This window comes from Erinaceus europaeus, chromosome 5 (assembly GCF_950295315.1).
Source record: "Erinaceus europaeus chromosome 5, mEriEur2.1, whole genome shotgun sequence".
Lineage (NCBI taxonomy): Eukaryota > Metazoa > Chordata > Mammalia > Eulipotyphla > Erinaceidae > Erinaceus > Erinaceus europaeus.
The window spans coordinates 47,505,024-47,758,872 of NC_080166.1; the positions used below are offsets into that span (position 1 = coordinate 47,505,024).

Genomic DNA, 253,849 nt, shown 5'->3' on the forward strand with positions numbered 1-253,849 from the left:
TATTGCTGGGGCTTGGTGCCTGCACTACAAATTCATTGCTTTTGAAGGCTAATGTATCCCCTTTCGTTGCCCTTGTTTTATCATTGTTGTGATTACTATTACTGTTGTTATTTATGTTGTTGTTGAATAGGACAGAGAGAAATGGAGAGAGGAGAAGACCAGAGAGGGGGAGAGAAAGAGAAACACCTGTAAACCTGCTTTACCACTTGTGAACTCACCCCCCCCTCCCCCGCAGGTGGGGAGCCCGGGCTGGAACCCAGATCCTTACACTGGTCCTTACGCTTGGCGCCATGTGCGCTTAACCTGCTGCGCTACCACCCAACCCCTCTTTTCTTTTCTTTTTTCTTTTCTTTTCTTTTCTTCCTTTTCCTTTCTTTTCTTTTCTCTCTTCTTTTCTTTTTTCCTTTCCTTTTCTTTCTTTCTCTCTTACGTATTTTAGATAGAGAAATAAAGAGGGAAGAAAAAAGACAATGGAGAGGCACTTGTAACACTGCTTCATTGCTTGTAAAGCTTCCTCCACTCCACGTACATTGAGTCCTTGTACATTGTAATATGTGCACTCCAGTGGGTGCACCACCACCTGGCTCCTTCTGCCTGTCTTTGTTGTGTGCTTCTGTGCGTCTGTGTAGAAGAAGGGGCAGCCAGTGAGTGGCACAGTTCACAGAGGTTCTCTTCCCATCCCCTTCTCACCAGTAAATCTCAGAACCCAGCTTGAGGGGGATGACAAGCGAAGTTTCAAGTGGTAAGAGCCAATAAGCCTCCTGGGCATTCAAAATTGCCTCCTTTCCCTTTCGCAGTGACTCAGTGGCAATGGTGGTGGTTCAGGAAAGTGGAGAGGATGTTGGCATGAAAGGAAGTGAGCATGAGGTGCAGGGCTGTGTGGGTTCACCCCGTCCACAAGCATCCTAAATTTTGCTGGAAGGAAAAGAGGCAGAATGAGCACTCAACCCCAGCGTTCTGAAAATGCATATTCCCATGAGTGACTTGTGTGGATAGGAACAGATATGGAGGTTTGCCACTAGGGAACCAGTTGTGTCTGGCAAGTCTAGTGAAGAACAAATCAAGGGTTTCCGGTCAATCACGTGATATAGAGAGTGCTCAGTGAGGGAGAGCTAGATGTAGGTAGGAACAAAGGCTAGTGGCTTAAGGAGGGTGACTCCAGTGTATCTTGTACTTTTAGTTTTATACGGGGTAGTGGGTTATAATAATGACATCTATCTTCATTTCCTGACACAGAGCTTCTGAAATCCTAGACATTTCATGTTGCATAGTTTATTGTGTTTGATAGTGCAGAAAGAAATCGAGAGTGGAGGGAAAGAGACACCAGTAGCACTGCTTTACCATTCATGAAGCTTGTCCCATACAGACACCTGAACCCAGGTCCTGGAACACATTTCTTGAATGATACAAGTGATAGGAACATGTCCAATCACCAAAATGTCCATCTGAAAGACCAAGCCCTGATTAGCTGTTTAGAAACTTTCAGTTTCCAACTCCACCTACTGGGGGAGGGCCAGAGATTAATCCAATTATTAACACAGTCAATGATTTACTCAAAATGTGATTATGTAATAAAACTTCCATTAAAATCCTGAATAATGGTGTTTAGAGCGCTTCTGGGGTGATGAAGATATCTAGTAGCTAGAAGGAGGACCAGAAAGCTTAGGATTTCCTACCTCCCTCCATTTGACTATTTCTGAGTTGGATCCTGTATAATAAATATAAAAACAAGTAAATACCCACCTACAGGGGGAATGCTTTGCAAGTGGTGAAGCAATGTTGCAAGTGTTTCTCTGTTTCTCCCTCACTATCACCCCCTTTCCTCAAGATTTCTGGCTGTCTCCATCCAGTAAATAAAATAAAGATAATTTAAAAAATTAAATAAGTATAAAAACAAGTAATGCACTTTCCCATGTGGTGCCAGGCCTGAACCTAGTGTGTGTGTGTGTGTGCGTGTATATATATATATATATGTATATATATATATATATATATATATATATATATATGCATGGCAAGGCATGCATCGTGCCCAGTGAATTATCTCTTTGGCCCTGAGATGCTTTTTTCCCCTTAACATCATGTGTTTTATCCCATTCTGAACCATAGCATTAGTGTGTGTGTGTGTGTGTGTGTGTGTGTGTCACCTTTAGCATCTGTAAGTTCAGTGAGTCATTTTAGTTTATCTCCAAATCTGAAAGGGTATTTGTATGAACCCCTGAATTTGTAGCCTGTCATAAAGAAATGTGTGTAACCCAGGGACTCCTCACGTATAGTTGGTGTCAGAGCTGAGAGTGTTGTGGGACTAGGTCCTTAGTCTATTGGATCTAATATTAATATTTGGTAGTTAGTTTAACAATTGAGTTGGCTTATAGACACTCACTTGGTTTTGGAGAGCTAGAGAAATGTATATATATATATATATATAATGTATATATTTGGTTGAGCAAGAAAAGTATCCAACAAGTGATTATCATGATGAGTAGATAGCTGCACATGAACATTATTTCCCAAAGACTGAGTCAATTTTCCCTAAAACATGGCGAAAATAGACATCAGTCACCACCCTAGTTAGATATGTTTGGTGGCACAGAGGCCAAGGTGAACGACTTCCATTGTTTGGGTCTTCCTAAATATAGAAAGGCAGAAGAGGGAGGTTAACTCTTAGCCAACTCTGTGACTGTCCCTCTTTCTTTAGTCTCAGTTCTTTCTCTACTTTTATAGAGAGATAAAATTAAGAAAGGAATGATCTGGTATAGTAAGATTTCTGGCAATTTGTTGAGCTGTTTGGGTGCTAAGAAAATAATTTACGGGGGGTCCAGGCACTGGGTTAAGAGCCCATAGTACTAAGCACAAGGACCTGTGCAAGGATCCTGGTATAAGCCCCTGGCTCCCCACCTGTAGGTGGGGTCCCTTCACAAGCAGTGAAGTAGGTCTGCAGGTATCTTTCTCTACCTCCCTCCCCCTCTCAAGTTCTCTCTGTCTGTCCTGTCCAATAAAAAATGGCTGCCAGGAGCAGTGGATTTGTAGAGCAGGCACCTAACCCCAGTGATAACCCTGGAGGTGAAAGAAAGAAAGAAAGAAAGAAAGAAAGAAAGAAAGAAAGAAAGAAAGAAAGAAAGAAAGAAAGAGGAAAGAAGAGAAAAAAGAAAGGAAATTATTTATGCCCCCCCCCCCCCCATCCACTATCCCCAGCACAACCACACTTTTAATGTCTGCTTTAGCCTAAGGACAGTGATACTTTGTAAAATCAAAGGAAAGGGGACTGCATTTTACATGTGTGGGGCCATAATGAGAAAACAGGACACTGAAGGTCAGTTGTCTGAAAGTGTTTGGCCTCCATTCATATTTTGTCACCTTTCCCTGCAGGGAATTAGTGACTGCCATTAGATTTGAACAGCTCAAAGCTCTTCCTTAGGTTTCTACTCCAGCTACAACCATCTGGCTCCTACTGCCCCCTTCTTTTGCCTAGAGACCATTTTAACAAATAAAAGAGAAAAAAAAAAAGACAACACCCTGTTTCTATGACATTTTTCCTGCAGGAGGTAGTGGTGGGGGTTGGTCAAACACAACCCCACTTCTGAAGGAATGTGGATTTGAAAACTGCTAAAAAAAAAAAGAAAAGAAAAGAAAAGAAAGAAAAAGAAAACTGCTGGTGTGCTGGTGGACCCAGTACAAATTGTTATTTGTAGGTGTTCCTTGACCTTCCCTAATATATGGCCCAAATCATTTTCTTGCAAAGGAGGAAAATACCATTAGTCCTAAAGCTGTCTCTCCCAGGGAGAAACATTGTAATCAGAATAGCAGCAGGGTTGCTTAGTTCCCTCACCTTCCCCCACATTCAAAGCAGCATGAATTTATATTCCTGGGCGTCTCTGACTGCCAAACAGAAGGGTAAAGTGCAATTGAAATTCCCAACAAGGGCCGGCTTTAGGTTACCTAGACCTGTTGTGACAGTCCTAATAATGGGTCTTTCATACATGCATGGCTCTGACCCAAATTATGGGTGAGATTCATGACCACATCTAACCCTTTACATGTTATGTTCACTCCATGGTAATTTTGGAGAATTCATTTGGATTTAGAATTTTTTTTAATGAATTTTAGTTTAAATATGAACAACTGGTAGCTTCCTTCAAGTTGGTGCTATAAGGAGCCACAGTGAGACTTTGAGTGACTTGTGTTCAATTGGCCTGACTTCTCATGAAAGGAAGGACTGGGAGGCAGGTGTCCTTTGGGAGTAAAGTTCATGGAGGGTCAAAAATGAAAGGAAAAAAAAAAGTGCAAGACCTTTCTGTGGGTCTGTGAGAGGAGCAGAGGAAATACATTAAGATTATGGATTCAGAAAAAAAAAAAAAAGAGGGGGAAGACAATGTTCAAGATTCTGTTCATGTTAAAAGACAGTTATAACTTCCAGGAGGCTTGGCCATGGAGTAACAGTGAACAGAACATACTCTCTCCTAAAACAACAAATAACTGAAACAACTGAAGTAAATAAACCTCAGAAGCTATAGCTGAAACATCTGCAGAAGCACTGCAGCCTCAGCCAGCAAGTTGCAGATAGTACATCTGTCCTAATATCCCTGGGCAGATCATCTCCCCAGTGTGTTCCCAGAACCTCACCTCTCCAGAGCCCTACCCCACTAGGGAAAGATAGAAACAGGCCAAGGGTATGGATCAACCTACCAACACACATCTAGCAGAGAATCAATTACAGAAACCAGACCTCCCACCTTCTGCAGCCCAAAAAAGAATTTGGTCTATACCCCAAAATGGGTAAATGATAGGGGAAGTAAACCAGAGGGCTCTGGGCCCCCATTCCACCAGGATCAGAAACATTGGTCTTATTTTTTATAGCAGCAATGAAAGGGAAGCAAATCTGGAAAACACCAGAAGAAGCCAGGCATTACTTTGCTTATCTGAGAGATAAGAGGGAAAGGGAAAGATGCTTAGAAGTAGTAATAGGTATGGGGGTGAACTAGAAAGGAAAGGAAGGCAGGACCATCAAAAAAATGGGGAGAAATACATAGATACAGATAGTTATAGATATCAGCCCATATTGGTGACCTTGAAAGAACTACTATAGTTTCCAGTGGAGGGGATGGGGTCACAGAACTCTGCTGGTGGGAACTATATGGAATTATACCCTACTACCTTATAATTTTGTAAATCAATACTAAATCTCTAATTAAAAATAAGTAAAAGACATTCAGTTACTGTAAGGAACCCAGTGAATAAACTCCCTAGCAGACAATTCTCTCCCACTAAAAGGAGATACAATGTATTGTTCATAGTAACTTTACAAATATTTTTGAGTGTTTTTTTATTAGGTGCCGTTCCAAGCTTCTTTGGTATTAAAGCTCAAACTGGGGGTCCTTCTTTAATAAAGAAAAATCCAAAATTTCTAATAAAAAATTCTTAATAACTTTTTAAATTTTAAATGCATGGTCTTGACGAGTATATGCAAATGAAGTCTAGACTTCATTGCCCCCATGGTAAATTCTCACACTTGCTGTTATTATATGTATAATGGAACTTGCTGTTTTGCCTTCTATTTTATTTCCTATTTGCTGATGATAGCATCTTAAATTTGTTTTGAGAAATCAGTCTTCTTATACATTTTTTTCCACATATTTCATGAGTGGGCATATGACTTATCCCTGGCCACTAAGAGTTGTACATACCAAAGGCCATGATGATTAACTTATTAACGAGCATGAGATCCAATATAGACAAAGGTTATTTCAGATTTGGGGGCTTTCTCTGAAGCTATTAGGTAGAAAAATGATATTTCTACTTTTTTAAGTTTTTCTATTTATTTATTTATTATTGGATAGAAACAGAGAGAAATTGAGAGGGAAGGGGAGATACAGAGAGGGAGAGACAGAGAGACACCTGCAGCTATGCCTCACCATTTGGGAAGCTTCCCCTGCAGGTGGATACCAGGGGCTCAAACCCAGGTCCTTGCACACTGTAATGTGTGCGCTCAACCAGGTGCACCACCGCCTGGCCTCTCAACCTTGTTTTGTTTCTCATAGCCAGGCTTTGAGCATGTGCAATTTTACCACTCCAGGCTGTCTTTTTAATTTGGATAGAGAAACAGAAAGGAGAAGGATATCATAGCAATGGAGCTACTTCCAGTGCTATATTCCAGTGCTATATTCCAGGTAGTACATAGCAAGACAATGGGATACCCATTCAGCTATCATTTCTAGCCCCAACAATTTTTGATAACTAACACTGTCATATTTCTCAGCCTAATACTGAGTTTCTTTCTTCCACTGGGAGATAGAGTGCTAGGATGAAATTCTGGAGATTATCTTTGTCATTCATGGTCAACCAACTGCTTGAGAGCCAACCCAGAAGAAATCACAATGGGGAGGAGAAAAATTGGTTCGTGTGTGTGTGTGTGCGCGCTAACTAAAGAAGAATAAAGACTTTTCAAACAAACTTTTTCTAAGACTTTGTGAGAACTATGGTGGTTATCTCTGTGAGGGTGAGGAAACAGAACTTTGCTGGTGGATGCAATCTGTTAAGCCACTATCAACCACAAATATTAAATGGTAAACAAGCAAAAAGAGTAAAAATATGATTCTTTCTCTAGGACACTTAACACTGAGAGAATGAGTACATGTGCATATGAAACTGTACATATGCATATACACACGTACGTTAATGTTATTTTTTCTTATATAGGTAACTATTGGAGGAATTTAGGAACGGGATCAATGTCTGTAGACTGAGGTTACTAGGAAAGACAAGATGACAGAGAAGGAAACTGCAGTATTGAGCTATGTAGGATCTGGAGAGGTGGAGGAGTAGGTTGCGTTTCTAAGGAGTATGCTAGTAGCTAAAGCAAAGACACCAGTCTGGAGCACATGAAGGGTCGAAGTTGAACTGAAAAGAGAAAGAGAGGCTCATACTCAAGTGGTATGAGAGAAGTCATGAAAATGAAATAAATAACATGGTTCCCTTAGGAAGGAAAGGAGGACAGTAGCTGAGAAGCAGAGAAAACTTAATTTTCTTCGAATGACAGTCTGTGCCTGATTTAAGGTCACACTGTGAAGTAATTACACCTAAAGAACTAGTCTGATGTCTAAGCACTGACTTCCTGCATTTTTGAAGAAGCAGCTTTGGGGGTAAAATGCCAGGAATGACAGTGTAAATTATGGGCAGAGTTGGAGTTAATGATAGCCATGGATACCATGGTTCATATTACTGTGAACTTTTGGGGGCTGGGTGGTGGCACTTCCAGAATAACACCTGTGTTACAATGCTCAAGAACCCAGGTTCAAGCCCATGGTCCTCACCTACAAGGGGGGAAGTTTTATGAATGGTGATGCAGTGCTGTGAGGTCTCTCTCTTCCTCTCCCACTTTGTCTCCTCCTTCTTTCTCAATTTCTTTCTGTCTCTATCCTAAATAAAATAAAATAAAAATACATTTTAAAACAGAACTTTTAGCACAAAACAGAGGGTTATGATCCTCATGCTGAGATGGAATAGACTATGGGAAAAAGACCAGTGTCATTTCTTAATTAATTAAATTAATAAGAGACAAGTTATGTTTTTGCGAAAAATTAACTTGGCAGAGATATGTAGTACGAATTAGAATGAAGAGATAGCAAAGCCTTTTCTTGGGCTATTATAATAAACAAGTGCAAAGGGAACCTGAGTGTACTGGTAAGAATCAGGAAAAAAATTAAGAGGATATTTTTTTAACATCAGAGAATTACCTTACAACAGGACAGATAAGAAATCAATCTGAAATTTTCAAGGTACTTCAAATTCCTATGGAAATAACAAAACAAAACAAAACAAAAATAGCCATCCTTGACATTTGTATTTAAATCAAGTTCTCTAGAGCTTTTCTTGCCTCCTATGTACACAAGAACTGTACACATTTACAAAACACCAGCCAGTCATATCTGTGGTCGAGATCTCTGGAGCCTTCTTGCCTGATGACAGAACCTCTTTCTATCCAAATATATCTCTAGTCTAAACCTCAATTGTTTGATGCCATATTCAGACAATAGTCCACAATTGCTTGGCTGGTCCTACTCCTTTCTGCTGCCCCCACAGACACTGTCTGCAACTGCCTTTCTTTCCAGCACAATTTCCTTTAAGGACATGTTGAGACCTGCCAAGTATACTGAAACACATTGGAGGAACTTTGTAGTGGACAGGCTGTATCTGCTGAACTAGTTCCTTAGCTGTTCTTTGACCTGTCTTTGCTCCATTTTCCAGCCATTCTTTTGCTTTCATCTCTATTCCTCTGCTGTCTTTCATTTTCCCTTCTCTCTCTTTCCTTTTATTTCTAAAAATCACATAATTATTTCAACTGTAACTTCCTCACTCTAAAACATTACATTGGCTATAAGGAAAAAGGCTTCTTTGTCTATTATTCCAGCTGTCCACCCTTGCTCCTCCCCCCAAATAATTGTTTCTCTCTTTTAGTTTATTTTTTAAATTTCAGTGTATTTTTATTAGTAGCTTATTGTTGATTAATAATAGTATAAGATAACACAGGTATAGTTCCACACCACTACCACTACTAAAATTCTGTGCATCATCTCCCCAATGATAACATCCATCACCCAGAATTAATTCTTATTAGTTTTCTGTGTAGGTCTTCTATTACACAATTCTATACTTACATATCTTGGAAAAGTAATATAATGTGTTACTCTACAGTATACCTTTTTTCTTTCTGCCCAGCACTTTGTCTTTGGAAAGACTTCTGTATTAATAATGCACATTTATCTCAATAGTATACTAGACCATAGTTCATTTTTTTTAGAATAATAGAAATATCACAGTCTACTAAACTATTTCCTAGGTGGAATATTTCCTGTGATTTCTGACATTTCAATATAATTAACAATATAATTAACAATGCTGCTATGGAATTTGTAAGCATACCCTTTATATGAGAGTGTATATATATTCTCATATAAATATATATAAGTTTTTATTTATATTTATTCATATTTATTTTATTTATATTTTATAAATATTTATTTATATATAATTTTTAAAATCTTTATTTAATAGACACAGCCAGAAATATAGAGGGTTGGGGAAATAGACAGGGAGAGAGACAGAGAGACACCTGCAGCACTACTTCACCATTTGCAAAGCTTTCCCTCTGCAGGTGGGGACGGGGGGGGGGGGGGGCTTGAGCACTGTAACATGTACGCTCAACCAGGTGCGCCACCACCCAGCCCCATGAGAGTATGTATTTCACTAGTATATATGATAAAGTAAAATTGCTTTGAGTGTGTGCATTTATATTTGTAGGAGACACCGCATTCAGATACTTATACTCATGAAAGCATCTGTTTCCAGACATACTGGTGAAATTAGTATCATTAAACTTTCAATTTATGTATCAATTTTACTTTATATCTTGATGTACTATTCTTATTCCCCAGTGTTCCAGTTTCTTTTCCTAGGTTTCCACTGATTTAGACTTTCCTACATAATGAGCTTTTATGTAGACCTTCTACAAACTGGAAATGATCCCCACTACATACTCACACATTCCCAGCAATCATGATCACATGAATATCTCTGAGTAGGTATAATGCACTCAAAAATAACAGAATACAAATTGCTTACCATTAGGAATACTAGGCAAAGCAGAGTTGAGAGGAAAGAATAGGAGATGAATTATCTAGTGTGAAAAGTTAAGAAAAGAAACATTGCTTGATAGAATTTGGTAAGTGAAAATATTCAACTAGGTTACAGGATTCGGTTGAGGGTCTGAATTAGAGATCATAAATCAAAATTGGTGAATGAAGCCTTGAGACCTAATCAAAATTGGTGAATGAAGCCTTGAGAACGAATGTATTTCCAGGATGGAGTAAGTGCAAAAAGGAAATAGTCAATGGCATGATTAAGTCAAGAACATGTGAACAGATAAGAGATAGGATGAGCCAAAGAGTCAGTAGAGAAGGGATTGCCAGAAAGGTCCCCTAAGTGTAGTGTTACAGAACAAAGGGCAGCATCACTTTCAAGGAGTGAGCTAAATCTTGCCCCATAGTCATCAATGAGGAAAATGACTCAGAAAAATGGCTCTTGACAATAAAATGTTAGTGTGGAAAATCATGCACATCTAATAAATGGAAGAAGCAAAATCAAAATCATGGGTGAGCAATAAGTGAGAGAAACAGGCACCGTGTGTATGAAGGAAAAGAAAGAGACAAGAACATTGTTACTAGAATAGGAGATTCTGGTACCTGTGTATCTGCCGTTTACAGATAAAAAGAGAATGATCAGATAAGCATAAATCCTGATTTAATATGAAATATAATCACAGAAAGAAAAAGCATCAGAGGAGAAAAGGAATAAAGTGATTCAGTATACAAATGAGTGGAATCCTTTTTTTGTTTGCTTTGCATGTTAGAAATGTCTGAATAATCATTCCAAGAGTCCGTCATAGTAGCTAAGAACTGTTGATTTCACTTTAACACTGAAGATAAAAGATAAAGCTCCTTAAAATACAGTATTATGGGAGTCTGATGGTAGTGCAGCGGGTTAAGCTCATGTGGCACAAAGCTCAAGGACCGGCGTAAGGATTCTGGTTCGAGCCCCCGGCTCCCCACCTGCAGAGGAGTCACTTCACTGGTGGTGAAGCAGGTCAGCAGGTGTTTATTTTTCTTTCCCCCTCTGTGTCTTCCCCTCCTCTCTCCATTTCTCTCTGTCCTATTCAACGACAACATCAATAACAACATCATCAATAACAACAACTACAACAATGAAATAACAAGGGCAACAAAAGCAAAAACAAATAAATATATAAAAATACATTATTATGTCAATCTGTTAATAAAACAATCTACTGAATAAATAATAGACTGCAAAATAGTATCATCAGTTTGGCTTGGGAATTGAGGCATTTGAACTCTTGATTACTGAAATTCTGATACATCAGATAATGATGAAGAACATTCAGAGTCTCTCACTAGGGAGAACAGATTGCAAAGAAGACTGAAACAAAAATAAACAAATGGAACTACATCAAGTTGAAAAGCTTTTGCATAGCAAAAGAAGCCACCACTCAAAGAGACCAATTACAGAATGGAAGATCTTTACATGCCATTCATCAGTCAAGACTAATAACCAAAATATATAAAGAGTTTACCACACTCAGCAACAGAAAAAAGAAATGACCCCATCCAAAAGCAGTGAGACGATATGAACAGAATATTCACCAAAGAAGAGATCCAGAAGGCAAATAGACATATGAAAAAGTCATTGTCAGAGAAATGCAAATGTCACATCAGAAAAGATGGCGGCAACAAATGCTGGAGAGGTTGTGGTAGCAAAGGAACCCTTCTGCACTGCTGGTGGGAATGTCAATTGGTCCAAACATGTGGAAAGCAGTCTGGAGAACTCTCACAAGTAGATGTGGATCTACCTCATGACTCTGCAATTCCTCTCCTGGGAATATATCCTAAGGAACCAAACACACCCATCCAAAAATATTTGTATATACCTATGTTCATAGCAGCACAACTTTTAATAGTCAAAACTTGGAAGCAAGGGTTAGGGTTAATAAATAAATAAAATACATTTTTCTCATTAATAAATAAATAAAATATATATTTTTTAAAAGATAATGTTCTTCATGTATATCCTAAATTTCTGTCCCAGAGCAATTTAATTTAATCTTCTCTGTGAATATAGGAAATAAATGGCATTTGCTGCCAGACATGAAATAAGATAAATGAGTTAAAATTTAAAACTGGCTTTTTTGAAACTTTCAACACCTTTTCATCTCCCCTCATTCTTTGTATCTGAAGTCAGTCCAGAGCAGTGAAGCCCCACTGACAATATAAACAAAACCCTGGCTTTTCAAAATAGTAGTGTAGATAAGTATTTTAAACTCTAATAAAACTGGGGGTGGGGAGTAAGCAAGAATTAAACGTGGAGTCTTTTAACTCCAGGGAATCTAGAGTTTTTCTCCCTTTAGGGAATTGGGGACTTAGAAGACCCTTTCAAGGGACTGTGAGATGCAGGTTTCAGTATCAGGCAAGGATATATTCTAGCCCTATATACCTGGCTCAATCTGTCCCCTCTCCATTTCTATGGAAATTGGAAGGACTTAATCTGATGTGTCTGTTCTGGTAGTCTGGCAGGATAGTGTGTCTAATTTCGAGTTTGGCAGCAATTGAATCTGCGGTACCTCTGTTTTTTTTCAGAACTGCCAGTGCAGTGCCCATCACCAGCTCGACTGATTTGTTGCATGTCCACAACTAGAATGAGGGCACTATTTTCTTTACAGAAACATTGCTATCTTAAAGAGTCATATCCAGTCACCTTTCTGTTTTTTTCTTTTTTCCTTCCAGGCAAAAGTGATTTATTTCCTCCACTCTTCTCTCAAAGATGTACATAGATGTTTCTGTTATTTCAAATCAATTGAACCTAACCTCTATGATAGGTTTATAATTACAACATGCTTGAAATAAAGGCAGTTTTATTATATCTAACATAGAGAGATTCTAAATACAACTCGTAAATACTAAATGCTTGTTTTAATAGTGTTGACTTTGTGGGCTAAGTGATAGTCATAATGTATGGTGATATTAGTAAGAGAAAAGTTCTAATAGTCATTTAGGTCATGTATAAAAAGAAACAAAAATAAGACAGAAGTAAAGGCTGGTTTTTCCAGATATTTCAAAAATATCAAAATCTTCAAAAATATGTTTTATTATTAATTAACTATATTTTGTGTGCAATAAAATAAGCCAATAACTCCTTCTTTTTAAAAATTTAAACTTTCAGGCCAGGTGGTGGCACACCTGGTTGAGTGTACGTATTACAATGTGGAAGGACCCAGGTTCAATCCCTCAGTCCCCACCTGCAGGAGGAAAGCTTTGCGAGTGGTGAAGTAGTGCTGTAGGTGTATCTCTGTCTCTCTTCTTCTATACCACCCTCTTGATTTCTGGCTGTCTCCAATAAATAAAGATAATAAAACATTTTTTTAAATTTAAATTTTCATATTACTCTATAGTTTAAATTGCAGTTAAAATTACTAAATATTCTTAATTAAGTAGACTAGGATGTACTCAACATTAAGTGAAAATAATTTGACTCAGCCTAGGGGTATTGAAGACTAAAAGGACAATATTGATTGATGGGTAAATAATGCTTTATTACCAGACTAAAAAAAATGAGTATTTCAATTTTACACAATAAACTCAGATCCCTACCAACAAAACTTCATTGAATATTTGGTGTTTTTCAAGTCACTATGTTGTGCAATATAGAATCCAAGAAACTGGATGACTGTCTCCACTGGTAGAGCCAACCAGATACTGATCTAAGACACCCAGTGCTAAATGTTATATAACTCATGTCTGGCTGTGAAGCATTCTGGGAAGTTAGTAGGATGGACTGATAAGAAGAGGAAGAAGTGTTTTGGACAGGCCTGGAACATGGAGTACTGATCTTTGATGAAGGACTAATTGTCCATTATGTTGTATTAAAAACTGGACAATATTGGCATGATTCATATTAGTACAAGATATTCAGGAAGGTTTAATCTACTTAACAGGATTTTTTCTTTTACTTGAAAAATCTGATTTTATTTTCTGAATCAAAAAGAAGTATATTCATGTTCAAGTTAGAATGTTTACTTTTCCATTGATCTCTCAAAATACTTTCCAGATATTAAAAGTGCTCAGAACTGCATAAAAATTAACATCCAGTACCACACATTAAAGAATAAAGTTTAAATGTAGGACTTATTTCTAGGAAACCCTTTTCAAAAGTCACAGCATTTGCAATTCTAATTTGAAAAGAAAAGAAATTGAGTTGTAATTAGAATTTAAGTGACAATGTTGTCCAAAAGCTAAAAATAAGATCTTTTAAAACAGAAAAATACATTAATTTCTGACGAACTGATAGATGTTTTTTTTAATTTATTTATATTTATTTTCCCTTTTGTTGCCCCTGTTGTTAATTGTTGTTGTTGGATAGGACAGAGAGAAATGGAGAGAGGAAGGGAAGACAGAGAGGACAGGGAGACAGAGAGGAGAGAAAGATAGACACCTGCAGGCCTTCTTCACCACTTGTGAAGCAACTCCCCTGCAGGTGGGGAGCCAGGGGCTCAAACCAGGATCCTTAGCCAGTCTTTGAGCTTCATACCACGTGTGCTTTACCCACTTCGCTATTCTAAGGGACTGATAGATAACAACTCCAATTACATAATATTCCCCAGAACTACAAAACGCATTAATTCACTTTGGAATAGGAAAATCACAAAATAGAATTTTAAAATTATACTATATATATATATATATATATATATATATATATATATTAATACAACAACTTAACTGTCATGCTTGCTACCAGAATTACAAAATTAAAACCAAATTCTACACCTAAGTAACAAATGGCAACTATTCTCTCATTGTTTTATTAGAATCTACCCCATTCTTTGTTGTTTTCTATCACTTTATGTTAAAATCATGGCAAAGGTCAATCCACTGACCCCATTTACCTGAAATAAACAGATATTATGTACTGGTCCCTTATTTGTGTCCTTTAACAAGCCCAGCACTCAAAAGATGGTGGGATTTATAAGAACATGATTTAGAATACTTTTAGAATCCCAAAGTGACTCTGACATCCACATGCCTAAAACCTAGGAGCCCTATTATTCATAGGCTGTTCATTGTGTACTGAGACATGTCCAGCGTGAGGATAAGTTTTGTTCAACTTGAGGTGAAACAGACAAAAATACTTAATATTAACAAAAGCTGCATAATTAAAACTAACCTCTTGCTATTTATTTCACATAAATTGATTTTTTTTAAGTTTTCTCACAAAACTTTAAAACTCTAATGTCAACAATTAATTTCTCTGCTTTTAGATTTTCCCCTCCAAAACAGACTTCTTTCAAAATGATTAGTAAAGAAAGTTTTGAAATGAAGAAAAGTGATTTTTCCAAGAATCTGCATTTTGTACTTGCAGTGACACAGTCCTGTTACTTTATTTTTCAAATTTAGATAGAACTCAAATATGAGTACTATCTGATATTTTCTCAGGTACCAAGCATGCCTTTATTATGGTATTGAGTTTTTTCTTTAATACCAGCTTTGGCTTATGGTGGGACGGGGGATTGAACCTGGGACTTTGGAGCCTCAGGCACAAGAATCTGTTGGTACTGATTTTTCTGACATAGGCATTCACAAAATACCGATAACTTTTCTTTCAAGCATAAGATTTAATAGTTATGGTTTCTTTTTCAATACAAATTTAAGTCTTGATTTTTTTTTTGCATTATTTTAAATTGTCAATTTTACTCCACTTTCAGATTTCAAAGCAAAACAAACAAAAACTAATGAAAATTAACCAACTGGCAACAGGTCACATATTTCAATGTTGCTTTTAAACCAACAATTAGAACATACTACCAGTAATTGTTTATATCTACTTGTTTATTAAATAAGCACTGGCCAGTTATATAAAGTAATAATTTGCATAGATAGTACTTGGCACTGGGTTACCTTACTTATTCTGAAGTAACAGAAGTACTTGGAAAATATCAGTTCATAAAGCACTTTTTAAATTTGTAGTTTGAAAAGCCAAAAGCATTTTAAAATGTTATTTTCCACTGGTAGAGTCTAGGGAGTACCATCTTCGCTAATATAGTTGATTTTAAAAAACAAATCCCTAAGTCACATGGTAATGGAACATTATACTTGATTTTTATAGTATGTGGAAAAAGTTCTAGGCAGAACCTATGTAGAATCAGATATCCCTAATCAAAGTAACATGTGCACTCAACTAGGTGCGCCACCTCCCTGCCGCAAGATATCCCAAATCAAAGTAATGTAAATAAGTTCATCTTACGTACCTCAGAGCAAAAAAGTTCAAAAAGAAAAGTAAAAGAAAAAAGATTGTCCCTTCCCCCTCACGCAAAATCCCACCCAAAAACATTTTACTTTAGAGCCTAACATTTCTCTAAAATGTTAACATGAGAAGTTTTAAGGCACATAAAAAGCTAGTGTTAACTGTTGAAATATGCCACACTGCAGAGGAAACGTTTATAAAAGGTTCAGCTGTCCACCCTTACCATTCCCATCCCTAGTAATATGTAAGAGCAGCTGTTAAAAGTTTTTTCTTGGGGGTTGGGTGGTAGCTCAGTGGGTTAGGCACACATGGCACAAAGTGCAAGGACCAACATAAGTATATCAGTTCGAGCCCTGGGCTCCCCACCTGCAGGGGGGTCGTTTCATGGTGGTGAAGCAGGTCTGCAGGTGTCTTTCTCTCCCCCTCTGTCTTCCCCTCCTCTCTCCATTTCTCTCTGTCCTATCCAACAACAACGATATCAATAACAACTATAATAATCACAATGATTAAACAACAAGGGCAACCAAAAAAGGAAAGAAAGAAAAAAAAAAAGCCTCCAGAAGCAGTGGATTCCTGGTGCAGGCACCTAGCCCCAGCAAAACACTGGAGGCAAAAAAAAAAAAAAGTTTTTTCTTATGCTAATACCACCTAGTGCGCTAAAGACTAAATTAACTAGCAGAATTAGAGCAGTAAAGTGAAAATATGAAACCTACAGAAATGATGTAAATTCCTTAGAAGAAGCAAATCAGCAGACAGGACCCTTTGCCCTTTCATTTGTCTTTGTAGGGAAGTGGCTGAATTAAACAGTCAGATTTACCCATATTAACAAAAATTTAACAAAGCTCCTCCACAGAAAAACAAACAAACAAACAAAACCAGCCTGCCTTTTCCAGTCAAAGGGCCCAGAGAGGCCTCCTTCATGTCATGGAGTTGAATGAGCTCAAAGATTGGCAATAAAGGAAAAAAGAGGAAGTGTGATGGGTGTGATGGGAAAAAGCTCTGGAGTTTTATCAAACAGTCACACAAAGTTTCTCCAGCACATGGACACCCTTTTCTTGGTATTCTTGACGGATCACCCGAAAGCTGTCTTTGTCTTTCATGCTATCTGCTAGAACTATATCACCCAAGAATACCATATGATTAATATAGATCTTAAATGTAGAAAGTTTTTCCACATCTCCCTTTACCACTCATTCTAGGTAAAGCTATTTAAGTTCTTGTTCCAACCTGATGGCAACCCAGGATACACAGTAGGCCCTCTAAAAAGTACAATGTGCTTAGAGAATTCAGGTCTGGTATCACTGCCAGCTGCCTGAATTGTGTTAAAAAGTAATTCAGTGGGGGGCCAGGTGATGGCACACCTGGTTGAGCGCATGTTACAATGCACAAGGACCCAGGTTCGAGCCCCCAGTCTCCACCTGCAGAGGGAAAGATTTGCAAGGGGTAAAGCAGGGCTGCAGGTGTCTCTCTGTCACTCCCCCTCACTATTTCCCCTTCCTTCTCAATTTCTGGCTGCCTTTATCCAATAAATAAGTAAAGATAAACAACAACAACAACAACAATAACAATTCAGTGACACCTACTTCCTCCACACTGATCAAGTGAGGTTGAAATAAAGCTTCTGGTGTTTCAAATCTTTCTCCTGCAACTTTTATAATGCGACCATCTGGGAGTGTGTAAGATTCAACCAATACTGTGGTTTTTAAAGCCAATTTCTGCTCTTGCTCAATATTATATCCCACATAACACAATTTTTCTTTAATCATGTGAAACGTTTCAAAATCAACAGAACGGGTGAAGGCTTATCCTCTCAACAGAAGCAGCTTTATTAGATTCCTGGTAACATTTCTCCCAGCTTCTTCCAGTCTTCTGGTAAGGTGAGGTAGAGAAAAGCCTTCCTATACTGGGCAAAGTGAGTCACACCATCTCCAGAGTCCACAACCATGGGAGTCAGTAAGCCTTGAGCATACAAAGTCAGCACTGCCTAGAAGGTTACATACTTGCCAGAAAACTTCTAAGTTTCAAACATTACCTCTACAATCTTCTGTTTTGGGTTGGGTTCATAGGAGGTTCTATAAATAAGATCTTACAATTTCTGTTATCCATGTTGCTTCTCTGGTCCTAATGTGTCCTCCCATAGATATGTCCTATCATCCCAACTGTGCACAATGCCATTTTCCATAGGGTAGTTGACTTTCCAACATTGAGCATAATTCACTTGCCTCATCACCAACCACAAGATCCTTAATTTCAATACTTCCCACTTTGGTGGTTGATCTTATAATAGGTCTTCTAACCAAAGAAGGGAAGATGTGTTCTGGAAAGTTAGAGCTTGTATATCCACACTTCTCGAACCTGCTGCCCTGTACACAACACTAACTTTCTGCCCTTGCTATTCATTCCCCACCTGGAAGAGAGCTGATGCTTTATTTAGTGGGATTTTTTTTGTCTTGTTAAGAAAAAATATGACTCATGTACCTACTATGTGCAAGTTGCTGATATACAAAGACAAATAAGGAAAATTCTTACCTAGGAATTTAAAGTACCAGGAGTAGAAATGGCAAACCACAGTAGTTTCTTCTGCAAGAGAGGTCTGTTGGGAGTGTTTCCCAGCAAAAGGAATCTCAGCAAGATTTTGTTACTAAAGGAGTCGTCAGACCCATGTGCCCACAATGGAGGGAGCCAGCCAATTGCTAAACTTGTGAACAAAGGCTTCAGGAGAAATAAGCTTATGATAGGTCTTAATGAAAAGAGGTAGAATTTAAATATGAAGAAAAAAGGAGGAAAGAACTCAAAGTGGCATATAAGTAAAAACAAAAATACACATTATAGATTCAAATGCACATCTTAAGTAAGTATATCAGTTTGGCTGGATCAGAGGGCTTATATAAGGAAATAATAATTAAGTAGATTGGAAAAGTGGGCTGGAGCCAAGTTATGATAGAACTTAAAACACACACTATGAATTTTGGACTGTATCCTACAAACAATAGAGAAAATTATTTTATTTTGGAATTGAAAGCCTAGCATAATTTTAAGGAGATCAATGTAATTTTTTTTGTTTATTTATTTGTTTTCACCATAATGGTGGTGCCTAGGATTGAACTTGGAAATTTGGAGCCTCAGACATAAAAATCTCTTCATATAAACTATATTCTTTCTCCCCCACCAGTTAAACTATTCTTGAACAGTTTGAATGGGCAAAGAAAAGAAAGATTAGAGTGTGATTGACTATTGCCACCATAAAGTAATAGAAACTAAAATTTCAAAATAGCAATGATAATGAAAAAGGGAATTGCAAAGGTCATTACAAAGGAAGACTTGATAGGACTTGTAAAGGTAGAAAAGAAAATATTTAGAATGTCTCCAGAGTTTTATATTTAGGAGATGGACTAATTGCCTGAACCATTAAGATCTAAAAGAGAAATGAGTTTGGTAAAAAATTAATTAACTTTGATTTAGATGTGTTAAATTGAGGTGATAATGAAAGGTTTTAGGGAAGAAATTCTACAGATAATTATAAATGCCAGATCTGAAATTCAGTAGAGGCTACAACTCAAGATGTGCCGAAGAATCTTCCTGTTCAAAGTGAAAGCTGAAGCCCTAGAAGTAGATGATTTTTCAATAGAATCAGTAGACCAGTGATTTTCATCCAGGTCAAATATCAAAACCATCTGTACATTGGCAGTTTTTTTTTTTTTTCTGCCTGTCCTCTTCTTGAATAAAAAGATTCTACTTTACTTAATTTTTAAAATATTTATTTATTATTTTCCCTTTTGTTGCCCTTGTTTTTTATTGTTATAGTTATTATTGCTGTTGTTGTTGTCATCCTTGTTGGATAGGAGAGAAATGGAGAGAGGAGGGGAAGACAGAGATGGGGAGAGAAAGACAGACACCTACAGACCTGCTTCACCACTCATGAAGCAAGTCCCCTGCAGGTGGGGAGCCGGGGGCTCGAACCTGGATACTTCCGCCAGTCCTTGAGCTTCACTCCATATGCACTTAACCCACGGTGCTACCCCACGACTCCCAAAATTCTACTTCTTTTAGGAGTATTTATTGTCTGCGTGGAAGGGTGACTTAATATAAGAAAGGCAATCAATATAATTTTCATTTCAGTTTATTTTATTTTAATTATCTTTATTGGATAGAGACAGCCAGAAGTCTAGAGGGAGGGGGAGATAGGGAAGGAGAGAGACAGAGAGGCCTGCAACACTGCTTCACCACTCCCAAAGCTTTCCCTCAGAAGGTGGGGACTGGAGACTTAAACCTGGGTACTTGTGCATTGTAACACATTGAGCTCAACCAGTTTCCCTAACACCTGGCCCTAATTTTTCATTTTCAAGCAGAAAAATTGCAAGATTATTTTAAAAGATAAAACTATATGATGAAAATTACAGTCATTTAATATAAATAATTCTGAAAATCGAAAAAATACTGAAATTTTGGAAGCATCTCCTTTAGGACTGGATAAATTATAAGGGTACCTGCACTTGTATTTATATTTGTATATTTAATTATATATTTGTGTAGTTCAATAATCTTACCTTTTAACTTTAGCCTTGCATTATTCTGTATTAAATTATCAGTAATTTATCAACAATTAAGCAATTGATCAGCTGGCAATATTCCAAGGCTTTTCAGCACTCTGGGGTAACTAACTTACTGATTAACTGAGAATCCATAATTTCATAATAACTTATAAAATGTAAAGCAATATAAGCAAGGATTTTACCTTTACTTTATTCTCAGAAGGGACATCAGAGCCCATGTCACAAAAGTGATTTTATATCAGCATCATAATATTAGATGTAAAAGAAAACAACATCAGGAAATCATTAGGTACATTAAAACAGTGTCGTGAGGTGCCTACATTCGAGCAGAAGTGTCAAAGGCAAGTTACATTAACATTATGGTAAATACTCTATATCCATATTCATAGGTGGAAATTATGAAACAAGGACAGAAAAGGAGAACACTTGAGAAAAGGAGTAAACTTGGACTGAGTGTGGTGTGTTGCATCAAAACAAAGGATTCTTGGGAAGGGGACAAATTGAGTGGGTGATGGGGACCTTTGGGACTCTGATACATAATGGTGGAAAGAGACCTAAGTTGGTGAAAAGAGGCCCAAGTTGCACAGTCCGTGTTTTGCAGATACTTATCACAGGGAGACAAGCAATTTCACCCTGTGTCAACAAATATACTGTAACTATTACCCCCTCAATAAAATGATTTGGGAAAAATATAAAAATTATGGTAGAGGCAGGTAAGAGCTTTCAGGCTTATAAAGAATGGACAGCTGGGATCAATGAGGAGGTGAAGGTATCCAGTAGAGTCCCTCAAGAGCTGTGTTTATTTAAATCCTATCTTCAGTTCTGGAATAAAAGTGTTCAATTACATTGACTTAATGGATAAAATTGAAGGGGAGAGAAAATGAAAGGGAGAGCTTGAGGGAGCTAGGAAAGTGGATGAAGCAGATGGTTTATTTAAAGAGCTAGCCTATTTTTTTGTTGTAAAGAGGGTGAAATCCCCACAGAGAAGAGATGGGAAGTTCATAGAAAAAAAAGAAGAAGAAAAGTTTGTCCAGTAATATTTTTAAAGTAAAGAGCTTTGACTCTACTTCCTGAATCGGAGCTTTGTAAAAAAAAAAAAAGTTTGTCCAGCAAGATTTTTAAAGGAGCTTTAACTGTACTTCTTGAATCAGAGCTCTGTTAAAAAAAAAAAAAAGACCTGGTCTATATCTAGGTTTGGGGACTTTATTGGGGAGTGGACTACCTGGAATGGGATTAGAGAATCCTATGAAAGGAAAGGCCTCACCGGAGTGATGAAGCTGAAGGGTTGTCATCCCACACCTGAAGTCTCTGGACACAGTCTGAGGTGAAGCATGTTGAGGTGGCAATCGTTGCTGCGTTGATTAGGTTGCCATAGGCGGATGCAATATTATTTGATATGAATTGGGAGAAGCATACGGGAAAGTGGAGCCCACCCTAAGGTTCCAAGACTGGGGGAAATATAGGCTCTGTAGTGGAAATGCCCATGTTCAGCGGGGAAGCAATTACAGAAGCCAGACCTTCCACCTTCTGCACCCCACAAAGACCTTGGGTCCATACTCCCAGAGGGATAGAGAGTGGGAAAGCTATCAGAGGAGGGGATGGGATATGGAGATCGGGTGGTGGGGAATATGTGAAGTTATACCCCTCTTATCCTACGGTTTTTTGTTAATGTTTCCTTTCTTAAATTAAAAAAAAAAGTTTTGTCCAGCAAGATTTAAGGAGCTTTGACTGTATCTGTGCATTTAATTCTGCTTCCCAGATCCTCGTAAGAGGAGAGAGCACGTGCACTGGATATCTGTTAGGCTCCTCGATGACCAGTAGCCACTGGCCTCCCCTCTCGCCTCGCCGGAGCCTCGTCAGAGACACAGCTGAACCCGCGAGGGCTGCCGCGCGCCGGGCCACAGAAGGCGGAAGGCGAGCGGCGGCCCCTGGGGCTCCTGGCTCCCATCTTCTTCGCTGAGCCATGGAGGCCCCTGAGGGCGCTCCTCAAGTGCCATTACCTCAGTCCTCAGAGCTGGAAGTTGAACCCTCTAGGATCATGTGGGAGGACAAGTCAGCTGACATGGGTCCCTACGACTTGACCATTCTTCATTTCAATGATGTTTACGACGTGGACCCGAGGCCAGAGGAGCCTGTAGGAGGCGCCGCAAGGTGTGGGCTGCCATCTTTCCGCCCAGTCCCGGAGGGGAGGGAGAGACGCGGGGCTGCCGCCTGGGCGAGAGGCGGGTTTCTCCTGTGCTGACCGGGGCCTGGCTGCACCTCCGCTTGGTGCCCATCAGTAAATCCGGTGGCTTCTGAGGCCTGGGCGAGAGGCAGGGCTTCCGGAGGAGGAAACTTGGCATTGGTGTCTGCACAATGCTGGACACATCCTTTCTTCCTCTCCCACGGATATTAGGGACTGGTAGCCCAGGAGTGATCAAAGAAGGGATTTTAGTTGGTAGGATGTAGAGAGACAGAGATGGGAAAGAATATTTCAGGATTAGTGTTCAGGGCATATTATATATATATGCAAGTTCTACCCCAAAGTTTTTTTTTCCCCTTACTTTCAAATCCTTGTGATTTTTTTGTTTATTTGTTTTCCCACCAGGGTTATCATTAAGACTGGGTGCCTGCAGTACTCCACCACTCCTACACTCTCCCCCTTCCTTTACTATTATTTTTTAAACAAGTTGATAGGTGAAAAAAGGAGAAAGATAAAAGGAGAGACAGTTACATCACTTCACCACTTGTGAAGCTTCAGCCCTGCAGCTGGGGACCCCGAGAGAGAACCTGAGTCTGCACAAAGAGCCATAACACGCCCTGCTGGCATATATACATAGATATTTTCATGAATGGTTTTTCAACTATAACTCATTTTTTATTTCTTTTTAGATAACTGTAAGGAGTCATTTTTAAATTTTTTTTTAAATTGGGATTAATGGTCTACACTAGGCAGTAAATACAGTTGTTGGTACATGTGTAACATTTCTCAGTTTTCTTCGTCACACACTAACACCACCCCCCACTCCTTTACTTCGGTGCAAGACACTAAACCCAGTCCAAGGAATCACAATTTTTATTCTTTGTTTCACTAATGTGGTAAAATTATATTGATTTATTAATATATATATATTAAATATTTAGCCATTATTTCCTTCATGGAATAAGCCCTTACTTGGTTATGTTTTATTCTTTTTAATTTTTTTCATATTGCTGGATTAAATTACTAGAAATAGTTCAAGAATTTTGTGATAGTACTTATGTAAGGTACAAGGCTGGAATGTCCTTTCTTTTAATATCTTTTCATCTAGATAATATATATTTTATAGAATGGTTTACAAGGTTTTATTCTTTCTACTGGAGTTTTTCTTTTTGAAAAGTTTTGAATTATGGCTTTGATTTCACTAATAGGCTCAGAGTCAAGAAATTTGTCTTATATTTCAAATTTGTTGACAAATGCACTTCAAATCATCTTTATTAGTGATTTAATAATGGTTAACAAGGTTGTAGGGTAAGAGAGGTACAGTTCCATATAATTTCCACCACCAGAGTTCTGTTATCACATCTCCTCCATTGGAAGGTTCCCTATTTAAAGTCATCATTTTTTTGTCTTTTTTTATATGTAGAATCTGTAGGAAAATTCTCTTGTTTCAGTTATTGTATTTAGTTTCTTTTTGTTTCAGTCTTGTTAAGGTTTAACTTTTAAAGACACGTTTCTAGTTTCATTGATTCTTTAAAGCATATTTACAGGTGGTCGGGCAATAGCGCAGCAAGTTAAGTGCACATGGTGCAAAGTGCAAGGACCAGCGTAGGGATCATTGTTCGAGCCCCCTGGGCTCCCCACCTGCAGGGAGGTCGCTTCACAGGCAGTGAAGCAGGTCTGCAGGTGTCTTTCCCTCCCCCTCTCGATTTTTCTTTGTCCCATCCAACCACAATGACAGCCATGACAACAATAATAGTAATAAGGGCAACAAAAGTGAAAAATTAGCCTCCAGGAGCAGTGGATTTGGCACTGAGCCCCAGCAATACCCTGGAGGCAAAAAAAAAAAGCATATTTACACTTCATTTTATTATATTTCTTTCAGTTTATTTTGCATTTTTATTTTTCTTAGTCTTAGGTAGAAACATGATTATGTATTTTTAAATATTACTGTTTCTATCTAAAATGCATTTTAACTATACATTGCCTCCTGAACAACACTTTAACTATTTCCTACAAGTTTAATATATTTTTACTATTACTTCAAAAGTCTACTGTGCCAGAACTCTTAGATTTCTGTTGCCTAATTTCTAAACATGCTGAGGCTTGTCTAGTTATTACTGAGCGCTTGTTTCATTGTATTATGGTTAGCGTATATGTTTGATATGTTATGGTAGTGTGAAATCTGTGATAGAGGTTTTAGGATCCAGCACAATCAATTTTGTTAAATTATTCCTATCTCCTCAAGCAAAAGTGTGTTTTGTCTTCGGGGCATGTTAGTTTTGTCAAGTTGATTATTCACATTCTTCAAATGTATCTTTACTGATTACTGTTGTTTGCTAATTCTGAGGTGTATTTTCAGGTTGACTAGTGAGATCATGGACTTTTTAGTTCCCCTTCATCTTTGTTAATCTTTGCTTTATATTTCTCGAGGCAGTACATAGACTAGTGTAGGGTTTTTATAACTTTGTTTTGAGTCATTAATCATTAAAGAGGATTCCTTTATGTGTAATGCTTAACTGTTTTCTTTTTTTAATTATCTTTTTATTTATTGAATAGAGACAGCCAGAAATTGAGGGGGGGTGATAAAGAGGGAAAGAGATAGAGGGACACCTGCAGATCTGCTCCACCACCTGCAAAGCTTCCCCCTTCAGGTGGGGACCGAGGGCTCGAACCTGGGTCCTTGCAAATTGTAACATGTGCACTCAACCAAATGCAACATGACCCGGCCCCAACTGTTTTCTTTTATTAATAGTTTCTTTTTTGAATATATTTTTTAAAATTTTATTTATTTATTCTTAACTTTTTATTTATAAAAAGGAAACGCTGACAAAAACCATAGGATAAGAGAGGTACAACTCCACACAATTCCCACCACCAGAACTCCGTATCCTATCCCTTCCTGATAGCTTTCCTATTTTTTATCCCTCTGGGAGTATGGACCCAGGATCATTATGGGGTGTAGAAGGTGGGAGGTCTGGCTTCTGTAATTGCTTCCCTACTGAACATGGGCGTTGACAGGTGGATCCATACTCCCAGCCTGTCTTCTCTTTCCCTAGTGGGGCAGGGTTCTGGGGAAGCAAAGCTCTAGGACATACTGGTGGGGTCGTCTGCCCAGGGAAGTCCAGTTGGCATCATGGTAGCATCTGGAATTTGGTGGCTGAAAAAGAGTTAACGTATAATGCCAAACAAATTGTTGAGTAATCATGAACCTCAAGGCTGGAATAATTCAGATGAAGAGTTGGGGGGGGGGGGACTCTGTTTTGTAGATAGTAGTCCTATTTTAGTTAAATTCCAAAGAGCCCATGACTATACTATTTTTTTTCTTTTTTTCCTGAGCCTGACATCTGATATGGAGGTATTTTAACATTCCTTTTAACTTTTGGAACACTTGATGTTAAATTTCATCTCATGTGAGTGGGTTATAGTAGATGTGTGTTTTAACTCACTCTGCAGATCACTTTTATTAAATTACCATATTTATTAAATTACCATATTAGCCCACTGGGCTAAACGCACATGAGGCAAAGCACAAGGATCCAGGTTTGAGCCCCCTGCTCCCCACCTGCAGGGGGTCGCTTCCCAAGTGGTGAAGCAGGTCTGCAGGTCTCTTTTTCTCTCCCTATCTTCCCCTTGCCCTCTCAATTTCTCTCTGTCCTATCAAAAAAAAAAAAAAAAGTAAAAAAATGGCCACAAAAGCGGTAGATTCGTAGAGCAGGTACCAAAAATAAATAAATAAATAAATAAATAATATAAAGTTAAGTACCATGTTTGTTATATTTATATGTAATGTTAGCCTTTATTTTATAGGCTATCTTAAATCAGTATTTCTATTCCTCCTTGAATAATGCAATAATTGTAGTATTTTAATTATAATCATTCCTCTTTTGATTTTAATATTATTTTTCTATATTTTACCTTTATATTTGCTGTAGATAATGTATGATGCTATCAGTTTTTTCTTTTTCCTTCCTCCTTGTCTGCCTTCCTCCCTTCTTTCTCTCTCCCTTCCTTCCTTCCTTCCTTCCTTCTTTCCTTCCTTCCTTCCTTCCTTCCTTCCTTCCTTCCTTCCTTCCTTCCTTCCTTCCTACATTCTTCTCTTTCTTTCGTTCTCTTAATTTTTGTCACTAGGACTTCACCACTCTGAAAAGAGTTTTCCAGAGAAAGACAGAGAGAGAAGCTACCACAGCACCAAAGCTTCTTCCAGTGTAGCTGGGACCCAAGCTCAAATTTATTATGTGCATATCAAAGCAGGCACATTACATGTATATGGTCTGTTATTTTCTTTAATCCATCAAATTTATTACTCATCTAGTTAATATGCATATATTTACATGTTTCAATGCTCTTCGCATCTACCGGTAGTTCATTGCATCCATCTTGATTCATTATTTTAGCATGAGTAAAATCTATAATTTTTTTTTTAATATTTATTTTATTTATTTATTCCCTTTTGTTGTCCTTGTTGTTTTATTGTTGTAGTTATTATTGTTGCCGTCGTTGTTGGATAGGACAGAGAGAAATGGAGAGAGGAGGGGAAGACAGAGAGGAGGAGAGAAAGACAGACACCTGCAGACCTGCTTCACCGCCTGTGAAGCGACTCCCCTGCAGGTGGGGAGCCGGGGTTCGAACCGGGATCCTTATGCCGGTCCTTGTGCTTTGCGCCACCTGCGCTTAACCCGCTGCGCTACAGCCCGACTCCCTAAAATCTATAATATTAATAATCTTGCTAAAGTAGATTTAATGGTAGTGAATTTTCTCGTATTTTCAATAAATGTTTTAATTTTTGTTTCATCTTTTAATAATTTATGTTGACTATAAAATTGTAGGTTGGTGGGTTTTTTTTTTTTTCTTTCAGCACTATAAAATTTTTTATTCTGGTATTTGTTTGGCTTCTAGAGTTTTGCTGCAGTGTCAGCCACCTGTGCAACTTCCTGCTATTACCACAGCCATGAGTGCTACTCCACTTGAAATCATCACTCATACAACACTTCAACTTCTTGTTTTGATTTTAGGGTTTAGCAAGCTTACTATGATGAGAGGATGTATCTTTCTTTGTATTTGTTCTGACTGTGGTTCACTGAGATTCTTGAATATGTTGGCAAATAACTTTATCAGCTTTGGGAAATGAAAACTATTTCTTATCCATTCTAATACAGTTTCTTTTTTTTAAACTTTTAAAAAATTTTTATTTATTTATTTATTTATTCCTTTTGTTGCCCTTGTTGTTTTGTTGTTGTAGTTATTATTGATGTCATCGTTGTTGGATAGGACAGAGAGAAATGGAGAGAGGAGGGGAAGACAGAGAGGGGGAGAGAAAGACAGACACCTGCAGACCTGCTTCACCGCCTGTGAAGTGACTTTCCTGCAGGTGGGGAGCCGGCGGCTCGAACCGGGATCCTTCTGCTGGTGCTTAGCGCCACCTGTGCTTAACCCGCTGCGCTACCGCCCGACTCCCTCTAATACAGTTTCTGATCCATTCTTTTCCTCTTATCATTCTGTGATTCCAACTACTTGTATGGAAGACTTGAAAAATGTTTCCTACATTTTCATGCAGCCTTGCATGTTTCTTTCTTTCTTTTTTTTTTCTACATCCTTTTCCTTCTCTGTCTGATTTGATTATGTTCCCGTTTATCTGTCCTAAAGTTCAGTTTTTTTTAAAAAAACAAACTACTTAATTTACTGTTGATTTACATTATAAGTTTTGAGAGTATAAGTTCACATTTGGATATGTGTATATGCTTTTGTATTTGTATTGCACACTGAAGTTCTAGTGTCACTTAACAGTAGCAAATCGACCTCACTACCCTTTCCTCTTATGTGTCATCTTTAACCCTTTGGTAATCATCACATTTTCAGAGTCCTAAGAGTTAATTTTTGCCAGTTTGTTTGCTTTGATTACTTGTAATTGTATATGAGAGAAACTGGTTTTGAATTAAAAAAATTTTTTTTTCACTTTTGTTGCACTTGTTTTACCCTTGTAGTTAATATTGTTGTTGTTGTTGGATAGGACAGAGAGAAATGGAGAGAGGAAGGGAAGACAAAAATGTGAGAGAAAGATAGACACTTGCAGATCTACTTCACCACTTGTGAAGCCACTCCCCTGCAGGTGGGGAGCCAAGGCTGGAACCACGATCCTTAGGCTGGTCCTTGTGCTTTGCACCACCTGCACTTAACCCACTGCGCTACCACCCGACTCCATGGTTTGATTTTTTTTTTTTTACTTCTTGATTTTTCATAGCATAATCACCTCAAAATCCAAACATATTTTCACAAAAGTCATAACTTCATCTTTCTAAACAACTAAGCAGTGTCTTGCTGAGCAAACACCACTCAATTTATTTTTCCAATCATGTATTGGTGGAATTTATATTGTTTCCATATTTGGCTATTGTGATGACTGGTACTACTATGAACATAGAGATGCATGTAATTTTTCAAAAGTATTTTTTCATGGTTTACATATAATTATCTAGAAGTGAAATCTGGATCATATGACATTTCTGTGTTTAGTTTTCAAAGAAATCTCTTTACTTTTTATTTTTTATATTTACATATTTATTTTCCCTTTTGTTTTCCTTTTTTGTTGTTGTAGTTATTGATGTTAGGACAGAGAGAAATGGAGAGAGGAGGGGAAGACAGAGGCGGGGTGAGAAAGATGGACACTTGCAGACCTGCTTCACCTCTTGTGTAGTGACTCCCATGCAAGTGGGGAGCCCAGGGCTCCAATGGGATCTTTACACAGGTCCTTGGTGGGCTTAACTCACTGCGCTACCGCCAACTCCCCTCCTTACTGTTTTTTTTTTCTTACTGTTTTTTATATAGACTGCACCAATTGATATATATATATATTTTCCTCCAGGGTTATTGCTGAGGCTTGGTGCCTGCACCATGAATCCACTGCTCCTGGAGCCCATTTTTCCCCCTTTTGTTGCCCTTGTCGTTGTAACCTCGTTGTGGTTATTATTATTACCATTGTTGACATTGTTCGTTGTTGGACAGGACAGAGAGAAATGGAGAGAGGAGGGGAAGACAGAGAGGGGGAAAGAAAGACACCTGCAGATCTGCTTCACTGCCTGTGAAGCGACTCCCCTGCAGGTGGGGAGCCGGGGCTCGAACCGGCATCCTTACTCCAGACCTTGCGCTTTGCTTGCGCCACGTGCGCTTAACCCACTGCGCCACCGCCCAACCCCCACCAATGTATATTTTAACTGAAAGTATACAAGACTGTTTTTCCCCACACCTTTGTCTGCCCCAGTTTCATTTATATATTTTGAAGTTCTGTAATTTACACATTGAATTTTTCTTTTCTTCTTCGTGTTCTTTTTACTTCTAACTTCTCTAAAATTTATTTAGTGTTCTTGTTTAAAAATTTCTATATGTGTAACGTTTGTGAGTTTTTTGTTAAAAATTGTTTTTACTGTTGATTATAATTTTGTCCTTTCCCACATTTCTAGTACTTTTGCTTGCATGTTATGTGTTATATTTAAAGGAGTCATACAAGCTCGAAATGGTGCTCTCAACTCAAAAATTTTTTCTTTTCATTTGTCCTATAGTTGAAGGGTAAATCATCCTAGTTCTAAAAGCCAAGTCAGTTTAATAGGAGTCTTTAGCAAAATGCAGTCTGCTTTTTGACTCTCCTTAGGTAAGACTTACCAAGATTTAAGAATTTCCTGGATTGGATAAGGAAAAAGTATTTTAAACATTGTTTAGAGAAACTCTCCTAATATGACTATAGAGAATAGTTATTTTATCATCAAGCTTAATGTAATAAATTGAAAAAACCTAATAAGATGTTTGCAAATATCAGCTAGTCTTTATGAGCTGAGGGGCATGAGTCTTATAAGCTATTTTTATCAGAGCTAAGCTGCTGGCTAGCTTTGAGGCGGGAGAGAGACAACCAAGAACTCATGGCTGAGCAGGAACGCAATCCAATGTGTTTATTCATCAGAAAAGAAACTGCCTTTATATCTTCTGAGGCAGAAGTGGCGGGCCAGAAAAGGAAGTGGGTAGGAGAGTGGGTGGAAAGAAGGAAAAGAGCATGAATTCTATCTAACCAGTGGGGATTAAACCAATGCCCTGCAGGCAGGGCGGGTCTCAGGCAAAACAGTGATTATGTGAATAGACTACAGCATCTAGCAATGTATCAGACCTGGCAGACCTGGCTTAATGACCAACACTAAGTTACATGTGTACAGCCCCAGGAGGAGAATCCATGTTCATTCCAACAGCACCTAGGTGTGCAGGAAGGTAGAGAGCCCAACTTCCAGCAGGCTCATGTTTAAATCAGTTATAATGCACCCACTATCCCTTGTGGGTTTGCTTAAGTTTGTGCTATGCTCTTAGGCTGATGTCAACCACACGTTAATTACGTTCATCAGCTAGTTGCTTCTGTGTCCCAACAGCAAATCTCATCTTGCTGTAAAGCGATATAATTTATATTTAAGGGTTCATATTTTTTAACATATGTATTTTTCTATATTCTTCTGTATTAAATATTTCCTATTAAAATACTTAAGTAATTTGTTTTTATCTTGTTATTCGAGTGCAAATACATCAAAAGAGAAGTTACTTTGGCTGTAGGATATGATCTTAAGATATTTTGTATGCTTTTATTTTTCTTATAATTTTAAGAAAAATATTCATGCTGCCATTTAAAATATATATTTGTTTTTTGATAGGAGCATTATTTTATAATATGTAAAATTAACTTTTTATATTTGCAACAGCTGTGAAAAAATTCCGTTTCCTGAATCCACTTTTGATTTTTAGTGGTGACTGCTTAAATCCTTCAGTTTTAAGTACAATAACAAAAGGAAAACATATGATTTCTATCTTAAATGCACTGGGAGTACATTTTGCAGTTTTTGGTAAGCATATGCAAGTTACTCTTTAATACGTTCTGATTATATACTGTTTTATACTGTTTTTAGATTATGTGATGTAAGAATTGTTCAGTACTTCTATTTATCAGTTTATAGGTATTGAGAACATGTGGGAGCTGATTAAAAGAACTGTTAAGTAAATCTGAAAATTTGTCATCAAAATTAGGATTAGTTTTATTTTGCAAGCTAGTGTGTATCTACAAAAAATTGAGAATATTATCAGAGTAGTTAAGATTGTGGGCTTTACATCTGAAATCTAGTTTCACCATTCTATCTTTTAAAATCCAACAAATTGGGGGCTGGGCGGTAGTGCACCAGGTTAAGCACAAATAGTGGTAAGTGCAAGGATCCTGATTCAAGCCCCTGGCTCCCCACTTGCAGTGTGTATGTGTGTGCGTGTGCGTGTGCGTGTGCGTGTGCGTGTGTGTGTGTCAATTAACTAAGCAGGTCTGCAGGTGTCTTTCTCTCTCCTCTTTGTTCTCTCCTCTCTCAGTTTCTTTCTGTCCTATCCAACAAGAACAGCAGCAGCAACAACAACAGTAATAGCAATTACAACAATGGAAAAAAGCCTACAGGAGCAGTGGATTCGTTGTGTAGGCACCCAGCCCCAGGGATAACCCTGGTGGCAAAAACAAAACAAAATGAAACAAAACAACACAGCACAACAAACAACAACAACAAAACACCAGATCTGGGGCTGGGCAGTGGTGTCCTGTGAGAGTGTATATGTTACCTTGTGTAAGCACCTGGGTTAGGCCCCCAGTCTCCACCTGCAAGGGGGAAACTTCATGAGTGGTGAAATAGATGTCTCTCTTTCTCTCCATCTCTCCTTTCTCTCTGTCCCAATAAGTAAAACAAACAAATAAACAAACACAAATCTCTCAAAGTTCCAGTTTTATTAGGTATAAGATAAATATGCACAAAAGTCAACTCAAAATGGATTATAGACTTGTATATTTTGCAAAAGCCCATAAACTCTATAGAAATAGATATGAACAGGATAATAAACAATATTGGCTTTAGCGTTGTCTTTGAAGATTTGAGTCCAATGACAAAAACCATTAAAAAATGCATGGAATTAATTATATCAACCTAAAGCAAACGAAATCATTACTAAACAAAAAGACACTCCATTGAATGGGAATAAAATATTTGAATCTTTATGTACTTTTACATACATTGGCTTTATTGTAACTATTTAATTTCACATACTTTTTAAACACAATCATATTTTTTAATGTAGATATTTTTTACCCTGTCAGAATATAGCTGACACATGGCCAGGCAGTGGTGCTCCTAGCTGGGTGCATACACTGTAGTGCATAAGGACCTAGGTTCAAGACCCTAGCCTGCACCTACAGAGGGAAAGCTTCATAGTGGAGCTACAATGCTGTAGGTATCTCTCTCTCTTGTCCTCTCTTTCTTCCTCATGTCCCTTTCTGTCTCATTTTCTCTCTGTCTCTACAAAAAAAAAAAAGATGACACATGTCAATAGCTATGATTTTATCCACTAGGCCCCCCCAAAGGAAAAAAAATAGGTGGTACACATGCATTTATTGTTGGTGGTGCTTGATTTTTTAAAAACATATTTATTTATTCTCTTTTGTTGCCCTTGTTTTATTGTTGTAGTCGTTGTTGGAAAGGACAGAGAGAAATGGAGAGAGGAGGGGAAGACAGAGGGGGGAGAGAAAGACATCTGTAGACCTGCTTCATTGCCTGTGAAGCAACTCCCCTGCAGGTGGGGAGCCGGGGTCTCAAACCTGGATCCTTATGCAGGTCCTTGTGCTTTGCGCCATGTGCGCTTAACCTGCTGCCCTACCGCCTGATTGCCGATGTTTGATATTTTTTAAGGGAGGTTACTGCGTTGTGCATGTCTATTATTACTAGGCCAAGGTGTCATTCATTTTGCTTCAGCTAGAGAGAGATACCACAGCACTGAAGCTTCCCCTGATGTCTTACTACTCCAATGTGGTGTTGGGGTTTGAACCTGGGCCGCTTGCTTGCCACACACCATGCCAGGTGAACTATCTTTTAGCTACACATGTGAGAAATTTGAGGAGAGGTTAACAAAAGGGTTATTTAAAAGAAATGATGAAGAAGGAAATAGTAAGGAAAGTAAATTATAGTACTGAGCATATAAACTGGGGCTAGTCCGAGATGAAATGTGCTGTAAGCTTAATATAAGTATTGTATTGCTAATACTTAGTATGTAAACAGATAAAAATGTAAAATATCTTGCCAGTAATTTTATATTGATAACATTTTAAAATATGTTGAATATGTTATATTAAATGAAACATTAAAACATGTTTCTTTAAAATGTTGCTGCTAGAAAAATTAGTCACGTGCTGACTATATATTTCTATATACAATACTAAATACTAGTATGGAGTATAGTATAGAGACATCTCTAAACCTGGCAAGAGAAGAAAGGATTTCAAGGAAACTGTCCCTTCATATCTTGTGCCTTTTTTTTTTTAACATTTATTTATTTATTATTGGATAGAGACAGAGATATTCAGAAGTGCAGGGGAGATACAGAAACAAAGAGACACCTGTAGCCCTACTTCACTACTTGTGAAGCTTTCCTCCTACAGTGGGAGACCAGGGGCTTGAACCTGGGTCCTTGCATATTGTAATATGTGAAGGACTACCAAAATACGTAAAGCAGCTTTTAATAGGTCTGAAGATTGGCACTAATAGCAATACCATGATAGTAGGAGAATTTAACACTACAGTCTCCCAAGTAGACAGAACAACCAGACAGAAAACTAATGAACAACAAGGGTGAAAGACAAAGAAAGATAAGTAAATCTACTAGAAATATACAGAGCTCTTCAACCCAAGAAAAAGGAAGACACATTCTGCTTGAGGTCACATGAAACATTGTCTAGAATAGACAATATGTTGGGCCATGAAGATAGTATTAGCAAGTTCAGGAGCACTGAAACAATTCCACGTGTCCTTTCTAGCCACATTGAAAATAAACTAGTAATCAGTATAAAAAAAGGAAATCAGAAAAAACTCAAAAATATGGAAAATAAACAACTGTTGGACCAAAGATAAGTCAAAAAGGAAACAAAAACATTTTCTGGAAATAATGAAATGAAAACATGAGCTGTAGTAAAGGGAAATTCATAACAGTATAAGTTCACATCAAGAATAGTTTCACATCTAACCTCACATTCGAAGGATATAGGAAAATAACAGCAGAAACAACCCCAAACTAAGTAGAATAAGGGGATATAATAAAAATTGGGGCAGAAATAAATGATATTGAAAACAAAAGATAGAAACAAGGGTCAATGAAACTAAGCGCTTCTTCAAAAATATAACAAAATTGATAAACCTTTAGCCATGCCAACATCAGGTTGTTTTTTTTTTAATTCAGCATGTTAGTGTATCCACTACTAAAACTGATCTCTAAAATAGGGCGATGACAACCTCAAATTAATCATTTAACTGCATTTGTCCCATAACATAACATACTAAAATATCTGCATCAGAATTTCTTCCAGAATGCAGTTTACCCTGAATTACCATAAGAAAAATCTATGGAATAAATTTTTATTGTTTGTAAGTCAAAGTTGGGATAGTTAAAGGAAAATGACTAATAAAATAACATAATCTGGCAAGTGTAGGAATCACTGCTGTTGCAGTGCAGTATTTAAATACTATACTATTTAAATATGAAAGTGGGATAACCTTGTGAATTAATTTTCAAACATTTTTTTATTTTTGCAGGGAACCATGAGTTTGATTTTGGTGTGGATACTTTGGAAGAATACATGGATCAAATGCACTTTACATGGTTTCTTAGTAATGTCTATGACAGATTTACTTCTGAACCTCTTGGACATGCTACAGTAAAGAAAGTAGTTAATTGGAACAATATAAAAATTGGCTTAATGGGATTAGTAGAAGAAGATTGGCTAGATACTTTGTCTACAGTTAGTAAGACAAATGTAAACTATCAAGATTATGTGGAAGTTGCTAACCAAATAGCAGTAGAACTTAAAGAAGAAGGAGCAGATCTTGTCATTGCTATAACTCACATGAAGTGGGGAAATGATACACGGCTTGCCCAGAAAGCACAAGGGATCAACTTGATTTTAGGGGGCCATGACCATGAATATGGAATCAGGAAGGTGAATGAAACTTGGATTGTTAAAAGTGGATCTGATTTTAAAAACCTGACAAAAATAAATATAAGATTCTTTGGTACTTCTTCCCAATATGTATTTGAGAAAATGGACATTTTGAATTATTTGGAAGAAGATTCACAGATTAAAGCAATAGTAAATGATTTTACTCAAAACATACAGGTAGGTGGATATTACTTATGTTTTTAGCAAAGTGCATATTGATCACACTTTATTGGATAATATTGAACTTAGTAGCATGTCATAAATGAATAGCAATTTCTGTTTGGTTATTTTATTATTATTTGATAGAAATAGAGAAATCACAGAGGGAGATGAGAGGGAGAGAACAAGAAAGACACCTGCAATGCAGCTCTACCTCTCTTGAAGTTTTGCAGGTGGTAATAGGAGGCTTGAACCTGGGTCCTCATGCATCATAATGTGTACACTCTACCAGGTGCACTATAATCCAACCCCCATATATATGTACATGTACATATACACAGATATAAATGTATATATATATTTGTTTACTTACTTTACCATGGCATTACTCAGTTCTGGTTTATGGTGGTGGTGCTGACAATTAAACCTGGGGCTTTAGGCATGAAAGCCTTTTTTTTTCTTTTTTTTATAAAAAGGAAACATTGACAAAACCATAGGATAAGAGGGGTACAACTACACACAATTCCCACTATCAGAACTCTGTATCCCATCCCCTTCCCTGATAGCTTTCCTATTCTTTATCCCTCTGGGAGTATGGACCCAGGGTTGTTATGGGGTGCAGAATGTGGAAGGTCTGGCTTCTGTAACTGCTTCCCCACTGAACATGGGCATTGACAGGTTGATCCATATTACTTTTGTATTAACATTATGCTATCTTTCCAGCCCCATAGCAAATGGCATGTTGTATCATACTAAATTAATGCTTTTGCATTGATTTCAATTTATAAATCTCTCTTGGCTTCACAAATAATGGAAGTTGATACAGAATATAATATTTGACTTATTTTTAGTGGTAATTATCATTCTAAAGTATGAGTTTATTCCTTTGATAAAGGGCTTGTATATATGTCAATTATACCTCAAATAAAAAATTGACTGCTATTCATATTTAAATAGTTCTAGAGTAACAAAAGAACAGGTGGATTTTATATCAACTATTAATGAAAAAGAATTCTGCTTTTACTGAAATATCTCTGTGATCACTTTGTAATTAGACTTTCTAGACTTTATATGTAATTGAGGTCTTGAGGCTTGAGGCTTGTCTTTTCCTCTAGATTCCTGTAGGCAGTGCAAAATTGTAGTGTCATGGGGGAGTATGTGTGTGTACATTTTATTTGCAAGAATTGATTGAAAATATGAACCAGATTCTGTTTACATATATGCATTATCTCATATAACTTATGGCATTTGAAATGATCTCATGGGGATGGAGTTTTCTTGAGTTGGATCTAAGTCTTAATGGATAGCTTTATGCTTGCATGAGCCTGGCATCAAGAAAATTAAAATCCTTTCAAAATAATGGTTTTCTGGCTCTACATGGTAAAGAAAGAAGGTTTTAAAAGTATATGGAAACCTAGTCTCTTCAGTGACTTGGAAAAGTAAATGATTATTGAAATATGTAGTATTCTGATATCTTTTTAGCATTGATGTTTGGAGAGGAAGTGTTCTAATAAATTATCTGATTCTGACGTGGCGGTAAAAAAAAAAAAACAGTCAAGAGAAACTCAGAGAAACATAAAGGAGAAATGTCCATTTTAGATAGCTTTTTTCTTTCTTTCTTTTTAAAGTATATGTTAGAAGAAGTTCTCTGACCAATTGATATGGAATTAGATGGTCGTGAAATTACTGTAAGAAGATTTGAGAGCAATCTTGGAAATTTGGTCACTAATGCAATGTTGGAAGCTACTCATGCTGATGTAGCACTTCTTAATTCAGGTAACTTCAGAATTTAATTTGCTTTTTAAACTATTTTTCAACATTTATAATAGCAGTAGTGTATTTATTTATTTATGACTGGCAAACCAGTTTTGGTCCATACTGCCAGCAGGGGAGAAATGATAGAGGAAAGATGGCCAGAGTGCTCTGAACTCTTAATTCCATCAGGACCTGGAGAGAGAAGAGGAAAACGGAGGGACAGTCAGAAGTAATAAAAGGTACAGATGTGACTTAGGAAGAGAAGATGAGACCATGGGAAAAAAGGACAGAGATATACAAATATAAACAAAGTTGTAGAAATAATAGTTAACCTATATCTGCAACCTTGGGAGAACTGCTATAGCTTCCAGTGGAGCGAATTGGGACTGAACGGTGGTAGTAGGAATGGTGCAGATTTATACCCGTTATTTTATAATTTTGTAAATCAATATTAAATCACTAACAAAATGAAAAAAATAAAATGAAAAAAAAGAAATTAGTGCTGATTAACATGCCATAATCCAAACCTTACTGTATAGGTATCTGGTCACTGTTTGACCAGTGACCAGATACCTATTAACTATCTCAAAGTTTAATGTGTGATGTCATGAACCACAAAGACCTTATAATGATTTTTATTGAAAATACAAGTGATTTAATCTTACATGAATAACATAGACATTTGTGGATGTACTTCCTAAAAGTGAGACTTGTTAAGCATTAGAATTTTTTTTCCTAAACAAGTCTTTGGAATTACTCTCTGTGGAAATCTTTAAACACAAATTATCTTTGCATTGGTATGCCTTCAGCAGGATATTATCAGAAAGTAGGGGGAGAGCTAGTTCACTTTTTCATTTCTAATGTTCTGTTATTAAAGAGAAAAATCATGACTAATATGAAAGTAGCATCATTCAAAAATGAATGTGCCACATTATCAAGGTTAAAGTAACCTAAGGAAAAGCAATAGAAACATGAGTTAGGGCGTGGAAAACCAAGACAGAGAACTTTTGTCATAGTGGTGCCTATTCTGAACATAATATTGAGTCATAAAGGTCATATTTTACAGATGAAATTAAATCAATATCTGAATTTTCTCTCTTATATTACTATAGGTACTCTCCGATCTAATAGAATACACCCAGTGGGGAATTTCACTTTATATGATCTTGTGTCAGTCCTTCCTATGGTTGACCCAGTTCTAGTTGTCAGAATAACAGGTGCACAGCTTCATGAAGCACTTGAAAATGGAGTTTGCAAATACCCAGCTCTAGATGGGAGGTATGCACGTATAAAATGTCTTTACGAACTGATATATTTACCATGTATATCTCTGTGTAATAGAACCAAAAGAAAACTCTGAATTTTAAGTGTGCTTTAACATTTTTAATTTAAGTTTACTTATAAACCTTCAGTGTTTTGGTGAACAATATTTGGCAAAATACTGGTCTGTAAAGGATTATACCTTTTAAACATAAGGATTATTTTTAGTTGTTTATAGGTATATTTGAATAAGTCCTAAATTTCAATCATTAAGTACCTCCAAATGCTTTTACTTCTTTCTTTGCTTCTTTTTAAATTTTTAAGACTTTATTTATTTATTGGATAGAGACAACTGGATACAGAGGGAAAGGGGTGATAAGAGAAGTGAAAAAAACCTGCAGCCCTGCTTCACCGCTCTCAAAGCCTTCCCACTGCAGATGGGGGCTAGGGGCTCAAACCCAGATCCTTGCACACTGTAACATGTGCGCTCAACCAGGTGCACCACCACCCAGCCCCCATTCTTTCTTATATGAGAGATACTACTATGTTGTCTGAATTTATACCAAATCCTAAGTGTAGAATGGTTAGGAAAATTAGTCTGAGGTGGTAGGTTTAGGGAGTAGAGTGCTTTTTTTTTTTTTTTTAAATCTCCTCTAACTCTTAAACAAAAAAACATTTGCCAAGGCAATAATTAAATTATCATAAATACATACATAATAGATAGATATCTACATCACTATAATGTAGAATATCATTATGTATAGTTACTGTATTTGAGGAGTTAACGAGGTTGAAAAAGGAGTGGAACTAGCATCTGGAAAACTTAGAAAAACCTTTTATACATTGTCACTTAAATTTTCCCTAAATTGTTACTGAGATCTCAGTCACATACCATTAGTTCAAAGTGCATACTTCTGTTTTAAGGATGTTTAGTATTGTGAAGTTGTAATCACAATCATTTAGAATGAAAAATACAATACAGATTTATACTTTTAAATAAGTATAAACCTCACTACAGCCATCACCAAATATCTTTCTTTAAAAAAAATCTTATTTATTCATTTTTTCAATGAATAAGAGATACAGAGAGAAAGCTACAGAGAGACCAGAGCACTAATCATCTCTGTGGTGCTGGGGATTGAACCTGGCACCTTAGAACCTCAGGTATGAAAGTCTTTGTACAACCATTATGCTGTCTCCCCAGCCACACTACCAAATAAAGTGTATATAACCACTAAATAAAACGTGCAAGCACCAAATAAAGCATACATTAATATACTTCTATTTGTATAACATACACTTTACTCTCAAAACATAGATTATGACTATTAGCATTACTAATGCATAAGATCCTATATATGGACAGAAACTCTGAATGGAGTAGGGTGGAGGCAGAGGAGAGGCAGAAAGTACTTAAGTATTTTCAAGCCTTGCTATCAGAAGCTGCTTTTCCTGGGCACTGTGCTTAGTCTCTAAAGCACACCCCTCTTTTTCTAGGCCTCGAAAGGTGGGCAAGTCTTAAAGCCTTATTAAGTAGGAGGTTCTAAAATATTTTCTCTTTTCTTGCACCCCTCCCCCATTCAGTTCATCTGGTGACTCACTCTGTAAAGAGAAGCATCTCTGCTTTTTCAGTTTAGCATGATAAAATGTACGCATTTAAATTGTGATGTTTTATCCTGCCTACTATTAACATGTAGTTTATACTATTATCTTGGAATGTGCTTTTAATTTTTAGATTTCCTCAAGTTGCTGGAGTAGAATTTGGATTTGATCCAGATGCAGAACCAGGACACCGAATCTTAAGAGATACTGTGAAAGTCCAAGGACAATACTTACAGAGAAAAAAGGTTTATCTGCTTGCTATTAAGGAGTACATTGCAAATGTGAGAATAATTTTTGAAATGTTTCGGATCAAGTCATTGTCTTAACACATGCGTTTATGTACATGCACACATTCACATATGCTTGAAAATACGGATATAAGATTTACTTATTTTCATGAGAGGGAAGGAAGGCAAGAGAGAGACTGACTAACCAGAGCATCAATTTTTGGAAGATATGGGTGCTAGCGATCTAACCTCTCACATTTGGGGCCACACATACTTTTCTTTAGATGATTTCAGACCCTCGGTGTTTAAATAAATGTTTTCTGTTGTGGTTTTTTTGGGTCATGAATTAGACTTACCTTATATGCAATTATGATTTTATTAAATTTTTCATATTATGAGATTTAAATAAAGTCCAAAATTCATGCCATTCTCTAAATGACTGGCAAGAATAGTGTGACGAAACAACTACCAATGACATGCTATCATAGACTACTGAACCAAGCACATCTGATAGGCATAAAGTTATATTTTCAATTATATATACATTTTATATATAATTGTTAATGTCAGTGATAGTTGCATCACTAAATCTGTAAAAACTGTTAAACTCAGTTGTCTCTTGAATACATAAATCTAAAGCACTGTAGTACACTTGTGAATGTAGAGATTCTAGAACTTCAGTGCTGACAGCCACTTAGTAGATTCACTGTTATCCATTGTGAACAACTTTATAGTCATGTTTAATGATTGCTGATAAAGGATATTATTTTGAGACTCAAGAAGTAGTACTGAAATTTAAAAGGGCTTTAATTTTATATATGAAAATGAATGGTCATTTTTTGTATGAAATTGCATTTCGGTGTCTAACATTTTTTATTTATTTATATTTCTTCACCAGAGAGGTGACATAAATGAATTTTGATATTTCAGGGAAAAGACGGTTATACTATGTTTATAAGTTGCCCTCGAGTATTTGACGCAGAAACTGCACAAGTTCTTTCTACAATAGTCATGAATCACTTTGAATCAATAAAAATTCTTCAGGGAAGGAAACCATGCCTTTCAGGTCATCGAATGAGTTTGGTTACTACTACAAGCAAATCCCCTTCACTCAGAGGTGATTATGTTTTTCAGAAGTTTTGTATCTGAAACTTTTTTTTTTAGTTGAACCCTAGATTTTGAATTATATGTGCCATTTTAAATTCATGTTTGGGGAACTATAATAAAAGCTTAACAGGATCGGAGAGATAACTCATCAGGTAGGGAATTCCGTGTCTTACTATATGTGAGACCCAGGTTTGAACATTAGCACCATATGGGATGGGAGTGTTACAGCACCAGGGCAAGTTCTAGAGTGCTCCCACCCCCACCCCCCACCACTGTGCCTGTCCTCTCCCTCTCTTTCTCTTTCTCTTTCTCTTTCTGTCTCTCTCTTTCATGAAAATGGGCTTGGGAATGGTGAAATCATACATATGTGAGGACCTGACCTTGAAAAAAAATAGACTAATAAAGACTGTCTCATGAGATGAGGCCTGAGGGAAATACAAATAATAAGGAGCCTTAAGCAAAACACATAAAAGAACAAAGAAAATTCTGAGTATTTAAATTTTTTTTTCAAAATTTTTTACTTAAACATATAACTTAAACTGTTTTTTTGGGAGTCAGGTGGTAGCGCGGTGGGTTAATCGCATGGAGCCCTCAGCTCCCTACCTGCAGGGGAGTCGCTTCACAAGCAGTGAAGCAGGTCTGCAGGTGTTTATCATTCTCTCTTCCCCCTGTCTTCCCTTCCTCTCTTCATTTCTCTCTGTCCTATCCAAGAACAATAACAATAATAATAACTACATTAGTAAAACAAGGGCAACAAAAGGGAATAAATAAATCTAAAAAAAATAAACTATTTTTATACCTCATTTCTCTGTGAACCATATTATTATGGTTTTTGCTTAATAGGTATCTTGTAAAGAAAGTATCTTCTAATTTCTACATCATAAGCATTGTAGTTATTATAGAACTCATTCTGTTTTGGTTTAGAAGTTTTACTCATTTAAGCATGTTGTTTAGGGATATTTTAAAAATTAGAAAAGAGTAAATTAATAAAGGCTTTATAACTGGTTATAGTGTTTGATAGAATAGCTTTTTTCTCAGTTCATAACTTATAATTTCTGAAAATTATAAAATTTTGATAGTGAAATACATTAATTTTTAAATCAAGAAGAATAACTTTTTTATTATAGTTATCGTTGGTATCGCTTGTAATTTTATGATTGTTCAGTTGATCATAGAAAATGAATTAAATGAAATTCTTACTGAACTGTCAGATTGATATGAATTTCAATATATGAATTCTATTAAATTTTATAATTTTATGTTGTGTCATCTGACTTCTTGACCATTTCTCTACTTTACAGCCTTGGAAGAAGCATCAGATAAATTATCATCAGTACTTGCTGTGCCTGGCATAGAAGGTCGAATTTACCATGTTTCTCAGGACACAAAACAACCTTTGCACCAACTTAGAACTGCAAGAAAACAAGGCTTCAGAACTTTTCCTACTACTAGTGATAATGCATGTGAAAATTCTGATTCTGACTGAAATACTGCATAGGTAATGCATTTCAGTAGTATCTAAATGAATCTGACAAATTAGCAAGTAATTTTTAGCATAGTAATATAATTTTGAGTATATTGTTTTAGAGTTGCTTTCAAGTCTAGGGATATTGCTTTAAAATTTCATTTGGTTCTTATAAAATTATATGGCCTTTGACTGTTATTACTATTATTCAGGAAACAATATTTATAATTTTGTGAACAAGTGATAAATAAATATATATAGTATATCTCAATATATATATTCCAGTGTTTCCAGATTAAATGACATACATGCTAACCCTTTCACTGATCTTATACTATCTTTTTTTTCTTAATCTTGCTTTGCTTTTGTATCTGAATCAAAAACATATGTGCTTTCTTTTCCATTGCTGGTTTAAGACACTATTTTCACTATTATGGCTGACTTGATTTAGAATAGGGGAAATAGATAAATGTATATATTATTTTTCATTATTTATTGTTCTGAAAATGTGATGAAGTTGTAAGATATAGCAATGGGATATTCAGTATTTTATTTTTTTAGAAGTAAACAGTATAAATTCTTGTGCGCTATTTGATCTTAGCTTTAAAATTCTAACTGGACATTTTTCTTCTGACCAGAAAGAAGTGATAGAATATCACACAATTTTAAACTGTGACAAAAATTTATTTTAGGTAGTTTTAAAACCATATTGGAACAAAGTCAGAGTAGTTTAATACTTGGATAATTGATAAAATAGTTGTCCTCCTTTTAACTTCATATCTGATAGCTTTATAATTTTGAAATTTAAATGTACCTCCTGCCTTTTCTCAGCAACAAGATGTACACAGAGGACAAGAAACATTTTTTACCTAGGGAAATAATATGTGCCTTTTCCTAACTTGTAAGAGGTAGAAGACATACTAAACTGTTATCTATATTAGAAATAGTATTAGTAATGGTGAGTTACATTTAATAGCAATGCCAATATAAGTGAAGACTTATCTGGTGGAATGAAGTAAGTTGATTCAGGTATTTACTTCATTTCCTTTTGCTATTCATTTAGTCTGAAGCAGAAATGGATGTGTTGATATACATACATACTATCTCTGATTTATCCATAATAACAGAAAAAAGAATAGAAACATTTGCTTGTAATGATAGTTTAAAAGTTCATTTGATAATCAGAAGGGAGGCAGATTCCTGAACTCTGTTTTTAAATTGAAAGAATAATATTGTTTCTAGAACTTTATTCTGAAATATGACAATATGTGATTGGTATGTAAGTGGATTTTATCATGGATTAAATTTGAATTGAGCATTCACTTGGGTAGTCACTCAAATAATATTTATCAAATACATATAGTTTTGTTGAATGCATGCATAAATGAAGTGGTCTTATTACCATTTCTATTTGTTTTTACTGGATATAGACATACTATTTTACATGAAAACTTTAGAGGTAGAGGGAAATGAAGGTGATTTATTAAAAGCAAAGGGAGCTATTTAACAAGGAAAAACTGAAATTAGAGCACAAAAAATATAAGAAATTAAGATAATATACAGATAAAAATTATATATTATCTGGCTGCTTAATTTACTATTCACATTAATCATAATTGATATTCTAAACAAATATTTTGTGATAAAAGTTATTTGGGAAAGATGACAAATTAAGATGACTTTTAAAATAGTTAATGAAGTATAAATTTCAGTTATTTGCTTCAGAAAGTAGCATGCATATTCTAAAAAATACTTATTACTTTAAAATAGTAAGTATTTTAAATTGTTAAATATTTTAAGTAAATACTTATTTTAAGAGTTTAAAATAATTAAGTGAACATTTTTGGCAAGTTTCTCAAACCCATAGTATATTGATATATTTAATATAAATTTTGGTTTTACCTCTTAAAGTTTTCCCCTAATAATTTGGAATTGATGAAGTCCATGGATATACAGTTTACTACATGCTTCAAGCTATGTTTTACTCCCCTTACTATACAACTTACTACTACATTAACTTTCATAATTCAGCCCTTAATTTATCATCCAAAATCACTGATGTGCATGAGTGGTAGGTTCTTACTGGAATCTAGGAGCAGATATTAATGAAAGTATTTATTATTGGTTGTTCAATTAGATTGCCAGGTTTTTTTAGGTTATCAGTTTTTGTGTTGACATGGAAAAGAGAGGACTGTATTAATTTAGTCACTTAGGTATATTGAAAATATTCAATGACCCAAAAAATACAAATGAATAGAAATGGGAGGCAGAATAGGTCATTAGTCCTTAGACCTTACTATATAATAGATTTAACCAGAGACTATTAAAATATCTTTATTTCTATACCAATTAAATTATAAAGAATAAATTATACTGCTGGGTAGGATTTAGTCTTAGTACTTTGAAATGTATTTATTTTGCTTTTAAGGTAACATTAATTTGCACGATTGTATGTTTTGTAAATACAATTTCACACTCTTTCCAAATATATTACTACAATGTACATACCCTCCACCAAGCACCAATATTTCTCCACTGAAGTCTGCTGAGTCTTCTTCACTCTTGTAACCCACTGTCCTCATGTCCTTTTATAATCTCAGTTCCACGATATGAGTCAGAAGATGTTGTTTGAACCCACAGCAATAAAGCTCCCTTCAGTGCTGGATTTCAAGTTAGAACCTGGATTATAATATTGCAAAGCAGTATGCTACCAAAGGGAGCGATTTCTCTGTCCCTTATTTTCATTTGACATTTCCCTTGCTTTATTTAATGATATGCTTCTATGGGTAATATGACTTTTTTTTTTTTTTTTTTGCCACTGGGGCTCAATGCCTGCATTGTGAATCCATTGCTGCTGGTGGCTATTTTTTTTTCTTTTCCAGTGAAACCATTTTGTAGTTGTCCTTCACTTCCTTACTTGCTGCATTGAGCATAAGATTTTCCAGTTCCATCCACTGTATCCCAAAGGATAGAAATATCATCCTGTTTTTATTGTGGCATTAAATTTGTAGATGGCTCTGGGTAGTATATTCATTTTGATGTTAATTCTTGCAACCCATGAACATGGAATATCTTTCCACTTCTTTGTGTCTTTTTCAATTTCCTTGAGTAGTGACTCATAATTTTCAGTATACAAGTCGTTCACTTTGTTTAGGTTTATTCCTAGATATTTTATTGTTTTTGTTGGTATAGTAAAAGGAATTGATTTCTGGATTTTTTTCTTCTTCTAACTTAGTGTTTGCATAAAGGAATGCCACTGACTTTTGAATGTTAATTTTGCAGCCTGACACCTTACTGTATTGCCTGATAATTTCCAAAAACTTGCTGGATTCTTTAGGTTTTCCTATGTATACTATCATGTTATTTGTAAATAGGGACAGTGAGACAGTCTGACTTCTTCTCTTCCAATCTGTATCCCTTTAATTCCTTGCTCCTCCCTGATTGCTAGGGCAAAAACTTCCAACACTGTGTTGAATAGCAATGGTGATAGTGGGCAGCCCTGTGTAGTACCTGATCTGAGGGGAAATGCTTCCAGTTTTTCACCATTGACTATGATGTTGGCTGTAGCTTTGCTCCACTATCTTGAGGAATTTTCCATCTATAAGCCAGTAAGGCATATATTACTTCATTACAAGTCATCTCATATGTACCTGTTGGTTTCAGTATTTTTAATATCTTTTTTAGTTCTCTTCTTTCTTACTTTTCTCTAATTCCTCCTCAATCTTGCAAATTCTGTTTTCTGTCTCAGTTATTCTGTTCTCTCGCCCCTCTGTTGTTTTCTGTAGCTCAACTATTTTGTTACCCTGTTCCGATACTGTATTAGCTTGTTCAGCTAGTTGTGCTCTTAGTTCAGCTACTTCAGCTTTCAGCTAATTACCTTGAGATAATTAGTGTTTGTTTCAGAGTTCATTTATTTCCCCATGGCTGATGATATTACTTTCAAAAGCTTTTCTCACTCCTGTAACTATTGCATCAATTAGTGTTTGGATATTGTCCTCATTTTTATGTGCTTCTACCTTTTGGGGGGAATTTATCTGAGCTTTTGTCCTGGTTTAGTACTCCATTGTTTCTTCTGGGTTTAACCATTATATTTGATATATTATGAAGTCCCTCTTTCACTATTTTTTAATCCAAACTTGCCTAGATTGACTTGTGTCTAAATAAGGTACTTAAGAGTTCACAGTTTTGAATCTTAACAGTTGTTTCAATGTTATCTCAATCCCTGAGGTGAAGCGCAGTGGTTGATAAACCTTCTTATGCTATTTATGTTCCCTGCAGGCTATGGGAGACTATGGGCTTTTTAACTATAAGTAGATTTTTTTTTTTAGCTTAATCACACACTTGTGACCAAGAGATAAAAGAGGGTAGAGGCTAGATAGCACAATGGTTATGCAAAGTGACTCCCATGTCCTGAGAGTCCAATGTCCCAGGCACAACCTCTACTCTACCACCAGCCAGAGTTTAACCAAGCAGCACTCTGGTTTCAAACTTAGGTTTCTGAATAAATCCTGATTTCTGAGGGAATTATTCATCCATTCTCCTAATTTACCAGGCAAACAATATGAAAAGGGTCCTATATACAGGCATATTTCTGGACCACTGGAAGTGTAGATTTTCTCGAGTCACCGACCAGTTCTCTGCCCACCCACCCCCCCACTATATCAGTATAGGGCTTCCCTGCTGCTATTCCAGCCCCTGAGAGGCAACAGAAATGGAGACCGCACTGTTGTAAATTGGTGAGGTGTAGGAGATCTTCTCCCTTTAGCAGTCTCTTTTTATAAAACTCAAGACCAGAGGTGGTGCATCAACTGGCAAACAGCTGGACTGGTACCATCTGACCTTCTCTGTCTATGAGCCACATATGTTTTCACTCATCTGTGGCGTGTTGGTTCCTTGAGTGATCCTAGCCTTATCTTGTTGCATTCTCAGGTGATCCTCTTTGCTACTCCTAGTTGATTTGGGAGAACAAAATACAGCTGTTGCTACTCTATATCCATTACTCTGGAAGTCAATTGAGTAGATAGTTTTAAGACAGGGAGAGCTTTGACTCTAAAGATTGTATATATACATTCAGCATCTGAATGATTGATGCATATTAACAAGTTATTAATTCTCCTCCCCACTACCAGGGGTTAAGCATTGCCAGGGATTTACATCTCCCATGAACTATTGCTTATTAATTCCATCCATGTTTGAGGAATTTGAAGATAGCTCACTGGGTGTAAAGCCCTCTACATACTGAATTAGATATTAAGTATATATTAAGCTTGAAGTCATTAAATATCTATTTAAAATTTATTATTTATTTATTGGATAGAGACAGGCAGAACTTGAGAGGGAAAGCAGAGATAGAGTAGAGATAGGGAAAGAGACAGAAAGACACCTGCAGCACTATTTCAACACTTGTGAATCTTTCCCACTTCAGGTGAAGACTGGGGCCTTGAAGCCAGGTCCTTGTGCACTGTAACATGTACACTCAACCAGATGCACTACCACCCAGCCACTCAAATATCTACTTTTAATTGTTTCTCTACAGAAACAATTTTATCTTTTTTTGAAGAGAATGTTTTTATGTGTTTCAGAGTGGCTTTTACCTTTTTGTCAACAAAAAGGTTTTTTATGTGAATTCAGTTTCTATGTGCTTTTCCATGTATATGCTGTGGATTTTTTGACAGTAGAGAGAGTGAAAAGGATACCACTCAGCTCAGCATGTGGTGGTGCTAGTGGATGAACCAAGGGCTTCTGAGGCTTTGGGCATGCAAGTTCTGAGATTTATCACTAAGCTATTTCCCCAGGCTTGGAACATTCTTTATCCCAGACATAAAATCACTTAACAATGAAAAAATTTAAAAGTCACTCTTTATTGCACTTTTATAGTATATTGACAATCTCCTAGTTAAACAATCACTAAATTAATTACATTTTGGTAATTTTACATGCATTACTCTTTTAGACTACTGAAAGTCAGTATGCTTTTAATTTCTTCTGGTGAGTAATCCTGTAATTCAAACTATGGTAATATATTTCTCTGCCTGATGGTGGTGGTCAGTCAGTGTGAGTTATTTTTGTACTTGGTATCTGTTCTTGTAATAATTAAAAATGTTGCACCAAAGCTACTATTAGGGTTATTAAAAAAGGGTAGTTAGCTTTCTTGGTAGTATAACAGGAGGGCAAAAGTAGAGATACCTAGAAATGAAAACTAAATATACCCTGCTAGATCAGTTCCCAGAGAATGTGGTTTGTCTTTAATGCACTAATATATATAATTTGCCTGAGAATGTGTGGTGATTGACTGCATCTTTTGTCAATAAAGATACTATGTACCCAAATTATCATTCCATTTTATAGTTCTACTCTTTTTAAGAAGAAGGGAAAACAAAGTCTTTACAATTAAGGTAAGTATAAAAGTGACACTGTAAAATTAGAATGCACAAATTTTAAACCAAAACTATGAAAGTAATAGTGCACTGTTGCTAAGTGCTTGATAAGCTCTTTAAAAAAGTTGAGTGTGTTACATGAAAAAATTAATAAATAAGTCCATTATTCTCTGACTTTCTATAAACACCAACAATTTACATTATAAAAACTACAAAGCACATTTGAAAAAATGTTTAAGTAGTTGCTAACTATATCATTTTTGATTGTTCAACTGTGGTAAGGTAGGAAAATTCCTAAAACGGAAAGAAAAAATAGCAAAGAAAGCAGAAAACAATGAATCCAATGACCCAGTTCACTGAATAAATATAGATGATCACCATATCCATGTCAAACCACCATCCACGGCTATCATCCTCAAAGTGTAGATAATCCATCCTATGTGCACCATGTGGGAACTGCCTTCTTGTAACGGGAGCTGCACGTCTGTGGAAACCTAGAAAATTTATGGACACATATTTTACTCATTAAATGTAAATAATGATACAAATGCCCAGATAGAAAACTATTATAAACACAACTGCCATAAACAGAACACATATTAATTTCACTGAGTGGTATATGTTTCTTTTTATTGACAGATTTTTTTCAATGACAAGACACTATCAGAAGTCACTTTTAGTTAAGGATTTTAAGGGTTGTGGTAGTTAAATCTGCATATATTAGGGAGTGAGTATGTGATCCTTGTTCTGTCATTTACTTGAAGCAAGCTATTTGGTCTCTTTAGGTACTAGTTTTTCATCTATACCATCTTATCAGTTCATCAGAAATTTTATAAGTATGGGGTGTAGTTATTTTTACTTATAAGAATATTTATTTTTTATTAAAATTTTTAAAAATATTTATTTATCTTCCCTTTTTGTTACCCTTATTGTTTTTCATTGTTGTTAGTAGCTGTTGTGTATGTCATCGTTGTTAGATAGGACAGAGAGAAATGGAGAGAGGAGGGGAAGACAGAGAGGGGGAGAGAAAGACAGACATCTGCAGACCGCCTGTGAAGCGACTCCCCTACAGGTGAGGAGCCGGGGCTCAAACTGGGATCCTTACGCCAGTCCTTGTGCTTTGTGCTACGTGCGTTTAACCTGCTGTGCTACCACCCAACTCCCTTACCTACAAGAATTTTATAAATAAAAATTTATTAGTGCCTTATTTTCATAACTTGTGTAGCAACTCTTAACTTTTGATTACCAACTTAACTTAGCCTTTATCTTGAGAACTCTGTTTAGTTATTTAAGCAAAATCCCATGAGAAAAAAACTTAGCATAATGAAGGGTATACTCAAAATCAGAGGGGAAATTAAAGAAATAGAGACCAAGAGGATTATTTAAGAGATCAGTGAAGTCAAAAGTTAGTTATGTGAAAGAATTAAAAATAATCTACTAGACTCACCAAGGAAAGAAAAAGAAAGCTATGATGAAAAACAATGAGAGAGGTGATGCCACTGATGACGGAGGGATACAAAGAATCATATAAGAACACTATTAGCTTCTCTATGCAAACTGGAAAACCCAGAGATAGACACATACTTAGAGTCATATTATCTGCCAAGTCTTAGATATCAGGACGTAAATTACCTGCAAGATGAATAGCTACTACAGAGATTGAAGCAGTAATTAAAGTCTGCTCAAGAATAAAAACTAAGGTACAGATAACTTCACTAATGGATTCTGTAAGACATTTAACGCAATAACACCTACCCTCCTCAATCCAATAATTTAATGTGGGGAAAAAAAAACATATGATATTGCTATCACTGGGATTTCTCCCCAAAGGAAGCAATTACTTGACCTAAAAAGAAAATTATAAACTTCTATCCCAGATGAATACTTATTTGAATAGACAGTTGTCTAAAGAAGATATACAGGTGGTCCAAACACATGGAAAATTACACAACTTCACTTATCATTATATAAATGCAAATTTAAAGCCACACTGAGATTCTACTTCACACCTGTGATAATGACCTATATCTTTAAAACAGGACATGCCAAGTGTTGGAAAGGATCAAGAGAAAAATGAACTCTGTTACATGGTTGGAGGGAATGCAGACTGGTGCAGTTCCTGAGGAAAGCAGTATGAAGAAGAGACCTTAAATAAAAGTGGAAATACCTTATGATCCAGCAATATCACTCCTGGGTATATATATATCGAAATGACTTGAAAACACTAATTGAAGAGCAAATGGATTGAACAGGTCAATCACTAGTGTCAAAACTGAAGTGATTATTAAAAAAAAAATCACAAGAATAAATGCCCAGGTCTACATGGCTTTATTATTATTTTATTTTTTATATTTATTTATTTTCCCTTTTGTTGCCCTTTTTTATTGTCATTGTAGTTACTGAAGTCATCATTATTAGACAGGTCAGAGAGAAATGGACAGAAGAGGGGAGGACTGAGAAGGGGAGAGAAAGACACCTGCAAATCTGCTTCACTGCCTGGGAAGCGACTCCTCTACAGGTGGGGAGCTGGGGAGCTGGGGCTCGAACCAGGATCCTTACTCCAATCCTTGCACTTGGTGCCACCTGCGCTTAACCCACTGAGCTACCGCCCAGCTCCCTACATGGCTTTATTAACGAATTCTACGAGACTTTCTAAGAATAAAGAAACACTATTCTTTTTAAACTCTTTAAAAACAAAAGTGGAATGGGGCGAAGACTCCAAAACACATTCTATGAGGCCATTACTCTGACTCACAAAGAAGAGAATGATCCTTTCTCACATAATATGAATCATATTCACTACCAAAGGCCATAAAGTAGGCTCTATTTTTTTTTAAAGTTTATTTTGGAGAAAGACTACCAACAATTATTTACTTTTGCAATTTTAGAAAGCTGTACAGTGATTATAGTGGGCATTCAACATGTTTTTTGTTTTTGTTGAATGAACAGATGAGTGCCTGAATATGTAAGAATAAACTTTAAAGAATAGAATATTTTGAGAAAGTTTCAAATCAGGTGTTTCATGTATTTTCATCAGCAAATGAACATTATCATGAATATATGTAAGGTATGCTTTGTAGTTCTTATGAAAAAATACTTAGAGGCTAATGCACAGAATTCTGAAATCAAGATTAAAAAGTTTTGTCCCGTCCTTTGATCCTTTGTACACGAAGGGACAGACAAAAGGTTGAAGCACAGAGCTTTACTGCTTTGTGTTCTTCATATTACGTAAGAATTATGCTGTGTCAAAAGTTGATTGATATAAATAGGCCTGAGCAGGGGTGGAGTGGTATTTTTATACGTACAAATAGGTATAGAGTTATTCTGTTAATATACTTGAAATGTGAATGCAAAATTAATTCTTAAATTTAATTTTTATCTACTATATCTTAGGATCCCAGAGATGACTGAACTTATACTGCACAACTAACTTTTTATATATTGAATACAACTGAAAAATGTTGCAGAGTATTTACAATTCTATAATAGCTGTTTTCTTTATCTTCATATAGCTTATAAAATTATCAGTCTTGATTATTTAGTTCTTAAATGTTTTATTTCTGAAATCAGGTAAAAAGTGAATACCATGGTTTTAGAGAGAGAGTATTTTTATGGTACACACACACATATATATCAAAATCCCCTTTTTAATAATTTTAGTAGGTGATTGGAGGTAGAAGTCCAACCATTACCACTATTTCCAAAACTTATTTTATTTAAGCAGTAAATCCCTAACTCCCTTTTTAAAAATATTTTATTTAGCTAGGGAGACAGCATAATTGCTATGCAAAATATTTTCATATCTGAGGCTCTGAGGTCCCAGGTTCAATCCTTAGCATCATCATAAACCAGAGCTAAGCAGTGCTTTGGTATCTCTCTCTTTCATTAAAATAAATAAATAAAATATTTATTAATGTTAATGAGAGAGAGACAGAGAAATAGAAACACAGAGACCAGACTACCAATAAGTTCTGGTTTGTGGTGGTGCTGGGAACTGAACCTGGGACTTCAGAATCTCAGATATGAAAATATTTTGCAAGTCATTTTATTATTTTTATTTATTGGGTAGTGACAACCAGTAATCAACAGGGAAGGGGCTAATAGGGAGAGAGAGAGAGAGAGAGAGAGAGAGAGAGAGAGAGAGAGAGACACCTGCAACCCTGCTTTGTCACTCGCAAAGCTTTCCCCTTGCAGGTTGGCACTGGGGGGCTTGAACCTTTGTCTTTACATATTGTAAAATGTTCTCAACCAGCTGTGCTACCACTTGGCCCCCCTGTACTGGGAATTTTTAACTCATATTTAGTTTGCTGGTATATTTTGAGTTAATTTTTGTATGTCACATACTTCAACAACACTGTTTCATGCTTTATAATACTATTTGTGAGAAAAGCAACACTGACACTAAACAAAAACATGTTTTTAAGAACTTGCTTTCATTTTTTAAAGATAGAACTATAAATACATTTTTATTTTAATTTATTTTTCATTATCTTTATTTTTGGATAGAGACAGCCAGAAGTTGAGAGAAGTGGGAGACAGAGAGGGAGAGAGACAGAGAGACACCTGCAGCCCTGCTTTACCACTTGTGAAGCTTTTCCCCTGCAGGTGGGGACCAGGGGCTTGAATCCAGGTCCTTGCACACTGTAATATGTGCACTTAACCAGGTGTGCCACCACTTGGCCCCAGAACTGGCCTTTCATTGTAAGTTGTTTTGCTTAAAAGACAGTTTCTAAAAATCTGATGATTTAAGTACTCTTACTATATGTGGTATGAGGTTGGGCTCTTAATTTTTTTCTTTTTTTCACCTTTACTACTCCAGAGTGACTTTTCCAGATAGGCAAGAGTGAGACAGAAAGGAAGCAAGCAACTCAATATATAAATATATATTATAACTATTTATATCCAACATTGAGAATTTTTTCCACAGGCCAAAATTCAATGTTTTTCTTTCACTACCATAATCCTAGAGGGAGAAAGAATAAGGAACCTTCCAAAGGAGGGGATGGGATATGGAACTCTGGTGGTGGGAATTATATGGAATTGTACCCATCTTATCCCTCCCCCACAAAAAACCTCCATTAATTCAAAAGGCACATATGTGCCGCTATGTTGATAGCTGCTTTATTCCCAGTTAAGTAATAGTGGATCAAGCAGCCTAAATCCCCATTGACTCACAACTGGATGAAGACATGTATTTAAAGAAATACTACAGTGTAATTAAAAATATGTAATTTTGTGTATTCTGGGACAAAATGAGTGGAACTAGAGATGACTGTGCTTAGTGATGTTAAGTAATGAAGTGAGGCAACCACCAGATGACTTTGCTCATATGTGGAATATAGGCAATAAAAACACGTGAACTTGTCAAGAAAACATTAAAAAAGGGAACTGTCTTCATGGAGGAAAAGAACCTAAATTGGGGGTGAGAGTGTTTTGCAGACACCTACTATGGGGGGATTAGAAATTGTACCCATGTGTCAACAACTTTAGTATAAACTAGAACCCACCACCCCAAATAAAATGATAAAAGGAAAAAAAATTATGAGAACTATGATAGGTCTCTTGGGGGGGGTCTGAGGTAGGGAGAGGGTAGGATCAGAATTTTGGTGGTGGGTGGGGTGTGGAACTATATACCCCTGTAATCTTAGGAATCTTGTAAACCATCATTAAATCACTAATAAAAATAGGGAAAAAAAGAGTAAGGTTATAAATTAAAAAGGAGACACTGTGGTGAGTACCACAGAAATATAGAGATACTATTATGAATACCTATATTCTAATAAATTGGTTAAACTAGAAGCAGCAGCTAAATTTTCTTTTTTTTCATTGTTGTTGTAGTTATTGTTGTTATTGATGTCACTGTTGTTAGGTCAGACAGAAATGGAGAGAGGAGGGGGAGACAGAGTGGGAGAGAAATACAGACACCTGTAGACCTGCTTCACCACCTGTGAAGCGGACTCCCCGGCAGGTGGGGAGCCGGGGGCTCGAACCCGGATCCTTATGGTCCTTGCGCTTCGGGATACTTGCGCTTAACTGCTTTGAGCTACCGCCTGACTCCCAGCAGCTAAATTTTCAAGACCGATTAATCAATAAACAGAAAATCAGAAAAAGATGGATCACATTTATAGAAATTTAAACATTACAATGCATTTCTCCCAAAAGACAGCTTGCCTGGTGAAGGTACTAGATATTCACAGATTTAATACTTATTATTTTAAAACTCTTGAAAGATATACAAAAGTAGAAAGTATTTTCAAACTTATTTACAATATGTAAACCCTTGATACCAAAATCAGACAAGATAATTTATGAAGAAAAAAATAAAAAAATTACAGGTCAACATCTGATAAACAGAGAAGAAAAATTCTTAACAAAATAATAGTAAATGAATTCAACAATACTTTAAAGGGTCATTCACCATCAGCAAGTAGGATTTATTTCACTGATGCAAACATAGTTTAACCCCACACAAATCAAACAATGTGATATAATACATAAAAAGTCAGAATAAAAGTCATAACATTTCAAAAGAGATTTTTGACGTGTCAGTATTCATTTGTTATATAAACTCCCAATAATATGGATATAGAATAGATGTACATCAACAAGATAAAGGTCATCTCTGAGAAATCCACAGCTAACAATACACAAAATTCTGAAAGCTACTCTTCTGAGACAAGCAACAAGACAAGGATGCCAGTTTTATGATTACTATTCAACATGGTATTATAAGTCCTAGTAATAGAAATTAGACAAGAGAAAGGTCACGGAATTGGAAGAAGTAGAACTGCCATTATTTGCTGATAAGATATTAAATATAGAAGACCCTGTTGTCATCAGACACTATTATAAATAATGCCAAAAATTTTTTTTTTTTTTGCCATCAGGGTTATTGCTTGGGTTCAGTACCTGCACAGCAATTCTATCACTCCTGGTGCCTATTTTTTCTTCCTCCCTTTCCTTTCACCTCCCCCTCCCCTCCCCCTCCTCCCCTCCCCTCCCCTCCTCTCCTCTCCTCTCCTTTCCTTTCTTTCTCTCCTCCCTTTCTTCCTTTTTTTTTTTTTTTCCTTCAGGGTTATCGCTGGGGCTCAGTGCCTGCATTACAAATCCACTGCTCCTAGTAGCCATCTTTTTTCCACTTTCGTTATTGCTGCTGTTATTGTTGTTGCTGCTGTTGTTTTTGGATAGGACAAAGAGAAATTGAGAGAGGAGGGAAAAACAGAGATGGGGAAAGAAAGACACCTGCAGAGCTGTTTAACTGCCTGTGAAGTGATCAACCCCTAGCACTACCATAAACCAGAGTTAAGTATTGCTCTGGTTTCTTGTCTCTGTATATATCATTAAATAAAATAAAAAATGGAATTATGACAATCATCACTTATCTTTGGGGAAATGTATATCAAGACTCCTAGGGACTTCTAAATATGAAGAATGTTTAGAATTTTCTCCAGAGATTACCACTTAATTGGTTTATGATCTAGCCAGGAAACTAGGATTCATTTTTCATGGTCATTAGTATAAAAGAACAGAAAGAAATACCTAGAATTATTTTGCTTCACAAAACCATTGTGCATTTCTTCTTTCATAAAAGAAAAAGAAAAAGAATAAAAAAGCCAAATAGTTTTCTCATCTGAGGTCCATGGAATTTTCCAAGATGAGATGTTCTTTTTAATAAAACTAGCCTTACATTGCAGTTGCTTTATTTTAGTAAACCCAATCCACTCCTAAAATTCTGGATTAAGATTATGAATTCTAACAGTTTTCTTCCTGGAACTAATTTCTTCCCTTCTTTCTCCCCTCACATTCTTCTTCCCCTCTTCTTCCTTCCCTCCCTCTCTCTGCACAATTTCACTGCACCCAGCCTGAGTTTTTCATTCTTTTGAGTTCAAATAGAGGTAAAAAAAGGGAGGAGGAGCACCACAGTAATGGGGCTTTCGTTGGTGCTGTGGTCTTCTTTTCAATATGGTGGCAGTTTAGATACTGACCATGTATGTGCGTGATAATTCATTTGCCTCTCCACATGATCTGTCCCCTCAGTCCTCCCTTACAAGTCCTCTTGATTATTAGCACCAAGCCAAATGTTTACTTGCTTGATTGCAATGAGTCTGGGTACCTTATATATCATCGTCCCTAAGGTATAAACAGTGCAAACTATAATGTTCCCAGGAGCTAGATATTTTATGTCCTTTTGAAAAATATTTAGCTGTGCACATATAATCATAATCTGCAAAAGAAAACCAGAGTGTGCATTCCCTCAGGGTTTTTAATATAAATTTATAAGGTTTATGGACACTTAACACCTCACAAATATTGAATAGCTTTTGCTATGTAATATGAGTAATGATGAATAATGATCAAATCGCTAACTTACATAGAGGAATCAAATGTCTATAGTTTGTTTCATTTTTGCATCTGTCATAACAGGTGCTATTAGTTATTTTTGGCTGGAACTAATTCTGAGCTTAAAGAGAAATCTTTGTTCCCACATCATTTAAATCTGAGTATTTCATCAGAAATTACTGAGATTACAGACCGCATCTTGTTCGCCCATCTGGAATTAATAACTAAAAAATTTGGGGCCAGGTGGTGGTGCACCTGGTTATGGGCAGACATGTAGGGGAAAAGCTTATAAGTGGTAAAACATTGTTGCTGCAGGCGTCTCTCTCTTCCTCTCTTAATATTTCTCTATCCTATCAAATTAAAAGGGGGGGGGAGGTTGCTGGGAGTGGTGGATTTGTTGTGCAGGCACTGAGCCCCAGCAATAACTCAGGTGGAAAAAACAATTAAAAATTAATTTTTATTTAATCAGCACCTCCCTGTCCCATTACCTTTCTCATAGACAAATGGCAGGGGGGGGGGTTATTATGGTACTCATGGACTGTCTATACATATTCACTTAAGTTGTGTACTGCAGAACTCTAGGAGATACCCTTCACATTGGGGAAGACAACTTTCACATAAAAGTTGCTTTCTTCAGCTTCTGCCTTCCAATCTATAAGGCTCACAATATGGGCGCTATCTATCTTAATGAAGTCTGTTACTATGTATTTGTTATAGGTCCCTTTCTATAGAGTATGACTTGGTCAGTAGTATCCTGATTCCTAAACTGTGAGATTACTGGTGATTTTATTTATTGTTTTACTTTCCTCCAGATTTATCATTGGGGCTTAGAGCCTGCACTAGGAATCCACTGCTCTTGATGGCCATTTTTTTCCATTTTATTGGATAGAACAGAGAGAAATTGAGAGGGGAGGGGAAGAAAAATAGATAGAGAGAGATAGAGAGAGAGGAAGGTGGACACCTGCAGACCTGCTTCACTACTTGTGAAGCGACTGCCCTGCAGGTGGGGACGTGGGGGCTTGAACCGGGATCCTTGCACAGGTCCTTGGGCTTCATACTATGTGAGCTTAACCTGGTATGCCAGTGCGCCACTGCTCAGCCCCCTGGTGATTTTGTTTTGCCTTTCAGGTAAATTATGACGCCTCCTGGTATCATCACTGATTTCAGCATATAGCTAGCTCATGGGGTAGACTGGCCATGTGTCTGTACTCATCACATGTCAGTGCATGAAGTTATTAAACTGAATGCTCATTTCTTTTTCCCAGAGTAGAAGCCTCTGCCTATGGAAAACTGAATCTTCAGATAATTCTCAGACTCTGAAAATATTCCCAGTGAAACACATGGCTGGCAATATTGTGAAACTTTAATTCATCTAGTTGTCTCTAATTCCATATATTTCTGATAAATTGATATGTATGACTATAATTTGTCATATCTCCACCTAATATTGTCATTGTGATAGCAAGCTGTCAGAAATAATAAGCTTGACTTGTGTTTGTCTCTAAGGATTCTTAAAAAAATTTTTTTTCTCATTATTATTATCAGGATCAGGCCCCATGCCTCTCTCTAATTTGGCTTTTTCGTCTGGACAATTGAGATTAGGGCTCTTTTGGTCCAGGAGGTGGCGCAGTGGATAAAGCATTGGACTCTCAAGCATGAGATTAGGATTCTTTGGTTGCTAAACCAAGAGAAGGAAACCCTGTTTATAATGTTTTCATTACATCTCAAATATATCACTGGTCCGCAGCACAGCAAAAATAATCTGTAATTCTCTTAGAACATTTTCTTATCATATAAAATAAAAATGAACAAAATACATCTTGGAGAATAACCTGAAGTCATAGCACAGACCCAGACCTATTCTCAGAGTGTCTTCATACCTCTATACTATCTCTCTGTGCCAGGGGTGAGTAGCCACCATCTTCCACAAGGCTGCTGACACTCACTGTACTCACTATGACTATAGGAAAGGATAGCTTAAGGATGTCTCATACCTAGAGTACTCCATCATTTCTCTCTTTTTTTTTTTTAAGAAAGGATTAATTAACAAAACCATAGGGTAGGAGGGGTACAACTCCACACAATTCCCACCACCCAATCTCCATAACCCACCCCCTCCCCTGATCATTTCTCTTAATGTTTATTTACTCAGTACTCATGTTTATCCCCAACCTGACCCCATCTTCCTAGAATGATACTGCCTATTGCCCCTGTAAGGTTGTCACACAGTGACCCAACAATAGAAAATAATTATTTTTGAAGTTTTTCTAAAAGTTAAACTACACCACTTACAAGATTCAATCAGGACTGAGTTAAGCTATGCTAATTTCCTTTACTCTCTTCTTGACATGTCTTGAGAGCTTGTTTGGAGATTCTGCTGAAGGTAGTTGAGGTCCATGGAATTTTCCAAGATGAAATGAAAAGTTCTTTTTAATAAAACTAGCCTTATTTTGCAGTTCCTTTATTTTAGTAAACCCAATCAACTCCTAAAACTTATAAAGTAATCAGAGCAACTAGCACCTGATAGCAAATTAAAATAATAGGCCATACTTCTTTGCATTATTTCCTTTTATTTTGGTTGTTTCTTATTTGTGATTAATAGTAGACAACAAGACTATAAGACCAGGGGGCTGGGCAAGGGCACATCTGCTTAAGTGCACACATGAGCATGTGCAACGATGAGCGTTTGAGCCTACATGGGGAGTGGGGCCTCATGAGTGGTGAAACAAGTACTGCAGGTATCTCTCTTCCTATCTCCCTCTCCTCTTTAAATTTCTCTCTGTCCTATCGAATTAAAAAAAAAAGAAAAAAGGACTACCAGAAACAGTGGGTTCATCATGATGGCACTCAACATCAGTGATAACCCTGGTGGCAATAAAGTAATAATAATAATAATAATTATAAGATTCCAGGGTATAGTTCACACCACACCCATCACCAATGTTTTCTGGGATAAAATGGATGAAACTGTATGTCGTTATGCATAGCAAAACATGAGATGAAAGACAACTAACTATTGGGTGGTTTCACTCATGTTTTGGAATCTAATGTGCATTATTTCTATTCTGTGTGATACTAGGAAGTGAACCTTGGGCCTCAAATGTGATATATGAAGCATGCATTTGACTGATGGCCTTCATCCCATACCTATGTTATTGTTTTATGAGAGAGAAAAAGAGATATCAAAACAATTTTCTACTACTCATGGAGTTCTACTTGCTTTATCTTTGTTATCTCATGTGGTGTATAGTCTGTCATATTTTACATATAAGAAAACAAACGATACATTTACAAGGAAAAATTAAGGAAAAATTTGCTTGTCTATATCTGAAGTGTTAAACTACTTTGCAGGGTGAAAAGGAATGGGTTTATCCTAGTAGCATAAGCTACCTTCACGGCTGGATGTCTATATGAAGAGCTTGCATGGATTTCAATGTCTAGGAAATCTAAAATCATATAAAATCTTTCTTTCTCTTTTGTGTAGAAAGAACACTAATTTTGTGATGCCAAAGGCCTCACTGGGAATGTCTACTTCCAAAACTAAGAGACAGACAAAAACACCTCAAGTATCTCTACACTGTACTAGATACTACAGTCTGTTAAGTGTGCAATAGTTTATTTAAAAAAAAAAAAAAGAAATCGAAGTACATGCCTTAATAAAATGACACACAAAGTGAGCACATGCTGTTGGAAAATGGCACTCAGGAAACTCTTGAGGAAGGGTTGCTACAAACCTCCAATTTATAATTGAAGATAAAGCAGTATTTGGAAAGCATAAAGTAAGTCTATAGTGAAACCTGATCCATGATGTGATACCAGTAGGAGAAGGGACCCTCTGAAGGTAGTTGGGGGTGGAGCCATTATGAATTGGACTTGGAATGAGTCACCAGATAAGGTGCTTCCTTTCTCTCTGTCTTGTGAGGATACAAAGAAGAGTGTTACCAGTACATCAGGAGATCATAAAAAGAAAAAAAAATCATCTTCCCATTTTATTTTTACAAACTTCAGAAGACTAAGCTAGAATTAAACTTTTGAAAAGATGGAAATAAAGTACTTAATGTGATGTAAGGGTGTCGAGCACTAGCATGTGTTTATACTGGTTCATCTGGGGGAACTGTTGGCACTATTTAGTCAAAGTAAATCTATTCGTATTCTGTGACCCATACACTCTGTCCTGAGTATGTACACCAAGTAATATGCACATGGCCCAAGTAGAATATTCATCGGGTAGGTAGAATATAGTGGATGGAAACTTTAAAGAGTCTTCATTGCAAGCCATTGACTAGAGGGATACATGACTCCTTGGATGATACGAAGAGCCTAGTGCTAGGTAAAGAAACAGAATGTGAGATATGATCCCAACTTATTTGTTATTGTCTCTGCTGCTTCACTACTTCAGGTTAGATTTTTCATATAGATAGAGACAAAAAGACGGGGGGGGGGTGGCAATCACATCACCATTCCTTCCTCTAGTGTGGCAGGGGATGGGCTTGAAGCTAGACTGCAAAGCAGGCTCTCTTGCCAGGTGAGTCATCTTGCCAAACACATGATACCATGATACCAGTTCATTAAACAAAGGAATAGGTTGACTAGTTATGATGGTGTATCATAAATAAAGAAGTAGGACTAGAATAACTCTCCACATAAGGTTTGGAAAAGGATAAAAGAGGACATAACAAGTAGGTAGAAATAAATTTAACCAACAGATGTGTTTTTGTAAAGAAAATTATAAAACTTCATCATAAGATATCAAAGATTTGGAAAAATCACATTAAAAGAAGAAAAAGCAGTCTGGATAGAGAAAGTTATTACTTTTATAATAAAACAATGTTTTGATATTATAAGAATCAATAAGCAGGTGATAAAATATAAAACATTTGTGATTGAAACTATACAAACAATAGATTGAGCAGGATCTCCCTCAGTCCAGTGTATTTTTCACTGGACAAGGAGATTTTCAACAACATACAGAAGAAACAAAGTTCAAGTAGAGTTAAAAATAATGAAGATACTCTTGCAGGAAAGCAAATTTGAAGGAGGGGTTATCAAGGCTTGTCACAAAGCTGTACTGACTCATGATATTACCATTAGGGATAGACAAACCAGTGGGACCAAATGAGGAACTAAGAAATAAACTCCCACATGTGGAAATTTAAAATTTAAAATATGGCAGATTATCCTATGGATAACTGAAGAAATAAATTATTTTCAAATAAATGGTGGTTAGAAATAAAAATTACAAAAGAAACACCCCACCCCCAAGGAACCAATATATAAGAAAAAAATTAAAAAAAAAAACTCCTTCTAACCCATAAGAAAACACCACTACAAGGAAATTCCAGATGCTCTAAAACTATCTGATAAAAGCACAGGAAGGATGGTTTGGCAGGTGGTGGGGTAGGTGGTGGCACAGCTGGTTGAACGTACACATTACCAAGCACAAGGACCTGGGTGTGAGCCCCTACCTTCAGGGGAGACGCTTCACAAATGGTGAAGCAGGTCTGCAGGTGTTTATCTTCCTTACTCCTCCTCTAGTTCTCCCTCCCCTCTTAACTCCTCTCTATCTAGTTAAATAGAAAATGGCTGCCGGGAGCAGTGGATTTGTAGTACTGGCACTGAGCCCCAGTGGTAAGCCTGGTGGCAGAACCACAAACACAGACATACACAGGAAAATATCTTTATGATGTTGGGGATAAAGAAAAATTTATTAATAGCATATACCAGAAAGGCGGTGAATAAGGAAATACAGTTAACTAAAAGATACCATAAAGTAAAAAGAAAGTTACAAGTAGGAAAAGATACCTGCCTTTCACTTGACAGAGAAAGGAGTTACCAAAAATATCTTAAGACTCTCAAAATCAACAAAAGATACAGTGGATATTGGAAAATGGATACAAATCACATGTAACTAATTCATATCTGAAGAAAATCAATGGTCAAAAACCCATATGGTCATATTCAATTCCCCTTAGTAATCAGGGAGCTAATTAAAACCTCAATAAAACACCATTTCATATCTAACAGACTGGAAAAATCTAAAGGTGTGGAAATACCAAATGTGGTAATTATGCTATGGATAAATCAGTACACTCACTAAAGATTATGTTTGGTTTATGTAATCAAGTTAAAGATGTGCTTTTTCCACTGACATCTATTCCATAGAAACTTTTATTCTCAGGGTAACAAGAAAATGTTTATAGCAATGTTGTGTGTAATAATGGAAACAGGGCAAAAACAGTTGTTAGGGAAAACAGATGAACTGTTTCACATTCACATAACTGACAAGAGAACAGCAGTAAAAATAAATGGATAAAGCTATTTACTGACAGAGTGAACACAGGGAACGTAATAGTGAGTGATAAAGCAAAGGTGGGTTACACACACATACAAAGCTGTTACAATTGCAAAGGCTCAAAAACAAAATGAAATGATTTTAGTATACATACGAATGAATAACTGTTTAAAGAAGAACTCAGTACAGAATTCAGGGAAATAAAGGACGGTGTTTCAGATAATATTGGTCATTGAGGAGTTAGGTGTGATTGAAAGCCTAAGTGCTGTTTATCAGCCGGACCACAGACAAAGGCTTTTCCAGGAAGGCATCACAGCAGAGAGCTGCCTTCCCACATCTGACTTAGTGTACAAATCATCTCTATAGTCAAGGTCTCAGCCACCTTTTCTCTCTATTACCATGCCAGGCACGTCCTGTCACAAATTCATATTCCTAACCCATCACACGTTATTTCTAGGCCCTTCATCTGAAACTTTGGGCAAGGACATCCCCTCTTTAGGTGCCTCTGCTGATACCACTCTAAAGAAGTAAAAGTTGGAGATCTTGAAGACACTTTTCGCTACCCTATACTACCACCCACTACTTTGGCACATTTAGCTTCTGAACCCTTGACACATAGAGCACATAAAATGGAAGCAGTTGTTTCTTTGGGGCTCCCTCAACAGTGAGGGGTCCCCACATTTATTTTCTGAAACCCTACTCTTCCCAGAGAACAGTTTTACTAAGGAAAACGAAATAGGAGAAGCTGGCATTGCCTCTGGTTTTAAACTCATGCTGCTATCATTAAGTGAATAAAGACCCAATACTTTCCTTACTGGTTGAATTAAACAGCTAAGCAGAGCTCTTGATAGTAATGTATATTTTAAGTAAGGTTGCATAATAAAACTACTTTGTACCTCCTCCATAAAAACTTATAAAAAGTTAAGACCCATGGAATGTCTGTAGGGAAGACAAAATCAGCTAACATCACAAAGAAATAACAGTTTAAATTATAGCTTCAGTACCTCAGAATATAAAAAGATGAAGGAAATTGTGAGGTTTTCAAAAAGTTGCTTCATTTAAAAAAAAAAACTCTGAGTGCAGTAGAAGGTAGGACATAAATGAATAATTAAAAAATTTTTTTTATTACCTTTATTTTGTTGGTATGCTTCTAGTTCTGCTTCTGGGATCCCTTCTGTTACATTGCTTGACGTTGTGGTCTATTTACATGGTCATTCTGTTACATTGGTTTGGTCTCACTCCCCCTGCCTCCGGGAGATTTTGGTTTAGTCCTTGCTAGTTGGTTTAGTCCTTGCTAGTTCATGCTTCTTCCTTTCCCCGCCCTCTATCCTATGTACTTCCTTGGTTCCTGACTCTTCTGCCCGAGGAGAGAGAGGCAGGACAGAATTGGGTTGTGATTAGATTAGATTAGTTTTTTGAACCGTTCACTTGTGAATAAAGAAATACTGCTTCTCCGCTCAGCCATGTGTCCCCTGGTCATCTGTCTCCCATTGCGAAGCTAGCCCGGCATACTGGTGCCCTGAAGTTTGACTGACATGATTTAATAGATATAAACAGCCAGAAATCAAGAGGGAAGGGGGTGACAGAGAGGAAGAGAGACAGAAAGACACCTGCAGCCCTGCTTCACCACCCGCAAAGCTTTTCCTCTGCAGGTGGGGACTGGGGGCTGAAACCTGGGTCCTTGAGCATTATTGTAACATGTACACTTAACCAGGTGCACCACCACCCAGCCCCCACAAAAGAATATCTTAAAGCACATAATTCATATGAAAGTTTTATCTCCTTTAATATAAAATCATTTAAGACTGATTTTGTTTTGATTTCACATTTTTCTTGTTTTGGTGTCAAATTATATTGTGGATAAGTGATATATTTGTAAATGTACCTGTGCCCTCATTTCTACAGCTATATCTTTATAAATATTCATATTTACATGTTTATAGTTTTGGTATTCAAACCTGTATAAAATTTCATTTGTTCTTAAATTGTATTTTTTCAGATGATAGGAATTTGTGAATCACTTTTTCTTTGCTTCAACCATGAAGAGTCTATTACTGACTTCTTTATATCTATGTATTGGTCTTAATTTCTCCTGTTCCATAAATATTAGAAGACCCTGCACATTACAAAGTAATTAATGCTCTGACAGACCTGTTGTAAAGGATGTAATTATATTTCATGTTCATATTGTAAGATTATCATTACACAGTAATAATTCTCAAAGGTGAAAAAGGTATTAAGATACTGTTTAGTCCTTACTTCGTTCCTTCTATCTGTGTAGAGTAACCAGTGATCATTATTTTTAGACAGAGAGAGGCAGAGAGATGGAATGAAAATGAAAGAGACCACCATACCAGAGCGTCTTTCAGTGTGGTGGGGGTTTGGTTTAAATATAGATCGTGCACATTGCAAAGTAAAACACCATCCAAGTGAGCCATTTCTCAGGTCTGTACAATCAGTCATTAATCAGAATGTGATTTTACTTCAGCTGACCTCAGACATACACAATCAATCGCTGTAGTAAGTAGATGCAGAATATAAAATGATTCCCACTTGACAAAAACAAGACGGTCCTATGAAACCACTAGGGTGAGACAAATTGCTAGACCCGAACCCAGAAACTGGGATTTCTAGTATACTGTGCACCCTGGAAACAGTTTCTATATCAGCACTCTGCTACTTTCAACTTATCTTGTATTTAAGGACAATTAAGAATACAGACACATGTATTTAATAGCCAGTGATCTTTACAGAGAACACTAGTGCTTTTGCCAAATCTGTTAATTGTTGAGATGAAAGTCATTATCTACATAGTAAACATTATTTTTTAAAAAAATTTCTTTATTGGGGGATTAATGGTTTATAGTTGACGGTAAAATATAATAGTTTGTACATGCATAACATTTCCCAGTTTTCCACATAACAATTCACCCCCACTAGGTCCTCCTCTGCTATCATGTTCCAGGACCTGAACTCTCCACCCTCCACCCCAGAGTCTCATATTAAACATTACTGTTTAATTAATTATCAAGAAAATTTAGCCTAGAGTCTCTTTAAATTTGTTCTTGCTCATCTTTATTTCTTCAGATATAAACCTGAAGATTTTAGCAATAAACTCCATAGCAAAATTGCCACTAAAATTGATCTATAGAAACATGCTTATATAAATATTTTTTTAAACACAATGAAAAACATCTTTAAGAAGATAACTTGGGGGAGTCGGGTGGTAGCGCAGCAGGTTAAGTGCATGTGGCGCAAATCGTAAGAACCTGAATAAGGATCCCAGTTCGAGCCCCCGCCTCCCCACCTGCAGGAGAATCCCTTCACAAGTGGTGAAGCAGGTCTGCAGGTGTCTATCTTTCTCTCCCCCTCTGTCTTTTCCTCCTCTCTCCATTTCTCTCTGTCCTATCTAACAATGACAACATCAATAACAACAATTGCAACAACAATAAAAAAACAACAAGGGTAACAAAAGGGAAAATAAATAACTATTAAAAATGAAAAAAAAAAGGATAAGTTGGAGGAGGTTAGGCCCTGGAGTACCTGGTACATGCACATGTGACCACGCACAAGGACCCAGGTTCAACCTGAAGGGAGGAGGGGACTTCACAAGCAATGAGGTAGTGCTGTAGGTGTTTCTGTTTCTCTCTCCCTATCTTCTCCCTATCTATCCTTCTCGATTTCTCTCTCTCTACTCAATAAAAATAAAGTTAAATTAAATAAAGAAGAGAACTCGGATTAGGTTACCAGACTTTTCTCTTTTCATTAGTTTCCTTACCTCCAAAGAGATGGAATGCTTTTCTGCAGTTGGGTAAGGGCCATTTTGCAGAGCTGGATTTCTGAAAGCTTTGTTTTATCTTCAAATATTCTTTAGTAAAGAATGTTTTTGTGGCATTGTTCAGCTCTATAGTGAAGTAAAAGGAAGAAATATTTTACAAAATTGTTTGAGAAAATGGTAAGAGGATTATTTTGGTAATAAACTATCTCCTTATAACAGTGAATACTGCAGTAGATTCAACAGTTTTCTCCCCCTCAGATAAACAATACTCCCCTCAAATTCACATTTAATGCAACTCTGGTATGCCTACATATAAAACACTTCTACGGAATAGGTCCTGTGACACACGCTGTGTCAAATGTAGAGGATACAGTGATGAATTACACAGCCCATGTCTGCATAAAGACTGTGTTTTAAAAGAAGTAAATGAACAGGGAGGGGGAAAAAGGGTATTATGTATCATGAGTATAACAACAGAATAGCTAAAATGCAATTGGGGCTCAGAAGTGGCAATGACAATCCAACTTTCTGCTGTCTACAGGGGACCCATGATAGCTTGAATGAAAATGACTCAGAGTAAAAGGTTGGCAAATAATCATATATGCAACACTGGAACATACAAATGGTAGGGACAACCAGACTTACTATCAGACAAAACAGAACTCAATTATTTAAAAGGTAGAAGTCACAGAAATAGATAACCACATTAGACCAGAGAATTTACATACCTCTGAGGTTTGAACTCTTGCAGTGCCATATGCTACACTGAATAGTACTTTGATATATCCCCCACACACAAATGAATATATAAATAAGTCTTTAAAAAGATTTAAAAGGTAACAAAAGACAGGTACATGTATCACTGAATAATTAAAGGATAACTGATCATTCATGGACATTTATGGATTTGACACTTATGGACATAAAAAGAAAAAATATATAAAACTGATTGCATTTAACACTATAGATTTACAAAAATTACTGAGCTATTCATTAGAGATTAATACTTCAGATGAAAACACTAATAGGAACATATAAACCCCTCCCTATATTCATAGTTGTTTTATTTACAGTTGCCAAGGAGTGAAAGCAAACAATCTAAACGCTCATTCATAGATGACTGGATACAGAAGTTATGGTGCATATATTCAATGGAATACTACTCAGCAATGAAAAAATATGGTATTGAATCCTTTGGGATACAATAAATGAAACTAGAGGGGGTTTTAAATTTTGTTTTGTTTTCTTACAAGCTCGTTTGTTTCAGTTCTTTAGATTACATACATACAGGTGTTAGCTGTCTTTCAGGAAAATACAAGTCATTTTGTATTAATATAATATAGCAAAAATCACCTGCACTGTTCCCAGCTGTGACCATGAGTTGTGAGCTCAGACCCGTAGGGACTTAAGAGGTTACACAGGCTCTGGTGCTAAATATATATATATATTCCCTAGATTAGGTGGGTGGAGGTAAGTAGTTAATTCTATCCACAGAATATTTTCAAGAACGGGAGTTACTCTCTGCCCTAATATAACTCTCTAGCCCTTTACTTGGACAGCATTTTCTCAGACAATGTTTTTATCCAACTTCATGCTAGCTATCAAACTCAAGCAAAAACTTCCATAGTTAAGGATCCCTAAAACATGCCTAAAATAGACTTCTGAGCTTTCATCCAGCCTAAGATATCTAATCTTATCTGCTCTGTTCCTACTTGGTTCTTATTCATTAACCATCTTGTCTCACTTTATGTCCTGCCACCTTCCAGACACCAAGTTGCAGATGCTACCATGATTCCACCCTGACTTCTCTGGGCAGACAACCTCAGCAGTATTTCCTGGAACCTCATCTCTCCAGAGCCCTATCCCACTAGGGAAAGACAGAAACAGGCTGGGGGTATGGATTAACCTGCAGATTTCCAAATCCAGTGAAGAAGCAATTACAGAAGCTTCTACTCCCAGTGCAGGAGAAGTGATAGGAGGAAGAGGATGAGAGGGCTCGGAACTTCACCTCCATCAGGTCCGAGAAAGAGAGGATGAAAAGAGGAGAGAAATTTGGATGTAGTAATAGGGCTATGTGTGGCTTAGTGGGGAAGAAAGGACTGGACCTGGAAGAGAAAGGGGGCAATTATGTACAAATGTAAACAGAAAGTTGTAGAGCTGTGAGTTAACCCATGTCTGCAACCTTGGGAGAACCGTGATGGTTTGCAATGGAAGGACTTGGGATTCAGAACTCTGGCAGAAGAAACAGTATGGAATTAGTACCCTTGCTGACATGTCATTTTGTAGGTCAATATTGAATTGCTAATAAAAATATTAAACTATAGCAATAAAGAGTCTTTGGGCACACACACACACACACACACACACACACACACACACACACACACAAAAGACACCCCAAAACCAAAAACTGAAAGAGCTTTTATTTTCCCCTACACTTGTTTTAAATGCAGAACCAGAGACTTTCATGCCTGAGGCTTCAGCTTCTCAGGTTCAATCCCAGGCACCACCATGAACCAGAGCTAAAAAAAGGTTTTGGTGAAAAGAAAAAAGAAAAGAACATTATAAGTCACAGGATTTAAGTTAAACAAAGCAAGTTAATACATGTATAAGTTCATATATGTAATATGAGCTTACTTTTTTTTTGTAAAAATATGCATGTAGCATGGTCTTATTTTGGTATAAAAAGGGCCTATATATTTTCTGGGAGGATATTCATTAAAGTGGTCTTTAAATGGCTGAACTTTGGAGGATTTTACAGTTACAATTTTGTTTGTATCATTTCACTTTTCTATAATGAAACTGTGCTACTTATGTAATTTAAAAGTTATTTTTATCAGAAAACTAGATCACATTTTTTTTGCTTACTAGCAATGTGACTTTCAGTAATTTATACTCTGATTTTTAGTTAGCTTTTATCAAAGAGTCACATAAAATACAGTGTTAGAAAACTTGATATTACATTTTCTCTGAAGATGCTTTTTGAATACATTGCCTAATTCATCTCTCAAGATGCCCCAGAGGAGAAATCACATAAAAATTACTTTTAATGTACCAGAAAACCTTTACTTACCCTTAGGAATCATTATTTTTCTTTTTATAGATCATGAGAGCATTTACTTGTATTCTTATTTTTATTTTTTCCTTAAGCCATCAGAACATATTTAAAATAACTTTAAACACTAACAAATATTTATATAAAAATTAAAACCAAATAATTCATCTAATTGTAGTTACTACGCATGGCCACTTGGCTTATATATCTGCCCCTCTACCCTCACATAGTCATTACACTATAAATTAATAATGCCCCTTGTCTTACTATGTCATTAAAATAAATCTTAAGAATTTCTACTAGTGCTAAACTAGATTATAGAAAGCAAGAACCACATCTTTCTAAATCTCTAGGCAGAGTATCTAAATGATGTCTACTGAAACAGTCTCTTAGTAAATGCTTTCTTGAATAGTTGTTTGAAAAAAATAATAATAAGTTATTTTATTGATAGTATCTCTCTTTTCTTCATTCTGTTGAGCCAGAGAGAAGGAAATTTCAGTAAGCTTTTACTCTTTCAAAGAATTATTTGTTTGTTACCCTCTCTCTATCCCTTACTCTCTCTTCCTCACAACAGAAGGATAATCTGACTGGTGAGACTGAAGACAACATAGTGTCCCTTACACCACTTCTCTGTTTGGTACAGTCACTTTTCCTGGCATGTCTATTATTCACCTAGTTTTTCCTGGCTCGATGCAGTGACTCTATGCTTGACCTACATGCTGTGGAAAGATTAGAGATGCATAGCTAGCTTACTCTTCATTGTTTATTGACTACTGAACTTAACAGCCTCAATGGAATATACCATGAAGTGCTGAGAAAAAAAAAAGAAAGAAAGAAAGAGAGAGAGAGAAAGAGAGAGAGAAAGAGAGAGAGAAGGTAATGACACACTAACAAGTCAGGAGCAGTTTAGTGTACAGATACATATTTCTATTCAGTACATACCTACAAGGGAAATTCTGTCTGACCTACACCAACAGAACAAAAAATGTCTCAAATTTGATAGCAGTTTGTATTATGTCTAAAGTTAAGAAAATTCTGCAATTTCACAGTCTCATCACTACATAGGACTGAACTATTGTTTTCAGAATTGCTTATCTTTTGATTGATATAAAGTCATGTTGTGTATGGTATTACTTTACAAGTCTTATATTTATGAGTATGTTCTCATTTACTTGGTTTACTATGTTGTCTTACTTTAAAAGTGACAGTTCAAAACTGTAACTCATTTAAAAATAAACTCTCACTTTAACTTGCAACTTTTAAATGTAACTTGCTGAGAAATGTGTGTAAAAGTAGAAGGCTTGCTTCATTTTCCTTCCAAAAAAATAAAAGATAAAAAAATAAAGTACTAGGGAGTCCAGTGGTAGCGCAGCGGGTTAAGTGCATGTGGCGCAAAGTGCAAGGATCCGGGTTCGAGCCCCCGGCTCCCCACCTGCAGGGGAGTCACTTCACAGGTGGTGAAACAGGTCTGCAGGTGTCTGTCTTTATCTCTCCCTCTCTGTCTTCCCCATCTCTCTCCATTTCTCTCTGTCCTATCCAACAATGATGACATCAATAACAACAACAATGAAAATCAACAAGGGCAACAAAAGGGAAAATAAATAAATAAATAAATATAAAATTTAAAAAAAGTACTGAAAGCTTGTTTTAATAATCTAATTCTCCCATGCAGGTGGCCCTATCTTTTTTTCTTTTATGTTTTACTATTAATGACCTTTATTTTGTTTTACATTTGTGGGTAGAAGGTAGAGATACAAGTCCTCTCCCCAGTTTGTAGCATATAGAAGTATACTCAGTAATTATCAGAACTCTTTATTGATATTATTTTTCTCCCTTTCCTTGGCAGTGTTTTATGTTCCACATCCATTAATTTTTCCTTGCTGCATTAGCATTAGTATACTTTAAACAGCATGTTTTATCTCATATTTGCATGACAATTAAGTAAACAAACCTTTTCTCCATTGTACTCTTTTTATATTCAGAAAGAAAGAAGTAAAGAACAAGAAGGTTAAGAAAGTTTGAAGTTCAGGGGTAAATAATTATCATAATTGTGTAATAATATTTACAGATTTATTCCCTAAAACTCCAGAGTAAATAAGGGTTAAAGAATGGAGAGAAGTGGGGTGGTGGGGATTGGGAAGTGGCACAACCAGCTAAATGCACATATCATCATCTAAAGACCCAGGTTCAAGTTTCTGCTCCCCACCTGCAGGGGATGCCTCATGAGCAGTGAAGCAGGTATGCAGGTGTCTTTCTCTGTCTGTCAAATAAATATAGAAAGAAAAAGAAAATGGAAAAGTGGCTGCTGGTAGTGGTGGATTTATAGAGCTGACACTAAGCCCCAGCAATAACCCTGGTGACAAAAAAAAAAAAAAAAAGAAAGAAAGAAAGAAAAAGAAAGGAAGAAAGAAAAAAAAAGAAAAGAAAAGAAAGTGTAGCTGTGGAAGGCAGATATGGGGAATGAAACCTAAACAGGGCTTCTGTCAACTTTATTGGCATTCCCTTGGCACTACAGATGTCAAAGTTAAGAATGAAGGACAACTAGTTACTAGGTTTAAGATATCAGGAAAGAATATGGATTAGATATGAGTCTCAGCTATGGTTCTATGATATAAAAGTATTCAGATAAGACAGAGAGCCCCAAAGATCCTACCAAAAAATTACTGAAAATAGTTAATAAATTCAGACGAGTTTCACTATACAAAATTAACACACAGAAATCTGTAGCCCTTCTGAATACCTATGAGGAGTCAGCAGAATGGAAAATGAAAGGCTCAAGCCTATTCAATCAAACCCCCAAAGACAAAATACCTGGGGGGAATCTAACAAAGGAGGCAAAGGAACTTTACAGGACGAACTATAGGACATTGTTAAAAGAAATAGAGAAGGCCACACAGAAATGAAAGAACAATCCTTGTTCCTGGATTGGAAGAATAAAAATTATTAAAATGGCCATTCTATTGAAAGTAATTTATAATTTCAATGCAATCCCTATCAAGATCCCAATAGCATTTTTCAAGAAAACTTAAAAACTGGTCCAAAAATTTATGTAGAACCACAAAACCAATCAAACAAAAAACAAAAAACAAACAAACAAAAACATGAACAGCTAAAGCACTTCAGAGAAAAAAGGGAAAAAAACTGGAGGTATCATACTCCTCAACTTCAGTTTACACTACAAAGCAACAGTAATCAAAACAGTGTGGTACTAGACTAAAAATGGACACTTGGATTAAAGAAGCAGAATTCAGAGCCCAGAAATTAATCCACACATATACTGACACCAAACAGATGGCAAAAGGGCCAAAATGATTCAGTGGAGTAAAGGTCACTTCAACAAATGGTGCTGGGAAAATTGGTCAGCTACTTATATGAAGGAAAACAACTTTGGTGCAATACTCCAAATCAAGTCTAAACTCTGCTTTGTGTTTCCCTTTCTGTTCTTTCTCAACGTCTACTTATGAGTGGGATCATCCCATACTAATCTTTCTCTTACTGGCTTATCTCACTTAACATAATTCCTTCAAGCTTCGTGCAAAATGGGGCAAAGAAAGTGGATTCATTATTCTAAATAGCTGAGTACTATTCCATTGTATATACAGTATGCCACAATCTTCTCAGCCATTCATTTGTTGTTGGATACATGGGTTGCTTCCAGGTCTTGGCTATTACAAATTTTGCTGCTATGAACATAGGTGTACACATATCTTTTTGGATGGGTGCGTTTGATTCCTTAGGATATATCCCTAGAAGAGGAATTGCTGGGTCATAAGGAAGATCCATTTCTAGCCTTCTGAGAGTTCTCTAGACTACTCTTTAAAGGGGTTAGACCAATTTCCATTAATTTTAGCAGTGCAGGAGGGTTTCTTTGTCCCCACAACCTTTCCAGGACTTGTTAGTGTTGTTGTCATTTCTGATGTATGACATTCTCACAGAGGTAAAGTGGTATTCCATTGTTGTCTGAGTTGCCAAGCCTGAGATGTCAACCCTCCAGTTTCAATATTCTGGTGAGACCTTTTTTAATACATGGGATTCCCTAGTTCTATTTCAAATGGCACATACTCTAACAAAGTTCCAGAATCTACATATAGACCAGGGCAAAAGCAGCAGGGTACATGTGAACATGTATCCATAAGTTAGGGGAAAATAAATACCTTTGAGTGAAGGTGCTCAATAGCTGCTGTGAGTAGACTTAGTAAGTTCAGCAAGAAAGTAGACAGACCTACAGAAGGCACCATACAATATCTAATCAAACACTACTCAGCCTAGAAACCCTTCTCTCCCACCCCTTATCTCACCTTCCTCAATTACTTTAGGCCTAACCTCATCAGATAAAGAAAGTAAGGACTATAAAAGCTGGATAAGAGCAAGAGACCAGCACACTTTAATGATGGACTTTTTGGTCACTACCAGGCCACCCCATCTTCTGGGACTCTAGTCAGGGAATTCTTGGATTCCCACATAGATCTGATGGACCTACACCTCTAATTGACCCCTCTTTCCAACATCATTGGTCACTTCCCTCAGAAAGATCATCATGAGCCCTCTTGTGAGCCTCTCCAGGACCTTGCCCTCACTGTAGAGCAGCAATAGAGGGACTGTCCCACTTTCCAAAGGGAGGCTGGGTCAAACTACTATGTCATTTGAGGAAGACTGGTCCTGAAATGAGTGCAGCCTAGAATGTTCCTAGCTGTGACCATGGGCAGCAAGCTTAGACTGACAGGGATTCAGAGGCTATACAGGCTCCTGTGCTGAATATGAATAAATATGTGCTCTAGGTCAGACTGATGGGGTTTATAGTTAAAGGTATTTATATACTTTCCTCATATTTGCAAGTTACTCTCTGTTCTAACCCAGCTTTCTAGCCCTATTCTAAATTCTGATAGCATCTTCCCAGGCAATACTTTTAGTCCACCTGAATGTTAGCTATCGGGGTTAGGCAAAAATTGCTAAAGTCATGGGCCTGTCATGGGCCCCTTGGAATAAATAAGTCTAAAATAGACTTCCTAGCTTCTTTTTACACGAAGACCCCTAGTTTCATCTGCTCTATTCTTATCTTTGGATTCCTGCTTAATAAGCAACTTGTCCTGTTTTATATCTTACTGTCTTTCGGCCACCAAGTTGCAGACACTACCACGATGCCATCCAGATTTCCATGGGCAGATGGACTTCACTAATGTGTCCTGAATCCTCACCTCTCCAGAGCCCTACCCCACTAGGTAAAGATAGAAACAGGGTCGGGATATGGATCAACTTGCCAACGTCCACATCCAGCAAAGAAGCAATTATAGAAGACAGACCATCCACCTTCTGAATCTCATAAAGAGTTTTGGTCCATATTCTCAGAGGGATAATGAATAGGAAGCTTCCAATGGAGAGAATGGGATATGGATCTCTGGTGATAGGAACTGTATGGAACTGTACCCCTGTTATCTTACAATCTTGCTTCTTCTTCTAGCATTTGCCCTTCTTCCGTAGCCAGTCAACAGCGTCAGGTTGAGCATGATGTAAAGTTTCGAGATCTCCTTTGAATCTGAAGAGGTGGCAGTCGTTGACTATGTGGGTCATAGTCTGTCTGTAGCCGCAGGGGCAGTTTGGGTCGTCTCTGGCTCCCCGGCGATGGAACATAGCGGCGCACCGGCCATGGCCTGTTCGATAGTGATTGAGGAGGGCCCAATCATAACGTGCTAGGTCAAAGCCGGGTTGACGCTTGCAGGGGTCTGTGATGAGGTGTTTGTTCTTTACCTCAGCTGACTGCCAACTCTGTTTCCAAGAGACTGGAACAGAGAAGTTCAGTGTAGGCATATGGGACCAGATTGGGTGACGAGACGTCAAGCGTTGGACAGGGTGGGCGAAGATATCCGCGTATATTGGCAGATCCGGTCGAGCGTAGACGTGGGAAATGAACTTAGATGATGCCGCATCCCGACTAATATCTGGCGGGGCGATGTTGCTAAGAACTGGCAGCCATGGAACCGGGGTGGAATGGATGGTTCCAGAAATTATCTTCATGGAGGAATATAATTTGGAATCGACCAAGTGGACATGGGGGCTACGGAACCATACTGGGGCACAGTATTCTGCAGTGGAATAGCATAATGCCAGAGATGATGATCGTAGTGTGGAAGCGCTCGCGCCCCATGAGGAGCTGGCTAGTCTTGCAATGATGTTATTCCTCGCGCCCACCTTTGCTGCAGTTTTTATGAGATGTTCGTGAAATGACAGAGTGCGATCGAGAGTAACGCCAAGATAGACTGGCTGGGCTTCATGCCGGATTCTCGTATCGCCAAGCTGCACATTAAGCTCACGCGAGGCCGAGGCATGGTGTAGATGGAAAACAGATGATACTGTTTTTGCAGTGCTAGGGACAATCTTGCTAATCATTATTAAATCACTAATAAAAATTTAAAAAACAAATAAAGTGAAACTCGACCACCACCTAAGACTATGCATGAAAATCAGATCAAATGGATCAAAGACAAGGAAGGATATTGGGCCAGTAACTAGATGAAAACATTGCTGAAACACTGCACGATCTTTTATTATTGTTGTTATTGTTATTATTTTATTATTATTGTTATTGTTATTATTTTGAGCACTACTAAACTCTGGCTTATGGTAGTTTAGGGGATTAAACCTGGGACTTTGGAGCTTCAGGTATGAGAGTATCTTTGCATAACCATTATGCTGTCTTCCCTCCCCCAACATCGCAGAATTTTCACATTGAAGGGAGACTCAACCCTACGAGCATGAGAAATGAAAATGAGAGTAAATAAGTGAGACTACATCAAAGTAAAAAGCTTCTAGAGATTGAAAGCAAACAAAATGAGTGAAACTGGAGGTGACTATGTTGGTGAAATAATTAAGAGATGAAAACAACTACCAGATGGTTCCACTCATATGTGAAATCTAAAGAACTGATACATGTGAACTTTCAAGAAGGAAAAAATAAAAATAAAACAAAAACAGAAGCCAACTGTTCCTAAGACTTTTTGAGGATTATGATAGTTATCTTTGGGAGGCAGGAGGGTGGAGACACAGAACTCTGGTAATGGGTGCCCTGTAATCGTAAAATTTTGTAACCCACTGTTATTCACAAATAAAAAGTGGGGGGAAAAAGAGTTAAGCAAGCATGGTTTTTAAAATGTGTAGCAATGATGCCTTATGATGACCAATAATACTTATGTGCATGACAGATTTTCAGTAACTTTCACATAATAATTCCAAACTTTTAAAGGCAGAACTAAGAGGTAGCTATAAAAGAATCAAGCAATCATGGTAATGAAACAGAAGATTTACCTGTCTGGAAAAAGACTCTAGAAATAATTGTCCGACATAATGGGCAGGGAGTGCTTGCAGGATTGTCTTTGGCTAGCGTCCTTAAGCAGGGCTCACAGAAGATATGGTGGCAAGGGTAGCACATGTATGGGTTGAAATAAACATCCAGACATACTGCACAGATGTACCCTTCTTTTTCTTCTGCATAGTCATTGTCATCATCTGTACTCATCTCATTATTCAAGGTCTACAAAAAATAAGCCAAAATAACTTTATTAGTACTTTATGTTATTGATTTCCCTTAGATCGACTGACATTATATTTTGCTAAAATGAGTGAAAATATTTATGATAAACACATATTATTTGTTTCTATGGTATAAAGTGTCAGAAAAATGATTATTTTACAAAGGGGGAAGAAACTGAGTCCATTAAACACCTAAATGTCATAACCATCTCTCAGCATTTTTATATAGGGCAAAATGTTAAACTACACCTAAACACATTAAGAATATACCCAGATCTCTAAGCAGCACTAGTTAAGTAAGCATTTGATAAAGTTAACAATTCTAGAATTATAGAATTCTCATTTATCCTATTCTAAACATGGTAAATAAGCTGGTTTTCATAAGGATATAGAGCCTTATCTGAAATCCACAGGGGAAGATGCTACACCTCATTCTCATACGGTGAAAGGAATATTATATGCTCAGTGATTCCTAACTTCTGTGATCTGAAAGCCAAGAAAAAGTGAAAGTCCTATAATAAGAGGTAAACAAGGCAAAGAAAAAACTTGCAGAAAATCCAGGGTCAACCTTACAGGTATGATGAGCACCTAATCCCCTCCACCTCTACCTCCCTCCCTACTACCAAGTAGAATAGTTATAAAAGCCACAGGCCCTTTGGAATTTAACTAAAATATGCCTACTAGCTATTTACAAAATGGAGGACCCCCCAACTCTTCATCTGCACTATTCCAGCCTTTAGGTCCATGACTGGTCAACAATTTGTTTGGCTTTGTATGTTAACTCTCTTGTCAGCCACCAGGTTCCAGATGCTAGCATGATGCCGACCAGACTTCCCTGGACAGACAACCCCACCAATGTGTCCTGAAGCTCCGCTTCCTCAGAGCCCTTCCCCACTAGGGAAAGAGAGAGACAGGCTGGGAGTATGGATCGTCCAGTCAATGCCCATGTTCAGTGGAGAAGCAATTACAGAAGCCAGACCTTCTGCATCCCACAATGACCTTGGGTCCATAGTCCCAGAGGAATACAGAATAGGAAAGCTATCAGGGGAGGGGATGGGATACAGAGTTCTGGTGGTGGGAATTGTGTGAAGCTGTACCCCTCTTATCCTATGGTTTTTTTCAATGTTTCCTTTTTATAAATAAAAAAATAAAAAAAATAAAAAGAATATTAAAATGTTAACTTAAAAAAGGTATATGTACTCCTGTGTTCATTGCAGCTTTATTTATAATAACCAAACCATAGAAGACAGCCCTGTACCTAAGGATGAATGAGCAATAAAGATGTGTTCTACCAAAAAAAAAAAAAAATAGTTAAAAAAAGAGGATATTAGGTCAGGGAAATGGGTCAGTTGCTACAAAGCAGGGCTTGATCCTGGATTTAATCTCCGGCAATATATATATTAGAGCAACTCTCCAGTTTCCCTCTTTCATAAAATAAATAAATCTTAAAATAAAGAAATAAAATTTAAAAACAGAGGTAGTTAAGAAAGAAGTAGCTCAAAAGTTAGCGGAACAAGGTCTTACTGTTGTGAGGATTAAATGAGGTAATCCATTTAAAATATTTACAACAGTGCTTATTAGCACTTAGGAAATACTCATAATATATTAGCTACAACCATCCTCTCTTCCCTTACCTGTCTTCTCCCTGTCTGCCAGTACTGTAGCTATTACATGAGTCTTCAGGAACATTTCTACAAACCCAGGCCAGCCCCTAATCCACTGAAATGCACTGCAAATTTACATGGTTTAATCTTCATTCCTCACTTTGATGCTTGTGGGCAGTGGAGAGCAGTGATTACTTATTTGAGTAGGCCTTGGGTTTACCAAATATTTTAAGTGACATGAAATGTAAAAGTTGTGTAATTGAGGCAAACAGAAGTTTGAGTAAAAGTAAAGCTTCACTGGGTTAACTATTAATTTGCTTTATGTAGATGACCTTGCTTCCCTTCTGCCAGCTTTCTTTGCCAAGTTTTGGTAGTGCCTCTTTTGTGAGGGGAATACATGAGACTTTAGTACATTTCTAGGGGATCCTCCCCTTTTTCTAGTAATTTAAGTATTATGCAAATTATAAAATCTCAGGGGTATATTTCACACTCACAAATAGTACAAGTCACTACATCCTTATCAAAGTTCCTTGCTTGTCACAAGTCCTCCAACTTCTATAGTTGTTGTACTTGCAAAGTGTAAGAGACAGCTTCGTTATCACTGTGTTTTCAAGCTCATTTATTTTAATCTACATTCCACATATGAATGAAACCATCTGGTAATTGTCCATCTCTTTATTTATTTCACTTAGCATAGTCACCTCCACTTCGATCCATTGTTAATTCAGCTGTTTGATTTTCTTATAGTACTAGAGGCATTTTTATCTTATATGTTTTTTTTTTTTTCCAGAACTGGAGTCTCACACATATGTGATTTCACTGCTTCTTGGCTTATTTTGCTTTAGACAGAGAGATCGAAAGAAAGAGGGAGAGAAGCCACAGTAGTTGAACTTCCCACTGTGAAGTCATTCTACATGCCTCCAGGACTCAAGTGTAAGTGGTGAACATAGGAAGGCATGCACCCTATCGGGTGAGCTCTCTCTCCAGCTTCTACTCAATCTAGTTATTTTTTATTCATTAAGTTTGCCACAATATTTTGACCCCATTTCTTTGATAGATCCTTTACCTCTTTCCATGGTCTTTGATGAAATAGAATTCTTAAACGTATACAATGTTCATAATTTAAGATTGGTGTTTAAATATTCTTTTTGCCACCAGGTTATCATTGGGGCTCTATGCTAGCACTACAAATCCACAACTCCCAGAAGCCACTTCTTTCTTTTCTTCCTTCTATTTTATCTTGTTTATTTATTTATTTATTTATTTATTTAGGACAGAGACAAATTGAGAGAGGAAAGGGGGACAGAGAAAGAGAGAGAATCAAAGACAGATACCTGAAGACCTGCTTCAGCACTTCTGAAGCATTCTCCCCTGCAGGTAGGGAGTAGGGACTTGAACCTGGGTCTTTGTGCATAGCAATACACGCACTTAAGCTGGTGTGCCACTGCTTGCCCCCTGAGTAAAAATTCTTACTTTTGGATCTGAATTGGGAGTTTTCTAAAGAAGATATATAGATGGCTCAGACATATAAAAATTACCTATTTCACTACTTCATTGGTAGAGAAATGCAAATTAAAACCACAATGAGGCATCACCTCACACCTGTGAGAACGGCTCACCCCAACAAGTCAAGTGATGACAAGCATTGGCAAGGATGTGGAAAAAGGAGAAACTTCACTACACTGCTGGTGGGAATGCAAACTCGTACAGCCTGTATGGAAAACAATATGAGTCCCTAAACCAATAAAAATGAAAATCTACTATGCTCCAGCAATTTATCCAAAGGGCATAAAAACATTTCTTTCTCTTTCAGTTATTTGGAAGAAGCTGAGAAGGATAGATTTTAGATACTTAAAAGTGGTAAAATTCTCAAGTGAAGTTAATTTGTACCTGGGCTTTTGTTTTATTCATGATCAGCCTATTCAGAATTTCTATTTCGTCTTGAATCATTTTTGGAAGTTTTATGATTCTAAGAATTTTTATATCTATTTCAGACTGTCTAATTTGTTGGTGTGTGTAGTATATGTGTGCATATATAAATGTTCATAGCAGTCTATTATGATCTAGTGTTTTGTGTTATATGTTATATATAACTCCTCTTTCATTTCCGATTGTATTTATTCGAGGTCCCATTTTTTTCTTAATGAATTTAGCTAAAGGTTTATGAATTTTGTTTATCTTTTCAAAGAATCAGTTCTTGATGGCACTAATCTTTTGCACTCTTTTAAAATTTCCACTTCATTTATTTCTGCTCCAATTTCTATTATTCCCCCCCCCATTGGCTTTGACTTCATTTGCTCTTTTCTAATTTTTTAAAAAAAATTTATTTATAAAAAAGAAACAAAGGTTTAACAACCAAAGTATATATATAACTCATGGAAATAAAAAAATTTAATTAAAAATGGATAGAGGAGCTGAACAGTCACTTCTACAAAATAGCCATATAGAAATAAAGTAACAGATGAGTTAAAAGACGTTCATTCTCACTTATTGGGGAAATGCAAATCAAACATATGCTACACTATGAGAAAACTTTTTGTTTTATTTATTGAATAGATACAGCCAGAAACTTGAGAGGAAGTGGCGACAGTGGAGGGAACAGAGAAGGGGAGAGACAGAGAGATAACTGTAGCCCTGATTCACCACTTGTGAAGTTTCCCTCTGAAACAGGAACTGGGGGCTGGAACCTGGGTCCTCCTTGCACATTGTAATATGTATGCTCAACCAGTTGCACCACCACCCAGCCCCTGAGAAAACTTCTTTGCTTTATTTCCCAAGACAAAAATCATTCTCTAGTTTAATAAATACTCACTGAGTATCTACTAAGGATTGGACACCACCCAGAATGTTTGTTATAAAGAAATGAATGTAAAATAACATTTTGCCCTATTTTGTAACATATTAGGTTGTCAAAAAATTCATGATACATTTTTGTACAAAAAAAATAGAAAAATATGCCACAACTTTTCCAAGAATGCAATATATACACTTTCATATATATTGAAAATATTCAAATATATAGTGTGAGAGCATGACCATAAGCAAGTGTCTTTTGTATGACTGTAAAGGTTATACCTTGAATTCTTCATTGAAACTTGATTAAATGTTTATGAGCCTTATGTTTATAGTTCTGTTAGATGATAAATAGCTTTATTCAACATGAAAAACAAGAGCTAATGTAAGACCTAAGGCTGCTCTCAGGCACCAAGTAAAGATTAAATAAGCTTCAGTATAGTTTTAATTATTTTGACATTCTAATTATTTGAAAACTGGTGTTTAATATGGGGCAATTCTAGATAGACTTAATTGTTTTTTCATTAATCGCGATGAAGACTGAAATACAGTTTTAGAGTTAGGATTAGGAATTCATAATTTAGAGTACCTAGGCTTCTTGGTTTGACTGCTATATTTGTTTAAAATAAATCTTCAAATATCACCAAAAGTGTGTTAATGGCTATGAAATAAACAAACAGAAAAACAATAATAATAATAATAATAATAATAAACCCATCAAATCCCTGCAACTGTAGTAAACGAAAGAATTCACAGGACTAAAATGAATAGCCTCAGTCTGTGGCTATGCAATAAAAAATTTGATCAGTGGCTGAAAGGTCACTTCTCTGGTAGAACATACACTTTACTCAACATGATACACTCTCCTTACGCCACATGGAAGCCCTATGCATGGTTCCAAAGGAAATTCTGAGCAGTGGAGTGGTACTAATGTTTCTTCTAAGTATTATTGAGGGATGACAGTAATATTGATACTGTCAAAAGAGATCAGGAGATACATTTTTCCCCTTTTTTTTCTTTTCTTTTTTTTTTAGTTAGTTGAGTAGACAGTGTGAGAGGAAAGTGAAGTAGGGGATAGATATGAGAAGAGGGTGTAACAAATATTTGACTGCAGAACTTATGGTGTCTTCTTTAGGTTTCACTTGATTGCTGAGTTTAGTAGCTCTAAGTCTAATCACAACAGACCATAAGCACTTTTACTTTGAGGTATCTAGTTGCCTGGCACAGAACTTTTCTCAGGGAAATAATAAATCTGAAATTACTTAAGCCAAGCAGAACACATAGTTATGCTTGAATTGGCTGAAGGGTAAATAGCCTAACAATATAAAATCAAAAAAATTCTCACAAAAGATGGCAGAAATGGGCATGAGGATATTTTCCAAGAAATATTTATTAAATCAGCTCGACTGATATATAAAAATTAGGTGAAGAACAGAGCAGAAAATGCAGTTCACAAAGAAGGAATAGCTTCTGTAAATGTTTCCAAAGCAGTAACACTCTGCTCTATCATTCTACTTTTTATACTAACTCCTGACAACCACTGTGTCATAGAGTAAAACAAATCTGTGGTTTTTGTCTTTTCCAGAATGTCAGACAGTTGAAATCCTAAAGTATGTCATTTTTTTTCAAATTTTCTACTTTGACTAAATAATGTACATTTATGATTTCATTATTTCTTCTAATGGTTTGACACTCTTTTCTTTTTCTTGCAAAATATTCTTTTATCTGGATGTACCAGTACATTCACCCAAATACTGAAGGGCATGACAGTTACCTTCCAAATTTTGGAAACTAGGAATAAAGTTGCTGCAAGTGTTTTGTTCTTGTTTTTTTTTTCTTCATTATTTGTTGCTTCTTTTTCTTTATCATTAATTTCTATTTTTAATATTTATTTATTCCTTTGTGTTACCCTTGTTGTTTTATTGTTGTAGTTATTGCTGTTATTGATGTCATTGTTGATGGGCAGGATGGAGAAATGGAGAGAGGAGGGGAAGACAGAGAGGGGGAGAGAAAGACAGACACCTGCAGACCTGATTCACCGCTTGTGAAGTGACTCCCCTGCAGGTGGGGAGCCAGGGGCTCGAACTGGGATCCTTCCGCCGGTCCTTGTGCTTTGCACTTTGCGCCACATGCACTTAACCCGCTGTGCTACCGCCCGACTCCCTAGCATTAATTCCTATAGGCATAACTTCAAATTCTTTGGATACTAATATTTCTGAATGCAGAATCATATGATAAGCGTAATAGTTTGTTATCAAGTATGAAGCAAATTACCAAAATGACTGCACAACTCTGCAATTCCATCAACAATGACTGTGAATATCCTCACAAGCCTTTGATTTTGTAGTATTTGATTTTGGACAGCTTACGGCATATCTCATGTCTTTTAATTTCAATTACTCGGTGACATAATCTAGAACATCTTTTCACTTATTTCCTATTGTACCTCTAGTTTGGTGAAATATTTGTTAAGATTCCTTTCTCATTCTTCAGACAGACTTTAAAACAGGTTTTCTTACTGCTGGATTTTAGTATTATCTATATAGTCCATTATTTTTTTTTAATTTCTTTATTGGGGAATTAATGTTTTACATTTGACAGTACATGCATAACATTTCCCAGTTTTCCATATAACAATACAACCCCCACTAGGTCCTCTGTCATCCTTTTTGGACCTGTATTCTCTCCCACACCCACCCCAGAGTCTTTTACTTTGGTGCAATACGCCAACACCGGTTCAGGTTCTACTTGTGCTTCTTCTTCTGATCTAGTTTTTAAACTTCTGCCTGAGAGTGAGATCATCCTATATTCATCCTTATGTTTCTGACTTATTCCACTTAACATGATTTTTTCAAACTCCATTCAAGATCAGCGGTGATTTGGTGGGTTCCTGAAGTCATTCTAGTCCCGCCTCGCTGCAGTCCCAGATGATCTCCTAGTCCATTATTTTTAATATGTCACTTTATTGAGGAAATGCTAACTTATAGTAATGTTGTTGTCATAGGTGTACCATTTCACATCTACCCATGATAATGTTAAAAATCTTGGTATAATCAAGAACACTTCTTGTTTCTCAGTCTTAATTATGACGTTCATTGAAGTTTTTGAATCAAGATGAAGACATTCCAGGTAATTTTCACTTTGTGAGACTTGATGATTTATTTATTTATGGGAGAAGGATAGAGGCAAAGTTGAAAAGAGGCAGAAAGGCAGAGAGAGAGAGAAAGGGGGGGGGACAACCTATCCCCAAACCAAATTCTGCCATTTTCATTTAGGGTATCAAACTTAGTATCTCATGTAAGAATAGCATGTGCTCCACTTGCTGAGTAGTGGCTTTGGTCTCATTGTTGAGACACTGTTTCGTGAATGGGCATTAAATTTTGTCATTTTTTTTTCTGTATCTATTGACATGATCATATTATGACTTTTCTTTTTTAGCTCAATGATGTCTTAGACTATAGTGACAGGTTTTCTATTGCTGAAGTACCCTTCTCTATCCAGAATAATATCTACTTGGTCATGGTATAGAGTTCTATAAATACACTGCTTACGAAAATTTACTTTGGTGCCTAAGAGCAATGATGTCCATGTTCCAAACAGACTCAATAAATCAAACCACTTCAGGATAGGACTTCAGTGAGTGTACTTTCTTTTTTTAATACTTATTTTTATTTACTTTCCCTTTTGTTGTCCTTGTTGTTTAATGTTGTTGTGGTTATTGACGTTGTTGTTATTGGATAGGGCAGAGAGAACTGGATAGAGGAGGGGAAGACAGAGGGGGAGAGAAAGACACCTGAAGACCTACTTCACCGCTTGTGAAGTGACTTCCCTACAGTTGGGGAGCCCGGGCTTGAACCGGGATCCTTCCGCCACTCCTTGTGCTTTGCACCATGTGCGCCACGGCCCAACTACCGCGAGTGTATTTTTTTTTAAAAAGCTGAGCTAGACTTCTGGAGGAGTGATTGGGTCATGGAGTAAGAACCACCACTTGGCCACTCCCCTAATCAAGTAGATAAGACAATGAAAACTTAGCTGACAACTCACTAAATTACAACTGAGGAAACTCAGTCACAAGTGGGTACAGGCACAACTGGCCAGTGGATGAAAAAAGGGTGAAGGAGAAATTCTCAAGACAGAAGAAGTCATTTGGGCTGGCAGTCAGTGCCATCTTGGTAGCTGTACAGCAGAGGACAAGATCTGCTACAAGAAGGTGGGGAATTTCTAGGTGCTTACCCTGTTACTTCAGGAACATCAGGATATAGAAGTGGTTACAAGGTTTCACTAGTGTATCCATGTAAAAGCTAGTCAAAAACAAAAGTTGTGTGGTCGTGGACTTAAAATAAGTCCATCGGTATTATGAGCACTCAGAAGAAAGCAGTTCTCCATTTTATTAATTTCTGGAGGCTGGAGTACTGACTGAAACATGGCAGATAGACTCTATTGTATCATCACAGGACAGGTGACATGTGGTAGAATTTTCCTCCCTCCCAATATATAAAACACCAATGTCACAAAATCCCTGTTGGCTCAATAATAGAACCATACTAAATGGGCAAGCTTAGAAGCAACCAATCCATGGCAAGGGTTACAAACAAGCAAACATAAAAGTGGGCATTATAAAATCGAAGGGCTACTCAAAAATTTTAGATGTGAGTGGCTGAATAAAATAGTAAGAGATAGGCTGATCAGTGCTCTGCTCTATTACTCTGCAGGGCTAGATACTGCACTGCCTGGCCTCATGCCTGGGTATGTGTTCTACCACTAACATTCATTCCTAACTCCACAGACGACTGTTTTGAAACATCATATTGTTAAATAATAAGGATTAAATGAAGTCAACTAGTTGAACACTTAATTTGTGTGTCTGTGTATGTAAAACAGGAAAAGAGAATATGTGTGTTGAAGTGTAAAATAATTCAGTAACTACTACCGCCTATTGCTGAAGAGTCATAGGATAACAATTTTGATAAATCATGATCTTTACTTACCAAGAAATATGAATGTATGATAATACTTACAATGGAGCTGTATATGTATTCTTTTATGAATGTACTTCTCAATTAAACTTTTTATATGTTTAATGAGGTAAGGTTTATTTATAAGCAAACACTCTTCTATATGTTAGCACTTTGGACATGGACCAAATATCACCAAATCTACCAATGAACATTTTATAGCTTTTAAATGTTCTTTCATTTGAATGAGCAAAGTTTATAAACTTTCTCCAAAGTTCTTTAGGAAGTTAATACAGTCAAATCTATTTTATTCAGTTGTGATTCAAAGCTGGACTTGTTTATCTTATGCTTTCAAATTTTTTTAAAAAACTTTCTCTATAAATAGAAGCTACAATCAAATTGTGGGGGAACTGAGGTACTGAAAATAAGATTTGACTACCATAACTGGTCAAATAGAAAATAATTGGTCAACAAAGAGAAAAGACTAGCTTCATAAATCTTGGCATTTTATATAACATTGAAAAACAGAAGAAACAAAGACTTTTTGTAAAACAGTTACCAGGATATTTTCCTATAAATAAAAGTATCTGGGGAGACACCACATCATCCCAAGCAATATAAAAATATTGAAAGACCCAGATCACATCAAATCGATGGGGTTTACAGTCAACAATATTTATACACCTTTCCCATATTTGGGAGCTACTCTCTTTTCTGATCCAGCTTTCTGGTTCTTTTTCCAGCCATGGCATCACTTCCCCAGACAGTAATAAGGATCCATCTGCATATCAGATTTCAGGCTCAGGCAAAAGCAAACAAACAAACAAACAAACAAACAAAACCACACTAGTATAGCCACAGGCCCTTTGGAATTTAACTAAAATATTCCTACTAGCTATTTACAAAATGGAGCCCCCCCCAACTCTTCATCTGCATTATTCCAGCCTTTAGGTCCATGATTGGTCAACAATTTGTTTGGCATGTTAACTCTCTTTTCAACCTCCAGGTTCCATTATGCCAACCAGACTTCCCTGGACAGACAACCCCGCTAATGTGTCCTGGAGCTCCACTTCCCCAGAGCCCTTCTAGGCAAAGAGAAAGACAGGCTGGGAGTATGGATTGACCTGTCAATACCCATGTTCAGCGGGGAAGCCCTTTCACCTTCTGCATCCCACAATGACCCTGGGTCCATACTCCCAGAGGGTTAAAGAACAGGAAAGCTATCAGGGGAGGGGATACAGAGTTTTGGTGGTGGGAAGTGCATGAAGTTGTACCCCTCTTATCCTATGATTTAGTTAATGTTTCCTTTTTATAAATAAAAAGTTAAAAAAATATATTGAACGAACAGAAACGTGTCTAGATCATCTAAAGAGAGTAAAAATCATAATTTAGGTTTACTACTAAAATTTCAACAGCTTTACTATTTATCATTTCAAAATAATTGTTATTGTCTAGAATCTAATTTTAATGCATCTCTCTCTATATGCATATATATACTTGTGTGTGTGTAGTAGATGTATGTATTTATAACACCATTACCTCAGTGTGTAGCCATATGTTTGTTTCCATGACATATAGTTTTTTTCAGGGCCTAGAAGATAACTCATCTGGTGAAATGTCCATCTTGTTACATTCAAGGTCCTGTTTTGAGACTTGGTGCCACATGGCAGCACCCAGGAGGCTACTCATTAAATTTCATGAAGTGTGAAGTTTTTAAAAAATATATTATTATTTTTTACGTTTATTTATTTATTGGATAGAGACAGAAATCGAGAAAGGGGAAATAGAGAGAGAGAGACAGAGACAGAGAGACACTTGCAGCCTTGCTTTACCACTTGCAATGCTTTCCCCCTGTAGGTGGGGACCAGGGACTTGAACCTGGGTCCTTGCACACTGTAATACATGCACTCAACCAAGTATACCACCGTCTGGCCCCGAAAGTGTGAACTTTTAAGGGCTGTAGTATTTTTCCTATCTATTTCTCCCTCTTTTTTGTCACTTGAAAAATATTGATAGGATTGAAGTAGAGACCCACATGTAATAAATTAGTAATTAATATACTATAATATATATATACCACATTACATTAGTATAGTGCATTATAGTAAATTTTCAATGGTACTGCACATATGGAGAGTCTTGAGTTAATTCCCTAGCACTGTGCTAAAAAATAGTTTATCACTATAAACTTGTAAAATCTGCCTAGAGAAGTCATTATTTTCCTACCAAAAAATCAGATTCTTTTGAGAAGTTTTTGTAAATAGTGAAAAGGTTGCTAAATAACTGTGGGGCACACTGAAAATGAAAGGTAGGAATTTAAAAATATTTCAAGACACAGAAAATAAAGACAAGATTTATCAGAACATGCAAAAGGCGGCAAAAGTATCACTAAGAGGGAAATTTTTAGGTATACAGGCTTACCTCAGGAAAGAAGAAGAATAACAAATAAAAAAAAGTCTCAGCTTACTCCTAAAAGAACTAGAAAAAGAAAAATTAACAAAAGTCAGAAACAGGGAGGAAATAGTAAAAATTACAGCAGAAATAAATGAAGTAGAGATCTAAGACAATTTGAAAGAACAATGAAATCAGAACCCAGTTCTCTGAGATTAACAACCAAATAGACAAACCTTTGGCAAGAGTCACAAAGATAAAGAGAATGTAAATAAATTGTGGAAGGCCATGAAGAATTATGAAGAATTAATAGTGTTGCAAAAATTATACAACCTAGAAGAAATAGGCATGTCCTCAGAAATATATAACGACCAAGACTAAATCAGAAAAGAATGAAATAATCTAAATAAATTGATCATAACCAAATAAAGTGAAACAACAGTCAAAATCCTTCTAAAAAAAAAAAGGCTCAAAGATCAGTCACTTGGGCAAAGGCTTAGTGATTTGAAAAAAATGCCTTACTTCAAATTGATGGGGTTTACAGTTAATGACATCTATATACTTTTCCCATGTTTGGGATCTACTCTCTTCCCTTTCTAGTCCTATTTCCAACTCAGACACCATCTCCCCAGACAATACCTTTAGCCCACTTGCATGCTAGCTGTTGGGCTCAGGCAAAAATTAGTAAAGTCATGGGGTCCTTGGAATATACCTATAATAGACGCACTAGCTTTTTTCTAAAATGGAGACCCCAAATCTCATTTACTATACTCATACTTTTAGGTTCCTGATTATTAAACAATGTGTTTTGCTTTATATATTAATGCTTTTCAGCTGCCAAGTTGCAGATGCCAACCTAACTTACCCCGACAGAGGACCTCACTCAATGTGTCCTGGAATCCCAGCTCTCCAGAGCCCTGCCCCACTAGGAAAAGACAGAAACAGGCAGGGGTATGGATTTACCGTCAATGCCCATGCACAGTGGAGAAGCAATAACAGAAACCAGACCTCCCACCTTCTGCACCCCATAAGGACCTTTGGTTCTTCCAGAGGGATAAAGAACAGGGAAGCTTCCAATGGAGGGGACAGGATACAGAACTCTGGTGGTAGGAACTGTATGGAATTGTACCCCTTTTAACCCACTATCTTGTCAAGCATTATTAAACTACTAATATGTTGTTTTCGCCGGGCTGGCTTCACGGGCGGGTAACAGATGACCCGGGACTCATGGCTGGGTTGAACGCAGTATCTCTTTATTCATGCAGGACGTAGCGCAATCTAAGTCGAGCTAAGCTAAAACTAACTACTACAAACAATCTTGTCCTTATAAATATACTAGCCCAGCAGGGTGGGAACAGGATGCCACGCAGAGAGGGTGGAGAGAAAAGTGACTGGTGAAAATCAGGGTATGACAAGGAGAGGGGGCAGAGCAAGCAAGAATTCTACCACTGAACCACCAACGCCCTGGAGGGAGGGTGGTGCTTGTTAACAGAGGTTATGTAAATAGAATACAGTGGTTATGTAAATAGAATGCAGTGTTAAGCAGGGGGGATTTAAACCAAATGAAACAGAAGGGGTTTTTAGAAGCATACCAACACTAATAAAATAAATTTAAAAATATATTAGGTTGCTCCTAGTCTACTTACTATCACTATTGCTGCTTTAAAAATCAAATGTAGGGGCTGGGAGGTAGCGCAACGGGCTGAGCGCACATGGCGCAAAGCCCAAGGACCAGCGGAAGGATCCTGGTTCGAGTCCCCAGCTTCCCACCTGTAGGAGATTCTCTTCACAAGCGGTGAAGCAGGTCTGTAGGTGTCTATCTTTCTCTCCCCCTCTCTGTTTTCCCCTCCTCTCTCCATTTCTCTCTGTCCTATCCAATAACAGCAACAATAATAATAACCACAACAACGTTAAACAACAAGGGCAACAAATGGGAAAAAATTGGCCTCTGGGAACAGTGGATTCATGGTGCAGGCACCGAGCCCCAGCAATAACCCTGGAGGCAAAACAAACAAACAAACAAACAAAAAACAACAACAAAAAAACAAATGTAGTGTTTTTGTAGCAGAGTCATGGTGAATTAGACACAGTAAACTAACTGCTCTATCCTCACACAACAACGTGTAACAAGGAATTTCCTCAGAATATAGCTGGGGTTTCTGGAAAAAAAAAAAGCACCAACATCTGAGGTGGATGAAGCTTGAATGGCCAACAGGAACAGGAGGGTGAAGGGAAAAAGACACAAAACCAATTGTGCCTATTGACAAAGTGACTTATCAGCTGACTGAGAAACAGTAAAGGCAGTAATATTTATGACCTAGCCCCAGGTGGAAGAACCAGAGTGCTAAACTTTGTGTCTTTGTAGTGGTAAAGAAAACCAGCTAGAATTTATGATATCCAACAATCAAGTTCCAGAGAAGGTACGCAGATAGGGAAAGTGCTCTCCCCTGCATAGCAAAGTCAACACTTCATGGAGAAAGCCTGGAAAGGGTGTGAATCCCCCCATTTTGGGCTCTGTTAAAATGACAGCAACTGGAATCCATCAGCAATTCATTTCTTCAGCACCTCTTCCCTTAAAACCCACATTAAAACAAACAACAAAACAGCAGTGTAACTCTAGTGCCATCTGCTGGACAACAACTGAAACTAAACATATTGTATAAATCCATAATGATGTAGACCCAAAGGTTCATGACTGGTAAACAATTTGTTTGGCTTTATATGTTAACTCTCTTTTCAGCCATCAGGTTCCAGATGGTACCATGATGCCAACCAGACTTTCCTGGACAGACAACCCCACCAATGTGTCCTGGAGCTCTGATTCCCCAGAACCCCACCCTACCAGGGAAAGAGAGAGGCAGGCTGTGAGTACGACCTGTTAATGCCCATGTTCAGCAGGGAAGCAATTACAGAAGCCAGACCTTCAACTTTCTGCATTCCACAATGACCTTGGGTCCATACTCCCAGAGGGATAAAGAATAGGAAAACTATTAAGGGAGGTAATGGGATATAGAGTTCTGGTGGTGGGAATTGTGTAGAGTTGTACCCCCTTTATCCTATGGTTTTGTCAGTGTTTCCTTTTTATAAATAAATAAATGACAAAGAAAAAAGAATTAAAAAAAACCCCAGCATCCACCAGTTCTTTATCTATAAAAACTCACATCTGAAACCAAGGCAAGCAAGTGTGAAAGACAATGGCAAGAGTTACAAGTCAGCAAAACTGTTATGTTCTTATCAGTTAAAGCAGACTTTCAGACAACAATAAAAATGTAACAAAAGGCAAGAGGAATATTATATAATGATCAAAAGATCAATCCACCAAGAAACGGTAACTATCATCAATATATATATATATATATATATATATATATATATATATATATATACCCAATCTGGATCCACCCAAATTCACAAATAAGTTTTAACTGACTTCAAGGGATACAATGATAGCAACATATTAATACCAGGACATCTCCGTGCACTACTTAAGTCAAAAGATACTCAGGACAAAACCATCAACAACGAACTAATGGAAGTCAAAGAAGAAATCAACTTAACCAGTATATACAGAACATTCTATCACAAAATAAATTAATTCATATTTTTCTCAAGTGCACTACAGCATTCTTACAAATTGACCATATGTTCTGGTGGGGACAAAGACAGATAATACCTGAGTCAATGAAGAAATCAAAAGAGAAATTAAAACTATCTGCAGATGAAGGAAAATGAAGAGATGAACTTCCAGATCCTATGGGATCTTGTACAAGTAGTATTTGGAAGTATATAGCAATACAGGCCCAGATTAACAAAGAGGAAAGATCTTAAATAAACATTTTATGAGTACATTGAAGGATCTAGGAAAGGAGCAACAAAAAAGACCCCAAAATTATCAGGAGGGAATTATCAGAGGAGACTTCTGGCCAAGATGGCAACTGTCTAGCAGCTTCAGGGCTGCTCTCTACTTTGAAACCACAGCAACAAACACTACAGCTATGAGGGCTGAAGGGCTGGATGGTGGCGCACCAGATTAAGCACACATAGTGTACAGTGCAAAGACCCTGTTTGGGTCCCAGGCTCCCCATCTGCAGGGGGTCGCTTCACAAGCGGTGAAATCAGGTCTGCAGGTATCTTTCTCTTCCCTTCTCTGTCTTTCCCTCCTTTCTCAATTTCTCTCTGTCCTATTCAACAACAATGACAACAGCATGAGCAGCAACAACAACAATGGTAAAAAAAGGTGGCCTCCAGGAGCACTGGATTTGTAATGCAGGCACTGAACCCCAGTGATAACCCTGGAAGACAAAAACAAACAAACAAACAAACCAAAAACTGCAGCTATGCTATACTGAAAAACTACTCAACCAGCCACAGAAACAGCCCTGGGATCACAGAAAGTCTGAAAGCAGAGGGAGAGAAACATGGAACTGGAACTCAGGTGATGAGACAAGGAAAATTACCATAAAGAGTATGGTGCCCTTGAATTAAGGACTCAGGGTTACTGAAAACAAAGAGCCCATTTGGGATTTTAAAGGCACCAACCCGACTAAAGGTCCCACTGGACTTAGTTTGCCACGAGGGCTCCCTGGTCACTGATCTTATAGAGTTCCAGCAGGGCAGTGGTGTTTCAGTTAGTTTTGCCTTTACGAGCCACACCAAAGCACAGTTCATTCTGGTTCCCTCCATGCCCAGCACCATTGCCTTCTGTTACCCATGACCTGTCCCATCTTGACTTTTAACTAGATTTAATAATCTAAAATTAATCCAGGCAATTTATAGGTTAGTATTTAGAACTTTATATCTTCCTTTTCAATTCCTTTGCTCCCCCCCCCCCCCCCCCCCGGAGATCTGCTCTACAAGGAACAGGTTCCATCAAAACTTTTAAACTTTTTCATTCGGAGTCCTTATTGACTCTTTTCTGTACTTTTTGTGCAGTACACATTCAGTTTATCATATCCTTAGTTTGTCCGTTTATTTGGCTGGAAATTGAGAAGGAACCATACCTTTTTTATTTTCATGCTTACTGTAAGTTCCCAGAGTGCTTTTTTACACAGGAGCTAAGTGTTTACTGAACGGATGAATGAAAACAGCTTAAACAAGAAAGATGGACAGCCTCAGAACTATGATTCATTAAAATATTTGTTTGCCATAAATAGTGATAACTAGAATCAAATCAGTAAATTAGGAGTGATCCAATTCTGAATTCGTCAGCTCTTATTCAACTTTCCTGGCTTACTTTCAGCTATTTCATATTGCTGTCTTTATTTTTCCTTTGTCTAATGCTTATACTATTTTTGCTGTGGTTAGTATATTGTATATAAGTGAGTATATAATGTATATAAAATAATTGGATATATAGTGTATTGGATATAAGCTTATGCACTAGCTTTGTGATGTCTGTAATCAGAATTCTTATCTAGAAGTATTTATTCTATTTTATGTAAATATAAAACATTTCTCTAATTAGTGTGTCTTGAACAAATAATGCGCTTATTACTCTTATTATTTACATCTTCAATTATCCAAATAATAAGCTGCAATCTTGTTCAGTAAGAAGTGGTACCAGAAGATTCTATATGATTCACTACAATCTAATGAAAATACTACAGCTCCTTTTAATTGGACTCTTCTATCTTAAAATAGAGGGTGTTTTTCATAGAATTATGGAAACTAGAAAGTATATGAATAGGTTATTATATCATGAAAAGAAGTCTCTATATTTAAATCCTTCAAATTTCTAATTTCTAAATACCAAAAGACATTAGACAAAATTAAAATGGCTCTATAAAAACATCTTTTCTCCTATTTTATATCGGGTAGGGCAGAGAGAAATTGAGAGAGGAGAGGGAAAGAGAGAGAGAGCAAGAGAGAGAGAGACACCTATAGATCTGCTTCACCAGAAGCCTCATCCTTAGGTGGGGAGTAGGAGCTTGAACCAAGGTCCTTGCACATTGTAATATGTGTACTTAACTGGCTGCAACACTGCCTGGCTTTCTCTATAAAAAGTCTTTTTCAAGGTAAGACTATCATTGTTTGCAATACTTGAACTTATATTTCATGATAAAGTGCACTAATTCACAATGCACCTGTTTATAACCTGATTTTCCTATTTTATACTGTTCCAATGAAATTTACTTAAAAAACTGAAAATATCTGACTGACCTAAAGGCTGTGGGTAGTCTTCAAGAAAACAATGTTTAAACACACACTTTGTTTTCATCACAAACACACACACACACACACACACACACACATTTTCTAAACTAGGGTCTGGATGGGACCTTTACCTTAGCATTGGTATTGTATTTCTTTAATATTTCATTTTAAATTGCTTTAGATATTTTCTTAAATATTTACTACTTCAACCTAATTTCTGATTACCCAGTTTTGCTATTCCCCCCACCACCGCATCAGCTGCTAATATATATGTGTATATGTATGTATTTTTTTTTACATATTTAATATGCTATTCTCCCATCCAAGTACTAAACAGGCCCGACCCTACTTAGCTTCTGAGATCAGACAAGATCAGGTGTGTTCAGGGTGGTATGGCTGTAGACATTAATATGCTATTCTTTGGACTCTAAGATTGATGAGGGCAAGAAAATTCATTTTATTTATAGATGTGCCAATAATGTTTCTGACAAACCAAATAAATATTTACTGAATGGAAGAACTATATGTATGGCTAGATTACATGTAAGTAGAACACAGATTATATTTTATGTGATTAACTGAGAACAGAAGGACAGAGTCAACACTTGATTAACTCAGAATGTAGTAGGGGTACAGATAACTTTTTAAAAATCTCAAATGTGCTTATAGTTTCAATAAGCATTAATGGAGGAAAACGAAGCAATCTAGAAAACTACAAAGTAAAGTTTATCCATTAGTAAAAGTAATTACTAATGATGTTTTAATATATCTTTATAAGGTTTTGCATGCATAAATATATCTTTAATTTTTAAAACTATAACGTATTCTCTCTCTCAATATGCACTCTCTAGTGTAGTTACACATGTACAAATGCAGTCTGTTTAGAGCAACAAAAAACCCTCTCCTTCTCTGCTACATTTACATCTAACTACAAGTATATCTTCTGTTCCATTCAGAGTCAAATTCCTGGAAAGAAAAGAATATTATTTCTGTGCATTTTCTCTGCTGTTCACCATTCAACCAAAACTCCTCTAGCCATAAGTCATTTATGACCCATCTGCCACATCCTCTAGGTTATTTCGAATTCTCACTGTATTTGACAGTCTTTCAACAATTTAATGTTGTTGACTAGTTTATTCTCTTAAAATCACCCTTTTAAAGAATGTCACTTAAATGAAGTTCCCCTTTAATTTCTAAACATATATTCTCTGTTCAGCTTTTTTATTTTCCTTGCTTTGACCAGCCACTAGATGCTGGCATTTTGTAGTGCCCAATCTTGGGCTTTTTTAAAAGTTCATGTTCTTTTCTTTTATCTACACTTTCTACACCCCACCATCAATCAATTTACATAGATTTTTCTTGGCTATTCTATGAAAAAAATGCATCATGACTTTTCTGACAACTCAAAAGATTATAGTTCTTTCCACTCTTACCATTACTGATGTCTTAGTCCAATTCTCTTATGTCTCTGGGTGTAGCACCTTATTCTTTTATAATCCTCATAGTTTATGATCTACAAAGCTGATAAATCTTTCTAGACAGAATCTGGAATACTTTTCTATCTCTGTTCTGTGGGGGAAATGGAAATTATCTTCAGTTTTTCTATCTGGAGAATCCACTATCCTATTTTAGGTAAAGGATTTGCAAATCAGTTTACAGGAAACTGACCAAACTATAACAACTAACTAGTAGAAGTTAAAAGCCACCCTGGTACATACCTAAAGTAGACTTCCTAGTTTCTTCCCACACAAAGATCCCTAGTTTCTTCTACTCTATTCATATGCTTGGGTTCCTGTTTATTAAACAAAATTACCTGCTTTATATCTTACCACCTTTAACTCACAAAGTTTCAGATGCTACCATGATTCCATCCTGACCTCCCCGGACAGATGACTTCACCACTGTGTCCTGGAACCTCACTTCTCCAGAGCCCTATCCATTAGGGAAAGATAGAACAGGCTGGGGGGTATGGATCTACCTGCCAATGCCCATGTCCAGTGGAAAAGCAATTACAGAAGCCAAACCTTCCACCTTCTGCACCCCATAAAGAATTTTGGTCCATATTCCCAGAGAGATAAAGAATAAGAAAACTTCTAGGACTGGGGGAAGTAGAGGCTCTATAGTGGAGATGTGAGGTTCCTGCTGTCTTAGGGTTCAAAAAGACAATCAATAGTTAATGTTATCATCACATTATTTGGTAATTGGGTTAACTTTGAAAAATCCTTTTGTTAAGGATTGCTGTACAGTACCCAGTATCTTGTATATAGCTGTGCTATTGGTTGCTTCTGATCTACTTGGTCTAGGCTTTTGAGAGAGTCTGCATATCAATTACACAGCCTATATATTGAAAAGATTCAATTTGTGTTTTGAAAAACTTCAAGATATACAATTAATTATCCCCCTCTCGTATTAATTAACTAGTGATTTATATGACTACATTTTACTAGGAGTGTACATAAACACCATTCCCACCACCAAAAGACTGTGACCCATCCCTCCCTCCCACTCCCACCCCCCACTGGCCCAGGAAGCTGCATGTCTACCCCTCACCACAGGGTTTTTACTTTGGTGCCCTACTTACAATTTGGTCAGGTCCTGCTTTTAGTTTCCCTTTCAGATCTTCTTACTCAACTTCTGTTGATGAGTGAGATCATCCCATACTCATCTTTATCTTTCTGACTTAGCTCACTTCACATAATTCCTTCTAGCTCTGTCCCAGATGGGTCAGAGAAGGTGGGTTCATTGTTCTTGACAGCTGCATAGTATTCCATTGTGTATACATACCACAGCTTTCTCAGCCACTCATCTGGTGTTGGGCACCTGGGTTGCTTCCAGGTTTTAACTATTATGAATTGTGCTGCTATGAACATAGGAGTACACACCTCTTTTTGGTTGGGTGTTATGGAGTCCTTGGGGTATAAGCCCAGGAGAGGAATTACTGGATCATATGGAAGGTCCATGTCTAGCCTTGTGAGAGTTTTCCAGACTGCTCTCCACAGAGGCTGTACCAATTTACATTCCCACCAGCAATGTAAAAGGGTTCCTCTGTCCCCACAACCTCTCCAGCATTTGTTGCTGCTGTCCTTTGGATAGGGCCCACTTTCCCGTATGCCTCTCCCAATCCATACCAAATAATATTGCATCTGCCGATCACAACCTAACCAACACAACGATTACCACCTCAACATGCTTCACCTCAGACTGTGTCCAGAGACTTCACGTGTGGAATGAGAATCCTTCAGCTTCATTACTCGGGTGAGACCTTTCCTTTCATAGTATACTCCAATTCCATCTCAGGTGGTTCACTTTCTAACAAAGTCCCATAACCTAGATATACACCAGTTTCTGTGAGAGAGAGCATATGTTCACACGTATCCATAAACTACTGCAAAATATATACCTGAAAGCAGAAGTATACTAGAGTTTGCAGTGAGTACCCCCCTAACACTTCCTCTCCACTATTCCAAGCTTTGGGTCCATGACTGCTCAACAATTTGTTTGGCTTCGTATGTTGTTGGATAGTATGCCAGCTCCCCCTGGCTTCTGCTTAACCATATGCCTATATAGGGATAGATTTAATCCCATTCAAAGCTTTGGTCTATTTACATAAATCACTTTTACATTTACATAAAGCACCACACTCCATCCAGGGCATTGGTGGTTTAGTGGTAGAATTCTCACCTGCTCCACCCCCTCTCCTTGTCACACCCTGATCCTCTCCTTGTCACACCCTGATCTTCCACCAGTCACTTTTCGCTCCACCCTCTCTATATCACATCCTGTTTCCACCCTACTTGGAGAGTATAAAAACAGCTGCTCTTCTGCTTAAAGACACTTGGAAATTGCTTTCCGGCTCTGAGAGTTCCAGAGTGTATCTCCTGCGAAGTTAGTGCGGCACAAGTTCCTGATCCCTCTCCCACGCAGCAGCCTAGATCGGCTCGAGTTGAGTTCTCTCCAACCCAGAGAGCACTAGCTCGGGAAGAAGTACCCTCAGGCTATTCCTGCAGTATGTTAACTCTCTTTTCAGTCACCAGGTTCCAGATGTCATCAGGATGCCGGCCAGGCTTCCCTGGACTGAAGACCCCACCAATGTGTCCTGGAGCTCCGCTTCCCCAGAGACCCACCCTACTAGGGAAAGAGAGAGGCAGACTGGGAGTATGGACCGACCAGTCAATGCCCATGTTCAGCGGGGAAGCAGTTACAGAAGCCAGACCTTCCACCTTCTGCAACCCACAATGACCCTGGGTCCATGCTCCCAGAGGGATGGAGAATGGGAAAGCTATCATGGGAGGGGGTGGGTTATGGAGATTGGGTGGTGGGAATTGTGTGGAATTGTACCCCTCCTACCCTATGGTTTTGTTAATTAATCCTTTCTTAAATAAAAAATAAAAAAAACTAAAAAAAAAGAGAAAATTTCTAATGGAGGGGATGGGACAGGGGACTCTGGTGGTGGGGACTGTGTGGAATTATACACGTTATCTTATAATCTTGTTAATCATTATTAAATCACTAATAAAATGTTTTTTAAAAATGCATGGCTTGCCACCACTTTTTCCTTTGCTTTCTCTACATGCTACATTGAAGCTCAGAAATCCAAGTTTTTTAGAATAAAGGGTCAGTTCAATATGGAACTTTATTCCCAACTATAAATGTGACAAATGAGGGAACTCTGGTTGAGCACACACATTCCAGTGCACAAGAACCAAGGTTCAAGCCCCTGGTCTCTACTTGTTTGGGGAAAGCTTCACTATGTTGTGAAGCGGTGCTGCATGTCTCTCACATCTCTCCTTCTCTACTCCTCCTCCCGTCTCAACTTCTGTCTGTATTCAACATTGAAAAAGATAAATGTAACAAATGTGGCCTACCTTATCACCTGGGGTCCTACTCAGGGAATCCTTGGATTTTCCCCATAGATACTATGGGCCTAGACCTCTAACAGATGCCTGTTTGCAGCCACTGGTCACTTTCTCTGTAAATGTCATTATAAGCCCTTCTGTAGGCCTCTCCAGGCCTCAGAACACACTAGCAACGTTAAGGACAGCTCCACTCTCTAAAGGGAAGCTGGATCATCCGACTCTGCCACTCGAGGAATTGGTCCTATAATGTGTGCAATCTACAATGTTTGCAGCTGTGAACATGGACTGTGAGCTCAGACTGATAGGGACCCAGAGGTCATATAGACTCCTGTGTTAAATCTTAATATACATGGGTCAGATCAATGTGGTAAAGACATATATATATATATATATATATATATATATATATATACACACACACACACACATATACATATATATGTGTATATCATTATTATTATTTCAAGGTTAGGAGGCACTCTGCCCTGACATGGATTTTAAATTCTTACACTTTGACACCATCCTCCTAGACAGTATTTCTAGTCCACTTCTGTGCTAGTTATCAAACTCAAACAGAGATTAGCAAAGTATTAGGCTCCTAGGAATATACATAGTTTTTACCCTAGGGTCACTATTTTCATCTCCTCTAATTCTACTCTTTGTCCTCTGTTTATTAAATATTTTGCCTTGTTTTATATCTTACTGTTTTTCAGGCAACAAATTCAGATGCTACTACAATCTCATTCTGACCTCCCTGGGCAGATGACTTGGCCAACATATCCAAAAACCTCACCTCTCCAGAGCCCTATCCTCTTAGGGAAAGATATAGACAGGCTGAGTTGGATAGATTGGCAAATATCCATGTCCTTTGAATTACAGAATTCCTTCCTTCTGTATGCAGAAAAAAAATATCCTTTTTAGTCCATAATCCCAGAGGGAGAAATGTTAGGAGAAGATCATCTGAGGGCTCTGAGCTCATCTGAGGGCTCTGAGCCTCCAGTTCCACTGGAACCTGGAACTTTTGTGATCAGAAATCTTTGTTTTTGTTCCATCACTGAGAAAGAAGAGAATTCAGAGAATACTTGAGGAATTCAGGCCCTGTTTCTCTTACCAGAGAAGGAAGATTTAAAGGAAGCACACTGTAATAGATGTGTATGTGGCTTAGAATGGAAGTGGAAGTGAGATCATTCTTAGAAGTAAATAAAAATGGGTATAGTATCACATGGAGTCATCCTTTGCCCAAGTGGTCCATGTGCCTTCCTGGTGTGTGCCTTTTCTAAACTGATCAAAAGTTTAAAATATCATTTAAAAAAACTTAGCTATGGAATAAAAAAGATTTACTCATTTGAGTCTTATAAACACACACACACACACACACACACACACACACACACACACACACACACACACACACCATACTCAATAACTAAAAAAGATTATATTGTGTCCTTTGGGACAAAATGGAACTGGCAGGGAGTATGTGTAGTAAAGTAAAGAAGTGAAGGACAACTATGGGATGATTCCACTCATGTATGGACTATAGAGAATTGAAACCCATAAACTTGAAAAAAGAGTTATATATAGTCGACCCGTATCTATAGCCTTGAAAACTATGGTGGTTATCAATGAAAGAGAGAGCATGGGGACACAGAATTTTTGTGGTGAGCGTGGTATAGAATTATGTCCCTATAATATTATAGTCTTGTAAATGATAAAAATATAGTGAAAAAAATGTTGGTGCCCCATAGTTGGTCACGCAGTAGGAGAACATGTCACAATGTGAGAGGACCCAGTTTCATGCTCCTGGTACTAGCCTGCAGGAAGGAAATTTCACTAGTAGCTCATAAAGGCAAACAATATTGGTTGAATAACACAACATTTTTCACAGGTCTATTTTCTTTATGATTCTCTGCTATAGAAAAAAAGAAAGCCAAATAAGTTTTTCACTGAGATTTACTTCAGTCAGAATTGTTCTAACATTGACCATTGAGATATCAGGAAAAGTGTGCTAAAAATTTCTAGGAAAGCTTTTTATTTCCTGACAAAAGGACAATAAATAACTAACCTCATTTTCCTTTACTTGAACCACCATGACCCTGGTATTTGAATTTATGTTAGCCATCTTGCAATAGGAGTCAATATAATGAGAATATATGTAAAGTGGACACAAAGTTAAGAGTCTGTCCCTGATTGTAGAATGTATCTCTAGATTTACTATATGAGAAAAAGAAATACCAACTAGCCAAACTTTTATCAGGTATGTTTCTCCTAACTACAGTTAAATTCACTAACTATTTCCAGTCTACTAGACTACTCTTGGCCCTCACCATTTCCTGAATTTCCTAGAGTCAGCACACATTTATTGAGTTAGCCAAGCATTATTTCAGGCCTCGGGGAGGCTGCAATAAAGTAACACTACTGACTAGTTGATTTGAGCAACAGACAATTAGTTCTCAGGATTATGCAGATGACAAATCAGGGTGCTAGTATGTGTACCTAGTATGCTAGGTGTTTTTGTTCTGGCAAGAGCTCTCTTCCCAACCTGCATTCAGTTATGTTCTGTGTGCTCACATGTTCTTTCATCTGCTGTGTGCAGAAGGGGCGCATCTCTTTTACATATAAGGCCACCAGTCAATCAGTTTAGGAATCTACCCTTATGACTTCATTTAACCATAATTACTTCCTAAAAACTCTATTTCTAAATACAGTTACAGGGAGGGAGGGGAGATAATTCTACAGTTTAATTATAGCAGACAGAGACAGGCATTAGGATGTTTCAGAGTTCACACATCAAGCAAGTAAGAATTATGTACAAATTATTTAAAGAAGAAAAAAGCCACAATGAGATTTTCTCAGTCAGTGATAAGTGTCAGAAAGGAAGATAGGATAGTTTCAGAGTGATTTCATTTGGAGTTTAGGACATTTTGAATCTAGTATTCATTTTTTCATTTTCTTTTTTTTAATTTCTTTATTGGGGAATTAATGTTTTACATTAGATAGTAAATACAATAGTTTCTACATGCACAGCATTTGTCTAGTATTCATTTTAATGAAGGAGGGTTCATTGGTTTTACAGTAAGTTATTATTTTGTTTGTTTTTGTCTAGGCTTCACTGCAATGAGCTGACTTTTTCAGAGAGGGAGGGACAGAGACAAAGTGATAGAGAGAGAGAGAGCGGCGATAGATACCAGAACACTGAAGCTTCCCCCTTTATAATAAAGGCTAGTTTAAATGTGGGAAGTGTGCATTATAAAGCAAGTGCATATTCTGTGTTAGTTACCTTGCTAGTCTAATAAATGCTTTTTATTTTCTTCATAATCCCTACAACAATTGCATTTCTTAGTTCATATTTTAATTTTGACTGGCACCCTCATATCTTTTTGAAAAATTTAAAACAGAACTCAAAGATCTTAGTTTCTGAATAGCAGGCAGTTGACAACTCCTGCTGGGTTACAAATGACAAAGAACATAGCCCCTTAGCAAAGGTTGTTCTCTGTTTCCAGTGACAATTTTTACAACTTTCAGTCAGTTCCAGATTTAACTAAAATTCAGATATTCTGAGACTATAACACACCCCATAGTATTGTTTTTTTTTTTTTTTTTTTGCCTCCAGGGTTATTGCTGGGGCTTGGTGCCTGCACTATAAATCCACTGCTCCTGGAGGCCATTTTCCCCATTTTTTTGATGTCCTTGTTGTTACCCTTGTTGTTGTCATTATTGTTACTGTTGTCATTGCTGCTGTTGTTGGACAGGACAGAGAGAAATGGAGAGAGGAGGGGGAGCCAGAGAGGGGAGAGAAAGATAGACACCTGCAGACATGTTCCACCACCTGTGAAATGACCCTCTGCAGGTGGAGAGCCGGAGACTCGAACCAGGATCCTTATGCAGGTCTTTGTGGTTTGTGCCATGTGCGCTTAACCCGCTGTGTTTTGTTGTGTTTTAAACGAAACACTCCTCTGCTCTAGTATATGATGGAGCAAAACATTGAACCTGAGACCTCAGAGCCTCAGGCATGAGAAGTTTCTTGTATAACCAGTATGCTATCTTCCCCACCCTGATTCCACAGTATTTTAAAAGTATAGGAATTGTGTAGTCTTCTCTTATTACTAAACCTCTTGGATTTCGTGACCTGTCTTATTCTTTTCTCTCTGATTTCCTTTTATATATTAATCAACTTTCTCTATTCTCTTTCTGGTTTTCTGAAACCTTACTGTCATTTACGCCGAAACAATGTTTTAGTGCCCCGAGGAATAAATTATGCAATAGCTATATGTGTAAGAAAATTAGATAGTTAAGTTTGGGCATTTGATTTTTAAAAATCCAGGTTTCTCAATTTAAGTGATAGATCTGAAATACCCTTTATCGTGCTCCTTTCTGTTCCTTATGTTGAACACATACTAGGTAAAATGTCTGGATTGGAGTAAGTACATGATAGATTTCTAAGAGGGTACTCTACAACATAATTATCTCAACTTATTATTGGAAAGAGATCTCGCAAAGGCTAGGGAGTTAGTTTGATTATAGGCATGTTCATTATTTCTGATATTCAAAAGACATTCTGGGAAGAAAGTAAATTCTCAAACAAGGCAAAAAAGAAGAGGATACCACTATTTTGTCTTGACTGAAGAGTAAATTTATTTAGTCAGTACAAGAAATAAATGATCTGTCCTTAGGTATCAACCAAGTCAAATATCCTCCACGTTTGTCAACATGTTGACATTTGAAAGACCTAAAATACTATGGTACATACCTAGGGGGAAAAGAAATAAGGTAATAGTGATTAATATTTACTTTCCGGGAGTCAGGCGGTAGCACGGTGGGTTAAGCGCACGTGGCGCGAAGCCAAAGACTGGCATAAAGGTTCCAGTTTGAGGTTCCAGCTCCCTACCTGCAGGGGAGTCGCTTCACAGGTAGTGAAGCAGGTCTGCAGGTGTCTCTCTTTCTCTCACCATCTCAGTCTTCCTTTCCTCTCTCCATTTCTCTGTCTTATCAAATAACAACAATAATAACTACAACAACAGTAAAAGACAACAAGGGCAACAAAGGGAAAATAAATGATATAAAAAAAATGTACTTTCCAGACTATACTAGAAAGAAGATTCAAAATATAAATTAAATAGACTCATTTGATAAAAATCCATCATCTCCTTATCATATCATATATTTTTAATAAAAATAAGGAAAATTATATTTTTAAAATATCTGATTTTGTGGATCATGACTCATTCTTATGATAAATTCTTTCTTCTCATGTTTTCAGTATATTATTTAACCTCCTAATACAAATAGTAAATACGACTACGTATCTCTTAATCTATTTCTGCTGCATTTTTCCTGTGCCTGGCATTAAGTACATGTCATGGCACTGAGGTTTAGATATTAAAGCAATTAAAAAATAGCACTGATTAAGAAACAGCATATAGAATTTGTTTAAATAAATAAATATGGATGCTGGAGGATCCTCTCCATTCTGATTCTTAAAGAAATGTAGATCTTCAAAATGTCATTGCTGTGTCATAAAAATCTGTATTTCTAAGTTCAGAATATGACTTGAAATTTGCATAAATACATATTCCAAATTTGACAGGTTTAGAATTCCAACATATGTTAGCTTCCGTATCAGTCATCAAAATATATTTTAAGAGACAACTAGAAGTTTTCTCTATTTCCAAAATTACCTTAGGTCAATATAAGGAACCAAATCAATTCATGAGCTCTCCTTTTAAAAAATCCCCGGGAGCCAGGTGGTAGTGCAGTGGGTTAAGCGCAGGTGGCTCAAAGCGCAGGGACCTGCGTAAGGATCCGGGTTCAAGCCCCCGGCTCGCCACCTGCAGGGGAGTCGCTTCACAGGCGGTGAAGCAGGTCTGTAGGTGTCTTTCTCTCCTCCTCTCTGTCTTTCCCTACTCTCTCCATTTCTCTCTATCTTATCCAACAACAAAGACAACAATAGCTACAATAATAAAACAACAAGGGCAACAAAAGAGAATAAATAAATAAATTTTTTAAAAAAAATCCCCAAAATGAGTCTCTTCAACAAAAGGTGTTGGGAAAAGCTGAGTGAAACATGTAGACAAATGAAAATAGACAACCACATATCACCATGCACAAAAATCAACTCCAAATGAATAAAAGACATGGATAATTAGTCCTGAAACAATGAAGCATATAGAAGGAAACGCTGTAGAACACTTCACAATCTATGCTTTGGAAATGTCTCCAAAGACTCATGACCAGCAGTAAGGAAAACAAAAACAAAAATTAACCAATGGGACTTCATCAAACTGAAAAGCTGCACAGCAAAAAGAGCCACTGCCCAAACAAAAACGCACTTTACAGAATGGGAGAAGAGCTTTACATGCCAGGTAACAGAGAAGTAGCTAGTAATCAAAATATGCACAAAACTCACCAAATTTGGTAACAAAACAAACAAACATTGAACATTAAAGTGGAGAGAGATCTTGAACAACATTGACCCAAAGAACAGGCCAAACGACATGGAAAAATGCTCAAAGTCACCTATTGTCAGAGAAATGCAATTGCAAACAATGCGACCAAGCTTACCCCTGTGAGAATGTCATATGTTATAAAGGACAGAAACCATAAATATAGATGATGCAGGCAAAAAAGGAACCCTTCTATAATGTATACAGGAATGTAAATTGGTCCAACCCCTGAAGAAAAACAGTTTGGAGATTTCTCAGAACATTAGAACTGGATCTATCCTATAAGGCACTAGTTTCATTTCTGGGGATTCATCCAGAAGAAACAAAATACCTATCCAAAGACACATGCACACCTATGTTCACAGCAGTACAATATGTAACTGCCAAATGTCCTACAGATCTTAGATGTTCAAGAAGAGATAAGTGACTGAGTTGTGGTATAGATACACAGTGGAATAGTCTTCATTTGTTAAAAATGAAGAACTCATTTCCTTTGCTTCATTTTGGATGGACCTTAAGGGAATCAAGTTAAGTGAAATAAGAAAAAAAAAAAGACAAATACAGATAGGACCTAAGAAATAAGGTCAGACAGGGAAAACACAAAGTGAAACCTGGACTGAGTGTGGTATATTACATCAAAGCAAAGGACCCTGAGGAAGAACAAAGAAGTTGTGAAAAGAGCACTGGAGTGCTGGTGCATGCTGGTGGAGATCAGAGACAAAAATTTTTTGCAAACACCTATCATGAGGAAGTGACAAAAAGTACACTAAAAGGGAGGCTGTGCAGCAGTACAGTGGGTTAAGTGCACATGGCGCAAAGCACCAGGACCTGTGTAAGGATGCCGGTTCGAGCCCGGCTCCCCACCTGCAGGGTGGTTATTCATAAGTGGTGAAGCATGTCTACAGGTGTCTATCTTTCTCTTCCTCTCTCTGCCTTCCCCTCCTCTCTCAATTTCTCTCTCTCCTGTCCAGCAACAACAACAATAACAATAAGAATAACAAGGGCAACAAGGTGGAAAAAATGGCCTCCAGGAGCAGTGGATTTGCAGTGCAGGCACCCAGCCCCGGCAATAACCCTGGAGGCAAAAAAAAAAAAAACAACACTAAAAGGCCAGTAAATGTGAGACAAAGAACATAAGAGAATCTCAGGGAGCTATTCCCACCCATCTTGTTAAGTAGAAAAGTTAGGGCCCTTTCATGGGAGAACAAGGAGCAACAGAGTAAAATAGAGAGAAGTAGTATGTACATCTCCTCTGGAGTGTCCGGGGAAGAAAAAAAAAGTTATGAGAATTGGAATATCCAGGTTTCATTTTCCAAATCTGCAGACAGCAATTAAAGTAGATATTTGATAGCTTCAGGCATAATTTCTCAGTACCTGAAATACTTTGTTTCTAGTAAGCTGTCTTCATATTCCTCAAACATAGATGGGCTAGTCAGCAACAGGTCAGGTGTTAACAACAGTTTCTGGACAGAAAGTCTTAACCCTTCATGGGAAAGGAGTATCAGAAGCTTGTTGATAAGCAACAGTCATTCATATCCTGAGTTTAAATCTACAGTCTTTATATTCTATTACCATACCCTGCTTTGTCTGAGCCCCCTTTAATCATTTATAACACTGCTCATTTTTCTTCCTGCTTTGATCAGCTGCTATGAGATCTGGAATTCCTAATGTTTTCTAAACCTTATTAATAAAACGACTCTGATGGCACAAAGCACAAGGACCGGCGTAACAATCCTAGCTCGAGCCCCAGCTCTCCACCTGCAGGGGTGTCCCTTCACAGGCGGTGAAGCAGTTCTGTAGGTGTCAAAAAAATAATAAATAAAATGACTCTGAACCTAGATGAAGGAATCTTTCTGGGTTGCACCTACTTTTATAGTGGTGTCTGTTCAGAGAAAACATCTCTGGACTCTCAGTCAGTCAGAGAAGTCCTCTTCCTGAATAATCTTTCATAAATCCTGTGTCTCAGGCCATAACAATGTGACACTAGTCCTCCTCCTCTCACCAGAAATTTAAACCAAGAAAAGCTGTGATGATATGAAACACAAAACCCTTCATGTTCACACTGTAAACAACATAGTAAAGAGTTTTCCCTTTCATATAAAAGGCAGGAGTTAATTTTGTGAGTTTGATTTCTTATTGGGATGAATTTTCCACTTCCACTGAGAATGACTGACACAATTTGGAGATACTATGCAGTTGGTTCCAGACCGCAGCAATAAAGTTAGTCATATAATTTTCATATTTTTCAGTGCACTTAAAAGTTATGTTTGCATTATACTACAGTCTTAAAGATGCAACAGCATTTTCTCTCTGTTTTACTTAGTGCATCTGGTTAAGAGTTTATTAATAATTTGAAAGAATTCTTAATTTTATTGGTTTTTTATATTCATTTTTATGTAGTTTATTCTCATTTTAATTTTCATTCATATTCTTATACTAACTTTCGTTTTCTTTTGTTCTTTTTCTAAATCTGCCAGTTGTGAGGCTTGATCGTCTGAGCTTTCCTCTGCCTCTTGATGTGTGACCTATATGCAAACAATGGCTATGAACCGCCCACTTAGTACTGACCCTGAGGAGTTTCTTCCACAACTTGGGCAGATGAGATTCACAGATATAACTCTGATGTAATAATAATAACAAAAACACAGTTTAGGCAGCACACCAGAAAATAAAATGTCACTAAAAACATGTAGGTGAATATGTGCATGTAAGAAATTGTTTTCTGGGGGTCGGGCGGTGGCGCAGTGGGTTAAGCGCATATGGCGCAAAGCGCAGGGACCGGCATAAGGATCCCGGTTCGAGCCGCTGGCTCCCCACCTGCAGGGGAGTCGCTTCACAGGCGGTGAAGCAGGTCTGCAGGTGTCGATCTTTCTCTCCCCTTCTCTGTCTTCCCCTCCTCTCTCCATTTCTCTCTGTCCTATCCAACAACGAATTGCGTCAACAAGGGCAATAATAATAACCACAACGAAGCTACAACAAGGGCAACAAAAGGGGGAAAAAATGGCCTCCAGGAGCGATGGATTCATGGTGCAGGCATGGAGCCCAGCAATAACCCTGGAGGAGGGAAAAAAAAAAAAAAAAGAAATTGTTTTCTGAAGAGGAGTACAATTCCATACAATTCCCACCAGAGTTCTGTAGCCCATCCTCTCCCTGGAAAGCTTTCCTATTTTTTTTTTAATTTTTTTATTTAAGAAAGGATTAATTAACAAAACCATAGGGTAGGAGGGGTACAACTCCACACAATTCCCACCACCCAATCTCCATATCCCACCCAGGATCATTATGAGGTGTAAAATTCTTTTGAAAAAATATTATCCCTAATACATTTTTAAAACTATGGTCTTGTTGATATTTTTTATTTTATGAATAAATTAAAAAATTAAAAATAGAGAACAGTACAAATATGAAAATAGTAAATTAAAAAAAAGAAACCCATGAAGGTTTGAAATATAAAAAGAAGGTTATTAAAAAGTCAAGGTAAAGAAGAAATAAACAGTAAACTGTAGAACATTATTAAAGAAAACATATAGAACTATTTAAAGTTTCCACTTTAACTTAGAGAGACAAGGGAAAGACTTCCATGACTTTTTAAAACATGGAAAAGAACTACAAGGAATTTTTGAATTCATCCATTTTACCAATAAAATCAAGAGTTTTCTAGAAAGTTTCTTTCAAATAATTACTTCCCACAATTTACCTAGTAATTAAACTAACTATATTCTTCTAGACTATAAGTTCTCAGCTCCAGTACCAAGACTTTGGACATAATTTTATTATAAGTATTTTTTCCTGGTTACTTACTAAGCCACTCATTATCTCCTTTGACTTTTCTAAAACTTATTCACCTACCATTTGTTTCAAATTATTCCTAGACCTACATATTTTCTTTCTTTAGTGCTTTCTTACATTTCTTTAGTGCTTTCTTTTGGAACTAAAACCTTGATGCCATGGTAGAGCTCCTGTCTTACAAGCACTAGGTGTTTGATTCAATTGCTGGACAAAAAAAATATATATAGAAAAGGCAGCACGGCACTACAAATGAAATACTTTGTCTTGACTTTCTATTTCTCTCATTCACTCATTAAAATAAAACCACAGAATCCTGAGTCTTATATTTTCTTCCGGTTTTAAAATTCCAGTATATGTCAGGTTCCATAGCAGTCATCTGATAATGTCTGAATACAGATATTATAATTTATAAATCCAGCCCTCATCTCTCTTTGAGCTCCTAAACAATACATTTTAGTGTTTATTTTATGTTGAGTTGTCAGAAAATTTACGCATCAAAAGGCAGTAAAATACATCATGATTTTTCCAACAACCCAATATTTACATTGTGATCTTTGAAAAGTATTTCAATTCAGAGTCTACAAACCGAACCAACAATCTTCTCTCCAAGACTGGCAAGATGGCTGACCTTGGAAGGTGCCTACTTTCCCATGTGGGCAGCCCAGGTTCAGGCCAAGCTCTCACAGCACTGGAGTGAGCTTTGGTGCTGTGGTGTCTTTCACACACCTCATGTTATTACTCTAGTTACCCTTGATATTCCTAAGTTTTCAGTAAATCAGTTTATTTTAATTCAAGATTTTCTTTGTTCATATCTTTCTATGTTTGTAACTGCCACTCTTTACCTGGACTATGTCAACAAATAATTAGCCAGCTAACCCTTAAGCTTTTTGATATTTAGAAATTTCTTGTGCACTTTGCCAAAATAATTTGCTCAAACTTCCATCTTATTCTACTCCATGGTCTAAACAATTTTAGTATCTTCCTACTGGTTCCTAATTCTCACCCCCAGAATGATCCCAGAGGGATAAAGAATAGGAAAGCTTCCAATGGAGGGCATGGTATATGAAACTCTGGTGGTGGGAATTGTATCCCTCTTATCCTATGGTCTTGTCTTGTTGATCATTATTAAATAATAATAATAATAATAATAAAAAGAATCAGCACTATACTTATCTATCTTACACCAACCTTACCAACTTTATCTTTGACACCAAATTTATCTTCTTACTTCCTTAAATCTACCACCTTCATTGTAGATTATTGTAGCTTTTATACACATTGGTTTGTTTATCTGCAATGTTGATGCTCATACCGATTCACCCAGTCAGCCTACTCATCTATTAGATCTTGGATAAGGTCATTTTCAGGAATATCTTCTCTGACCTCTTTATCTGTAAGAGCCACCTTGCCTCCTATGCTCTCTTAGTAATAAATACTTCTTTACTGCATTTATCACAGTTGAATTTCATGTACTTGTATATGAGAGTAGACATAAATAACTGAATTATAAAATTCCTCTATTCTATTTTCATAAACTCTTAATTGATGTATATTCCTATAATTTTTCTTGGCTGAGGGAAAAGAGGAAAGAAAGGTCATAGCTGGGGAGTTAGGAGATGTACTTGTAGATATTTACAAGAATGGCTGTGAAATTCTCCGTTGCTTATGTCACAGTAAAGGAAAAAGAAATAGCATGAGAATTGTTGCTCTAGATTGTTTCAAATAATAGCTTATTATTAAAAAAATAAAATGAAGTTCTAGGAATAGAAATAGTATTGAAACACATTATGCCTCTTTAGGCTAGTCAGCAACATGTGACTAAAGGAAGTCACATTTATTCGCTCTCTTGTATCCACCCACCGCGTGCTGTCCTAGTTTTAACTTCCCCTCTGGGAATAAGCAAGCTTTTTTGATATGTAACCAAACAGACAGAAATTAGAACAATACAGTTATCCAAAATAGTACTTCGAGTTTAGAGCATATTTTGTTCTTTTTACTGGTGGCTATAAAAAAAATCAAAGTTTTAGGCATATGATCTATCCCAGTTTCAAGGACATCGATGAAAATTTAGTTGACATACATATTTGAGCTCTTTAAGCATGATTCCATGTACAACATTCTAAATTAAAATGTAAAGTATTGCTTTACCACTGGAAATTACTGTGTTACTGATTAAACATTTGTGTCCTCCACATCAATTCATATGTAAGAATTCTATCTCTTGGGAGTCAGGCAGTAGCACAGCGGGTTAAGCGCACATGGTGCAAAGTGCAAGGAACGGTGCAAGGATAGAACGGTTTGAGCCCCCAGCTCCCCACCTGCAAGGGCATCACTTCACGGGTGGTGAAGCAGGTCTAGAGCTGTCTGTCTTTCTCCCCCCCTCTCTGTCTTCCCCTCCTCTCTCCATTTCTCTCTGTGCTACCTAACAATGATGACATCAATAACAACAACAATAACTACAACAACAATGAAAAACAAGGGCAACAAAAGAAGGGAAAATAAGTAAATAAATATAAAAAAATTTTAAAAAGAACTCTATCTCTCAATGTGATAGTATTTACTTAAAAAAATTTTAAACATTTATTTATTCCCTTTGGTTGCCCTTGTTTTTTATTGTTGTAGTTATTATTGTTGTCATTGTTGTTGGATAAGACAGAGAGAAATGGAGAGAGGAGAGGAAGACAGAGTGGGGAGAGACAGATAGACACCTGCAGACCTGCTTCACTGCTTGTGAAGCGACTCCCTGGGGATCCTTATGCTGGTCCTTGCTCTTTGCACCACCTGTGCTTAACCTGCTGCGGTACTGCCCGACTCCCTGTGATAGTATTTCTTTGCTTGGTTTTTCTTTTTCTTTTTAGAGACATAGAAGCAGACAGTGAGAGCAAAGGAGAGGGTAGGAGGGAGGTGGAGAGAAAGAGAGAAAGGGGGGAGAGAGAGACCACAAAACAGATGCTTCTTTCAGTGTGATGGGGCCCAAGCTCAAACCTGGGTTATCCATATGGCAAAGCAATGCCACTATGCAAGTGAGCAATTTGCTGGGCCTGCAAGAGCATATGGGGGGTCTTTGGAAGGTGATTAAACCATTAAGGGTGGAATAGTTATGAATAGGATTAGTGACACTCTAACAGAGATGCTAGAGAACGAACACTGCTGCCCCTTACTTCATAAAAGTATAGAATGAACAGTGGTCATTAACTGGGGTGATTTTGCTCCATGGTGACACTGGGTGGCATCTGGACATATTCTATTGTCATGTATGACTGGGAATGTAGGAGTGTTACTAGCACTACATAGTCAACGTATTAGTGTGTAGAGGACCTGGATGCAAGGCTGTCCCTAATACAAAATATCAAATCTAAAATGTCAACAGTGACAAGGTTGAGAAATTCTGTTTTAGTGCATAACACATTTATTTAAATACCACAATTAAAGGAAAATATAACCCAATGTATTGCATTGTCATGAATTTCAGAAGATAACTTAGTAAAGCTTACAGTACTTTTTCAGTGGTAATACATATAATCCCTTTTAATATTTCTCATCTTCATTATAACTTATTTTCATTGTGAATTTTTTGAAAAGCAAAGACAAATCTTAGAACCCAAATTCCAATACCCAGAATTTTTAACTTAGCATTGCAATTCTCACAGCACTCTGAATCTCTTCTTCCTAAAATCTGCCAAATGTATTTCATCTGCAGAACTGGAACTTCTACAAAGTCCGAAATTACGTCTACCTTTCTTTCAACATCGTTATCTTCACTAGCACATGGCCTTGTCCACAATAAGCACTTAAATGAATATGAACTGAATAAATAACATCTATAATTGGTGGAATAAAATAGTTACCTTGTATGTTTTGCTCATAAATAAGCATATATGAGTATATATGCATAAATATATGCATAAGTGAATAAACAGTATAACAACTGAAATTACTATTCAGAAGAAAATATCAAATTAAAAGGAGAATTCAACAAAGTTAAAATGGTAACAAAAAATAACAGCATGTATTCATATATCTTATACGGCGTGATTTTTTTTTTTAATGAATGACAACACAATAATGAGTTTCACATTCAGTAGTAGTTTTTTTGTTTATTCTGTTTTCTAATTTCCCTGAATTCATGTATTTACTCTTTATTTCAGATTATATACAGGTATAGAAGAACAAGTACATTAAATATTTGATTCACTTCAATTAAGTCTATGATATACCAAACTTGTCTTGTGTCTTTCAACTTTTCAACAAAGATCATGACTCTGGAGTCAGGTGTTGGCCCACTTAGTAAAGTACACTTTTTACCAAACAGGAGAACCCAGGCTAAAGTCCCTGGTGCCCACCTACAGTGGGGAAACTTTGTAAGTGGTAGGGCAGTGCTGCAGCTGTATCACCTTCTCTCTGTCTTTCTCTCGCTTTATTTCTTTACCTAATATCAAAACAAGGGGGGAGGGGATGACTACCAGAAACAGTGAAGCTATACAGACAGTGAACCCAGCAATGTTTCTGGTGGCAAAACAAAGTTATGAATCATATTTAAAAATCTGTCAGAAAGTAAATTCAGATGGTTATAATAAAAAGATGAGCTTAAGATGTGACTGGACATTAAATCACATTGTTTTTGTTTCTTTTATGCTATTAAGATAACATGTATTAGTTTTTCTATAGACTTCTTTAAATATGATTCATAATTTTTATTCTACTAAATATACAACCTATAATTTTCTTATCTAGTCATCTATTGTTGGACAGATTAAGGTTGCTTCCATATCTTGACTATTATAAATTGTGCTTCTATGAACACTGGAATGTATATATACTTCCAAATAAATGTATTCATGTCTTTTGAACATATGCCTGGGACTGGTACTGCTGTTCCTTTAAAGAAAACACTAAAGGAATGTTGTGTTTCTCTGGCTGTATTAGGAAGCAGAGAGGAGGAAACACTTTACCTATCATTATTGTGGACAAAGTATAGTTTCAGGAAGGCAGCACATGCCTAAAGTGTTCTCTGTAGTGAACTCCTGCAGTAACTAGAATCTGATGGCTATTTCTAAATTCCAAAGGAGTTTTAAAAGTAGGTCATTAGGTCATTACTTCTCTCTTTCTCTCCACTTTAAAAATAAACTTTAAAGTTATGAAAGCCAGAGGTGAACAGCTGGAGAACCAACCACAATTTCTAAAGGCACACATGGTTTACTTTTGTCCCACAGCTTAGTCTAAATGTGACTTATCAGAAGAACATTTGATCTAAGGCAAATACATGAGGAATTTCTGTACATTTTTTTGAAAATTCCTTTCATGTCTACTCAGAAATGAGCAAACAAGTGCTCTTTCTGGCTTTTACCTGGGTACACAGGAATACTAAAAAGAGAATGCAGAATTTATGAGGCACAGATGAGTGAGTAATCTCAAATTTTCAACATGTGGGCTGCCACTGGCAATGAAAGCCATTACACCAAAAATTTAAGGGGAGAAAATAATTGCCACGCATTTCCTCATAAAAATCATGACAGAAAAAATAATATGACAGAGAGGTGTGATAATTTTCCAGTGGGTGAAAATTCAAATGAAGATGACAAAAAGCAGTAGAGACATGTCCAAAAATGACTAGAATAGGATGGAGTTAATTTAAGAATATGTCATTGGATGGGCTGTTTGAAATAATCCTTCAAAAAAAAAGTGAAAGATACCAAATATTGACTAAAGAAAGGAAAGGTTGAGAGGTAAGAACTGTATGAACAAGGCTATGAGCATGGGGACTACCAGTTTAGATAAAGACATGCAACAAATAGTAGTGATGTTAGAAGAAGTAGTAATAGGTAAAGGTGGGTTGGTAGTATAGCACACTGAGTATACTGACCCTGTGCAGATGAGTTTAGGTTTCAAGATAGGTATGGTTGCTGTGATAAGCAGGACTGTTTTATTCCTGTTTAAGGGTAGAGTTGGCAGCTCTGTATACAACTGACTGAAATTAAGAACAAGGAACTAAAAACAGAACAACTTCTTCAAGGTTGTTGCTGCAAATGTAAGATAACAAAGTATGGAAAACATTTTTGGCTACAGCACTATAGATAAATGAGCAAATGGGAACTGGGCAGTGGCACACCCACCCAGTTAAGCACACGGTTCCATATGCAAGGACCAAAGTTTAAGCCCCAGGTCCCCATGCATGCGGGCTGGGGGATGTATGGGGAATGTGGGGGGGGAGCTTTATAAGAAGTAAAGAAGGTCTGCAGGTGTCTCTGTCTCTTTCTTCCATATCTATTTTTTTTAAGTGCGTGAAATAAATCACAATATACTTGCTCTGCTGGTAAATTAGACTAGTAAAATAATGGTGTAAATAAAGTAATACTAACCTTTGGGTAAAATGGTCTGCAGAAGAATTCATGTGTGAGACCTTACCTTTCATAGTATTCTCTAATTCTATCCCAGGTGGTCCACTCCCCAATAAAGTCCCCAAACCTAGATATAGATCAGGTTCCCTGAGACAGAGCATATGTTCACACGTATCCATAAACAAGGGAAAAATATTTACCTGAAAGCAGAAGTACACAAGAGTCTGCAGAAAGTACCTCCCCAATACTTCATCTGCACTATTCCAGCCTTTAGGTTCATGATTGTTCAACAATTTGTTTGGCTTTGTATATTAACTCTCTTTTCAGCCACCAGGTTCCCGATGCCAGCATGATGCCGACCAGGCTTCCCTGGACTGAAGACCCTGCCAATGTGCCCTGGAGCTCTGCTTCCCCAGAGACCCACCCTACTAGGGAAAGAGAGAGGCAGACTGGGAGTATGGATCGACCAGTCAATGCCCATGTTCAGCGGGGAAGCAATTACAGAAGCCAGACCTTCCACCCACAATGACCCTGGGTCCATACTTCCAGAGGGATAGAGAATGGGAAAGCTATCAGGGGAGGGGACGGGATATGGAGATCGGGTGGTGGGAACTGTGTGGAGTTGTACCCCTCCTATCCTACAGTTTTGTTAATGTCTCTTTTCCTAAATAAATTTTAAAAAATGGTCTGCAGATTTATACCATAAAAATGAGTAAATTATATTTAAAAAATCTTAATAATTTTGCAAGGTTAAATCAAAATAGTAAACTCAGGTAAGTACTTTATACATAATTTACAAATAAAACAAAGTATGTACTGACCACACATATGTATTTGTGCATTGAGGCAAAACTAAAATAAAGCAAGAAATATGTTTATTTCTTGTATGTTTGAGTTCTTAGGGTTTCAGTAATAAATAAAAAGTCTAATAATGAAATAAGTAAATCACATAAATGAATGTCATGTTTTGTCATAAACTATGAATTATAAACACCCATTGGGGCAACTTAGAAACAAGAAATGTTTCCATTAAAAAAATTACTAATTTTGTAATGGAGGCCTGGCAGTGGTGCACATGGTCAACCAAACATATTATAACGCACAAGGAGCTGGGTTCAAGCCCCACTCCCAACATGCAGGGGGAAAGTTTTGTGAGTGGAGAAGCAGTGCTGCAGGTGACTATCTCTCTCTCTCTCTCTCTCTCTCTCTCTATCTCCCTATTCCTCTCAATTTCTGGCTGTCTCTATCCAGTAAATAAATAAAATAATAGGTTTTTAAGTAATACATTTTCAAAAAGTTATTCTGACAATTATCATTTCATAGCTGCTATGCAAATATAAGAGAGCTGGAAAGTTAAAAATATCAGTAGTAAAAATATTCTTTTAAAAATATTTTATTTAAAAAAGATTTTTATTTGTATTTATTTGATAGAGACAGCCAGAAATCAAGAGGGAAAGGATAGAGAGGGAGAGAGACACCTATAGCACTGCTTCACCACTTGCAAAGCTTTCCCCCTGCAGATGGGGACTAGGGGGCTCGAACCCCAGCCCTTGTGCATTGTAACATGTGAACTTAACCAGGTACACCACCACCCGGCCCTTAGTTAAAAGATTCTTTATCTAGCTAATTTTAAAGCACACTTTACCTAGTAAAGTGCTGGAACCAAATCAAACACAACATTTTTTCCCAATTTTTTTGAAATCACTGGGGTTCACCACTGTGTCAAATTTTTCAGATAGATAAATGGAGGAAAAGACACTATAGCATCAAAATATCATCAGTGTCCTGGTGACTGGTGCCACATATATGGCAAAGCACGTGCACTTTCAGCTTCTTCATTCAGTAACTGACTTTGAGAAATTGGTCATAGTGATGGTCAGAGTATTGCATCATGGAATTGGCAAGCGATGAAAGTCTAGGATTTTTTTTCTCTGTTGGATAAATATTTATCAGCCCACTGCTAGATTTACTAAGAAATATTTATTATTACTTATTTTTTTAAATAGAAACAGAACAGATCGAAAGGGAAGGGAGACAGGGAAGGGAAGAGAAAGAGAGACATTGGGGGGCCGGGTGGTAGCACAGCAGGCTAAGTGCACATGGCACAGAACGCAATGACAGGCACAAGGATCCCGGTTCAAGCCCCTGGCTCCCCATCTGCAGGGGTGTCGCTTCACAAGCGGTGAAGCAGGTCTGCAGGTGTCTATCTTTCTCTGTCCCCCTCTCTGTCTTCCCCATCTCTCTCCATTTCTCTCTGTCCTATCCAGCAACAACAGCAATGGCAACAATAAAAATAACAACAAAACAAAGGCAACAAAAATGGTAAAAATGGCCTCCAGGAGCAGTGGATTCGTAGTGCAGGCACTGAGCTCCAGCAATAAATAACCTTGGAGGCAAATAAATAAATAAATAGAAAGACACAGACATCCACAGCACTAATTCACCACTGAAGCTTTCCCCTTTGCAAGTGCTTGAAATGGAATTCTTGGGCACTGTGATGTATGCACTTAACCAGCTATGTGACTGCCCAGCCCTATCAAGATGAAATTTATACATGATTGGTATGGATGTTTATGGAAAGCATAACATACATAGACATAAGCTGCCAATAAAACAGAAAGCTAAACTAACTGTGAAAAGTAAGCTATGTCTATTTAAGATGAGACAACAAAATGAGGTCTTTAAGAAAATCTGCTGAAGGAAGAGCTTTGTGAGGTCAAACATTATAGGGCTGATGCCTGAACTGACTAAGTTTTTCAGCTCAATGAAATGTCTCTAAATCACAGTAAGTGTAGAGAAAAAACAGTCTGCCATAGATACTGATCTCTTCCACACAGTCACTCACATATAGTGTGTGCACTCTTGAAGACATGATTTCACTTATAGTATTGTTTTTCCACACAGCACTTCCAACACGCTCTTTTTATTTATTACTTATTTATAAAAAGAAAACACTGACAAAACCATAGGATAAGCGGGATACAACTCCACACAATTCCCACCACCACCAGACTCCGTATCCCATCCCCTCCCCTGGTAGCTTTCCTATTCTTTATCCCTCTGGGAGTATGGACCCAAGGTCATTGTGGGATGTAGAAGGTGGAAGGTCTGTGCTCTTCTTACCTTCTTCGCCTGTGGATATTTCTTTGCTTTGTCTGGATCCTTTCTCCCTAGCATCACACTTAAATGACCTTCTCAGGAAAGATAATTTTTCCTATGGCACATTCTCCAAAGGAAAACGAAGTAGTGTAGCTATACTCCCGTCCCGTCCCAAATTTCTCTTTCGGGTTATTTCTCTTCTATCTTTGAGAAAAGCAAGTAAACAAAAATTGATACATTAATACAAGTGGTTATACAAGCTTCTTTGCCTACCCAGTAGTCCATCCTTTTGTCTGTCATTACGTAAAAGTACTCAACACCTCTGTACTTTCAAGATTAAAGAGGCCACTCTCACAAGCACTGCATAATCTTTTATTATTATTATTAATTTATAAAAAGGAAACACTGACAAAATCATTGGATAAGAGGGGTACAACACCACATAATTCCCACCATCAGAACTCCGTACCCAATCCCCTCCCTTGATAGCTTTCTTTAATTTTATCATCATTCCATCCCTTAGTGACAATATTCCTCGGGTTCCATGCACAACCTGTTTCTCTTTAAACATGACTTACTCTCCTGACATGAAATAAGTTCCTCATTTTTATTGTATTGTATTTTATTTATTTATTTTACCAGAGTCCTGCTCAGTTCTGGCTTATGGTGGTGCAGGGGCTTGAACCTGGGACTTTGGAGCTTCAGGCAGGAGAGTCTCTTTGCATAACCATTATGCTATCCACTCCCAAGTTACCCACTTTAAATCACATATTTGCTTATGGGAAAATATAGTAATTAACAATTGGAGCTAACATCTGAGAGTCTGAGTTGTCTTTCCCTAAACATAACAAATTCAAGTACTATTCCGCTGAATGACTTTCTGAAATCTTTTATAAAACAGTGAATCTAAAAGGTGTATACTAATTACTGGAAAGAAAAAGGGGGGATATTCTTCACTACTATCCTGCATATATTCTTATATATTTTGTGTTATTTGATTTGTATGAAGCTTACCAAACACTAAGTCCATTTGCTATACAATATCCAAAGAAAAACTAAATAAACAGAATGAATACTTACAAGTGACTATTGTGTATTTTTATTGTGACTTGTTATAGGACTGTATCATAAGAAATCCAGTTTCGTTTTATAAATTTATTTTCTTCCAGCTCAAAAAAAAAAACCTCTCAGAACAGTTTATTGTAACATAATACATTACAAAAAGCATGTTGTCCATCATTAAAAAAAAGGAAATATATTCAGTGACGGGAGCAATGAAGCTGTCCTATAGGCATTGAGCCACAGCAATGATCATGTTGACAATAAGAGGAATAATAATTTCTTTAATAAAAATGTATCACATGCTTAACATATGCAAGGCACTGTCCTAAATATAAATGTATCACCTCATTTAACCACCAAAATCACTATTATTTTCTATTTACAGACAAGGACATAGAAGACAGTAGAGAATGAGCAACTTAGAAATTAATAACTTTAAGAGTCAGAGTGTATCATCTTCTATAATGACCATAATAATCCAAGGAGGTTTGAGACAGATGTGGCTGTATGAGAGCACAGTGTCCCTGGTAGAAAGAACACAAGTAACAAAGAGCTTAGTGTGCTCAAGGGGAGTGGAGGAATTTGGCTTCAGCTGAATGAAGAGGGCACAACTGATCAGTGATTGAAACTAGAGCACATTGAGTGTCAGGGAGATGTCATAGTAAATGGCATGTTCAGTGAGTAATCTCTGGATAAAAATTCTGTAGTTGGGAGTCGGGCAGTAGTGCAGCGGGTTAAGCGCAGGTAGCTGCAAAGTGCAAGGACCAGTGTAAGAATCCCAGTTCGAGTCCCTGGCTCTCCACCTGCAGGGGAGTTGCTTCACAGGTGGTGAAGCAGGTCTGCAGATGTCTATCTTTCTCCTCTACCTCTCTGTCTTCCCCTCCTCCATTTCTCTCTGTCCTATCCAACAATGATGACATCAATAACTACAGCAATAAGACAAGGGCAACAAAAGGGAATAAATAAATATTTAAGAAAAAAGTTCTGTAATCCTGGGGTTGGGGAGGCAGCATAATAGTTATGCAAACAGAATTCTCATGCCTGAGGCGCTGAGGTCCCAGGTTCAATCCAGAGTGCCACTATAAACCAGAGCTACGCAGTGCACTGATAAAATAAAAGAAAATAAAATCTGTAGTCCTGTCACTATCCATCAGCAAAGTAAAACCAATGACTGTGTAACAAGTACTCTAATACATATTAGCATTTTCAACTCTAAATGCAGTTTAAAAATGAGGGGACTGAGACACTGGTTTAGATTCCCAGTGGAATACTACTCAGCTGGTAAAACCCTTTCTTCCTCATCTGGGATGGTAGCTTAAAGGAATCATGTTAACTGAGATAAGCCAGAAAAAAAAGGATGAATATGGTATGATCTCATAGCCAGATTTTAATAAGACCAGAAAGGATAAACACAAAGTAGAACTTGAACTGAGTTTGGCCAGAAGTTAACTGGTATGTGTGAGCCTCTCTGCCAGAAACTTGAACCTTTTCCCTGAGGGCCCAGTCCCAAGCTGGGAGTGAGTCCTGAAGAAATCCCTAGCCAACCACACCTGTGCTGTGCAGTCAACCTCCACTCCTCTACCTGCAGTCCCTTTTGTCAGCAGCCTGGTTCAGCTCCTGCAGACATTTAGAGATCTCTGGAGCAGAGGGTAAGTCTGTCCTAGCCTGGTGACTGGGAACAGCTGCAGAGGAAAGGGACAGGAGGCTCTGTGTGGGGAGGAGGGGCAAAGAAGAGTAGCCTGGGTTTCATCAAAGGGCTCCACCATACCAGTGGGCCACACCTACCTTCTCCCACTTCTCATAGGGCTGTGAGTGTCAGGGATTTGGTGGAAATAACTGTGCTGCCAGACCCTTCATTCATTTGTTCCCTATTAGGGGCTTTCTCAGAACTAGGTTCCAGTCTCATTTCTTCAACCCTTCTCACCTCCCAAAAAATTATTCCGTGGCCTGGACTAGGAAAGCTCATGAAAATAGTCTGAGGATGAGCTTAGGACCCAGAGTCCTTTACTTTGGTGCAATACACCAAACCCAAGATGTTGGGGCTAGGAGGTAGCACACCTGGTTGAGTACATATATCACACTGCACAAAGACCAGGGTTCAATCCCCCAGTCCTTACCTGTGGGGGTAAGCTTTATGGAGAAACAGTGCTGCAGGTGTCTCCCCATTTAGCTCTCTCTTCCTTCTCAACTTCTGTCTCCATCCAAAATAAATAAATACATGAAATAAGATTTGGAGGCTGTTTTAATAAAGATTTTTAAAAAGGAAAATTCAGAGCAATATCAGCCCAATTAGCAAGAGGAAAGGTCTCAAGTAAACTATCTAACATTACAACTGAATCAACTAGAAAAGGAGTAACAAAGAGACTCAAAAGGCAGCAGGAGTGAAATGGTAAAAATCGGAATAGAAATCAATGAAATAAATACTGTCAAAAGATTAATTAAACCAAGATCTGTTCCTTCCGAAGGTAAACAAAATAGATGACTAGCTAGCTTCACCAAGAAAAAAAGTCAATCAGAAAGGAGAGGTGAAATTACAACTGATGATAGATAGATAATACAATGGATCCTACAAGACATTTATGAACACCTATGTGTGAATAAACTGGACAACCTAGAAGAAGGAGAGATATTCTTAGAGTCATATCAACAACCAAGCATGACATGACAGGAGGCAGAAAGACTGAATAGTTCAGTACTAGTGTAGAAACTGAAACAGTAATAAAAAAAATCTTCTGAAGAACAAGAGCTCAGGTCCAGAAGTCTATATTAATTAGGTTTTTTTTTTTTTTTTTTTTTTTTTTTTTTTGGCAGGTTAATGGCTTACAATACAGTTGTTGACACATGGGTACAATTTCTTATCTCACCAAGGCAGGTGTCTGCAAAACACTCTCATTCAAATTAAGCATACTGTTGCATACCAGGAGCTGAATGCCCCCCCACTGCGTTCCTATCCTTTCACCCCCATAGTCCTTTACTTTGGTGTAATACTCCAAACCAGTCCAAGGTCCACTTTATGTGTTCCCTTTCCGTTCTTCTTTTTTTTCTTTTCCTTTTATGAATGATTTAATAATGACTGACAACATTATGGTATAAGAAGGATACAATTCCATACAATTCTCACCAGAGTTCCACTGGAAATTTCTCTATTCTTTATCTCTTTGGGTATGGACCTGGGAATATGAACCCAGGATCATTATGGGGTGCAGAATGTAAAAGGTCTTGCTTCTATAATTGCTTCTCCAATGGAAATAGGCATTGATGGGTTGATCCATACCCTCAGACTGTTTCTATCTTTCCCTAGTGGGGAGATGATGTCATGGCTGGGAAAAGGACCAGAAAACTAGATGAGGGAAGAGAGTAACTCCCTAATATGGGAAAGGGGTATAAATATTGTTGACTGTCAACCCCATCAATTTGATGTGATCTGGAGCCCATATTCAGCTTAGGAGCCTATGTGACCTCTGCATCCCTGAAGATCTGAGCTCACATTCTATGGTCATGATCATTCCAAGTTGCCTTGTGATAATGGGCAGCCCTGTCTGATCTGAGGGGGAATGTTTTCAACTTTTTCCCATTGAGTATGATGTTCGCTGTAGGCTTGCTGCATGTGGACTCCAGTATCTTAAGGAATTTTCCATCTATTCCCATTCTTTGAAGTATTTTGATCATGAAGGGATGGTGGCTTTTTGTCAACATCTTTCTCTGCATCTACTGAGATAATCATGATTTTCTTCTGGTTTTGAACAATCTTTTTAATATACTGTTGTATCCAGTTGTCTAGGATTTTGTTCAGTATTAGTATCAATGTTCATCAGATATATTGGCCTGTTGTTTTCTTTTTTAATTGTTATCCTATCTGCTTTTGGTATCGGTGATGTTGGCTTCACAGAAGGTAGAAGGGAGCATTCCTATGTCTTTAATTTCAATATGTAGCACAGGATTCCTTTTATTCAGGGATTCTTTCCTATACATATCTATAGTGCTATTTTTCATGTGTAAATCAAATAAAAAGATGTCAGTGAGTCTTCCTCTTTAGAAATGTGAATTAGAGTCAGTGTGTTTCCAAAGTTTTTAAAATCACTGGCGATACTGAAATTCAGAGCCATACAGTATGTCCAGATACAAAAGCAAAAACAAACAAACAAAAAAACACCTCAGAATTTTACACTGTATTGTTATGAGGAGAAAGTACAAGAAGTGAAACAAAGAAACACAGGATTCAAGAGATGGCTCAGCACATGTGAAGATGTCAGGCACCACAAGAGAGCACAATTGAACCTTACCCATGTTTTTTATTCAATTATTATTATTTAAAAAAATATTTATTATTTCCTTTTGTTGCCCTTATTTTATTGTTGTAGTTATTATTTTTGTTGTTACTGATGTCATTGTTGTTGGATAGGACAGAGGGAGAGAGGAGGGGGAGAGAAAGACACCTGCAGACCTGCTTCACTGTTTGTGAAGTGACTCCCCTGCAGGTAGGGAACCAGGGGCTCGCACCAGGATCCTTATGCTGGTTCTTGTGCTTTGCACCACGTGTGCTTAACCCGCTGCACTACCACCTGACTCCCATGGAACCGCACTCATGTTTATTTGGAACAATATTCACTTGTTTATATGAGCCTGTACTACCATGGACTTCTTTTCTTTTGTTATGAACTTAATACTACTTTGACTGCTTTCCTTTTCATTTTCATTGGTCTACACATATTTTTTTTCAATTTTTATTTATAAAATGGAAACACTGACAAGACCATAGGATAAGAGGGGCACATTTCCTACCACCACTAGTGGTGGCCTACATATATTTAAAAAAATTTCCCCTTTAGTTTCTTTGCTCATTCAATAGTTTCTCACAAGCATATTGTTTAAGCCCCTTATGTTTGAGCTTTCTCCAATTTTCTTATTATGGCTAATTTCTAGTTGCATATAATTTTTTTCAGAAAAGAAAATGTTTTCAATTTTGAACACTGATTTCAATCTTAATATAACTACTGAAACTAGCTTGTGTTCCAACATATGACCTATACTTGAGAATATCCCAAAAGAATTCGATGCTGTAAGGTGACATTATGGGTACAGTGTTGAAATTCTCTTTTGCTTATATGGTGAAAGTTAATAACAGTCTTGCCGAGGAAAGAAGAGTCAATCATACTATGACTATGACTCCACAGTCAGACTTGATTCCATTGAAGACTTGTGTTGCTAACCTCTGGATCTAGGCTGCCAACTGATCTCCAAATTCTTAAACTTTTGAGATGGAAGGTAGAGGGGATTCAGCAGCTCACAGAGTCTTCAGTCTAAGTTGTGAGGACTCAGTATTTGCTCCCAGTCATTAGTCTGTGCACAGTATTTCACTTACATCTAGGAGGCTACTAATACTGGAGGTTGTATGCATCCAGTCTTCCCCAACTCAGTCAGCCAAGAGCAATGATCGTCACATCAGGCAAAACAACTTTTTTTCTTTCTTTATTACAATTTCCCAAAAGTCATAGTCAATAACCTTCAGACTCACAGGTGCCTGGATCTCTTGGGTAAACCAGACTAAGAGCTGATGAAGTCTTCCTGTAATTTACAGGTCTCTTCTGGCTGTGCTTCCTGTGGCATGCTGTTCAGAAATTCCAAACTGTTTTTAATAGTCCATGATATATAAAAATACTTCATGTAGTTAGATGCCATGATAGACTTTCCCTAAAGCAATGGAGTAGTATCAACAGCCTTCAAGTTTTGCATATGCTGTGATGAATCATTTATTTCTAAAGGAATATTTCTGGATACACTCAGTAACACACTCAACAATTAAATGTATTCTGGTACATTTGGATAATTCATTTTCGTATTATCAATTACTTGAAACATTCAGAATATATATCCATATGTACTAACATGGAAACATGACACAGCTATTGGCAAAAAACAATTTTAAATAGCATATACCATTTGTTGGTCTTCTGGATAAAGAGCAAGTGGAGAAATAAATTTGAGTTAGTTTTGTCAAATGAAGTGACGGAAAATGTCCGAAAGTATTGAATCATTATTGATTTATCATATAATATATGTCATTATAATATATATATAATCATTATATATCATTATCATCCAATTGATAGAAATGTTTATAGTAGTTATTATTGGGCAGATGACAGTTGATTTCTATTTTTCTTATATGTTCTCATATATTTTTACAACATACCTAACTACTCTATATTTTAATAAGAACTAGACAGTCAGGAGTTTATTTACATAAATATAATTTTAGATACAGAAATTGACAGGGAGATGTTTATAAATATAGAAAAAGTTCAAGTGAGAAGGTATGAACGATTTAAAAAAAAATTTTGTGCTGATCGCTCCCACAGTTAATCACTGGAGCTCAGTTTTGTAATGGCCAATCCACTGTCAGAGCTAGCCATTTTCCCCCTTACTTTCTTCCTTTATTTTCATTTCTTTTTTTCTTCTTCCTCTTCTCATTATCCTTCTCCTACTTTCTTTTTGGAGAGGTAGAAATTGAGATGGAAGGGGGAGACAGAGGAGCCACAACTGCAGCAGTGCTTCACTGCCTATGAAGCTTCCCCCTGAAGGAGGATGGGGACCTGAACTCAGGTCCTTGATCATAGTAACATGTCTGCTCTACTGGGTGCACTACCTGTCAGCCCCCTGGTATGAATAGATTCTTACGAAACACTGGTAGCAGATTTGCACATAAACTGCTATAAGTATAGGAAGAAAAGGAGGGAGATGTGCCATCAAGGAAAAAAAGCAGTTAACAGTACACCAAGGTAGAAAGACTGAGGCAACAATTTAAATTAGTCATTTCTGGTACTTCACATGGCATGCTTACGGTTTACTGTCATCTAGATATGCCTGCCTATATATTCTTTAAATATCTGTGATCATTAAAGGGAAAATAGGCACATCACTCTTACATCAACATAGTCTCAAATGTTTACATTTATATACTAAGGGCATGGGAGTCTATATTCTGAGAATGAATTAAGATTATTTAATAAAATTATTATTTTAATTATTTTATTTTATTAGTGATTTAATTATGATCAACAAGACTGTGGGATAAGAGGTATATAATCCCATACAATTTTTACCATTAGAGTTCCGTATCCCATCCCCACTTGGAAGGTCCCCTACTATTTATCTTTCTGGGAATATTAAGAGACAATATTATTCAGCCAGCTGTAACCAGTTATTTATCATGTTTAAATTAATATAAATTAATTACTGCTTTATCTCTGGCTTGGCTGACTGCTAAAGCCTACAAAGTAATTGTTAATTAATGACTAGACTAGCATAGGAATACATACCTTTAAACTCCCTGCCATTCTCTGCTTAAAACATTTTTATGCTCCAGTGTAACAATGCAGTCTTTCAGTAAAATATCACTTCCTCACAGGCTACACCTGAGAATCCCAAATTACACATACACACACACACACACACACACACTACACCATACCTCCACATAGTCCTTGAAGTATTTGGTATTTATTTACTATCTTTTATGATAGGCTATGAATGCCACTAAGAGCTGGAAACATATCTGTTTTACTTTCTGTTGTAGTCTCAGTGTGCAGCAGACAACCTCGCGTAACACAGATACTCAAACACTCTCTAGATGAAAACAATGCACTTGGATGACACTTTGGTTCCTTACAGATCTGGCGATTTCCTCTACATACCCCTACTACATCTCTCAAGACACCCACTACTGCACTTTATTTCCATATTTCTTCCCTTTACTAACCTAGGTTCTCTAAGAAAAAAAGCCATGCTTAGTTCATTCTTATACCCTTGCTGCCTAGTACCATGCTTGACACATTCAAGAACTTGTTCAACAACTTTATATTGAAAGGAACTGAAGTCCTCATTTGCAGTAGTTGCTTCTGTTTCTTTCTGTAATGATGCTATGATGCTACTGGGAAGTGTTGTGCAATGCGGAGGAAAAGGCAACAGTAGCAGCAGGCACGTTAAAGGGCCTTTAACACTTGCAATGTAACTGACTCATTCTGAGCAGAAGCATGAGACGAAGAGGCACAGTCACAGTTCATGAAGGGCATTCAAAGCAGGTTTTTCAAACTGCCGGTTTTGATGCATTAAAAAGGCAACAGATCAATTTAATAATTTTAAAGAGTTTAAGGAGCTCCAAAAATTGTTGTGACCACGTACCCTTAAGGCATAAGCAACTACTCCACACATTTCAGACTTTTTATTCATAATACATTTTTATACAGAATGTAAGAATACTTTCAAGTCTTATGGTCAGAGAAATACTGCTTCACAACTACATTAAAAATAAAAACACACATCCACAAAAACATATGCACACCAATGTTTATAGCAGCTCAGTTTGTAATCACCCAAGCTTAGAAACAACCCAGATGCCCAAAAACAGATGAACGGCTAAGGGGGCGGTGGTACATATATACAATATACTTTGCAATATTGTGGTCAGGCATCATGTTGAGTTAAAGAAGACAGAAAAATAAAGCCCAATACAGAATGGACTCACAGGTGGAATTAAGAGTAAAGAACAATAAAAGAAAACATATGGTGAAACTTGGGCAGAGTGTGGCATATTGCACTAAAGCAAAGTACTCTACAGAAGGAAGGAAAGGATCAGGACGAAGGGACAGTGGGACACCCTTGTTTCTCCTAGACATCAACCAAAGGGAGATAAAAGGTCTCTGTGTGAAAAACTATACTATAAACCCTTAGCCCTATTAACAAAATAAAATAAAATTAACGAGACAGGTCCTTAACATGTAGGTCAATTGCAGCTGGGGTCATGATTTATTTCTCTCCCACCTTATCAGATTCCCTACTGTGCTCCTAGACATGCTATATATTGCCTCTAATCTTCTAGGAAATGGAGTACTATAGAAAAACTCAAGTCATTAAATGTGTGTGTGTGTGTGTGTGTGTGTGTGTGTGTGTGTGTGTGTGAGAGAGAGAGAGAGAGAGAGTCCATCCTTTGGTTCATTTTATGACTGCAAACTAAGTGTTCCCTGTGTTAATATATGTTTTTCTTCTCTGTACTCCTATTCTCACCTCATTTTCTCCTCTTCTGTCTAGATCTTTTGCAAAACTGACCACTTGCCTGCTCTTAGCTGAAGATAATGTGTGGGTAATATAGAAGTTCGTGTTGATTCTGTCATGCACTGGGCTACATTGACATGATTCTCGGGAATGCAAACACTATCATCAGATGTACTTTCATGTGCTAAATATTAAAGTCTATGAGCTCTAGGTCAGATCGATGGGGTCAATGGTATTTATATACTTTCCTCATATTTAGGAGCTACTCTCTGCCCAAACCTAGCTAACTCGCCCTAGTCTAAACTCTGACACCATCTTCCCAGACAATACTTTCAGTCCACCTGTATGTTAGCTATCAGGCTCAGGCAAAAATTACTAAAGTCATGGGCTCTTAGAATATACCTAAAACTGACTTCCTAGCTTCTTCCCACACAAACACCTCTAATTTCATCTGCTCTATTCTTACCTTTGGGTTCCTGTTTATCAAACAATTTGTCTTCCTTTATATCTTACTGCCTTTAAGTCACAAAGTTGCAGATGCTACCATGACACCAGCCAGACTTCCCTGGGCAGAGGCAATAGGTAAAGAGAGAAACAGGCTGGGGATATGGATGGACCTGCCAATGATCATGCTCAGTGGAGAAGCCAGAACTCACATCTTCTGCACCCCATAAGGAATTTTGGTCCATACTCCCAGAGGAATAAAGAATAGGGAAGTTTCCAATGGAGGGGATGGGACATGGAACTCTGATAGTGGGAACTGTGTGGAATTGTACCCCTGTTGTCTTACAATATTGCTAATCTTTATTAAATCACTAATAATTTTTTAAGTTAAAAATTATTTATAAAAGGAAACACTGACAAAACCATAGGATAAGAGGGGTACAACTCCACACAATTCTCACCACCAGAAGTCTGTATCCCATCCCCTCCACTGATAGCTTTCCTATTCTTTATCCCTCTGGGAGTATGGACCCAAGGTCATTATGGGGTACAGAAGGTGGAAGGTCTGGCTTCTGTAATTGCTTCCCTGCTGAACATAGGCATTGGCAGGTCGATCCATACTCCCAGCCTGCCTCTCTCTTTCCCTAGTGGGGCAGGATTCTGGGGAATCGGGGCTCCAGGACACATTGGTAGGGTTGTCTGTCCAGGTAAGTCTGGTTGGCATCATACTAATATATATTTTTTTAAATTCAGTCTGGGGCAGTGAGACACCACAATAATATAAATAAATAAACAAGTGAGACACCACAATAATATAAATAAACAAATGGAAAATAAGTTATGTAAGACTCTGCTATTGCTGGCTTTGAAGATGTTAAGTGGGCATGAGCCAAGAAACATAGATAAACTCTAGAAGCTTGAAAAAAAAAGGCAAAAAAGTATGTTCTTCTATAGAGACTCTGGAAAAAGGAACAGGTATCAGCCAGTGGTGTACCTGTTGGTATCTTCTAATTCTGCTTTTAAAAACCCCTTGTTTCATTTGGTTTAAATCCCCCCTGCTTAACACTGCATTCTATTTATATAACCACTGCCGTCTATTTACATAAATCACTTTTACATTTACATAAAGCACCACCTTCCCTCCAGGGCATTGGTGGTTTAGTGGTAGAATTCTCACCTGCTCCACCCCCTCTCCTTGTCACACCCTGATCCTCTCCTTGTCACACCCTGATTTTCACCAGTCACTTTTCTCTCCACCCTCTCTGCGTCGTCGCATCCTGTTCCCACCCTACTGGGCTAGTATATTTATAAGGACAAGATTGTTTGTAGTTGTTAGTTTAGCTTAGCTCAGCTTAGATTGTGCTGCGTCCTTCATGAATAAAGAGATACTGCATACAGCTCAACCATGAGTCCCTGGTCGTCTGTTACCCGCCTGTGGAGCCAGCCCGGCGAAAACAACATATGGCGCTACAACGTGGGACTGGACCTGCGCAACTCCCAGATAAGTGAAGACTTTGCCTACCTATGCACTATGGTCTTCTCTTCTACTTATGAAGAGGTTTGCCAAAGCCTCTACTGTTTCATTATGAGACAGTTTCTTTGTCTCTGGAACATTTTACTCTGGGCCACACTTCGGTTCCCTGACTGGGAACTTTGGTTTCTTATGTCCGGGATCATAGAGATGCATGGAGATTTCTCCTTGGACTTTCTGGATTCCCTCTCTCATGTTTCCCGAGGAAAAGGACTATATTTTGTTCCTGGCCACAATTTGGTTCTTTATGACTGTCGTAGACCTTGGGATATGCATGGGGATTTCCACTGGAACTTTCTGGACTTCTTCTCGCATGTTTCCCACGGAGAAGGACTACTCTAATTTGAGGAGCGTTCTCCATTACCCTGGCAGTCCCCAAGAATGGAGACACGTGGTTAGTTCTACTCTCCTGATTGGATTCTTTCTTCGATGGGAAGACACTTTTAAAAATGGGTGCCTGTAGCAATACAGCAGGAACAGTCAGAAGCACCCTAAATGGAATTTTGAAGAGCTTTTTGGACTAGGACGCCTTCTGGGGACTCGTGATACTACATGGTGAGATCTTGATAATCTGGTTCAAGTTGCATTTCATAAGAGAATGATTTGAATGACTGAATTTTTGTATGACATTGACTTAAAAAAAATGCTGGACACAGGCATGATTTCTAGAGACATCCAGAAACAATCCAAAAAATAGTTTTTTCCTTCCTTTGATTTCTTTTTTTACATCTTGGCATAAATCTGAAACGTTTAATCCTGAAACGGTATGAGTTATGGGTGGGGCAGATAGTGCAATGATTATGTTAATTATTCTCATGCCTGAGGCTTCTACCGTGGTTCTTCTGTTTACCATTCCACATTTTATTGAGTTTAAACTGTTTAAACAACCTTAAAATCATACTAGAAAGGACTTCCAATTATAATGGAGTTATCAATTATAGTAAACTTCTAATCTGCTACAAGTTTTGTTTGAAAAGTAAGTGAATTTCAGCTGTCAAGTCTTCACATGAAAAAGCATCTACTCAAATGGAATTCCTGGAAATCCATTTGAACCCTGTTCTCTGACATCGCCCACAAGATGAAATGACTACAACACACCCCTGGAAACCAATGATGTGACCTGGCACAACCTGAAGAAACAGATTCACAGACTCCAAAGCTCACTTTCTACAGAAAAGCTGAATTCTGGTGGCCGACATTCCCCATTGAGACAGACATGCAGTGTTTCATCCCTTGGCATTTTCTTCTGTGGTCAGCTACTTTGGACTGACACCTCCATCGGACTTACTGGTACACGCTGCTGTGTTTCTCAAAGACTAACTTCAGCCAATTGCCTTGAGACTTTATAGACCATGTCCCCTCGCCTGCAGGCTCTGACCCCAGAGGCGGAAAACTCCCCCTCCTTATTAGGTTATGCCCACAGAGGCAGGAAACGCCCTTTGAGGCAAGAGGTGCCCCCAGAGGCATGAAGCGCTCCCAGAGGCAAGAAATACCCTTTCGCCTGCTAGGCCTTTCCCTTTGAGGCAAGAAACGTTCCCCTTGGCATCACACTGGTTATTGCTGCTCGCCTATTTTGTTTTCCATGTCTTATGCCAGTTCTTTTGAAAATGACTGTATGATATAGGTTTCTGTTCACCCCTACACTGCTATTCCCCTGACAGAGATGAAGCCTTTTACAGACATTGACCCAGTTATATATGGCCATAAAGTAAGAGAGAGATGTTGGGGAATTGTGAGGATGTGGTTGAGCTTGGAAGGGCTTGAGCTTGAGGGGTGTGTCAATCCTGTTAGTCTCTCTCTCCACAGAGAGGTTGAGCAAGGAGGGACAGTATAACCCCAAAAAGGTGTGCCTCTTATCAGTCTCCCTGCCTCACAAAGTGCCCCGCAATCCCGATACTATGGCCATTAGTTAAAAAGAAAGGGGGAATTGTTGGTATCTTCTAATTCTGCTTTTAAAAACCCCTTGTTTCATTTGGTTTAAATCCCCCCTGCTTAACACTGCATTCTACTTACATAACCACTGCCATCTATTTATATAAATCACTTTTAAATTTACATAAAGCACCACCTTCCCTCCAGGGCATTGGTGGTTTAGTGGTAGAATTCTCACCTGCTCCACCCCCTCTCCTTGTCACACCCTGATCCTCTCCTTGTCACACCCTGACTTTCACCAGTCACTTTTCTCTCCACCCTCTCTGCGTCACATCCTGTTCACACCCTACTTGGGAAGTATATATAAAGACAACATTGTTCGTTTTAGTTAGTTGTTAGTTTAGCTTAGCTTGGTATGGATTGCGCTGCGTCCTGCATGAATAAAGAGATACTACGTACAACCCAGCCATGAGTCCCGGGTCGTCTGTCTCCCATCAATGAAGCTCAGCCCGACATGTACCCAGTTCTGTGTACATATTACAATGCACAGGGGCTCATGTTCAAGCCCCTGGCCCCCACCTGCAGGGTGTAAGCTTCAAAAGTCGTGAAACAGTGCCATAGGTGACTCTCTTTCTCCCAGTCTCCCCTTTTCTCACAATTTCTGTTTCTAGCCAATAAATGAATAAAATGTTAAAAAGAAAAAAATATATAGCCTTACAGCATCTGATTTTAACTTATTGAGATCCATTTCAAACTCCCGATCTCTGAAATCATAATAGATTTGTCTTATTTTAACTTATTAGCATATGTTAATTTGTTTTAATGGCACAGGAAATTAATGCAACATTAAAATAGTTTTAACTGTCATGTATCTTGTGCTTGATCTTTTTATGCAAAATTATGCTATTATATAGTGTAAGTCACTTAATTTTTTTGGCATTTACTAGTGATTAGAAAACTTAGGGGGTCAGGCGGTGGTGCAGTGTGTTAAGCGCATGTGGCGCAAAGCGCAGGAACCGGCATAAGGATCCCGGTTCAAGCCCCCGGCTCCCCACCTGCAGGGGAGTCGCTTCACAGGCGGTGAAGCAGGTCTGCAGGTGTCTATATTTCTCTCCTCCTCTCTGTCTTCCCCTCCTCTCTCCATTCTCTCTGTCCTATCCAACAAGGGCAATAATAATAACCACAACGAAGCTACAACAAGGGCAACAAAAGGGGGAAAAAAAAAAGAAAACTTAGACACACAGCTATATACAAGATACTGGGTATTATACAGCAAACCCTTACAAAGGGACTTTTCAAAGTTAACCCAATTACTAAATAATGTGATAACAATCACTATCCATTGTCTTCTTGAACCCAAAGACAGCAGAAACCTCACATTTCCACTATAGAACCTACATTTCCCCCAGTCTTGGAACCTTAGGGTAGGGCCCACTTTCCCGCATGCTTCTCCCAATTCATATAAAATAATATTGCATCCGCCAGTTGCAACCTAATCAAAGCAACAAGTGCCACCTCAACATGCTTCAGCTCAGACTGTTTCCAGAGACTTCAGGTGTGGAATGACAACCCTTCAGCTTCATTACTCGGGTGAGACCTTTCCTTTCATAGTATTCTCTAATTCCATCCCAGGTGGTTCACTTCCTAACAAAATCCCAAAACCTAGGTATAGACCAGGTTCCAGGAGATAGAGCATCTGTTTACATGTATTCATAAACTAGGACAAAATATATACCTGAAAGCAGAAGTACACTAGAGTTTGTAGTGAGTACCCCCCAACACTTCATCTCCACTATTCCAACCTTTGGGTCCATGATTGTTCAACAATTTGTTTGGCTTTGTATGTTAACTCTCTTTTCAGCCACCAGGTTCCAGATGCCAGCATGATGCCGACCAGGCTTCCCTGGACTGAAGACCCTGCCAATGTGTCCTGGAGCTCCACTTCCCCAGAGACCCACCCTACTAGGGAAAGAGAGAGGCAGACTGGGAGTATGGACCGACCAGTCAACACCCATGTTCAGTGGGGAAGCAATTACAGAAGCCAGACCTTCTACCTTCTGCAACCCACAATGACCCTGGGTCCATACTCCCAGAGGGATAGAGAATAGGAAAGCTATCAGGGGAGGGGATGGGATATGGAGATCAGGTGGTGGGAACTGTGTGGAGTTGTACCCCTCTTATCCTATGGTTTTGTCAATGTTTCCTTTTTATAAGTAAAAAATTTAAAAAAAAGAATAACTACATAAAAGCAACTTAGTAAAAGCAGTAACATTTTAGCTGATGTCAGCAATAAAAAGTCTTCCTATTCTGTAGCTCTCTCTTACCAAGGCTGATTGCTATAAATTTCTGTCAAGAGACTCAAATAGTCCATCCTATATTCAATTCTAATATATACAAATTCTAAAATCTTTTGTTGCTGTTGCTGTTGTTGTTATTTGTATGTTTGTTTCTGTTTTTTTATAATACAGAGAGGCAGGGAGAGAGAGAAAGAGAGAGTGAAATAGGCCACAGAAACAGTTCCTTCGGTAAGGTTAGGGCTCAAACCTGGGTCAGTCTAATGACAAAGTAGCATACTATTCAAGCAAGCTATTTCATTCAGCCCTATAAAATTCTCTGATGAAAACAGTTCTTCAGTTACACTGAAAGAGGAAATTTGGTGCCCTCTGGTGTTGGAAAGCAAAATGATCAATATCATTTTACAAACAAGTAGTCCAAAAAGTGTCACAGAATTACAGAATTTTAGAGTTAAACAGTATATCATATTTAGTACAGCACAGACATATCATATTTAATTAGTGAAATGTTTTTTTTTCTTGCATTATTAAGTACTGAAGTTTTTCCTTATGCAGTGTTAGAAAAGCCCTTTAGGGGGTCGGGTGGCAGCACAGTGGGTTAGGCACAAAGCGCAAGGACCAATCATAAGGATTCTGGTTCAACCCCTGGCTCCCCACCAGCAGGGGAGTCACTTCACAGGCAGTGAAGCAAGTCTGCAGGTGTCTTTCTCTCCCTCTCTCTGTCTTCCCCTTCTCTCTCAATTTCTCTCTGTCCTATGCAACAATGAACGACATCAATAACAACAATTATAACCACAACAAGGCTACAACAACAAGGGCAACAAAAGGGGGAAAAAATGGTCTTCAGGAGCAGTGGATTCATGGTGCAGGCACTGAGTCCCAGCAATAACCCTGGAGGCAAAAAAAAAAAAAGAGCCTTTTAAAATTGAGTCTCTTATGTAACAAAAAAAAGAATACTTGCCTATATTATTTCTTAGGGGCCTGAAACATTACCATAAAAAGAACAAAGATTGAAGTTTTTTTAGTAAAAGTAATTAATAGCAGAGCATGACATTACTGCGGTAATTTTACTTTACAGCTGGTTTGTCAAAATATTGTCAAATACTAGATAGATACAAAATAAAATAAGACATAAGATAGGACTTAAGTAGGAACCAAGTGGTGGCGCACCTGGTTGAGCGCACATGTAACAATACACAAGGACCCTGCTACGAGCCCCCAGTCCTCAACTGCAGGGGCAAAGCTTTGTTGAATGGTAAAGCAGTGAAGCAATGCTGCAGGTGTCTCTCTGTCTTTCCCTATCACCCCTTCCCTCTAGATTTATGGCTGTCTCTATCCAATAAATAAAATAAAGATAACAATAAAAAAGGATAAGACCTAAATAGAAAATAGCCAGTGGAAATAGAGTACCCTACAATGCTCTTGTTCTCCCTCCCCATCCTCGCTAACCACTCTATATAATTAGGTGTTCAAATGACTGTAAATGCATTTTTCAGAGTTCTACACTTTCTCTAAAACTATCTTGACTTCAAAATGAACTTTAAAATATTTCCCTGTGAAAGAAAGTCTATATTACAGCACTAAATTAGTCATGAAGAACCAGGAGGAGGATTCTAGCTATTTTCCTAGTCTGGAGCCTTATGAAAGCTGACACTGTAAAATTCCAATGTATAACAAGGGTAGGTAAACTTTAATCTCAGTATTGGACAGTATTAAAGGAGGTCTGAATAGGACAAGAAGACAAGGCAGGCAGTCATATGACTAAGCTTTTTAAAGAGTAAGGGTAGAAACTGAGCACTGAGGAGGAGCAGGAGGAAAGCAAATGTCTTGATGAATAGAAAAGGGTAAAAGAAAGTCAAATAATAAGATTTAGAATGAGTAATGGACAGTTTTCCCAGTAGTCTCATGGTCAAGAACTATTGGCAGTCTATTCTTATTCATCCATGACACCTAGCCCTGAGCTCAGTCCTAAACAAGAAACTCAAATTTTCTGAGTCACTTTAGGACTAGCTAGCCAATAGTTCTGTCTTCTCTCTTCCCTCAAACAAGTTATCACCATACCCAATTTGGGAAAGGAGAGAATGTATCTTTGCTATTCTCCTATATATCAACTGCCAGTCATTCAGAGTACCTAAGAAAGTCAGTGTAGTCATGACCCCACTCTAGTTACCTAAAGCCCCATTCACCTTCCTACAGTTTAAGAACTCAGGAAAAGCAGCTGATATAATACCTTTCACTGTAACTAGAATACAGGAAATTTCAATAAAAATACTTTTAAAAATTTTGGATAGAGACAAAGAGAAATTGAGAGGGAGAGAGGAGACAGAGAGTCGATGAGGGTCGGGGGTAGAAAGCATAATGGTAAATGCAGAGAGATTCTCATGCCTGGCGTTCCCAAGTTCCAGGTTCAATGCCACCCCCTCCCAGCCCCACCCTTACTCCCCCACTACCATAAGCCAGAGCTGATAAGTGCTCCTTGAAAAGAGAGTAGATGAGTGAGTGGGTGAGAGACCTGCAGCACTGCTTCATCATTCCTCAAGCTTGCCCCCCTGCAGAGGGGAGCTAGGGGCTTGAACTCCAGTCCTTGCACACTGTAATGTGTGTGCTCAACCAGGTATTCCATTTCCTTCCCTATTTCGTTCTTAGTCAAAACTCTATTCTCTCAATACCAGGCTAAACAAAGCCATTGAAGTAAGAACAGAAAACAGGATCTCTGGAGCCTCAGGTATAAAAGTCTCTTGCATAACTATTATGCTATCTACCTGGTGGGTTTTGTTTTGTTGTTTTATTTTTTTACCAAAGAACTGTTCAGTTCATGATTTATGTTGGTGCCTGGGATTAAACCCTGGATCTCAGAGACTCTGATGTGAAAAAGTCTATTTCCTCAACCATTGTGCTATGCCCCACCTCCATTCCCAAAGTAAAATTACCCAGTATATAAAAAGATGTGGTAGGCAGAATAATGGTTCTCCCAAAGATGTCTATATCCAAGTCCCTTTACGAATATGCTATCTTTTTAAATTTTAGTGATTTAATAATGAAGTACAAGATTGTGACATAAGAGGGGTACAATTCCCACGGCCAGAGTTTTGTATCCCAACCCATCTATTGGAAGCTTCCCTATTCTTTATCCCTCTGGGAGTATGAACCCAGGATCATTATGGGGTGCAGAGGGCAGGAGGTCTGGCTTCCATAATTGCTTCTCCACTGGACATGGATGATGGCAAAAAAGGTTTTACAGTATTGACTAGGTTAAGGACCCTAAAATTGGAAGATCTAGGTGAATTCATATAATCACAAAGGTCCTTAAATAAATGAATGAGAAGAAATGACAAAGGAAGTAAAGACTAGAATGATGCCATTATTAGAGACAGCAAGTAAGAAGCTGGAAAAAGCAAGGAACAAATTCTACACCAGAGCCACAGACCTGTCAACAAACACCATGATTTTGGCAACACAATACCCATTTGCAAGACATGAACTCCAGAACAGATAACTGTTTCATTGTCATATACTAAGACATTCATGGTAACTTGTGACAGCAACAACAGGAAGCTAACACATAAGGGGAACATAGGTGTGATAATTATTTTCTGTCTCAAAACACTGAGGTAACATCAATAGTGAGAAATCAGGTTGATATTATATGTTCTTGATATGTTTAATTAATGAGAATGACATTTTACCCTGTGATCATCCTCCTAAAAAATCTATATACAAAAAGTTCAACATGTCTGTTTTCTCTTACAGTTCATTTATTTATACTTTCAAGTCAGCGGAAATGGTATGAGGAAGTTAAGATATTTAAAAACGCTTAATAAAACTGATTGTACATGTGGTCTTAGTAATGACTTCCTACAAAATAGAAGCAAATTAGAAATGGCTTAATGAGCAGATTCTAAATACTTATGCATTAGTGAAAAGAAGAAAATGACAAACTGAAACACTAATATTGCATAAGGTAGAGTGGAAAATAAACACTGACGTATCTCAGGATATGCCCAAAGAGCATATATTTTCAATCTACTTTCTTCTTTCCTAAAAGATTGCGATTATGTTTGTGTTTAATGAAACCAGAAAACTCTGTGACATGTCATTAAAACTGTCATACTTTCAGTACTGAGGATATTCATTATAATTAACCATTAACTTGATACTTGAGAAAGAGAATGAATGGGAAGTAACTACTCAGTGTTTATTATTAAAATTTTAGAAGCACAACAGTACTCTTTTATGAAGTCAGCCAAATATACATCTAAAATACGACTTGTGCATAATTTAAACATGATGAATCAAGTGTTCAAAGTTTAAACAGACTCCTCTAAATCTAGAAAATATAAAAAAATTTACGTGCAAAAATTCATGAAAATGAAACCATCTTTGTGGGGAATATATATGTTTTATTTATAAGACTGAATAATAAGGACTTTCATATAGCTTATTAGTGTCCATGTCACACACTGTCGTAATATGAGTTGTTTCAACTCAGTTCACTGAGACAATGTGATATAATTATAGTAGATGGCTCAGTAATTTATTATAAGTGATTATACTTGATCAATTACTTTATATTCTCATACACAATTCTCAAAAGAACACAAGGTAATCTGTAGTCTTTACAGAGACATTTTTCTTTTACCCCGATTAAATAGAGCTATCATGAACAAATACAATATAATTAAATATTGTATAAATAAAATTATTGAAAGAAATGCTAAACAACTATACTAGAGGTAGTTTTTTAAAAAATATTTCTATTGGGAGCCAGTTGGTAGCACAGTGCGTTAAGCACACGTGGCGCAAAGCCCAAGGACTGGAGTAAGGATCCCTGTTCTGGCCCCCAGCTCCCCACCTGTAGGGGAGTCGCTTCACAGGCAGTGAAGCAGGTCTGCAGGTGTCTATCTTTCTCTCCCCCTCTCTGTCTTCCCCCCCTCTGCCTTCCCCTCCTAGAAAAAAAAAAAGAGAGAGCAAGAGATCATAAATGTCATATAACTAGTAAAGCAATTAAAGGGAATGTTATAACATTCCGAATTTAGATTTTCAATCGACAATATAATTTTGTAGAGTAAAAATATGCAAGTAAAAGAAAGAGAAATAAGTTCAAAGCAAGCAGAAGTTAAAGAAAATGACTTAAAATAGAGGCAAATAATTGGAAATTAAAAGTTGGCTCCTACTAGAACTGAATCAATGACCCAGCAATTTTTCTCCTGAGGATTTACTCAAAGGAAACAAAAACACCTATCAGAATAGATCTATGCATACTTATGTTCCAAGCAGCACAATTTGTAATGGCCAAAACCTGGACGTAACCTACATGTCCACTGACAGATGAATGGCTAAGGAAACTGTGGTATATATACACAATGGAATACTACTCAGCTGTTAAAGTGATGATGTCATCTATTTTGCCTCATCTTGGATGGAACTTGACATCATATTAAGTGAAATAAGTGAAAAGAGGACAAATGCCAAGTGGTCTCACTTACAGGTGAAACTCAAGAAACAAGAACAGAGAGGGAAAATACAAACTGAAACTTAAACTGGGTTTGTTATATTGCAACAAAGAGGGGGGAACTCTGGGAATGGAAGTGGGAGGGGTTGGAAGGTAACATGAAGTCCTATTGCATGATGAGATGAGTAATTGTATCCATGTGTCAACAACTGCACTATAAACCATTAACTACCCCCTCCCCCAATTAAAAAAATAATGGTTCTTTGAAAAGATCAACAAAAGTACTAAACCTGGGGGCTGGGTGGTGATGCACCCAGTAGATTAGCATGTTATGGTGCACAAGTAGCTGGGACAAACCCCCATCCCCACCTGCAGGGGTAAGCTTCCTAAGTGGTAAACAGAGGTGCAAGTCTGTCTCTGTTTCTGTCTATGTCTCTCTCACCCCACCTCAACTTTCTGTCTTAATTTCTGTTTCTAGCCAAAATTAATAAATAAATGAATAGCTAAACCCTTAGCAAGACATAAATTATAGAGAAAATACAAATTGCCACTATCATGACTGTAAAGTGGGTATCACTACAAATCAAATAACATTAAAAGAATAACAGAGGAGTGCAGTAAGTCCTAACTTAACATGGATGATTAAGTTCTTAAAAGTTGTTTAAGAAACATAGGTATGGGAGTTGGGCTGCAGTACAGTGGGTTAAGCGCACATGGCACAAAACGCAAGAACTGGCATAAGGTTCGAGCTCCCCTCCTGCGGAGGAGTCGCTTCACAGGCGGTAAAGCAGGTCTGCAGGTATATATCTTTCTATCCCCCTCTCTCTTCCCCTCCTCTCTCCATTTCTCTCTGTTCTATCCAACAATGACAACATAATCAATAATGATAATAACTACAACAATAAAACAAGGGCAACAAAAAAGAATAAATAAATATTTTTAAAAAGAAACATAGGTATGTGAATAATGTCATTCAACATTAACCTGGATTGACTTTTCTCATTAACACTATAGTAAAAAGATGTTAGTGAAGGATCTGTTGAATCATTAGTGCTACACAGTTTCTAAAACTTAGATAATTCATTAACAATAACTACAACGGTAGAAACTACCCCACTTTTTGAATGGAGGCTGGGACAATGTAGTCTCCCACTCAAGGAAGACTAGTCCTGAAAAGAGTGCAGCCTAGAATGTTGCTAGCTTGACAGAGGACCTAGTGGGGGTTGTATTGTTATATGGGAAACTGGGGAATGTTATGCATGTACAAACTATTGTATTTACTGTTGAATGTGAAACATTAATTCCCCAATAAAGAAATTAAAAAAAAAAAAAGAATGCTGCTAGCCATGACCAGGGACTGTGAGCTCAGAATGACAGGGATGCTGAGGTTACACAGGCTCCTGTGCCAACTATGAACAGACATGGGCCGTAGGTCTGATCAATAGGGTTTACCGTTAATGGTATTTATATTCTTTTCCCATATTTAGGAGCTACTCTCTGCCCTGATCCAGTATTCTCAGCTCTGACATCAGCTTCCTAGGCAATATTTTTGGCCCACCTACATCTTAGATGTCAGGATAAGGCAAAAATTTGTAAAGTCATGGGCTCCTTGCAATATACATAAAATAGACTTCTGAGCTTCTTCCACCATGAAAACTCCAAATCTGCTATATTCTTACTTTTAGGTTCATGTTTAATAAACCAATTGATTTGCTTTATATCTTAATGCTTTTCAGCCACCAAGCTGCTGATGCTACCATGGCATCAACCTGACTTCCCTGGGCAGATGACCCCACCAATGTGTCCTGAAACCCCACCTCCCCAAGAGCCCTACCCCACTAGGGAAAGATAGAAATGGGCTGGGGGTATGGATCGACCTGTCAATGCCCATGTCCAGTGGAGAAGCAGTTATAGAAGTCAGACCTTCCACCTTCTGCACCCATAAAGATCTTTGGTCTTTACTCCCAGAGGGAAAAATAATAGGGAACCTTCTAGTGGAGGGAACAGGACAGAACTCTGGTTGTGGGAATTGCATGGAATTGTACCTCCCTTATCCCACAATGTTAATTATTAAATCATTATTAGATCCCTAAAAAATAACAAACTACCAAACTTTCCCAATGTATAGTTGGAAACCTGAATTCTACTGGATTTTTTAAAGAAATTATGATTATAGTGGAATGTCTTTCAAAAAAGAAATCTGTGTGTTCAGATAGAATAAAAAGCAAATGTTTAAGAATACCATTAGTTTCATGATTATTTCCAAAAATGGATTTATAAAGCTAGCACTATCCTAACATCAAATCAAGGAGAGTATAAAAACTTATTCATATACAGAGGCAAAAGAAAATTGGTAAATAGTAGCTAGCAGTATACAGAAAGAAAAATATAACTCAAAAGCGGTGTTCTACTCTGGGAATGGGAGATTGACTCAATACTTAATAATAAGTAAATGTTAACATTGATACACATGATTGTATCAATTGATGCTGAAAAACATTTGACAAAATTCAACACTTGATCATAAAACATTAGCTAACTAGAGATATAAGGAAAATTTCTCAATGTAATTAAAAAAAAAAAACTACAATTAACATCATTAACTAACAGTAAAAGGCTGAATGTTTTCCTCCTAACATCATAAGACAAGGATAAGTATACCTGCCCTCACCACTTCTACTCAATAGTATAGTGTATATTCTACCTCTTTTAATAATGCAGAAATGAAAAAAAAATCCACAGTGGGAATAAAGAATTAAGGATGTCTTTCTTTGCATATAAAGTAACTATAAAAACCAAGACTAAAAAAAAAATCTATTTCAAATAGGAGAAACTAGAAATTTATATGATGTAAGACCATCATGCAAAATAAATGTTTTACATATTATTAGCAAAAAAGTATAATTTAAATATAGTATAATAATACAATCTATTGAACATGTAAAATATGATTATTTAGGGATAAGCATGAAAAAAATATCACAGATCCGTAACTGCAGGTTACAAAGTCAAAATAAAAATCAATTGTGTCTCTGAATATTAAAAATATATAACTTTAAACCATTGTAAAAGAAACTTAAGACTTAGTTAAAAATCTAACAAAATATGGCCAAGTAATGAATACTGAAAACTACAAAATATTGATGAAAAAATCAAAGAACTAAGTAAAAAGAAAACATTATGTTAATGCATAATAAAGTTAACACAGTAAATATTCAATTTTTCCCTAGTTTGACTACATATTTTGACCACATCATTATAATCAACAGTATTTTTTTTTAATGTCAAGGTTAAGATTCTAAATTTTATGTAAAAAAAAAAGAGCAAAGGAATTAGTGTAACTAATGAAAAATTGAACAGACAGTAAAGTAAAAAGAATCATAGTCCTCTATTTTATGACTTACCATTAAGTTGCAATTACTAAGCAAAAAGATTACTGCTGAGACATGAATGGCAGATAGTACAGAAACAGATGCACACAAACACAGCCAACAGATTGTTGACAAAGCTGAACAAGCATTTAATGGAGATGAAATATTTTATCAACAAATGGTGCTAGAATAATGATCTCTATAAAAAAACAATGGACTTTGAAGAAAACATCATACTTTATCAACTTAGGTGTCCAACAAGAGATGAATGGCTAAGAAAGTTGTGGTATATATACACACAATGAAATACTACTTAGCTATTAAGAATTATGAATTCACCTTTTAAAAAAAATATTTCCTTTTTATTGTCCTTACTTTCATTGTTGTTGTAGTTATTATTGTTGTTATTGATGTCGTCGTTGTCAGGTAGGACAGAGAGAAATGGAGAGAGGAGGGGAAGACAGAGAAGGGGAGAGAAAGACAGACACCTGCAGACCTGCTTCACCACCTGTGAAGCGACTCCCCTGCAGGTGGGAGCCAGGGGCTTGAAGCAGGATCCTCAAGCCAGTCCTTGTACTTTGTGCCATGTGCGCTTAACAGAATTTACCTTTTTACCTCATCCTGGATGGCGCTTGAAGGAACCATGTGAAGTGTGTTAAGTCAGAGAGAGAAGCATGGGCATGGGAATCTCACTTATGGATAGTAGTTGAGAAGCAAGAACATAAAGAGGAAACAAAATGAAACTTTGACTAGTTTGATGTATTATACCAAAGCAAAGAACTCTGGGGAAGGAGGGCTAGGAAGAGCCAGGGGTCAGGGATGCAGGGCAAGACTTCAGGGTACTGGTGCATGATGGTAGAAAAGCACCCAAGTTCAGGGTGAGAGTATTTTGCAGGCACCTACCATAGTAAAATGAGAGATATCACCTCTGTATCAACAACTGTACTGTAAACCATTAACCTTCCCCTTCCCCCAAAATGGAGGGGGGGAACAACTAAAAATAAAAGCAGAATTCTCAATGTAAAACTGCAAAACCTTCAAAACTATAAACAACTGTCAAAGGAGAAATATTTCATAACCTATGATTAAACATATCAGATATGCCACAAAAACCCCATTTCAGGACTGCCAAGACAGGTCATGTAGATATTGGATTTCCATCGTCACAGGTGCACCCAGATTTGAACCCAGTCCCCACCAGACTAAGGGAAGCTTTGGTTTTGTGGTACCTGTCTCTTAATATCTGTCTCTGTCTTTCTATCTGAAAATGTTGGCCTGAACAGTAAAACCCCAGTGACAACCAAAAAAAAAAGGTCCACTTCATAAAATTTTTTTAGAGACTAGATTTCATCAAAATTAAATAGTGTTTGCTCTATAGGAAAACAAACTGTTAAAAGAATAAAGACAAGGTATAGACAGAAAGACAATATTTACAAATTACATATCTAAAAAAATGACTTGTAGGGGCCAGGCAGTGACACACCTGGTTGAGCACACATGTTACAGTGCGCAAGGACCCAGGTTTGAGCCCCTGGTCCCCACCTGCAGGGGGACAGCTTCACAAGTGGTGAAGCAGTGTCTCTATCCAGTAAATAAATAAAGATAAATTTTTTTTTAAAAAGTGACTTGTATCCAAAATATACAAAGAAATCTAGAACTCAACAGGACAGAAGCTCAACCCAATTTTAAATGAACAAAAGATCTAAGCTGGCAGCTAACTATAGAAAACGCAGAGAGAGAGAGAGAGAGAGAGAAAGAGAGAGAGATCTTCTTGTCTGGGAAATGCAAATTAAAAACTATAATATGACTCAATTACATATCTATTGAATGATAAATAAAATATGTGAATACAACCAGTTTTTACAAGGATAAGCAGAAATTTCAAATATTTCTGTCTGGAACATAAAATGGTGCAGCCATCCTGTAAAACAATTTGACAGTTTCTTATAAAGTTAAACATATACTTACCACATAACAGTTAAACTCCTGGATCTTTACCCTGGAGAAGCAAAACCTGGATTCATGCAAAGACTTGTGTATAAATGTTAACATAGCCATATTCATAACTGCCAATGTTTGAATCAACCCACCTGTCCTTTGATTGGAAACTGTATAAACTATAGTCCACTCATACAGTGAGTAGCAACAAGGAATACACTATATAGTCAAATGAATCTCACAGGCAACAGTGCTGAGTAAAGAGTAAGTCCTAAAGGTTAAAGACTATATGATTTAACGGTTTTTTTTTTAACATTTTCATTTTGTTATAAAAATATAAAACTAAATTAGTGGAGAACAAATCAGAAACATTCAAGAATTACAGTTCAGGCAAGGGTATGATTGCAAAGAAAAAAATCAGTGCACAATTACAAAGACACAGGATGTTTTTAGTGATGTGACTGTTCTATATCCCCCTTGTGGGGTTGATTATATAAATCTGCACAAGTATTTAAATCATAGAATTGTATGCCAAGAATAAATCTATTTCACTGTATGACAATTAAGCTGAATATTTTTTTAAAAAAGACTGTCTAGCTGAGTACAACTCAGTAGTATTTTCCCAAAAGTCGAGGCTAAATTCACATGAGCTGAACTGTAGTCCTTATTTCTATGTAAATATCATTTACTTCCTTAAAATTTAAATCATCAAAGATTTAAATATATTTTCATAGGATAATTATCATTTTATCACAGTTTATGTCATAGAAAGATGTCTCTTTTTTGTACAAAAATCATTTAAAATGTAAAACAAAAGGTCAGAAGTCTAGATTTTTCAATAAATTATTTTAAAACTCTGAAAATATTATTAACAGTGACTTGAGGTAAACTAAAAGCCTGCACACAAGAGGTCACAGTGCTGATCTGCAGCAAACATGTGTGAAGAAACAGTATTCTCTACTTATTCTCTTACTCATAAATTAATTTTTACCAAAAGAGAACAAAAATTAAATACCATTAGTAATAGATAACTTGTATTTTTAGCATACATGTTATTTTTTGTTTTTTAAAAAAGCTTATGACATGTACTGAAGTCATCCAAAATCATCTTATGTCAAACAGGTATCTGATCAATGTTTATAGAATTTTTATTTTAATTTAATTTTTTACTGCCACCAGCTGGAGTTTGGTGCCTATACTACAATCCAGTGCTCTGGGTTGGCCTTTTTTTTTTTTTATTATTATTCTATTTTTATTAGAGAGGACAAATAGAAATTGAGAAGGAAAGGAGAGGGAAAGAGAGAAAGAGAGACACCTGCAGACCTACTTCACTACTCATGAAGCCCCTTGAAGGCTGTGAGGAGGGCTCAAACCCAGATTCACGTGCACACTTAACCAGATGTGCACTTAACCAGGTGCACCACTGCATGAACCCCCCTAAAATTAATTGAACTTTATTAAAAATAGAGTGAGTTGAAAAGCTAAGTCATTGATTTTTGTGTAATGTTAACTTTCTAAGGTTTATCTTTTTGCTCAAATTAACAAGAATATTAAAATATATTTCTCTGCTTTCTAGTTCCGACTATGGTGTATATTTTCATCACCAACTCATGTAATTTCTATGTTATAATATTTATTTATTTATTTATTGCTAGGAACAGATTAAAAATTTGTTTGCTTACAGCTCCTGTGATACCAAAAAAAGAAAAATCTAGTAGGATATCACTGTGTCACTCCTATGCTGAATTGTCACAGGTTTAACAAAAACCCATTCATTCTAATCAATTAACGAAGCAGATGGCTAAGTCATATGTAAATGAATGAAAGTTACTTCATCAAACTATAAATAAACATTAACTTTGATACTGCTTATCTCTAAACTCTATAAAATGCAATCTTCTTATGTTGGGAAATAATAATATAGCTGAGGGTTCAGAACAATTTAGATCAAGAACTAAGCATTTTAATAGTGCAAACATGCCATTTGCCTATGTTTACAGTATAGAACAAATGTAATTTTCATTCCTCATTGAAGCTGACTTTTCTTAGATACTTTGGAGCCCTCTAAATGATATACTTAATATAATGTCCTTGACTTATTTAGACTTAAGTATTTTGTTAATATAGATCATGAATTTTAAGTTTTAGTAAATTAAACTATAAAGTTTGCTAAATATATTCATTTATAATATTTAGGTTTTGTAACAATATAAGTTTTATTGTAACAATACACTATTACTTATAAATAAACCAAAAAGGGGAATTTTACCAGCAAATATTAAAAAAAATAATAAACACCTGTAACTATGCTATCTAACTAAAAGATGAGAAGATGAGAAGCTTAAAGGAATTTTATTTATTCAGCCTATGATGAGATTCACAAGTAATAGTGTGTCCTTAATTGTTTTTATTTTAGCCCTGAGGACATTACCAATATTTAACACTGCGATTAAAAGAACACCTATCTACTACCTACAAGTAAGTTATAAAGGTGAACAAATAAATTTATGTACAAAAATACTAGCTCTCAATCTTCAAGATTCCCTATGGTATAATATGTTGACCACTGGCTCACACTGATGTATTCAGCACCTAGCATTTATTGTCTGTCTCTTTGTGTACTCTGCACTGGAATATATCATTATGGGTATCATAGCAACTTTAACCAGAGAAAAGTACACTCTCCTACCAAGTTACAATAAAGGTCAATTATCCTTTAGATAATTTTCACAGACTAGCATAGCTTACCATCTCTGAGTCATAATCAAAACTTCCTGAAGATACCCATTTAATCTAAAAACTGATGAAAGTGAACAAATTTCATTCTAGATTCTATTTCCTTAGAAAAACTTTTTGTCTTAAAATAAAATCACTGCAAAACAATACTAGCATGACCAAAATTAAAATTTATCTGACAATCTCCTCTCAATGTCAGGAAAATGTGTTCCACTAAAACACTATTAACAGAACTGGTTATACTTAATGAAAGAGCATTTCCTGAATATGCGTAAGCACAGATACACATGTTATACATATCAATTACAATAGATTTGCATAATTAAGTTCATTTAGAAAGAAAGCATCATTTCAGAAACTATTAAAACCAATGTTTAATAGTATGTTCAGTGTTAATTCCTCTCTCCAAACCTTAACATTTAAAATAATATGGAATTTCAAGTATACTTAAAAAATTAATTACCTGCTTTTGCAGCCATCTTTCATGCCTCCGTTGTTTCTTTCTCAGATTCTTCAACTTGCTCTTTTCTCTCTTACTGAGACTCTGATTAATGGCACCCAATGAAAAACTGCTGGAGCGCAGGAAGTCCAAAGGGGAGAGGTTCTCTTCCTGGTCTGAGGCCTCCAGCATGCTCCTGCCAGCTGAGGGTAGGTCCATCAGGAAAGTCAGGTTGTCAGGACTAGTATGGTCAGAGTACACTGCAGAAGCTTCTAGACCACACTGAAATTCTCTTCTTTGTGTCTGGGTCTCACAGGGAGCCACTGAAAATCTTTGCAGCAGCATATTAGGATCAAAACTGGATGGAATCTGAAAGGAACAGCTATTTTTACCAGATTCTAAAGGCAAGTCTAAAAGGTCAATAGGCTGTGTTTCATTTAGCTTGGGACAGGCAGTGGTCGTACGATGTATTTCATAGAGAGTGGGTAATAAAGTCAATTTCTCACTGATGTTCAGATCCAAACTATGTGATTTTCGATGAAGAGCTCTTGTAGCGCATCTGCCTGTCACAAGCTGAGGAACAAAAAGCTCGTATTTTGGATCTGATGCTTTGAAGAGCAGTTTTTCGTTCTTCATCTCAACACACGTTGATCGTACCTCCAGGCAGAGAGCTTCCGTTAATCTTCCAGGGCCATTATTATTTTGGGCCATCTTTAAAAGCCTATGATTTCTGTTTCTGGAGGCGCCACCTGTCAGGAGAGTCTCCTTGTCACAACCTGACTGAATTCTGGGATGTGACAAGTGTTTCAGCGAGGGTCTCATTAGTTGGCCTGCTCGTGTTAGCTGATAATCAGCCCGGCTTTTGGAGAGATGTACAGCTGCAGGCTGGCCACAGGAACATTTTGGAGTGCTGACAAAATTAAAGCCCCCTAAGCGGGCCCCACAGAAAGGGCAATTCAGTTTTCCAACTGTCCATTGGGCCTACAGGTAATAAAGGAAAATAAGGACAATGCTTTCATTGTAAAGTAACCAAAGAGAATGATGTTTTTTTTCCACGCCGACTGCATAAAACTTTTCTATGCCACAGAAAAGGCTAGCTTTTCATGTTCTGATTAGTAGACAGAACAGCAAATGGAAACAAGCTTTCTAATAGAGATAAGCAGCTCCAAAGTTCTAGAATTGATAACATATTGTACATCATGTCCATCTAAGCAATATTCGTAAAGAATTATGAGCTTCTTAAACAATAGGTTGAATATGAATACAGTGTAAACTAATGAATAGAAAAATACACTATGGAACCAGGAAGCAAATCAGTCTACAGAGCTTAATTTGCAAGTAAAATCTCACAGAAAAGTGTCTGTTTTGATACACTTCTTGCATACCAAGCACTGTGGGAGGGAACTTGACCCAACCAACAGAATAAAGCTCTTCCTGCTTTTTTATACACAAAAGATCCTGGTTATGTACCTCAGCTGGCGCATCGTCTAGACCCTGAAAACTAACAGTGAGCTGATTTAAAATGATCTTTTCAGCATAGATAGTAGAACATCATCAGTGTCCTAATATATTTTATAAGGCTCAAAACATAAGAACATTCTAGCATTTTTCTCAGAGAATCATTACAATGTGAAAATGAATGAATGTATGGACTGTCAAATTTTAACAAAAATATGAGCTAGTTAGTGGATAAAGGCAACTAGATAATTTCATAATACCCTGTTACTTACCCTAAGACTTGGATGCCTTGAATTATGAGAAATGACACCATACTATTAACAAGGTGCATTCTTGCTCTTGTAATATTTCCTAAGAATCCTTAAAAATGTTATTCTGATTTTGTCTGTGTCAATCAGATCATTATCCAGTTTATTTTGTGTGTGTGTGCATACATAAATTATACACAATAATTCATTTGCTGAAAAAGTACTATTTTAAGTACATTCGTAAAATCTAAAAGCCCCTAACTTATTTATGGAGTTTATTCTATCATGGGAGCTAGACAATATGTAAGTTTTACATATGAATGGGGCATACATAGATGCATATGTGTTTCAAAACATATGTCTTTTACGTCATCTATGTATCATATTTATCAGTAGTATTCAATAGGTATTGGCAGTACATAAAATATGGGCAGGTATATAAAAGAGTGACAGGAAAAAACAAAGAGTAGTAATAGTAGGAAGGAGTTGTTGATAGGATAACCAGACAATATTTCACTGAAAGTAAATATCTACAGAAATGAGGAAACTTTGAGTATCTCTGGGAAGAAGATTCAAGAAAAAAGATAACAATACAAAGTCAGAGTTCAATAATTTCCTGGGATAATAAATAACAAAAAAAAAACCACAGCTAGTGATAATCAAAGATTACTCACTGTTTAAAACCTTTAAATATATATATATATATATATATATATATATTTATCAAAAAAGCTCACAGCAATTACCATAGTCATGGGCCCCTGGACCTTGTAACATACATATAATAGACTTACTAGATTCTACATTCTCTGTTTCTGTTTTATGATTCTTGTTCATTGAACATTTTGTCCTGTTTTATATCTTTTTTAAAAATTTCTTTATTGGAGAATGAATGTTTTACATTCGACAGTAAATACAACAGTTTGTACATGCATAACATTTCCCAGGTTTCCATATAACAATACAACCCCCACTAGGTCCTCTGTCATCCTTCTTGGATCTGTATTCTCCCCACCCACCCACCCCAGAGTCTTTTACTTTGGTGCAATACGCCAATTCCAGTTCAGGTTCTACTTGTGTTTTCTCTTCTGATCTTGTTTTTCAACTTCTGCCTGAGAATGAGATCATCCCATATTCATCCTTCTGTTTCTGACTTCTTCTTCTAGCGTTTTCCCTGTTTCTGACTTATTTCACTTAACATGAATTTTCCAAGGTCCATCCAAGATCGGCTGAAAACGGTGAAGTCACCATTTTTTATAGCTGAGTAGTATTCCATTGTGTGTGTGTGTGTGTGTGTGTGTGTGTGTGTGTGTGTGTGTGTGTGTACCCTGTTTTATATCTTACTGCATTTCAGCCACCAAGATGTGGATGTTACTATGAATTCATCTTCAACTCTCTGAACAGATGACTCACAAATATGTCCTGGAACCTCACCTCTCCAGAGCCCTATCTCACTAAGGAAAGATAGAAACAGTTTGGGAGTTTGTATTGACCTGCCAACAACCATGTTCAGCAGAGAAGCAATTACAGAAGTCAAACCTCCCACCTAATGAGTCCCATAAAGAATGTTGATCCATATTCCCAGAAGGGGAGAAACGGTAGGGCAAGATGACCAGAGGGCTCTGAACTTCAATTCCATCAGAATCCAGAGAGAGAAGGGGGAAGGGTCAGGGAAGGAAACTCAGAAGTATTAAGTGTGACTTACAAAGGAAGGGGAGGGAGGATCATAAAAAAAATAATGGGCAAATACACACATATACCTGTGATCTTGGGAGAACTAATGCAGTTTCTAGTGTAAGGAATGGAGAAACAGAACTCTGGTGGTGGGAAAGGAATGGAATGCTACCCCTGCTATCTTATAATTTTGTAAATCAATACTAAATCACACACACACAAAAGCTTTTAAAATGAGGACAAAACCATGCTGATGGTAGTATATACCTGGTCTCACTAAGAAATTGGGGAACTTACTTTTTGTATTAGGCAGTTTATCCATTCTGGAAGAGCTTCTACATTCATGTGCCACACATGACAAATATTTTGATCATCAACAGGATCATGTCCATCCTGTTAAATAAAAATGTAGGTTATTAATTATAAACAGTTCAGACTTCATTTAATACAGCACATGTTTGAGTAAACCACAAAAATAGAAATCATCTTTAGCTAGCAAAGAAACATATACATACTTTCTTTTGCTCTTACTCTCATCTACCAAAACAAACTAAAAAAATAATAACTGTCTATTTCAGGGAATTATGGAAAAGAACCTAGATTGCAGGAGAAAGTGTTTTTGCATCTATTATAGGGAGATGAGACGTTGTGTCCAGGTGTCAGCAACTGTACTATAAATCCTTAACCCCAATAAAATGGGAAAAAATCAATACATAGATACATGTACATAATAAGATGGTAAAGCTGATCACCAAATTATTAAAAGTAGTTTTAGTAGGAAAAAAATCATTTCATCAAATGAAATTTAAAATTTAAAATCAGCTACTAAATGGACATTTCTGATAACCTGTTGCTTTAATTTTTTATCTGTATAAAAATTTCATTAATGACAACCTTCTTCAGACTTCACATCTTTGATTCAATCTTCGTTATTATAGGGACAGAATAAGAGTTGCATTCTCTATCAAAATGACTGTGAAAAGTGCCAGAAGATAGGGAAGAGGAACAAGGTGGGAAAACTCTAAATTCTTTGTAATATCAACAAGAATATAAAAAAAGAAATTTTGGCTTTCTAAGGAGATTTGTAGAAGTAAATGTTATACATTCAGTTAAAGTACAGCTTCCTGGGGCTGGGGGAGGGGTGACACACCTAGTTAAGTGCAGATGCTACCAAGCTCAAGGATCTTGGTTCTAGCCCCTACTTCCCGCCTGTAGGGCAGAGGGGCCAAAAATAAAGTATAGCTTCCCAAACTACCAGAAAAGAAAAGAGCAGGCTAGGATGGGAGGCAGCCAAGCAATTACATGACAATATGATGAGGACACAAAGGGTTGGAAACAAAGTTAGGAAGAGATGAAGATGCTAGGAAAGTCTGTGTCATAAACATAGTTCCCTAATCTATCTCCACACAAAAGTGTCGGGAAACAAACAAAGGTGTCTTTTATTCTAGATTCTGATACAGTGACATGGGCATATTCAAGAAGAGAGTTATTATTGATTTTAACATGACAAAGTAGATATGTTTTCTAGTAATTTCTCCCTGTCATGCTACAGAAGCTATAAAAGATATCTTTTACAAATAGAAACAATATCAGCATTAGATCACAGGACTTGGATGCCTGTGCTCTCAGAAGACCCAGGTTCTATCCCTGGCACTGAAACATGCCCCAGCTGTGTTCAGCTCTAATCTCTGCCTCCTCTCCCCCCACATACCCTGATCTCATCTTTATTCATTATGAGTATATTTAAATAAAACTTAAAGTAGTTGAACTAGAAAATGTGGATGAAGAAACTTCAATACACCAGATACTGTGAGGAACTTATGAAACAGTGATACTGCATCCAAGTATGTAACAGTTTGAGAGTAATACCAAGAGTCACTCATGCCAAATACACAAAGGCTAGAAGTAAAAAGGATCTCAGCAAATTATTAGGGACTGAGGTGAATTCTGTCTCTAACCATATATTTGGTCATAGATAAATTGAGCAATATCCCATGGTTGCCAGAAAGATCTGGGGAGAAAAATGGGAAGCATCTGTAACAAGTCTAGAAAACGAGCTACCGAGGAATTATTTCTATTACACTGAAGAGAAAGGGAGGTGATTTAGACCAGTTTATACTAATGAGATGCATCTCTAATATATTCATATTTTAATAAAGTGAAAAAGAAACAAATATTCTCCAAGCTATGGCAATAAGAATGCATGAAACAAAATAAATAACATCTTTCTAGCTTTTCTATGGAAAAACATAGGTATATTGAATAAATAGACAAAAATACTGAAAGGCAGCCTATCTACTGGTAAAACTGGTTAGACTCAAGGAAAGATGACCATAATTAGAAAGATTACTAAAAGGAAACTTAACTTTTCCATAATTACTTTAATGTAAGAATACAGTAAATCATATTTACACCTTTTCATTTGGGAAAAATGATTTAGAGCTGGAGAGTTAGATGAAGAGAACATATGGCTTACATGTGTGATATTTATTGAAGTGATGTTCTTTCTCTCATTGAATAAATAAGTCTTGGAAAGAGGAGAGGTGTCAAGGCATAAAAATGAGCCTGAAGTACCCAGAGAAAAATGAATACTCTAAGAATCTAAACTCTTTAATCCATAAAACTTGCATGAAACTAACAGAAACATAGCCATTAAAGGGAAAAAAAAGCAATAAATCATAATAAAATTTAAAATATATTGATCTCCACTATTGTGCCACTGTTGGAATAAGTGGCACTATACTTCCTCTCACTGTAACAATTGATAAAACTTTACAACATATACTAAAGAACTGTCTGAATGCAGTAAGAAAAAAACAACAACCATGATCCCTGAAAGAAGGGAAATAAATGTGATAAGCTTAAAAATCACCCTGAATTTCTTTCTGGAGACACTTTCAGAATCTTGGTACAGAGAGCAAGAACTCAAGCAAGTCAAAGCAGACTTGCTGATAAGAAAGACTGGGTCTGTAAAAGTTAAAATGAATTTACTAGACATTATACTCACAAGGAGATGCCCATAAACAGAAAAAAAGACATTCCAGAAATCTATACAGAGGTTCTTTTATTTACCAATATAGACACAATCATGGCTAGACACCAGAGAACCAGATGTAGAAAAGGAAATATTAAACAAAAGACATTTATCAGTGAGTTGTAAACTATTCATGCCAGGTCAAAGCAAGAATGGGAATATGAGCACATCTGAATTAGTCAGAGAAGAAAGAGCTACAGGAACACATGAAATATTTAATAGGAGAGATTTCAAAAGGGACCAGTCATAAGACAGGGTTAAGTTAGCCCTGAAGTAAGTTACTGCAAAGCAACCTTTAAAAAGTTTAAAATTCTCCACATGAACACAATCGATCCAGAGTAACTTACATGCATACTAAAACATTATTTATTTACTTATTTATTTACTTTTAATTTCTTTCTTGGGGATTAATGTTTTACAGTCGATAGTAAAATACATTAGTTTGTACATGCATAACGTTTCCCAGTTTTCCACATAACAATACAACTCCCACTAAGTCCTCCTCTGCCATCATGTTTCAGGACCTGAACCCTCCTCCCCACCCACGCATGTCTTTTACTTTGGTGCAATACACCAATTCCATTCCAAGTTCTACTTAGTGTTTTCTTTTTTGATCTTGTTTTTCAAGTTCTGCCTATGAGTAAAATAATCCCATATTCATCCTTCTGTTTCTGACTTATCTCAATATGATTCCTTCAAGCTCCACCCAAGATGGGATGAAAAAGATAAAATCACCATTAGTACCTGAGGAGTATTCCACTGTGTACAGAGACCACAACATGCTTAGCCACTCTTCTGTTGTTGGACTTCGGGGTTGCTTCCAGGTTTTGGCTATTACAAACTGTGCTGCTACGAACATAGGTGTACACAAATCTTTTTGGATGGGTGTGCTTGAATATATCCCCAGGAGAGGAATTGCAGGGTCATAGGGTAGGTCCATTTCTAGCCTTCTGAGAGTTCTCCAGACTGCTCTCCAGAGGGGTTGGATCAATTGACATTCCCACCAGCAGTGCAGGAGGGTTCCTTTATCCCCACAACCTCTCCAGCATTTGTTGCTGCTACCTTTTCTGATGTGTGACATTCTCACAGGAGTGAAGTGGTATCTCATTGTTCTCTTTATTTGCATTTCTCTGACAATCAGTGACTTGGAGCATTTTTTCATGTTTGTTGGCCTTTTGGATCTTTTCTATGATGAATATTCTGTTCATATCCTTTCCCCACTTTTGGACGGGGTCATTTGCTAAAACATTACTTAAAAGAAGACAACACAATCCAGATACCTAATAACAGCCTACAGGAAAAAAAGAAATACTACATATATACAAAGAAACTACTGTGACCTCAGGTCCCTATAGACTTTCTAGCTTGTTCCAACATGAAGGCCCTAATTTCATCTGCTATATTCTTACCTTTAGATTCTTGATTATTAAATGATCTGTTCGCTCTATATCTTAATGCTTTTCAGACACCAAGTTGCAGATGCTACCATGACGCCAACTCGATTTCCCTGGGCAGATGAACTCACCTATGTGTCCTGGAACCCCATCTCTCTTGAGCCCTACCCCATTAGGGAAAGACAGAAAAAGGCTGGGAGTATAGATCGATATGCCAATGCCCATGTCCAGTGGAGAAGCATTTACAGAAGCCAGCCTTCCACGTTCTGCTCCCCATAAAGATCTTTGGCCCATGCTCCCAGAGGGATAAAGAACAGAGAACCTTCCAATGTATGAGATGGGATATGAAAACCTAGTGGTGAGAACTGCAAGGAATTGTACCCCTGTTATCTTACAATATTGTTAATTATTATTAAATCACTAATAAAAAATAAAATTCAATAGAATATCAAGATAAGTAAATTATGTCCCCATTTTATAGCTGATGCCATGTATACCTGCTGAGATTAATTACTTTTCCCAACACTAAAGACTGACTGGCCTCATAATATATATATTAATTATTTTATACTGTTTTTATGATTCAAGAAACTGAAAATATTTAATGGCAGGAATGGAGTTGAGGCATACACGAAAGGTCTAGAAAGTAGGATACATCAGCTTGAAAAGAGGATCCCGGTTTGAGCCCCCCGTTCCCCACCTGCAGGGGAAGTCTCTTCAGAGTCAGTGAAGCAGGTCTGCAGGTGTCTGTCTTTCTCTCCCCCTCTCTGTCTTCCCCTCCTCTCTCCATTTCTCTCTGGCCTATCCAATAATGACAACAACAACAACAACAATAACTACAACAACAAAACAAGGGCAACAAAGGGAAAAATAAATAATAAAAAAAATTTTTTTAATGTTAAGAAAAGGAAATTCTTCCAAACATTTTATGTATACAATAAAAACTGATATTAAAAGCAGAAGGAGACATTAAACAGCAAAACTAATATATTTGATAAATCTTCTATCAATATTACTGATGAATACAGATATGATCAGACACAACAAATTGTTAGCAAACTTAATTAAATGGTATATCTTAAAGGGCTTATATATCATAACAAAGTGGGATTTATTGGAGAGATGGCACTACTAACATATGTAAATCAACTGATGTAACAAACAGCACCAGCAAAAGGAACAACAGAAATCATCTGATCACATTAAGATACAAAAAGCACTGGACAAGATGCTATATACAATTATAATTTTTTAAATCAACAAAAATGGGGATAGAAGGAAGATGTTTCAATATTTCAAAAGCCATATATAACAAATCCACAGTAAACTGAAAGTAGTACTTTTTAATTTTAATCCACTTTACTGGAGGCTAATGGTTTAAAGTACACTTGTCTCCACATGGGCATAATTTCTCATCTCCATTTCCAATCTTTCCCTAGAGTCCTTTGGTTTGGTGCAGTACACCACCAACAGTCCAAGATTCACACCCTGTGTTCTCCTATTCTTACCCTGTTTTCCAAGTTTCATATAAACGTAAAGTCATCCAGGGTTTATTCCTCTCTTTCTGACTCATCCCAACTAACAGTTTTTCTCCATGTTCCACCCAAGGTGAGGCAGAAGTTAGGATTTTAGGGTTTCTGGTCTAATACTTTGATACTTGATCTTTACCAGCATTGGTGATATCACTCTATTCATTTTGCCCTAACTTTTCCCATGTATTTGTTTTCTTCTTTTGCTGTTTGTGTTACTGGTTCTATCCTACTGATACTACAGGTCACCTCATGCAGAATTGGAATTCCTTTGTTTCTGTTGATGTAGGGGTCCTTTTAGTAATTTCTGTAAGGCAGAACTGTAGGCAGTGAATTCCTTCAGTTTCTGTGTGCATGGGAAGATTTTGTTTCTCCTTCATACTTCAAGGAGAATTTGCTCCACACAACCTGTGATCTGAGTTGTTTGGGATCCTCACTGCTGGGGTCTAGTATCTGGGGATGAATATACTTGGAAAATGATGGTTGGAGACTCAAGACTTATGCTGTGTCTGCTGTCAGGTCTTTTCCTCTTTTATCTATTCTCAGTGTAACTCAGCTTTAACTACTAAGACCAGAAAGTCAAGCTGCTACCAAGGTTTCCAGGAAACTAGTAAAGGCACCATTTTCAACTACCCAGAACACTGTGGCCTTTGTTTTTCCAATAGGATCCAGGAACTTGGGTGTTCTGTCAGCTTCTCGAATGTCTATGTTGTGAAGTGTGCTCTGGTGTAGAATATTTTCTGGTATGATTTATTTGGATATATTCTCTGCTCCTCTAGCAAGAGGAGCATCCCAATAACTCTCACCTTTTTTTCTGATGGAGTAAGCTATTTCAAAGAAAATTGCAATTTTTTTTATTAATCTTTTCTCTCCCACAGCTTCACACTCAGAGAGTGTGGTGGTTTCATCTTCTAGCATTGACGTCCTCTTTTCAAGCTGATGTATCCTACTTTCTAGACCTTTTGTGCAAGCCTCAACTCCATTCAAAGTGTCCTACATATCCCCTAGCTCTGTTTGGAATTTCCTCTGTGTGTCTTGTAGCTCTTGGTGAAATAATCTATGAAACTGACTTTTTATCTGTATGTTGTGGCTAGAGTCTTGAATTACCTTCATAATAAGCTTTCTGAGTTCAAATTGAGACGTTTACTCCAAATCTTTGTGAGTCTGAACAGCTGTGTTTTTGCCCATATTCTGACTAAGCATGGTTTCTGCTGTTCAGCCAATGCTAGTGCTGCGGCTATATTATTTATAGATAGATCATGGTGTGGGGAGGGGGGATATATATGTAATTTTTTTTTGCCTCCAGGGTTATTGCTGGAGCTTGGTACTGGCACTATGAATCCACTGCTTCCAACAGCCATTTTTTCTTTGTTTCTTTTTGTGGTTCATTTCTAACCTCACCACCTCATGGTCAGAAAAGATATTTTTTATGATTTCAATATTTACATTTTGGGGGGTGAAAGGTTTTGAATATATGTTTTTTCAATTTATAAATATTTGTTTATTCCCTTTTGTTGCCCTTGTTGTTTTATTGTAGTTATTGCTGTTGTTACTGATGTCATCGTTGTTGGATAGGATAGAGAGAAATGGAGAGAGGTGGGGAAGACAGAGAGGGGGAGAGAAAGATAGAAACCTGTAAACCTGCTTCACCACCTGTGAAGCAACTCCCCTGCAGGTTGGAAGCAGGGGGCTTGAACCGGGATCCTTACACTGATTCTTGCTCTTTGTGCCACGTGTGCTTAACCCGCTGTGCTACTGCCTGATTCCCCTTTAAATATATGTTTTAAGTTCATCTCATCTATAACTTCATTTGAGCCTTCTATTGCCTTGTTGATTTTTTGTTATGATGATCTCTCTCTCGCTGTGAGTAGTATGTTGAGGTCTCCAGCTAGTAGTATGTTGCTGTTGACCACTCTTAAGGTCAATAAGTGGTGTTTTTCTTTAAATATTTATTCCCTTTTGTTGCCCTTATTTTATTGTTGTAGTTATTGATGTCATTGTTGTTGGATAGGACAGAGAGGAATGGAGATAGGAGGGGAAGACAGAGAGGGGGAGAGAAAGACAGACACCTGCAAACCTGCTTTACCGCTTGTGTAGTGACTCCCCTGCAGGTGGGGAGCCGGGGGCTAGAACCGGGATCCTTTCGCTGGTCCTTGCACTTTGTGCCATCTGCGCTTAACCCGCTGTGCTACTGCCCGACTCCCAGAAAGTGCTTTTTTATGTTTGGGTACATGCATATTGGGAGCATATATATTGATTATGGTTATGTCTTTCTGCTGTGTAGATCCTCTGGTCAATATGTAGTGTCCATCACTGTCTCTTTTCACCTTTTCTTGAGTGAAAGTCTAAATTATCTCATACTAGAATAGCTGTTCCTGCTCTTTTGTTTGCATTTCTGCCTTGGAATACCTTGTTCCAGCCTACTATCCAGAGCTTGTTTGTCTTTATCTTGGATGTGTGTTTCCTGAATAAATGGGTCTTGCTTTTTTAATCCATTCAGTAACTGAGTGTTTTGACTAGTTAATTTAATTTAGTTAATTTTAGTCATTCACACTTAGGGTGATTGTTGGTAAATGTGGTTTGTTCATAGCCATTCTGGTTTTTATTTTGGGGTTGTTTTATGTGTTTGTTGATTTTTTTCCTGTTTGTTTCTGTTTGTTACTTCAGGTGGATGATTTACAATAAAGGTCTTGCCTACTGTAATATGATTCCTGTTTGTCTTTGTGCTATATTTTGTACTGTAGTTATTATGAATGTATGTATGTATGTCCAATGTATGTGATCTACAAGAGTATTTTTTAAGATACCCTTAGTCCACCAACACTGGACTTTGTCGCTCTATTTTGCTCTCCAGGTTCCCATGTGTGTTTTCCCTATTGTTGTGTTCATGGCTCTACTCTAATACTGGTTATGTCATAAAAAGTTGGAATTCCTTTGCTGCTTCTTTTCATGTGGGACAGTCCTCTCAGTAATTCTTGCAAGGCAGTACTGCTAGTGGCAAATTCCTCCAACTTATGAATGTTTGAAAATATCTTTATTTCTCCCTCATAGTTGAAGGATAATTTAGAAGGATACAGAATTGTGCCTGGAAATTCTTATCTTTTAATACTTTTAATATACCATTCTACTCTTTCTACTCTTTCCCTGTCTCTTGGGTTGGTGCTGAGAAACATGATGAAAGCCTGATATTTCTGCCTTTGTATGTTCCTTTACCAAGCAGTCTGTGATAATTTTTCCTTGCCCCTGGTTTTGGAAGTTTTACAATGATGTGTCTTGTTATATGTTGTTTTTGATTTAAGAATTTAGGTGTGCATTCACCTTCTTGTATTTCTATATTTTGAACATTGGTCAAGTATGAAAAAACTTCTGCTAAAATTTATTTGACTATTTTCTCTATTCCTCTCCCTTTCTGCTTCCTAAGGGATCAGAGTAACTCTATTGCTCAACTTTCTGATGGAGTATGCCATTTCTTAGAGAGATGTTTCGTCTTTCCTAACCTTCCCTCCCCAAGAGTTTTAAATTCACAGTGTGATAATTGTGTCTTCTAACATTCATATGTTCACCTCCACCAGATTAAGTCTACTTCTGAGAGGCCTCTTACCTTAACCTGCACTACATATACATTGTCATTTAGGCCCTCCAGTGGTTTGGAGTTTCTTTATTCTGTACTTTCTCAGTTTTTGGCAAAATTATCACTGAATTCTTGAATCTCTAGTTTCTTGAGCTGATTTCATGAGTTTTCTGAATTCTGTCTCTCTATCATCGCCCCTCCCCCCATTCCGTTTCTATTTGGTCATTTGGTGTTTCTGTCATTACTGTCTGTGTATTTGTTTCCATGTTTAGTGTGGCTTTTGTTTTGTGCCAGCAGGAGGCACTGTGTCTAAGGTGTTTGATTTCTCTGTTTATATATTTTGGTGGGATGGGAGATTTTTATTTTGTGTCAACAAAGCAGGTTTACTGTCTTTGATGTCAGTATAGTGTCCCTGCTGTTCTAGTCTCTATGAGAACTGCAGCCTTGAGGAATTCCTTTTTCCTTAGAGTTCAAAGAAAAGGCAAGATTCATAACAAAAAATTCTCTGCCTTCTTTCCTCCTACCATGTGCCCTGTATTGTAAGAACCAAAATGATACTGAGCATGGCTTCTTAAGTTTTGAGACCTTTTCCTTCACTCCTGACCAGGTTTGCTAAGTGAATTACTAAAGAAGTCACTGTTGCTATAGAGGGGAGATTTTATCCTGAGTCATCAGACTGGTTTAGGGTCTTTAATGTCAATACAGGGTCTCTCTAATATTGTTCCAGCCTCTCTGGGTTAGTTAACAGCATTGGGAACTTAAGAAGTCACAGCTGTAATTTGATGAGTTTTTAGTTCTTTTACTTTTATTTTTCACAATTGTTGCTTCAACTCAAACTGGAAGTGGTTTGCCTCAGCTGCTAATCTCCCATTTGGCAAAGCCATCCCTGATTATAACTTTTTATCCTGTGAATCTCTCCCTCACCAATTGATGTCCACAAGCCACAAATGTGTGTATTATTCACCTGTGGCTTGGTGAGTTTCTGAAGAAATCCTGGTCACATTTTATTCAGTTTTCAGGTGTTATTTGTTGCTTTTTCTAGCTGATCTGGGAAAGCAAAGTGAGTCTGCTGTTACTTCATAGCCATGCCTCCAGAACAATAATTAGAATTATTTACAGTGAGTGCTAAATTATTATTCCTCAGGTTCCATGTTTTCCAATTTTCTTAGCTCACTGGAATCAGATACCTGCCCCTACAACTCTCAGAACTACAATGAAAATTGGCCAAGATGTCTTTGCTAATCAAATGCATACTTTGAATTTTTTGTAATTTATAAAATGGAGATATTGGCAAGACCACAGGATAAGAGGCGTACGATTCCACACAATTCCTACCACCAGAACTCCCTATCCAACCCTCCTCCTTTGAAAGCTTTCCTATTCCTTATCCCTCTGGAAGTATGGACCCAGTATCATTATGGGGTGCAGAAGGTGGAAGGTCTGACTTCTATAATTGCTCCCCCGCTGAACACTGACATTGGCAGGTCAACCCATACTCCCAGCCTCTTTCTCTCTTTCCAAATGCATACTTTTAACTCTCACCTAGGATCTTTAGTAGACTACACAGATTGTACGCCGACTCTGCACCAATCTGAGCAGTACCATTTATAGACAAGAACTGTACAGAGTTTAACCTGCACATGGAAGGTTATGTCTGCTCTTCTACATCTCTCCATACTATCCAAATTACTACTTCCTCCTTTTAGAAGTTGCTCATCCCTTGACTACCATAATACTGTGTCCTGATTTTCAATCCTAATTTTTGTCATAACTTTAGTTTTCTACTTAACTTTTGTTCTACCAATTCCTTGAAACTCCTTAACCCTACTACGCTTACTCCATTCACTGTGTGATGACCTCATCAACTCTCAACTTCAGTCACTACATATATGCCCTTGACTCACAGATGCAATACTTTCAGTTCAGATTTCTATATAATAAACTCCTTATAAATTCTCTATTTCAGGGGGTTGGGTGATAATGCATCTGGCTGAGAGCACACATTACAGTTCAAGCCCCCTGTCCACTTCTGCAGGGGGGAAGTTTCCTAAGAGGTAAAGTGATATTGCAAGTCTGTCTGCCTATCTCTGTTTCTCTATCCCCCTTTCCCTCTCAGCTTCTGTTTCTATCCAAATAAATAGATAACATATAATAAAACAAAGGGGAAACATTCTCTATTTGAATGTCTTATAGGTCACATCCTTATGGCATACTTAAAACTGAATCAAAGCTATCATAAAATTATCTGAGGATATTACTGAGTAACTCTCAGAACTCAGGAAAGGAAGTAATTTCTATTATTGTATCTTAAAGTTTTCTTTTTCAGGTTTGGGTTTTCTTTCCTTACATTTTGTGAACCTTATGTTGAAGGTGGTAGCCCCCTTCTTCCTTATAGACATGTTGAGACTGTTCATCCTAAATTCCTGTTGCTGTTACTGGGGAATTCGCTCAACTGGTAGAATATCTAAATCTCATGCCTGTGGCTCCTACGTTGAACCCTGATATCTCTTTCTCTCATAAAACTCTCTTTTTATTTCTTTGTTGGGAGATTCACAGTTTACAGCTGATAGTAAAAAAAAAAAAAAGAAAAAGACCAGTAGATTGTACATGTGTAACATTTCTCAGTTTTCCACATAACAATTCAACCCCTACTAGGTCCTCCTCTCCAATCATGTTCCAGGTCCTGAACCTTCCTCCCCACCCCAGAGTCTTTTTGGTGCAATATACCAACTCCAGTCCAAGTACTCCTTTGTGTTATACATGTATGAAATAAATAAACCCTTGGAAAGAAAAATAAATTCCTTGTTGTATGTCTTACAGCATGCCAGAGGCTGGAAAACTGAAGCCTGAATTTCCCAGATTCCCTTACAGCTCATTTCGCACTTGACCTAGTTTCCAGCTAATGGATATGCTTGTTAAATATTACAAAAGCAAAGTGATGACTGTTCTTGTGCTGTTTCTTTAGCAAGTGTGGTTAGGTGATACTTAACTACTTTTGCATCAGAAGTTACAATGATCCCTGAATGTAAGAAGCTGAATATAAGAATTCCATTTTCTGCCATTTATAACCACTTTGTAGGGCTAAATAAGTGAGATTCTCAAGACAACACTTATTGATGTTGTTTCCCCAGTCATGTTGTACTCATACTGTTGTGAGGACAATTTCATGGCTAAAAGGAGTATTTAAAAAAAAAGGTAGAAAAACTACAGGGCTTATTTAGTGGGGACAGATTATAAGAGATTTAGTATCCACTACATAGAAAATGAGTTATAATTATAGTATATGGTTGAAAAAGAAATAAACCAGCTGCTCAGGATGTGAAAGCAAACATGCCTAGCTCAGTTTTGGTATCCAGTAGATGAAATTAAATTTTTACCTAAGAATATTGTTAAATTTCATAAACAAGCATATGACATAAAAATGAATAATGAAGTCATTTACATTATATTATAAACTTTTTCTCATCAAAAAATACAACAAATAATTAGTATTTAAAACAGATTAAAAAAAAACCTTTCAAAAATCAAAGCAAATTTAGCAGAAAAATAGGTAAGAAAAAAAAAAAGGATTCCATACTTCTTAAGCTTTTCCATAAGATTGAAGAAACAGGAATACTCCCTTCCACCTTATATAAAGCCAACATCACCCTGATACCAAAAGCTGATAGGGACACAACAAAAAAGGAAAACTACAGACCAATATCTCTGATGAACATAGATGCCAAAATACTGAACAAGATCTTGGCCAACCAGATACAGCAGCATATCGAAAAGATTGTTCATCACAACCAAGTGGGATTCATCCCAGGAATGCAAGGCTGGTTCAACATCCGTAAGCCAATCAATGTCATTCACCACATCAATAAAAGCAAAGCCAAAAACCACATGATTATCTCAATAGATGCAGAGAAAGGCTTTGACAAAATCCAACACCCACTTATGCTCAAAACTCTACAAAAAATGGGAACAGATTGGAAATTCCTCAAGATAGTAGAGTCTATATATAGAAAACCTATAGCTAACATCATACTCAATGGACAGAAGCTGAAAGCATTCCTCCTCAGATCAGGGACTAGACAGGGCTGTCCACTGTCATTGTTACTCTTCAACATAGTATTGGAAGTTCTTGCCATAGCAATCAGGCAAGAGAAAGAAATCAAAGGAATACAGATTGGAAGGGAAGAAGTCAAGCTCTCACTATTTGCAGATGATATGACAGTATACATATAAAAACCTAAAGAATCCAGCAGAAAACTACTGGAAGTTATTAGGCAATATAGCAAGGTATCAGGCTACAAAATCAATGTACAAAAATCAGTGGCATTTCTTTATGCAAACACTAAATCTGAAGAAGAAGACATCCAGAAATCACTCCCATTTACTGTTTCAGCAAAATCAATCAAATACCTAGGAATAAAGTTGACCAAAGAAGTGAAAAACTTATATACTGAAAACTATGAGTCGCTACTCAAGGAAATAGAAACTGATACCAAGAAATGGAAAGATATCCCATGCTCATGGATTGGAAGAATAAATATCATCAAAATGAATATTCTCCCCAGAGCCATATACAAATTTAATCCAATACCCATCAAAGTTCCACCAAGCTTCTTTAAGAGAAAAGAACAAAACTACAATCTTTTATATGGAACATGAAAACACCTAGAATTGCCAAAACCATCTTGAGGAAAAGAAACAGAAATGGAGGCATCACACTCCCAGACCTTAAACTATATTATAAAGCCATCATCATCAAAACAGCCTGGTACTGGAACAAAAATAGGCACACAGACCAGTGGAACAGAACTGAAAGCCCAGAAATAAATCCCCACACCTATGGATATCTAATCTTTGATAAGGGGGCCCAAAGGATTAAATGGAAAAAGGAGGCTCTCTTCAATAAATGGTGCTGGGAAAACTGGGTTGTGACATGCAGAAGAATGAAATTGAACCACTTTATCTCACCAGAAACAAAAATCAACTCCAAATGGATCAAAGACCTGGATGTTAGACCAGAAACAATCAAATACCTAGAGGAAAACATTGGTAAAACAGTTTCCCACCTACACCTCAAGGACATCTTTGATGAATCAAGCCCAATTGCAAGGAAGACTAAAGCAGAAACAAACCAATGGGACTACATCAAATTGAAAAGCTTCTGCACATCCAAAGAAAGTATTAAACAAACAAAGAGACCCCTCACAGAATGGGAGAAGATCTTCACATGCCATACATCAGACAAGAAACTCATCACCAAAATATATAAAGAGCTCAGCAAACTTAGCACCAAAAAACCAAATGACCCCATCCAAAAATGGGCAGGGGATATGAACAAAACATTCACCTCAGAGGAGATCCAAAAGGCTAACAAACATATGAAAAACTGCTCTAGGTCACTGATTGTCAGAGAAATGCAAATTAAGACAACATTAAGATACCACCTCACTCCTATAAGAATGGCATACACCAAAAAGGACAACAGAAATAAATGGAGAAGCTGTGGGGACAGAGGAACCCTTTTGCATTGCTGGTGGGAATGTAAATTGGTACAGCCTCTGTGGAGAGCAGTCTGGAAAACTCTCAGAAGGCTAGACATGGACCTTCCCTATGATCCAGTAATTCCTCTCCTGGGCTTCTACCCCAAGGACTCCATAACACCCAACCAAAAAGAGGTGTGTACTCCTATGTTCATAGCAGCACAATTCATAATAGTTAAAACCTTGAAGCAACCCAGGTGCCCAACAACAGATGAGTGGCTGAGAAAGCTGTGGTATATATACACAATGGAATACTATGCAGCTATCAAGAACAATGAACCCACCTTCTCTGACCCATCTTGGACAGAGCTAGAAGGAATTATGTTAAGTGAGCTAAGTCAGAAAGAAAGATGAGTATGGGATGATCCCACTCATCAACAGAAGTTGAGGAAGAGGATCTGAAAGGGAAACTAAAAGCAGGTCCTGACTAAATTGTAAGTAGGGCACCAAAGTAAAAACCATGTGGTGAGGGGTAGACATGCAGCTTCCTGGGCCAGTGGGGGGTGGGAGTGGGTGTGAGGGATGGGTCACTGTCTTTTGGTGGTGGGAATGGTGTTTATGTACACTCCTAGTAAAGTGTAATCATATAAATCACTAGATAATTAATATGAGAGGGGGAAAATTAATTGTATGTCTCGACGTTTTTAAAACACAGACTGAGTCTTTTTAATATATAGGATGTGTATTTGATGTGCGGACTCTCTCAAAAGCCTAGACCAAGTAGATCAGAAGCAACCAATAGCATAGCTATATACAAGATACTGGGTACTATACAGCAAACCCTAACAAAAGGACTTTTCAAAGTTAACCCAATTACCAAATAATGTGATGATAACATTAACTATCGATTGTCTTTTTGAACCCTAAGACAGCAGGAACCTCACATCTCCACTATAGAGCCTCTACTTCCCCCAATCCTGGAACCATTGGATAGGGCCCACTTTCCTATATGCCTCTCCCAATCCATATCAAATAATATTGCATCTGCCGATCACAACCTAATCAACACAATGATTGCCACCTCAACATGCTTCAGCTGAGACTGTGTCCAGAGACTTCATGTGTGGAATGACAACCCTTCAGCTTCATTAGTCCGGTGACACCTTTCCTTACATAGTATTCTCTAATTACATCCAAGGTGGTTCACTTTCTAACAAAGACCCAAAACCTAGATATAGACCAGGTTCCGTGAGAGAGAGCATATGTTCACATGTAACCATAAACTAGGGCAAATATATACCTGAAAGCAGAAGTATACTAGAGTTTGCAGTGAGTACCCCCCTAACACTTCCTCTCCACTTTTTCCAGCTTTGGGTCCATGATTGCTCAACAATTTGTTTGGCTTTGTATGTTAACTCTCTTTTCAGTCACCAGGTTCCAGATGCCATCAGGATTCTGGCCAGGCTTCCCTGGACTGAAGACCCCACCAATGTGCCCTGGAGTTCCACTTCCCCAGAGACCCACCCTACTAGGGAAAGAGAGAGGCAGACTGGGAGTATGGACCGACCAGTCAATGTCCATGTTCAGCGGGGAAGCAATTACAGAAGCCAGACCTTCTACCTTCTGCAACCCACAATGACCCTGGGTCCATGCTCCCAGAGGGATAGAGAGTGGGAAAGCTATTAGGGGAGGGGGTGGGATATGGAGAATGGGTGGTGGGAATTGTGTGGAGCTGTACCCCTCCTACCCTATGGATTTGTTAATTTATCCTTTCTTAAATAAAAAATAAATTTAAAAAAAGGATTCCACAAAATACAAACAGGTTCACATGGGTAATGGGTAAATATATACCTACCTGGTGAGATCTCTCTGGTCCTCAGTTGATTTTTACAGTTTACAAAATTAGACTTAAAAGGTTTTAAAATGTGTGTCTGCATACATACAAGCCCATACTTAACTCTTCCAAAACTGCTCTAAAGCAAATCTAATCACTAGTTTGTTTACATTTTTCTCTCATAGCTCTTGTAAAAACTTAAGCTACACTTGGTCTTTTTTCAGCTAAAGTTTAAATGCTAGAAGACTAGAATGTTTTTTCAGTCGTGTTTCATTCTCTTCCACAATGCTATGGCACGAGGGATCTATCTTTTGTACCTTAGTATCTCTATCTTCCTCAATGATTTACTATGAGGTATAAAAATACATACAGCACTTAAAACAAATTAAAAACATGATGTACTGCTGAACATTGATTAGCATGACTAAAGTCATAAGGCCTGAAAATATTAGTTGTTGCCAAAGATATATAGCTACTAGTATTCTTATCATTGCTGTTGTGTGAACAGTCACTTCAAAAAAACTACTAGCAGTTTCTTTTTTTTTAAATTTTATTAGTGAGTTTATATCGACTTACAAATTTATAAGATTACATGGGTATAATTCCACACGTTTCCCATCACCAGTTCTGTATCTTCCTATCTTCCTTTGGAAGCTGTGGTAGTTCTCCCAAGGTCACAGATATGCACTGACTATTATTTCTATCTGTTTAAATTTTTATATATTTGCCCAGTTTTTGCCATGGCCTCATATTCTCTTCTTTTTAATTTTTTTATCTTTATTTATTAAATAGAGACAGCCAGAAATCAAGAGGGAAGGGGGTGACAGAGAGACAGAGAGACACCTGCAGCACTGTCTCACCACTCACAAAGCTTTTCCCCTGCAGGTGGGGACTGGGGGCTCAAACCTGATGCTTTTATTAAGTCAAAATTAGTAACTCAGATGCTCATTGGTAGGAGAATTGATATAAACTGTGGTATATTCATAAATGACATAGTGCTCCCTAAAACGATAACCACTATACATAAAACATAAATAAATCGTTATAATACTAATAAACAAAAAAACTCAGGTGCAAAAGAGTACATAGCATATGATTCTTTTATTTGTTTATATATTTATTTATTGCCACCGAGTTATCACTGGGCTTGGTGTGTGCATATAGCCATTTTTAATTTTTCTCTAACAAGAGGCTGAGATGCAAAGAGAGAAAGGAGGGAGAAAGAACAGACATCATAACACTCCTCTACCACTCATGGAACTTCCCCTGCAGATACTCCCATATGTTGGTTCAGGGTTGAAACTAGTTTCTTTGTATAGTGATATGTGCATCTAACCAGGAGAACCACCTGGTGGAAGGTCGAGGACTAGAAAAATTAGTCTGTGATGATAACCATCAATATAGTAGATCCCTGTGAGAGGCACAGTGCAGTCTAAAAAACAGCAAGACAATGGGGGGGGTAATACAAATACTGTACATCTTAATCTGATTCACAGAATGAATGGGATTTATCAAACAGTACTTACTTGCTCTTATTTTGTATAAACACAATAAAATACTCTTATCATGGAGCCTGAAAAGTTAATAAATTACAGTATCAATTGCACATCTGTTGATACTGCCTCTTTCACACTGCTCCCAGAGAACTTTTTTCTTTCAAATAATTTTATTGAAGAAAAATAATTTACAGAATAGTTGTTGATGCATGGGTACAATTCCTGACCTCTGTGCTATGGATTTGTACACCATATTCACCAACAATCCAAGTCTGTCTTCACTATCTAATATTGTGTACATGAGGCCTTCTCCTAACTAGCCCCATCTCCCCTTAGTCTAGAGTTCTTTACATTGCTACAGTACACTTCAGCCAACCTAAACTCCCCAGTGTATCTCTTTTCTTTCCTCATTTTACACCTCATTTTACACCTCATTTGTCCTTCTCCTTCTGGCTTATCTTACTTAATATGGTTCCTTCAAGTTCAAGTTCCATTGAATATATGGGAAAGGAGATTTCATCATAACTTATAGCTAAGTAGAAATCTATAATATGTAGAACATATATATATTATATATATGTTATATAATATATGCATATGTTTATTTTCATCTCATAATTTTCCTAAGCACTCATCCATCATTGGCCATCTGGGTTACTCCAGGTTTGATTTGAGCCTTTACAAATGATACTGCTAAGAATATAAAACAGTTTTACATAGTTATCTTTGGATAGATATTTTTATGTTATTTGGATAGATCACTAGTTCCTAGAAAATTTTATGGATTTTCTGTTATTTTTCTTTTATCACTTCCTTGGGAGATTATTAGTTTTATATACATTTTTTATGAAGATAAATGCTTGTAAATATTCTGGTTTCCTATTGACTTTTAATTTTTACACAAACTTTTCTTTTAGACACATATAGAGTTGAAATAGTAAGTAAACAACTCTAAATAGGTATTTATTTCTAACAAAAATATTTATTTATTCATTTACTTATGAAAGAATGAATGAGAGAGAGATAACAGGAACATCACCTTGGTACATACAATGCTAGAGACTGAAGCCAAGATCTCATGATTGAGAGTCTAACAGTACCCACTGTGCTACTTCTCAGGCTGTTATCACAGATTTTATATTTTTAAGGATATTGAGTTTACTTGTGTGGTGATGACTAAAAAGTTTATTCACAATGGGGCTAAAAAAAACCCATATACTATTACCTTAAACTTTTATCTATGATGCAACATTTAAGCCATTTAAGGTCACATTCATATCAGCTAAAGGTAAACTTTACTGTAGAAAGTGGAATATCCTTTGAATACCAATTTGAAATGCTTCCAGTAGGTAAGTAAAATAAGATAAAAACCTATGTCAGATGTGAAGAGATATTGGTACACATATGTGTGCATGTCCACAATGTTCCAATAATAGGAAATTGAATACAGCAGTACTCACCTCAAATATTTGGTTCTCAAGATATGTCATGAAACAGCCAGAACGTGCTATACATTTCCTACATTTCCAACAACGAAGAATACTTATTTCTTCTTGATTATGATTTTTAGCTACCAATTCTTCACTTCTTTTCATCTGTGGGAAAATTAATGTAATTTTAACATCAAGCTCTGTCACAGAAATTTTATTTTCTAAACCCTAAACATAGATTAGTTATATGTAGAGCAAAAGGAATATAAGTAGTATTTTTAAGAGCTTACTGGTTTGGGCTAGAGGCACTTTATAAGCTATGTCTAGGGCTGAATTTTTCATTGTTATGATTAAGACAGTATGTTAGTGATTACTAACTTATTTTCATTTTTTGTAGAACATTTCATTTGTTTTCTATGTATTTCTGCCTGTCCTCACTAAGAGTGGTAAAAGGTTATTGCTAAGGAGTCAGGCGATAGCACAGAGGGTTAAGCACATGTGGCACAAAGCACAAGGACCAGCATTAAGGATCCCAGTGAGCCCCCAACTCCCCACCTGCAGGGGAGTAGCTTCACAGGCAGTGAAGCAGGTCTTCAGGTGTCTGCCTTTCTCTCCCCCTGTGTCTTTCCCTCCTCTCTCCATTTCTCTCTGTCCTATTGACCAAGGACGACATCAATAACAACAACAATAATAACTACAACAACAATGAAAAACAAGGGCAACAAAAGGGAAAATAAATATTAAAATATTTTTTAAAAGGCTATTGTTAAAGAGTCAAGTAAGTTGCTGCAATAAGTTTTTAAATGTATTAACAAATAACTAGTATATCATTGCAAATATAGTAATTTGAATATCTACAATTATATTTTAAAATTAATAAGGTTTAGTCAGTTGCAGATAATTATTTGAAATTCAGAAGTACTTACAGTGATTTCAAAAACATTTTATCATGACTTAATAATTTCTTTTGCAATTTGTATTCAGTGAATAGTTAGCACTCCTATATCCTGTGCTATGTATGGTCAAATGTTAAGACTTTTAGAAAAGGCCAATAAATTTTGTAGTCTATTTTTAGGCCTGCTATTTTATGCTAATAACCTAAGTTGGGCAACTGTGGGTAATAGTTTAGCACTAATAAGTATTCCAAGATAGGAATAGTATATTTAATAGCTTATTTGATAATTATTCATTACATCTTTAAATATACATTAGCTTTTTAGGTTATTCACAAAAAGTCTACCTACTTCTTTTTCTACATTTCCTTATCTGTTTATATTTTTACTCATAAACATTTATGGAGAAGTAGCAATATACCACACAAAGAGTTAAAACTGGGGCGTTCCATGTTCAGCGGGGAAGCAATTACAGAAGCCAGACCTTCTACCTTCTGCAACCCACAATGACCCTGGGTCTATGCTTCCAGAGGGATAGAGAATGGGAAAGCTATCAGGGGAGGGGGTGGGATATGGAGATTGGGTGGTGGGAATTGTGTGGAATTGTACCCCTCCTACCCTATGGTTTTGTTAATTAATCTTTTCCTAAATTAAAAAAAAAAACTGGGGCGTTCAAAGAAGAGTAAAACTTAAGTCACTATGCAGTAGATCAAGTGGGAAACTTTTTTAAAAAGGGAAGATAAAGCTCTGCCCCCATAAATTTTTACTTATTCTGAGATTGGGAAGGAGTTAGGAATGGAATGGACACTTTCAGTTCAATGAAACTAAAACAAATGTCTTCTTTGTTAAACTTTTGAAGGAATAGGAGCCCCTCCAGATAATCATAGCACTCCACCACAGTAACCCATTAAGCAGTGGAAAGTTCATCCTAAGGAAAAGTTGCTCCTAGTGAAGCCCAATCAAGGAAAGATGGCCAATAGAGAAAATTGAAAACAAGAAGTCATAGTTGGGAGACAGAAGAAAATACCATCTCCATCTTCACCAAGAGGTAAAAAGGCATGACAAAACTCCAAATACACAGGAGGTAGGTATAAGAAAAAGAAGACTTCAATACATCACTCTTTGACAATTTTAGAGGAATAGTGGGAAAGTCCAAGGTCAGAGATACAAGGTGTGACCAGACAAATAGAAACAAAGAACTAAAGATGTCAGTAGCTGAACTAATGACCAAGTAGCTAAATTAGAGGACAAAATAATAAATCAAGAGGCCACAACAACTGAGTTAATTAATACAAATGAGGGGCACAACAGTAGAATGATGGAGGCTTAAAAATCGAGTAAGTAAGCTTGAGGATGAAGCAGGGAACACCTTAAAAGTCTTTAAGGTAGCACAAGGAATTTTTGGGGTAGATCTACAGTGTAACTGTAGTAGTATTCACATGTATCTACACAAAGTCACACAGAACTAAATACACACATAAATGCATGTAATCAATGAAATCAAAGTTAGCTGCTTTAAGGGACACACATGATCTCACTGTAAGCCTGTAATTCACAGTTCATGACTGAATTACAACAATCTCAAGGCTTAATAAGGATTTGACAAAATACATTAAAAACTCAAAATGTTAAGTTACAGTATCTTTGCCAAGTAACTGTCCTGATAAATTTGTATAATCCTCCATGACACCTCTTTGCTATTATTGTAGCTGAATTTTTATTAAAACCTTATCTAAAAACAATTTTGTAATATTTTCAACAAAAGAAAATTAAAATATTATGTAGTCTCTCCTATCTAAAAAATGAGGGATGGGGCAAAAGTTCTGGAGGTGAATCCATGCTTGAATAATAACCAACATATTACACTACAACAGAACCAACAACTAAATATTACAACAAACAAGCCCAGACTTAAAGACAGATCATTTTTAGAATGAAAATAACGATAAAGAAAGTATTCTGAAGGCTGCAAGAGAAAAATAGAGTCACTTAGAGGAAAACCGCTATGATCTGCAGATTTCTCCACTGATTTTTTTCACTTTACTGGAGGGGGGTGTTAATGTTTTATAGCACAGCTGTTGACATTTAGGTACAACTTCTCATCTCTCCATAATAGGTGTCTGCAAGACACACTATGCTCCCCAACATAGGTCCTTTGCAACCAGGACAGAAGAGCCCTTTTATCCTATCCCTTTCTCTTCCCCCAGAACCTTTTGGTTTGGTGAAATGTATCATGAGGGGCCAGGTGGTGCTTATACTACAGTGCTTATACTACAGTGCACAAGTACCCAGGTTCAAGTCCCTAGTCCCCACCTGCAGGGGGAAAGCTTCACAAGTGGTGAAGCAGGGCTGCAGGTGTCTCTCTGTCTCTCTCAATCTCTATCCCATTTCAATTTCTCTGTCTCTAGGCAATAATAAATAAATTTTTTAAAAAAATAAAAATTAAATAAAAAAGAAATATATCACAAGTCCAACCTTGTATTTTCCATTACTGCCCTTGCTGAAACACATCTTTTTAAATATTTATTTATTTCCTTTTTGTTGCCCTTGTTGTTTCCATTGTTGTTGTAGTTATTGTTGTTGATGTCATTGTTGTTGGATAGGACAGAGAGAAATGGAGAGAAGAGGGGAAGACCGGGGGGGGGGGGAGAGAAAAACCTGCTTCACTGCCTGTGAAGTTACTCCCCTGCAGATAGGGAGCCCGGTGATCCTTATGCCGATTCTTGTGCTTTGCACCACGTGCACTTAACCCACTTCACTACTGCTCAACTCCCACTTAAACACATTTTTAGGGAATTCAGTCTCTACTGAAAAGCTTGAAAGTAGAGTCATTCATGAAGAGGAGAGAATTCATAAATAGAAAAATGACCATGATATCTAAAACAGATTAAGATAAAGGGGAAAAGGTATAGGATAAATGAAGAAATATAACAAGAAATATCTGTTTCTGTTATAGAAGTATGCAGAAGTATAACTGGAACTCCAGAAAGTGAGAAGACAGTACAGAGCAAAGATAACATTTAAGGCAAAAATAGTGGAAAATTTTCCAAAACCTGGGGAAAACCAGGTCATAGAAGATCAAAAGCCCAACAGAACATTCTAATTTCTAAACACAAAACAACATATACCAATACACATCCTTGTAAAAGTATCAAATATTAAGGACAGAAAAACAATGTGAGTTGCTAGGGATATGAAAAAAAGTTGACTGAAAAGGCTGGCATTATGAGGCTCTTGAAATATTAGGTAGAAATCATGGAGGTCACCAGGAGCAAGTAAAATGACATTTTCAAGTTGTTAAAAGATAAAAACATCCAGTTATAAATAATTGATCCTACAAGATTATCAACACAGTACAGGTGTGTGTGTGTGTGTGTGTGTGTGTGTGTGTGTGTGTGTGTATGTGTTTTCTCTCAGATACATAAAAGGTAAAGAAAGGTGTTTTCCAAGTCTAGACCTTCCTTACAAGAATTAGTGAATGAATCCCACAAGAAGCTGAACATACTTAACAGTGAACAAGGAAATAATGAAACAGATCTAGAAGCACAGACCATATAGTATTATGAGACAATTACGAAATATGAGAGGAAGAAAAAAAAAAGTAGAAGCAATTCAAGCAAGTGACAATTGACAGGACAGAAATCTTTAAAATATTTTTATTAAAGTGAGAAAATCACTATGAGAAACCATCCATAAGAATTGACAGATAGAATCAAATTGGAAAAGAAACAACAAAAACATAAAACAAATATTGGGTTGTTGGAAAAGTCATGACAGTTTTGCACAGAAAAACAAAAATAAATCATGACTTATTTATTTATTCCCTTTTGTTGCCCTTGTTGTTTTATCATTGTGGTTATTATTATTGTTGTAATTGTTGGATAGGACAGAGAGAAATGAGAGAGGAGGGGCAGACAGAGAACGAGAGAGAAGGAAAGACACCAGAGAAATCAAGAGAGGAGGGGAAGACAGACACCTGCATCACCACTTGTGAAGTGACTCCCCTGTATGTGTTGAGCTGGGGGCTTAAACCTTATGCGGACTGCTATTCCTCTGACAGAAATGGAGTCTTTTACAGACATTGACCCATTAAATATGGCCATTAGATAAAAAGAAAGGGGGAGATGTCAGGAAACTGTGAGGATGTGGTTGAGCTTGGCAGGGTTTGACCTGAGGAGTGCGTCTATCCTGTCAGTCTTTCTCTCTATGGAGAGGTTGAGCAAGGAAGGACAGGAGTAACCCCAAAGGTTTGCCCCATCTTATTAGACTCCCTGTCTCACAAAGCACCCTGCATTCCTGATACTATGGCCATTAGATAAAAAGAAAGGGGGAGATGTCGTAAGATTGTGAGGAGCCCCCAAATTTTCCGACACAGGTCCTTGTGTTTTGCACCTGCACTGTCCAATTCCCTCATCATGACTTTTTTTGACAACCCAGTATCTATAAATGTGAATGATCTAAACTCACCAACCAAAAGATAATGAGCATATACCTCATAACTTCTCCTTTTTTTTTCTTTCTCTTTTTCTTTCTGCCATCAGTTATTGCTGAAGCTTAATGGAAGCATGATGATTCTACTGTACCTGGTGGCCTTTTTTTTTTCTTGGGGGGGGGGGAGACTACAATGCTGTTTACTGCTCCTAAAGCTTCCTCCCAGCACTTAAGGTCTGAAGGTTTGATCTCAGGTCTTCATGTATGGTAACACTATCTGGTGAGCCACCACACTACCACCACCCCATAACTGCTTGATCCAGTTAGGTTGTTTCCAGTCCTTTGCTATTAAAACCAGCAAACGATTCCTTGAAAGAATAAATAAAAGAAATAAAAACACTGGCTAAACTCACCAAGAAAAAACAAGAACAGTTATAATAAAAATAATAAGAAATGAGAAAGTTGAAATTACAGCTGATGATGAAAGAATAATAAACACTTCAACAATCTAGAGGAAATGGATACCTTTTTTTTTTTTTTTTTGCCTCCAGTGTTATCGCTGGGGCTCACTGCCTGCACCACAAATCCAATGCTCCTGGAGGCTATTTTTTTCCCTTTTTGTTGCCCTTGTTGTTTTATCATTGTTGTGGCTGTTATTATTATTGTTGTTATTGATGTCACTGTTATTGGGTAGGACATAGAGAAATCAGGAGAGGAGGGAAAGATAGACACCTGCAGACCTGCTTCACCACTTGTGAAGCACCCCCCTACAGGTGGAGAGCCGGGGGCTCAAACCGGGATCCTTATGCTGGTCCTTGAACTGCACTACTGCCCAACTCCCAAATGGATACATTCTTAGTTACATATCCTGCGGAGCTTCACTCAAGAGTCAATCACCAGTGCAGAAATTGAAGCCCCAAGCAAAAGTCTTCTCAAGAACACAAGACCAGGCCCAGAAGGCTAACCTAATGAAATCTTTGAGACTTTCTTTTTTTTTTTTTTTTTTTTCCCTCCAGGGTTATTGCTGGGCTCGGTGCCTGTACCATGAATCCACTGCTCCTGGAGGCCATTTTTCCCCCCTTTTTGTTGCCCTAGTTGTTGCAGCCTCGTTGCGGTTATTATTGCCATTGTTGGCGTTGCCTTGTTGTTGGATAGGACAGAGAGAAATGGAGAGAGGAGGGGAAGACAAAGAGAGAGGGGGAGAGAAAGATAGACACCTGCAGACCTGCTTCACCGCCCGTGAAGCGACTCCCCTGCAGGTGAGGAGCCCGGGGCTCGAACAGGGATCCTTACGCTGGTCCCTGCGCTTTGCGCCACTTGCGCTTAACCCACTGCGCCACCGCCCGACACCCTATCTTTGAGACTTTCAAGGAAAAACTAACATTTATCCTCCTCAAACTAATACAAAAAATGTACTGGGGGAAACATTAATACTCCAATACCTGAAGTAGGAAAAGATTCTAAGAAAAAATATAAACTATAGACCTATATAGACTGGCAAATGAAATCTAACAATATATAAATTGAATAATCTGCAAAGACCATGTGGGATTCATCTCAAAGAAGCAGGGTGGATCACTTTCACAAATCAATCAGCATAAAACACATTAACAACAAGAAAAGTTAAAAATAACATGGTTATAGCAATTGATATTCAAAAAGTATTTAACAAGATCCAACATTTATGATAAAGACTATTAAAATGGGGATAGAATAAAAATTTCTCAACACAATAAGGTTATATATAACAAACCAATGGCTAACATCACAATCAAAGGGAAAAAACTGAAAGCTTTCCTGTTTAAAATCTTGAAATAGACAAGAGTATCTACTCTCAGTTACTGTTCAACTTAGTCCTAAAACTATGACTATTTGCAGAACGTGCTAATATATCTAAAGAATCCCAATGACATTACCAAAAAAAAAAAAAAAAAAAACAACCTACTAAAAATCAAGTCAAGTATCAGAATATAAAACCACTAGCATAATTCCTTATTTAAAAAAAACATAATTCTATGGCATTTCTATACACACATGTAGAGTCAGAGAAAAAGTTAATGAAGGAAGCAATCCCAATTACAAATGAACAACAGAAGAATGAAAGACTTATAATGAAATCTACAGTAGACTGGTAAAAGAAATAGAGGAGGACACAAATGGAAAAGGGTCCCATCCTTGTCCATGGATTGGAAGAATAAATATTAATAAATTTGCCATCCTACCAAAAGAAAGCAAAAGATACAATGTAATCTCTATCAAAGTCCCAGTAACATTCTTTAAGAACAAATTATGTAAATGTATCTATAAACAAAAAAAACATGAAACCAAAGCACTGCTGATATAAACAAAAGAAAACCCCACAAAACAAATAAAATATCACTACCATCTTGATATTCCTATCACTTTATGATATTCCACAGTACTCTGAGTATTTGAAAAATAATGTTTCTCAAGATAAGAAAACACTAAGCAGAACCTGGACTGGAGTTGGTGTATTACACCAAAGTATAAGACTCTGGAGTATGTGTGTGGGGGGAGTACAGGTCCTGGAATAAGATGGTAGAGGAGCTAGTGGGGGTTGTATTGTTATGTGAAAAAATGAGAAATGTTATGCATGTAAAAACTATTGTATTTATTGGCGACTGCAAAACATCAATCCCCCAATAAAGGAAAAAATGTTAACAAAAAAAAAAGAAAAAAGAAAAACAATGTTTCTGAGTTAGTCATATCTTACCAATATTTACATATTTTATTACAGAATATCAAAAAGTCATTTGTTAACATCACACCAAACAAACACACAAAAAAAAGTTCTCCGAGTATTGTGCAGCAGACAAAAGTTAAATAAAAATGGAGTCAAGATTTGAATACCTTGAAGGCCTGAAGTCATAAAATAGATTTAACAGGCAAAATATGATAATTTGGTGATGCATTTAATGGCAAGAGGAAAAAAGAAAATGAAATAAGTGGGATTACATCAAACTGAAAAACTTATTTAAAAAAAAGATTGAGGTGAGGAGAAAGCTCACACAATAGAATGTACACTTTATTGAATGTGAAGACTTGGGTCCAAGCTCCTGGTCAAAACATGGAAGCAAACAGGAAGTTTCATGAGTGGTGAAACAATGCTGTGGTGTCTCTCTTCTATTTTACCCTCTCTGTCTCTTACCCTCTCCTCCAAGGTAAAAAAGATTTCTCCAAGAATGCAAATCACACCATTAAAAATGGACAGAAAATCTGTACTGACATTTTACCAAAGGAAACATACAGACGGTCAACAAACACATATAACAGTACCCATTATCACCTATTAGGGAAATACAAGTCAAAGCCGTAAGTTCCCATCCATCTCACTCCTGTGAGAAAGGCTTCTATCAAAAAAGGCCAGTAATAAATACTACTAAGGGTATGGGGAAAAAGAAATTCTGGAACACTGTAAGTAGTAGTGCCAACTAGTCTAGTTTCTATGGAAAATAGTGTGAAAAGTTCTCAAAATATTAAAGATGAATCTACCAAATGATCCAGGACTCTAAGGTATAAATATCTGAAGAATATAAGTATGTATTTTAGTTTTAAAAGGCAAGTGCATACATATACTCATCACAGAACTGTTTATCATGACTAAGATATACAAACAAGTGTTCAAAGGCAGATGACATATATATATATATATATATATATATATATACATAAGTTAATATTAGACATAAAAAAATTTGAAATCTTGCCACTTGTTACCATATGGGTGGAACTGGAAAGGGGCCATGCTAAGAGAAATGTAAGTCAGAATGGAAAGAAAAATAGCAGATGATCTCACTTATATGTGGGATCTAAGGAAGCAAAGGAAGAATCAAGACAACAATGTCAAACAAAAACAAATTTTTAACTCTGGCTGCAGAAATAATATCACCAAAAAGAAGGATTTGAGAGAGTGGAGAGTGTCCAATGAACTGTGTTTTAAAGAGATGTGAAATTGTACTCAAAAAGTAAAGTATAACCAATGTTACTCCAATACAATACAATATGGTAGAAGACACAGGTTCTCAACATACTAAATTTTGTTTGAAGCTCAAATTTTATCATTTTTTAAACATACTGCCAAATTCTCATATCTGAATAACCATATATTATCAATAATTTATGCAAAAAATGGTGTGCCTTCCTGTCTCTATCTGAGAGAAAGAGAATACTCTCAAGAGCATTTATATTACTATACAGAATATAGTAAGTAGCCCAGGAAGTAAACTATAATGGCTTTTACAGAAGTGGGCTTTGGAACCAGTGAATATTCAGATTAACAGAAAATCATATGTAATAACCTACACAGACACTGATAATTTTTAAGTGTGTTACCATGTTACCCTTGTTGATTTTTGATGTGAATATGTTTTGAGTACAGAACAACTACAACAAAATGAGCTTGTTTCCATTATTTTTTTTTTATCATGTTGAACTTCTTTATTTTTCCTACTTTACTGAAGGGCAAGGGTGGTTAATGGTTTACAATACAGTTGTTGACACATAGGTAAAATCTCTCATCTTCCTGTGATAGGGGTCTGTAAGACATTCACACCTTCTAACCTAAGTCTTTTCCACCATCACACACCAGGATCCCATTGCCCCTCCCACCCATCCTTTTTTCTCCTACCTCCAGAATATTTTGCTTTAGTGCAATACACCAAACCTAATCCAGCTTTCACCTTGTGTTTTCCCTTACTCTCCTTGTTTCTTAAGTGCCAGCTATGAGTAAGATCATTCAGTACTGGCACTGCACTTTTATTGTAAAAACGAGGAATGTAGTGAGTACCCCCCCCCAACACTTCATCTGCACTATTCCAGCCTTTAGGTCCATGACTGTTCAACAATTTGTTTGGCTTTGTATGTTAACTCTTTTTTTCAGCCACCAGGTTCCAGATGCCAGCATGATGCTGACCAGACTTCCCTGGACTGACGACCCCACCTATGTGTCCTGGAGCTCTGCTTCCCCAGAGACCCACCCTACTAGGGAAAGAGAGAGGCAGACTGGGAGTATGGATCAACCAATCAACGCCCATGTTCGGCGGGGAAGCAATTACAGAAGCCAGACCTTCCACCTTCTGCAACCCACAATGACCCTGGGTCCATACTCCCAGAGAGATAGAGAATGGGAAAGCTATCAGGGGAGGGGGTGGGATATGGAGATCAGGTGGTGGGAACTGTGTGGAGTTGTACCCCTCCTAGCCTACGGTTTTGTTAATGTCTCCTTTCTTAAATAAAAAAAAAGAAAAAATCTAGAAATCAATGGGAGAAGTATGATAACTATATAGGAATGATGCCAATATACAACCTGTTTTTTTATCTTTTTTAAAGATTTATATAACTATAACATAAATATTCATTAATAAACTACATATTAAAAACAGAAAACAAAAAGAGGAATGAACTCTGAAGATGAATCAAAGATATGTTTGCTTATATAAGACCTGCATATCTCCTTCTTAAACACTAGTTTCTTAGACAATGAAAGGAATGGTAAAAATTACATACATTTGTAATTTATATAACCGAATAACAGTTTTAAGGAAAGATATAATAGTTTTCCATAGTGTGTATTCATATGTAAATCTGAGAAATTATCATCTGAGTCTACATTTTTATACCAAGAAACAGCTTTTCATTTCTACAGATGTTTGAAAAATCCAAAAGTTATTCTGATATAGCTAAACATGTTTTATTTTAAACTATTTACTATTTGTCCACTCAATTAGATGGGGGTCTCTCCCTCCTACTTTTCCTAATGGAAGAGACAAGTCATCGATGACTAGAGGCAATATAGGGGCACTGTTATGCTCAGGAAAGGACAGTGTGGCCCTTTTGTGCTCTATTCATTCAGAAAATTTCTACAGAAACAACAGATAACTTCTGAAAATAAAGTCTTTAAAAAATGTTTTGGTGTTATCTTTATTTATTTATTTATTGGACAGAGACAAAAGCTGAGAGGGAAGTGGGTGATAGGAAAAGAGACAGGGAGACATCTGCAATGCTGCTTTACCACTTGCAAAGCTTTTACCATTCAGGTGAGGACTGAGGTTTGAACACAGGTCCTTACACATTGTAACGTGCACTCAGCCAGGTGTGTCAACACCTGGCCCCTGAAAATAAAGATTTTAATAAAAGGCAAATTACTTATATGACCTAAAGAGAAACTAGGCTATGTCTCTATATAAAAGTGCCCAGAACAGTTCTGACTGAACCAAGAGCTAATAGCAAAAAATAAATTCATATAATTTTCCCCAAAATTAATTTTAAGTTCCGTTTTGAGGCTACAAATATTTATTCAATAAATAGTTTGAATACCTACTATTTAAGTCAGGTAATAGAAAGAAAAACAAAGACATGTGAAATCATATGGGTTTACCAGCTTTGACCATAGACAATGAACTCAGACTGACAGGAAATTGGGTTATACAAGATCTTGTGCCAAACAGGAATATACATGGGCCCTTGGTCAGTTGTGGTAAACAACTGTTTTTGTTTTGTTTTTCTTTGCTTTTCAAATTTGGGAGCCTCTCTCTGCTCTAACCCAGCTTTCAAGTTCTGTTCTTTACTGTGACACCATCCTTATAGACTAGTCTAGTCTGCTCTATGTTAGCTAAGACAAGCCTACCTCCATATTAGCTATCAAGCTCAAGCAAAGATTACTAAAGTCCTGGGCCCCTAGAGACTTACTTATCTAAAATAGACACCCTAGCTTTTTCTACCTCAGGGTTCCTACTTTCACAGGCTCTATTCCTACTCTTTGGTTCCTGTTCATGAAACTTTTTCCTGTTTAATATCTTACTGCCTTTCAGCCACCAAATTGCAGATGCTACTATCATTACATCTTGACCTCCCTGGGCAAATTACTTCACCAATGTGTCCCAGAATGTCACCTCTCTAGAGTTTTACCTTCTTAGGTAAAGATAGAGACCAGCTGGGGATATGGATTGACCAGCCAACATTCATGTCCAGTATAAAAGCAATTACAGACCCAGAATTCCTTCTTTCTGTGCCCCATAAAGAATTTTGGTCCATACTCTCAGAGGGGAGAAATGTTAGGGGAAGATGACAAGAATTCTCTGAACCCCAATTCCACAGGGATCCAAAATGTTTGTGAGCAGGAATCTTTGTTTTTGATGGGTCTCTGAGAGGGAAGAAAATTTGGAAAACACTAGAGGAAGTCAAGCACTATTTCTGTGATTTTTGAGGGAAGAGAACAAAGAAACGAAACCAGAATTAGTGCTAGGTATAGAAAGGAAGTGAAGGCAGAACTGTAGTAGATGTAAATAAAAATGGACACAAAATTATATATGTACATTTTTAAACCATATCTATGACCATGGAAGAACTACAACAGTTTCTATTGAAGGGAGAGAGGGGCAGAGAACTCTGGTGGTGGGAATGCTGTGAAACTATACCCCTATTATAATTTTGTAAATCATAAATAAAAATTTCAAAAAATAAAATCATACCTCAGAATACCCAAAAGAAAACATATGAGTTTCTAAGTCAGGTAAGAGAGAATGGGTAGAATTCATTGTTCTCAGAAACACCTAAAGAACTGACCTTAAAGTCAAGTGAAGACTTCATACCCCAACTACTTTGTGAGGGTTCCTAAGAGGGTAAATTAGGGATGAAATAAATTCATGAGAAACATATCAATACAGTATGAATCATAGTCCTAACCAAAAGTTGATAGTAAATAGGTAATTTGGCATAGATTTTATTAAATGCTTACATTCTTTTGATGACTTAGGTATCCATAATCAAAAAATGTATTTGGATGAGAAAATGGTACCAAAGATAAACATAATGACCTAATTTCAAAATCCTTTCTGCTTCTGGGCAAAAAAAAAAAAAACTAGTCACACAAAGAAGCTTTTTATTAGATATAGCTATACCACGTTAGAGCAAAAGGTTGCCAGGAAACAGATAAAAGGAAAATAGATAAAAGGACTAGATATATCTTATAAATAAAACACAGACCTAGAAGCCAATATACCAGGGTTTATTCATTTTACTTTATTTATAAATCACCTCCTCCCTCCATTTAAAGGGGGGGATGTTAAAATCCTAGAGCCTTTACTATGTTCTGTCCTTCCTGAAAAGTCTCTGTCTTGAGTAGTCTATGTTACTTATGATTCTGCTAAGTACTCATGTTATGTCTACCAAGTACTAAATTCCACCAAGTATTATCTAAAATACACATTTGTTTATTCCTCTCAATTGCAAGCTCCTGAGAAAAAGAGCATAAGTACTGCTTCAAATCTGTAGTCCTTCATATCACATGCCTTGTACATGGCTCATATACATTTTCCTCTACTTAAAATAGGATTATATTCCAATAAATTCATCTTAAATTGAAGTATGGTTTCAACTGAATGTGTACTGGCTTCACACAAAAGTAAAAAAAAAAAAACTTACAAGGCTCATGGAAAGAGAGGCCAGGCAGTGGTGAGCCTGGTTAAGCACATACACTGCAGTGCACAAGGACCTAGGTTCAAGTCCCTGGTTCCACCTGCAGAGGGAAAGCTTCACAAATGGTGAAGTAGGACTGCAGTTGTCTCTCTTTCTCTCTCCATCTCTATCTCCCTCTTCCCTCTCAATTTATTTCTGTCTCTACCCAAGAAAAAATAAAAATAAAAAATTACAAGGCTTCAATATTCTGCCACTTATTTATACAGACTCCTGTGCTAAATATGAATATACATGGGATTTACAGTTAATAGTATCTATATACTTTTCCCATATTTGGGAGCTACTCTCTGCCCTGATTCAGTTTTCTAGTCCTACTTCCAACTCTGACACCATCTTCCCAGACAATACTTTTTAGCTACATGTTATCTGTCAGGTTCAGGCAAAAATTAGTAGAGTTATGGACCCCATGGACTATACCTAAAATAGACTTCCTAGCTTCTTACAACATGAAGACCCCAAATCTCATCTACTCTATTCTTATCTTTAAGTTCTTGATTATTAAACAATTAGTTCTGCTGTGAATCTTAATGCTTTCCAGCCACCAAATTGCAGATGCTATCATGATGCTAACCTGAATTCCCTGGGCAGATGACCTCACCAATCTGTCCTGGAACCCTACTTCCTCAGAGTCCTAAGCTTCTTGGAAAAGACAGAAATAGTCTGGGAATATGGATCAACCTGTCAATGCCTGTGTCCAGCAGAGAAGCAATTACAGAAGCCAGACCTCCCAACTTCTACATCCCACACTATTAACTGACACAAAATGCATAAATATGCAATCTAAATCTATAGTAATTCCACTCTAAAATATTTACACAATTAAAAATGCTTTCACTGTGTAAAGTATAAGGAAAATGAGTATTAGGACACAAGAGTTGAATTTGTGGGTTTTTGTTTAAAAGTAACATCTGATTATACTCCTTTCAAATCCTCTTCTAGAATGTTGGCCAGCAACATCTCCCATCTGAATAGTGCTTCTATACAGAAGGTCTGGTCTACTCCTAGGGTGAGTCCCAATATAATCACAAGAGTGGATTTTGTTTTATAGTTCTGTTATCCAGATTGCCAAATGGTCAATAAAACACTAGGATTTGGCCACCACACCAGATCACAATATAGTGATAATGGGGTTAGGGCTTGGAAATGGAGCCAGGGATTGGAGATATGTGAGCAGGCATTAAAAAGAAATTCACAGTGAGAAGTATATACAATTCCATGTTGTTCAAGAATTAATGCTACTTATTTGTTTTTATTACATAACATTTTGTAAGTATTTGCTTCCTTAAGATTCCAGTACAGATCTTATTTGAAGTATTTTGGTAATTTTTTTTCTGATTGAAGCTGAAATACAGCTTTGAATACTAAAAATGCATTCATTCAACACGTACATGAGTAAAGAATTAAAATACACACCACGATACAAATCTGTGTATACCCATGAGTACTACCCATGCAAAATACCTATGTTGATACTGGTAGAATTTTTGAAGGTGACACAATTCAATTAATAATAACAACTAGCCACCAAATACCTTCAAATGTGATTTTAATGCTAAGTTCTAAGCACCAAAGCACCTTTTATAAAATATCCATTACAAATAAATCAACCTGGGAAGGAGGCTGGTGATGGTGCAACTAGTTGAGTGTACATATTACCATGTTCAAGCCTCTGGTTCCCACCAGCAGTAAATCAAGGCTGCAAGTGTTTCTCTTTCTCCTTCTTTAGAAAGAAAGGAAGAAGGGAAGAAAGACAGATGAAAGAAACAGAGGGAAGGAGGAAACTAAAGAAGTGAAAGAAAAAGTGAAAGAAAAACATAAAGGAAGGAAGAAAAAAGAAAGAAAGAAAGAAAGAAAGAGAGAGAGAGAGAAAGAAAGAAAGAAAGAAAGAAAGAAAGAAAGAAAGAAAGAAAGACCACCTGGAGCAGTGGATTAGTCATACAGGAGCCAAGCCTCAATGATAACCATGGTGGAAACAAAAAGTAAAATAGCAGCCGGTGGTGGCACACCTGGTTGAGCACATGTGTTACAATAATATACAAGGACCCAGGTTTGAGCCATTGGCTCCCACCTGCAGGGGGCAAGCTTTGCAAGTAGTGAAACAGTGCTGCAGGTGTCTTTCTCTCTCCCTCTCTATTTCTGGCTATCTCTATCCAATAAAATGAACATAATTTTTAAGAATACTTTAAAAAAAAAGTAAAATAAGGGGAATGAGTTAAGAAGGTAACTTGAAGGCAGCAAACAGACAGATTCTCCAAAAATAGTCAATTCAAATCCTGGGAATTCCAAATGGAAGCAGGATTTCCAGGCCTGTAGGAGATAAATTATAGAGGAGGGGACAAAGAGGTACCAGAGTGGAATACTATAACTTATCTATAAACGAGCAAAAAAATTAGCTAAAAAGAACAAAGGAAAAGCAAATCAGCAAACCCTGAGTTTTTCAACCCCCACACCCATCCTCCTGGCCAGAAGTGGCCTGTTTGGGGAAACAGGGCAGAGACATAGATGCCCACCTGTGGAGTTAAACTCATCAAGCAAAATTCCAAAGCTGAACCTTTTGTCAGAACTCAGTAGGGATCCATCTAAAACTGAATCAACCCAGATCTGAAGATACCAAGCCACATCACAGAGACAGTGGAAAGAAGTAAGGATAAAGAAAGGATCCTGAAAGCTGTTAAGACAAAAACAAAAGGACGCATACAGAGGAAAAGCCATAAAACTAGCAGCAGACTTCTCCATACAAACTGTAAAAGCTAGAAGAGAATGAATGGCAAGTTATCTATTGAGCCCTCAATGAAAAAGGATATCAACCAAGGATAGTATATCCTGCTAGACTGTCATTCAAACTAGATGGAGGGGAACTAAACCTTAGATAAACAATAGTTAAAGGAGTCAACTATCATCAAGGCTGCCCAGAAATAGGTTCTAAAAGGCAAATGTTCCTATAAACATTAACAACATAATCAACAAACCTGCCATATGTCTGAAAACACAATAAAAAATTGAATAATGACATTGAAATACCTTAAATTCACAAAATCAATAAATGTTAATGGCTTAAATCCACCCATTAAAAGGCACAGAGTAGAAAGATAGATCAGAAAACATAACCCAACCATATGCTGTCTGCAAGAATCCCACTTAACTCAGTAAGACATACACAAACTCAAAGTGAAAGGATGGAAAAATATCATACAAGCTAGTATGCCATTAAAATAGGCAGGAACAGCTATTCTCATCTGTGACACAATAGACTTTAAAATAAATAAAGTAATAAAAGATAGGCATGGGCATTATATAGTGCTCAGAGGATCAGTCAACCAAGAAGAGGTAATAGTTATTTTATTTTTTTAATTTTTTAATTTTTTCTTATTTATTTTATTTTTATTTATTTTTTATTCCCTTTTGTTGCCCTTGTTGTTTTATTGTTGTAGTTATTATCGATGTCATTGTTGTTGGATAGGACAGAGAGAAATGGAGAGAGGAGGGGAAGGCAGAGAGGGGGAGAGATAGATACCTGCAGACCTGCTTCACCGCCTGTGAAGTGACTCCCCTGCAGGTGGGGATCCAGGAGCTCGAACCGGGATCTTTATGCCGGTCCTTGCGCTTGGCACCACCTGCGCTTAACCCGCTGCGCTACCACCCGACTCCCGAGGTAATAGTTATTAACCATACCAATGAAGGCCCATCTAAATGTCAAACACTAACTGAAAGAGCTGTATACATATAAAAATCAATAGTAGCGGGGTTGGGCAGTAGCACAGTGAGTTAAGCACATGTGGTGCAAAGCACAAGGACCAGTGTAAGGATCCAGGTTCCAGCCTCCAGCTCCCCACCTGCAGGGGAGTTGCTTCACAGGCAGTGAAGCAAGTCTGCAGGTATCTATCTTTCTCTCCCCCCTGTCTTCCCCTCTTCTCTCCATTTCTCTCTGTCCTATCCAACAATGAACAATATCACCAACAACAATAACCACAGCAAGGCTACAACAACAAAGGTAACAAAAGAAGAAAAAAATGGCTTCCAGGAGCAGTGGATTCATGTTGCAGGCACTGAGCCCCAGCAATAACCCTGGAGGCAAAAGAAAAAAAAATCAATAGTAGCATAATAGAAGGAGATATTAACATCCCACTCTCACACTTAGATCATCTAGGAAAAAAAAATCAATAAATAAACAAGAAAAATACTCAGAGATACACAGATAGATCTTCTAGATATTTTCAGAGTTCTACACCCCCAAGAAACTGGAATGCACAATCTTTTTGAATCTACAGCGAACATTTTTAAGGACAGATCATATCTTAGGCCACAAAGACAGTATCAACAATTTCAAGAGCAATGAAACCATCCAAACATCTTGTCAGATCACAGTGGAATGAAGCTAACACTTTACATCAAACAAAAAACTAGTAAAAGTCACAAAATATGGAAAATAAAAAACTCACTGCTTAACAACCATTGGATGAAAAGACAAACTCAAGGAAGTTTCCAGAGTTAAATAAAAATGAAGACACACGTGATCAAAGTATTTGGGACACAGCTAAATCAGTAGTTAGAAATTCATAGCCATAGGAACACACAGTAGGAAATAAGAAAAAGCTTAAGTAAATAGCCTAACTGCACACCTTAAAGACCTAGAGGAAAAAGAACAAAGGAAGTCTAAAGTAACTGAAATAACTAAAATTAAGGCCAAACATAAGTTACATCGGAAATAAGAGAAGCATACAAAGGATCAATGAAGCTAAATGTTGGTTATTTGAAAAACTAAGCAAAATTGACAAACCCTTAGTCAGACTCACAAAAAAAGGGGGGGGGAGACTCGAATAAACAGGATTGTAAATGATAGGGACTATGTGACAACAGACACCATATAAACCCAAAATATTATGTGAAGCTTCTATATGCCACCAAACTAAGAAACATGGAAGAAATGGAGGAATTCCTAGAAACATATAGCCTTCCAAACTGAACCAGGAAAAACTACAAAACCTAAATGGAATAAAGACAATGAGATACCACTTCACTCCTGTGAGAACATCAAACATCAGAAAAGGTAACAACAACAAACTCTGGAGAGGTTGTGGGGACAAAGGAACCCTCCTGCACTGCTGGTGGGAATGGCAATTGGTCCAACCCCTGTGGAAAGCCGTCTGGAGAACTCTCAGAAGGCTAGAAATGCACCTACCCTATGATTCCTCTCCTGGGGATATATCCTAAGGAACACAACACACCCATCCAAAAAGATTTATGTATATCTATGTTCATAAAAGCACAGTTTGTAATAGCCAAAACCTGGACACAACCCTGGGGTCAAACAACAGATGAATGGCTGGGCAAGCTGTACTATATGTACACAACGGAATAATACTGAGGTATTAAAAATGGTGATTTCGGGCAGAGCCAAGATGGCAACTGGAATGTACCAGCACCCATGGGCTCTGACATTAACTGCTAGAAAGCCTTGAAATCCTGGCCTTCAGCAGGACAAGCAAGGAGGCATTCTAAAGATAGACCAGGGAGGTGATTATAATTCAATTTGGGTTAAAAATTAGAGCAAAAAGAAAGGAAATTTCTTGATTATTTCTCTCAGCCCCCCTCTCCCCATAACCAGACCCCAGGGGTAGGGAGCTGCTGCTAGCAGGCTCCCCGTGGAGCTCCTTTCTTTACCAAGATTCCTGGCCCACCTGGGTGCCATTAAACCCTGCTTCCAAATTTCTAGGCTATTTCTGTTGTTCCTCTGAGTAAGGGGCTTACACCCATTCAAGTGACAATTAGCTGATCAAGCAAGCCTCACCCAGCCTGCTTGAAAGTTTTTTTTTCTTTTTTTCATGTTTGTTTTATATTATGTTTTCTTTCTCAATCAGTTGTCTAGACTAAATGTACATAGGCTAACAGGGAGCTGTCCAAATTGTAGAGCCACTGCTTGGGGTTTTTACTGTGTTCTATTTTACAAATACTAAAATATATACACGCATATTGCTTCCCCCCTCAGGTGATCAAAATTAACTCTTAGTATACTTTCCATTGCTAGATGACAAGAATTATCACCCACTGTGAGAGAAACTTGTCTCACTTTTCATACCTCCTCTATACACTATCGCCCTTCTCCCATCTCCAATCCAATTAAAAAATATATATAAATACAACTCCCCTTTCACTACTTTTTTTTTCTGTTTCCTTCTTTTTTCTTTTCTCTTTTTTTCCCCCTGTCTTCATTTCTCCCTTCCTCCTCCCTCTGCCTTTTGAATTCACTGATACTTATTTGTGAACTATTTCATGGAAGAAGTCTGACTCAGAGCGGACTTTTTTTGTGTGTGTCTCTGATCTACTTCCCCTTCCCCTCTTCCTACCCCTAGAATCTACAGTGGACAGTAGATTTGCATAATTGTCTACTCCTGCTATCCCTTTTTTTCCTTTCTCTTTCTTTTTCATTTAGATTTGGCTGCTATTTTTTCTTGAACTGGAGACACTGTGGGACTAACTGGTATTGGTTAAACTGCTTCAGTCATTGCTTTAGTTACTATTGTAATTTCTGAGGGTAGTGATTGCATTTGTCATAAAGGTATTTAGTATAGTGTGGCTTGTACATAAAACAAAGCAACTGAGGAACAACAGAACATAAAAATAAAAAACACATTAAAAATGGGTAGATCAAGAGCAAATAAAACTGCTACTACAATGAATGAAGACAAGAGCCTAGAAGAAACTACAAATCAGCCAGAAGTAACCATAGATAAGAAAATCATGCAAGCAATAATAAATTTATTAATCACAGAAATGAAAACAACTTTGGAGGAAAGGAATAGCAGTATTAGGGAAACAACATATGAGCCCCTCAAGGAAAATACTAACTACCTTGAGGCAATTAAAGAACTGAAAGCTGAAATGGCTGTAATGAATTAGCAGTCGAGGGAAGGGAAAGCAGACTAGCAGAAGCAGAAAACAGAATTAGCCAGACAGAGGATGAGCTAGAGAAAACTAAGAAAGAGGTAAAAGAGCTCAAAAAGAGACTGAGAGACAGTGAAAACAACAACAGAGACATATGGGATGATCTCAAAAGAAGTAACATTTGTATAATTGGCCTGCCAGAGGAAGAAAGAGAGGAAGTAAGCATTCTAGAGGAAATAATAGAAGGAAACTTCCCAGACCTGAACAACAGAAAGGACATTAAGATCCAAGAGGCTCAGAGAGTCTCAAACAGAATCAACCCAGACCTGAAGACATCAAGACACATCATAATCACAATGAAAAGAAGTAAGGATAAAGAAAGGATCCTAAAGGCTGCAAGAGAAAAACAAAAAAAGTCACATACAGGGGAAAACCTATAAGTCTATCAGCAGACTTCTCTACCCAAACTCTAAAGGCCAGAAGAGAATGGCAAGATATCTATCGAGCCCTGAATGAAAAAGGATTTCAACCAAGGATAATATATCCCGCTAGACTTTCATTCAAACTAGATGGAGTCATCAAAACCTTCTCAGACAAAGAACAGTTAAAGGAAGCAACTATCACCAAACAGGCCCTGAAAGAGGTTCTAAAAGACCTCTTATAAACAAGAACATCACTACAATACTTGCAACATATCAAATAAAAACTTGTTGAACAATGGCAGTACAACACATTAAATCCATAATATCAATAAATGTCAATGGCTTAAACTCACCCATCAAAAGGCACAGAGTGGGAGGATGGATCAGAAAACATAACCCAACCATATGCTGCTTGCAAGAATCCCACTTGACCCAACAAGATAAACACAGACTTAAAGTGAAAGGATGGAAAACTATCCTACAGGCTAATGGACCACAAAAAAAGGCAGGAACAGCCATTCTCATCTCTGACACAATAGATTTTAAACTAAATAAAGTAATAAAAGATAGGCAAGGTCATTACATAATGATTAAAGGATCAATCAGCCAAGAAGATATAACAATTATTAACATCTATGCACCCAATGAGGGACCATCTAAATACATCAAACAACTTCTCAAAGAACTTCAAAAATACATCAATAGTAATACAATAATAGTGGGAGACTTTAACACCCCACTCTCACACTTAGACAGATCAACAAAAAACAGAATCAACAAAGAAACAAGAGAATTAAATGAAGAGATGGACAGACTAGACATCTTGGACATTTTCAGAGCTCTTCACCTCCAAAAATTGGAATACACATTCTTTTCAAATCCACACAACACATACTCCAGGATAGACCACATGTTAAGCTACAAAGACAGCATCAATATATTAAGGGAGCATTGAAATCATCCCAAGTATCTTCTCAGACCACAGTGGAGTAAAACTAACATTTAACAACAAACAGAAAATTATTAAAAGTCACAGAATCTGGAAACTAAACAACATACTGCTTAAGAACCACTGGGTCAGAGAGACACTCAGGAAATACAAATGTTCCTGGAAACAAATGAAAATGAAGACACAACCTATCAAAATATTTGGGACACAGCAAAAGCAGTGCTGAGAGGGAAACGCATAGCCATACAATCATATATTAAACAACAGGAAAAAAATCAGATAAACAGCCTTACTACACACCTTAAGGACTTAGGGGAAGAGGAACAAAGGAACCCTAAAGCAACCAGAAGGACAGAAATCACTAAAATTAGAGCAGAAATAAACAACATCGAAAATAAGAGAACCATACAGAAGATCAATGAAGCCAAATGTTGGTTCTTTGAAAAATTAAACAAGATTGACAAACCCCTAGCCAGACTTACGAAGAAAAAAAGAGAGAAGACTCAAATTAATAGAATTGTAAACGATAGAGGAGATATCACAACTGACACCACAGAAATCCAGAAAATCATGCGAGACTTCTATGAAGAACTATACACCACCAAGCTAGAAAATCTGGAAGAAATGGAAGAATTCCTAGAAGCATAGGCCCTTCCAAAACTGAACCAAGAAGAACTACAAAACCTAAATGTACCAATCACAGACAAAGAAATCGAAACTGTTATTAAGAATCTCCCCAACAACAAAAGTCCTGGACCAGATGGCTTCACAAACGAATTCTACAAAACCTTCAGGAAACAGTTAATACCCATTCTCCTAAAGCTTTTCCATAAGATCAAAGAAACAGGGACACTCCCTTCCACTTTCTATGAAGCCAACATCACTCTGATACCCAAAGCAGAGAGGGACACAACAAAAAAGGAAAACTACAGACCAATATCTCTGATGAACATAGATGCCAAAATATTAAACAAGATCTTGGCCAACCGGTTACAACAGCACATCAAAAAGATTGTTCATCACGACCAAGTGGGATTCATCCCAGGAATGCAAGGCTGGTTCAACATCCGCAGGTCAATCAATGTCATTCACCACATCAATAAAAGCAAAGCCAAAAACCACATGATTATCTCAATAGATGCAGAGAAAGGCTTTGACAAAATCCAACACCCATTCATGTTCAAAACTCTACAAAAAATGGGAATAGATGGAAAATTCCTAAAGGTAGTGGAATCCATATATAGCAAACCAACAGCCAACATCATACTCAATGGACAGAAGCTGAAAGCATTCCTCCTCAGATCAGGGACTAGACAGGGCTGCCCACTATCACCATTACTCTTCATCATAGTATCGGAATTTCTTGCCATAGCAATCAGGCAAGAGAAAGAAATCAAAGGAATACAGATTGGAAGGGAAGAAGTCAAACTCTCACTATTTGCAGATGACATGATAGTATACATAGAAAAACCTAAAGAATCCAGTAGAAAACTACTGGAAGTTATTAGGCAATATAGCAAGGTATCAGGCTACAAAATCAATGTACAAAAATCAGTGGCATTTCTCTATGCAAACACTAAAACTGAAGAAGACGACATCCAGAAATCACTCCCATTCACTGTTGCAACAAAATAAATAAAATACCTAGGAGTAAAGTTGACCAAAGAAGTGAAAGACTTGTATACTGAAAACTATGAGTCACTCTTCAAGGAAATAGAAACTGATACCAAGAAATGGAAAGACACCCCATGCTCATGGATTGGAAGAATAAATATCATCAAAATGAATATTCTCCCCAGAGCCATATACAAATTTAATGCGATACCCATCAAAGTTCCACCAAGCTTCTTTAAGAAAATAGATCAAAAACTACATTCATTTATCTGGAACCAGAAAACACATAGAATTGCCAAAACCATCTTGAGGAAAAGAAACAGAAATGGAGGCATCACACTCCCAGATCTCAAACTATATTATAATGCCATCATCATCAAAACAGCCTGGTACTGGAACAAAAATAGGCACACAGACCAGTGGAACAGAATCGAAAGCCCATATCTAAACCCCCACACCTATGGACATCTAATCTTTGATAAGGGGGCCCAAAGTATTAAATGGTGCTGGGAAAACTGGGTTATAACATGCAGAAGAATGAAATTGAGCCATTTTATCTCACCAGAAACAAAAATCAACTCCAAATGGATCAAAGACCTGGATGTCAGACTGGACACTATCAAATACTTAGAGGAAAACATTGGTGAAACACTTTCCCACCTAAACCTCAAGGACATATTTGATGAAACAAACCCAATTGCAAGGAAGACTAAAGCAGAAACAAACCAATGGGACTACATCAAATTGAAAAGCTTCTGCACAGCCAAAGAAACTATCACACAAAGAGACCCCTTACAGAATGGGAGAAGATCTTCACATGCCAAACATCAGACAAGAGACTAATCACCAAAATATATAAAGAGCTCAGCAAACTTAGCACCAAAAAAACAAATGACCCCATCCAAAAATGGGCAGAGGATATGAACAAGACATTCACTTCAGAGGAGATCCAAAAGGCTAACAAACATATGAAAAACTATTCCAGGTTGCTGATTGTCAGAGAGATGCAAATAAAGACAACATTGTGATACCACCTCACTCCTGTGAGAATGGCATACATCAAAAAGGACAGCAGCAACAAATGCTGGAGAGGCTGTGGGGACAGAGGAACCCTTCTACACTGCTGGTGAGAATGTAAATTGGTCCAGCTGGAGAGCAGTCTGGAGAACTCTTACAAGGCTAGCCATAGACCTTCCATATGACCCAGTAATTCTGCTCCTGGGGATATACCCCAAGGATTCCATAATGCCCAACCAAAAAGATGTGTGTACTCCTATGTTCATAGCAGCACAATTCATACTAGCTAAAACCTGGAAGGAACCCAGGTGCCCAAAAGGAGATGAGTGGCTGAGAAATCTGTAGTACATATACACAATGGAATAGTATGCAGCTATTAAGAACAATGAGCCCACCTTATCTGACCCATCTTGGATAGAGCTAGAAGGAATTATGTTAAGTCAGCTAAGTCAGAAAGATAAAGATGAGTATGAGATGTCCCCACTCATCAACAGAAGTTGAGAAAGAAGAACAGAAAGGGAAACTAAAAGCAGGATCTGATTAAATCAAAAGCAGGGCACCAATGTAAAAACACTGTGGTGAAGGGGAGGGTGGCCACTGGGCTTCCCGGCACGGTAGAGGGTGGGGGTTGGGGGGAGAATGGAACACAGTCTTTAGGTGGTGGAAGTTGTGTTTATGTACAATCCTATTAAAGTGTAAACATTATATAAACCACTATTTAATTAATATGAGAGGCGAAAACTGATGATACGTCTAGAACTTCTCAAAACACAGACTGAGTTTTAATACATAGGCTGTCTTTGATATGTTCTCTCCCAAAAGCCTAGACCAGGGAGAACAGAAGCAACTGACAACACAGCTATATACAAGATGCTGGGTACTATACCCCAAACCCTGTCAAAGGGACTTTCCAAAGTTAACCCTATCTCCAAATAATGTGATGATCACAATAACTATCCATTATCTTCTTGAACCCTAAGACAACAGGAACCTCACATTTCCACTATAGAGCCTATATTTCCCCCAGTCCTGGAACCTTAGGGTGGGGCACACTTTTCTGCATGCTGCTCTCAATTCAAATCAAATAATATTGCATCCGCGGATCACAACCTAATCAACACGAGTACCACCCCAGCATGCTTCACTTCAGACTGTGACCAGAGACTTCCGGTGTGGAATGACAACCCTTCAGCTCCATCAGTCGGGTGAGACCTTTCCTTTCATAGTATTCTATGATTCCATTCCAGGTGTTCCACTCCCCAATAAAGTCCCCAAACCTAGATATAGTCCAGGTCCCCTGAGATAGAGCATAAGTTCACCCCGTGCCCATAAACTAGGGGAAAAATATATACCTGAAAGCAGAAGTACACAAGAGCATGCAGGGAATACCCCCAACACTTCGTCTGCACTATTACATTCTTTAGGTCCATGATTGTTCAACAATTTGGTTGGCTTTGTATGTTAACTCTCTTTTCAGTCACCAGGTTCCGGATGCTGACCAGACTTCCCTGGACAGAGGACCCCATCAATGTGTACTGGAGCACCACTTCCTCAGAGCCCCACCCTACTAGGGAAAGAGAGAGACAGACTGGGAGTATGGATCGACCAGTCAACACCCATGTTCAGCGGGGAAGCAATTACAGAAGCCAGACCTTCCACCCTCTGCAACCCACAATGACCCTGGATCCATACTCCCAGAGAGATAGAGAGTGGGAAGGCTATCAGGGGAGGTGGTGGGATGTGGAGATCGGGTTATGGGAATTGTGCGGAATTGTACCCCTCTTATTCTATGGTTTTGTTAATGTCTCCTTTCTTAAATAAATTTTAAAAATTTAAAAATAAAAAAATAACAAAAAAAATGGTGATTTCACCTTCTTCACCCCATCTTGAATGGAGTTTAAAGGATTCATGTTAAGTGACATAAGTCAGAAACAGAAGGAAGACTATTAGATTATCTCACTCACACAAAGAAGTTGAAAAATGAGAACAGAAGGGAAACACTAAGTAGAACTTGGACTGGAGTTGGTGTATTACACCAAAGTAAAAGACTCTGGGGTGAAAAAAAAAGTCTCTGGGGTGAGGGTAGGGAGGGTTCAGGTCCTGGACTATGATAGCAAAGAACCTAGTGGGGCTTATATTGTTACGTAGAAATGCTATGTATGTCCAACCTATTGTATTTTAGTATGTACCATTATTTTAGTATGTAACCATTAATCCCCCAATAAAGAAATTTTTAAAAAAACCTAAATGGACGAATGAGAAAAAATTTGAAATAGTTATTAGTAGCCTTTCTGAGAATAAAAGTCCAGGACTAGATGGCTTTACAAAAGAATTCTATAAAACCTTCAGGAAATAGTTAATACCTCTACTTTTAAAACTCTTCTGAAAGATTGACAACACAGGAATACTCCCTTCTACCTTCTATAAAGCCAACATCATCCTGATACCAAAAGCAGGTAGGGACACACACAAAAAAAGAAAACTATAGACCAATGTCTCTGATGAACATAGATGCTAAAATACTGAAAAAAAAAATCCTAGCCAACCAGATACAGCAGTGTATTAAAAAGATTGTTCATCATGACCAAGTGAGATTTATCTCAGAGATGCAAAGCTGGTTCAATATACGTAAATCAATCAATGTAATTCACCATATCAATACAAGTAAAATCAGAAAACACATGATTATCTCAATAGGTGCAGAGAAACCTTTGAAAAAATCCAAAATCCCTTTATGATTAAAACACTACAAAAAATGGGAATGGATGGAAAATTTCCCAAGATAGTCTAGTCCATATACAGCAAACCTACATACAGCCAACGTCATACTCAATGGGAAGAAGCTAAAAATATTCTCACTTAGATCTGGGCTGCATACTATCATAGTATAGGAAATTCATGCTATAGCAATCAGGCAAGAGAAAAACATAAAGGAATATAGATTGAAGGAAAACTCTCAAACTCTCAAACTCTCACTACTTGCAGATATAATAGTATACATAGAAAAACCCAGAGTTCAGCAAAAAGCTCCTGGAAATTATTAGGCAATACAGTATGTGATCAGGCTATAAAATTAACATACAATAATCAGTAACATTCCTTTACTCAAACACTAATTCAGGAGAAGATATCCAGAAATCACTCCAACTCACTATAGCTCTGGGGCTGTGCTTATTTTCCTCCATGCTTCTTTTGATCCCTACCATTTTATGCTACATCTGCTGATTTCAGTCAATCAGTGCAATTAATGCCAGCTCGACATTGTTCACCTCAGTCTCTGTCCAGAGATGTCAGGCCTAGGATGTCAAACCTCCAGCTCCAGTACTTGGGTGAGACCTTTCCTAGATCTTAGAACTCCTAAGTTCCATTTCTGGTGGTACAACTCCTGACAGAGTTATAGAACCTAGATATAGACCAGGTTACATGAGATAGAACACATGGGCATACGTATCTGTAAGTTAGGGGAAATATATATACCTTAAAGTAAAAGTGTGCAATAGTCTGCAGTGACTCAGTAAGTGCAGCAAGAAAGTAGAAAGACCTAAAAAGGACACCATAAATACTTAATCAAATATTTTCTACTTAGACCTAGATACCTTCACCTATTGACTCTTTCACTTTGCTTAATCTTCTAAGGCTAGCCATGTCAGATAAAGTAAGGACTACAAAATCTGGATAAGGGCAAGAGACCAGTGTACTTTTTAAAAATATTTATTATTATTTATTCTCTTTTGTTGCCCTTGTTGTTTTATTGTTATAGTTAGGATTGATGTCTTTGTTGTTAGATAGGACAGAGGAAAATGGAGAGAGAAGGGGAAGACAGTGAGGAGGAGAGAAAGATAAACACCCGCAGACCTGCTTCACCGCTTGTGAAGCGACTCCCCTGCAGGTGGGGAGCCGGGGGCTTGAACCAGGATCCTTAGGCCAGTCTTTGCGCTTTGCGCCATGTGCACTTATCCCACTGAGCTACCGACGGACTCCTGACTGGTGCACTTTTAATGATAGCCCTTTTGGTCATTACCAGGCCATCCCATGATCTGGGGCCCTAGTCAGCGAATCCTGGGACTCCCACACAGATATGATGGGCCTAGACCTCAACAGATCCCTCTCCCACCAGCACTGGTCATCTCCATCAGGAACAACATCATAAACCCTCTGTAGACCTCTACAGGACCTTGTCCTCAATGTAGAAACTGCCCCACTACCCGAAGCAAGACCAGGTCAACATATTCTGCTATTTCAGGAAGACTGGTCCTGAAATGAATGCAGCCTATAATGTTCCTAGATATGACCACTGAATGCAAGCTCAGGCCAGTGGGGATTCCAGAGACTGCACAAGCTCTTTTGCTATTATGGATATACTAGGTCAGATCCATGGGGTTTACAGTTAGTAGTATTTGTATAATTTTCCAATATTTGAGAGCTTTTCTCTGCCCTGATTCAGCTTTCTAGTTCTAGTCCCAACTCTGACACCATCTTCTTAGGCAATACTTTCATCCCACATTCATGTTAGCTGAAGGCACAGGCAAAAATTAGTAAGTCATGGGCCCCTTGCAAGATACCTAAAAGAGACTCCTAGCTTTGTTCAACATGAAGACCCCAAATCTCATTGGCTATATTCTTATTTTAGGTTCATGATTATTAAACAATTTATTCTACTTTATATCGTAATGCTTTTTATCCACCACATTGCATGCTTTTTATTCTGCTTTATATCTTAATGCTTTTTAGCCACCAAGCTACCATGACGCTATCCTGACTTCCCTGGGCAGAAGACCTCACCAATGTGTCCTAGAACTCCACCTTTCCAGAGCCCTACCACACTGGGGAAAGACAGGAACAGGCTGGGGTATGCCAATGCCCATGTCCAGTGAAGAAGCAATTACATAAGCCAGACCTTCCACCTTCTGCACCCCATAAAGAATTTTGGTACATATTCCTAGATGGATAAAAAATAGGGAAATTTCCAATGAAGGGCATGGTTTGTGGAACCCTGATCTTATTGAGCATCATTAAATCACTATTAAAATAAATACAAAAGTGACTAAGATCCCAAGGTGAAACATTCACTTGATACCTAGAAGAAATTAATACAGAATAAAAAAATAAGTAAAAGAAAAAAAGATTTACAAAGTCAATCTTCTAAATCCAGAACCACCTTGCTTATTATAGGAGTATTATACTTTCTTATAAGAAACATGTCAAATGATACCATGAAAATAGAACAAAATACAGAATGTAGGAAAATTAATAAAATGACTTTTTTTTCAAGAAATAAGTGAGGGAAGAGAAACTCTAGGAATTTAAGAGACATGACAATCAAACGCAACATGAAGAATTTGTTTGAATATTAATTCAGACAAATTATCTCTAAAATATATCTTTGATACAGCATGGATGGACCTGCAATGACTCATATCCTAAGTGAATACATTGGAAGGAAAATGTTCTCACTCATGGAAAAAATTTACGAAAGACAGTATTAGGAGTAGCGTGAAACACTGATCAACCATAGTCTGTTTCAACAGACTCAAAGATTTGGAAAAGGTAGGAGGTACATGAAACTGGATTGGGGGCACAGTGCTCTTGTAGTGGAGGGACAGAGGGTAAACATTTATTTACTTTGAAAAATATTTATTTTGAGATGTGAAATTGTACTCCTGTGGCAACAGTCTTGTAAAACAGTATTTCCTCAACAAAAATAAGTAAAACAGCATCTTTGAAAATTTTATACATCAACTAATTACTGGATGATATTAATATTCTGTTTTACTGTCAAATAATATTGCCTTTTAAAGAAAGTCATTAGTTAGAGATAATCATTGCAGTGTGATAGTCACAAACAAGATTATGTATAATGCAGAAGCAAAATTTATAATATAAAAAAAGAAAATAGATAAGTAATAATAACTACTGAAGCTTGTTGGTAGATACAGTAAGACTTAGTATGCTTTCTCATGTTTCCCATTTTTGTATGACTTAAATTCTCCATAATTTTTTTTTGCCACTAAGGTTATTGCCTGCTCAGTGCCTGCATTATGAATCCACTGCTCCTGGAGGCTAGTTTTTTCCCTTTTGTTGCCCTTACTGTTTATCATTGTTATTATTGTTAGATAGGACAGAGAGAAATGGAGAGAGGACAGGAAGACAGAGAGGGGGAGAGAAAGATAGACACCTGCAGAACTGCTTTACCACCTGTGAAGCGACTCCCCTGCAGGTGGGGGGCTCGAACTGGGATCCCTACACCTCTCCTTGCGCTTTGCACCACATGCCCTTAACCCGCTGCGCTACCGCCTGACACTCGAGAGTTATTTCTTTTCTTAGACACTATAATTATTTCATATTTAATACCTGGCCAGGGTTACACAATTGCCAAATACATCTCTAAGATCAACCAGTATTTCAAAAATCCCTATGCTGGATGTTGTGCTTTGTACCATGTGAGCTTAACCCGCTGTGCTACTGCCTGGCCCCCTCCATAATGTGTGTTTTTTTTTTTAAGTTCAATAAACTTATTTTTCTGATGGGACTTTTCTCTACCTTTCACTCAGAGACTTAGCCAACAATGACTTTCCCTCATATCCACTCTGTATCAGTAGACCATATTTTTCCTAACCCACTATTAGATTAAGAATGTAACTCTCCCTAAGTCTTGGGTTTTACTTGAGGTCTCTGTAAACTCCTATTCTTGGTCTCCAGTAAGCTTAAAAATATAAAAATCCAAGCTCCAAAATTAGTGAGTCTAGCAGCCTCACATTATAAACTGTATGTCATGTGACTAACTACTTGCCTTGCTCTCCCTACCCTTGTTCTTTTTGGGCTTCTGACTTTTTTATGACAAGTTCACATATTACCTACAGTAAAACTCAAACATTTCCAGAAGAGTTTTCAGTTTATATGGCATAGATTTTACATCGTTTTAAGCTCCTCTTTCTGTTAAACTTTAAATTCCAGTTATTTGGTACCATCACTCGGAGTTTTAAGGGCCTGTTCTGAAATTTCAGAATCCTGAAGGGAAGAAGGGATACTTCACACAGACTGAGGTCAAAACTTCTTTGCCAGAAGGGAGCTATTTCTACAAGGAAGACTAGATCAAAATCTCTTTTGAACAAAGGAAGAAAGCTTCAGAGAAGAAAATATTGCACCCAATACTTTATAAATAGTAATCAAGTCTGTGATTTCAAAAATTCTGGGTCAGCAATTATGTTTCCAATCACCAAGGTTTTACTCTATGAAGATCTGAAACATTTTATTCTCTAGGTTGAAAGTAGAGTCCCTGTTAAAATGCAAAACAAATAATAAATACCTCTGCTCCTCTCAGGGATTCCTTGTGCTCTGCTGACAAAGCTACTGTCCAAGTCCACTAAGATAGACTAGATAGTCTACTCTAGTTGTTCAGCCTTCTTTCAGTTCCTCTACTACATTCATTCCCTCCTTCTGATTTTATCCCTTGATCTGTGGAAAAATAGTCTCAAGCCTCCATGGAATATTGACATGTTCTTTAAATCTCAATTCAAATGCCCATACCTAAAGGGTAGCAATAGGTCTTCCTTTAACTATTGTTTTTTCTCCAAAGGCTTTATTTTTAAATTTTCATTCTCTTTCAGAACATGCATCACACTTGCAGCTTTTCTAAGTAAATTTTTTATTTATCTATTGGATAGAAAAATTGAGAGGAGAGGGAGAGTGATGACAGGCGGATGCCCCCCTCCAGCATTATAGCATTGCTGTACCACTCATGAAGGAGGGAACCGGAGGCTTCAACCCAGGTCTTTGAACATGGTAATGTGTGCACTTAACCAAGTGTGCCATTACCTCGCTCCCACACTTTTAAGTTTCCTGTTTCATATTTATCTTTCTTGCTGAGTTGTAAAGTTTTTCACTGTTTACTGTCTCCTCAAATAAATGAATAATGAAGCATAAACCAAAACAGTTATTATTTCCTTCATCTACTTAAAGCCAGAGCATAGTTAATTGCCAATACCAGGATAAATTTAGAAACACCATCACATGAAATTACTACACAGACTGACATTTGTAGAGACTCTGTAGTAGAACATAGTCTGCATTTCATGATATCATGTGTGTATACTACCAGACACAAATTATTTATAATCCTTTATTTGAAGCTGTTCATCAGAAATTAATATTTTCCCACTTAAATAAGCAATGTGTCAAAAAGAAGCACATTCATTGTATTTATAAACAATCTTTCTACATTAAAAACATGAAGTGAGCAAACTTTTATTATTTTAAATACTAGCTACTACTATTGGCTCAATAATTAAGTATCATTAGTTTCTTTAATCATCTGGATATTTCTAATGGAGTAGAGATAGTTAACTCCATTTTATTGATGAAAAACCACATCCCAGAGAAGTTAAGTAAATCCCTCAACTAGTCCCACCATTCTGTGAGGATGAAGGTCTTATTTTCTAGTCTTAAGGTTTTTTTGTATGTTTGTTTGCTTTGTCACCAGGGTTGTTGCTGGGGTTTGGTGACTACACAACGAATCCGCCACTCTTAGTGGGCCACCCCCCCCCAAACCCATCCCACATACACACACTTTGTTTCATTCTCTTTTATTTGAAATGACATGGGGGAAAAATGAGAGGAGAAGAGGGAGATAGAGAAGGAGAGATGAAAAGAGACACCTGTGGCTCTGCTTCACTGCTAATGAAGCTTCACCCCAGCAAGTGGGAACAAAGACTGGATGCAGCTCTTTGCACATGGCAAAGTATACACTATACCAGGCGCATCACTGTCCAGCCCCCTAGAGCCTTAAGTTTCTAAAGAAAATGAGAATGAGGTTGATCCAAGTTATTATAGAGAGGTTTAAGTAGCAATGTGAGAATGGCTCTCCACAAGTGTCATACTCCTAGAACAGAAGATGAACAAATGTCATTGACTGTCCTTCCTGATGTACTGCTATCTGACTATATGTGTAAGTCTATATGTACGTCTACATGTATATCTACGTCGAAGGAAAGGCAGTGAAGCAGTACTAATTCCAGGCCTCAAAAATCTACACTCAATCTTGATAACTATTCAAGTAGTATCAAAGTGGTATTCTCTTTTAGTCATCTCAGAAACAGATCAAAGTTCAACAATTTGAGTCCTCAAAAATTCTGCTCACACTATTATGATAATAAATGACCATTTTTATTTCTAAGCATTCTCCTTGACTTTGTGTACTCCCCTTACCTCTCTTTGGAAGTGGGGGCTCCATGACATAACATTCCCAGTTTTGTCTACATTTTTAAATTTTTTTTTATTTATAAAAAGGAAACATTGACAAAACCATAGGATAAGAGGGGTACAAGTCATTTATTTTTATAAGTTTGCCAGTCTAGCAGCAACCCCCCCCAAAAAAAAATCCATTATGTTTTAAAACTATGGACCAAGATAGCTGGCTTGTAATTCTGGACAGCTCTACTGCCCTAGTAGTTCCTTCTACCTTCCTGTCCAAAAAAATCCCTTAGAGGCCAGTGAATAAAATGCACTCGCTTTATCTAAATGTTTCCAAATTACTTATGCACTGACTTAATCTAGGGTTCAAGTCCCTGATCTCCACCTGCAGGGGGAAAGCTTCACGAGTGGTGAAGTAGAACTGCAGGTGTCTCTCTGTCTCTCTCCTTCTCCCTCGTAATTTATGTCTCTATCCAATGTTAAGTAAATAAAATTTTACTTGCTCAGCTCTGGCTTATGGTGGTACGGGGGACTGAACCTGAGACTTTGGAGCTTCAGGCATGAGAGTCTCTGCATAACCATTATACTATCTACCCCCACCCAATAAATTTTTTTTTAAAAAAAGACTTAAAAAATGGTTATCTTTTCTAGTGGCTCTCACTTATTTGTGAATCTAAAATACATGAATGCAGACAGATGACTGGATAAAGAAGTTATGTGATATATACCATCTATGTGCATATACATTATCTGCAATTTAATATCTTATATCTTCTTTTCTTTTCTTTTAAAGAATTTATTTATTTATTCATGAAAAAGATGGGAGGAAAGAAATAACCAGATATCACTCTGGTACATATGCTGCTGAGGATTAAACTCAGGACCTCATAGTTGAGAATCCAATGCTTTATCCACTGCAGCACCTCCTGGACCACTATCTTATATTTTCTATTGGGACAAAACTGATCAAACTGGAGATGAATTGAAACGCATGAAATTGCAATAAATAAGTAGGTAAATAAATAAATAGTAAAAGAAGTTAAACTATCTCTGAGACTTTGAAAGAACTACACTGGTTAGTTAGCTTTGCTAGGGGGGTACAGTGTGAAAGTATACTCTGTTATCTGATAATCTTGTAGACTACTAACTATTAAATAACTAATAATTTTTAATAAAATACATGAGGTATTTTAAGAGAGCAGATGCTCATCCTAAACTTGCTTGAGTGAGAATATCTCACTGAAAAACCATACACGCCCACTGAAAACCACTGGCTGATGAAAACATCCAAAAGAAAAATGAGGGAGTCCTGCGATAGCACAGCAGGTTAAGCACACGTGGCAGCAAAGCACAAAGACTGGCTTAAGGATCCTCCTTCCAGCCCCTCCCCCCCCTCCTTGGCTCCCTACCTGAAGGGGAGTTGCTTCACAGGTGGTGAAGCAGGTCTGCAGGTGTCTTTCTCTCCCCTTCTCTGCCTTCCCCTCCTCTGCCTTCCCTGCCTCTCTCTATTTCTCTCTGTCATTTTTAACAACAACATCAATAACAATAACAATAACAAACCAACAAGGGCAACAAAATGGAAAATAAATAAATAAATATTTAAAAAATTAGAAAAATGAACAACTCATTCAGACAAATCCAGTGGCTGGAATGGTAAAGAGATAGTCTCACCAGGTTCTGTGCTGGCAGTTCTATATTTCTCATACATGCATTGTGCAAGCAATAATACATAAAACATGAAAACATTCAATCACTGAAAGACATGTTTAACAAAAACATACCAACATCACAGAAGTGTTGTAGTTGATATGAAGTGCAAGACCCATCAGTACTCTTGATGTCAATAACTGACATCAGATGAAAAAGAAATACATAGATATGCTTTTTATGAAATAATGATAGCACTAAAATGTTTATATGACCACAATAAATCACTCTCCAGATGATAAATTATAACACTGGACAGTCTTTGGCATCTCTCCCATATGTACTCTCCACTTTCTCTACCTTGGTCTAATTCTCAGAAGGCTTTCAGGCTCCACCAATAGGGTTTCCTTTCCTTCTGCTCCCCACCCTCAGACCCCCAGTTGGGTATGTCAATGGGAAGCACAAAAAGAAGTCAGAGATTAGAGTGGTGATGAGAAGCAAAGTAAAATTCATGAACAGGAGGACCATTATCTGGAAGACAACCACAGAAAATAGTTTTTAGCATGACATTTGCTCACCAAGGAATGGCCTATTCTAGGGGGGAAGTTTCTGATTGCTTTCTGATAATTTACTTGTCAGTTCAATAGTCTGCATCTGAAAATCTCAAAAAAATGATCATTTACTCTCAGCTGAAATGACAGTTGCTAAATACTGGCACCTTCCATTTGAAGATCAAAAAGACAGTACCCCTTCTTTTTATATGTTCCTGGTTCTGTATTTATTATGCAGTGGGAATGAATATATTTGCATTATTATCCCTGTTCTCAAGCTATAGACTATACAGAAAACTCTACTTCTAAATGTTCATTCAGAAAATGACTTCATATGTTTATCATAACATTCTTTTTAAATTACCATTTCAGAAATGAGATCAATATCCACCTAACAGCCAATATTGCTAACATACTTCAGGCACATAAAAATACATAGTGTGTATAATAAACTTAATAATTTTTCAAATATCCCAGAAACAAAGAAAATTAATAGATCTGGCAATTGGTATAATCTTGGAACATCTGTTGTACATCTGTTAGTGATTTTTAAATAGCAATTCTCTATTTTCATGAGGCCATAATGACCCAGGTATATTACATTCAAAGCATATAATGTAAAAGACAATTTTATGATTCTAAGTAATTGCAAAGAATTAGACTAGCATTTGCTAAGTTCAAACTAGTATATAAAAATACACCTACAACTTAGTATTATTCCAGCACTATACATGATTCACTTAATGTAGTCCATCAATATTTACAGTAAGTAATTGATAGGTTACAATATAAATTGCTAATTTTGAAATGTTTAACAATATACAATGTGCATAGTCATATATAACTTTAGCCTGTAAGTAAACACCACCCCTTTCAAAATACTCAGTGTGGGAAGGTTGCAGTCTTATTCTAACAATGTTGTCATTGCTTTAGTCTTATTTATTTATTTATTTATTTATTTATGAGGAGGGAGAGCAGAACACTACTCAGCTAGTGGGCCTCAGGCATGCAAGTCCTGTGTCCTAATTATAAGTTCTCCCTGGCCACCAAAATTATATTTAAACAGCTCCTTTGAAATTACCTTCATATTCTTCAGCATAATCTTTAATAGTAGTAAAGTCTTACAGGTAGAACTGAGTGTCAGGTGAAATAAAACATCATTATTCCGGTTGAACAAAACAGGCTGTGTTCAAGTCCCTCCTCCCTACCTGTAAGGAGGAGTCTCCAGGAACAGTGAAGCAGGTCTGAAGGTATCTATCTTCCTCTCTCTCTCTCCTTCCCTCTCAATTTCTCTCTTTCCTGTCAAGCAAAACTAAAATTAAAAAAAATTAAAATAAATATATGGCCTCCAGGAGCAGTGAATTCACAGTGCAGGCACTGAACCACAACAATGGCCCTGGTAGCAATAAAAAAAAAGGGGGGGGGGCTCAGAATTGCAGCTTTTCTAATCAAGAAAACAAACAATTAAAAAGTGCATCTAAACTAATGATTCTAAAATCAATTTATGTTCCTTGTAAATTTCAAAGGATTCAAAGTAAATGTGACTAGTAGTAGTATTTTTAGAAAAAAGTACTTAGTCTGCTAAAATAATCAGCTAGAAATGACAACCACTCTGTTTAAAAATACAAATGACAGCATGTTTGGATGGGGGTGGGAGTGGATGAAAATATATTCCAGATAATAATTCACCAATTTTCCAAGAATCCTTTATGAAAGAAAACACATTCTCTTAAATGTCTGAACCTTAAAAAAACTATATTCATTTTTTAAGATGACTGAAAGTATTATCATAGAAAACTGTTTACTTCATGAATCAGTAGTCAAGCCCAGCCATACTATTCCTTAATAAGTTGTGCTATACAGGTAACAAAATTTAAGTAAAAATTATCACCAATATTCTGCCTGATAAAGGGACATTCTAAGAGGTGGAGATGTTATAAAATATTACAGAGATTATTAAAATGATTATTAATCCATTACATGCTCACCTTGAAGACATCTTGCTTGATGTGTGAGAATTACTTATTAAAGAGTTGTGAGAATTACTTGTTATATCTTTCCTCAGATACGCTCATAAAAGTACTATTTTATGAGTCTATTTTACCATTTTACCAAGAAAGAAATTGAGCTTTTTTTTAAAAAAAAAATACTCTTCCTTGTATTTTACAGTGAAAAAAATTCTTCATTCTGAAGTCAAATGTATAACTTAAAGGAAGAGAAAAATGGAACAATAAAAGATGTACCAGTAAAATAAATAACTTTAAGAGCAAACCCTGGACATATAAGAAAGTTGTTGATGAGTCTGAAAAGATGAAAAAGCACATCATATATGCACAGCTGTAGGTCAATTTCTGATGAAAATTAAATTTAAAATGGCTTCTAAAATTTTAATTTGGTTTGAGAAAAAGAAACTCAATATCTATGGGTGCTCAAAATGTTCCACTCAACTTATGAAATAGTGATTTTGTTATGATAATCGCCAAGTACCTTATGAATCCCAGTGGCACGACATTTCTTTATGAGATTAAAGATTTCATATGAATGGCAAAGTAATTTTCTCCTTCCTACAACTCAGCGATCCTACTGAACGACTGAAATAATTCCCATCATTAAAGCATCACTTTTAGGGGTACTGGTTACTCTCTGGCACAAGTCTGAAAGGACTCAACTCTTTCCAGAAAGGTTTTAGCAACTAACTCGTAAGCAGAAATGGAGTGACTATGAGGCAGGCATGAGCTGAGCTTCAAATGTGACCTGAGGCTGAGAGACTCCACAGGACGGAGAACAACTCTCAGGTCTGACAACTTCTCCTGGCAGCACCTGCCCTCACCTGGACTGACAGCCTAGTTTTTGATCTAATCACTTTTCCTTTGTGGGTGCCTCAACCATCTGGTCTATAAAATGGGGGTAATTTTAACAGTCGCCTGCCCACACACTTCTTTGAAGTCAGTTAATGAATGCTCTCCCGGATGCACTTAAAAGCATTTGATGCTAAAGAAAAAAAAAAAGACTACATAGATATGTGTGTGTGTGTGTGTATATATATATATAGAGAGAGAGAGAGAGAGAGAGAGAGAGATCTTGAAAAGAACACTGTAAATATGTACGTTGGTGCTCATTAAGTCACTGATACCACCAAGCACTGATACCCCCAGACCCTCTCCCACCTCCGCCCCCGCCTTCCAGAGCTTCCTTGGGACCCTCTGGCCAGCACAGTCTGTCCTCTCGGACCCAGAGCTGCAACAAAAGCCGCTGGGACGCCGACACTGAAATGGACCAGACAAAAGGAAGCGGACCTGGACCTGTGCGGAGGCAGCCGGCGGGCGGAGGGGGGCGTGTGCCCGCGGTCTCCCCCGCGAGCTCGGAGATCAAACCCGACGCGGCTCTTCAACTCCGACCTGGAGGGCTCCGGGCTCCGGGCTCCGGGCTCCCGGCTCCCGGCTCGCGGCTCCGGGAGCTGCCCGGCCCCGCCACGCCCCTGGCGGCTCGCCGCCAGGCTCGCGGCGCCCGGTCCCGTAATTCCACCCTGTGCCACGTCTCACCCCGCGGCCGCACCCAGAGCCTCAGGTGCGAAAGTTAAGCCGCTGCGGCGTCACCTGAGGCCGGCAGCCAGCCCAGCCCAGCCCCCGGAGCGCCCCCGCAGGGTGCACACCCGCGGCCCAGCGGCCCAGACGGCCGCCCGGAGGCCAGAGCCCTCCAGAGCCGCCGCTGGGCTCCGAGCCGCCGGTCCTCACCTGCTTCGGCGTCCCCGGGCCGTGGGCCCCACGCGCCCGGCCGCCAGCAGCCCGGCTCTGAAGACTCTCGGGGCGGCTCGGCTGCGGCAAATCGGTTCAGGGGAGACGGGAAGCGACAGGAGCCAAACCCCGCGGAAAACGCTCAGGCGGCCCGGAGCCCGCGGCTTGGGCCTGGGCGCCAGGACGCCTGGGCGCTCGCCTTGCGCCGCCGCCCGCCAAGCTCCAGCCCTCGGCGGGTTGAGGCCCAGGAGGCGTGTGGGCGGCGCCCGGCCTGACCCGCGCACACAGCCGAGCCCCGCCACGCCGCGGGCTGCTGGCCAGGTGGAACCCGGGAAGTTGTCTCGTGCCACCCGCCCCCACCCCCCTTACCAAAGACTTGAAGTTGCAGACGCCTTCTGTTAATGGCTTGGTGGCTTCCACCCTCTCCTGGACTTCCACCTGCTGGGTCTACTGCCTACTAAAAATGGGCAGAACCAACTTCCTGCCTAAGGACCCTTCACACATAACACCGAGACACTACCTGGGCTGACTTTACCTTTCCGCTGTCCACCTTCTTCCTTACTTAACCTCCTTGTGGGTAAGGGTCCACCTGTGTACAAGCAGGGGGAACCACTGAAGTGTGCTGGCCTCCACTCGTGGCAAAGTGTACAGTTGGTTGGTGAGTTGATGCTGTAGGTAAATCACAGGTGCCTTGTTCAGGGAGCCCAGGAGCCAACTGGGAACAGATGTTGACAGTACGTCATAAACTTGATTCAGAGCAATGAAAGTAGGTATCAAAAGACTGCACGCAAGGTCTAGACTATTAAAAAAAGTTCTAAGGGAGTCGGGCGGTAGTGTAGCTTGTTAAGCGCACGTGGCGCAAAGCACAAGGACTGGTCGGAGTCCCCGCACCCCGCCTTCAGGGGAGACTCTTCACTGGTGGTGAAGCAGGTCTGCAGGTGTCTTTCTCTCCCCTTCTCTGTCTTCCCCTCCTCTCTCCATTTCTCTCTGTCCTAACAACAACGACATCAATAACAACAATAACTACAACAACACTAAAAACAAGAGCAACAAAAGGGAAAATAATTTTTTTTTAAAAAAAAGTTCTTATTACCTGGTTTGGGGGGTGGGAAAGAAGCTAGAAGGAAACCTAAAAGGATTGACTAATTTTCTCTGGTACAGAAATTTCCCTTTTCTGGAAGTGATTTTTTTGGAGACTTGTTCCATACCATGAGTTACACACAAAGATATTTCCACCTGCAAACTTGGTGAGATTTATAACAAAAGTCAAACAAAGATATCACAGGGAAATAATATAAAAGTATACGTCCCAATTTGCTTTATGGACATCAACACAAAATTTCATGTAAACAAAGGTGCAACTAACAATCTAAACTTATCAATATAGAAAAACATTTTAAGGGGGCCGGGCAATGGTGCACCTGGCTGGGTGAGCATAGTACTGAATCAAGGACCCACACAAGGATCTGGGTTCAAGCCCCAGGCTCCCCACCTACAAAGGGGACACTTCATACTAGTGAAGTAGGTCAGCAGGTCAGCAGGTTTCTAGCTCTCTCTTTCCCTCACTAGTTGCCCTTCCTCTCTCAATTTCTCTCTGTTCTATAAAAAAGTAATTAAAAAATAAATAAAGCCACCAGGAGCAGTGGATTCATAGTGCCTTCACCCAGTCCCAGTTATAATCCTGGAGGCAACAAAACAAAACAAACATTTTATAACACAAGTGGATACACCCAATGATAAAGATTAAAGACAAGAGCTGCCTCTTTGAAAGAATAAATAAAATATATAAATCATTGGCTAGACTAACTAGGAGAAAAAGAGAGAAAGCTATGGTAAAATCAATCAGAATAGAGAGAGAGAGAGATGAGATTACAATTAATGGTGCAGAGATACAAGGGATCATACAAGACTATTGTGGACACTTACATGCAAATAAATTAGACAACATAGCAGAAATGGACACATTCTTAGAGTCGTACCAACTGCCAACGTTAACACAAGGGGACGTAGATAAGCAGAACAGGTCATTTATTAGTACGTAAATTGAAACAGTAATCAAAAGTCTTCCTAAGAACAAAAGCCCAAATCCATATGGCTATACTAATGACTTCTACAAGACTAGCACCCAGTTTCCTCAAACTCTTCCAGAAAGAAGGAGTTCTCCAAAAAACACTGTATAAGGCTATTATCATTCTGATCACCAAAGCAGGAAAAGACTTTACCAAGAAACAATAATGTAGACCTGTATCCCTGATGAACAGTGATACAAAGATCCTCAACAAAATCTTGGCTTACCAAATCCAACAATATGTTAAGAAAATAATGCACCAAGATCAAATAGAATTGATCCCTGGGAAACAAAGATGGTTCAACATCTGAAAATCAATCAACATTATAGACCATATCAACAAAAAGAAAGATAAAATTGCATAATCATATCAATTGATGCATAAAAAGCAAGTGACAAAATTCAACACTTGTGGTAAAGACCCTCAAGAAATTGGGAGTGGAAGGAAAATCCCTCAACATAATGAAGGCTATATGTGACAAACCCATGACTAACATCGTACTAAATGGGGGAAACTAAAAGATTTCCCCCTAAAATCAGTAACTAGAAAAGGATGTCCATTCTCATTCTGATTCAACGTACGTCTAGAAGTCCTAGATGGTGCAATCTGGCAAGAAAGAGATATGAAAGAAATTCATATTGTAAAGGAAGAAGTTAAATTAACATTATTTGCAGATGATATATTATACCTAGAGGACCCAAAAAACACTACCAAAAAAATACTGGAAATTAATAAATTCAGTCAAGTAGCATTACACAAACTGAAGTCAGGGATTGTGGTGCCTCCATTATTCTTCTTTTTCCTCAGGAGTGCTATGGCTGTTCATGATTTATTTATGGCTTCATCAAAAAGGAAACAAAGTGTTAAAGAGGATGTGGAGGGAGAGGAACTCTATTGTATTGTTGGTGGGAATGCAAAGTGCACAGTCATCATGGAGAACAGCAAGGAGAATCCTGAAACAAATAGTAGTGGGAATACCTAATGATTCATCAATACCCATCAACTGCCTGTCAGTTGATGACTGGATAAAGATGTCACAGCACATATATTCAGTGAACTACTGCTTAGCGATTTTTTTTTTTTTAATGTGTCTTTTGGGACAAAAAAGAATGGAACTAGAGGTGATTATGCTTAGTGAATTAAGTCAGGAAGTAAAGGACAACTACTGAATGATTTCACTCATATATGAAATATAGATAATTGAAGATTATGAAATTGATAAAATAAAGTCAACCCATATCTCAGAGATACGATGGGAGAACTATGGTGATTATCATTGAGGGGAGGTGTAGGGGAGGTGTAGAGAACTTTTGTGATGGGAATGGTGTGGGCTATACCCCTATTATTTTATAATATTGTAAATCTGTTGGGTAGTATGCCAGCTCCCCCAGCTTAAAGCTTCTGTCTCTGTTCCTGCTTAACTAAGCACCAGCATGCCTTCAGGGAATTGGTTTGATCCCATTTAAAGCTGCCGTCTATTTACATAAACCACTGTTAACTAAGCACCACCCTCCCTCCAGGGCATTGGTTTAATCCCCACTGGTTCACGATGTCTTTTTGTAAATCTGCTGCTTATGTGTCCCTGTTCCGGGTGCCAAATGCTGGGATAGCCTGAGGGTGCTTCTTTCTGAGCAAGTGCTCTCTGGGTCGGAGAGAACTCAACTGGAGTCAATCTAAGCTGCTGCGTGGGAGAGAGATCAGGAACTTGTGCCGAACTAACATAGCAGGAGATACACTCTGGAACTCTCAGAGCTGGAAAGCAATTCCAAGTGTTTTTACTCAGAAAAGCAGCTTGTATATATACTAGCCAAGTAGGGTGGAAACAGGGTGTGACGTGGAGAGGGTGGAGCGAAAAGACAGTGGTGGAAATCAGGGTGACTACGAGAGGGGGACAGAGCAAAAAGACATCGTGAACCAGTGGGGATTAAACCAATGCCCTGGAGGGAGGGTGGTGCTTAGTTAACAGTGGTTTATGTAAATAGACCGAAGCTTTAAGTGGGATCAAACCAATGCCCTGAAGGCATGCCGGTGCTTAGTTAAGCAGTAATAGAGACAGAAGCTTTAAGCCAGGGAATGTTTACAGCAATCGTAGAAAAATAGTCAACATCAGCCAGGGGAATTTTGATGCATTGTTTGGAACGGGTCGATTAGAAACAGGGATTCAACAGGCAGAAGCCAAGTTTCCAATTGGGTATTTTGATCAGGTACACCTCTGCGCATTAAGAGCATGGGAGCGATTAAAACCACCCATGGGAGTGGCCTCAGCCCCCATTCTCTCCCTTCAACAAGAACCTGATGAATCCCTGGCTAAATTCATTGCCAGGGTCCAGTCGAGTTTGCAAAGGAAGATTTATAATCCTGACGCTCGTTTTCTCTTCCTGCGATCCACTGTCTAGGATGGAATGCTTCCACATTTCCGACAGGCCTGTATCACTCTTAAAAACGAACACCCAGATACCTGGATTATAGCTACACAGGATCTTAGATCAAGCTCTTTTCAAGCACTTATGATGCAGGCCTATGCAGCTACCTTATGTAAGCAAAAAGGGGCTTGCTTTCAGTGCGGTCATGTAACCAATGTCCAGAAAATAAGCCGAGACCCTGCTTCCAGTCAGGGCAACCCCGCCTCCAGTCAGGGAGCCAGAGACCATGAATGCCTTGTCCTAGATGCCAGAAAGGGTTTCACTGGAGGAGAGATTGTTGGTCAAGTTTCCATAGGAATGGCACGCCCCTGCCAAATGTAAACAGGAATTTAAAGTAGGTGTGGGGCTTCCCTTAGCCCCGCCCACAAGAGGGAATGAAGCAGGTCACCCGCTTGGTGCCATGCCCTTCTTCCATAAACAGATGCCCAGCTTGGGACCCAACCCGTTGCTCCGCCCACCACGCCAAGTAACAATAGCAGAGGGTGAACAGAAGGAGGAGCGCGCAGCGTGTGGGAACTTCCAGAGTAGGAATAACCAGCTGGAGCAAGAGAATGGTTCAGATTCAGAGCCTGAGATTTTGTGGACCACTCCTGTTTTAGAAAGGGGTCATCCGACTATGACGATAAGGATTGGCAATATTCCTTTTAAGTGTTTGATTGACACGGGGGCAGATAAGACAATCTTAAGACAAGCAAAGGTTCCCCAGAGTTTGGAACTCCTCCCAGGACCGAGCTTACATGGTGTTGAAGGGTTGACTCAGGCATTCCTCACACGAGATTCCCTTGTGTGGGAAGATCCAGAAGGGACTGCCAGATGCTTCTGGTCTTTAATAGCTGATATAAGCACCAATTTATTGGGAAGAGACTTGCTGGAATCTTTGGATGTAGTAATATCCTCAGGACACCACACTCACTCCTGTGAGACTGCTAGACCCAACCAGCACCCCCAATACTAACTGCCACTGTTCGTAACAGAACTCCCCGCTTAGATTGGCTTTCTAATGAGCCTGTCTGGGTGGAACAGTGGCCTTTGCCTAGGGAGAAGCTAGAAATTTTAAAAGAACTCGTCCAAGAGCAGTTGTCTTTGGGACACATTCATCATTCCTGGAGCCCATGCAATACTCCAGTCTTTGTAATTAAAAAGCGCTCAGGAAAATGGCGCCTCCTCCAAGAACTTCGTGTGGTTAATAAAACCATGCAGGTTTGGGGCTCCCCCCAAAGGGGTTTGCCTCTTGCTTCTGTGATTCCCACAGGAATTCCAATCATAGCTATTGATATACAGGATTGTTTTTTCTCTATTCCCTTACACCCACAAGATTGTAAACGTTTTTCCTTCTCTGTTCCTTCTATTAATAATGCCAGCCCTGCCGATAGATAGATAGATAGATATGAATGGGTGGTACTGCCCCAGGGCATGGCCAATTGTCCTACTATTTGTCAAGCGGCTGTTAAATCTGCCCTTTTTCCACATATTCATAAGGGCCTTAAGGTTTTTCACTATATGGATGATGTGTTAATATGGGGAGAATTAGATACAGATCTCTCTGCCCTACGTGATTTTCTAATCCCTGCCTTAAAGAGAAGTGGACTTAATGTAGCTCCTGAGAAGATACAACTAATTCCTACAATATCTTTCTTAGGCTCAGAGATTTCCCTAATGCAAATTCGTCCTTTAAGACCTTGTGTTACTTTTCCTTCTAATTTCACTCTTGTTTCTTTACAAAGTTTTCTTTGAAATTTGAATTGGCTTAGGCAGTATCTGTATCTGCCTACTAGCTGCCTGCAACCACTGTTCGATCTGTTAAAAGGAAACAAACAGCCCTCCTCAAAGCATATGTTAACCCCCAAAGCCTCCTTGGCACTGGAAAAAGTTAACCAGGCTCTCCAGGACATGCACCTCATTCGGTTCTCCCCCTCCTCTCCAGTAAATCCTCTAATCTTTAACTCCACCCCCACGGTAGTGGGAGCACTGTGGCAGAAGCATGGCATTCTCAAATGGCTTCATCCACCAGTAGGCGGAGTTCTAAGACTTCTTACGAAGATTGATGCCTTAGCATTCATTCATGGTTCACCAAGGAAGAAACAGATCGGTACAGGTCTTAGGAAGGGAACCGGATTCAATCATTCTTCCCTTTTCTCTCACAGATACAGAATGGCTCATACGCCACCATTCTCGTTTTGCCATAAGTTTAATGGGTTTTCCAGGACAATTAGATAATCATTTTCCCTCTAATAATTTGATAGCTTCTTTACCTCTTTTACCTCTACTAGTACCTAAACTTTTCTCTCGAGATCCCATCCCCTCTGCTCCTACAATGTTCACTGATGGTGGAAAAGAGGGAGATGGTGCCCTTATATATTATTCAGACCAGCAATACCCCAAACCTCTCTTTACTAAGCTTCCTGATGATTCCCCTTAGTACAAATAACTTTATGCTGTTTTCCTTGCATTAAAAGTTGTACCAGAAGCCTTCAACCTATTTTGACAGTGTGTATACTGTTAACTTACTTCCATGGCTTGCTCGATCTTATGTGAGAATTGATGACAACCCACTTTCTCCTCTTTTAATTCAAATTGCCTCTATGCTCTGTTCTCAAACCCAACCACTATATGTTCAGCACCTACATTCCCACAGCCCTCTTCCTGGTGCCCTGTCTGAAGGGAATGCTGCAGCTGACCACCTCGCCTCCATGGGAATTCTCCTAGCTTCTGTCTCTAATCCTGCTGACTTTCATTCCCTAACCCATGTTAATCTTAAAGGACTTCGAGCTCGATTTCCTGATATTCCTTTGGCATAGTTAAAACGTATTCTTGCTACATGTTCCTCCTGTGCAGATCTAATCAAAAGCCCTGCTATTCAAACTCTGGGGTTTAATCCTTGAGGTTTAAAAGCCAATGCTCTTTGGTAAATTGATGTCACCCACATACCAAACTTTGGCAAACAAAAATATGTGTTCATCTCAATTGATACCTTCTCTAAGTTTATGTGGGCTACAGCTCAGACTGGAGAAAACTCAAAGAAGCTTATAAGCCAAATGCTCTCCTGTTTTGTTGTAATGGGGGTACCTCTTCAACTTAAAACTGACAATGGGACTGCTTTTACCAGCAAACAATTTAAAGATTTTTGTTCCCTCTGGAACAGTACTCATACTACAGGCATTCCATATAATCCACAGGGACAAGGCATTGTTGAGAGGGCCCATCAAACTCTTAAAGCTCAATTAAATAAAGAAAAAGGGGAAATGTACCCCCCCAATATCCAGCTGGCAGAAGCCTTAACTACATTAAATCTCTTTAATATTTACAAAAACTCGGTCCAACCTCCTATTATTCTTCATTGGCAAACACCACCCACCCTCCCAGCTATTAAAGTCAAATGGAAAGAACCATTCGATAAAATTTGGAAAGGACCTGACCCCTTGTTGACTATGGGGAGGGGTTTTGCACACGTTTTTCCACAAAATTACTCCAAACCTGTTTGGGTTCCTGCCTGCCATGTCTGGCAATACCCACATGATGGCACTGATATCCCTGAGGAACGAGAAACACTGCAAGAGGACTGGCTGCAAGAGGACTGGCTGCAGGACGCACCCCAGGATCCAAAATACAACATGGCAGAATCTAAAAAATCTGATTCACAGAACTCTTCCTTCACCCCCACCCCCCAAATGTCTTCTGCTATGACTGGCCAATTGTGTTTTGTGAGTGAGTGAGTTGGAAAAAAAAATTGAGTGAGTTGAGTGACCAAAAATTTTTGTACGACCTATTGTGCTCAGAGTACTCTTAAATTTAACTGACTTTATATAAAATGGCTGGACGCAGCCATGGTTTCTGGAGATGTCCAGAAATAGTCCAAGAATTGCTTTTTTACTCTTTTTGATTTCTTTTTTAAGTCTTGGTATAAATATGAACTGTTTAGTCTTAAACTGTGTGAGTAAAGATGGTTCAACTATGACATTAGATCTAAATTCGCATTTGAAATGATATGTCTTAGTTACAAAAGTTTTTCTCCTCCTGTGTGTTATAAACTACATGTTTAATATGTGTGTTTCAAGTTTGGTAAACATTAACTTAACAGTTAAAGTGTAACTTTGAAGCTACATTCTTACCAGGAGAGGCAAAATTAATTCCCTAAAGTAACTTGTTGTTTTCGCCAAGCTGGCTTCGCAGGCAGGGGACAGAGATGACCAGAGACTCATGGCTGAGTGGAGAACAGTATTTCTTTATTGACATGGAACACAGTGCAATCTAAACTATCTCTAATCACAATCTTGTCCTCTATCTTTCACCTCTCTCCTCCGGAGGAAGAGTAAGGAACAAAGGAAATACATAGGATAGGAGGTGGGGAGAAGGAAGAAGCTCGAACTAGCAAGGACTAAACCAAAATCTCCCGGAGGCAGGGGGAGTGAGACCAAACCAATGTAACAGAATGACCATGTAAATAGACCACAATGTCAAGCAATGTAACAGAGGGATCCCAGAAGCAGAACTAGAAGCATACCAACAGTAACTGAGTGTTTAAGGTAAAAGTCTAGATATTCAATGTGACAATTCATCATCTCCTAAGTTAAAATACAAATTCTCTATACAGGACATTTTTGGAGGGCCCCCAAAAATGTCCTGTAAGCTATCTTGTGGAAATTAATCCACAACAAATCTGGCATCAATCTGACATTGTAAATGTTCACAAAAAAATTGTCACTAAAATGTGTTAACTCTCTAGTAACCTGATTTTATTTAAAAGTTTACTTAAAAGTCCAATGTAAAAATAGTGAAGAATATATATATATATTTTTTTTACTTAAATTTGGTTTGAAAATTTTGCTGTACAGAGATTGCTACATGAGGTCACATAAGATGACCTTTAAACAAAATTATAAATATACCTAAACCAATTATATTCATCAAGTTATCAATTATAGTAAACTTCTAAATTGTTACAAAGTTTTTTCATAAGTAATTGACTACAGCTATGTTAAGCCTTCGCATGAAGAAGCATCTGTTCATACGGAATCCCCAGAAATCCATCTTGGACCCCTGACCTCTGACATCACCCACAATTACAGCCATCCCCCTAAAACCCATGATGTGACCTGACACAATCTGGAGAACCTGATTCACAGACTCTAAAGGACAAGACTTTCCTACTGCCTTTCTCTCATCCATTGCTGTCTGCTCTTCCTACTTCTGCTTTGCCCATCATGTTTTTGCGGTTCCAGTTCACTCTCTACAGAGAAGAAAAGTTCCAGTGGCTGTCGTCCTCCATCAAGATTTTTCCCTGGTCATTGACATTGGACTGATGCTTCTATTGGACTTGCTGGTACACCTGTGGACACTCCCTTTATACTGCTGGACTTCTCGAGGACTGACTGTAGAAGTCCATGGAACTTTCTGCCAGCTGACTCGGGACTTTGCAATACAAGATCACCCCTCTAGCTCCTCGGCTTATCAGGCACCCACTCCTCCACCCACCAGGCAGCCCTCCCCTCTGCCTACCATACCTCTCTTCAGTCTCACTATGTCCCTTGCTACTCTTACTTATCCCTCCCTGTCTTGTGCTAGTTCTTTTTGAAGATACTTACACACTATCATTCTGGTTTCTTCTCAACAGGTTTCTGTTCATCCCTACACTGCTATTCCCCTGACAGAGATGAAGCCTTTTACAGACATTGAACCAGTTATATATGGCCATTAAGTAAGAGGGAGATGTTGGGGGAATTGTGAGGATGTGGTTGAGCTTGGAAGGGCTTGAGCCTGAGGGGTGTGTGAATCCTGTTAGTCTCTCTCTCTACCGAGAGGTTGAGCAAGGAGGGGCAGTAGAACCCCAAAAGGTATGCCTCTTATCAGTCTCCCTGCCTCACAAATTGCCCTGCACTCCTGATACTATGGCCATTAGATAAAAAGAAAGGGGGAGGTGTTGGGTAGTATGCCAGCTCCCCAGGCTTAAAGCTTCTATCTCTATTCCTGCTTAACTAAGCACCAGCATGCCTTCAGGCATTGGTTTGATCCCACTTAAAGCTGTGGTCTATTTACATAAACCACTGTTAACTAAGCACCACCCTTCCTCCAGGGCATTGGTTTAATCCCCATTGGTTCACAATGTCTTTTTGCTCCATCCCCCTCTCGTAGTCACCCTGATTTCCACCACTGTCTTTTCGCTCCACCCTCTCTACATCACACCCTGTTTCCACCTACTTGGCTAGTATATATATACAAGCTGCTTTCCTGAGTAAAAACACTTGGAATTGCTTTCCAGCTCTGAGAGTTCCAGAGTGTATCTCCTGCTATGTTAGCTCAGCACAAGTTCCTGATCTCTCTCCCATGCAACAGCCTAGATTGGCTCCAGTTGAGTTCTCTCCAACCCAGAGAGCACTTGCTCAGGAAGAAGCACCCTCAGGCTATCCCAGCATAAATCCATAATAAAAAGAAAGAAAAGTAAGATAAAATCATTAGAAAATGGGATCATATATATGATCATTTATATTTACTAGTAATTTACAAAATTACAAAATAAAATGAGTATAATTCCACACTGATCCCACCACCAGAGTTCTTTGTCCCCATTCCCTCCATTGGAAACTGCACTGATTGTCTCAAGGCCACAGATATGGGTTGACTATTATTTCTCTAACTATCTGTCTATGTATACTTTTCCCCATTTTTTCTATGGTCCTGAATTTTCTTCCATTTTAAGTCACAGCTACATCTATTACTACTTCCAATTGTCTTCCCTTTTGTCCTCTTCTTTCTCCGGGTCCTAATGGAATTGGGTTTCAGAGCCCTCTAGTCATCTTCTAACATTTCTCCATCTCTGGAAGTGTGGACCAAGATTCTTTTTGGGGCACAGAAGGTAGGGGGTCTGGCTTCTATAAATGCTTTTCTGATGGACATGGATGTTAACAGGTTGATCCATAACCCCAGCCTGTTTCTGTCTTTCCTTAATAGGGTAGGGCTCTAGAGAGGTGAGGTTCCGTGACACGTTGGTGAGGTCATTCGCCTATCAAGTTCAGGATGGAATCATAGTAAAATCTGCAACTTGGTGTTTGAAAGGCAATAAGTTATGAGGCAGGACAAAATGTTAAATAAATAGGAGCCAAAAAGTAGGAATGGAGCAGGTGAAAATAGGAATTTTAAGATGATGAGAAGCTAGGAAGTCTATTTTTAGGGATGTCCCCTGGAACCCAAGAGTTTAGTGATTTTTCTTGAGCATAGTAGTCAACATGGATGTGGGAAAAAAATATTGTCTGGGAAGATAGTGTCAGAGTTGAGAATAGAGCTAGAAAGCTGAATTAGGGAAGAGAGTAGCTACCAAACTTGAAGAAAAAATATATATACAGTTAACTGTTTACCACATAAATCGACTCAGGGCCCATGTATATTTACATTTAGCACAGGAGCATGTATAACCTCTGAGTCCCTGTCAGTTTGAGCTCCCAGTCCATGATCACAGCTGGGAACATTCTAGGCTGCACTCATTTCCGGACCAGGCTTTCTCCAGTGGCAGAGTAGGCTGACCCAGCATTCCTTCAGAAAGTGGGACAGTTCCTACCATTGCTACTTATAGTGAAGACAAGGTCCTGAAGAGGCCCTTGAAAGGGTTTATGGTGACATTCCTGATGGAAATGGCCAGTGATGGTGGAGAGAGCGAGGTCTATGGGGGCTGAATGGTGGTTCACATAGTACTAAGCACGAGGATCTGGATTGGAGCCCCCAGCTCCCCATCTGTGCGTGTGTGTGGGGGGGGAGCACTTCGCAAGCAGAAAAAACGGTTGCAGTTCTCAGTTTTTCTCTTTCCATATCTTCCCCTCCTCTCTCAATTTCTCTCTGTTCTATCCAATGAAATGAGAAAAATGGCCACCAGGAGCCGTGGATTCCTAGTGCTGGCACTGAGGTCCAGTAATAACTCTGGAGGCAGAAAAAGAGAGAGAGGTCTCATATCTACATCTCATATCATATCTACATCTCATGTCATATCTACAGAGGAATCCTAGGATAACCTGACTTGAGTTCCAGGTGCAGGGTGGCCTGGTAGTGACCAAAGAGACCACCCTAACTGAGCCAATCTCTTGCCCTTTTCCAGCTTTTGTAATCCATTCTTTACCTGAAGATCTTGGTATTCTTTCAACTGTTAAAGCATAGAGTGTCATTTGTTGTATCATAATTGCTCTATGAGGTCTGGCCTCAAGTTAAGGAGGAAATAACCCTGGGATTTTAGTGGTGTCTAAGTTAGCCTTTACTGCATTTACTTGTTTGATTATTCTAATATTGGTGGTCATAAATACAAAAATTGTCCATATATATATATATATATATATATATATATATATATATATCCCAGTATATTCTTGTTCATTTGTATAACTTTTTTTCTTCTAAAGGTTATCAAGGGGTGATAGTAATGTTGATGCTGTTAGAAGAGATTAGGAAATACATCTTACTTTTGTGTAGTTAATTGAGTAGATACAGTGATTGAGGGATGTGAAGTGGTTGAGAGGAGGGTGTCTAGAACTAAGTAATAAACATTTAATTAAATATTTATTATGCCTTCTTTAGGTCATTCTACTAGATTGCTGAGCTTATTATGTCTAAATCTAATCATAGAGGACTACTAAGCACTTTTCTTTGAGGTATATAAATGCACCTAATTTATGGATATGTGTATACACTTACCCAGTCCCCTAGGCCCTAGCCTTAATCTAGAATCTGTAACTTAGCTGGAGAGTGTACCATCTGAAATGGAACTTGGCAGCCCCATGTGTTAGGAAAGTCTCACCAGATTACTGGAGTTGGAAGGTTGACATCTCAGGCTTGATATCTCTGGATACAATCCCAAGCAAAAAGGCAGTTGCAGCATAACATGGCATGGTGACATTGGTTGTGTTGATTTAGTTGAGGTCAGAAAAAACAGGATCATTTTAATAGATGAACAAGCTTTTGACAAAACACAACTTGTTTTTTTATTTTAAAAAAATACCCGGGAGTCGGGCTGTAGCGCAGTGGGTTAAGCGCAGGTGGCACAAAGCACAAGGACCTGCGTAAGGATCCTGGTTCAAGCCCCGGCTCCCCACCTTCAGGAGAGTTGCTTCACAAGCGGTGAAGCAGGTCTGCAGGTGTCTATCTTTCTCTCCCTCTCTCTGTCTTCCCCCTCCTCTCTCCATTTCTCTCTGTCCTATCCAACAACAACAACAACAATAATAACTACAACAATAAAACAATAATGGCAACAAAAGGGAATAAATAAATAAATAATAAATAAATGTTAAAAAATACCCAATTAAAATTAAATTGAATTTAAAAATAGGAAATAATTTTCTTACATGGATGAAGGATATCTATGAAAGTCCATGATATCATAATTAATGATAAAAGGATGAGTACTTTCACCTAAGATCAAAGACTAGTATATCACTTCCTACCAATTTTATTCAACATTGCACTGCAGGGCATATCTAGAATGATGAAACAAGGAAAGCAAATAGAGCAAATTATGTAGATAATAACTGAAAAAAATGAGGATAACAAATTTTCAAGAACTAAAGAACAATAGAGTTCTCAGTTCACTATATAGTATCTATATCAAAGTATATTGTAAAGTTTCTAAATATGTGAGTTAGAGAAATTTTAATAGTTGTCTAGGAGGAAAATAGATTACATGTGAAGGTTCAAAGAAAGACACTGGACTTTTTGACAAAAATAAAACTAAAGAATAAATTCTTAACACTCTGAGGTATGGATTGCTCTACCAATGTCCACATCCATCAGAGAAGCAATTAGAGAAACCAGGACTCCTACCTTCTGCACCCCCAATGAGAGGATTTTGGTTCATACTTTGAGATGGGGGAAATGTTACGGAAGGGTTATCAGAAGGCTCTGAGCCACAGCTCCACTAAGATCTAAAACTTTTTATTTTTTACCAGGAATCTTTATTTTATTTTATTTTCCTCCAGGGTTATTGCTGGGCTCAGTGCCTGCACCATGAATCCACCGCTCCTGGAGGCCAACCCCCCCCCCCCCGCTTTTGTTGCCCTTGTAGCTACGTTGTGGTTATTATTATTGCCATTGTTGATGTAAGTTGTTGGATAGGACAGAGAGAAATGGAGAGAGGAGGGGAAGGCAGAGAGGGGGAGAGAAAGACAGACACCTGCAGACCTGCTTCAACACCTGTGAAGAGACTCCCCTGCAGGTGGGGAGCCGGGGGCTCAAAGGGGATCCTTACACCGGTCCTTGCACTTTGTGCCACATGCGCTTAACCCACTTTGCGCCACCGCCCAACCCCCGGAATCTTTGTTTTTATGCCATCAATGAAAGGGCAACAAATCTGGAAAACACCAGAGGAAGTGAAGCATTATTTTGCTTATCTGAGAAAGAAGAGATAAAAGAAAGGACATTTGAAGCAGTAATAGGTGTAGGTGTGCCTTAGAAAGGAAGTGAAGGTAGAACCACAATGTGAATAAAAATGGACAAAAAGATAGATAGCTAGATAGATATAGATAGACAGATAGATATAGACAGATAGATACAGATATATAGTCAGCCCATTTCTGTGACTTGAGAAAAACTATTGCAGTTTTCACTGGCAATGGATGAGGACACAGAACTTTGGTGGTAGGAACAGTGTGGAGTTATACACCTATTATAACCTTGTAAGTCAACATTAAATCACTAATAATTTTTTAGATAAAACTTTTTCCAATACTGAAATTAATAAAGTATGGGATATAAAAAGACATCTTCACATATGGAGAATTTTAAATATTCTTTTTCATGAGTGATTTCTCAGAAAAGAATTGGAGAATAAGCTGTTTTAAAGAAAGCTGAAACAGCATCTTAAAGAACAGAGAGATGAAAGTTACATGCAAGACAATTATGTCAGACAGGGAGGTCACCAAAATAATGCCTATGTTTTCAATGCTGGAAACTGTGACGATGGCAACATTACAGAGCCTATGGGACTATGCTGATGTAACTAAAGTTATGAGCCCAAGTAAAGAAATCATCTATGGGGGCCAGGTGGTGTCACAACTGGTTGAGCGCACACATTACAGTGCACAAGGACCCAGGTTCAAGTCCTTGGCCCCCACCCGCAGGGGGAAAGCTTCACAAGTGGTAATGCAGGGCTACAGGTTTCTGTCTCTCTCCCTCTCTTATCTCCCTACTCCCCTTTTGATTTCTGGCTGTCTCTATCCATAAATAAAAATTTTAAAGAAATTTAAAGAAAGGAAGGAAGGGAGAAAGAAAGAAAATGAGAAGGAAGGAAAGAAGAAGGAAGTCAGCCATGCAGAAAGTATTCAGGAGTATACAAGTATATCCAACATGGTCACATGATCCTGGAATAGCGGACGATGTTTTCCAAGTCATAAAGGTGTTGTAAAAGGAAATGCCGGAGACATGCAAAGCCTGAAAGAGACAAGACTTTCCTTGCTAGAGGGACTCACATGGTAAACAGGAAGGTGAATAAAGGAAGCTCCGAAAAGCAAAAACCTGACTGAATTAGCAGCAGTATCTTTGAAAGAAATTAAAATTTTGAGGTATAAGGTTTATTAAAAACAGACCTGAAGGAATAAAAACAAGATAAAAGGTCTTAATACTTTCTGATAAGGAATGTATTTTCCCCTCTTATTTTCCCTGAAGTCACAGAATAAAGTCAGATAGATGATAGGTCTGACAAATTGGGAAAATTAAAACACAGGATTCCCACTTACAATAGAATTTCAGATACAATTTTCATATAAAATACTTACACCTAAATATTCTGTAGATATTAAAATTTGAGTATCTCAAGCTTATATAGATACTCAATAATTGAGACTCTTAAAATAAAAGGTTCTCAACCTTGGAAGATATATGAATCTTCTGAAGCTAACTGTGAAAATGTCAATATCCCACTGTCACTCTGGCAAATTGCATCAGAATCTCCTAGGGGTGGGACTTCAGGTGAAGTCAAGGCTAAGAACCATAGCCCTAAAGAGGAGCTAATTTATACAAATTTATTGAACCAAATAAACCTTCCTGGTCAGTTTACTATAGAAAATGAATAAACACGGTTTTCTGCAAATGAAAATCTTAGTTAACACTCACCATATCAAAGTTACAAATGCAGGGCATTTCAGAGATCATTTACATCTTTTCTCAAGACCTCAAAAAGTTAACTTTATGGTTATAAAATACCACATAAGTACACATTTAGTTTGACTCCTCAAATGAGTATCAGGACATGGCTAAGGTTAAAGCAACATGCCATATAGGACCCTAGCTCTGGCCCCTGGTACCACCGGGGAACACTCGCATTGAACCATGGGAGTTCATGCAGGGCATCAGTGTCTTCCGTTTCTCTCTCTCTCTCTCTCTCTCTCTTTCTCTCTCAATATAGAATAAAAAACATTAGCCAACATATCACACATTTGGATTCCCTTGCTTCACGGCACTTGAATGAATTAATGCATGAATAAGTAGCCAAAAAAACTATAAAGTAAGATTTTGCATCTAATTGTCTACTAACATCTCTCATCTTATCAGATGTAGTGGCTGGCTAGTCATCTCAAAGTAGTTGTGTTGTTTTATTTTTTATTTATTTATTAATGAGAGGGATAGGAGGAAATAGGGAAAGAACCAGATTATCACTCTGGTACATGTACTGTCAGGGTTGAACTCAGGACATTGAGCTTGAGAGTCCAACACTTTATCCATTGCACCACCTCCTGGACCTCAAGTGTTGTTTTACACTACAGAAACTGGATACAATTACGTTGATTATTTTTTTAAAAATTTTTATTAATTTTATTTGACAGGACAGAGAGAAATTGAGAGAGAAAGGGAGTAGAGAGAGGAGACAGAGACACCTGTAGCACTTAGTTACCACTCATGAAGTTTTCCCCCTGAAAGTGGGGACCAAGAGCTTGATCCCAGGTCCTCGTGCATGATAGCACGTGCACTTACCTAGGTACACCATCATCTGGCCCCACTATAACTGAGTTTTCATAACCTCTGGCTGGCTTCAATTATAATTTCCAGCCAAGATTAGGATAAATTATATGGATATTACTTTTGTTCTACAAACTCAACATTATGTGACACAACACTTAAGATCCTACCAGGAGGGAGTCGGGCAGTAGTGCAGTGGATTAAGCGCACGTGCAGCAAAGTTCAAGAACCAGTAGAAGGATCCCGGTTGGAGCCCCTGGCTCCCCACCTGCAAGGGAGTCACTTCACAGACAGTGAAGCAGGTCTGCAGGTGTCTGTCTCTTCCCCTCTTTGTCTTCCTGTCTTCTCTCTATTTCTCTCTGTCCTATCCAACAACGATGACACCAATAACAATAATAACCATAACAATGAAAAATAAGGGCAACAAAAGGAAAAATAAATCAATATTTAAAAAATATCCTACCAGGACATTTAGGTGATTTGGAGACAACAAACAGAAAGGATTAAATGCCTTAAATTAATTGCATCATTTGTGCAGTAGTAACATTTTAAATCAGGAGACTATACTGGAGAACTCTCAGAAGGCTAGACATGGACCTGCCCTATGATCCTGCAATTCCTCTCCTGGGGATATAGCCTAAGGAACCCAACATATCCATCCAAAAAGATCTGTGTACACATATGTTCTTGGCAGCACAATTTGTAATAGCCAAAACCTGGAAGCAACCCAGGTGTCCAACAACAGATGAGTGGCTGAGCAAGTTGTGGTATATATACACAATGGAATACTACTCAGCTGTAAAAAATGGTGACTTCACCGTTTTCAGCCGATCTTGGATGACTGTGGAGAGCCATGTGCCGTGCCCCAAGATGGCGCCAGCCTCCTCTACCCTCCAGACCACAGGGAGAAGAAAACAACTCCATAAATGGCCTGAGACTGAGAGCGCGCTTGCTTCTGCGATCGTGTGCCTATGAGCAGCTGCTACGTGTGCCCTTGGGATTGGCTGACCCATGAGTATATAAGTTGGAGGTTAGGTTATAGCGGGGCTTTTTGCTGTTCAAGGTTCCCGAATAAACTGCTTGAAGAAGAACTCGGCGTTGCGTGATCCTTGCAGGCAAGGGTGGACACGACAAGTGGTGGCCCGTACGGGGACATCATCCGAAACGGGGTTCAGAACTTTGGCAGTCGGGGCAGTACACTGGTAAGTTCCCAGGGTAAAGTGGGACAATAAGGCCCGCGGTGAGGCGGCTAGCAGGGCTCGTCTCTGTAGATAAAGGACGAGCGGGAGAACGTTCGTGGGTTTAGCGAACGGAAAGTAAAAGTCCCCCCAGGTAGCGGACGGGGAGTACAAAGTGGGCTAGCAGCCACATAATTTTTGGGAGGAAGTTATCATGGGGACTTCCCAGTCCCATCCAATTTTTTTGGCTCTGCAGGAGCTACTTCTATCCAAGAAATTAAAAATCAAGAAGTCCACACTTGAAAGATTCTTGAGTGAGTGTGACATAGTCGCCCCCTGGTTCGCAGCCTCAGGGAGCTTGACTGTCTCTTGCTGGGAGAAGTTAGGAAAGGACCTAGACTTTGCTTGGGAGCAGGATGACCTGAAAGCAGGAGTAAGGCCCATATGGAAATTAGTGCGCAGTCGCCTTGAGGATCAGAAGTGCTGCGAGGCCGTTGAAAAGGGGCAGAATGCCTTGGAAATGCTACAGGAGGAACGCTCTGAGAAAGCATAAAGTAAGAAAGGAGGAGAGAAAGGGAAATCTTTATACCCTGATCTAGAGGAGCTGGAAACACTCCCCTCCTCCTCCTCGGAATCAGAGGAGGAGGAGGGGGAGCCCTCCTCCTCCTTGGAATCAGAGGAGGAGGAGGGGGAGGACGTGCAGGCCTTAGTGGAGAGACTGGAAGAGGCTACTTTAAGAGAAAGAAGGAAAAGGAAAGAGAGGGATAAGGCACCAAAAAAACTGGAGGACGGAGAACTGGGAGGGGGCTATGCCTCAGCCTTGCCCTCAGCTCCGCCCCCTTATCAGGAGGGCATGACAACCATCCAACCCTTGGGGACTGGAGGGCCAAGCTGTTCCTTTTGCCCGGGGCTATGGGCCCGGGTTAGGACGGAGATGCAACTTGTCTATCCGGTGTTTCAAGATCTCCAAGGGAACCGGTATGAGGAGCCCTTGGATTTCAAAGTAGTTAAGTCCCTGGCAGAATCTGTGAAGGCTTATGGGGTTAGTGCATCCTTCACTCTTGCTCAAGTGGAATCTCTCAATAGGCTTTGCATGACACCGGCTGATTGGCAAGGCTTAGTTCATGCTTGTCTCAGCCCAGGACAATATCTAGATTGGAGAGCATTCTGGATTGATTTTGCAACCGAGCAAGCGGCGGTTAATGCACGCGCAGGTCAACCTGCCTGGGACCGAGACATGCTCCTAGGACTAGGCAGGTTTGTAGGCCAGCAGACTGGGTACCCTCCACAAGTATATGAGCAGGTGAATCTCTGTGCCATGAGAGCATGGAAGGCCCTTCCAAATAGGGGACAAGTTAGCGGCAACCTAACAAAAATTCTGCAGGGACCCACGGAGCCATTTTCAGATTTTGTGGCCCGCATAGTTGAGGTGGCGGGCAGAATCTTTGGGGACCCAGACACAGCTATGCCTCTTATTAAACAGCTGGTATATGAGCAATGTACCAAAGAATGCAGAGCGGCTATCACACCACATAAGGGCAAAGGAATTGAGTGGTGGTTGAAAGTTTGCAGAGAGATTGGAGGCCCTTTGACTAATGCGGGACTTGCCGCTGCGGTTGTCCAACTTGCAGGAAGGAAAAGCAGTAACACTGGGGCTTGTTTCAAATGTGGCAAGATGGGACATATTAAGAAGCAGTGCCCTGAGAAAGGCAGAACAGGAGGAAGTGCTAGAATGAGACAGCCCGGCCTCTGCCCTAGATGTAAAAAGGGGAACCATTGGGCTAATGAATGCCGCTTCGTTAAGGACATTAACGGACAACCCCTGAGTCAGGGATATGGAGGAGCCTGTCCAAAAAACGGCCAGAGGGGCCCCCGTCCCCAGGGCCCACAAATATATGGGGCAGTAGAGAATCGGGACAGGGAGATCAGTCAGGAAAGGTGGCCCAGCTTTCGCCCTCCGGGGAACCACGGAGAGCCACTGTGGGCTCAGCAGGATTGGACCTCTGTTCCACCTCCCAACTCATCTTAACTCCTCAGATGGGGGTCCAGATTGTAACAACCGACTTTACAGGACCCCTCGAGCCAGGCACAGTAGGCTTACTTTTGGGCAGATCCTCTTCAGCATTGCGAGGACTTCTTATTCACCCTGGGGTTATAGACTCCGACTTCACTGGGGTTGTTAAGATTATGGTGTCCTCCCCCCGGGGAATTGTAGCCATTTCCCCGGGAGACAAGATTGCCCAATTGTTTATCTTACCCAGCCTACATGATCGCTTAGCAGCTAAGACAGTTGAACGGGGGGTCGAGGTTTTGGCTCCTCCGGCACAGACTTGACATTCCTATCTCTGGATTTAGAACAAAGACCACTGATGGTATTAGAAGTTGAAGGAAAAAACATTCAGGGCCTTCTTGATACTGGGGCTGACAGAAGTATTGTGGCCGCCAAAGACTGGCCAACAAGATGGCCTGTGCAAACTTCCTCTCAAACCCTGCAAGGCCTGGGTTATGCAAGGACTCCAGACATGAGTGCTAGACAGCTAAAATGGAAAGATCAGGAAGGCCATTGTGGCTTGATGCAGCCGTATGTTTTGGAGCTACCCATCTCATTATGGGGGAGGGACTTGCTTAAAGAGATGGATTTTAAATTAAGTAATGAATACTCCATGGCAGCTCAAACTCAGATGAAAAGAATGGGTTGTGTCCCTGGCTTTGGCCTGGGGAAGCACCTACAGGGACACAAGTCCCCTGTTGCGGCTCGACTGCACTCAGGAAGATCAGGTCTGGGTTTTTCCTAGGGGCCACTGTGGACACAGGTATTCCCATCTCTTGGAAAACAGAGGATCCAGTGTGGGTTCCTCAGTGGCCTCTTTCCTCTGAAAAATTAGCCGCGACCAGAGAGCTGGTTGCGGAGCAACTTGCCTTGAAACATATCAAACCTTCTGTGTCCCCCTGGAATACTCCTATATTTGTGATTAAGAAAAAGTCAGGAAAATGGAGACTGTTACATGATCTGCGGGCAATCAAACGCCAAATGCAGATCATGGGGCCAGTACAGCGGGGGCTTCCATTGCTAACGGCCCTGCCTGAGAGATGGCCCATAATATTCATAGATATCAAGGATTGTTTTTTCTCTATCCCATTAAGTGAGAGGGACACGGAAAGATTCGCCTTTACCGTACCATCCTGCAATCATGAAGAACCGGACCAGAGATTCAAATGGGTTGTGCTGCCCCAGGGTATGGCGAATAGTCCAACCATGTGCCAGCTGTTTGTTAGTGAGACGATTGCTCCCCTCAGGAAGAAATATCCTACCTTAAAATGTATTCATTATATGGATGATATTCTACTTGCTGAAAAAACTGAAACCTTACTTGATCAAGTGTATGAGGAATTAGTTCAGATTTTAAGAGTAAAAGGGCTGTATATTGCCCCTGAAAAGGTGCAGAGAGGTGAGGTGGTAAACTACTTAGGAGCATGCATTAAACCTATAGAGGTAGTGCCCCAGAAGCTGGAATCGAGGAAGGATGGCTTACGTACTCTGAATGACTTTCAAAAATTGTTAGGGAATATTAATTGGGTGAGGAGTTACTTGAAGCTTCCAAATCATGAGCTGAAACCCCTGTATGATGTCTTGATAGGGGATTCCGCCCTGAACTCCCCAAGAGTATTGATGCCAGAGGCTAGGCTGGTCCTAGAGAAGGTAGAAAGATCCCTTCAGGGAGCCTTCTTGAAACGTTGGGATGCCAACAAGCCCCTGACTTTATGCATTTTAGCTACCTTGTCACAGCCCACGGGGCTGCTGTGGCAAGAGGGTCCATTGCTTTGGATTCATTCAAGAATTTCTCCTGCTAAACCCATACAATATTATCCTTCAGCAGTAGCAGATCTGGCCCTGACCAGGATTCAGCAATGTATACAGTTTTTGGGCATCTTACCAACCACATTAGTGGTCCCTTATTCTAGCTACCAGGTACAGATCCTGTGTGGAGCTTTGGATGAGTGGGCCGTCTTGAGATGCAGCTATCCCGGAGAAATTGATAATCACTATCCCAAACATCCTCTCGTGAGCTTCTTTAAGGAGCACCCCGTGATTTTCCCTAAGATTACTGCAGTGAGGCCTCTGTCTTCAGCGCCTAACATTTTCACAGATGGCTCTAAGACAGGATGTGGAGCTTACGTAATAGAACACCAAGAACCAGTTAGGTGTCATTTCCAACCAGGCTCTCCTCAAATAGTGGAGTTGCGAATTGTGATTGAAGTTTTTAAGAGATGCCATTTTCCCTTTATTTTGATATCTGACTCTGCTTATGTGGTTAATGCAGTCAAGGTTCTAGAGGCCGCTGGACCGATAAAAAGATCCAGCACGGTGTGTGCGCTGTTAAAAGAACTACAAGATCTGATTTGGCACCGCACACAGCGCTTTTATATTCAACACATTCGAGCACACACTGGATTGCCTGGCCCCCTGAGCAAGGGTAATAACATTGTAGATAAATTGGCAAGACAGGATGTCCTCTTGATGGCTCCAGCAATGGAACGGGCCAGACGTTTTCATGAACTTTTTCATGTAAATGCTAAAACCCTACAGAAAAAATTTAATTTGCCCCGTGAGGACGCTCGTCAGGTGGTTCTGGGTTGCCCTCAGTGTGTGACTTTCCAGCATCCACCAAGCGTTGGAATTAACCCTCGGGGCTTGTGCCCTGGCGTCCTATGGCAAATGGATGTCACACACTTTTCTGAGTTTGGCACGCTTAAGTATCTACATGTCTCTGTAGACACCTGCTCTGGTGTTATCATGGCCATCCCATTGAGTGGCGAAAAGGCTCACAATTTGATCACCCATTGCCTAGAGGCATGGGCTGCATGGGGTATGCCTCAAATTTTGAAAACAGACAATAGCCCTGCCTACACTGCTCAGTCTTTTGTCTCCTTCTGCCAGCAAATGGGAGTCCGCTTAACCCATGGCCTGCCCTATAATCCTCAGGGTCAAGGCATTGTGGAATGTGCTCATCGCACCCTCAAGGAATGTCTGTTAAAACAAAAAGGGGGAATAGGCCACGGCCGCACCCCTAAGGAAAGACTATCCCTAACCTTATTTACACTTAATTTTTTAAATTTGGATATTAATGGCCACTCTGCGGCGGAAAGACATCATATGCCCCATGGCCCACAGAGAGGCATGGTAAAATGGAAGGACATATTAACAGGCACATGGCATGGGCCTGATCCCGTGCTGACATGGGCACGAGGCTCTGTTTGTGTTTTTCCACAGGACAAACCTGATCCGGTGTGGGTACCCAAACGACTGGTGAGGAAGGTCCAAGATGCCCCACCACCAAAGAATACACCAGATACTTCTGGTGACTACGGTGGTGATGCCGGTGATGACGGAGCCTCGCTGGGGAATCCTGTCCATGTTTCCAAGGCCGATGCCGATACGGCATGATGCCGGGCTCTTAGGAAACTGGTCTGGGAGTTTCGATACCCTGATGCGACAACTGCGAAGCGCCATCGTGGCAGTCAACTCAACGCGGGTGGATGCTTCCATGGCGGTGGGGTTGACCTCCTGGATCAATCAAGCAATGGACAGATTGAAAGAGTGGGCGGGCTTGGGATGCTTAACTGCGCTCTTGGTTCTTGCCTCCCTGATGGGCCTGTGGTGTATTTGCAAAATTAGGATCACACAGAGGCATGAAGTCACGCTGATTGCACAGGCCTTCACAGCAATCGAGGATGGCCACTCCCCCCAGGCTTGGCTGGCGGCCTTAAAAGCCTGATATGAAACGCTCAGGGTGCGAGGCAAAGCACTGCACTTGAGGGCGTAATGCCGTCTCAAGGAGTGCACGTCCAATGCATGCAGGTTGTGCTGCTCCCTAATCCCATAATTTCCTTATCTCCTGCCCCAGAACAAAACGGCACGGGATGGGTCTAGCACTGGCGAAGCTTGATTGCTTAGGCGAGGACTATGACAATATCCCCTCCTTTCTGGGATTGGACCTCTACACTCACCTGCTGCGTTGTTAAAACAAAAAGGGGGAACTGTGGAGAGCCATGTGCCGCACCCCAAGATGGCGCCAGCCTCCTCTACCCTCAAGACCACAGGGAGAAGTAAACAACTCCATAAATGGCCTGAGACTGAGAGCGCGCTTGCTTCTGCGATCGTGTGCCTATGAGCAGCTGTCACGTGTGCCCTTGGGATTGGCTGACCCATGAGTATATAAGTTGGAGGTTAGGTTATAGCGGGGCTTTTTGCTGTTCAAGGTTCCTGAATAAACTGCTTGAAGAAGAACTCGGTGTTGCGTGATCCTTGCAGGCAAGGGTGGACGTGACAGATGACCTTGAAAAAATCATGTAGAGTGAAATAAGTCAGAAACAGAAGGATGAATATCGGATGATCTCACTCTTTGGCAGAAGTTGAAAAACAAGATCATAAAAGAAAACAGAAGTAGAACCTGAAATGGAATTGGCGTATTGCACCAAAGTAAAAGACTCTGGGTCGGTGGGTGGGGAGAATATAGGTCCAAAAAGGATTCAGAGGACCTAGTGGGGGGTTGTATTGTTATATGGGAAACTGGGGAATATTATGCATTTACAAACTATTGTACTTACTGTTGAATGTAAAACATTAATTCCCCATTTTACAAACAAACAAACAAAAAACAAGGGCAACAAAAAGGGAAAAAAAAGAAATCAGGAGACTATAAAAGGAAGAGGAGAGTCCTTAGCAAAAAAAAAGAGTCTAGGCTTGGAAGGCAGGAAAAAAGAACAGCTAATGAAGTTCTTGTTAAAATGATTAGAAAGGAACTGTGAGAATACCATGCCCTCAGATGCAAAATTTTTCCATGAGTGTAAGAGTGATGAAGATGATGATGATGAAAGAAATTGCTAATAGCAAAGCACCTAATTAGCATCAAGCAGCAGACTAATAAATACAATTCAGAGAATGATTAGTGTTTTCAACTCATCCTCTCCCTTCACTGATTTCCCATAATGTAGAAAATGGGGAATAAAATAATGTAGCTGGCAGGTACTATTTTTCGCTATAATGATAACTAAACTGGTTAAGCAAATGAAAAGCTGATAGAACACAAAAGCCATGGGGTAAGTCACTAAAATTGTGGACTAATAGCTCAGTTCAGGAGATTAAAAAAAAATCAAAGAACAGTATTATTTATATACATGTAGCACATAGAATTGTTGGGCATTCTCTAATCTTTAATACATATCACTAATCTAATAAATATGTTGTGCATTAAAAACTATTAGTATTCTCTGAAAGCAAGAAATAGCAAGATTAAATAATTGACTCTAAGTCCCGAATTAGTATGCATGACAATGAGGAAAGTCAAGATTTAGTACTTTTATTATCTTCAATATTTGCTCTTAACTGACCTATTACAATGTCCACATGAAAATAAGATTTTGGGGTTCCCGGCAGATGGCAGACTGAGAAGCTTCTAGTGGCTTGAGCTCTACCACATCTTCTGGAAACGGTAGGATTTTCTGCCTTCAGTAGTCCAGTCAATAAGGGGTCCTAGCAGTGACACCAAGGAGGTGACTATAACTTAATTTGGGTTAAAATATAGAGTAGGAAAAAAGGGAAAAAACATTTTTTATTTCTTTTAAATTATTAAGCACACCACCTCCCCCTCCAACCCCCCATAACCAGTCCCTGGGGACCAGCTCCTAGCAGGCTCCCTGCTGAGCCCCTTTCTTTACCAAAATTCCTGTCCCACCAGGGAGTATCATTCATTCTAAGTCTATACCCTTCTGAAACCTCTGGCCTTTTTTCTTTCTAAGTAGCTAACCCATCCCACCTCACCCCGCATAGCTAATTAAATAATTAAAAATATATAAATAAAAAAACCTCTTTCACCGCTCTTTTATGACTGTTCTTTTTCTTTTTCCTCTTTCTCTCTCTCTCTTTTTTTTCTTTTTCTCATTCTTGCCATCCTTTCTTCCTTAATCCTACAGCTTCCAAAGCCACAGGCTCCATCCCCCACACCACCAAACAGTGTGCTTTTTTGAATTCACTGATACACATTTGGGAATTATTTTGGGGAAGAATTTTGACTTAGAGTTGGACTCTCACTGCGAGTATCTCTGCTTAACATCCCTTCCTCCTTTAGCTACCCCTAGAATATACAGTGGATAGTAGATCTGCATGACTGTCTATTTGAGCTATCTTTGTCTAGTCCTACTGAGGTTTTTTTTTTTTTTCCTCTTTCTTAACAATCAGCTGCCTCTGATCATGAGATTTGAGGTAATCTGGGACAGGGATTTTTTTTTTACCTTGCTCTATTTTATTATTAATATTATATAAAGGCATATATCTTCCCCACCCTTTAGGTTGATCAGAATTAAATCTTAGGGTATCTTTCATTGCTAGGGTAGTGGGCATCTTATCTATTGTGGGAGGAACTTGTCTCGTTACTCCTACCTCCTCTACAGACTCTTCCCTTCCTCTTTCTCCTAGCTAATTAAAAAAATTAAATTAAAAATAAGGTAATAAAAAATTCCTTTTTCTGCTTTTAAATTACAGCTCTTTTTTCTTATCTTTTCTCTTTTCTCTCTCTTTTTTTTTTGTCTTGTCATACACTTCTTCCTTCCTTCTTTGCCTTTCTGAATTTGTGAATTATTTTGGGGAAGAAATCTGACTCAGAGTGGACTCTCTATGTGTGTATCTCTGCCCTACTTCCATCTCCCCTCTTGTTACCCTTAGAATATACAGTGGATAGTAGATTCCAATAACTGTCTATTCTTGCTACCCCTTCTTTCTTTTCTCTTTCTTCTTCACTGGGATTTGGTTACTATTTTTTCACAGACTGGAGAAATTGTTGGCTAACTGGTAGTGATTAAACTGCTTCAATACTTGCTTCAGTTGCTACTGTAATTCCTGAGGTTGGTGAGTGCAATTGTCATAAAGGTATTTAGTTCAGTGTTGCTTGTACTCAAGACACAACAACTGAGGAACAGAGCACAAAAAAAAAGAAACACATAAATCAAAAAAATGGGATGATCAAAAACAAATAAAACTGCTACTGCAATGAATGAAGACAAGAGCCCAGAAGAAACTACAAATCAGCCAGAAGTAACCATAGATAAGAAAAGTATGCAAGCAATAATAAACTTATTAACACCAGAAATGAAAACAACATTGGAGGAAAGGAATGGCAGTATTAGGGAAACAACAGTTGAGACCCCCAAGAAAATACTGATTATCTGAGGCAATTAGAGAACTGAAAGCTGAAATAGCTATAATGAAGAAAAAAGCTGAGACAAAGGAAAGCAGACTAAAAGAAACAGAATTAGTCAGACAGAGGATGAGTTAGAGAAAATGAAGAGACAGGTGAAAGAGCTTAAAAAGAGATTGAGAGACACTGAAAACAACAACAGAGACATATGGGATGATCTCAAAAAAATTACATTCACATAATTGGCCTGCCAGAGGAAGAAAGAGAGGAAGAGGAAGCAAACATTCTGGAGGAAATAATAGAAGAAAACTTCTCAGACCTGAATAACAGAAAGGACATCAAGATTCAAGAGGCCCAGAGAGTACCAAACAGAATCAACCCAGACCTGAAGACACCAAGACACATCATAGTCACAATGAGAAGAAGGAAGCATAAAGAAAGGATCCTAAAGGCTGCAAGAGAGAAACAAAGAGTCACATACAAAGGAAAACCCATAAGATTATCTGCAGACTTCTCCACTCAAACTCTAAAAGCCAGAAGAGAATGGCAAGATATCTATCAAGCCCTGAATGAAAAAGGATTTCAACCAAGGATAATATATCCTGCTAGACTTTCATTCAAACTAGATGGAGGGATCAAAACCTTCTTAGACAAACAACAGTTAAAGGAGGCAACCATCACCAAACCGGCCCTGAAAGAGGTTCTAAAAGACCTGTTATAAACAAGAACATCACTACAATACTGGCAATATATCAGAGCAAAGAAAAAAAAATTTTTTTGAACAATGGAACTACAATACATTAAATCCATAATATCAATAAATGTCAATGGCTTAAACTCACCCATCAAAAGGCACAGAGTTGGGGGATGGATCAGAAAATATAATCCAACCATATGCTGCTTGCAAGAATCCCATCTGTCACAACAAGATAAACACAGACTTAAAGTGAAAGGATGGAAAACTATCATACAGGCTAACGGACCACAAAAAAGGGCAGGAACAGCCATTCTCATCTCAGACACGATAGATATTAAGTTAATAAAAGATAGGCAAGGACATTACATAATGATTAGAGGATCAATCAGACAAGAAGACTTAACAATTATTAACATCTATGCACCCAATGAGGGACCATCTAAATATGTCAAGCACTTACTGAAAGAATTTCAAAAATACATCAATAGTAATACAATAATAGTGGGAGACTTCAATACCCCACTCTCACACTTAGACAGATCACAAAGCAGAAAACCAACAAAGATACAAGAGAATTGAATGAAAAGATTGACAGACTAGACGTCTTGGATATTTTCAGAATCCTTCACCCCAAAATACTGGAATACACCTTCTTTTCAAATCCACATAACACATAGACCACAAGGATAGACCACATGTTAGGCCACAAAGACAGAATAAATAAATTCAAGAACATTGAAATCATCCCAAGTATCTTCTCAGACCACAGTGGAGTAAAACTAACATTTAACAACAAGTAGAAAATTATTAAAAGTCACAGAATTTGGAAATTAAACAACATACTCCTCAAGAACCACTGGGTCAGAGATTCACTCAAACAGGAAATTCAAATGTTCCTGGAGACAAATGAAAATGAAGACACAACCTATCAAAATATTTGGGACACAGCTAAAGCAGTTCTGAGAGGGAAACTTATAGCCATACAATCACATATTAAACACCAAGAAGAAGCTCCAATGAACGACCTTACTGCACATCTCAAGGACTTAGAGGAAGAGGAACAAAGGAACCCTAAAGCATCCAGAAGGACAGAAATCACTAAAGTTAGAGCAGAAATAAACAACATTGAAAATAAAAGAACCATACAAAAGATCAATGAAGCCAAATGTTGGTTCTTTGAAAGATTAAACAAAATTGAAAAACCCCTAGCCAGACTTACGAAACAAAAAAGAGAGAAGACTCAAATTAATAGAATTGTAAACGATGGAGGAGATATCACAACTGACACCACAGAAATCCAGAGAATCCTGCGAAACTTCTATAAAGAACTATATGCCACCAAGCTAGAGAATCTGGAAGAAATGGAACAATTCCTAGAAGCATATGCCTTTCCAAAACTGAACCAAGAAGAACTACAAATCTAAATGCACCAATCACAGACAAAGAAATTGAAATTGTTATAAAGAACCTCCCCAACAACAAAAGTCCTGGATCAGATGGCTTCACAAATGAATTCTACAAAACTTTCAGGAAACAGTTAGTACCCATACTTCTTAAGCTTTTCCATAAGATTGAAGAAACAGGAATACGCCCTTCCACCTTCTATGAAGCCAACATCACCCTGACAGCAAAAGCTGATAGGGACAGAACAAAAAAGGAAAACTACAGACCAATATCTCTGCTGAATATAGATGCCAAAACATTAAACAAGATCATGGCCAACCGGATACAGCAACATATCAAAAAGATTGTTCATCACGACCAAGTGGGATTCATCCCAGGAATGCAAGGTTGGTTCAACATCCGTAAGTCAATCAATGTCATTCACCACATCAATAAAAGCAAAGCCAAAAACCACAGGATTATCTCAATAGATGCAGAGAAAGCCTTTGACAAAATCCAACACCCATTCATGCTCAAAACTCTACAAAAAATGGGAATAGATGGGAAATTCCTCAAGATAGTGGAGTGTATATATAGCAAACCTACAGCCAACATCATACTCAATGGACAGAAGCTGAAAGCATTCCCCCTCAGATCGGGGACTAGACAGGTCTGTCCACTGTCACCATTACTCTTCAACATAGTATTGGAAGTTCTTGCCATAGCAATCAGGCAAGAGAAACAAATCAAAGGAATACAGATGGAAGGGAAGAAGTCAAGCTCTCACTATTTGCAGATGATATGATTGTATACATATAAAAACCTAAAGAATCCAGCAGAGAACTACTGGAAGTTATTAGGCAATATAGCAAGGTATCAGGCTACAAAATCAATGTACAAAAATTAGTGGCATTTCTTTATGCAAACACTAAATCTGAAGAAGAAGACATCCAGAAATCCCTCCCATTTACTGTTTCAGCAAAATCAATCAAATACCTCGGAATAAAGTTGACCAAAGAAGTGAACGACTTGTATACTGAAAACTATGAGTCGCTACTCAAGGAAATAGAAACTGATACCTAGAAATGGAAAGATATCCCATGCTCATGGATTGGAAGAATAAATATTATCAAAATGAAAATTCTCCCCAGAGCCATATACAAATTTAATCCAATACCCTTCAAAGTTCCACCAAGTTTCTTTAAGAGAATAGAACAAACACTACAATCATTTATCTGGAACATGAAAACACCTAGAATTGCCAAAACCATCTTAAGGAAAAGAAACAGAAATGGAGGCATCACACTCCCAAGCCTTAAACTGTATTATAATACCATCATCATCAAAACAGCATGGTACTGGAACAAAAATAGGCACACAGACCTGTGGAACAGAATTGAAAGCCCAGAAATAAATCCCCACACCTATGGACATCTAATCTTTGATAAGGAGGCCCAAAGGATTAAATGGAAAAAGGCAGCTCTCTTCAATAAATGGTGCTGGGAAAACTGGGTTGTGACATGCAGAAGAATGAAATTGAACCACTCTATCTTACCAGAAACAAAAATCAACTCCAAATGGATCAAAGACCTAGATGTCAGACCAGAAACAATCAAATACCTAGAGGAAAACATTGGTAAAACAGTTTCCCACCTACACCTCAAGGACATCTTTGATGAATCAAACCCAATTGCAAGGAAGACTAAAGCAGAAACAAACCAATGGGACTACATCAAATTGAAAAGCTTCTGCACATCCAAAGAAAGTATTAAACAAACAAAGAGACCCCTCACAGAATGGGAGAAGATCTTCACATGCCAGACATCAGACAAGAAACTCATCACCAAAATATATAAAGAGCTCAGCAAACTTAGCACCAAAAAACCAAATGACCCCATCCAAAAATGGGCAGAGGATATGAACAAAACATTCACCTCAGAGGAGATCCAAAAGGCTAACAAACATATGAAAAACTGCTCTAGGTCACTGATTGTCAGAGAAATGCAAATTAAGACAACATTAAGATACTACCTCACTCCTGTAAGAATGGCATACACCAAAAAGGACAACAGAAATAAATGGAGAGGCTGTGGGGACAGAGGAACCCTTTTGCTTTGCTGGTGGGAATGTAGATTGGTACATCCTCTGTGGAGAGCAGTCTGGAAAACTCTCAGAAGGCTAGACATGGACCTTCCATATGATCCAGTAATTCCTCTCCTGGGCTTATACCCCAAGGACTCCATAACACCCAACCAAAATGAGGTGTGTACTCTTATGTTCATAGCAGCACAATTCATAATAGCTAAATCCTGGAAGCAACCCAGGTGCCCAACAACAGATGAGTGGCTGAGAAAGCTGTGGTATATATACACAATGGGATACTATGCAGCTATCAAGAACAACGAACCCACCCTCTCTGACCCATCTTGGTCAGAGGTAGAAGGAATTATGTTAAGTGAGCTAAGTCAGAAGGATAAAGATGAGTATGGGATGATCCCACTCATCAACAGAAGTTGAGTAAGAAGATCTGTAAGGGAAACAAAAAGCAGGACCTGACCAAATTGTAAGTAGGGCACCAAAGTAAAAACCCTGTGGTGAGGGGTAGACATGCAGCTTCCTGGGCCAGTGGGGGGTGGGAGTGGGTGGGAGGGATGGGTCACAGTCTTTTGGTGATGGGAATGGTGTTTATGTAAACTCCTAGTTAAAATGTAGTCATATAAATCACTAGTTAATTAATATGAGAGGGGGAAAATTAATTGTATGTCTCGAAGTTTTTCAAAACACAAACTGAATCTTTTTAATATATAGGCTGTGTAACTGATATGCAGACTACTCTCTCAAAAGCCTAGACCAAGTAGATCAGAAGCAACCAATAGCACAGCTATATGCAAGATACTGGGTACTGCACAGGAAACCCTAACAAAAGGACTTTTCAAAGTTAACGCAATTACCAAATAATGTGATGATAACATTAACTATCGATTGTCTTTTTGAACCCTAAGACAGCAGGAACCTCACATCTCCACTATAGAGCCTCTACGTCCCCCAGTCCTAGAACCGTTGGATAGGGCCCACTTTCCTGTATGCCTCTCCCAATCCATATCAAATAATATTGCATCTGCCGATCACAACCTAACCAACACAATGATTGCCACCTTAACATGCTTCAGCTCAGACTGTGTCCAGAGACTTCACGTTTGGAATGACAACCCTTCAGCTTCATTACTCGGTGAGACCTTTCCTTTCATAGTATACTCTAATTCCATCTCAGGTAGATCACTTTCTAACAAAGTCCCAGAACCTTGATATACACCAGTTTCTGTGAGAGAGAGCATATGTTCACACGTATCCGTAAACTACTGCAGAATAAATACCTGAAAGCAGAAGTACACTAGAGTTTGCAGTGAGTACCCCCCTAACACTTCCTCTCCACTATTCCAAGCTTTGGGTCCATGACTGCTCAACAATTTGTTTGGATTCGTATATTAACTCTTTTTTCAGTCACCAGGTTCCAGATGTCATCAGGATGCTGGCCAGGCTTCCGTGGACTGAAGACCCCACCAATGTGTCCTGGAGCTCAGCTTCCACAGAGACCCATCCTACTAGGGAAAGAGAGAGGCAGACTGGGAGTATGGACTGACCAGTCAATGCCCATGTTCAATGGGGAAGCAATTACAGAAGCCAGACCTTCTACCTTCTGCAACCCACAATGACCCTGGGTCCATGCTCCCAGAGGGATAGAGAATGGGAAAGCTATCAGGGGAGGGGGTGGGATATGGAGATTGGATGGTGGGAATTGTATGGAATTATACTCCTCCTACCTTATGGTTTTGTTAATTAATCCTTTCTTAAATAAAAAAGAAAAAAAGAAAATAAGATGATTTTTTCAAGAATTTTATACATAAAAAAAAAAAAAAGAATTACTAGTATGGGGAAATCCCGACCAAAATACCAAGATAAATTTTCAGTGTTTCAAAAATGCATCAGGTTAAATCATTATGACAATTACTATGCAAAATTTAAGATAAACAGATTCTGTAACAAAAGGTAAGTATTTGTCCTACTCTTTTCCTGAAATGATATTTGAGTTAGCTCGTTAGACCTAGCCCCTTTCCTTGTCTTTTGTATTCTCCATCTCAGGAGATTGATCTCTAGTCTAGATGAATGTTTCCCATGTCATTTACCTTCCTGTTTTCATTAGTCATTTGGCAATCCCCAGTAAGACACTGAAAAGAGTAAGAAGTCCCGGGAGGAGAGTGAGGTCTGTATATTTATTTCATGGTTGTCACTTCCTGAGGAACCCCAGGTTCACTGTGTGTCTTAATTGAAAATGAAGAATTGAAAATCCTCATTAGACTGCAAGATTCGCCTCTGGTGCCAGTGACCGTTTGTCCTTTTAATCCTTATACCTTGGGAGTGGTGAGCTCTAGGTTTCAGCATTGTCTTTCGTGCTTTCCTTGCATCCACAATTTTTAAAATACTGTGTTGGAAATGCCATGATGAAATTTTGCATAGAAAAACAGAAAAATACATCACAACTGTTCTTGAAACTTTCTTTGAAAGTTCTTGAACTTTCAAAGAAAGTTTCAAAGTTCAAAGAAAGTTTCAAAGTTCAAAGAAAGTTCTTGAACTTTCTTTAATATCTCCTACTTTAAGTCTGCTGTTTCCTGTTGTGATCCTGACTGATACACCAGGTCATTTGAGTAAAGATATGAGAATGAGATAAGAGCAAGTCATGTGGACACTTGAGGACAGAAGTATTCCAGAGGCAACAAGTAGAAAGTCATCTTTCCACAGTCTGGTAGTGAAAAGCACAGAAGCTCTTTATTCTCTCTTGACTTTCACATTATATATCCTATACTATAATAAAATATCACAGTTTTCCTGTGGCAGTCAGATTCCTCATTTATAATGGAATTGTCATTTCTAAACTCAAATCCAATTGTTGAGATTCATTAATATTTTGAAAGCAAATGCAGGTCCTACATTTCTTTATCTTTTGATCATTAAATAAATATTTAAGAGGCAAAACTGTGCATTGAATACTGTTAAAGTCCAAGATCTTAATAGTAAATAAAACAAGGATGGCATATACCTTTCTGTAAGTTTCAACCTAGTGGATGTGACAAGCAGTCACAAAAGTAAAATTAAAATAAAAACAAGTACAACATAATAGGGCTACAATTTGGAGGTTCTCACACTGTACAAGAGTAATGTGAGGGGGTTGGGCGGTGGCGCAATGCGTTAAGCGCATGTGGCACAAAGCGCAGGGACCGGATTAAGGATCCCGGTTTGAGCCCCCGGCTCCCCACCTGCAGGGGAGTTGCTTCACAGGCGGTGAAGCAGGTCTGCAGGTGTCTATCTTTCTCTCCCCCTCTCTGTCTTCCCCTCCTCTCTCCATTTCTCTCTGTCCTGTCCAACAACGAACAACATCAACAATGGCAATAATAATGACCACAATGAGGCTACAACAACAAGGGCAACAAAAATGGGGGAAAAATGGCCTCCAGGAGCGGTGGATTCATGGTGCAGGCACAGAGCCCAGCAATAACCCTGGAGGGAAAAAAAAAAGTTATGTGAAAGATTATACCTTTAGGATCTGACTAAATCTAGAAGCTCAAGGAGGCTTTTTCTCTGTGGAAATGATTATTGAGATCAATGTGAAGATAAAGAATAGAAAATTCAGACGATACTATAAAATGAGAAGAAACAAAAACAGTCAGTTCAAAACATCTGAGGTGAAACCACGAATTCAAGAGATTAGCAAGAAGTTCTTGTCATTGGTACACAGTAAGATAGAATTTAATTTAGATGAATTTAACAAGATTTTTAAAAAAGGTTATCTCTTTCTCTCCTGGGATATATCTAAAACAAACAAGCATACCCACCTGAAGAGATCTATGTATGTATATGTTCATAGCAGCAAAATTTGTCATATCCCAATCTTGGAAGAAACCAATGACAGGTGAGTGGCTAAGAAAGTTCTGATATATATATTACTCGGCTGCTAAATATAATGAAGTCATCTCCTTTGGTTCTTCTTGGATGGATCTTGTTAAGTGAGATAAATCAAACAGAGGAGGACAAATACCAGATGATTTCACTTATAAGTGGAGCTCAAGAAACAAGACCAGAAAAGGAAAGTACAAATCTAAACCAGGAAGGGTATACTGCACCATAGCAAAAGACCTGGGAAGAGAGGACTTGGGGGGGGGGGTATTAGTAGGGTCTTGAGGAATTTATATGCCCATATGTCAATAGCCATACTTACTACTATAAATCACTAATACCCCAGTAAAATGGAAAAAATAGAGAAAGATTAGCTCAAGCAAAGCTTTACTAATTGTGACAAATGTGTTGTTCTCTGGCTATGTTCACTGATTAAATAATTCTTTTTTCCCCTTCTTCTTCTTCTTCTAGCATTTGCCCTTCTTCCGTAGCCAGTCAACAGCGTCAGGTTGAAAGCTGTCAGGAGCTGCTTGTTGCTGGCTTTGAAAGTGACTGGGATCCATGTGGATTCAGTTGGCTAGGAAGGATCGTCAGTTTCCCCAATGAATGGGTACTCACGGGATGCACCACGAGAAGGTCGATCCAATGCATCCCTTTTTTTCCCCCCTAAAACAGCAAGAATCCATTGACAAGTTTTGTAGCTAAAAGAGACTGTCTTGCATAATAATCAATGTATTTCTTGAAATAAGTAAATTAAGTACAATCCAGTAAATTAGAACTATTAATCTCAAAGTAGAGAAATATTGTGACATGCATGTTTATTAGTTTTAATCCATAGTCTAGAACAATTGGTTAACCCTGAAGGGTTTGCTAAGTATTTGAAAGATAAGTGTAATGAGTGATTTTGTCATTGATCTTTAGCTAATGACTTGATAAGGACTTTAGAAATGATCTCCTGCATGTTGTCAATGACATTCAAAGAATACATAATAACAAAAATAATTGCACATTACATTAACACTTGTATAAATAGGCAATATGAATTTAATTTCCAGAAGACTATATTATGGTCACCCATCTAAATGTAGGCACAAGAAAAACTCTGAGCCATGTTCTAGACATAGTTTGAGTTTTTCTTGACTATTCTTCATCAGAGGTTGTTAGAATTATATGCCATTATGGAGTCTGCTGGAAGGAACTGTATCTTGCAATATGCCTCAAAGTAGAGATATACAATCAAGTGTATAGATTAGATTAACCCTCTTATTTTCTAATAATTTTTATTGTGGTAAAATATACATAACATACAATTAATTACCTTCACCATTTTCCTTCCTTATGTGGAATTGCTCATGAACAATTTCATTGGACTAAACCACTTCTTAAGTCCAAATAGGCTATAGGTTGAGAGAGACAAATGGAGAAATACCACAGGATCAAAGCTTTCTCCATTGTCATACCACCTCCCACTGGCATCAGAGCTTGAACATGGTCAGTTGCATGGTAATGCAGGCACTCTGCCCAGTGAACTATCTCTCCAACCCAATCTGTTCCATTTTTAGATGCATTTAAATCTGTTCCATTTTTATAAGTGGTATAATACATTCAAATATTGTACTACCATCACCAGAAGACTTCTCCAGAATACTTTTCATCATATGAAACTAACATTCTCTATTACCTTTTTTAAGATTATATTTATGTACTAATGGAGCAAGATAAGAGGATAAAGAGAAAGATTCAGACATCACTCTGGTACATTTGCTGCCTGGGATTGAACTCAGGACCTCATGATTTAGAGTCCAAAACTTTATCCATTGCACCATCTCCCAGAGCACATATTCTCTACTCTTAAAGTAACTCTCTGTTCTTCTGTTTATCAGCTTCTTGCAACTAACGTCCTACTATTTGTTCTGATCATTTTCACTGCTCTATATAGCTTCTTTAACTGGAAATGTACAACACTTAATACTTTATTTCACTTAGGTTTTGAGTGTCATCCATATTGTGTAGTATGTGTGACTTTTCTCCCATTTTAAGACCGAACAGTGTCCTTTTTATCTTTCCTGTTCTCTAGTATTAGAAAATGTAACAAAATTTGGCTTATGGCTTGCTTTCAGTACAACAGCTCATTTTGTTGAACAGCTCTGGAAGAGGAAGCCTATAGTAGTTCTTCTCCTCCTCCGCCTCCTCCTCCGTCATCGTGTGCGTGTGCGTGTGCATGTGTGTGTGTGTGTTTAATAGTGGCCTAAATGATTGTAAAATTATAGGACATTGTTCGACACCACACACATCACCCAAGTTTTCTTTACCCAGGTATCCTGTAATTCTCACAAGACTCTTTTAAACTAGGCTAATTACGAGCTGAATAACAAAGAAATATTTTTCTTTTTATTTCCTTCTTTTATTTTTATTAGTGATTTAATAATGGTCAGTAAGATTGTGGGATAAGAGGGGTACAATTCCATACAATTACCACCACTAGAGTTCCATATCCCATCCCCTCCATTTGAAACTTCCCTATTCTTTACTCTCTGGAAGTATGGACCAAAGATCTTTATGGGGAGCAGAAGGTGGGAGGTCTGGCTTCTGTAATTGCTTCCTTGCTGAACATGAGTTTTGACAGGTCGATCTATACCCCCAGCCTGTTTGTATCTTTCCTTAGTGGGGTAGGGCTCTGGAGAGGTGGGGTTCCAGGACACATTGTTGAGGTCATCTGCCCAGGGAAGTCAGCTTGGTGTTATGGTAACATCTGAAACTTGGTGGCTGAAAAGCATTAAGATATAAAACAGAACTTGTTCAATAATCAGGAATCTAAAGTAAGACTAAAACAGATGAGATTTGGGGTTGTCATGTTGGAAGAAGCTAGGAAGTCTATTTTAGGTATATTCCAAGGGGCCCATGACTTTACTATTTTTTGCCTGAGCCCTTCGGCTAATACGCAGGTGAGCTGCAAGTATTGTCTAGGTATATGCTGTCAGAGTTGGAAATAGAACTAGAAAGCTGGGTCAGGGAAGAAAGTAGTTCTCAAATATGGGAAAAGCATATAAATACCACTACCTGTAAAGACAATTGACCTGACCTAGGGCCCATGTCTATTCATATTTAGCAGAAGAGCCTGTGTAACCTCTGCATCCCTGCCATTCTGAGCTTGCATTCCATGGTCATAGCTAGGAACATTCTAGATTGCATTCATTTCAGGAATATTCTTCCTTGAGTGGAAGATTATATTGACCCAGCTTCTCTTTGGAGAGTGGGGCAGTTTCTACCATTGTTGTTCTACATTGAAAGCACACTCATTCTATGTGGAAGAGACCCACAAGAGGGTTTATATGTTCTTTCTGATGGAGATTGCTGTGATGCACTATACCAGTAACCATAGGAAGTCCGGCATAGCACTGGGCTGACGTCAGCTTTGGAGACAGAGCATACAGTGATCTGTGCAAACACACAATGGACTGTGGGTGGATCTGTGCAAATGTACAAAGCATTGTGGGTGGACTGAATAAACTAAAAAGAACAGCCAGCCGAAAGTCTACCCCTCTTTGGCTGCTGATTCTTCTCCTGGTCAGACACGTCTTGGCTGAGGCTGTTTGAGGTGCCTGCAATGCTACTTCTCCCGGAAACTGAACACGTGTGACTTTTGCAATCTTTATACGACAAGGTTAGACTTAGAGTGATTGAGGGAAGTGAAATAGGAAGTAGGTAAGGAGAGTATCCAGGACTAAATAGAAAATATTTTACTGGGAGTTCGGTTGTAGCACAGCGGATTTAATGCACATGGCACAAAGCACAAGGACCAGCATAAGGATCCTGGTTTGAGCCCCCGGCTCCCCACCTGCAGGAGAGTCGCTTCACAGGCGGTAAAGCAGGTCTGCAGGTGT

General features: G+C 38.0%; 2 protein-coding genes and 1 pseudogene across 7 annotated transcripts; 1 reads left to right on the forward strand and 2 right to left on the reverse strand.

Annotated features, from left to right (window-relative positions):
* Nucleotides 1–16,874: 16,874 nt before the first annotated feature.
* LOC103123480 (actin-related protein 2-like) lies at nt 16,875–18,264 on the reverse strand (annotated as a pseudogene).
* A 4,125-nt stretch (nt 18,265–22,389) lies between these two features.
* LOC103123486 (trifunctional nucleotide phosphoesterase protein YfkN-like) lies at nt 22,390–51,768 on the forward strand. Its single transcript, XM_007534139.2, is given in 9 exon segments — nt 22,390–22,568; nt 31,315–31,466; nt 35,226–35,806; nt 37,417–37,564; nt 38,656–38,821; nt 40,539–40,686; nt 41,563–41,749; nt 43,041–43,237; nt 51,621–51,768. Coding segments are annotated over 8 exon segments (1,680 nt in total). The 5' UTR covers nt 22,390–22,455; the 3' UTR covers nt 43,226–43,237; nt 51,621–51,768.
* On the reverse strand, nt 49,047–214,856 carry RNF180 (ring finger protein 180). 6 transcript variants are annotated; one of them, XM_060191282.1, is made up of 8 exons: nt 214,152–214,345; nt 187,235–187,282; nt 174,357–174,491; nt 154,859–154,954; nt 151,206–152,162; nt 78,346–78,571; nt 67,992–68,117; nt 49,047–50,075 (listed from the first exon to the last, which is right to left on the reverse strand). In XM_060191282.1, the coding sequence occupies exons 2-8, from the start codon at nt 187,256–187,258 to the stop codon at nt 49,876–49,878; spliced, it is 1,764 nt and encodes a 587-aa protein (XP_060047265.1). In that variant the 5' UTR covers nt 187,259–187,282; nt 214,152–214,345; the 3' UTR covers nt 49,047–49,875. The 6 variants fall into 6 exon arrangements, with proteins under 6 accessions (XP_060047265.1, XP_060047267.1, XP_060047266.1 ...); XM_060191284.1 differs by lacking the exons at nt 187,235–187,282; nt 214,152–214,345 and adding an exon at nt 214,719–214,856; XM_060191283.1 differs by lacking the exon at nt 187,235–187,282.
* Nucleotides 214,857–253,849: the final 38,993 nt, after the last annotated feature.

Excerpts from the sequence above, each read along its gene's own strand:
- RNF180 (XM_060191282.1), bottom strand. The coding sequence starts at position 187,258 with ATGAAGTCTTCACTTGACTTTAAG. Across the intron at positions 154,955-174,356 it reads TTGAGAACCAAATATTTGAG|GATGGACATGATCCTGTTGA; the intron begins GTGAGTACTGCT and ends TTTATTTAACAG. Across the intron at positions 50,076-67,991 it reads AGCATTCCATCTCTTTGGAG|GTTTCCACAGACGTGCAGCT; the intron begins GTAAGGAAACTA and ends TAAATTTTCTAG.